Raw genomic sequence first — 288358 nt, forward strand, 5'->3', positions numbered from 1 at the left:
TTTAAATTACGAATAACAGAAGAAAAAGGAAGATTTATTTCTTGAAGACCACTATCGGCTACACTTCATTTCGTGCAGCCAATTTTATTCTAAGTTCCTACCGTGGGAAGAAGCACATTTGGAAAGAAGGAAGATAACTCGCCCGTGGGTCTGTTTCCTGCCCCGGAATCGGGTAACGAGACCACGGAGAGGATTTGTTTCCGGAGAAAGAGTAACAGAAGGTGAGGGTAGAAATGTGCGCGACTCAAGCCTCCTGATGGCCTCCTGGGTGCCATCCGGGTGCGCAGGGCTCCACAAGAACTCTGCACCTGACTCTCCCTGGCCAGGAAGTGCCTCCGGGTCACAGCCCCACCTCCCTTGCCCAGTAGACCTTTGCAGGTGGAGGCTGTGTTTGCTCCTCTCTCCGCGCTGACTGCAAAGTCAGCCTTCACTAAATGAGTGTTCACTGTTTGGGGAAAGGGAACGAATGTAACAAAACAGCAGAAAACAGCATCACAGGTGTTTAAAAGGAGAAAGAAAACTGAAGCCTGTGTCCCTTGAATACCACTGCCAGAAGTTCACTCCCACAGGTATTTAAATATATTAATTTGGGGCGCCTGGGTGGCCCAGGGGGTTAAGCGGCCGACTCTTGATTTCAGCTCAGGTCATGATCTCATGGGTTCGTGAGATCGAGCCCCGCATGGTCTCTATGCTGGGATTCTCTCTCTCTCTCCCTCTCTGCCCCTCAGCCCTGCTTGCCTGCTCTCTCTCTCAAAATGAATAAAGAAACATTAAATATATATATATATATATATATATATTCTTTCAATATACCCAACACCCTAAGGTAGATACATTAATTGCATTTTGCAGATGAGGAAACACGCCCAGGGAGGTTAAGTGGTTTTTCCCAAAGTCACTCAGCTGGTAAATGGCAGAGAAATTATTTGAACCCAAAGGTGTCTTGCTCTAAAAACCTTTGCTCTCCCCACTAAGTTGGTTGCCTGTGACAACTGTGAAGGAGTGTCTGTGGGGCGAAGGGCCACTCACCTCCTCTTGGAAAGTCACACCCCCTTTTACAGGCCTTACTCATGGAATCGCACCCACCACCGAGCCTCTTGCTTGTGTAAGGTGCCCACCGCAGGTGCTGGGGGGGGGGGGGCGGGGGATAGTGGCGCCAGGCACACAGCCCCGCCTTCTGCTGCTTATCCGGGACACCCGGGGTCCGGGGGCGGTGGGAGGATGTGGGAGAAGCCCCCTGACTCAATCACAAGTCCCAGAGCTTAACTTGAAACCCGTCAAGTAGGATCCGGTTCAATTAGCATAAAAGCAAATTAGCAATTACCAAGCTGTCAAGTCACAGCAGAGGCTCAGGAATTTCAACAACTATCAAGACATCATTTAAAAATATTTAATTCCACTTACATCATTCCAGCTGGGGAATCAGATTGCTTTTGCTTGGTTAGAGGTGTTCTTTGGGGAAAAGCATGAAAAGTGCCAAAAAGTTTCTCCCCCCACATAATGAGCAGACACGCGGAGAGCTGTGTAGACACGTTAGAGATTTACATGGAATAACAAAGCATGTTACCCAGCTTCCTGGAGACAGTATAAACTTTAAATAAGATTGAAAATCCATCATACCTATGTTGATCAGATAATTAACAACATTTGCTGTCAGTGCCGTCTAATGCTACAACGCCTCAGGATGGTCCCTTTCTGCACTTAAACTTCTGAATCAGGCTTCTGTGGACAGGTAGTCACAGGTCCTGGTTCTCCGAGGGCAAGCAGCTCTCTCTGAGGGTGTGTCCCCAGCATCCCTCTCTCTGAAGATGTTCCCAGCATCCTTCTCTCTGAGGGTGTTCTCAGCATCCTTCTCTCTGAGAGTGTGTCCACAGTACCCCTGTCTCTACGAGGGTATGGTCCCAGCATCCCTCTCTCTCTGATGGTGTCTCCCCAACATCTACAGACAGCAACCCTGTGAGATAGAAATTATTATCCCCATTTTACAGGTGAAGAAACCGAGGCATGGGATGTTTAAAGAACTTGACCAAGTGATAGAAGCCATAGCCAAACATAATGACTGCAGATCTAGGAAGTGCTTGGATGAAAAAGCCAATCTCAAAAGGTTATATACCATAAGGCTCCATTCGGCAACATTCTTGAAATGATGAAATTCTAGAAAGGAAAGCAGATTAGTTGTTGCCAGGGGTTGGGGTCGGGGTGCAGGGAGGAGGGAGGGGGGTGTCATTATATGACAGCGACAGGAGGGATTGTTGTAGTGTTGGAGCCATGCTGTATCTTGACTATGGTGTCAGAGATGCGGACCTTCACACGTGATAAGGTTGCACAGAACTAAACATGCACAGAATCGAGTACGTGTGAAACCGAGGTATCTGAATCAGAGGCACAGGTCTATGTCAATGTGGCGGTGCTATTGGACTCAGTTCTGAAAGATCCACCCCTTAGAGGAAAACAGGTAAAGAAAACATGGGGTCTCGCTGTGCTGTTTCTTAGAATAACTTATAAATGTATAATCATCTCAAAATCAAAACTTCCAGTTTAAAAAATAGCATTTATAAAAAGTGCATGGGGACACCCATCAAATGTAGTATATATCTAAGAGGCTGTGACGTGATGTGCAGAATTTGTAGTTGTTTCCATCTGTCTAACAACATTTGTTTTTTAGAGAATGAACAACTGGGGTGGGGGGAGGGCAGAGAGAGAGAGAGAGAGAGAGAGAGAGAGAGAGAAGTTCAAGCAGGTTCCATGCTTAGTGTGGAGCCTGATGTAAACTCGATCCTCTGACCCTGAGATCACGACCCGAGCCCAAATCAGGAATCAGACTCTCAACCGACTGAGCCACCCAGGCACCCCTTCTCTAACAACTTTTATAAATTCTATTTTAAGGTTCTATACATGCTGTGAACTTCAACTAAAAAAGGTATAATAAAAATAAATGCGTTTTGGCTTAAAAAAGAAAGTGCTCAGAAATTTAGAGGAACGATTCCCTTCTTGCTGAAAGAATGATGCGGACGATGTTTGAGTTCGGTCTTGAAGGATAAGGATAAGGTGTGTCTTGACAGGTCAGGTGAAAAGGAAGAATGTTCCATGGCAAAAGGACAGAAGCCAAGTTCAGACAATTCAAGACAAATACAGTCCGGGTTTTCGAGAACTGGTCCCATTCAGACAGGAAGCACAGTCCCAATCCGTACTTGCTTAATCTTCAACAATGTTGATTTTTTTTTTTTTTTCAGTTTTGGGGTAAAGTTACATTCAGTTTTTGTTTTCCTTTTGAACGTTTTTTTTCTACTTACTTAAAAATTGCGTGTCTCCCCCTGCTCTTGTCCTCTCAATGCCCTGTTCTCGGCTGTCGAGGAGACTCCGCTCGTGGTGATGGAAAAACCATGGCTCGACGACCAAAAGACCTCAGTTCAAATCACTATTCCATCCCTCACTTGCGAGCTATCATCCCACAAGTATCTGGACTTCAGTTTCCTCTTTTGTAAAGTGGAGATTATATTACCTACTTTGTAGGGTTGTTATGACCACCCAGCAGCATGGTATATGTCAAAGTGCTTTGCCAATGGTAAAGTGCTAAAGAGATGTGAATTGCTAATATTGACAAACTCATTCACATGAAGGTATGCATTACTGATAACAGCTTCATATCCTGCTCTTTGAGGACAATCACTGTGGGAGACGGTACAGGCTTGGAGAAAGGCAGACCCGATCCAGATTCCCGATATGCCACTGCATTAGGGGAACCTCATCCCCTTGTGCAAACCCTCTCACGTTTCAGTTTCCTGATCTGTGAACAGGAGTAAGAGAACCTCACAGAGTTGTCGTAAGAATGAAATTGTGACAAGTAAGCAACATACATTAAGTTCAGCGAGATAATTTCTATAAAGTACATAAAATATATGTCATTCACTATTACTATTATTATTAATATTTCAAAGGAGTGTCTTTTCAAGTGATGGGAAGGTAACCCCTGGCCTTGGCTTAGATGCATTCTACTGCCCAACCGACGCTCTGCCCACCCCGACCTCACCTCGGTTTCAGCCGTCCATCTTCCTCCACGGTCCTAAAATGCCCACCTCACTCCTTGTGCAGAGGCCCCCTCAGTCATCTCTTGCTTCGTGAAGCTCATTCTCTAGTAGATTCTGCCGGAAAGCATTAGGGTGCAGCGTTCCCCAAGTTCTTGTCCGTTTTGAAAACTGTCTTACAGGGGCGCCTGGGTGGCTCCGTCGGTTAAGCATCTGACTTCGGCTTGGGTCGTGATCTCACGGTTTGTGAGTTCGAGCCCCGGGTCGGGCTCTGTATCGACAGCTCGGAGCCTGGATCCTGCTTCAGATTCTGTGTCTCCCTCTCTCTCTGCCCCTCCCCCACTCACACTCTGTCTCTCTCTCAAAAATAAACCAAAAAAAATTTTTTTTAATTTTTTCTTGGGTTATCATTTTGAATATTAGCTCTGTCTGTCTCATTTTCTTTCTTTCCTTGGGGATTCCAGTAACACGGATGTAATTCCCTCCTTGACTGTCCTTCCCACAACTTACTCTCTAATCTTAGTTGTTTCCATCTTTTTAAAAAAATTTTTTTTTAATGTTTATTTATTTCTGAGACAGAGAGAGACAGAGCATGAGTGGGGGAGGAGCAGAGAGAGAGGGAGGGAGACACGGAATCAGAAACAGGCTCCAGGCTCCCAGCTGTCAGCACAGAGCCCGATCCGGGGCTCAAACTCACGAACCGTGAGATCATGACCTGAGCTGAAGTCTGGTGCTCAACCGACTGAGCCACCCAGGCGCCCCTCTCCAATTTTTTTCCTGAACTCAGTCGCCCTTTTCTTGATCTCTTCCTAGTTGTTGTCGTTTACATCTTTCTTCTCAGTTTTTGAACTTCTGATTCACCGTTGTTTTATCCTCAAAGGCATCTTTGAGTATATTTAATTCTGTTCGAACATCTTACTCTGGTCTGGGGCGCTGCTAACACCGGGTGGACCCATCGATCTTTTTCGTATCGGTGCCCGTGGCGTCGGTGTTTTGCTGGACTCCCGGCTGAACTTCACTCTGTCCTGTCAGCGGGAAAGTCCAGGGGCTCGAGTGGATGTTTTTGTTTGGTTCATTCGGCAGCGAGGGCAGTGTTTGCATGTTCTCCCACGTGTGGCTCATTTATCTAGCTAGACCCCAAACTTTCTCCTCTTGTTCCTGCCCCCCTCCAGCACCCAGTTTTTAAAAGACTCCTTCCTCTCTCCCTCCCTATTTGCCTTTCTAGCCTCAGAAGCTGGCTTTTATTATTTATTTAATGTTTTATGCGTTTTTGAGAGGGGGGAGGGGCAGAGAGAGCGGGGACAGAGGATCCAAAGCGGGCTCGGTGCTGAGAGCAAAGAGCCCGACGCGGGGCTCGAACTCATGAACCGCGAGATCGGGACCCGAGCCGACCTCGGACACTTAACTGAGCCACCCAGGCACCCCTAGAAGCTGGCGTTTTTAAAGACAGCTCCTTCGAACTACACGTCATTTTAAGTCCCTTCCTGGAGTCTGTGTCCTGATCTATCCAAATACACTCTTCATGTTTTCATATTTAGGGTCCATTTTGTCTTTGTGACGATGGCTGTGGACCAGCTTCAGGCTACTCACCAGCACCACTCTTCTCTCCTGCTTCTGTTTTTCCTGGTTTGACTTCACTGTCTTTTTTTTAAATGGTTATATATTCTTGAGACAGAGAGAGAGAGAGAGAGAGAGAGAGAGAGAGAGAGAGACAGAGCGCAAGCAGGGGAAGGGCGGAGAGAGAGGGAGACGCAGAATCCGAGGCAGGCTCCAGGCTCTGACCTGTCAGCACAGAGCCCGACGCGGGGCTCGAACCCACAAGCTGTGAGATCACGACCTGAGCCAAAGTCGGAAGCTTAACCAACTGAGCTACCCAGGCGCCCTTGGACTTCACTTTCTTTTTTTTTTTTTTTAATTTTTTTTTCAACGTTTTTATTTATTTTTGGGACAGAGAGAGACACAGCATGAACAGGGGAGGGGCAGAGAGAGAGGGAGACACAGAATCGGAAACAGGCTCCAGGCTCCGAGCCATCAGCCCAGAGCCTGACGCGGGGCTCGAACTCACGGACCGCGAGATCGTGACCTGGCTGAAGTCGGACGCTTAACCGACTGCGCCACCCAGGCGCCCCTGGACTTCACTTTCTACAAAGCCTGAGGTCGGGTGAAGAACATGAGAAATTGTGTTATTGGATTTGGTGGATTTTTTCTCTCGTAACTTATTTGGAAGAATGGGCATTCTCTGCCTTCGAATTTTTCTGACAGTGAACATATGTACAGATTTTTCCCCAGAGCATTAGAAATGAGGAAAGACTCCCGAATTCCTTTCATGAATCAAGTGTAACATTGGTACCTGTGCCTGGTAAAGACGGGAGGAATACAAGATCGCTGCGAACCAATATCACTCGTGAGTATCAACGCAAAAATGCTAAATAAACTATTAGCCGGAAACACAAAATACCACGTTAAGAAAACACTCAAGAAATGAACAAGCCGATTTCATCCCAGCAATGCAATATTTACAACATGTGGGGCTACACAGATTAACTACAGGGCTCAGTCGTATGGCATCTGCCAAGGCATCGTGAATATATAGAAAATCAGCTTGCCAAATGAAAGGAGGAATATGAATTATACATCCAAAAACCCACCCAGACAGCACGCAACGCTTTTAGGAGACAATATTTGTCAAAAGTTGAGTTAGCGAACACATCGAAACGCACTTAAGGCAGGGTTTTGACTCTCGCTGGATGAGTTTCAAACACCTTTGTGTCCATGTTAACGCTGGCTCCTTCCCTGAGCTGTGTTCAGATATAGATGTTGTCGTCCTCTTCCAGCAAGGACGGGGCCAACCGTTCTGAGGTGCCCCCTCCCCGGGCCCCGGCCTCCTGTGAGCCACGTGTTCTCCTGAACTGAGCCACGTGTCCGTAGACTAAGCTACCACGGTGGGTTTGGTCTGTCCTTCAGTCCTTCTCCCTCCTGTCTCATCTGGCTCACCCTGGTTTCCAACGAAAATGGCTCTAACAGTAGGAAAAGGCTAGTCCTACGTTCTAGGCCCTGCTGTGCTTAGTAGGTGCGAGATTTTAAACAAAACACAGAACGGTCTACCTCCGCTTCCTCGTCTGTAAAACAGATCTTCATCCTTCACGGGGTTGTCGTAAGGCTGAAATGATCTAGTCCTTTGAAAGGAAGAAAGAAACACACGCAGAAAAGCGCAAACATACAAGTACACGGTCCTTGTTGCATAAGGGGGACAGGGTGGCTGTCATTGTAAGCTTTGGGCCAGGAAGTCTGCCAATCACTACAGTTTAATCAAGAATACATCCTGGGGTGCCTGGGTGGCGCAGTCGGTTAAGCGTCCGACTTCAGCCAGGTCACGATCTCGCGGTCCGTGAGTTCGAGCCCCGCGTCAGGCTCTGGGCTGACGGCTCGGAGCCTGGAGCCTGCTTCCGATTCTGTGTCTCCCTCTCTCTCTGCCCCTCCCCCGTTCATGCTCTGTCTCTCTCTGTCTCAAAAATAAATAAAAACATTAAAAAAAAAAAGAATACATCCTAATTCCCCCCCCCCATCTAAATTTACAGTTTAACAATAACTACTTTAGCCAGGAAGCTCTAACTGCTTTCATTCAATGAAATAAAATGAATGTCTCATTTCGCTCTTCTTTCACACAGAGAAAATTCCTATCAACAATTACAGGAAGAAATCACGTGACAGAGACAGTTCTCCGGTGACTAATCTTGTGGAATACCTGTCTGTCTCCTCCTCGGGTTCCAGAACAATCTACCCACTGAGAACAAAGCCGACTGACATGCTCTTCCCCACGCAGAGAATGCACAGGCTGGTTCCCAAGGCTTGAACACCCACCATCTGTCCAACAAACAAAAGCCTGACAATTTGTGCAGTGCTCTTTCTTTCTTTCTTTCTTTCTTTCTTTCTTTCTTTCTTTTTTAGGTCAAAACACCAAGTAAAGATCAAAGACATTTGAATTTGAAATATACAAATCCTTGACACTTCGGATCGGGATCTCTGCCTGGGACCACAAAAGAACATTCAAGTCTTCTGACATATTTGTAGCACGGGGTAGGCTCCCTCGACCCTCGAAATCCCTGTCAAAAGAGGTCTGCATAACGCAAACCCGCTCGTGACCTGGTGGTTGATTAGATTACAACAGAGTCTCTTCAACAACTTCGTTTATTAAAAAAAAAAAAAGTTTTGGGGGTGCCTGGGTGGCTCAGTCAGTTGAGCATCTGACTCTTGGTTTGTGCTCAGGTCACGATCTCATGGTTCACGAGTTTGAGCCCCGCATCAGGCCGTGCACTGGGATTCTCTCTCTCCTTCTCTCTCTGCCCTCCCCTACTTGTGCTGCCTTCTCTGTCTCTCTCGAAATAAATAAATAAATAAACTTAACCAAAAAAAAAAAAAAAAAGTTTACTGAACTCCCATTATGTGGCAGGCACCACACTATGTCTCAGCTGCCCAGTGCAGACCACCCAGATGGGGTCCCTGCCTGCGGGGATCTGACCATCCAGCCTGACAGACTCAGACATTAATCCAATAACTAGACAAGCGCCTCGCTCTCCCGAGGCGAGGGTGTCGAGGAAGGCTTCATGGTCTTCATGGTTGCAAAATGGCTGCAGCTGTCTGGGCATCACACCCAAATCTCACAAGGGCTAGAAGAGGTTCCCTTCGGCCAGACTTGTTTCTCATACCTGTGTCAAAGCCAGTCACAGAAAAGATTGAGACCTCCGTGACAGGACTGCACCTTCCTCTAATGCCATGGTGGCATCTAGACAGAACCGGCCACGATGAAGGAGAGAGAGATTTTGAATGACAAGCCAACTGCCCACTTCCCCCTACTGGGTTCCAGGCACTTCTTTTTTTCTCCTTGTACCGTTTCATTTTTAGTCACTGTAAGCAAGGACTTTGAATGCCAACCGCACAGTCATGACAAAGGACTTTTGCTGCACCAAGAGAACAGGCATGCCCTGTGGAGTTTATTACAATGGATTTCCATTCCATTTCATTTGTTTAGTAGAAAAGTCATATTCAAAACTCACATTTCCCTCCCCTCTGGGGGCCTCCACTGTTCAGATTCGTACCATCAACAAGCAGTCCTAAAAGCCTGTCAGATAATCTAAAAGAAAAGGAGAACAAGAAAGATTTCTGTGTTGTTTGTCTGTAATATCCTAGGGCAAGACTTGAATTTGTTTATTTGGAACAATGTTGCAGCTTGCAAAGCCTATGAAAACTCTCAGTGCTATAAAAACATCTAAAAAACGCAGCTCTTAAAAACAAAATTAGTACAGGAACAGAGTTTCTTTGTTATTCTGCAGCTTTAAAAACACTAACAAAGAAAGTTAATGTGATATCTTTAACTTAAAAGCATTAGATGGTTTTAGTATCTGGGCTTCAGCAGATGATGTTTCATGGAATTCGCAAATACGGTGACCACAGTCCATTTTATGAGAGTACTTTTTTAAAGTTTATTTACTTTGAGAGAGAGAGAGAGAGAGAACAAGCAGGGGAGGGGCAGAGAGAGAGGGAGAGAGGGAGAGAATCCCCAGCGGAGCCTCTCTCAGGGCAGAGCCCCATTGCAGGGCTCAAACCCACAAACTGTGAGATCGTGACCTGAGCTGAAATCAAGAGTCGGACACTCAACTCAGAGTCACCCGGATGCCCCGAGCACCTTTTGTGTGTGAAGATGCCTTACCCAAGGCTGCTCCCACCCCTCCCCCTGCTTATAAAGCGTTGCCTTTAATTTCCCGATGAACACCCTCCCACCCTCCCCTAAGCCCCCACCCCACCCCCACTCTCGTCCCCAAGACTCACACATGACTCCTGGACACCGTACCTTGTCTCTTAGCTCCGTTCCTTTGCCCAAGATCTGTCGAAAGTACCCTCCACGTCGCCACTCCCTTCCTTGCTCAGATAATTCAGCCCATCCTGCTTCTTAGTCTCCGGGAACATGTCCTCAGTGCCCGCACCCACTGCCATCGACCGTATGCTGGGACACTCGGCGAGTCCTCTTTGCCCCACGTGACCCCTCGTTGTGCTGCTACTCTGAGAAAGCCAGCTTCGCCACGGACACTGCCTTGGGCCCCACGCTTTCGGGTGCTGCTCTGACCTTCCCCAGCTACCCCTCCCCGTGGGTCAAGGCCGAGGAGATGCGCCCACCTGGAGCCCATGCCCCTCCCGACCCAGATGGTGCTCCAGGTGCCCAGGCTTCTGGGAACTCCCACTCAAATGACCCCCAGTGTGCTTTGGGCCACCCTCCCGAAGGGGACACGGGCTGGTGGGCACACAGGCTCCTGGGGCCAAGGACGAGCCAGGCAGCGGCCGTTGGAGAGGCTGGAGGCAGCTGAGGCTCCTGACTCCCGGGCATGGGGAGAGAAGAGATGGGCAGACCTTGGTGTTGGGCTGGGGCTGGAGGTCATCGTACGGCCGCCTTTCCACACGAAACCCCGATTCACTCGGGAATTCTAAAAGCATTCCTTGCCTTCCAGGTACTCGTGTCAAGACAGGAGAAGGGGTTCTGCTTCCTCCAACACTTGTGCCCCCGGCCCGCCCCACAAGCCTTAGGGGCAGGTCTGCGACAAGTCCCCTTGTGTGATGCTCGGTATGATGGGCCCCTGGGAGGGTTGCCCTCCAGACTTCGGGGGATTGGCTGAGGTAACCTTTACCTCCTGGAGTAGCCAGGTGGCCTTCCCCAGGGGAGACCAGCCCCCACCCTCCAGAACATTCTCTCGAGAACTTCTTACAGCGTTGACGAAATAGCCTGAGTTCCGACAGCTTGGTGTTTAATATCAATTGTTTCTGTTTGAAATTTGCCTCGCGGTAACACTTAGGTTTCAGGTTTTGTGATGACATTTGATTCTGAGGGAATTCAGTCTGCCACAGTAACTTCGATGGAAGATTTCTTGCGGCGCCATAGAACCCGCTGCCTGCTGAACGTGGGCATCGCGCGCTGTGCCCGCTGGGAGACGCGGCTGGTGGTCACATTTTTGTAACTTGCAACACTCTGGACCAGGGGCTCCCAAGTGCCCGACATATAGAGACGACACAGAACCACAAAAAAATCGGTCTGGGGCAGGCACAGGGACCTGGGTCGGCCAGGATTTTGTGAGTTTGGGTTTTGTTTCGTTTTGGTTTTCTAGCTTCCCGGGCGATTCCAGGGGACTTTGTGTGGCGGTCACTGCCCCAAACTAGCAAGGGGCCCGGGTTTCAATTCCGCAGACCCTCATCACATGCCAGGCCCCGTACCATTCGGTTGCACGCGTGATCTTCTTTTGAACCTTCCCGGCCATCCTGTGAGATAGGAAGACTTCATTCTCCTCTCCAACAGAGGAGAAAACAGAGCTAGGGGAAGGCTGAGTGGTTCTCAAGGCCACAAGCCGAGTTCATGGTGAATCTAGGGCTTAACTAAAGACTTCTGGCTCCAAGCCCAGCGGCCTTCCGCGGGAGCACCAGCCAACGGCAGCCTTGAGAAATCGCTCGGCCCGCACTGCGTTAGCAAAAAGGTTTATGGCCCAGCTTTCTCTTCGGAGACGTCAGTTTGTCAGGATAATTCCCGGTCGCTGTGCATTCTCCACATTTAAGAAAAAAGCCTGGCAGCCGCACTTAGAAGTTCGGGTGGCTCCCGCCACGATGAAACCAGGGCTGGCCAAGGGAACCATGGCGTTTCTAAAGACGTCGGTCTCTGAGGCCATAATGGGCCATTAGTGAAGGGAAAAGCTCTCAGTCCCCTGACAACGCCGTTTAATGCAAGAACACGAGAAAGCTTTTACAGCTTCAAGAGCAAACGCACGAGGTTTCACTTTTTCAAACGCGGGTCCCCCATGAAAGCTCTGCCCTCAGAACGGTCCCCAAAGGGTATTTCTTGCCGGTAATTTTGCAGTCGTAACGGCATCGGCTTGTTTCCTACAGTTGTTTTCAGAAAAACTGGTGCACGGATCCTGTTTGTTCAAAGGTCCCTTGAGAGATGAAATCTGCTTTTAGGGATTGTTGCCATCCATCCCCCAAATAGCCTCTTCTCTCTGGCAGAAGGAACTGGGGACTCGCCCATCTTTCTTCCTGTCTCCTTATCGCCCTCTCTCCTCCCTCCCTGAAGGCCCCGTTGTTCTGCCCTCCAAGCACAAAGCACCCCTCTCCATTCTTCTCTCACGTGACCGTGACCCTGACCGTTTTCTCCGACCTCTTTTCTTCCTAGATACGCCGGTTTCTTGGCCGCTCTGATATTTCTGTGGAGCGATCAGAAGGGTCGCGGGGAGTAAAGTTTAGTGCGAAGCCTGAAGATGTCTTTGGGGCTCCCCCCTTTTTTCCCATAAACACAAGCTCTTTGCTGGGATAAACATCTCTGGGTAGCTATATGGCTTTACACACAATGCTTACAAACTGTATAACTAGTCCTACACTATGCTTCTAAATATATATGTATATGATTATATCATATTCGTAATTAATATATAATATATTTAATATAATGCATACCTATATTTGAAGGGTAGTGATTTGTATACACTTTTTTACACAACCACATTTCTGCATTACCTTTGTTTACACAGATTTTGGGGGGGTTCTTTTGGGTTTTTCAGCGATAACATGTGACAATAATGATTATTTTACCTCTTCCTTTCTACTGTGTTTGCCTCATTTCTCTTTCTCATCTAATTGGCATCAGCGCTTTAACAATGTTAAGTAATAGCGTGATACAAAGAACTTTCAGAAAATTCACCGTATGTCAGGCCACAAAGAAAATCTTAGTAAACTTCAAAGAATGGAAATTGTATGAGCAACATCCTCCGATCATAATACGACCAAAGTTGTGGTGTCAGCAATACAATAAACAAAAAAATCTCTTCTACCTGGAATTAAGATACATACTATTAAACAAACAGAACCTACAAGATGGGCAAACATCTTGTAGGGCAAACAGAACCTACAAGATGAATTTACCCAGCTTCTTGAAAATAAAATGGACTGAAAACATATCAGTACCGATGGGATATGCAAAAGCAATTATCCAGGGAAAATGTATAGTATTAATGTCACGTAAGTAGAGTGCTACTCTGGATGACAGAGTAAGCTAAAAGAAAACAGAAGAAAAAATAAGGATAAAGCAATTTAAAGAGTTAAAAAAAAGAAAAAGAGTGGAAGTAATAATAAAAAATCTGGCTCTGAAGGTGAAAACCCTCAAAAAAAAGACAAATCATCAGCTAACCTAACCAGGAAAGAACTAAGCCATACACCTGATGAGTCTACTCCGAAAAGCACAGCCCCATCTCACTAGTGAACGTCAATGCAACACCCTTAACTAGAAAATTAACAGAGAGAATCTAACAGCTTTTTACAAAACATTTGTAATCCAAAACTCGTTCATGTAGAAAACCCAATAAAATAGGAATTAAAAGATATCTCCTTGGGTGCCTGGGAGGCTCAGTCAGTTAAACATCCGACTTCGGCTCAGGTCATGATCTCGCGGTACGTGAGTTCGAGCCCCATGTCAGGCTCTGTGCTGACAGCTCGGAGCCTGGAGCCTGCTTTGGATTCTGTGTCTCCCTCTCTCTCTCTGCCCCTCCCCTGCTCATGCTCTGCCCCTCTCTCCTTCAAAAATAAACATTTAAAAAAAGATATCTTCTTAACATGATTTCACATATATAATATATATATAACATATTATGTATTATATATATGATATATTATATGTAATATATATATATGATCCAACATTGCATTAAATGGAAAACACTTGAAGATTTTCACTAAAGTGAGGAACAAGTCAAGGATTTGTCAAGGAACAAGACAAGACAGTGTTTAGCACTGTATTGGAGTATTAGCCAATGCAATCAGGCAAGAAAAAAACAAGAAGAGGCGTAAGAATTAGGAAAAAAAAAAAAAAAGGTAAAATTCTCACTATCCACAAATGATGCGATTTTATCAGTGGAAAACCCCCAAACAGCCATGGAAATACTGTTACAAACAATACAATTCAGTTAAGTAGCAAGGTACAAAATGAACATAGAAAAATTGATAGCTTTCATACGTAAGAACAGCAACCACTTTAAAACATACTTCATTCATATCTAAAGCATTCATTCATTCAAGTCTACAGCCTTTGTCACAGTTTGTGTGCTCGGGGAAGCAGCTGCCAGGATGGAGTCAGAGTGCAGAAAGTTGAAAGTGAAGGAGGCTGTGTGGGAAAGGAAGAGCCCTCAGACCCCTCATCTGTGAGAGTCCCCACCAGCCCAGCAGGAGATCCGGAGTTTGTGTTGGTCAGAAGAATAGCCAGGCTATTAGAATGGCCTGACTCAGCCGATGGCCAGGGCCCCCCTGAAAACATGACCAACACAAGAGGTGGACTCGGATATTTTGTGATGTATAATAAGAAATATATATTTGGTCGTCTTCCTATTTCTGGCAGAGCTCTGGTGAAACCCTAAAAATTTCCTAAGTGATGAGAGCCACAAAGTGTCTTTTGTAATGTTAACGAGGTGACTTTTGGCCCCACTGAGGGATCTGGCTGGTTGCGAGGCCCGTTCCAATCCATGGGATTGGAAGGTTGGAGGCTTCAAGCCCACTGCCTGACCTCCAGGGACAGGAGAGGAATATTGCAAACGTGATTATCAGAGGAATTGACAGCCAATGATTTAACCAATCACAGCTGTGAAATGAAAACTCTACAAAATCCCCAAAAGGATGGGGTTCAAAGAGCTTCTGGGTTGGGGAACACATGGAGATTTGGGGACAGTGGCACCCTAGAGAAGGCATGGAAGCTTTGCACCCCTTTCCCATGCTCTGTGCTTGATGCACCTCGTCCCTCTGTCCGTTCCTGAGTTATATCCTTTTATAATAAACCAGTAATCCAGTAAGTACAATGTTTCTCTGAGTTCTGCTAATTAATCGAACAAATTAATCCAACCCAAGAGGAAGTCATGGGAGACTCCCATCTGTAGAAACTCCCACCTGATCTGTTGATCAGATGCACATATGACAACCCAAACTTGCTACCGCTAAAAGAAAGAGGGGCAGTGGCAGGTGGGGAGTGCAGCCTGGTGGGACTGAGTCCTTACCCTCTGGAGTCTGACACTATCTCCAGGTAGGGAGTGTCAGAACTGAGTTGAATTGTAGGACAACCCGCTGGCGTGAGAGAATTGCTCGGTGCCGGGAGAAAACCCGCACACGCATTGGAATTGGGTGCGGCATCTTGTCCTGGAAAAAGTACCTGCTGGAGACGATCAGCTAACCGCCTGCTTCTCACTGGAGAGACATTTGAGCAGCGTGTTTCTGTGTCTTCCAGAACATCCAAAACCTACATGGGAAACAAAACTAGAAAGCCCTCTTGAGACGACAAAAGAATGCGAACAAATAGAAAGACATCCTTTGTTCTGACAAGGAAACTCAACATCATAAAGATGTTAGTTCTCCCGAAATGAAGTTAGAGGTGGAAATGCAGTCCAATAAAAATATCATCAGAGTTTTGGTTTGTTTGTTTGCTGGAGCTGAACAAGTTGATTATGAAGTTCATTTGGAAAAACAAACAAGCAAGCAAAAAACAAGCGAGTTTTAAAAATTGTTATTTATCGGAGGAGAGAAGGAATAGGAAGGATAGAGAGAACAGGTTTAGGTGTCAGTCTTCCCTGAATATGCGTGTTTTATAGATTTGATGTAAATATTTTACGTATTTTGAAACAATAATACACTTTACAAAGCAATCCCTTAAAATAAGGGCAAAATAAAACAGATGACCCTCTCCATGTCTCTGCATGTGACCCATCCCCATAGAGAACACTATCCCAAGTGATTTTAAAGCACAGCATCTTGATTTTACCCACCAAGGGGGATATAGCCTCTGAACAAAACAAACACCCCCGCCGAAGAGGGCTTAAACTGATTTTTGCTATTCATGTTATTGGTCATAGTTTTGTAGCATTACTCTGAAACTATTGCGTGTGCATTTGTGGCATAAAAAGATAAGCATTAGGTTCAACTCACTGTAACTGGAATTTTTGGAGTGGGAGAAGGAAGTGTAGTGTAAAGTCAACAAGCCTAACAAAAACTGCGTAAGTCTGTAATTTGCTAGTGAGGGCCACTAACAAACATGAAAACAATGACGAATCCAGAAATAAGATGCTCCCCCAGCTCCCAGTTGTGGTCACTAACACCATTTCTTTTTATTTATCTGTTTATTTATTTTTATTTTGAGAGAGAGTGCATGAGCAGGGGAGAGGGGCAGAGAGAGGGAGAGAGAGAATCCCAATCAGGCTTCGTGTTCAGTGCAGAACCTGACATGGGGCTCGGTCCCACGACCTGGGATCACGATCTGAGCTGAGGTCAAGAGTCAGACGCTCAACCAACTGAGCCACCCAGGCGCCCCAATACCATTTCTCACTAAAAGGAAGCCAGGCCTCCTTGGAGGAATAACTGATTCCAGGCCTGGGACAGGCAGTGTGATGGAGAGCCCAGAACATATTCACACCAGAGGCAAGGAGTTATCAAAGATTACTAGAGTCATGGTGAATGAATTGACAAGTGAAGAGAATGCCACAGCCCAAAATTGGATAATTTGAGCATTAGCAAGATTAGTCACCTCAAAAGATCAAAACATACCAAATATGTCTAAAATAGTGAGTTCATAATGATAGGAAAAGCAAAAGGTAAAATTCCTCATTGGTCACCTTTGGGGAATACTAAGAAACCAACTCTGTTTGGAAAACTGAAGATTAAGAGACAGAGTCAAGCATTTATCCTACTGTTCCCATATGAAATGTACCTTGGGATAGCCAAAGCGTTGATGAGGGGAATATTCTTTCTACTGAAGGAAGCCAGCTTAAGAAGAAATGGTAGAGTTAGAATATTACCACTTAGCAACCTCTGAGGAATAAATAGTTGTCAGCAATAATCATCGAAGGTTGTTGACGTCACAAAAAGAGACCGCCAGATACTATGTGCCTCCCGATGGAAATACGTAGCTCATCTATGAAGTAGGATTTCCCCCCCCCAAATTAAACCTAAGACCGATGAAATCTTTAGATCTAACTACCAATTTACGAGAAAAACAGTGGACAGAGGAACATGTCAAATGACACCATGGAGATGTAATCAGCGAAATCCATACCATGGGATATTGAACGGGACAAACAGTTGGATTTCCTCACAATAACAAAGAGTGGGAGTGAGGTGGGAGCAGGGCACAAGCCCAGATGGCGAGAGTCCTAAATTCTTACGCTGAGAGTTCTGTCAGCCACTCTCAATGTACAGTTTTATTTTCTTATATGTTGAAAGAGTAAACAGCATTTGGATTTTCTGTTCTTTAAAAATTTTGTAGCATTGTCTTGTGAAGTCATCTGGCCCTTGTATTATTTGTTTTGGAGGTAGTTCTTTGACTTTTTTTTTTTTCATGCCACGTTAATTGATATGTTTTAGGTTTTAGGTTTTCTAGCTCCTCTGGGGTCATTCTCAGTCGTGTGTATTTTCATAGAACATTGCTAATTCCATCCAGGTGCTCACATGTATTTGCAGAGAGTTGAACAAATAGTAGGTTGAACCATCGACATGTGGTTCCATCTAATAATTTTCAGCAGAATCATTTTGTTTTACTTGGGGCACCTGGATGGCTCAGTCAGTTAAGCATCCGACTTCGGCTCAGGTCATGATCTCATGGTTCATGAGTTTGAGCCCTCGTCAGGCTCTGTGTTGACAGCTCAGAGCCTGGAGCCTGCTTCAGATTCTGTGTTTTCCTCTCTTTCTGCCCCTCCCTTGCTCTCACTCTCTCTCTCTCTCAAAAATAAACATTTAAAAAAATTATTTTGTTCCATTATCATTTCTTATTTTGTATATTTATGCTTCCCTTCTTTTTAGAGATTAGGTTAGCTAATGGTTTATCCTTTTTATTTCATTCTTTACCCCCCAACTCAGCTCTTGGATTTAATTGCCATTCTCATGTGTTTTCTGGTTCATTTTATTTCTGCTTTTATCTTTATTCACTCCTTCTTTCTGTGTTCTTTAGGATTATTTTGTTTTTATTTTGCTACTCATCTGTCTTGAAAGTTTAACTTGGAAGCAGGACAAGGCACATCGGGGCTGCCTGTTTCAGAAGACAAAAGGACGCACGTTAACAGGGGGGCTGGCCAGGAGCCTCTGGCTTGCGTCAGCTGTGACATTCACAGAAGAGCAAATTCCGGGGGCGCCTGGGCGGCTCAGGTGTGTGCGCATCCGACTCTCCGCACAGGTCACGATCTCAGTTTCATGAGTTCGGCCCCTGCGTCTGAGTCTGTGCTGGCAGCTCAGAGCCTACTTGGCATTGTCTCTGTCTCTCTCCCGCTCTCTCTGCCCCTCCCCAGTGCTCGCTCTCTCTCAAAATAAATAAGCTAAAAACAAAAAAAAAAAGCAAATTCTGGCTGCAGGCATGCGACTGAAACAGAGAGAGGAAGCAGAGGGACAATCATTCTGGTTGTAGCAAGTCAAGGCTATTAAGCAGCTTGTTCAGCGCCCGAGCGGCTGCCACGAGGTTGTACGTTTCAGATCCGTTCGCAGGGAACATAACTCGCGCCTGCGCAGATGCACTCTCGGATCAGGACGGAGGGGCAGGGACTCGGAGGCAGACCCCTTCCTGGGAGATGGGTCGCCTCCGACAGGTCACGTGGCTCAAGGACTCCCTGATGGCCACCTCGCCACCCCCCACCCCCCGAAATGCCTGCACGGGGTTCCCCAGCTCGCCTGGCCGCTCCACATTCCGCCCTTTCTTCTCCCACGGGCCAGACTCCTTCTGTCTTTCACCGTGAGACGGTGTCTGCTTCTCCGGGTTCCCAAACTAACCCCAGAGGTGCGAGGGCTGCTGCAAGAAAACAGGCAGTCAGGCAACCCCTCGGGGGTGGGAGAGTTACTCCTTAGACTGGATTCCAAGTGGGGGGGAATGTTAAGACTGGCAAGCAAAAGTTCATGGACGGGGACACTATCTGGAGACACAGGATTGTCTTGAGACACACAAGGGCCCTTGCCAGGGGATGTTAGGGTCCAGAGTCATAGGGACCCGGTGGTGACTGGACCACCAGAAGCCAGGAGGCCGCAATTCCCATGACCAGCAAGGCCCCTGGCTTCCTTCTTTGTGGTAAAAGACAGTACACAGTTTGCCTTCCCCTCAGAGGGGATATCCGGACCTCCCCCCAACCCATTAATGGGCCCCGATGACATCCCTGAAGGGGCCTTGGCCCTGAACCGGCACCGAGTGTGTCTGCAGGCGTTTCTCCCAGCAAGGAGCTGAGGGGACGGTTAGCAGAGCTGGGTGCCCACCGGGGCGAGATCGACAGGCAGCCAACAGGGCACCACTGAACATTTACGTCCAATAAAACACGAGAATGAGGGGCGCCTGGGTGGCGCAGTCGGTTAAGCGTCCGACTTCAGCCAGGTCACGATCTCGCGGTCCATGAGCTCGAGCCCTGCGTCAGGCTCTGGGCTGATGGCTCAGAGCCTGGAGCCTGTTTCTGATTCTATGTCTCCCTCTCTCTCTGTCCCTCCCCCGTTCATGCTCTGTCTCTCTCTGTCCCAAAAATAAATAAACGTTGAAAAAAAAATTAAAAAAAAAAAACCACGAGAATGAGGGAGCCAGGGGCTGAGGGCGGCCACCCTAATTTTAAAAATTATGGCCCCTTGCTCTGTTCCCCGGACCCGAACCAAATGTTCAGATCCCAGACCTACTAAGTAAGTGGTCGGTGCCCTCGGGCAAGGTCCCCAGGACGTCGTGGCAGATTTTGCCTCGATGGTGCCCCAAGTCCTTCCCCGTGAGGACCTGCAGCTCCTCACTCGGGTGGCTGTAGGCTGGGAAGGGAGAGTCAGCAGACATGTTGAGGATGACGGGACATGGGGCCTGAGTTGACTCCGATCCCCAAAGAACCACCCTGTTAGAGTGGGGGCCTGTGTCAGCCACGAAACAAACATCGAGGTGCCCCAACTGACCGTGACCCAAACTCACCACCTGCCCTCCACACCTGCTGCTCCTGGATGCCTATCCGAGACCACCACTGTCTACCTGGTCACCCAAGCCATGGTGGGATGGCAGCTGGGCCCTCCGGGTCTCTCCTCAAACCCCAAAAGGGACGCTAAGCCCGTACAGCCCACACATCCCGCAGACTTTTTCCCAAACCAGGGATGGCCCTCGGGGCCAGGCCTGCTTTGCTAAAGCAAGGCAGAGACGAGTGAAAGCAATGAATCGACAAAACACCTAGTCGATCACGGAGACCTTCCCCGTACAGCTGTTCGTCTCAGAGAGGGGCGGCTTTGTCGGTGCCTGGTTTTTGACCCAAGGTGACGTCACACAACATTCAGACAATGACCATGTATGGCTTCAAATCCCTGTGCTGGTGAGGCTTCTCCCTTTTACATGTCAGGCCTATTCAGGACAGGAGTCGCCTTCCTGAGGTAGACTGGGTGGGCGGTCTGCCCACACCCACAGAGAGTGGCCGGGGGCGCCTTCTGGATGCAGCTTCCTGAGCAGAATGTCCTCATTCAAAGCAGGTTCCATGGGCCATCCCCTCTCTCTGTTCTTTAGTAAGAACGTTAAAAAACACCCAGGCAAATTCTGGGCAGAGTGATTTCTCAGAGGGATTTTGTAAGTAGTACACGTTCTGGAAATGTGTAATTTATCTTCTAGAAAGGGGCACACAAAGCTTCCTGTCACTTAATGACAGCAGACAGCCCTCCCATTTGCTTCCCAGACGGAAAAAGAAAACAAGTCGTGAAATTGAGTGTCACGTGCTGGGGTGCCCTGGTCCTACGAAGGGGGTCCCCGGCCGGGCCCCGCCCAGGACGGGCCCTCCAACATGCTGGACCCCCAGCCTCCCTGGAGCCCCGAGGGTGAAGGCAGTTGCAAAAGGAACCTTTTCCTGTTTGATCTTCTAATGGTTTCTGTTGGTTTATAAGAAAGCTAGTGATACGTGTGGGTTTTCTGTATGCGGACATTCTAATGAATTCCCTTACCGGCGCAGTAGTTTTTAGCTGATTCTCTTGAGGATTTTGTGTGTCTCCATCCGTGAGCAAATAATGATAATGTTGTCTCCCCTTTGTCAGCGGCTGTGCATCTTAATTCCGCTTTCCGCCTCTCAACAACAACTGTTGTAGATCCCTCGAGTTGTTGGGAATGATGAAAAGGGGGCTGAGCGGCTACCGGTGGATGGGTTTAGAAACAGGAAGTAGCTGGGAGCGTTTGAGGTAAAGAATTAGCTAACAACTTCAGTTCTTCCTGAACATTTCAGTCCAAAGCCCGTAAGCGGTGCTATCAGACAGGTGGCCCTGCGAGGGCCAGAAGGAACTGCAGGCCCAGGGTAAGAAGTCAGGGTCCAGTCACAGAGAAAAGGGGGTCTTTGAGGCCTGGTGGAAGCAGCTTGGGTGTCGGAGCCCAAGAGTGTGAAGAAGGTTTTCAGACAAGGAGGTGGCCCAATACCAGTGTCGGAACCAGAGCCGAGTGAGGGGATGTCCACATAATGGGGGTGGCATGAGATATCGGAACCCAAGCGAGGTCAGGAGGCGTCCCCACAGAGGGAGGGCCAGGAGGCAGCCCAGCTCAATGGGTTGGAGCCCAGGCAAGGTGGACACGGAGAAGGACATCCATGGCGGGTACAGCCTGGGCAGGGTGTCCAGCAGGGTGAGGAGACCTGCCGGGTGATCTCCTAGCACAGGATCGGAGAGGGGAGCATCTGCTTAGGGGAGGACGCAGTGCCAGTGAGAAGAGATTGGTCACGTTGCTCTAATAGGTAAACACATAAGGATAACGGGAGGCCGGTCTTCTGTCGTAGAAGTTGAGTTTACAAATTTGGAAAGAGGGAAACCTAAAGCGAGCCCTAGGGGGTTGAATTGCATTAGAAAGTATCTGTGTGAACTTGGGGTTTGGAGATAGATGATAGATAGATAGATAGATAGATAGATAGATAATAGATAAATAGATAGATGATAGATGACAGGTAATATTAGGAGTGAAGATGTCTTTCGACTCTGCTTTCCCTTCCTGATTTGCAGTCACACTAACTCATGCACGTACGTAGATTTTGAGTCTGCATGTTGTTCTTTTAAAGTGGGTAATACCATATAATCTTGTTTACAACTGGCGTTTTCCACTTCAGAATATCTTGGAGGCCAACCATCCGGGTCAACAGAAACAAATCTAGGGTACCTGGGTGGCTCAGTCAGTTGAGTGTCCAGCTCTCGGTCTCAGCTTCGGTCATGATCCCAAGGTCGTGAGATTGAGCCTCACTGTCAGGCGCCACACGGGGCATGAGGCCTACTTTAAAAAAGGGGGTGTCTGGGTGGCTCAGTTGGTTGAGCGTCCAACTCTTGATTTCAGCTCAGGTCATGATGTCAGGGTCCCGAGATTGAGCCCCCCCACCCTGGGCTCCGTGTTGGGCATGGAGGCTGCTTAAGATTCTCTCTCTCTTTCCCCCCCTCTCCCCCATCTCTAAAACAAACAAACAAATAAAATCCTTATTTTTAAAAAAAGCAGGGTGTTGGCATCTGGGTGGCTCAGTCAGTCAAGCATCCGACTTCGGCTCAGGTCGTGATCCCCCAGTTTGTGAGATCGAGCCCCGAGTGGGGCTCTGAGATAACAGCGTGGAGCCTTTTTCCCTCTCCCTCTCTCTCTGCCCTTGTCTGCTGTTCTTTCCCTATTTCTCTCTGTAAAAGTTTTCCAAAAAAGTAATACATACCTAAATATCTTCAAACTTCTACGGCCTTAAGGAAGAACCACTTGAGAGTTGGAAATCCCTGCAAGTTTACGTGTCAGTAATTAGCCGTCCCCGCATCCCCGAGGAAAAACTCGGGCTTTTATTTTCAAGGGCAGAACACCAGCGTCCCGCCGGACCTGCTGACGAACCCCGTGGTGGGAATGTCGCCGTTCAGCTGTGCCGGGGCCCCCGCACCGACACCCCTTCTCGATAAAGGACAAATACAGAAAAACCCCAGGGCAAAGCGCAGGCCCGTGGGAGGCCCGCAGGTGTCATTACGGCCCCCGCTGCGCCCTTCTCGCCGGAGGAAGTGTGTGCTGTGGCCTGTTTTATTCAAAGAGGCATCTCTCTCTGCTGTTGTCTGGGGTTGGCAGCTCTTTCTTCTAATAAATAGCCCAGCTGTTTCCCTTCCCAACTGTCTCCCTCTGACCCAGTGCGCAATTGCAGACAGCACAGACAGTGGGGGATCCTGCCCCCGGAAGGCTAGTTTTGCAGGCGGCCACAGAGAGCAGTGGACAGAGCTCCCGAAGTCGCACCCAAGAGCAGAGAGGTGATGGCCCTGCTCTGCTCTAAGCTGGCCCAGGGCCCCTTCGGGTCCCTCACGGCCCCTCCTGGGGACCCCGGACTTCTCACCTGAGCGCCTGGCAGGGTGGCTTCGAGGGTGATGATGTCCTGGTGGGCCCCGTCTCCCTTCTCGACGGGCCCGGGTGGGCGGGACGGGGTGGCCCAGCCGGAAGCGGAGGGGACCCGAGGGTCAGTGACAGATGGCATCCGAGGCGGCCAGGGAGAAACTCCAGAGGAACGGAACGGGGCAGGCAAGTCTTGGGTGAAAACGGAAGACAGAGACGGGGAGCAGGGTTTCAGGGGAAGCTGGAACAGGCGGATTCGTGAAGAACGAGAGGGAAACCAACGCTGCGGGCCGGAGTACCCGGAGCCAGCTGTGGGGGTCAGCTGGCCAAAAGCAAAACAGAAGGCCACGGGGTCACCTCTGCCAGCCCCCATTCACCAGGCCAGTGTACTTCACCCCCGCCCCCCCCAGCCTGAGCGAGGCTGCCCTGGGGCACAGTCCTGGCGCAGAAAGACTTGCCCGTGGGAGTCACCTCACCCAGAAATGCCTGTGGGCTGCCCCTCCCCTCCTCCCCTCACCCAGACACCCCTTCACCAATGACTGACCTATATGGGGACACAAAAGGCCGGGGCGCTTCAGCCCTTCTTCCTCTCTGTCTCCTTTTCTGCTGCTTTGACGGCAGACACAATGGCTGGAGCTCCAGCAACCAGTTGAGACCGTGAGGCTGCCCTGCGATTAGAGGTGATGCGCAGCAAAACAGAAGACGGAAGGAGCTCGATGACTTCGTGCAATCACCACACCAGCCCTGGGTTGCCTCATGTCTTAGCCTGTTTGAGCTGCTCTAACACACTACCAAAAACTAAGTGACTTGTAAATAAAAATGTATTTATTTATCTCTCATGGTTCTGAAGCCTGGGAAGTCCAAGGTCAAGGTGCCCAGAGATTTGGTGTCTGGTGAGAGTCTGCTGTCTGGTGTATAAACGACTGTCTTCTCGCTGTGCCCTCACTTGGCAGAAAGGGCTATGGAACTTTCTGGAACTCTTTTATAAGGTCATAAGACCATTCCTGTGGGCCCCACCTTCATGACCTAAGCACCTTCCAAAGGCGTCACCTCCCAACACCATCACATTGGGGATCAAGCCTCAACATACGAATTTGGCTGGGGGGGGGAGGGGACACAAACATTCAGTCTACAGCAACTACCTCTGAACTTTTGTGTGAACTGATAAGCTAACTTTGTGCGGTTAAGCCTCTGTGATCGGGCTGAGTCACTAGCGGTGAGCCTAATCCTAACCGATACGTTCTTTGCTGTTCCCTGACCTGCTCACAAGGAGAGTCCGTTTGTCCCCTTTCATTCTGTGTTCTCATATTTAATGTGACTTCCTCAGCATCTAGTAATGAGTTACACAGTGTTTTGTTGGGCTTGATTATCTTTCTCCCTTAAAAGCAATAAAACATGAGGGATTCTTCGAGAACATAAAATCAGGGGCACCTGGGTGGCTCAGTCGGTTAAGCATCCGACTCGTGATTTTGGCTCGGGGCGTGATCTCATGGTTGGTGGGATCGAGCCCTGCATTGGGCTCTGTGCTGACCATGTGGAGCCTGCTTGGGATTCTTTCTCTCCCTCTCTCTGCCCCTCCCCCCCCCACATAAAATAAACTTTATTTTCAAAAGAAGAACATAATATCAGCCATCACCATCTCAGTAAGTTAAATATTTCAAGAGCAAAAAGGATTAAGTTAATTTATTTATTTTGAGAAAGAGAGAGAGAGAGCAGGAGCAGGGGGCAGAGAGAGAGGGAGAGAGAGAATCCCAAGGAGGCCCTGCACTGTCAGCACAGAGCCCAATACGGGGTTCAACCCACACACCTCGAGATCCTGACCTGAGCTGAAACCAAGAGTCGGACGCATAACCGACCGAGCCACCCAGCCGCCCCTTAAGGGTGAAAAGGGTCTCTCTGACCCAAATATTGATGATCCCAAGTGTTGCGTGGAAGTGAGCACCAGTCTGGTCACACAGGGGGCTGACTGCTCTCCCCCAGACCCACTGCCCCCTTGTCAGTCTGCCGGCCCTGGGGGAGGGGGCAGCAGAGGAATCAGGAGACCCAGTTTCAGGCCACAGCCATGATAAGTAATTCCCAGCTGAGGGGCCCTGGCACCACCCCCCCCCCCCCACTGCTCCCCAGGGCCTCAGTTTCCTCACCTGTAGAAAGAAGGAATCCTGGCTCCTTCTGAGATGAATGTTCAGTGACTTCACGATCACATAATAGCCACGGGGGTGCCAGGACTCAAGTCACGTTTCCACGCAAGGTGAGGCTCCCCAGGTGTCCTGAGTGGAGAGACGTGCCCAGCGCGAAGGTGTGGCCGGTAGATGGGCCCTGCCTCTCACTAACCACCCCGGCACTGACCAACGGTCCTCCGCCCCACAGGCCCTGAGATGAACTGGGCAGTTCACCTTCCCACGGTCCCCATGGCAACAGACACAGAGGGTCGCTCTGCGTGACTGGTTATACAAAAGCAAACGGATTTTCTGCTCCATGTTTCTCAGCGTCTTGGTGTTTCACAAAATCCAAGGAATAACTCGCTCTTGGCTTCTCCCGTGTTTTCCCCGCAAACCCCTCCGCGCACCCGTGGCTCGTGAACCCGGAGTCAAAGAGGACGGATGGAAAAGGAGGGGTCCACCACGTCCTCGGGCGTAGGCGGCCCAGAGGCCTGGCCTCACGCCCCACAGTGATGGCTGGGCAGGGCCCAGGGCTGAGTGGGACCCGTGTGGCCGAGCAGGGCCGCTTGGACCCTTCCCAAAGCCGGCCTAGTGGAATATACAGAACGACGGAATTCTGATAGATGCCATGACATGGATAGACTTTAGAAACATTTAGGGAAATAAGCCAGACACAGAAAGACAAATGCTCTAGGGTTCTCAACTGAAGTACTCAGAGCAGACAAGTTCATAGAGGCAGGAAATAGAGTAGAGGTTGCCAGGGGCTGGGGGGAGGAAGGGAGGGCTATCGTCTGATGGGGACTGAGTTTGAGATGATAAAAAGTTCCAGGTGTAGATAATAATGATGGTTACACAGCAATAGGGATGTTTTGAACGCCACTGAATTTAGTCACTTACAAATGGTTACATTGAAAAATACCAGGGGCGCCTGGGTGGCGCAGTCGGTTAAGCGTCCGACTTCAGCCAGGTCACGATCTCACGGTCCGTGAGTTCGAGCCCCGCGTCGGGCTCTGGGCTGATGGCTCGGAGCCTGGAGCCTGTTTCCGATTCTGTGTCTCCCTCTCTCTCTGCCCCTCCCCCGTTCATGCTCTGTCTCTCCCTGTCCCAAAAATAAATAAACATTGAAAAAAAAAATTAAAAAAAAAAAAAAAGAAAAATACCATGTAATACATATTTCACTGCAACTTAAGAAAGATACCCAGGGGCGCCTGGGTGGCTTAGTCAGTTAAGCATCCAACTCTTGACCTTTTTTTTTTAATGTTTATTTATTTTTGAGACAGAGAGAGAGCATGTGAGCAGGGGAGAGGCAGAGAGAGAGAGAGGGAGAACACAGAATCTGAAGCAGGCTCCAGGCTCTGAGCTGTCAGCACAGAGCCTGATGCGGGGCTCGAACTCATGAGCCACGAGATCATGACCTGAGCCGAAGTCGGACGCTCAGCCAACCGAGCCACCCAGGCGACCCTCGACTCTTGGCTTTGACTTGGGTCATGATCTCACGATTTGTGTGTCATTGAGCCCTGCGTTGGGCTCTGTGCTGACAGCATGGAGCCTGCTTGGGATTCTTTCTCCCTCTCTCTCTGCCCCTCCCCTGCTTGCTCTCTCTCTCAAAATAAATAAACTTCAAAAACAAATTTTTTTTAATACCTACTGGTCCAGGAACAGGTGCTTAGTCTTGGCATCAGAAATGGGGCGAGGGGTCGGAAGGGGGGAGAACGGTGTGCTGGGCTGGGAGGGCCAAGTCTGGGCTCATCACACGGCTTCCGGGGGACCTAGAGAAGCTGCACCTGGGTCTTTACCGTTGACCAAACTTGGCCTCCGGGTGCCCCCAGCACTGCCCGGGCACTTACAGTTCACCCGACAGGGCCATCCTCCGCAGGTTAGGCAAATGAGCACCCTGGCCTGTTCCTCTGCCCCCAGCAGTGACAAATGATCATTACTAAGGAGGAAAGCATGGTCCATTTGTCATTTCTGACATGAGAAGTCCAGAAGGTCCTGTTGACCGTGGAGTCCCCTTCCTCCAGGATGTGACAGGCCATTTACCAAGCCTGTGCGGGATCTTTTATAGCCGTTCAATTTACACGAAGCCAGCACAGCTTGGGGACTGAAGCAATATAATTTTAACACTTAATTACTCCGCTTCCTCATTGACAAGACAGCTGCATCCGATGCAATTTGTCATTTCATTAGGCAATAAATATTGAAAACAGCAAATAAACCAATGTGTGCCACCACAGCTCGACAGCCCGTGGGCTGACGCAGAGGGAATGGCGGCATTAGGGACCCTCACCCTTCTTCCTCGAAATCAGATGCAACCGCCTGTTTGGGTCCCATCGGCCACCACCACCATTTCCCACATGGGTACATGATTTGGGGCAATTTTGACCCCAAACTGCCGGTTCTTTAGTTTGAAGACACGAAGCCACCTTTCTTGGGTCCCTGACAGACAACCCATTGAAAAGGCAGAATTGTTTCCCTGCCCCACCTGCCGCAGGCCTTTGTAACGCTCAGGGCATCTCCTGGCCACGTGGGAGGCAGAATTTCGAGGGAGGAGAGAAGGGTGGGGGGACTCTGGACACCAAGGAGGGAAAGTGATGACCTGGTGTGGAGGAGGCGGGGCTGGGAAGGATCAGGAGAGGAGTGATGGCTGATGGACGGTCATTCCGGACCAGGGGGACCACGAATATCAAGGGGGGGACCCACGGCCTGGCCTGGACAGCAAGGAACCCCAACCAGACCAGACATACCGCGGGGGACCAGGTCGCTGTGAGCTGATCTCACAGGGTTTCAAAGCTCTCCAGGGACAAGGCCTGGACCGGGACCCTCTCTCTCTTTCACACACACACACACACACACACACACACACACACACTCCGATACCCAGCTCTATTCACTCTCACAGCTCTTTGGGGTATGGCGACAGGAAGTGCCCCTGACCCCCTCCCACCAGCTTCCTGTAGGCTGAGGAAGCAGGGCCAGCAAATGGTCAGCTCTCTCTGCCCCTCTACCCTGTTCACGCTCTCTCTAAAAATAAATAAATAAATTTAAAATAAAATGAAATAAAAGAACTTGTTTAAAAAAAAAAACACATTGACCCTGTGTTACGCATATTTTCATTATCCCATTAACTCGGAAACAGCCATGTGAGGTAGGTGCCTTTAGCTCCGCCTGCCTAAGGTGACCCAGCCAATAAGTGAGGCGGTGGAGACTTGAACCCGGATCTGTATGTTTTTTCCCTTAGCAGAGCCAGCAAAGCCAGCAGAAGTATCACTTCTCCTCTTAAGCCTTCAACCTGTAGAGTGACAAACTTTCTTCAGACTTAGTGCTCCCTCCAACCCTCCACCCAAAGTCAGCTCACAGATCTGGTAGTAGTCGTTTACACTTTAGTGAGAATTTAAGTCCCCGTGCTACTTGTCCCAGAAGCAGTTTGCTGGTTCCAGCTCCGCTGCAATGGGAATTGTCTTAGCCAGCTTGGTCTCCCATAGCAAGATACCATTATGGAGGCTAGAGGTCCAAGATCAGGGTGCCAGGACGGTCAGGCTCTGGTGAGACCTCTTTGTGGTTGGTAGATGAGTGCCTTCTTGCTAAATCCTCCTACGGCTGAGAAGGAGGGGCCCTCTGGTCTCTTCCTCTTATAAGACTCTCATCCCATCGTGAGGCCTCACCCTCATGATCTCGTCTAACCTAACCACCTCCCGAAGGCCCCAGCTCCGAATGCCAGCACTTGGGGGGTCTGGTCTGACTTGGGCTCCGGTCACGATCTCTTGGTTCACGCGTTTGAGCCCCACACGGGGCTGCCTGCTGTCAGTGCAGAACCCACTGTATCAGACAGGTCCTCTGTCTCCTCTCTCTGCCCCCGCCCCCGCTTGTGAGCGCTCTCAAAAACGAATAGACCTTTTAAAAAAACTTTTCTTAACTTTCTCTTTTATAGGTACACATGTGAGTTTTTACAAAAATGCTGAAGTGGGAACATATCAATCGTACCGATCAAACTTTGTTGTATTGGCGGGTTTCTTTCTTTCTTTCTTTCTTTCTTTCTTTCTTTCTTTCTTTCTTCTTTCTTTCTTTCTTTCTTTTTCTTTTTACTTTTGGCTTCCTGCCCCCCCCCACCACCTTTCCCCACCACTGTTTCTCTGGAAAACCCAGCCTAAGACCGACTTGAGAACCCAGATTAATATACCCACAAACCCAAGTTGAGAACTTAGCGTGTATACATCCAGAGTATGATAGGAGAATATAGGATTCAGTAGGCAGAGAGGGAAAGATTAGGGCCCGGGGTCCCTGGGTGGGGAAAAACACCTATTTAGGAACAATGCTGGGAGTGTCTGACCACAGCAAACCCCCTCAGGTGTAAGGTCCCTCTTAAGAATGTAGGGGCGCCTGGGTGGCTCCGTTGGTTAAGCGTCCAACTTCGGCTCAGGTCAGGATCTCACAGTTCATGAGTTCAAGCCCTGCGTCGGGCTCTGTGCTGACAGCTCAGAGCCTGGAGCCTGCTTCGGATTCTGTGTCTCCCTCTCTGCCCCTTCCCTGCTCGTGCTCGGTCTCTTGCTCTCTCTCAAAAATAAATAAGGATTTTAAAAATTAAAAAAAAAAAGAATGTAACAGACCCCACCTACTCCCCCTCAGGGTTCCCCTCAGGAGTTTGACAAAAGACCTAAGTGAGGCCATAGGCCACCCCTCATTCAATGGACACGGGCCAACCAGGAATGGACAACCCAGCACTCAGAGCTATCCGGCCAATAGGGGTAGGAGCTGGGAAGGAACAAGGGGGAAGGGAAGGGAGACGCTGACCAGAACCTTACAAAACAAGGACCCTTGTCCAGAGTCACGGGCACTCACTTTCCAAAGTCCCCTCTCTGTAAAAAGAGCTTTTGTACTATTCTCCCTTTCTAATCTTAAATTCTAATAAACCTTTGCCTGCTGCTCATTGTATGCCCACCTCTCCATTCTTCGAAGCAGTGAGACGACAAATCCCGGGGACTGTGGTCAAAAATCCTGCCACAATAGTTCCCTCCCCACCCGTGTAATCCCTTCCAGATCAACACACACGAAAGCCAGTGTGCTCACTGGAGGTAAATTAGGAAATTTCTCAGAAAAAGGCTCTAAAAGTTCTATCAAGTCTACTCCGTCTCTAACATCCCTCCCCCCCCCGTTCTTCTATCCTGTCCAACCCCACCGTGTCCCCCAGGAAAAGACCCCTCCTCACCCCATCTGCAGCCCATCTCTGACCTGTCTCCTCAGAATCACCCACCCAGCCCCGCAGCTCTTACCAAGCCCCGGCACACCTCCTCGGTGCTCCCAAGGAAACTTCTGTCCGTTCTCCAAACACCAAATCATACTGAGGCATAACTTCTTATTTAACGTTTTCTTTTCTTTTCTTTTAAATAACAAAATGGAAGTTTCGAGACAGCAGGAACCACGCCTCTCTCGGTCAACACCGATTTATCAGGCGGTGGAGGGGAGAAACGGGAGGGTCTGGACAATGGAGTCAGGGGACCCTGTAAGGGCAACTTCCACCTGGGAGCTCTGGCAAGATTATTCTGTCCTCACTGCCGTCGATCCCTGCGCGTGGGGACTGGGTGAAGCGGTCTCTAATCACAAGGAACGTCTGTCAAGAAGCTAAGTCTGAATTTAAGCCTCTTTAAAGATACGTGTGATTCCTAACTTGTATTAACTGCTGTGCGGACAGAAGGCTGGAAATACTTGCAAAACCAAATCCATGATTCAGGATGATAGCAAGCAAGAATTTGGAAATCAGTGGCCTGGGTCATTCCTCGCAGATACTAGACATTGAAACGATTGATCTGTTACCCAAAAAAGCACCCCAGAGAGAACACGAAGCCAAGCAGGAATCCATCCTTAATTCAGAAATGTTCCCCCCCCCCCACCGCCCCCGTCAAGGAGCAAGGAATCACTGTCCCTCATGACTGATTTTACAGCCCCTGCTTGAAAATTCCTGTGTAAAAGAGGAATCCACAGTAGACCTGTTCTGGAAGCTGGAAGCTGAGAACCACAGGGAGATATAAACACAAATCAGCCGGGAACGTGATCAAAATCATCCTGGCTTTCAGACGAAGAGAAAGATTGGAGCACATCTTGGAGATTTGGCAGAAATGACTCTTAGCGCGAAAACCTTTGAAATAGACCCACATGATTGCAGGTGTCATGGAGGAAAAACCAGACGTTGTCTAATCCTGGGTTTTCTCATTCGGTGGAGTTTGCAACTTTCATTTTACGTAAGCTACTCTGCAGTTCTCTAAGGTGTAACTCAGATCTGCTTTCTATGCTTGCCCAGGGGTTTCTTTCTACATTGTGTCGATCCTTTTGGATCGATTGCCTTCGGCCATGTGAGCTGCTATCACTCAAACACTGTGACTCAGGTGGCTTATGAACAACTGACATGTATCTCTCACAGTTCTGGGTGCTGGGAAGTCCACGATCAAGGCCCTGTTTCTGATTCATAGATAATCTTTTCCTTATGTGAGGAGTCGTAGAAGGAGCCAGCGAGCTTCTCTGGGGCCCCGGTTGTAAGGGCAGTAATCCATTCATTAAAGGCCCCACCCCTCCATACCACCATCCTGGGATTTAGGACTTCAACAGATGAATTCAGGGGTGGGAGGCAATGCAAACATTCGGTCTATAGCACGGGTTAATGCCCTGGGCTTTGGGATCATTTCTTTTTATGTCTATTTTTTTTTTTGAGAGCAAAGCACCAGTGGGGGAGGGGCAGAGTGAAAGGGGAAGAGAAGCTCCAAAGAGGGCTCTGTGCTCATAGTGGCGAGCCCGACACAGGGCTCGAACTCACGAACCACGAGATCATGACCTGAGCCGAAGTCAGATGCTCAACGGACTGAGCCACCCAGACACCCCAGGATCATTTTTGCTAAGAGATTACCTCTAATGTCTAAGTCAAATCTTAATCCCTAAAATACCCCCCAAGGTATCTGAGATCTGTCTGGACACACCTAGACAGAGAACATTGTCTAAATTTATCGACTACAACATCATTTCCACAAGACCCTTTTCAAAACTTACTAATGACATTGCAAAACGTTAACATTGGTTTCAGCTAGCCCGCCTAACATCCAGCATGTTGCGGAAGAAAGAGTGTTCGATGTTTGCGAATAGGTGCAAATATCAAACTGGATTGTCTTTATCTGTGAAACTCTTTGAAATGTACAATGAATGGAAAGGCACTTTGCTGTTGACAAACCCCAGATGTTCCTCTCTGGTTTTTTGGTTTTTTTTTTTTTTCCATTGCTCTATAAAAACTGATGGATTCCGAAATCTTCAAAATATATCTTAGTGCACAGGGGAGCCCCCAAATGGAGTAAACCTTAGCTGTAAGACTGATGGTTCCGCCATATTCGTTTTGCTTCTACTTTGTCCCCTCTCCCGCTCACGTCTGCATCATTATAATTTTCCTTAGTAAGTGCGTCTGACTCATCTCTCACCTAGCGGTACTTTTTAAAATTGTCCCCACACAGAAGAACCTCTCAGATGCGTAATTAAGGAAATTACAAGCTTGTATTTGTTCAGTAATGGTTTTTCAGCTCTGTAGAAGGGTAAGGTAGCACCATAATGAATTCAACATTCCCAGGCATCTCTTCGACAATTACCAGAGAAATGAATCGAATTTACCACGGCATCCTTTGGAGCTGCATACACAGAAAAGAGACAGCTGGTCTGTGTTACACAGCACAGAATCCCCGGCACAAAATCTTGGGACAGTGCAGAGCACATAGAAGGCTGACATTTGAGGGGAACGAGGTAGAATTTCAAGGGCTTGATAATAACGAATTTTAGGGGCACCTGGGTGGCTCAGCCGGTTAAGCATCTGACTTTGGCTCAGGTCATGATCTTGTGGTTTATGCTGACAGCTCAGAGCCTGGAGCCTGCTTCAGATTCCGTGTCTCCCTCTCTCTCAAAAATAAACATTAAAAAAAATTTTTTTTTAATTTTTTGCAATGTTTATTTGTTTTAATGTTTATTTATTTTCGAGAGAGAGAGAGCGTGAGCAGGGGAGGGGCAGAGAGAGAGGGAGACACAGAATCCGAAGCAGGCTCCAGGCTCTGAGCTGTCTGCATGGAGCCTGACGCAGGGCTCGAACCCACGGACCGCGAGATCCTGACCTGAGCTGAAGTTGGACGCCCAACTGACTGAGCTACCCAGGTGCCCCTAAAAATTTTTTTAATAAATAAGTAAATTAAATAATAATGAATTTTAAAGCACATTTCCCCCCATATAACTCGGTGTGAACCTCTCCCTTAGGAAAAGATTGCAAAACTGTGCTTGTAACTGATGAGCTCTACAGACACATTTTTTCTTAATGTTTATTTATTTTTGAGAGACAGAGAGAGAGGGAGAGCATGCACGAGAGAGCAGGGGAGGGGCAGAGAGAGAGGAGGGCAGAGGATCTGAAGCGGGTTCTGCACTGACAACAGAGAACCCGACGTGGGGCTTGAACGTAACAAACCACAAGATCGTGACCTGAGCCAAAGTCGGATTCGCAACCGACTGAGCCACCCAGGCGCCGCAGTCCCGTGTTTATTTTTGTAACAGGAATGATCCAGAAAACAAGCTTCCTTGTCCACCTCCCCTGAAACGTCCATTGTCTGTAATTTGGCCAAAATACGTAACACTGAAAATTCCAGCAAGTTCAATGTTACCATGTCTTTTCCCTCCTTGACTGATGGACCCTCTGCCAGCATCTCCTCCATTTAGTTAAAAAAAATTTTTTTTATTGTGGCAAAATACACATAACATCACATTTACCATCTTAACTATATGTAAGTGTATAATTCAATTCAGTGTATAATTCAAGGAGAGAGAGAATCCCAAGCGGGGGTCCTTGATGGCAACATGGAGCCCGACGCGGGGCTCGAACTCATGAACCGTGAGACCACGCTCTGAGCCGACCTCAAGAGTCAGGCAATTAACCGACTGAACCCACCCAGGTGGCCCCAGTATTTGTCTTTTTGTGACCGGCTTGTTTCACTCGGCATAATGTCCTCGAAATTCATCCACATCACACTACGTGGCAGAAACTCCCTCCTTTTGAAGGCCGCATAATATCCCACTGGAGGCACATGTCACCTTTTGTTCATCCACGAGGATGGGTGGTAGTTGGAGGGTTGGGAGGGTGAAGACTGAGTGCTCCCGGGCACGGGGTGACGAAAGTGTTCTAGTCAGCAGTGGTGATGGTTGCCCAGCCTTGTGAATTTACTCAAACCCACTGAATCGTCCGCTTGAAACGGGTGAGCCTTACGGCGTGGATATTACAGCTCAGCTGAAATAGGGCGACTGTCCCGGCCGGTCAGCTTGCACCGGCCGGGAAGAGCTCTCCTGGGGGTGTGGGGCCCAGGGAGAGAAGGATCAGGAATGGAACGGGATTCCAACTGCCCATAAGTAAGGACATGTTCCCCCTCCCCCCGCATCTGAGCCCGTCACTCGGCGCCCATCGCCCTCGGGGCACACACCCCTTCAGACAGGTCCTGCCCTCCCTGTACCTGAATAACCACCAGGTGGTGACGACAGCATCGTGCTCCGGCTCTGCTGGTAGCCGGGCACCTCCCCATCTCGAAGTCCGGTTCCAGACCCGAGCCTCGGCTTCCCCGGCAGATGTCAGAAGTGCAGGATCTCAAGCCCCGCGTGAGACCTGCTGAGTCAGAATCTGATTTTAACGTCATCCCCAGGTGACATGAGCCTCCTTCATCCTCCTAAGCCTTTAGCTTCTTAGGGTTAAAAAAAGGGGGATTCATTTCCCATTTATTCTTTTTTTTAATATGAAAGTTACTGTCAGATCGGTTTTCATACAACACCCAGCACTCATCCCAACAGGTGTCGTCCTCAATGCCTATCACCCCACTTCCCGTTTATTCTAACGCAGTGTCATATTACCATAAGCAACGCTTCTGGGTAAGAGGCTTGCCTACGTGTGTGTGTGTGTGTGTGTGTGTGTGTGTGTGTTTGCATGCACAGATGAACACCTAGCAGGGGTCCCGGCCACTACAGAGAAAAGCAGTTCTCAAAGGAATGGCTGTTTAGATGAATGATTTGTGAAGACCTAACATTTATTGAACACCTGTTAAGTGTCGGGTTCTGGGCTAGGGGATTTCACGCACATGACCTTTCTTAATCCCCATGCAAACCCTCTGAGCAGGCTGCTTCTACCAGATTTCCAGGTGGTTGCAAATCCATAAACAAACAGGAGCACTTACTGGGTCTAACGGCACCCTTACCAACCGAGGAGCTGGGAGAAACGACAACTCAATTAAACTAACAGATGATTATCCTCTGGAGTGGAAATATTTCTTCTGGAACTCACCTAAGTGGGATTTATCCACTGCATATTACAGTCGGACACGTCGACCACGATCTTCTTCCGGAATGTGATTAGAATACGCGTGTCCGCTTTTTCCCACGACACCAAGAGAGGGTATTTTCCTTCCTGTCTTTGTGAGTAAACCTCAGCCTCATTTTCTGACCCACTAAGGTAACATTTACAAGTGTAATTCTTCCCAGGCCCCACACACTGCCTTTTTCATCCAAGAGCCGGGCAAAACGGCTCAGAATAATCCAGAAACAGAAACCTATTCTTTCTAGTCGTGTTGTTAGCAAGCCAGCCAGCATGTAGATTGCAAACCTTGGTTACTGAGCGAGAGAGATCGTCACCGCCGAATGAGGAGAGAGCCCACACGGTCTCAAATCCCTGAGCCGAGGGGGAGGATGCGCGCTGCCTTCCCGTCCCCTTCGGTGACCCCACAGAGGTGGGGGTGGTGAATGCTCTCGGGTCAGCGGATGAGGGCACTTGGGACATCCCCAAGCATTCCAGCACCTGAGCCCACAGAGCCTTCACGGAGAAGACACCCATCTGCTGTGTGCCCTCAGCCAAGTGACTCCAACTTGCGGCTCCAAAGTCCCCTGGCAACCCAGTGCTCTGTGATCATCGCGACAGCTACCAATGTTTGCCAGGCACTGTGCTGAGCTTCTAAACTCCAGAAGCACCGGGAGAAACGCCAGTGTTCTTAGACGCATCCATCAGAATCACCCGGAGGATCTCTTAAAACACAGATTAGTGCCCACCCTGCCCCCGTGACATGGCTGCCAGACTTAGGAAATGAAAATACAGGATACTGACTTACATTTGAACTTGAGCTAGGCAACAAATATCGTTTAATGTGCGTGTGCCCCCAATATTGGATGAGTATTCACCGTCTGTCCGAGATTCAAATTTGCCTGGATGCCCCCTAATTTATCTGGCAACCTCACCCCCCAGGGTTTCTGAATCAGCAGGTGGCGCTTGAGAATCTGCGTTTTCAAGAAGTTTTCAGGTGACGCTGCTGGCCTGCGGGCCACACTTGGGGAACCCCCGAGGAAGGTAATGTTTTCATCCCCATTTTACAGGGGAGTAGAATGAAGCACAGGGAGGTTCAGCAACTGCTCCAGGGCCAGACAACCGTGACTGGGCCCCGACAGCCTGGCTTCAGGCCTGCTCATCGGCCACCTGGTGGGTTGTTTCTTCACACACTCGCTCCCTTAACTCTGTTCTCCACACGGACCAGAGTAATTCTTCTAAAACTGAAGCCGCGTCACGTCACTCCTTTGCTCAAAACCCTACAGTGGCTCCCATCTTCCCCTGAGTAATAGCCATGTCCTTACTGTGGCCCCCGAGGGTATCCGATGTGGCCCTGCCTTCCTCTCCCATCTTATTATCCTCACACTGGCCTCCCTGCTGATCTTTGGACACTTCAGGCAGACTCCTGCCTCGGGGCCTTTGCACTTCCTGTTCCCGCTGCTTGAATACTTTTCCTTAACCCATCTCTCCCCCGGGTCTGCGCTGCAACCTCCTTCGTTGGAATCTTCCCCGATTACCCCACCTAAGACAGCACCTCCGTCTTCGTTCTCTATCCCTTCGTCCTGTCGTATTTCTTTTTTTAGGAAGGCTCCACGCCCAGAGAGGGGTTTGAACTCACCACCTTGAGATTAAGAGTCTCACGCTCTACGACAGAGCCAGCCAGGCCCCCCCGCCCTGACAGATTCCCTTACCGCACTTACGACCATCTAACCTTTTGTGTGGATCCGTCATTGTCCAACCCGCCATTGCCAAGAAACGATGCCGACGTGTTATAAAAAACAGAGTGAGGCATTTCATGCAAAATCGTCACTCGACGTCGCTGTCAGAAAAGTCTGAAAAACACCAATCGTCATCGGCTTTGGGGCATAAACACGGAACTCAAGTATCAAGCATACGTCCCGGCCCCACGGACAAAAAAGGCCGTCTTCTTAATACGCAACCGCTTGCTCGGAACGTGATGTGTTAATCCACATGCATTGGTTGCCAGCGGCAGCTCAACATTCAAGCAGAGGCCTAGAATTAAAACGTCTCCACTTTTCTTTAGCCAGTGATAGTTCTAATTATAGCATTCAGGCTGGCATGCATATTTATTTACTCATCTCTAGTCCTGGCTTATAATTACGAGCTAGTGCATTGTACCTTGGGAAAGGGGGTGACACATTGTTACAGTGCTTTCTGGGGCTGCATGTGATTAGAGCAGGGCGGTTAAGGAAGTTGGGGCGTTATTCATTCCTATAATTATGCTGTCTTCTTACATCTAGTGTGTGTGGCCAGGGCCGTGACACACACACAGGGAATGCACCCATGAGTCTGTGTCCCACGGGAGGAACATGCGAGCCACCTGCCCCCAGTTCCGGTCCTCCCCCGGCCCTAACTGCCCGGTGAGGTCAGAGAAGCCCTCCGAGGGGCTCACGATACCGCATTTGTGAGGCTTTATCTGACCTGCCGGCAGAGCAAAAAGCAGGTGCTCAATAAATATTTGTAAAATGAAGGAAATGTGTCAATAAATGAAATCATTAAAGAAAAGCACTCAGCCCCATTTTGAACGTTCCTTTCTTTCTTTCTTTTTTTAATTAATTTATTTTTTTTAGTGCTTATTTATTTCTGAGAGAGAGAGAGCACAAGCTGAGGGAGAAGGCAGAGAGAGAGAGAGAGAGAGAGAGAGACAGAGAGAGAGAACCCCAGGCCATAAGTGCAGAGCCCGATGGGGGGGCTTGAACTCACGAACTGTGAGATCGTGACCTGAGCCAAAACCAAGAGTCTGACTCTTAACCGACTGAGCCCCCTGGGGGCCCCTGAACGTTCGTTTCTGACAGCGTATCTCTTATGACAGCGCCCCAGAGTAGTCGTGATCCTACTATAGAGGCACAAGATTCAAATCCGGCTGCATTTAGCGCCTCACTGCATGATCCCGGACAAATTACTGAATCTCTCTGGGCCTCAGTTTGCCTACCTGTCAAATGGGATGCGATGACGTTCACTTCACACGGCTACTGGGAGAAACGAGGGAGGTGATGCGTGTAGAGCATATGGTGTCAGATGCTCAACGGACAGTGATTCTGTGGCCTTACTTGTGCCCTCCCCCACTCTACCCACGCAGTCACTCAAAGCCGTTCAGAGGGCAACAATGAGCCTAGCCGGGTGGATTCTGTTTCAGGTCACGCTGAGGGCCGTGGTCAGTCTTACAACTGTCCTTGTTTCTTCCGCTCCGATATGCTCACCAATGTCCGTCATCTCCTGGCCAGGGCTCAGCTAGGGGGGGTGGTTCGATGCTGCCCTAGAAGAAGAGCAGGGTTGGTCAGTGTTCCCCAGGCCACAGCTCTGAGAGACAGCCCTCGTGGCCGTGGGGCTGGCCACCCTGTCACACTGTCCTAGAAACCCAGGGGAGCACGCGGACCCGCATAGACCAGCCATCCACCCCCACATCTCTTCTTTCCCCCATTAACTCCAGACACACACAGGATTCTCCCCCAACTGCCTTTTAGTGGCCTTGACCTCCAACATGCCTCAAGGTAACCAGCACTTCCTGTCATAAAGCGCATTTCTGGATTGACTTCCCAAATTTGATCTCCGTGGTTTATCACAATAATCCAAATACTAGCATTGTGTAAATGAGCGTCATTCGGGGCTTCGCAGAAAAGTAGAGAACGGTGTTTCTCAAGGAGTGTTTCTCACGGCCCCTGTGGGAACTAGTTTGTGTTTTCATTTGACGCAGATATGGGGGCGCCTGGGTGGCTCAGTCGGTTGAGCATCCGACCTCGGCTCGGGTCATGATCTCGCGGTCCGTGGGTTCGAGTCCTGCGTCGGGCTCTGTGCTGACAGCTCAGAGCTTGGAGCCTGCTTCGGATTCTGTGTCTCCCTCTCTCTCTGCCCCTTCCCTGCTCGTGCTCTGTCTCTCTCTCTCTCTGTCTCAAACAACAACAACAAACATTCATTCCATGCAGTTCTGCAAACATCAGGGTGTGGCAGCTCTGGGTCAATCAGGTACCCACCCCCCCTCCCCCCACGTGAGGACGGCTGCTGGTTCACACATACCTTCCTACTTCCTCACCACACGCCCACCACAGACCAGACCCTGACGTCAGGAGCCAAGGGCTCGACCTTGGGGAGCTCTCAGTCTAGGGGTGCAGGCTCGGTTCTCACGCTGGGTAGGGGAGAAGTGTTCTCATTTCTTTCTCTCCTCAAATCCTGTCCCCTAACAGCTGTCTCGGCCTCAAGGCCGGGGCCGGAGAAGGTCCCACTTCGGGAAAGAGAAAGATGTGGGACAGAGGCACCCTCAGCTGCCAGTGGGAAGGTTCCGGCAAGGTGGGTGCAGGGGGAAGGGACGGAGGCAGGTGTGTGGGCAGGGGCCACCCCGCGGCTTGGCATTAGGAAGGTTCGCCGGGCGCTGTGTGCGGGCTGGGTGAATGCTGCAGGGTGATGAAGAGACAGGGGCCCTGGCTGAAGAAGTCGTGCCCCCAGATGTGGCCCAGGCTCTGAACACGATCCAAAAAAGCAGCCTTGGGCGTCCCTCACAGTGAAGGCGCCATCAGGAACAGCCCAGGAGGTGAGGTCCTGGGAGGACCACGCTGCTCCGTGGGGACCCTCCGAGGCACGACCTCGTCCTGAGCCAAAGCAACTCTCATCTGCGAACAAGGGGAAATTCCACGTCAAAAATGTGCTGTAGGCTGTCAGTCCCTCGCCTTCCTTCTGGAATTCAGCATCAGAGCCTCCAACGGCTGTGTGCCTGCCCAACTAAAATATTAAAAGAAATGTTTTTGTGTTACAGAATTCCTGTGCTTTGCCAGACTCGTGTTGTACATTTTCGCGACCATTTTCTGGGCTCCCCGGAAGGCTAAGAAATACACCCAGAAGGAGAGCCTAGCCGAGGGGCCGCGACAGCACTACCGATTTGCATACCCAGCACAACGAATCCGAATCCGAGGCTGCCTCTCGTCCTCACGCCTCTGTCCTTGTGAAATCACCTTCCGGTTGAAAAGAAAAAAGTGCATGGGAGCCCGACCCTGAACCAACGGTGCCTGCCTGTCTACACCGAGAACTCCCCCGTGAGGACAGGAATCAGAACTCTCATCGGCCGGGCCCCCTCTGTCTGGCTTTACTTTGTCCATGTGGCTATAGCTGAAGATGTGACTTGGGGTTACCGCGCAGTGGAACCACTCACCTATTTTACAGATGGGAAAACCGACACAGAAGAAGCAGGTGCTTTGTATACAGCAAGCAGTACAAGCAAATTAAAATAAACTATTTTTGGGGCGCCTGGGTGGCGCAGTCGGTTAAGCGTCCGACTTCAGCCAGGTCACGATCTCGCGGTCCGTGAGTTCGGGCCCCGCGTCGGGCTCTGGGCTGATGGCTCGGAGCCTGGAGCCTGTTTCCGATTCTGTGTCTCCCTCTCTCTCTGCCCCTCCCCCGTTCATGCTCTGTCTCTCTCTGTCCCAGAAATGAATGAACGTTGAAAAAAAAAAAAATTTTAAAATAAACTATTTTTAAAAGATCGATGAGTGCATAGGTTCATGTCAGGTGAATAAATAATTAAATTCCACAGGTGATAAAGCCAGCTGGAGCCAGCTTCCCCAAGTCCTGCTCGGGCCATGCCACAGCATCTGATGTGTCCGGTGGCCGTGGGATTCGTGAAGGCGTGGCCTGGGGAAAGGAAGGTCCGCTGCCCCTCCCTTTCCTGCTCTGAAGGTTTCTCCCAAGTCCTATTCATTCCTCATGGGGGCTTAGTTTTTGAATCAACTCCGTCCTTAAACTTCACCAGATGCCCTGACTGATCTGCTATTTAACTTCAACTGGGATCCACACATTCTGTTACCAGACTTCTCACGTCATAGGAAAGGCAATTTTCCAATGAGAGAGACAGGGTAAAAATGTTTCCGGTCACACTAATTTGACATTTTCCGAACGAGCTTATGGCCCAGGAAAGTCAAAGAGCTACAAGGCCCCATCACAGATCAACCGCGAAACCAGGCAAGGAAGAAAGAGGTCAGTGGTAGATGTAACTAGAGTGTATTATACTAAGCAAAATAAGTCAGAGAAAGACAGACGCCATATGATTTCACTCATATGTGGTATTTAAGAAACAAAACAGATGAACATACGGGAGGGGGAAAAACAGAGAGGGAAGCACACCATAAGAGATTCTTAAATACAGAGAACACACTGTTGATGGAGGGGAGGGGCGTGGGGGGGATGGGCTAAATGGGTCCCGGGCATTTGGGATGATGTTGTACGTAAGTGTTGAATCACTGAATTCTACTCCTGAAACCAGGATTGCCGTGTGTTAACTAACTAGAATTTAAATATACATTTGAGAAGAAAAAAAAAAAGAGTGGTGGAAAGAATTAAGATTTTTACAGAAATAGAAACTAATGAATTGACCAAAAGAGCTTCAGGAAACACCAAAGGAAGTATTTCAAAAAGAAGAAAATTAAACCTAGAAGAAGGACTGAAATGAGCAAAGATAGCAAATATGCCAAGAAAGCAGAACCAGCACTGAGTAAATAAAAGTTATAGTTAATTTGAGGAGAAATAAAGACAAGGTGGAACTCGGATACCACGCAAAAATCACACGTAAAATTGGATGAGTGATCATAGTGAAAACATTCTAAAATTTGTGTATTTTATGGGGCGCCTGCCTGGCTCAGTCGGTTAAGCATCTGACTCTTGATTTCGGCTCAGGTCACGATCTCACAGTTCACGGGTTCGAGCCCTGCCTCGGGCTCTGTGATAACAGTGCAGAGCATGCTTAGGATCTGTCCTTCTCTCTCTCTCTCATCAAAATAAATAAATCAACTTAAAAAATAAACAAAATAAAATGTATGTCTTTTATACCAAATGTTTGGGTGAAGGATAGAAAAACTGCAGAGCTTTACAAACGGAGTTAAACACATACGTTAAGGACAACCACGAAAAAAAATTTTTTTAAAAAGGCAATTTTCCAAGAGCTGATGAAGAGAAATAGCGTTTATTTCAAAGTAATAGAAGGAATGGAAATTTTAAAAATCAGGCTAAACAGAAAGTAGGAAGTAAGACTGTGGGAAAAAAAAAATCAAAATATCAATAATTACAATAAAAATGGACTAAACTCGCTCGTTAAAAGACAGAATCTGTCAGACTGGATTTTTTGCTTTAGGACAGCCGTATGCTGTTTATAAAAGACTTACCTAAAACATAAGTGCTCGCATTTAAAAATAAACGGATGGGGAAAGAAATCACAGGCAAATATTTATCAAAAGAAAATGAATATAGTTATATTAACAGGAAAAAAAAAAGACCACGTGCTTCATAAGACAGCAGACTTATCATCTCATGATGAAAAGCACACCAGAATGGTCTAACAGTCTTGAGTGTTACACATCTAACAACACAGCCTCAAAACAGAGAAAAACCTGACCTTTTTGGGCCCTCTTTCCTCATTCACAGAAAGAAAATCAAACACGCTGGAGAACCAGCGTTGTGAGGGGTCGGGGAACTGGCGCACGGGAGTCATTAGAGCAGAGAGTGCTGCCTAGGGTAGGTGGCCATTGTCAGGGAGACACCCACCTTGCACAGAGACACAGGGTAGACACATTACGGCTTCTGGAAGCTTCTGGACCACTCTAGGTCCAGGGGTCCTTTGAGAAGCTGATGAAACCTACAGATCTCCTCTGTACCCCAAAACTGTGCACCTGCAGAAAACATCACAAATAATTTCAGGGGTACTGAAGGACACTCCTGAGATTTTTCAGGTTTCTGAGATAAGGAGAGGAAAGTGACGCTCCTTGAGACCATGCCGCGGAAGGAATGTCCAGAGATGGGGGGGTGGGTGTCATCTTAGGGAAGAGGTCTGAGAGCCATCCTCAATTACAGAGAGGGCCATCATGAGTCTTGCTCTCAGCAGGTCTAGGGGGCAGAAATGAGACCAGTCAGTGAAGCTGACTGTGGCAGTGAAGCTTTCTTAGAGCGAGCTCAGGCTCGCTCTAAGAAAGGCATTGCCGAGAAATGCACAGGGCATGTCATAAGGTGTGGAGCTCTCGATGGAAATGGCCCAACAGCGGTAAGGAGAGGATGCTACAGAAGGAACCGCCACCTCCAGAGGGATGCCGGACCCCAAGACCTCAAGCCCCCTTCCAATCCCTTAGAATCCTATGGAGCAGACACAAAAGGATCAGGTGTGGGGATAGCCCCGCCTCCTCGCTTCCTTCCACAACTGTTTACTAAGCACCCCACACATGCCAGGCAGCACTGTAGCTGGAGATGGACCTCTGGCATTTTGCCTTTAGTGAGGGAAACAGACAATGAACAAAATGACTTGAGAGTGGCAAATGAAAGCCGACAGGGGGGAGGCAGAGACTATCAGAGAGCTGGGTGGGAGCTCGCGATTAGGCGGTCACGAAAGGAACGATTTTTGAGCTGCGAATGAATGACAAGAGCGAGCCAAGCACAGCAGAGAGCGTTCCGGAGTAGAACAGCGTGCAGACATAAGGGGTGGGGGGCAGCTTGGTGGAGCGGGAGCACAGGTGGGACACAGGTGCAGTCATGAGGCTGTGGGAAAGTTCTGTTTTGGTGTGTACTGGGAAGAATGAGCCTGTGTTGGCTGAAACGAAACCCAGGCTTTGATCGCTGAGATCGGTATAATCACTGAGAAAGTGAAAATTAGCCCTGCTGGCTGGCAAACTGAGATAAACAAGTTTTCCAATGGGACACAGATGAAGCCAACAGAACAAAGGAAACAAAGAAACCCAGGCGAGGCCATGTTGCAGCTGCAGAAATGACTAACACTCTCCCTCGAATCGCCCGGCACAAGGCTCCTTTCCAAGACTTGAGTTCCTCCGTGGGAGCGCCCCCTTGCTGCAGCAAGCCACATACACCCACTGCGGGGACTACGGGGGTGTTCTTGTATCTATCTAGGGGGCTGCAATGTAACCGGAACCGTATTGGCCAGCATTGTTCTTACTAGCCGGAGGGCAGTTTGCTAAGAACGTTATACAGAATTTGTGACATTTCATGTTGCCTTAACCCTCTGCGGTGACCGCTATTATTACCACCTTCTTCCCAGGAAATGGCACTGAGGCTTAGCAAGAAAACTAGAAAACAGCCAAGGGGGATTTCGACCAAGCCCACCCCCACAAGGGAGCTGTATTCCCGCGGCTGCACGTGAGCAAAGCTACTCTCAGCATTTGAGGGTTGGTGAGGGCGAGAGCTGGCGCTCCGATCCAGGTCTGACCCATAAGTGCTTGCTCTTAACCAACATATTTTACCACCTTTCGGGGCAGAAAGCCAGTGAGTGAATTTCAGCCCTCATGCAAAATGCAACTGGCCTCCCCATCTCCGATCTCGAGTGCACTTGGTCCCAGAAATGTACAAGATGCGAAAGCAAATACATTCTCCTTCCCTGGAGGCACTAACCCCTCCACCAGGGAGGGCCCCCGAGTGCACACGCACCACCGGTGTTGGGGATCGGGAGCAAACATCTTTCTTCCAGTGCACAACTGTGACACTTTAAGGGGCTTCCTCAGGTCCCGGCTGAGTTTGCGGTCTCCTGAGGACCCCTCCTGCTTTACAGATTCCCCACCAGTTTGTGGAACCCACGTGTGAGAGGCAGCTGTTGGCCTCTACCGGAATCAAAACAAGGCTACTATCGGCTAAATGATCAGCGAGCAATTGTGCACGGAATAGCCTCCTGCCCACGTTGGTTTTGCAGCCCGAAAGCTAACTCCCCCACCGTTTGCTTCAAATATTACTTCCTGTTCCGAACCACTGTCAGATAGTCTCCTTTAACAAGGCTTCCCTGCCTCCCTGGGTTAGAAGAGAACAGATTTCCACCTGAGCAGCGAGGGAGGAAGAACTTGGGCCCCAGGAGGACTTGATGGGGGATCGTTTCCAAGCTGCTCGACTTTCCAGTTTTGAGAGAGCGGGCAAGCCCTCCGAGCCCATCCCCGCCTCCCTCCTGTTAGACCTGATGTACAGACGCCTGTCCTCCTAATTTCCCTCCTGCTTTGAAAACCCAGAACGGGGACACCTGTGAGTCCGGTCCTCTTCCCCAGCCTTCGTCCTGGGAGGTGACAGCTCACTGCGGCCCTTGGGGATCTGCTCCTCGTGTGTCCAAGCTGCAGGGCTCAGGCATTTCACCAGAAGGCCGCAGAGGCAGACCCGGAACCTGGCCAACAGCCAGAGCACGGTGGCCAACGGCTAGGCGTGCGGCTGAACCCAACGAGAGTCCCCTCGGCCGATGTGCAGCGAGCCCACGGAAACCACCACCCAGTGTCGCAGTGAGGAATGACAGGCTAAGTGTCGGTCTGGCCCCACCCAGGAAACGGAGCCAGTGCTCTCAAGTCCCGAACTCCCTGATGGCTTGCAAGTGAGGGTTTTTTCAAGGGCAACATTTGGGGCAGGGGTCTCCTGAGAAGGTGGGCACCGTTGACTGGAGCCCCATGAGGTCGTGTTAGAAAAACTTGTGTTGTTGCTTCATCCAGGCCCCTGGAGGTGATTCCCTGTCAGGAGATTTGCAGTGTGAAAAATGCCTCCCTTCCTCACATTAGGGGTGTCACCAGGTACGTCTGGTGACTATCTTTGCAGTAACGCGGATTCACTACGTGTCCTACGGGCTCCCGTGAATGATAAGCAAGCGTCCCGATCTCTTGGGCTTAGGCCTACATGTCCCCCCAGCCGGGCCGCGGGGTGCTAGGACCTGACAAGATGGTTGCCTGCTTCAGTGGACCTGTGTTCCTCTGACTCTGAATTCCCACCCTCCCATCCGAACACTCGGGACTTGTTTCCTCATCTGTAAAACAGAGAAGGGAAGACCCATGTCTATTACGCAGGGCTCTCTAGAGAAAAAGATGTACAGATTTAGACACGTAGAGTTAGGGAGATCGATGGCCAGACACAGATCTGTTGTAAGGAGCTGACCCACACGATCACAGAGGCTGACAAGTCCCCAGAGACGAGTGGGTGAGCTGGAGACCCACGAGAGCCAATGGCGTAAGTTCAAGTCCAGCAGCAGTCAGGCAGGAAGAGTTCTTCTCCTTCTTTCTTCCTTCTTCCTTTCTTCTCCTTCTTCTTCTTTTTCTCCCCGCCTCCTCCTCCCCTCCTCCCTCCTCCCCCCTCCTCTCCCCTCCTTCCCCCTCCTCCCCTCCTCCTCCCCCCTCTGTCCTCCTCTTCTCCCCTCCCCCCCCTCTTCCCCCCCCTCCTCTTCTCCCTCCTTCCTCTTCTTCTTCTTCTTCTTCTTCTTCTTCTTCTTCTTCTTCGAGTTCTTCTTGCTCCGAGTTTTTGTTCTATGCAGGTCTTCCGGTAACTGGATGAGGTACACAGGTAGAGTGATCTGTTTTACTCAGTCTGCAGATTCAGATGAGCTTGTTCTTAGGAGGCAAGCTGCCGGTGGTTGTTGTGCTTCGCTGGACTTTAATCCTCGGTCTCTCCCTCCTCGGCCACTTCCACATTCTAGACCAGATCCTCCCTGGAAGAACGAACTGAGCACGGACACTCGGCGTGGATGTGCCCCGCACTTCCGAGTTGGCAGGGCCGCTCACGTCCACCCTCCCATCCTGTCCTCACCAGCAGGACCAGGTCAGGGTGGAAGACGGTGGCTCGTCCACGGTCTCCTGGGGGTGGGGCTAGAGCTGGGACGGAGGTCTGGCGGACACAAATCCCACGCTCTGTACCTGGCCAGGTGCTCTCCTCCACACCCCCAGGCTGCCCAGCTGCTCCCAGCTCCCAGTCTCTCACCTGGGAGACGGTCAGGAGCAGCTGGAGGAGCTCGGGGGAGCCCAGGGGCAGGGGTGAGGTCTGGCAGAGCAGGCTCCTGGGGCTCAGACCTGCTGGGTCAGTCATGGGGGCTCCGAAAGCCAAGGGCAAGGCAGCCTGACCTGCTGTTAGAGTGTAGTACATCCCCTTGATTTGCAAAAAGCTCCTGTTCTCATAACTCCCAATCCTATAAACCACTGGAACCACAGAGCTTGGGCTGAAGGGATCCTAACACTATCTGCTTCAGGCCCCCGCAGACCTCATCTGGGCCAATAATCAGCCTGTAACCACCGGTTCCGTTTTTAAATATCGAGATCCTGAGGGGTGGGGGAGAGGGGAAAGAGGGTGATGGGCATTGAGGAGGGCCCTTGTTGGGATGAGCCCTGGGTGTTGTACGGAAACCAATTGGACAATAAATTATATTTTAAAAAGTAAAATAAAATTTAGCTCAAATTAAAAAAAATCGAGATTCCTTCATACCAACTAGTAAATAGCTGCCCCCGATCCGCCCCCCTCCCCGTCCCCACGACTCCCCTCTCTCCTCTCACTCCTGCACACCTGCAGGCCTGCAGGCAGCCTCCAGTCCTTTCTGGCTGGTGCCTGGGCCGCACCTGTGGTTGACCATTTGGGTATCACCCCCCCCCCCCACCTCCACTCAGAGCCACTGCTGCCTGAGGGCTCCTGTCAAGCACGGGCTTCCCCCAGGGCCACTGCTGAATTCCTTCAGGGACCCCTTCTCTGGACATCACATTCATTTCCGTAGTATCTCGCCTGGCTTCTCACAGGGTCTGGGATAACAGAACAGGAGGAGGGAACCGCAGAGTTGAGAGCAAAGCGACATGCTGCCCCCTGCTGCCCAAGATGTGCATTGCAATCACCTCCAATTCAACTGCTTTCTCCTAAAATGCATTCAGCTGCCCATTAGTGGGAAATTACAGAATAAAGAAAATAAAGACGATGTCCCCGGAACATTTTTTCCAGTGCTTAAAGTGCCCCCAACTTCCAGGGATCCAGAGTCTTCAGAATATAAACCACTGAGTTTATAGGTAAAACTGTTTATGTGGGATGCTTTTCCTCTGCAAATAATAATTTAGGAAGAGATCAGAAATGGCAGTCAGCAGGAGCCCTGGTCCTGGCACCTCATTTCCTGCACATGGAACCAGTGGGGGACATGGTTTCCTGAGCACACAGGCTCTGCACCAAATCCAGATATGATCAACCACCCCTAGGAGGCGGTTATACTCCGGTGAGAAATGCAGACGTACTCTCCGACCTGAAGTGCTATGCGATTATTATTATTTAAGTAGGCTTCGTGCCCAATGCAGATCCCAACGTGGATCTTGAACTCACAACCCCGAGATCATGACCTGAGTTGAGATCAAGTGTCAGATGCTTCATCGACTGAGCCACCCAGGCTCCCTGACAATTATTATCGTTAACGTAAATGTCTATCAGGGAATATTTATATTATCTCCCAGAGCCTAGATTGGTATAGAGTGCCTAATTGCTGAAAATTATCAAGGATGTTCGTGGGGAAATTGGGGACTAGTTAAGTGTTAGCGAAATCACGAAAGTGCAAAAGAGTTAACACAGTGTGGCTGAGACCACTGTCCTCAAGAAAGGCCTGCTTGCAAGATTGGCCCTTCACTGGTATCTGGGAACCCAGATTTTGGGAGGATTCCCTCCATTCCCTGATAATAGGCTCCCTATGCCTACGCTGTGCTACGATAATTCCTGCTGCTGAGAACCTGCTTTCCTTCTGGGAATCTGGAATTTGGGGACGTGCCACACGAAGTGCCTATATGACTTGCCCCCAGTGAAAGCCCGGGGAGCTGACTCTCTAAGGAACCTACCTGGTCGACAATCTTTGACACGCACGTTGCCACAACTCATTGCTGGGCGGCGTGTCCCGAGTGACTCCACAGGACAGGGTTTAGAAGCTTTTGCCTGGTTTCCTCTGGACTTCGTCTCATATGCCTTTCTCTTTCCTGATTCGACTTCCTTTCCTCTGGCCAAAATAAATCAGAGCCATGAACATTGCCATATGCTGAGTCCTGGGAATCCTCCCAGCAGATCATCAACCTGGGGGTGGTCTCAGAGACCCCGATCGACACCCAGCTTCCAGTTCTGGCGGGACCAGCAAAGCTGACACACTCATGCTTGGCTGGAGAGCAACATTGCCCTGTATACTGCGTGTCATTAAGATGTCCCTATCCTCTGACTCCGTCATCCCATTTTGGGAATATGTCCTGTTGAAACAGTTCCACAGAAAGAGGCACAAAGATATTCACCGGAGCTCATGCTAAATCCGGAAACAAAGTAAATGCCCAGGAAGAGGGAAAATGGCTAAGTAAATTATGTCACATCAATTCTAAGAAACGGATTAAAGTGAGATGTATAAAGATCACGAAGAAACACATGAAAAGGTGTTTCCGATGTTAACTTTTTTGAAGCTGAATACAAAACGGTGGGTACACTGACAGCAAAGAAAATAACAAACAGTAAGATCAAAAGTGACTCTTCCAAAGTGAAAATGGCCTGGGATGCCACGGGGGTGTGGACTTATCCACAAATAAATTAACCTTGACCGTCTCCGTAGGGATAAACTCAGAACTCTCTGGGGACTTGGTAGGAGCCTCTGGAAAGGTGTGAAAGGTGGCCCCAAGTCCTCTGGCTTTCATCACCTTGGATAAAGCGTTCAGGGTGTGCGCCTGGGGGGAAATGGAGGTTGGTGTTAAGCCAAAATTTTTATCCGGCTCGGCGTTCCAGGGCACAGGAGGGAAGCCTAAACTACACAAGCAAACACTTTCCCCACCGCAGCCCCTGCTTCCTGGAGCCCCGCCGCCCTTCCCCTGAGCCTCATTTGTCTCTTTCCCAACTCCCGCAACCCACCTCTGCACCGGCTCCCTGAGGCCCCTGGGCGCTGCCCCGCGGCGGGGAGCTCCCCCTAGGGACCCGCCCTCCGCCAGCTAATTGGGGAAGGGGCGGGGTCTAGAGGAAGTGGGCGGGCTCCTTGAGCCAGCCCCACCCACGTTTGCCCCTGAGGCTCCACCCCACCCGGTTTAGCGAATTCTCCCCTGTTGCTGGCACTTGGCCCAGTGGGGCCCCACCTGTCACTGCACATCAGAGGCTAGGCTGTAGAGTTCTACCAGAACCTACGTTAAGGTCCTTAGGGTTGCGAGAAAGCCATTAAAATACAGCCCCAGCAAACCCCCAAATCCAGGCATTTTTGTCCTGTCCTGGAGAGTTGTATATAAAGTTAAATCACAAGATGTGGGGTGTGGAAGGGGCAATGACTTGCTCAAGGACACCCAGCAAGTCATTGGAAGAGTCATTGGACACTGGAACCCAGTGTCCTGATTCCCTCCAGGCTGGGCTCAGTGACACCCACCCAGAGTGGATCTGAACACTTTTCCAGGTCAGTGACTGAGGAAACAGAATGTGTTCAAGCAGCACCGGCAGGTGAAATCTCCCCCAAGCCCCCCACATTTTTTAATTTTTTTTTTAATGTTTATTTATTTTTGAGAGAGACACAGACAGAATGTGAGTGGGTTAGGGGCAGAGAGAGAGGGAGACACAGAATCCGAAGCAGGCTCCAGGCTCCGAGCTGTCAGCACAGAGCCCGACGCGGGGCTCGAACCCACGAGCTGTGAGATCATGACCTGAGCCGAAGTCGGTCGCTCTACCGACTGAGCCACCCAGGCGCCCCATGCCCCCCACATTTTATTTTGAAAAATGTCAAACACATAGAAGCGTTGAAAGAATGGTACCGTGAACACCTATATACCCATCACCTAGATTCTACAATGAATGTTTTGTTCTATTCGCTTTGTCACATTTCCATCCCTTTACCATCGGTCAGTCTGAAATGGTTTCTAAGTTAAATGAAAAGCCAACCCCCACAGAAATATTCAGCCTCTACACTCACCAAGCCCTGGTTCATCCTGGAAGCACCTGCTGGCCTTGTTGGTCCTGTTCCATGTCTCCGGAGCATGTGTCCAGGGGACCTGGGCCAAAGTATCTGAGCAAACCACATGGCTATTCCAGGCTGTTCCAAGCTGCTCTACGTCACAGCCTGTGGTTGGCTTTACAAGAGGTGTCCCACGCGGCAGGCACCGCCGTCTCTAAACACGCTCATGGGGCCCCTTCCAGAGGTTCCAGGAGGTAGGAGCTGCCACTCCTTGGCAAAGCAGAGACCTGTCCCAGCTGTGCTGAGGCCACAGACACCAAAGAGACAATAGCCACCGGGAAAGCCTGTTTCTGGGCCCCCGGGGTTCCACCCAGTTCATCTTCATTGGGAAAAACGTCAAGGTCACTGAATGCCAGCCTGCCTGTCCCAGCTCTGGAGCAAGAACAGAGGAGAGAGAAGAGACAGACTCCACCCGCCCCACAGCCTCTGCTTTTGGGCTGGTTTTGTTCCAGAAGGTCACACCACTCAGCCGCCCCCTCAGGCAAGTGCTGGCGGCTGTCACCCCATCTCTGCTCCAGCTCTCTGCGCCCCCCCCCCCAACCAGTGTGGGCTTCACCGCCTCTCACCTGGGCCCCCGCAGTGGTCACTCCCCAGCTTCTTGTCCTTTCCTGATGCTTCTTTGCCCTGCAACCCCCTGGGGCTTCAAGCCAGCAGGGTCTCCCTCTTGTGCACTAACTCGGGGCACAGCTCCAACACCTGTGGCCGGGGGCCCCACTCACCAGCCTCAGACCTCCCTTCTCTCACCTCCCCCCGATACCGATGCCCCCTCTGAAATCCCCGCATTTGTGCTTTCCCCAATTTTTCCACCTGGCAAGTTCTCTTCACCTCTCCTTGGTGCCTCTCTCGTGAAAACAGAATCCAGTGCGAGCTCAGGTGCGTTGGCTGAACTTGTCCGCACACCCCGGGGCACCCTGTGCACACCGCTGTGGAGTGTGGCTTTGTCTGCGCCTAGTCGGCTACGAGTCTATTTCCCAGCCATGCAGAGCCGTGAGCGCTGCGCCCAGCTCCATCGGCCCCCCGAAAAGCTTCAAGGAAAGAGAGGAGGGTCTGCCAGTGGCGGGGGACAACCAAAAGCCGAGACACCTGGGAGCATTAGTTCTGGGAGCAGAAGCCACGGGGGAGGGGTGTCTGAGGAGGCCAACTGAGCCACACGAGAAGAGGCCCGGGCCACAGAGCAATCCGGGCCACACTGGGTCAGGGCAGAATCGCAGCCAGAGGTTCAGAACCGGAATCCCCACCTGCCGGTTCTTCCTTCAGAGGATCCAAACAAACTCAAGGTCAAGTCTCAGTTAGTGACTGAGTGACCTTGGGCAGTCACTTAATCTTGCTGGGGAGGGCCTCGGTGTCCTCATCTGTGGAACGGGGTTGGAAATACCTGCCTTGGATGATTGGGAGGGTTGAGCAAGATAACGGACAGTGCTTTGCAAACCCTCCAGCTCTGCGGAGCCAGAACAGGCACGCATCGCACAGTATCACTAATTTGCCCTTGCCTGCCACAGGCTCACACCTCCTCCCGGGAGAAGGGGACATCACACCGGTACCTGCCCTGTGCCCTGTCGTCCACACTTCGTCCACCTTCTCACGGGAGCCCTGCATCCACGGGGGAGCCGAAAGGATTAGTGTTGCCAGTTCCCAGGCTCCCAAAGGGGCAGGGGCTGCTCAGGGTCATGTGGCAGTTGGGAGGCTGGGCCCAAAGCCCCACATCCTGTCTGGGAGCCAAAACAGGTGTCTTTTCTCACCGCCCCAGAAGTCTGGGCTTTGATCCCTCTCCGTATTTGATCCCTCTCCCCCTATGCTGTATTGAGGTCTCCAGCCAGGCGGGCAGGGGACAGAACTGAGGGGCAGCTGAGTTGGGCCTCGCACAGACATCTCACACGCATACACGCGCACACACACACATACACACACACACACACACACATACACGCCCTTCCTTTTCTTTCCTGAGCTCACGTGGGTGCCGCCCAGTTCCCAGGGCAACAGTCAACACAGACAGAGGCTGAAAACGAAGCTGGGCTCGAGGGCTGTCCCACCACTCTGAGCTTGGGGTCTTGAGGGGCGGCGACCCCTGCCAGGCTCCCCTGGGGTTCAGAGGGAGGGGGGGATCCCAGGAGGGTTCCGAGCTCAGACAGGAGTCTCTCTGTCTCTGTCTCTCTCTCTCAGTCTGTCTTTTTGTCTCTTTCTCTCTCCCTCTCCCTCCCTCTGTCTCTCTCAGTCTGTCTCTCTCTCTCACACACACACACACACACACACACGGATCCATGGGGAGTCACCCCCACCCTGGGTTCCAGAGAACCACATCCGCTGGGTACCAGCTCCCCTCCACCAGGCTGTCCGCCTTACACACCCCCACTGCCCGGAGCGGCCCCGCAGTGGGCAGGGGTCTCGCTGGCGGTCGCCGAGCCCCCCAGGCCCCCGGAACTGATGGTGTGCAGCAGGATCAACTGTGGAGGGAACTCCTGGAGGCCGAGAGAAGGGGCCAGCAGCGCTGGTGAGTGTTCTGCCTGACCCCCAGCCCAACTCAGGGTCTAGGAAGCTTCTGGAAACAGAGAGACAGATGAGAAGGAGTAAGCCAGGCAAACGGTGTTGATGGAGAAGTGCTCAGGGCCAGGGGGCCGGGAGCACATGCTTTGGCCGGACTTGAGCCGGAGGGTGGGAGAGGTGGGCAGGGGCCAGGTGACCCACCTCGTTCATTCTGGGGTCCCGTCTGCCTTTGGAGTGGCCCCTCCAGGTGGTGCTCCCGGGACTGACTGCGGGGGGCCGGCCAGGACATGGGGAGGGCGGCTTTCTGGGGGAGCCCTGGCCCTCAGACCAGGGGAAGGACGTCCCTGCAGGCATCACTCGGTCCAGATGCCGTTAGGAGGGCCACCTTGTCGGGCCGCGACACGGGACGGCCTGGACCTGGCTCCCGGAGCATGCACTCTCAGGACAGGGCGGCCAAGGAGCTAGTGGAGAGAAGAAAAAGTAGGGTATGACTGTGTCGTGGGGAGAGAGGCGCTCCGAGGGCCTCCGGGACAACACGGCACTCGGGGGTAGGGGTGACGAGTCTCCTGCCTGGATGATTAACGGAGGCGGCTCTGGGGTGGAGACTCGGAGGGCTGGCTGGCTTTCAAGCCCCCGAAACCCGTCCAGCTGGAGCCGGACATCAGTAGTCCAGAGCTGGGCACTGGACCCACAGGGACAAAAAGCAGAGAGGTGGCCAGGAGGGGAGGGAGAAGGGAAGTGACCACCAAGAGACACGGGGTTTCTTTTGGGGGCGACGGACATGGTGGCGATGGTGCATAACTCGGAATATACCGGAAACCACTGGACCACACACTGTAGGAGGATGAACGTTATGACATGTGGATTTGATCTCGAGTGAACCAAAAAGGAAACCGGTGAACAGAAAGAAAAGAAACTGGCCCTGGAAAGGTGATAAGCTTTCCCTGGAAGGGCATGACGGGTCTCCAGCGGTGAGGTCATAGCACAGAGCTGGCAACGTTCAGTCGCTGGACGGAAAAGTAGCCAGGAGACCAGAGAAGAAAGGGTCTCAGAAACCAAGAGGACAGGGTTGAGGGAAATCCAGAACCGTTCAGCCCGACAGAAATACGAGTCACAGGCGTACTTTTCCATATTCTAGTAGCAACCTTAAAAAAATGTAACAAGAAATTAGGGAAATCCATTTTAATAACACACGTTTTTGTGTTTTTTATTTATTTTTGAGAGAAAGAGAGAATGAGGGAGGGGCTGGGAGTGGGGGGTGGGGGTGGGACAGAGGATCAGAAGGGGGCTCTGGGCTGACAGCAGCGAGCCAGACGCGGGGCTTGAACTCACGAACCGTGAGGTCATGACTTGAGCCAAAGTCGGACGCTCAACCGACTGAGCCACCCAGGCACCTCTTCATAACATATCTTACCGAAAATATTATCTTTTGGGCATGCAGTCAATATTTTAAAAAGAATTAAAGAGATACTTGCCTCCTTCTTTGTACCAAGTCTGTGAAATCCGGTCTGTATATTTTGCACTCACAGCAGACCTCGACTCACAGGTGCTCGGTAAACCAACCTCCTGGGGTTTTACAGACAGAGAAACTGAGGGCCCAAGAACACAGTGACCTCGTCAGGGCCACACAGCAAGCGAAGCGGGCTGCAGGCGAAGCCAGGACAGGGGCCCCGCGTTCTCTCCTCATACCCTGCTGCCTCCCGCTAAGTCTTAGCCAGGCTCTGAGGCCAAGGCCCGTGCCTTCTGTCAACTCAAAACCAAAGCTATTGAAACGTGGCTCCCTCGTGACAGGAAAGGGGGTGATGGTGGGGGGGGGAGGGTCAGGACACTTGGGGAAGATGGAAGGAAATGAACGGGCAGAGCGGGGAGAGTGCGGCATAGAAGGGCAGAGGGGAGACACGCCCCCAGGGAAGGCTCGGGCAGGAAGGTTCCAGATGTCTCCAGACGGCTATACACAGGAGACTCAGTTCAAAGCCTGAGCATGGACTTTGAACAATCAGGCAATTTGGAGAACAACCAAAAAGAACCTCTAGAAATAAAAATCCGTAACGTGGAAATACAAAACACAACTGGAATGAGGATTCATAAACTCAGATAGACGCGTTGCAATTACTCAGAGGGGGACCCCACGGAGGGATCAGAACCCTAGAGAACAGAACCAACATACCCTTCACCAGAGCTCCTCAAGGAGAGACTGGGAGAGATGAAATATTTGAGGAGAAAATGTCCAAGAACTTTCTAGAATCAAAGAAATGCATGCCTCCACAGACACTGGAGGATGTGCTCCACGGCAGGAGAGTGAACAAGGAAGGAAGGCCCGGGATTCAGAAAGAGAGAATCCCCGGAGTGGAGGTCGGGACGGCAGGAGCAGGTCCTGGGCAGCAGCCCCGGTGGGCACTGGGCGACCCGGGCTCCTGGACGGCGGCCTCCGGAGAACAAATGTGAGAGAGACAGCTGATTACCTGTTGCATCTGATTGTGCAGAAAATCATGCCGCAAGGGGCTTCACAATTTTGTTGGAGGGTTTGGAATCAGTGATATGAACAGAGAAAGCTAAAAAAAAAAACAAAGGAGAAAAGATGGGAGGGGCGTCTGGGTAGCTCAGTCCGTTGAGCGTCCGACTCTTGATTTTGGCTCAAGTCATGATCCCGGGGTCATGGGATCGAACCCTGTGTCGGGCTCGGTGCTGAGCACCGAGTTTGCTTAAGATTCTCTCTCTCCCTCTGTCTCTCTCCCATTTGTTCTCTTTCTCTCTCTTTCTCTCGAAAAAAGCAAACAGGGACAAGATGTGATTATGAACCCCAGAAAAAATTTTTAAGCCGTACAAGGAACTGAGCTCATATGATCTTAGGTAGTTGCTCCATGAAGTTCATTTACAGAAACCCGAGGATGTAAACAATACATATCGACTGAGCCAAAATCTAGCACAGAATAATTTTGGAGGAAGTGAGGGGAAGGAAAGGGGCAAGAGACCTAACTCAAAATCTCCCATAACTGAAAGTCCACAGATACGCTTACAGTTTCAAAAACTCAAAAAAGGGCAACCTAGGTTTATTGTTCCAGAACATGGTGGCGAGACGCCCAAAGAAACAGCCAAAGCCGTGGAAACTTGACCCCAGGCTGGGGGCGCTCAGGGGCTGTGAGGACGGGGGCACAGAAGCCTGTTTTTATTATGTCTTATGGAATTGTTCAACTCCTTAGGAACAGATTAAAATAAAAATTACCCTAGCAACACAGGTAATGCCCTTCTCCTCGTGATCCCTGTGTCTGTCCCTGTCCCCTGCCCCTTCCCGCCTTCCTCTGCCGCACGCTCCGGACGCGCAGTGGGTGAGCGGAAACTGGTTTTTCTTCACCAAATACTCGGGGGCTCCCCTGTGGCCATAAAGATGCAGAGGCACACGGCGGGGGGGGGGGGGGGGGGGGGGGGGGGGGGACTCGCACCACTGGGTTTCTCACCGCGGGCTATGTCCCCTGGCACTGTTTGTTCGACCCAAGGAGACGTCAGGAATGCTGGAAATATTTGTTCGTTCTACAGGACGCGCACCCGCTGCGTTTTCCGTGTTTGTTTCACTTGATCATGGAAGCTCCTTCCATGACGTAACACGTGCATCGGCGGCCTCGACTCATTCCCTTGACGCCGCGAAAGTCCCTTATAAAAAAATGCCACAGGGAGATGTAACACCGCCCACGTGTTTTCCTTTCCAGGGCTCAGAACTGGAGTTTCTTGAAAGACTATGATCCCCTGGTAAGGCCGGCGATGTTCCTGTCGCGCACCCTTGAACCGGGAATGTCCCCGCACTCATCTGACATTGATTGAGGACCTACTGTGTGTTAGATGCTGGAATGTGCAGAGACAAAAACCAAAATGCTCTCTTGTTTCAAGACACTCGGGGTCAGGGGAAGAGAAAATGCTTCGAGCATTTAGGTGTTAGTTCTCCCCAGTGTTTCTTGATTTTATGAAGATGAACCAACTAGAAATGTTTTCCCCCGTGTGAGGATGTCAGCCATGTGCAGTGAGGGGTATGCGGTGTTTTCCTTATGGAGAATGAGCTTGGGCGGGCATATTTGTAAACCAATTCCCCGCTTTGACATCGCCACCTCCGGTCCATCCTCCATATTGCTACCGGAGTAATTTTCCCAAGCCACAAAACTGGCCATATTCCTCCCCTGCTTAAAATCCTTCAATAAATCTGCGTGTCTCGGGGTGGCTTACAATGCTTCTCGCGATCTAGCCCTGCCTGCCTCCCCACGCTGACCTACACGCTGTTTTGGTGAGGCCTCTGTGCATGCCGTTCCCCTGCCTGGTGTGCCCTTCCCACCTTGTCCGCATGAGGGGCTCTTAAGTCTTGGTCATCCTTCAAGACCCCACTCAATTCCCTCCTCCTGTGACATCTGTCCTTCCTGAGCGGGTTCAATCAGATCACTCTGTTCTTGACTGGCCAGCGTATCCAACCCCCTCCTTTGGTAGAGCGCGTCGTGTTTCAATGCTCAGTTTCACCAGGCAGTGGGCTCCCTGAGAAGGGACAAAGATGGCTTCATCGCTGTACCCCACCCGCCAGCTGTGCCCTACCCCCCAGCGTCCAAAAAATAGTTGGCGCTCCGTTAATGTCGGAGGAGTGACCCAATGGGAGAATGGATCATGAGACCTGAAATCCTACACTGAGCCCCTGGTCTGGGCTTCCAGCCCCCGGAGTCCCCCTGCCAGGAGCTAGGTGTTAGCCACCCGATCACCGAAACCTGAGTCACGTCCAAAGGTGGGGCCACCCGGGCACTGGCCTTCCTCAGTGAAAGCCAGCATCCTATTATTCCACTGGCCCTGCAACTTCTATTTGACACGGGGTAGCACGGAGTTAACCCTTGTTTCAACAAGGGCTCACCCGATTATGCTCAGCTCATGCATTTACTCACCTTTCAGTCACCGAAGTCACCAGAAACACCTGCGCAAATGTCCAGAGCGGCACCCCCAGACTGGGAATCAACCCCAACGCCGTCCGCGGCAGCAGGGGTGAATGATGGGGAATGTTCGTGCAAGCCACGCAGTGGCACGCGGGGTAGCAAGGGCAACGAATGCGCTGCAGCCACACCCAGAAAAATGTGGATGAACCCGGAAAACGTTCAGGGGAGAAAGGAGCCACGGTCTTTTTAAGATAAAAGAGAAGACAAAGTTCAACACCGGGCAAAACCCGGGAATTAGGGAGCCCAGGACGCGTCGGGGGTGGAGACTGGCTGCGGGGTAGGGAGGAAGTGTGTCCGGGTCCTGTGGTCATTTCTCGATCTGGGTGCGGCTGCCCAGACAGGCCCACGTCGTGGCGGCTTGTGGAGCTGCACGGTTGGGGACGTTCCTGCGTGTGTGTTAGACTTCGAGTAAAAGCTCACCCCGGAACCAACCCTCTGCGCTCCCACCGGACGTGAGGCAGCGTCTCAGGTCACAGGGATAGAGAGAGGAGTCAGACCCGGTCCCTCCCGGGTCCCTGGAGGTCAAGCATCAAAGTGAAGGGGTCAGGGGAGCGGCCGAGCTAGGGAGCCCCGGGTGAGGAAGACGCATTTGGCCATAGATGAGGAGTCTCCTGACCCTTCCGGGCTCCCAGGTCAGAACTGGGACGGAAGCAGCCGGAGAAGGCAGCCTGCTGAGGCCACCTGCCCCCTGCCCCCTGCGTCCCCTTCCCTGCTAAGGGCTTGGCCGCCTGCAGGCCTCTCCTGCTTTCCCTGCCGCCTGTGACACAAACTGTCCCCGCTCTCAGGGCGAGAAGAAGGCGCCTGTGACGTTGCCGGAGAACGTGCCTTTCTTTTCCGACGCAGTCCCCAGTTCCACGAACCAGGTTGTGGGCAGCAGGGTGGACACGCCCCTGGGGCAAACCCTCATCGGCATGGACTTCTTCTTCGTGGAGGGGGTCCGGAAGAAGAAGCTGGAAGCCGAGCTGCAGCCCGTGTAGGAGGAGGAGGGCCAGGGCCGGCGGGCCTGCCCCAGGTGGGTGTGCGAGTGGCGCGGGGAGGCCGCGGCCCGGGTCAACCGCCCACGCGTGTCAACCGGCCCCGCCTTCCCTCCCGCGCGGCCCTTCCGAGCGCCGCACTGGCCCATTTTCACACACGAGATCAGAAGGACTCCAGGGACCCGCCCAGGGTCATAGAGCAGGCGGCGGTTGGGACTCCCTCTCGAGGCCGGTGACGGGCCCTGTGTGGCGTTGAACAGGTTGTTCGAACCCTCCGTGCCTCCATTTCCCCACCTGTAGCCCGGTGCGTTTGTTTCCCCTTAACGAATGGCCACCCAGCGAGTGACAGAAAACAGCACATATGTATGATCTCGCCGCGCTGGGCGTGCCCGGGCCTGGTTTGTTTCTGGAGGCCAAAGGCCTCTTGCGGGTAGGGTAACATATCCGCGGGCCCCAGGGATTAAGACATGGGCGCCACCGGTGGGCCAGGTTTTCTGCCACCACATACACAGGTAATAAAAGTACTGATTTTATAAGGTTGAAATGAGCTTCCGATGGCCTGCGGGTGTGTTTGCGGAGGACGCCCCTCTTTCGGGAGGGAGAGTAGCATCCCGGCGAACCATCCAGGGAAGATGCGGGTCCCCACACAGGGGCCGCGGAGAGGTCCGCTCCCGGGTCGGTCTCTCCGTCTCCCTCGTCCCCGTGTGATGGTCTGCGAGGTCACGGTCAGGCTGGAGCTGAGCCGGGAGGAGCCGTCCCACGGAGCCCGAGCTGAGGCCCCGTCAGCTGCCCCTGGGAGCCTGTGACCCGGACCCACTCCGAGCCCTCTGTGCTCCGGGGAGGACACGGAGGGGCCCGGGCCCGGGCTCAGCCACAGCAGGAAAGGGGAGCAGGGCGGCTGGGGTCCAGATGGGGTCTTTTTTATGTTTATTTATTTCTGAGACAGAGAGAGGCAGAGGACGAGCAGGGGAGGGGCATGGAGAGAGGGGGAGACGCAGAATCCGGAGCGGGCTCCAGGCTCCGAGCTGTCGGCCCAGAGCGCAACGCAGGCCTCGAACTCACGAGCAGTGAGGTCATGACCTGAGCCGGAGTCGGACGCTCAACCGACCCAGCCACCCAGACGCCCCAGGATGGGGTCTTATTTCCGTTTGAGAGAGAGGGTGAAGCAGGAGATATTCTGGGAACTCCCAGGAGGTGGGAAGGGTCGAGGTAAAATGCAGATGCGGGGAGAGGAGCCCAACAGACCAGAGGGAATCATCCAGAATCCAGAGCTTCTCTGCCTGCCCCTGGAGGGAGGGAGGGAGGCCCAGGGACGGGCGTGGGCTCCGCCACTCCCTGGGAGAACAGCCACTTACGGACAATGCGATTGTTGAGCACAGGCTCTGTGCTTGGCACAGGACCTGAATGGTCTCTTTTATAAGGATCATTGTCACCATTTGAGAGGTTTGGAGACTAAGCCAAAACTCCATTCCGTCCGGCCAGGGTCCCACAGCTGGCGAAGAGCCAGGCTGATGCCTGACTCACCACCCTCTCCTCTCCGGGCCTCAGTCTCCACAGCTATAAAATGGGGGAGGAGGGACTGATTCCCAGGACCTCGCCAGCTCAGGGCTGTACCTCTGGGCACGCAGGGGTGCAGGGGGTACCGAATCCTGCCGGTTTACAGGTGCATGCGTTGGTTGCAGTCGTGCTGAGTGACATCCCACTCCGTCTCTGGCTCCCGGGTCCCCATGATCTTGACTGGCTCGGCTGGACTTGGCTCGAAGCTGCAGGTGGGGTCCAAGTCCGTCCACATGTCTCTCATTATCTCGGACCCACGGCTTCCTGGGGCACGTTCTCATGGCACTCGCGAGGCTTCTGCGTGTGCACATCCACTGACGTTTCATCGGCTAAGCAAGTCACGCGGCCGAGCCCAGCCTCACGAGGGCAAGAAAGCACACTCTGCCCACAGCGGGAGCATCAGAAGGCAAATCTTGGCTGAATAATCGTCCCAACTAGGACGCAGAGGATCCGACCAATTCCATGAGGGCCTTTGGGCAATAGGTAGTTCTTTGTAAACTGAGCTGGTCCTTGAGAAAAGGTCAGGGAGATGGGGGAGGGGAGGGCTTTTCTGCTGGATGGGAGAGACAGTGCCAGAAAGGGCTGCAAGGCACGGTGGGGGGCGGGGGCGGGGGGGGGGGGCCAGCCGGGAGACCAGCGCTGAGCAGAGAGCCCTGGGGAGTAGCCTCGTTCTGCACCCCGCCTGTGCGTGGTACCATCACGGGAGACCCCTCCTCACGGCCGGCCAGCTGTACCTTCCCTTCCCTGTCACGTCTGCCCTCTTCTTGAGAGGATGCCTGCTTCCACCTTCCCACAACCGGGCCACGTCACCCACTGGGAGCCAAGAAGATCGGGGCCACGGGGCATCTGCTATATGTCTCCTTTGGAGCGGAACGAAGAAGGCTGGATGGGCCAGGAGGAGAAGTGGGTACCAAGCCAGCACCAGCAAAGGCACCAGTAAAGCCGAAAGGGGCATTAGAGACAGGGAGATGAGGCCAAGGCCAAGGCCAGGAAGAAGCTGGATACAGCTAATGAGCTAGTGAGGCTGAAGGGTTCTTTCTGCCTTTTTTTTTTTTTTTTAAGTAGGTTTCACACCCAGCGCAGAACCCAGTGCGGGGCTTGACATCATGACTGTGACATCAGGACCTGAGCTGAGATCAAGGGTCGGATGCTTCGCCCACGGAGCCACCCAGGGGCTCCTCTGTCCTCGCTTTATCACTGCTTCTCTGAGCACCCCTGCCTCATTCTCCTCTCTGAGACAGAACCAGATTCTCTCCTTATATGCAAAAAAAAAAAAAAAAAAAAAGAGAGAGAGAGAGAGAGAGAGAGAGAGACCACTTTCCAGGAAGCATACAGGGTGAGTCCGGACTTCTTCCTGTTCCAGAAAGCGAGGAAGTGTTCAAAACGGGATGGGGGAGCATGGAAGGCATGGATGGAAGAGTCAACTCGAAGGGGCCCCCACTGGCCAAATTTGGGACAAGGTGACTTTCAAAATGATGCCCATACGTCACTGCCCTTACAACTTCCAGGCAAAGCCAGTGCCCGCAAATCCCATCAAAGAATAATAATAATAAAGAAGCCATGTGTTCATATCAATAAATGTTTTCGATCTTAAGCAGAGGAAGAAAAGCTCTTCTCTACTGGAAAACGTAGAATAAATGATAAAAACAGAAAATCACCGTTTTATCACCGACTTCAGTAAGAACCAGTAAAAGACACTAAACGCACTGGGTAAAGATTCACAGGGAGTGATAAAAGGTGACGTCTGGGAGGCTCCCCTTAACCACGTTGTTAAACTTATCCTCACTAACAAGAGTACAGCTGACATCATGTGGTGTGACCCGCTTCCTGCCTGATGGGACCCCCTGTGGAGGAGCACCCACCTGGGGAGCACTCCCCCCCCCACCCCCTATAACCTGAGCCGCATCATGAAGACACGCTAGGCACAACCCAACGGGGTGGGGGGCGGGGGGCATTCTGCCGAACAGCCGGCCCTGATTCTTCAAAACGTCAATATCAGGGTGCCCGGGGGGGCTCAGTCAATCGAGCGTCTGACTCTTGAATTTGGCTCAGTTCATGATAATCACATCAAGGTTATGTAGAAGAATGCCTCCTGTTCTTTTTTTAAAATGTTTTATTTATTGTTGCAAGCGAGAGCGAGTGTGAGTGCGGAGGGGCAGAGAGAGAGGGAGACGCAGAATCCGAAGCAGGCTCCAGGCTCTGAGCTGTCAGCACAGAGCCCGATGCTTGAACCCACAAACTGTGAGATCATGACCTGAGCCGAAGTCGGACGCTTAACCGACGAGCCACCCAGGCGCCCCTGAATGCCTTCCATTCTTTTTTTTTTTTTATTTTATTTTTTTTTTTTTTTAATTTTTTTTTTCAACGTTTTTTATTTATTTTTGGGACAGAGAGAGACAGAGCATGAACGGGGGAGGGGCAGAGAAAGAGGGAGACACAGAATCGGAAACAGGCTCCAGGCTCCGAGCCATCAGCCCAGAGCCTGACGCGGGGCTCGAACTCACGGACCGCGAGATCGTGACCTGGCTGAAGTCGGACGCTTAACCGACTGCGCCACCCAGGCGCCCCTGAATGCCTTCCATTCTTAAGGGATGTACGAGGAGTAGTTAGGGGGAAAGTGTCATGATGTCTAAAACTCCCTTGCAAATGGTTTGACCACCACAAAATGTGTGCGGTATGTAAATAGAAACAAAGCAAATGTGGACAAGAATGTTAACAATTGACAAACGTAAGTAAAGAGCCTATGGATGGTCGCTGAAGTGTTCTTGCAACCTTTCTGTCGGTTTGGGAATCTTAAAAACAAACACACGTGGTGACAGTGGAATGGCCACAGCCAATGGTTCCTGGGTTGACGGCTCCCCTACTGAAAAGCCGGGATGATAACGGAATCCGTCAGCGCTCAGCCCCGAATTCCCCGGGAAGATGTGGTGTGACCAGCTTCCGGGGTGGGGGTCAGGCTGGTGTGACAGGCTGTCACCCGTCTAACCGTGTAGATGGGGAAGAAGCAGAGGTCTTCCAGATGGGGACAGGTGTTGTGGGCTGGAGAGATACCCCATTGGGTGTGCACTTAGCCCCTATCCTGGCAACTCCCCACCCGCCTAGGATACAGAGGAGTCCCCAAGGTCAGCCACTCGGATGGGCCAACATGTTATGGGATGTCCCAGCTGGGACCTGGGGCCCGGGGCTCCCCACCTTCCTGCAGGGCCCAAACCTGACTCCACCTAGAGCCACCCTCTCCCCACAGCCTCAGGAGCAAAGCCAGTATTCACGAATCCCAAAAATACTTTGCTAGTTTGCACTCGGTAAGGAATCACCATAAATGAAACGCCTACTGTGTACCTCGCAGGAAATTTGTGAGGTGCGTTATGATTATCCCCATTTTAAAATGAAGAAATTGAGGCCTAGGGAAGTTAAGGGCTTGACCATCTCGTGTAGCCGGTGAGGGCCATGCTGGGAAGACAGCAGAGGTTTGCAGGACGCCTGGGTCCCGCGCCCACATCAGCCACATCCGGGGCTTCATGCAAAGCAGCCAGGGCAGGGAGAGGCTCACAGCCAGGGGGAGACCCTCTTCCTACAGCCCCACCGCAGCCGGCGGACCCCCAGAGCTGGCGGCTTCTGTCTTCGGCCTGGTGGTTGTTTGTCCCACACCAGAGAAGGAGAGCTGCGTCTCACAGAGCTGCCTTGGGCGGAGAGTGCTTCCAGAAGAGAAGGGGCAGGCTGGGCCCCGGGCTGGAGCCACTCTCTCCTGGAGCTGTTCCTGCGGAGCCAGGATGAGCAGAGGGAGAGCAGATGAGGAGGGAGAAGAGGGAACCGCAAAGTGGAGAAAGCCTCAGAGCTTCAGCAGGTAAGCGGAGCGCCATGGTGCAAGCCACGCAGCAGGCCCTCTGCAGATTCTAGATGCTTCTACTGTTGTCACTCCTGCTACTGCAAAGCCTTTGATGCTTGTGAGAAGGCTCCTGACTCCCCCGTCTTACTTCCTACAAGCAGCAACTGTCCGCTGATGAGCAATCAAACCCCACCGCACATACGGAAGCAGGAACAGCTTGCACCCACGTCACATTGTCTGAGAATGCGCTGGGTTCACTGAAACCAGGGAGGGCACCTAGTCAGCTGTGTGGGTTCCCCTTGCCATGACGCCTCCACAGCCCTGAGGCACAATCCCGGATCCAGACAGAGCAGAGATGCTCCCCGTCGGTGCTCCTGAGGGCAGGCTCACCACCTCCTTCTCTTCCAGGGGTGTCCTCTGCCCCCTGCGTGGTGCCCGGCATGCTCGTGCCCTCTTCCGTCTCCATTCTCAGCCGCTCATGGGACAGAACCCAGAACTCAAAACCACAGGTCCACGGCCAAGTCCAGACGAGTCATTTGTGTTCAGAGCAGCAGGGCACTCTGGAAGGGTCAGGGAGAGCGGGTGCGGAGGGCGGGGAGTCCCCTTTGCCCCGAGATGGTCGCAGACACAGCCGTGGTGATGTTTCTGCCAGACTTCCTGCAGCCTTGGTCCTCGCAGCTGGCCCCTGGCCCTGGGGCTCAGACACTCTCTCTCTTCCCCACGCCCTGGGTCCAGGGCCCTCTCCAGTCCGCCCATCTCCTTGCACTGGGAGCCCTGCAGCCTGTCTGAGCCCTCGGCGCTGGAGGGAAATGAGATGGGAAACTGTGGGGAATAGGCTTAGAAATCCCCCGGGCTTACACCAATGGGTTAACAAGGCATAAAGAATTACAAAGCCATAGGGTGCTCTCACCTAAGTTTGGGTAAATGAGATGAGACCCCCAGAATAGAGAGGGAGGGGCAAAGGCCCCAGAATAGAGAGGGGGGCAAAGGTCCCCAATACAAAGGTATATGAGGTAAGCAAGATGAGGCGTTCAGGGCAGAAGCGCCCCCCAACTTAGTACTATAGCAGGAAGCTGCTTAACACAGGAAGGAAGGACCAAATTAGGTAAGCAGGTAAATAGGGTATAGACGGCTGTGCTTCGGGAGAAGCTGCCCAGAGCAAAGATGATGAACAAAAGAAAATGTGCCTTGTTAACCCTGAGGTTAAGTGTCCTACCTGTCTCATCCCTGAGGCTAAGATAAACCGAGGTGGTGCCTCGTGTCATGTCCGCTGTAAACATCCTCCCACCTGACTGCCCAGTGCCAGGATTTTGTTTTGTTATTAACCCAAACCCCTAACCCTGAATATCTTCAAGACCCCCTTTCCCTCATGTCCATGAGTTAATGTTCACAGATTCATAGTTTCTCTGTGCACGTCCATGGCCATGTTTGTAAGCCTTCTGATCCTAATAAAAATGGGGCAAGGACCCTTACTCGAGGCTCTTGTCTCCTCCGGGACGTTAGCCATCTCTCGCATTTTAATCCTGCGTCCCGCTCTCTTGCTGGACAAGAGAGAACTTTAGACCCACAGTCTGCGACAGGAAATCAGGGCTGCATGGCACGGACTTTGGACAAAAAGCTCCCACTCACCCTATGGTGGCCTCAGCCCTCAACCTTCAGCTTCGACACCCACACATATCAGAGCACCAATGGTTTAGACCAGGTCCGCCCTGCATGACTCCCCCCACACCCTAGCATCCAGGGAGGCACGAGCAACAGAAATTTTGTCTTGTGTCCAAAGCACCCGACATCCTGCTAGCTTTGCCCTGTAGTCTCCGTGCTGCAAGCTGAGGGCGCGGCCCTGTGAAGTCACTGTCTGTGGCGGTGGAGCCACAATGAGGCTGGCCCTGGCAATCGGGCCTCTCGCGTGACCAAGCTCCTGCCAAGCAGGTGCGTCCCCAGGAGACCCAGAATGCAGAAGGCACAACCCCAGGACCCTTCCGCAAGTACAGAGACACAGCAGTGGGTCCTTCTGGGACAGCTGGGCCGGGATGCCCTGTGGCAGGCCCCAGCTTCGAGAACACTGGGCAGCAGCGGAGGCAGCCTCCTGCGGTGGGGGACACACGCACACAGTTTGCCTCCCGGGGACGTTCTTCAGCGAGTTTTCTGTTCCTTAGAGACTCTTTCCAACATCTGCTTCCTCGTCCTTACGCTGCTCAACACTGGGTGACCATAATTAAGCTAACGAAAGCGGGGGACCGTGTGGTCTGTAACTGAACCTTCACCAACACATTCTTCTTGGCAGAGAACTTCCGGACCCCTCAAAGTTCCAGAACGTCCCGTTGTCTCCTGGGACCCTGTCTGGGAGGCTCGCCCAGACTCGTTTTGAATTTACCGTAGGGAGCAACCTCACAAGCGTGCAAGTCTGTGACGCAAAGAGAAGTTACGTTGACCCTTTGGTTCCCACGGGCCGTGGCGACCAACTGAGCCACCCAGGCGCCCCTGAATGTTTTTGTTAAAAGGAAGATCCTGGTTCAGCAGGTGTATGTGATACATGATATATACATATATATATGTGTATATATATATATATAGATAGATAGATAGATAGATAGATATGTGTGTATATATATATGTATATATATATATTTCAATATATACAGAGTATTATGAATATATATATTATGGACTAAATTCTATCCTCCCCCAAATTCAAATGTGGAAGCTCTAACCCCCCAAACTGATTACATTTGGAGACAGGACCTTTAAAGAGGTAACTGAGGTCATAAGGGTGGATCCCTAGTCCGACAGGACTGATGTCCTTTTAAGAAGAGCGAGAGGGGGGCACCTGGGTGGCTCAGTCGGTTGAGTGTCTGACTTTAGCTCAGGTCATGATCTCAAGGTTCATGAGTTCGAGCCCCACATCGGGTCTGCTATCAGCACAGAGCCCACTTTGGATCCTCTGCCCCACCCCCTTTCCCTGCCTCTCCCCTGCTCATGTACATGCGCGCACACACACTCTCTTAAAAAAATAAACACACACACACAAAAAAGGAGAGAGACCAGGGATGTGTACACACAGAGAAAAGCCTGTATGAGGACACAAGGAGAAGACAGCTGGGGAGAAGGCTCTCCCCAGAAACCAATCTTGCCAGCATCTTGCACTCCCAGCCTCCAGAACCATAAGAAAATAAATTTCTGTTGTTTACGCCACCCAGTCTATGGTATTTTGTTAAAGCAGCCTGAGCAGACTAATACCAGACACTCGCGCGCGTGCACACACACACACACACACACACCCCCCTCACCCTAGCTCGGTCTCCTAAGAGGGCAGATTCGCCTGACGCCTCACCAGCACTGAGCACATCTTATCCCAGGTCTTTGTTTCTAAACACCAGGCTCTATTTATTAAAAGGACTCGAGGCTCCTTAGGCGAATGGCTGGTTCCTAGAGAAGCCAGGGAGCCCTATGTAGTAGTCAGGGCACGACTTAGCCAGAGAATCGCAAAGACACACGGCTGGTGGTGCCAATCCAAGAGAGCCAACGTTCTGATGAGTGCGGGGAAGCCGCTGATGTACCCACCCTGCGGAGAAGACTGAAGGACCAGGAGGTTGAATGAATCACCTACAATCACACAGCTTATAGGTGTCAAAGCTGGAGCCACCAAGCCAACCCAGCGTCTCGGCTTACACCAAGCTGGGGTGGGGGGGACAGGGGTGCCTACGGAGAGTAGGAAGGGCGCTGAGCCCCGGGAACAGGGAAGGGCTCCAGCTGGTGCTGGTCCCTGGACAGGAAGGACGCTGCCTCCCCAAGAACAAAGGAAAGGGGTTTATGTCCTTGCCATGGTGATGCGAGAAACGAAGGCTAATGAAAAATTAAGTTCCCTTCCTGCCTACAGCCCACTGACAAGTCCTTGAAAGGCAGTGACCTCCCTCTAGGAGCTCAGCTGCCTGCAGGGTGACACTTCGCTGGGGGCAAAGGAGAACCTTGGCTTAACTTTGTCCCAACCTCAAGGATACTGTGAGTCTACTTCCTTTACCTAAACTGCCCCAAGACGTATGCTGGGAATCCCACTCCAAGCTTCTGGCCGCAGTATAAACATCTGAAGGGTCTCAGGACTGAGGTCGTATTAAAAGGTTTCCCTAGCAACAGCTAGCCCCTCAAGGTCCTGGAAACTGTAAACCTTGCTTCCGAAATATCTTAGAGACTTCCTTTATCCCTGTGCCCCTCCCAACCTGAGGGTATATAATGAGTTACCCTTCAGGACCCCAGTGAGGCTCCTCCTGCCCACGGGTCCTGTCCCCATGCTATAATAAAATCACCTTTTTTGCACCAGAGATGTCTTCAAGAATTCTTTCTTGGCAGCTGGCTCTGGACCCCTCGACCCCCACCATCACCCCACAACTTCATCCACAGTAAATCCCCCCCCCATTCCCATAACCAACGCCCAAAATTCTCAGCTCACAGCTCCGTCTTGTTTTGTCTACACTCCCACCCTTCCACGCAAGCCCCCAACCTTTTGAAGCAAATTCCAGACGATATTAGCTCATCTGTGAGTATTTTTCCGGAGCTCTAGAAGATAAGAATTAAACACACACACTCTTTTATTTTCCTCTTAAAAGTTTCCTTCTGGGAGCGCCTGGGTGGCTCAGTCGGTGAAGCCACCGACCTCGGCTCAGGTCATGGTCTCATGGTCTGTGGGTTTGAGCCCCACGTTGGGCTCTGTGCTGACAGCTCGGAGCCTGGAGCCTGCTTCGGATTCTGTGTCTCCTCCTCTCTCTGCCCCTCACCCACTCACGCGCTCTCTCTCTCTAATAAGATAAACTTGAAAAAAATTTTAAAAAGTTTCCTTCCGAACATCCTGTTCCCCTTAGCTTAGAAGGAGGACTCGATGCCTGCTTTTCTTCTTCCAGGGTAAGGTTTTTGATGGCCAGGTGAGGGCTGGAGGCGCAGGGACAGACAGAAGGAAAGCCTGGAAGCCTGGCTGAGGTTCGCGGTACCAAACCAGCCACCGTGGATTCTGGCGTTGCATTTTTGTGGCTTTTTTTCTGCTCCATGACCGGGACCTGCTTCTGCGATTCTGAGAGCTTGGAGAACACACCCCGCCCCTTCATTTTCTGCCGCGTCTACCTTCTTTGATCACAGAATCTATTTAACCGCCTTAAGAAAAAACGTTCCCTCTGAAGTGGTGAAGGGCGGGACTTCCAGGGGCCTGGAGGGCTAAGGCCCGGGTGGCGGGGAGGGGCGCCCCCCCCCTCAGCTTCGGGAAAGGGCAGGAAGTGAGCCGACCCCGGGCCATTCTGGCCCCTCAGTGACCCCTCAGTGACGGCCAAAGCCTGTGTCCCCAGGTAAAACGAGGAGGACGCACGTAAACGAAGTTGGGTCCTTAACGTCCTTCCAAGTTTTCATCTCTCAAATGCAGTCAGAAAAACGAAGAAAGGAAGGCACTTAGGGAGTGCAAAACCCCAACACCACGGTCCAGCCCCCCGTGAGGAGGTGCACGTCCGCCCTCCCGGGATTCAGCCTGTACCCACCCAACCCTCGGGAAAGCGGAACCGTCTGGGGGGGTCTCCGGGCAGCTCGGCACCCAGCGAGCTTAACACGGAGAAGTGACCCCGCAGCGCGTCCGGTCTGCGGAGGGCACCGCCCAGCGGCCGCCCCGGGACAGGGCGGGGTCGGGGCGGAGCGGGCAGAAGGGGCGGAGCGCTCCCCGACTGGGCGGCCCCGGGGCGGGGTCCCGGCGAGACCCGCGCTAGGTGGACGGCGGGGTCCGGGGTGGTGAGGGGCGAACGCCGGCGGGGTCGGGAGCGGAGATCCGGACGGAGGAGCGGACCCCCGGCGAGGGTGGACCCGAGGCGGACCTGGGGAGGGGGCGGGGCAGGGGAGAGGAGCACGGGCGGGCGGGGCAGGGCGAGGGAGGGGGCGGAGATCCGGGCGGAGGAGCGGACCCCGACAGGGCGGACCCCGGCGGGGCGGCCCAGGGCGTGGGCGTGGGCGCGGGTGCCTAGGGAAGGCGGAAGGACTCGGCGCCCGGGGAGGCCCAGCGCTGAGCCGTTCCCCCTCCCTCGCGCCGCGGCCGCCTCCGCCGAGCCCCCAAGCCCGGAGCGGGAGCCCCCAGCCCCGCCGGCGCCATGGAGAAGCTGCTGCTGTTGTTCTGCAACTGGAGCACGCTGGGCGTGTGCGCCGCGCTCAAGCTGCCGCAGATCTCCGCGGTGCTGGCGGCGCGCAGCGCGCGGGGCATCAGCCTCCCGAGTTTACTTCTGGAGCTGGCGGGGTAAGGCCGGGGCGGCGGCGGCGGCTGCCCTCCCCGCTCGCCTCTGCGGCCTGGAGGGCCCGGGAGCTCAGGAGCGCGCCGTGGGTCTAAGTAGGGCCGGGGAGCGGGGCCGAAAGCGCCCGGCCGCTGGGGGGCACTTCCCGGGACCGCTCGCCTCCGCTGTTTATTTGCCGCTCCCTGCACGGACTGCGCGTGCCCAGCTTGCAGATGGGGGAAACCGACCCCTGGCCAGGCCCTCACCCCGCCCGTTAGCCGCAGCGCAACCGCGCGGCTTGGAACTAGGCCATTTGCACCTGAGGCCCTCTGATACACATCCGCCCTGAGTTCCCCCTCCCCCCGCCGATACCCCTTAGCTCGGGTCTCGGTTTCCTCGCGTGTAAAGCGAGGCGTTGATCCTCCGCCTTTAGAAAGTTAACACCTGGGGTGGGAGGATTCCGAGAATGGGGGGCTCTTTGGAGGAAGGGGAGAAAGACGAATCGGGCCAGAGCCAGCCAGAGAGGAGCCAGTGCCGCTGGGAGAGCGCTTATCCGTCCGAAATCGGGAGTGGATGCCTTGACTCGGTATTTAAAGATGTAAGCGCGAAGAGCAGAGTTCTAAAACTCGGTTGGGAGGCCTCGAATTGGTGGGAGAGCGGGGCACGTGAAGCCCGGGAGTCTACCCGCGAGTCCCTGGCAAGGCCGGTCCTCCCCGCTTTGCTCGTCGCCGCCCCCCTCCCCCCGCCCCCAACCGGGTTATCACTCGGCGACCGCGCGGGCGGGTCCTCCGCGGAAGCACGACCCCGGGGGGCCTGGGCTGGAAAGTAGCCTGGGGCAAGGGAGGGAGAAGACCTCGGGGGTGGGGGAGGTGGGGGGAGTCCTGCGCCCGGCGCGCCCAGCGGGGGAGATGCTTTATCAAGAGAGAGTCTGCCGACTGGCGGATTTGTGACCCGGCTCTGATTTGCAAACGACCCCACAACGCTGGGACCCCCCCCCCCGCCCCCCCAGGCTGGATAGCGAGGATTGGAGAGTTCGCCACCGCCTCGAAGTGGCCGCCGCGTCAGTTCGGGTGGGGATGGGAGAGGGGGAGGAGCGGTGGGGGAGTGTCCGGGAGGGTGTGGACGGCCTGGGGGAGGGCCACGGTTTTTAACGGGTCCCTGAGCCTGGGAAGGTGGGGCTGGCCCATTGCGGGGTGAGTGGAAGTCCGACTGATGCCCAAGGAGGCGAGTCGGGAGCCTGCCCACACGCTACATACAACCCGGCAGGCGCTGCCAGCAGGTGTCGGCTGTCACTCTATCCAACCGTGCACCTCGGCAACACCTGCCCTCCTGGCAATGGACGTGGACTTGCGTGGGCGGGGGAGCCGGAGCCGGCGCGGGAGGCGGCCTCGTGCGTGTCCCGCGGGGATCGCCGTGCACGCGGAGGGCCGGCCGGCCTGCGGCTCACGCTTCGTGGAGGGCCAGGCACGCAGGCTGCTGTGTGCGCGTGGCTGTGTCTAGGCCCGGCCGGATGCCACCCTCTCCCCGAAGCTGGAAGTGGTCAGGCGCTCCCTCCTCGGGATTCCGAGGTTTTATCTACACCTCGCTTTATCTTACTGGTGGGTCTGTGTGTTGGCGCTATTTTACTCGATCCTCGGGGCGCCCTAGGGAGTAAGCATTGTTTTCATCCCCAGAGAATAGTAGCCTGAGGCGGAGGAAGTGACGCACCGTGCCCAACTTCACCGGCAGCAGCTGGGCCCTAGGTTTCACCCGGGCCTGGCCCTTTCCATCCTGAAGCCTGGCTCACTCCCGCCCTCCACGCTCACTGGGTTTTTCCGCTTCCTAGACTCGTCAGCAATATCGTGGGTGGGGGGAGCGGGTTGGCAACACCCTGCCCCCTTCCCTTTTCCTTCCCCAGCCTTCGCTGGTGAGGGCCCTGGAGAAGCTGGGGGGCACCGCAGGCCTGCCTGTGCCTGGTGCCCGCCTTGCCTGCCTGCCCACCAGCGCCCCCTACCGGGCCAGGAGCAGGGTAGCAGCCAGAATTCGGCGGACAGAACCCGGAGGGCATCGCCATCAGGGGGCCCTTTATATCCTGGGAAGCAAAAGCCAGACTAAATTTCTTGGGGGACGTCTACCTGCCTTGGGTCCTGATCTGTTAACGCTAAAAGTCCACTTTTGAGAGAACCGGGTCAATGGGAGCGTAAGCTGTATCTTAGTGAGACCAGAAAATGGCTTTGAATGCGCATCGGCGTGAAATGCAAGAAAATGCCTGGATTTTAGAGATGCCTCCAGACGTGTGCAGGGCGACAGCCACACGCCCGCGTCAGCAAAGAAAAGGAGCTGACCAAACCTCCACTGGAGGCCCCACGTTTAGTGAGGGGGAGGCCTGCAGGGCAGACGAAGCTGGCTCAGCCGGCTGGGGGAGGGGGAGGCTGGCTGCGGGCCGCACCGTGTCTGGCGCAGAAGGCGGCACAGACGGGACCCCAGGCAGACGGGGGGGGGGGGGGGGGGGGGGGTGCGCCCTGCCAGCAGACTGCTCTTTTTCTCCGTTGCTGGAACAGGTGTCCCAGACAGGTTCCGGGGAGGGGAAGCGGGGAGGAAGTTGGCAGGAAGTGCATAGCGGGCACCTCTCTGCCCAGGCTGTGCCAGCCTGACGTTCCGCCTCCCCCCGCCCCCGCCCGCGCCGGAGCCCGGGTTCCCCGGCTGATGGGAGCGCGCCTGCGTCAGCAGCTCCAACACCCCTCCTTCCAGGCCTCCCTGCTGCTCTGCCCCCTTGTGCCCTCCTGGGTTCCAGACACAGTTCTGCTCACTGCACCTGCTCTGGAACCTTCCGTGGATGGGTTTTCAGACTCCCGATTCAGCCCTCCGCCCAGACAGGACAGCCCCGGGGCGGGGCGGGGGGTGGGCTGACCCTGCTTCCGCTCCCCAGGCCCAGCAGGCCGACTTCTGGTGTCTGGCTAAAGATTCCTTTGGAAGAGGCTCCAGCGGCTCTCGAGCTGCTGCCTCTGTGAGCGCATGTGTCGTTTTTCGTTCAGACCTCTAGCCTGTGTGTGGAGGAAGGAAACTCCAGTCACTTTGCAGAGCGGACCAGGAATACCAACAGGTGTGTGGGGCCGCGGGTCAGACACCGTTCGGCCTGACTTTATTGTAAGGAGGGTTCTAATGTATTACTTTTTGATGAAAAGAAGGACACCTAACTGCCCCCAGGCCACAGGAGTGGCAGATGGTTGTCCTTGGACGTTTGGATCCCCGAGACAGAGCAAGAGAGCGAAAGAGAGAGCGCGCGTGCGCACTGCAGCCTGGCCACCCGGCCTCCCTGGAGGGCCCCGGTGGGGTGGGGTGGGGGTTGGTGGCAGGCACCACTGCTGGTGGCCGGGGAAACTCATGCGCTCGTCTTCGTCTTTTCCCTGAATTCTCATATGACCTTGGTTTCTCGGGCCTCAGTCTCCCCAAGTGGTCTGTAAAATGCGGAGGGCACGGTGGATGGCCGTGACCTCAGCTCTGACACCCTAGGGCTCGTGCCCGTCCTGAAGGTCTGTGGCTGCACTCTGGGGGTAGGGGGGTGCGCTCAGTGAAGAGCGAGCAGGTGGCAAAGACCCGCCAACGCCTGCTCGGTTGTACCGCCCGCTCATTCGGCACGGTCGTTGTCTAGGCTTCCCGAAGTGCCTGGGCCCCGCTGGCTGCAGCCCTGCTCTGCAGGGGTGGGTGAGCTGAAGCTGCCCCCTCCCCTGGCCCCCTAGGCTCCCCCTCAGATGTGGACAGAAAGGTGCCGGAGGCCTGGTCTGGAGACCCCCCGTGCCCGGGCCACCGCTGGCCTCCCCCCCTCCCCCCATCCTGTGACCCTCGCCCCCAGCTCAGCCAAGGTCCGAAACAGGATCAAGGGCACAGGCTCCCCAGCCCACTGGGTGCTTTGTGAACCCCCCCCCCCCCCCCCCAGCTGAGGAAATGAGAGGGGGTTACGTCTGGATGAGTGATGGAGGCTGTGGTTCACCTGGGGGATGAAACAGACTCTGAGGGGACAGCAGGGGGACTTAGGTTCTTAGGGAGCTGACTGGCTGGGCCGAGAGCTGGAGAGGCAGGAAGCTCAGGCCTTTTGTCCCGACAAGGGTCAGGTCCTGAGGTCCTGGGGTTTTTACTTGCCACTCCCCCCACCCCCCCCCACCAAATTCCAACCTCTCAGAACTAGAATTTTCTTTTTTCTTTTCTCTTCTCTTCTCTTTTTTCCTTTCTTTCTTTCTTCTTTTTCTTTCTTTTTTTCTTTTCTTCTCTTTTCTATTTTTCTTCTCTTTTCTTTTTTCTTCTTTCTTTTCTTCTCTTTTTTCTTTCTTTTCTTTTTCTTTGTCTCTTTTTTCTTCTCTTTTCTTTTTTTTTCTTTGTTTCTTTTCTTTTTTCTTTCTCTTCTTTTTTTTCTTTTCTTTTTTCTTTTCTTTTTTCTTTCTTTTCTCTTCTTTTTTCTTCTTTCTTTTCTTTGCTTCTCTTTTTTCTTTTCTTCTCTTTTTCTTCTCTTTTTCTTTTCTTTCTTTTTCTCTTTGCTTCTCCTTTTTCTTTTCTTTCTTTCTCCCTTCCTTCCTTCCTCCCTCATCTATTTTGAGAGAGACAACAACATTGTGAGTGGTGGAGGGGCAGAGAGAGAAGGGGAGAGAGGGAATCCCAAGCAGGCTCCCCGCCACCAGCTCAGAGCCTGTCGCGGGACCTGAACTCATGAAACCGTGAGATCACGACCTGAGCCGAAACCAAGAGTCGGACGCCCAACCGACTGAGCCACCCAGGCGGCCCTCAGAGCTGGAATTCTCTTAAGGAACCGACGACTGTTCGTGCCTCTCGCCCACTGCTCCTCCTCGATGGGGAGCGCTCTGGACGGCCGCAGGGATCATCCAGGTGGTTGCAATCCCCCGCTCGGGGCGGGCCAGCCTGGGGCCAGAAGGGCCGTCCCTTCTCGTCCTGGCCTGCCGCTCGGACCTCAGTGACACTCACTTGTGCCACCATCTCGGGGACTTGGCAGCGACCACGTGCACCACGCCCAGCTCCCGGTCAGTCCCGGATGCTCGAGAAGCTGCGGACAGGATTAAGTTACCGTCCCACGCTCCGTGTGCGGAATCTCCCCCCCCACCCCCTGACGTTTCCAGGTGCCAACCGGCAGGTCCGGGGTTTTGCACACAAACCCGGGCTCCTGGGCGCTGGCCGGGCCTCCCCGCCGCCCTGTGCTGGGCCGGCCCCAGCTCAGACGCTCCCCCTCTCTCCCCAGTTTCCTGGTGTTTCTCCGGTACCAGTGTTACTATGAGTACCCGCTGCTGACCTACCTGGAGTATCCCATTCTCACCGCACAAGGTACCCGGCCCCTCGGACCCCCTCTGTGTCGGGCAACAGCCCTTGGGCCCCCCCCTCCCGCCTCCCTCACAGCCTTTCTCTTTCAGATGCCCTCCTCCTGCTGTGTGCCTTCCATTTCAACGGGAACGTGAAAGGAGCAGCCCCCTACGTGGCCGTGTATCCTTTTCGTTGTCCAGGGATCCGGCGGGACCGGGGAGTCAGGCGCTTTTGCCAGATCTGCGTTCTTGTGGTCAAGCCGAAAAAGATCCCAAATGCGCGAGAGTGAATACGTACCCTGCCCGGGGCCTCCCCCCACCCCGAGCCCCGGGCACCAGGCCCGTCCCAGCTCCATTCTTCAGGGGAGGCGGACACATTTCTTCCCTGAGAAAATGTCCCCAAGTACGCGAAGTCGTAATAACGGGAATGTCTGTCGTGAACCCCGAGGCCACTAACGCGCCCTCTCTGCCCCACAGTGTGGGCGTGCGGGTTCTGGACGGCGGGTTCAAAGCGAAAATCGTGGCCAGGACATTAGAAGGGTCTTGGTGGTGGCGGGTGGGTGGGGCATCTGGTCGTGACGCAGACCTGTGCTCGCTCACGGTGCCTCTTCTGTGAACAGGGGCCGGGCTCTTGTTTCGGTTCTGTAAACCTTCAGAGGTTCTCTTGGGAATTCACGGTCCTTAAAAAGCCAGGAAAGCCTTCCCAGTGGCAGCCAGTTAACGCGGCCGTGTCTGTTAAGTGACCCGAGCGGGTTACTCGTACACCCGCAGGGTGCAGGAGAGAGGGAGGGCACCCTTCCTGTCTGCGCTGGGCTGGGCGCCTTGGGACGTGGAGGCTGGGGGACACCTGCTGCGCCCACCCCCTGGGTGTTCGTGGGCACAGGCCGGGAGCTCCCTAAGCTGCAATTGTCCTGTCCCATCCCGCCTGTGAGATGACACAGTCATGCCTACCTTGTGGCAAGGATCACACTACCAGGAGCACAGGACAAGCCGAGCAAGCGGCAGCCTCACGGCGGCTGTCCGACCGGGCGGCTGTGTAGGGAGGGGACTGAGTCCTGAGCCCCTGCTGTCTGTACCCATCCTCCCCACTCAGCTTCTCTCTGCGCAGCTCTGCCCAGCCGGTAAGAGGGTCTTGAAAACAGTACTTTGAAGATGAAAAGCGTCGTGTCGCTTACTGTTTAAATAAAATACGACAATTTACCTTTGTACGGGTGGTGAGGCTGTGGACTGCAAAAGCTGGGCAGCTCCCTGGGTGAGCGGAATACTTATAACCTCCTCCTGTGAGTGGTGATGAACCAGAAGTAGGGTTACCATAGTAACTGATTTTTTTTTTTTTTTAAAGCATAAGTGTGTCCCAAATATTGCATGGGTCATACTATACTAAAAGACTATTTTTGTTGGTCTGAAAATTCAAATTTAACTGGGTGCCCTCTGTTTAAGAAACTGAGTTAGAGTGTTTTAAAAACAAGATTTCATCTGCCTAGGTTCCAGCTGCCGTTCTGGCGTTGACCAGGTTGCCAGGAATTCGTTCTAGTCACACCGGGCATTGTCTCTTTCGATCCCTCCATTTAAGTAATGTCATTCATTATAATCGTAGCGCGTTGGGTCCCTGTGACGTGCACCGAGGCACTGAGGGAGGTAGATGGGGCAAAGGAACGTTAAGACCGTTTTGCGGATAAGCAAACCAAGGTCAAAAGAAGGAATGGGACTTGCCCAAGGTCACAGCAGAGGCTGGTGGTCATCCCCTCACCCGCCCGGCTTCTGGAGCCGGACTTTCTGTGCTTTTTGCCGCCTCACTGGGCGTGATGAAAATCCGCTCTTGTTCCTCCTGTCCCCACCTGGGTTTACACTGGGGTTAGCAGGAAAGGGGGAAAGAGAGTTTCACGTGACCCCAGTTTTGCAGAACGTGCCTGCCCTATAATGTTGAGCTGCTTCTTTAAATGCCTCGCTTTTGACATCACCCTGGAGAGGTCTGCATGGCTGGGAATGAAGTGGGCGGGCAGGATCGTTTAGAACCACAAAGGCAGGGTGCTTGGCAGTTTTCTTCCCGTGATCTGCTGTTATGTTGAGCCATTTTCGTCTTTTCCAAATCGGACCGGTCCTCGCAGAGCCTTTCCCAGGTTGGCTTATGTGCGTCACCTCCGTGCTCTTGGCGTGTCCCCACGGGCGCGGGGTGGGGGGCGGCCGAGCCACTGCTATCTCCCTTAGCGCTCGGTAGATTTGTGGTCTCGTGGTTCGTCCTTCCCCTGCAGAAGTGGATCATAGATCTGGCCATGGTAAGTGCATCGCCCCTGGAGAAGAGAGACCGCCGTTCCTGCAAAGAACTTGATGGGCCGAGTGTTTAACCTGCTAATTGAAGGATAAGGGGTTGAAAGCGCAGTCCTACCCCAATGTTACAAGACGTTAGTCTCACTCAGGCGTTTGGTAACATTTTCTTACTTCTTTTTGGGGGGGCCATAGAGCACCTGGCTGGGGAGGTAATTAACAGCAACAGAATGAGCAATGGTGGTAGAATAAGCCTAAAATAAAGAGCTTCTTATCAGGTTAATGATTACACATTGGCTACATACTCATTTTTATTTTAATTTTTTAATGTTTTTTTTTTTTTTAAAAGTTCTTTAATTTTTTTTTTTTCAACGTTTTTATTTTTGGGACAGAGAGAGACAGAGCATGAACGGGGGAGGGGCAGAGAGAGAGGGAGACACAGAATCGGAAACAGGCTCCAGGCTCCGAGCCATCAGCCCAGAGCCCGACGCGGGGCTCGAACTCACGGACCGCGAGATCGTGACCTGGCTGAAGTCGGATGCTTAACCAACTGCGCCACCCAGGCACCCCAATGTTTTTTTTTTTTTTTTTTTAATTTATTTTTGAGAGAGAGAGAGAGAGAGAGACAGAGCATGAGTGGGGGAGGGGCAGAGAGAGAGAGGGAGACAGAAGCAGGCTCCAGGCTCTGAGCTGTCAGCAGAGTCCGACGCGGGGCTTGAACTCACAAACTGCGAGATCGCGACCTGAGCCGAAGTCAGAGGCTTAATCAGCTGAGCCACCCACGGGCCCCATACTCATGATTTTTTTTTTAACTTTGCCCCTCTCCCCCCGAAACATTTTTGTCCTTGGAAAACGGTTAGACCTGTGCATTTATCCTACCTTGGGTAAAGCCCCAAAGTCCCATAGTGTGAGAATAGGGCTCTGAGCGTGGGTCAGGGAGCATTTGAGCCCAGATCCTCTCTCCAGAGTGACTGGATTCCGCTTCTCCACCCAAAGGGAGAAGGAGAAGGATCGGTGGTCACACCCAGGCTCATGAACTTCACCACCCCCTCCCCAGCGTCTTGGCTGTGACCCTTGCTTGGAAGGGTGTTACGTTCCAACCTTGTGACCTACGGGGAGCAAATGGGCAGGGTTTTAGCATAAATATGTCCCAAATATTGCACGGGACGTACCTATGCTAGAAATTACTTGTTGTTGATCTGAAATTCAAGTTTCCCCGGGCGTCGTGTATTTTTATTTGCGAAATCTTTCCGGGCCTTGGTTATGAAGACTCCTTCTTCTTGATTCCGAAGATGGCATTTCCTCCTGAAGACGGATCCGGTGGAAGGTCCAGCAGACGCGGTTAGCGTATCTGCTCGGCAGTGGCCTTCCCCCTGACACGAGTGGACAGGGCCCTACCTAAGTCCTCGTGCCCAGGCTTTCTGAGGCCCGGTCCTCCGTGCTCGCGGTCCCGACCCGACTCCCCACCGGCCGGGGCTGCAGACGCCGTCTTCCCACCTGGGGTCAGTCGTCCGAGCCGTTTGTTCCTGGCGTGACCTGTCTTCGGATCTGAGCACAGGCCCTTGCTCTCTGCCTGGAGTGCTCACTCGCCCGGACTTCTCCACAGTCCTCCCATGTCCCAGCCGCCCCTTCCCTCCTCCGCCTTTACCAGGACGTGTTGCTGTAACCCAATAAGAACGGGTCAAGGGCCAGCCCCGCGACAGGTGCGGGGGACCGAGCAGAGCCAGACCTGATGCCCCACCCCCAACCCAGTCATGTTGCTTTCCTCCTGAGGGTCGGAAGTTAAACAAGCTGCTCCGGTCAAGGACACCAGCCACTTGCATTCGAGCTGGAGCCAATGGCGCTTGCTGGTCCTCACCTTGGCCTCTCTGTAGCATTTGCTGCCCCAGCTCAGGATTCCTCCTTGGATCCTTTGGTTCTCTTGACTTCCGGGGCGCCTTGCCCCTGGTGTCCCCTCCACCTACAGCACAGGCCGGGCCCCGCTCGCCGGGGAGGGCGCTGTGGCGCCGCAGGCCAACTCGTGGTCTCTTACCTCGCGGGGCAGTAGAGGGCCTGAGCGCAGCCCCTCAAGGACTGGTTGGAATAGCTAGAAATTCAGAGCCCGTGTGCCTCGCCTGCTGCTTGGACTTTGAGTCTGTGTGTTCAAAGCAGCATGGTTTTCCCCAGGCTCTAAAACACCATATCTCTCTATCATCTGTCTATCCATCATCTATCCACCCATCTGTCCATCTATCCATCCATCATCTGTCTTATCTATCTACTTATCTATCCATACACCTATCTTATCTATCTTATCTCTCCGTCTATCCATGCACTCACCCATCTATCTTATCTATCTATCCATTCATCTGTCTTCTCTATTCATCTATCTTATCTCTCTCTCTCTCTTATCTGCTTTTATTGGCAGGTGGTCAGATGATCCTTACTCCCACCTCCACACCAGCTGCAAGCCCACCAGTTACCCACTGAACAGTGGGATTGGTGCATTAATAAACCAGCATCTCGCTGCTGCCTGCTTTTTCACCGAACCCGGGCTTTGTCCTTGTACAAACCGGTTGTCTCTTGTCCTGACAGTTTGGCTTCAGAAGCGCGCTCAGTACATGGCGCTCTTGTTTCTTTAACTGAGGGACTCCTAACTTTCTCATGTTTTGCCTGCAAACAGAATCTAAGTACTTTCATCAGCGTGGCCAGCAAGTTTGCTCAGCTCCAGTACCTGTGGAAGACCAGGGACTCAGGCACCGTGAGCGCCCTCACCTGGAGCCTTGCTGCATACACCTGTGCAAGTAAGAGCCAGACGCCGTCCCCCCGTCACGGTCCCACAGGCTTTAATCCTTTGCACATAGAACCTCCAAGTGGATCCGTATTTATGATTCTGATGGCACGCGGGCTACTTTCCATTCTCTGCAAGATCCCTATTCCACTTGCTAAAAACAGATGTGAAACACCCCTTTCTCCCAAAATCTGGCTGAACATCAACAGTCCTGTTTTGCTCTTTGAAAAGCATCAATAGGTTGATTATATTGAATCCACTAACTTGTTTTTAAAATATGACCCTTTCTGATGTAACAGATGAGAGATGAGAAGCATACATTGGCTTTTGAGAATGAATAGACTTTGCCAGGGTGTGTTCCTGGAGCCATGTTGTTTGGTCTCAAGTTCAGAATTTCCACTGTTCATCTGGATTCTTGCAGGAACCTAAAATATATACACATATATATATACACACACACACCTATATATATATATACCTATATATATATACACACATATATATACATATATATACATACATATATATACCTATATATATATACATATATATATATATACACACACACATGCTATTTTAGGTAGAAAACTTTAAAAATTCAGGGCTATGACGTTATTTAGATTTATTAGTTTTAGGTATTCGAACTATGCTTCATGTTTCTTCTGTGTATTAATGGACCGATTTCTCCATCAGGGGTTTCTGGGAGGGGTCTTTACGTCCCAAGTTATGTAAAATTAAGGCTTCTTGGGTTTTATTTTTAGCTTGAGATGTTGAAGTGTTATTATATATGTATATATATATATATACACACACACACACACACACACACAATATATATATAGTTAGGAAATATATATACAGATATACATGTATATATGTATATAGGTGTATGTATATATGTATATATGTTTCTGGAATTGCTGATTTGATATATTACTTATTAGCTCCCTAATTTTACCTTCAGGTAATCTTAAGTGTTGTTTCTTAAATTTTCTTGTAGGAAATCTTCGGAACTTGTAACTTTAAAGACCATGTATTACATTTCCATCTGTTTTGCATGGTACTCTGTGCTTGAACAAGTCCTTAAATACATATTGGATACATGATAAACCGAGGATTATAACTTTATGGGGAAAAAGTGAACTGGCTTTAAACCTAATTTCCTTAAATGTGTGATGTGTGAGGCAGAGGGAGAGTTTTGTGTGGGTGGGTTCGGGTCAGGAAGGAAGGGCAGGCGTTGAGTTACAGATAGTGTCCTCGAAATCCCACGTCACATCTCCCACACGTGTCTCCTGTGGCCACGAAGGAAAGTGCTGTGCCAGACAAACGAATTGAACGGAACAATTCTACTTAGACCTTTAGGGAAATCATTGCCCTTTGCTGGGCCTCAGTTTCCTTTACCTAGAAAATCTCTACAAAAGAAGGGGGTCAAGTTCAGTCATTTAAAAACCTTGCTTTTTGTTAGTGGAAGCCTTTCTTTATTATTATTATTTTTTAATTTATTTATTTTGAGAGAGACGGCGTGAGTGGGGGAGGGGAGGGGCAGAGAGAGAGGGAGAGAGAGAATCCCAGGCAGGCTCCGTGCTGTCAGCACAGAGCCCGATGTGGGGCTCCAACTCATGAAGCCGTGAGATCATGACCTGAGCTGAAGTCGAGAGTTGGACACTTAACCGACTGAGCCACCCAGACATCTCTGTTGTTAGTAGAAGCCCGTCTTTAAAGTAAACCTTACCAGAAGTCCTATATGTATGAGATTTTCCAAACGTGCTCTTTGGGGTGGGGGAGCTGTGGCTGGGCACACACCGTGGGTTCTCGGCTTCTCCCCGGTCCCTTGGGCAACACTGCTTCTGCTCTTGGGAGAGCCTCAAAACCACTGGGCTAGGACGCGTGGCTGGCTTTGAGAGGTCTTATAAAATACAGTACCGATTTGGTGTTCCGTACTACCAAGATCTTTCAGGAACAGTTAGCATCTATTCCTGTATTTGAAATGGGAAGACGTTAGCTGAATACCGACATAGCTGAGAAGCAAGTTGACATTGTTGAATATCTTCTCTTACAGCAAGAATAATAACAACGATAATGACCACCGGCGATCTTACGAGTAAGCGAAATCTTTTTTCTTCCCATTTTTTTGGACCGCGTGCCCTTGGTGGCTCCTTCCAAGTTGTCTTAGGGTTTCACGGATCAGCTTGCTCCACGTACAGTTAGAGGCCACAGTGTATTCCCGGGCGTCAGCCCCCGCTTACAGGGCTGAGCACCTACTTCGTGTTAGCGCCAGGGATACGGCCTGCAGCATGAGGTCGTAGACTGCCGTCTTCGTGACGCTTCCACGCCAGCAGTGGGTGGAGACGGACGGTGCGGTCAGCGCACAATTAGCTACTCAAGAATACTGGGAAATGTGTTCTGGAAAAGCAGGCCAGGAGGAGCACCTGATGGGGGAATGTGACCTGGCTGGAGGGGCCCGGGGAGGTGAATTTAAAGAGACAGATGGGGGGACGGGGGAAGAGATGATGACAAGCCCATGAGCGGGGGACACGTGGCTTAGCCATGGAGAGTGAACAGGAGGGCTGGGGGTGAGTGAGGACGGACTCTACTGAGGTGACAATCATTTGACCCCCACATCCTTGTTTTTTTTTTTTTTTTAAGGGGGACACTGTGATGGAGGAGAAGATATGTGGGTTGATGTAAAAAGAACTTAGTAATTCCCTAGGCTGTTTTCCACCCCCAGCCAAGCGTATACATTTTTGGAAAAGAATGAAAACAAATGGTGTCACCCATTCTATGAAGACTAGAGACATGTCCCTGGTACACATACCGGTTAATTGTTCCTTGAGAAATATGGCTACAGGAGAGTGAGGCACCCCTGTCCCTTTGCAGAGATTGTATTTTGGGCTGCAACACCTTCTGTCAGCAGTGAGCAAAACACTAAAAGTACTGTGGTCAAACCATAAACTTGGGTCAAGTGGGGAAAGATAGGTCTGAGTCTTCTCCGCAGGACTTGAAGAATCCTGTGTATGGGAAGAAGAATCCAGCCGTAAGGAAACAACAAAACGAAACTATGTATTACAATTTTGGAAGATTGGGAATGTTCTAGCTATGGTTTGCTTTGTAGTTAAAGTGACAGCTGTTCCTGAAAGCGATCAGTGTATCTGGGGACAGTCTTAGGAACAGCTTAGCTGGTATCTTACAAATGTTTCACAACCACAAAGATACATTAACTCTCCTCAGGGGAGTGTTCGTCGAGTCACTTAGGGTAAAGTGCTCTCCCCCCAGAAATATTTGGAAGCAGGTTTGTTGAAAAGTTCCCACGAGGCGGTGTTGTGAATCCTACGTGGTAGACGGGGGTAGGGGCGGGCAGTTATTTAGGCTTTTAGGCTTCTACTTAGAGCGGTAGGGCAGGAGTGATTTTGCATTAGAACGTGAAAACAGTGCTCTTTAACATACTTTTTCTTTTTGATCGATTTCAGTTCTTACACGTTTCGTGATCATGCTTGCTTTAAACGTGTGGGTAACCACCACGGTCCTTCGCTACAGGAAGACGGCGGTAAAGGCTGAGTAACAGATGCGCTGCCCCTCCACACGAAGTGGATTCCTAGTAACTGAAGCAAAGCTCACTGCTGAACCAAGGTCTCTTATAAGTTTAGTCAATGGCTTCAGAAACGCTGAATTGAAGCCAGATGTATTTTGGACAGGAGCCACTTAAACACTTGTTGAGAAATGTTGATTTCCTTCCCACTCCTCCCCTTCGTGAGGCGGAGGCAGGTCTCGGACACCTGCATGTCGAGCAGTCAAGACCATGCTTTTCAGCTTTCAGAATCTTCTAAGAAATAAATCCTCTCTAGAGCACAAATGATTATGAACGGAGTGGGATTTTACCCAGTCAGAAGTGAAATTGTAGTAAATTACCAGGGTCACTTTCTGGGGCGGTTTTTTTAATATAGATGTAACAGGATGGCCTTGCTGTATCATAATACACGATAATGCCTCCTTAGGCTATAGTAAGGATATCGAGGCAAGCAAAAACGTTAATTGGCTCGAGTTTATATACCCAAGTAGTGCTGTAATTTCATATAGTGCCTTTAGTTCCTAAGGAAAGGTCGATTGGCTGCAGTCTCTACAGCAGGATGAGGCAGTCCCGATGAACTTTCTGATTCAAGCACAATGCTGCCATCTTTAAGAGTCACACCTTTGAAAAACAAAAATGTCCACTGAAAATAGATGCAGTAAAAGGTATTGCTGGGGTGCTGTCAACTTCTTACGGATTTTATTCTTGTTATATTCTAAACGTGGTGTTAGGATTACTGGATACTGCATTTTACCGTAAAAGTTTATAAACGCTAGAATTTAAAAGCTCTTTCCCTTTATAATTGAATGGCATTGTTATACGTAATAAGTAAATGATGTTTATTAGAAAATGTTTTAGTGTCCTATGTAAGATAAATAAATCATTCTGTAGTTTTTAAAATCCTAGTTGTCATTTTTTTATTTATGTAAGCTCTACACTCAACGTGGAGCCTGAACTCACAACCCCAAGATCGAGTCACATGCTTATATTAACTGAGCCAGCCAGGCGTTCCTCACAGTTGTCAATTTAAAAAAAGTCCAAGTGAACCTTTTCTCATATGCAATTATAATCTAACCATTAGGAATAAATACAAATTAGGTGATTTGAGTCCATTTTATTTAAATATACTTATTAGAAATTTATCATTGCTTAAAGCTTCTCCTTTAAGAAAATACTATCTTAGGGGCGCCTGGGTGGCCCCGTCAGTTGAGCGTCTCTTGATTTTGGCTCAGGTCCCCATCTCATGGTTCATCTCATGAGCTCAAGCCCCGCGTCGGGTTGCGTGCTGACAGGATCCTGCCTGGGATTCTCTCTGCCTTCCCACCCGCCCACTCCACACTCTCTCTCTATGCCTGTCTCTCTTAAGTAAACTTAAAAAATAAAAAGAACACACACTCTTAGGTGAAGAGTTCCCCATTTTTTTCCCCCTTTGGCAGAAAAGGGAACAAACATTTGAACTATTCCAGATATCCTACGCACATTATCATATTTAATCCTACAACAATCCTGTAAGTAAAAGTCTCCGTTTTACAAAAGATGTAAACACTGAAGCTGAATAACCTGTCCCGGATCCGGCAGCCAGTAAGTATCCTAGATAAGAACCCACTGGTTACAGGGGCGCCTGGGTGGCTCAGGCGGTTGAGCATCCGACTTCGGCTCAGGTCATGATTTCGCGGTTCATGGGTTCAAGCTGTGTCAGGCTCTGTGCTGACAGCTCAGAGCCTGGAGCCTCTTTCGGATTCTGTGTCTCCCTCTCTCTCTCTGCCCCTCCCCCGCTCATTCTGTCAAAAATAAAACAACAGAAAAAAGAACCTACTGATTACCAAAGAAATAACTTTCTTGAAAACTACCTCTCAGCAAAACAGGCACTCTGCATCTTTTCCTTATCCTGGACACTGAAATGAGATCGTTCGATTTGCAAGTCCCTCAAAATACCTAAATCAGGCCAGCAACAGACTCCTTATTGAAATTCTATTTTTATTTCTCCACGGACTAAAAGACACGGCTGAGCATTCACAGGTCTGTGACCTTAGTTATGATTTGTTTTGCTACACACCCATCTTTTTATATGTATCTTTCAGGGAAGGCAAACATTCTGGGTAAGCATCAGAAGGCTGCAGCATTCTGGGACTATTTCACAGGAAGAGTATGAAAATGCTCAGGTCTTAATTTCTTTTATTTAATTTTTTTTAATATAAAAAGCAGGCATAAAATACAATTACATTACTACAAAGATGCAACAAAAATTTTTTTAAAAAGATCGGGGGGTACGATTTTTGTTCAGAGGGGACAGCTGATCAAATATTTACGATTATCTAAACCATGCAATTCATAACTTAATACAATTCCAAACAAAACTCATTACTATGGGGAAGGGAATCAGGGACAGGCCCCCCAAGCATAATATTCAGCACTGTCACACAGCGCCTATTTTCAAAGTGCTTTGTGAATCAACTATGGTGTCTTCACGCCAGAGGGAAACTGGAGCCTTCTTCCAGGGGAGGAGACGTGATTCAGTAGCAGTGTCGACACAGACCGAGAAACTCAGAAGTGACTTCCTCTCACAGAATACTCAACATGTTATTTAAAGCATGTTTCAAGAAAGTAATACAGCGTCTAAGTTTCTCTACTTTACCACCAGAATCCTGTGGGAACAGATTAACAACAGCAGCAAAATTTCTTCAACTGTGGTTTGGCAAACCTAGAGTATTTCTCTTTGAAGGTCTACAGATGAACCGACACAAAAGACATCGTTCAGGGCCAGATCTGTGACTCCAGCACAGGTCAATTTTAAAACACTCACCTTATTTTAGATTTCTCGGTATCCTTTAGATAGCTGAAGGCATTTACAAATTTCAGATTTTTTAAAACCCTTGCTTCTAGGTGGCACGTTTTAATACTTTCCAAAACCTCACTACACATTAATTTTCACCAGTAACACCGGCACCACTTTTCCTTCTGCTTCGGTCTCGCTATCCCCACTAAAGAAAAGTACAAAATCCAGCTAAGAAAATCCCAGTATTCACTGCTTCTTAGCTCTCAATAGGAGGTATTTATGGCTCTAGGAGAAATCAGGTGTGAAGAAATAAGCAACTTCCGGTCTTGCACTTATCTGGGAAGCTCTGGAGCCTCAAGAAAAAGAGAAGCTGGCACAAAATCAGGTTGTTAAACCGAGTCAGTGTTGTATTTAATGAGTGCTGGGAAGAGGACACTTGGATAGGGGTGTGCATTCATGCACGTACGTGAAATGAGCAAAAGGGTAAAAAGCAAACTCTTACCCAAGGTCAGAATTTTTATTAAGCGCATTTCCACTAGCTGGAGAAACGACCTAAAAACCCTTATGTTAAACCATATAATGTGAAGAATCTCCATGGGAGAGATTTTTTCCCACCCCTTAGAATACTTTCTTTTCCCCAAAAAACTTCACATTAATTTTCCTTGTATAGTTGCAGCACACCATGATTCTCCATATTCTCTAATATATACAGCATTCAAAATTTAAACTTTTGCCATTTTTACTCAAATATTTCAATTACTCATGTGTAAACTTCAAATTATTTCACCTTAATAAAGTTTATTAAAAATATATATATATATATACTCTCCAATTCAGAATAATATGATAGAACCTCCCATAGTGTAACAAAATCTTTATATAAAATATTAATTCAGTCTCCTTTTAACAAGTCTAATGAATGGAAATATTTATTCTATATAAATTTTATATAGTTCTCATTTTTAAATCTTAAAAACAAAAAAACAAAAACAAAAACAAAAACAAAACCCCAAAAAAAACAAAAGCTGTGTCCCCAAGCCAGAACCGCAGAACATCCCGGGGAGGGAAATGGCATGCGTGTCCGGACTCAGCACAGACAGCGTGAGAGAGCGTAGGCGGGACAATGTGAGAATGACAAGATTCAGGTTTAGTCCATCAGGCCAGAGGCCACGGTTCAATTTCCACAACAGTGTCTATATTTTGGGGGTCTAACTCTTTAACCATTTCTACACTGACCCCAAGGGGAGTCAATGAAAAAGGTCTATTTCCTTCATTGAAATATTAGATGATGTATTTCAGTATCACACCAACTCCGTATGTATATAAAGAGACTAATAAAAGACTACATACTTTTTTCAAACTTGATAACTTAGCATTGATGCATACTGTAGCAGTAAAAAACACATTTTTCTGGGATAATGAGAAATATGGCAGAAGTGGTCCTGCATAACCTACAACTTTAACATCATTTAAAAAATAAAAATCAAGTTAAGAGCCTTTGAGGCCACTTCTTCCTAGTCACCAGTTTTCTTAACCCAATACTGAAATATTGCCATACTCAGTTGTGTGTTTGAGGGATCACATTTAAATATTTAAAATATATCTACAGTATGTCTTAGTTTTCTTTATATTTGAGATAATCTTAGAATCTTGAGTGTGAAAATGTAGAAACAGTCACAAATGTCTCTGCCAGAAATAAAAACACATCTAGGGTAGCCAGCAAATTCAAAGCGAAGCAAACATTTCCTACTCATACACTAATACTGAGGTCTGTAAGCAGAGTGGGATGAATAATAAACATAAAAGATATATTAGTTCCAATATTATCCATTATTGTTTCTATCACGGGTACTTAAAAAAAATTCTGTTATACAATCAAGATAGTCTGACACTGGTAACTATTACATGTAAAAATAGTGCACTATTTTTCTTTTGCAAAGCGAATTTGCATCCTAAGAGCTGGTAAACACTTTTTGTTCAAAATACAGAAAAAGGTGAGACATTAAAAAAAATTAAATTAAGGCATTCAAAATGGGTAAAGTTGCCTATCATGAAGCATTAGGAAACTGATAGAATTAACTTCAAACTTCTTGTTACAGTAACTGCTTAAACATGATCATGCAGCTTCCATGGGGTATACACAAATGAGGGATACAAACTTCAACGTTATGGCTTTATACAAGTGCATAGTTGCAACTGCAGTTTGTTATGATATCTGATTACTGTATGTAAAAAAATAAATGGGACATTTGAAGAACCCTCTTGCAGTAATACAGTACTATGTATATGTGTGTGTGTGTGTGGGGGTGTGTGGGGGTATGTATGTATATATACATATATGTACATATATATACATACACACCCCCACACACCCCCACACACACATAGTATAATGGTCACTTCTTAAAGATGCAGTCTCCATCACTGTAGTGGAACCCATTCCCAGACTCTTCTGGTGAATGTGCTGGTGAAATCTCTCTGTTGAAGCTGAAAAGATGATTTCTTTAACTCTTCTCAAGCCTTTTGTGCAATGTAGTGTGAGTGACTGCCAAGAGAGCTTCATGGAACAACTTTGGAAGAGTTGCATGATATTCTTACTCTATTAACCAATCACTGTTGGTTCAACATGTTGCTCCAAAGGAGAGCAGAAAATCTCCAAGATTTATAATTTATATTGCAGGAATAAAGGGAAATATGTGTGTGTGTGTGTGTGTGTGTGTGTGTGTGTGTGTGTGTGTGTATCAGTCTCTCAGGAAAATATAGCTTTTTAAGAAATTTTGGGCCATCATATTTCAGTCTTGTTTTAACTGGAAGAATATGACCACCTTGAATAACAACTGCATTCACAGAAGGCAGCTAGCTGGAAAAAAAGAAAAAACAAAGTTAGTTGATACAGTAAAATACTTTAAGAGACTGTTAAATTCTTTGAAAAGGCATTCCATTTATATCATTAAACTATGTAGTCTTCCAACCCCTATGCTTTTAACACCTAAATCATACATAAAACATATTTACTATATTACTTTTCTGATTTTTAGGTACATGCAATTATATTCTTATATTTTCCTACAAACACAACACACAAGTTTTAATACGGTTAACTGGCTATCAGGGTTAGATAATACGTCACGGAGTAAGTCAGGGGAGTGTTAAGTTTGCCTTGGAGATTAAGTGTTCCCGACTCATGTAGCTGAACGAACAGTGGACTTTTGGATCAGGTTCTATTGGACTATTTGACTCTTAGTCACATTTTTTTTAAATCTATGACATGGGAACAGACACATTGTTACAGTAAATATATGTAAAAATCTCTGTAAATCTTGGTTATAAACACCTCCCAATGATACATGATTTAAGTCTATTTTTGCAATATGCTCCCTTAGGTTAAGGCAGATATTACTTCTTTTAAATCCATTCTACGTAAATGGTTTAATCATGAGGTTCAAATTTCCTTTAGCCACTGTTAACCGAAGTATTTTTTTTTTTTTTTTTTTTGTAACCGAACTATTTTATTTGTTCTACAAGCACAAGAACTTTCACAGCATATCAGTAGCATTCTTCGGCAAGAGTAACATTATCTTTTCACAAAGCAAACGTCTCACAGCATCACAAAGAAAAGCCAAATCAGAAACAGCTATCTCACAGCACTTATTAGACTTACAAAGTTTTTACAGTTTCAATTCTTGCAGGTTAGAAAGAAAGAGGAGGGAAGGAGAGAGGGAGGAGGGAAAAGGAATCCCATGCTATGTTCACAAACTAATACAGTTGTAGGAACTTGAAATCATTGTTAAATTTCACTTGTCTGAATATCTGAATATAGATTCTTTGGAATGAAAAAAAAAAAAGTACTAGAATGAGCTTCTTTTGTTATGTCTACATGTTCTATTCCTAAGATAAAAAACTAATTCAACTGTATTGAAAATATGTAGCTAAAAAAGATTCTGAACATAGCATTTCACTTTTATAACTTAACATGGAAATTTCAGTTAGAAGCTTTTCTGAAAACTACTTTTCAAATATATTATTAAAAATAAAAACTTAATAAAATGCAAAAACTAGTCAAAACCAATGAAAACCCAAGTGCAAATCACATGCACTACTTGGAAATACTAAGATGACTCATTTTTCATTTTTTGATTTACCCCATTTATTTCTTCAGAAATCAAAAACATCGTCATCATCATCACCACCATCAACATCATCAAATGACCAATCCCAGTCTTTAAATGCCAAATCAAGCAATCTGCAATAGGAGGTTTGTAAATTTACACTCTGACACTTTAGAAATAGCAGTTTAACATGCTAATTATCTAGAAATCACACTTTGTGCTCCCTTCATCAATAACAACACAGTCAAAATTAACATGGTGGCACACAGGGAACTCTTCTTTCCCTTTATATATAAATGCATATAATGTACATATATAAGGTATGCTTTCCAGAATACCAGAGAGCCAGATGATATTTGTGGATAAGATACAATCTTCTCCCCACTGGGCCCAGATGATGTAACTAACCATCCTGATGCCTACTCTGATTTGAGAACTATGAAAGCTCAACACCTGTCCACACTCCCTTCACAAAAGGACCCAGAGTACCAGCTCACATTTTTCTAGAATAGTACCACAAGTCCTAGTTTAAAGAGAGAGTAACACTAAGAATGCAACTTTCTCGATTCTAGCAGGACCCTATTTGTTCAATGGGTCACTGATAGTGATGCTCTCGGTGAACAACTATGAACAAGAGAAAAACCACAGGTATACAGTAAAACTTGGATTGCAAGTAACTTGTTCTGCAAGATGAGCAAACATTTCCAATAAATTTTAACTTAATGAGCGAGCAGTGTCTTGCAATACAAGTAGTAGGTGAGGCTGAATGTCATGTGATCACAACTGAGCCAATGGTGTTCTCCCTCTCCCTCTCTCTCTCTCTCTCTCTCTCACTGTGGGATTATGGGTGATCATCTCCCATGCTCTGATGCTTGGTCTCAGACCATGGTGTTTGGCAAAATCACCAATTTTTCAGAACGTTGGAAGGTGCCCACAACTGGCACTAGTATATTTTTTGTCACTTCAAAGCATCTATGGAGGGGCACCTGGGTGGCTCAGTCAGTGAAGTGTCCAACTTCAGCTCATGATCTCACAGTTTGGGAGTTTGAGCCCCATATGGAGCTCTCTGTTCTCAGCACGGAGCCCACTTCAGATCCTATGTCTCCCTCTCTCTGCCCCTCCCCTGCTCGCTCTCTCAAAAATAAATAAAAACATTTAGAAAATTTTAAAACAAAACAAAGCACCTATGGACAGTCCTTTGCTGTTCCACACGAGAGTAAGCTTAGGAATGCTTTGCCTCATTCTAGGCCAGACTGCCTGCAGACACAGACCCTTTCCTCTGCTGCTTTACTGCCAGTTTCATGAAATACAGTATATGGCAAGAGTTTAATAATAATGTACTGTAGTCAACATCGGTGCAAGCTTACACGATGGCCCCCATGCAGAAAAAAGATTCCACTGAGCCAACAGACTGTAGTGATTCCATTAGTGACAGTGAAAGTCATCCTACACAATAACCCTCCTCCCTCGTCTCCCTCACACCAGCCACAAAGGCTTTCAAAGGTAGGTAAATACAGGTGAATCTATTTTTCTTTATATCTTGCATTTTCTTTATTATTTTGTATTATATTACAGTACTGCAATCATTTTTATATGAATATTTTTGGGTTTTGGAACAAATCATCTGAGTTTCCATTATTTCTTACAGGGAAATTCACTTTGATATACAAATGCTTCAGATTACAAGCATGTTTCTGCAACGAATTATGTTCACAAACCAAGGATTTACTGTATCAGCATCATAGCTACTTATCTTCGCTGAGTAAACTGGACTTAGAGCAGGGATATATGTGGTCTTTTGTTTCCAATCTAATCCAATCATCTAATGCAACATCCAATGTAGTGTTAACTTTTTCATTGTTGTAACTGTGATGTTCATGAATCAACTTATGCCAAGGAATTCATATGGCCCCTAAAGTCTCATCTGTGACTTCAACTTTAAAGTTAGTTTCTGAACTTTAATTTCTATGATTTACTCAAAACTATTTATAATGCATATTCACAGGTGTCATCCCAAGAGATTCTGATATAATTGGACCACAGGGGTAGTGAGGCCTAAGTATCTGCATTTTTTTTTTTTTTTAATTTTTTTTTTTTTTTTTCCAACGTCTATTTATTTTTGGGACAGAGAGAGACAGAGCATGAACGGGGGAGGGGCAGAGAGAGAGGGAGACACAGAATCGGAAACAGGCTCCAGGCTCCGAGCCATCAGCCCAGAGCCTGACGCGGGGCTCGAACTCACGGACCGCGAGATCGTGACCTGGCTGAAGTCGGACGCTTAACCGACTGCGCCACCCAGGCGCCCCTCTGCATTTTTAAATAACAAACCTGAAATGAATTCTGATGCAGCTAGTTGACTTTGGTAATCACTGACAGAGTATGTTGATGGATGGTTACCCTAATTTAAAAGTAAACAAACCCACTCAAATTACTCTACTTTAAAATGTGCTAACTATAGAACAATATATAAGAAAACACACAAATATAATTATTCACTTAGACACATATCACATTTTTCTAGGCTTACACAGATAGTAACTGATAGCTAAGGTACTGCTTGGGAGATCAGTGGGCCTTCCTGATCAAGCCCCAGCTTTGAAAAATCTGCATTTCATATCCTTCCAAAACCTTTGAAGTGTGTGTGAAGTGCGCACCTGTGTCCCAGTCTTCAAATTTCAAAAGTCTGGTCACTAGTCCGTTAGCACGATGTCTGGCAAGACTTCCCTTAAAGCATCACCACCCCCGCCCGCCCCCCCCACCCCCCCAGCCCCTTCCAGTCAGCCATCGAATTATTGTCATTTCACCTTAAGAAAGCTTTCTCTAACTTGGTTTCTTCCCTCCATTTTCATTGTCAGTACCTTAGTGAAGGAGCTCATTAAAGTCAACACATACCAATCTCCTGTTGAAAGACTTCTATCTGAAGAACGAAATAAACACTCCTCTAGCATAGTGTACCCGGTCCTTTTCAACTTGGCTCAAAGTTTTCTCTCCAGTGTCAGCTTCTTCTCCTTGTCATACCCTCGCCCCATCTTAATCCAGCACATTATAAACGCATAATACGCAAGTAACATTGACAACTCAGTGCCTCTACAAGTCAACACTTTGCCTACCACCGTCTTTTCCCTTATTATTCTGCCTGGAAAATTACTGATCTTCCCCTTTTGGAGACGTTTCTTGATACCCTGGGGCAGAATTCTCCATGCTTTCCTTTGTTCCCCTCTAACACTCACTCATGCTTATTATGAAAAAACATTTTTTTAAATGGTACTGTAACTATCGGTTTGATTTCCTATCTCCTCCCTTAAATTGATCAGTAGGGATACACTTCAGGCCCATGAAAATTACTGCCAAAGACTGCTCTGGAAAGGGAGCATTACAACTTTGAGTTCTGCTAGAAGTATAGTAGACTGCCCATTTCTTTACATCTCGCCAATACTATGTTTCTTAATCCTTACCAGGTTGGCAGTTTTAATTTAATTTCTTTGCTTAATAATCAACTTGATCTCGTTTCTGTATTTATAGTAATGCTGCATCTGCATGTTCCTCAGTAATGTTTGTATTGGGAAGAGGCAATCTTCTTTTTCTTAATGACTTATCTATACACAAAGATACTAACCCATCTTTCTTATACGTATTGCAAATATATGGTATTTTTAAAACTAACAAGGCTTTAGCTTTTGATTACTCAATCTCTAACTTTCTTTGCTTTTACTCCTAAGAAGTTCTCCAATCCAAGATCAGACACATACTCCCCTATTTTCTTCTACTTCATTGAATGGATTTATTTTTGACACTTCAAGTTGTATATAGTTTTTTTCATTTTCCCCTAAATAAGCAGTCTGTTAATTTTCTAATGTTTATAAACGGAAAAGAACAAAACTAAAGTAATGATGACGTAAGAGCTCCCCCGACACTTAAGTTTTAACAGGGCTGGCAATGCTTTATTTCTTAAAACTGGGTAAATGAGCATTTGTTGTATTTTTGCTTTATACTTTTATGTGTGGCTTAAACACTGGATTTTTTTTTTTAAAATTTTTTTTTTTTTCAACATTTATTTTTGGGACAGAGAGAGACAGAGCATGAACGGGGGAGGGGCAGAGAGAGAGGGAGACACAGAATCGGAAACAGGCTCCAGGCTCTGAGCCATCAGCCCAGAGCCCGACGCGGGGCTCGAACTCACGGACCGCGAGATCGTGACCTGGCTGAAGTCGGACGCTTAACCGACTGCGCCACCCAGGCGCCCCTAAACACTGGATTTTTAAAGAAGACCTTGAAAAGGAAAATAATTAAAGAGAAATGCCCTCAGCAGAGACCAGCATTCTGTGTCCTGCTTTGGAACAAACTAAGGATCTCTCCAAACTATTTTGATCACAAATCAGTATTTTGTTCACAAATTTCCTACTTTTCTAGCAAGGTTTTTTTTTTTTTTTTTTTTTTTTTTAGTTCAAAATTATCAAGAAATCATTCCCCTGGAATAGCATTTCTACACATTCTGCCTTATAAGCTGTCAATTCATTTCTACTGTTCTCACTGTGAGGCAACGTGGTATTACAGCAGAGGATGTGGGATCTGGAACTAGACCATCCGGACCTGAACTCATGGCTTTGCTGGGTGTTAGGTGTGTGACCGCAGGTGCACAGTGCTTCTGTGCCCCAGCCTCCACATCTGTTCAGTGGAGACATTAACGGCTAAATCACAGGCTGGTTATAAGGACAAATAACTTACATAGTTAAAACTCACAGAAAGAGCGCCTGGCATAAAATATGCCCTCAAAAATACTATTTCACATAACAGTAGCTAACACTTACTTAACCATCAACTTAAAACACTTCACTACAGAGAAAAGGAAGTGCTGCAAAGACAGTTAAGAGGAGAATGAGAACCAAGAATGTCACAAAAGCCAAAAGAAAAAAATGTAATGGTGTGGTCATTAACAAAGACAACTACTGAGGAAAAGTTAAAAAAAAAAAAAGACAGATTAGATGTTTATGGGTATTATCTTTTAGTGTACACATAAATAACGTACATACTTATATATACACATTTGATGATGTCTAACAAAGCCAAACATTTAAGAAAGACACCGTGCATATTAGTTCAAATAAAGCTGGGCTGACACAAAGAGCTAGATATTATATTACTGCTGACGTCTACCAGAAATGCTGTTCCTAGATGTTCCTGAATGATCCTTTAACAGGTCTACCCTTTTATCTATAGGAATGTTATAAATTTATGAGTAGAATGTTAAAGGCCATCAAGTCCAATGCTTGACTCCCCTCCAGAGCCGTGTGGCTGTCAGACTACACACACGTGACAGGCTGAGGAGGGTATTCTTCCACAGTGTCACCCAGCAGTCACTTGACTCAGGTACCAACAGTGGTGACAAGGCACTTACTATTCTAGAGCAAGCCCAGCCTTCCAATTCTGGAAATCTCTGATTGCCTGATACCTTTCCCTTGCTGAGTTACAAATGTGCCTCTATGTTTGGTTCTTGTTCTAATATGTCATCCACAGAAAAGTTCTTTAAATCTTTACTGCTATTTATGATCTCCCATCCTTCCAAATCATTTCTTCAGAAGATTAAATATCTTTAGTCCTTAGGGTATCTGGGTGGCACAGTCAGTAGAGCGTCCTACTCTTGGTTTTGGCTCAGGTCATGATCTCGCAGTCAGAAGATCAAGCTCTGTTTTGGGCTCCACGCTGGGCATGAGGCCTTCTTAGATCTCTCTCTCTCCCTCCCTCTCTCCCGCTCACATGTGCACACGTGCACACTTACTCTAAGGAAAAAAAAAAATCCTTAGTTCCTTCAATTGCTACACGTGTAACACTTTCTTTTTTTTTTTTTTTTTAATTTTTTTTTTTCAACATTTATTTATTTTTGGTACAGAGAGAGACAGAGCATGAACGGGGGAGGGGCAGAGAGAGAGGGAGACACAGAATCGGAAACAGGCTCCAGGCTCTGAGCCATCAGCCCAGAGCCCAACGCGGGGCTCGAACTCACAGACCGCGAGATCGTGACCTGGCTGAAGTCGGACGCTCAACCAACTGCGCCACCCAGGCGCCCCACGTGTAACACTTTCAAATGACCTACTACTACCTCGGTTACTCTCTTCTGGATACCCCCCAATTTGTGTATGCTACTCTTAAAATGCGACACCCAAAATGAAATGGAAACTGGAGGGTGATTCACGTAAGACAGACACAGATACAATTCTAGGAGTTAATGAAGCAATGGAGGCACAGATGTTAACAATGAAAATAATGCTGCAGATGCATAATAAAGTACAAAATTGCATCCTAAATGTGCCCATCCCTATGCTTTAAGCTTCAAAGAGTACATATTAGATGAAAAATATTCACAAAACACCCTATACATTTTACGGTCAGTTTTGATATTAGTTTCAGCTACATGCATAGTTGTGAGAGAAAGAAATCCCTATTACTTACTGTTGCTATGCAAAATGTATTAAAAAATCAGTGAAGAATGATTCGAAGGGCGGGGCCAGAACTAAAATAAAACAAAAAGCAACAAAAATAAAAAGTAAATGTGCCTCCAATAGACCATAATGCTGAACTGGAGGGAAGGGGATGACAAAGAAAGTATTTACAAGGAAGTGAACATGAAAACTGTTATGTAATTGAAAATATGCCCCAGTTGGTCTGAAAACTGCTTCATAAACGAATTCTGTATGTTATCACAAGTAGTGAAATCATCAACTTGTCAAACTGCACAGAAGAGTAAAATGTATCAAAAGGATTGGAGTTCTTATTGTCCTGACTCTGAAATTATTTGCCCTTCTAGAGTCTCAGTCAAAAAGAAAGACAATAATACCTATCTGTTCTACTCCACAGAAATATTTTAAAGTTCCAATGACAGAATATATGGAAAGCTGAATGAGAGAACAGATTATAGAAGCACTTTGGAAGCTGTAAAGCACGAGATATTGTAAGCTATTGAAATAGCACAGCATCTATGCATTAATTGTTCAATATTAATAACAGAAATTTAATTTTTAGATGTTTTGCACATGGCACACAGAATGACCTTCAGTGTCTCTGAATTCTTTGAGCTTCTTCAGCTTAATTACTATCATAATCGCTAATGTTATAGTATTTAATTTTCCCATACCTCACAGAAAAATTCAGCATTTTCACTGCTAAAACATCAATTCAACCTTGAAATACTAGTTTCAAGAAAAGTTTCACTTAAGATGTCTGTGGTTAGCATGCAAAGGTCTCTGATAACACAGCCAGGGCACATCATTACTCATGCACTGAAGGCCCTGTGCTAGGGAACAAAAAGGATGCCCAAAACTGGATACCTGATCTCAGTGTACACTTTATCCTTTAGCTAACCAAATCTTCACATTCATTTCAATAAACAGCAATATTTACAAATGTTGTAGTAGCTAGTAAGCCAAGAAATGGTTATTCTGAATCCAGAATTAAATTACTATAATGTCGCCATATGAAAATGGTGCCATCAAGATGTTTTTTGCGTTCATCGTTACCTCTGGATTTACTTCCTAGTCCCAATTCTGCCTCAAATATAAGGCACACCTACTTCAACCATTCTGCATTTTTAAGGTTGATCTCTATTGCTCTTTAAATGAGAAACAAGTTGTTATTCTAAACTTACAGATGTGAAATTAAAACTTAAGGAAGATTTTGATCCTGCCTCCCAAGTTGTCTAACTTAAAAGAGGTTTGCAATATTAAACACAATATGCGTACCTGACACTTACGGATCTGTGCGTACATCCTGTCTACTAAATCACTAAATCAGTCAATATGCTTACAAAATCTCAAAATATTATGATTATATACATAAACATGACAAAAATGAGCCCTTTATATATTTTAGGTTGAATCTAATAGGTGTGTGATTTAGTAAACAAATCTGTGTTACATTTAACTGAATCAATGAATAAGATAAGATATATACACTAAAATAGTTTCCAACATTTGGTAGTCCACAGTTCATTAAAATACCAAGCAAAGGTACATTACAATCAGGAAAATTTGTAGTTGAACACAAATAGCGAAATATTAAAAAAGACACTGTAATTTTTAACATTTTTATTTATTACCTTGGTTTGTTTGGGGCAAGCTGTCGACTTGGCCGTCTAATAGACTGGTTTTGTTGTATCTTCATTGAAGTTCTAGGAGATGACCGTGCAAAAGGGTCTGGAGCTGGAGGCTTTTTAGGTATCTTTTTCACCAACCGACTAACCCACTTTTGCTGCTCTTCTGTAGAATTTGCCAATAACAATAGGTTCTTGGCCGTCGAAATATCATAATAAACTAAAAAGAAATATTTGGAAAAAACTAATGTGTTTAAATGGACCTGAATGTAAAGAACATTGATGGAACAAGTAATTTACTATTTACCTTTGCAAGGTGCTATAATCTCCTCCTTTCTGTCCATGTGATCTTTATGACATTTAATGTGGCAGCGGCGGCACTCTAACGCAGGGGGGGGTTTGAACATATGCCATAAAGGCTTCATACAAGCCTCACAGTTGGTTGGGAAATGATAGAGGGTAGGAATGAACTCATGTCCCTTATGGCAAATATAATTTGACTTTTCTCCCACGGGCTCCACGGGAAATTCTTGTTCCTTCTTACTTTCTCCTTCATTGGCATACAGAATCTATAAATAGCAAAAAGAATGATGAATGATTTCCAAACAGTTTTATGTAGTAACAATTCTTACAGTGTAAATAAAATAAAAATTAGCCTAAATTATTCAATGAAAAGAAAATGACATTCAAACATTAGTAGGTTCCGTCTAATCAAAAGCTTATATGAGAAAAGCCTTTAGACAGTCACTTGGTTCCCTTTTCAGGAAAAAATCTATCTTGTTCAAATGTGCCTCCTTATTTTATCCAGGAGATCTTACTGTGTTTCAGCAATTTTATCAGAATAGGCCAAAAGGTAAATTTTTGCTTGATGGGTATCAGAAAGTTTTTCTGGGAGGGAGTGTTCAAATCAATCCCCCCAAAGGGATGTGGCAATTATACAAAGAGATGCTCTATGATTCTCAAAAACTGACAACTGGGTGATAACTGCTAACATAGCTTTAATGGAAAGATTTGTATTTGGAGAGTTGAGGAAGAAAGAGGAAACGATGTATAATACACCCCAAATAAACATTACAAGTATCCAGAAAATAAGTGGCCAACTCTCCCACAGTACCCCAAGCACAATGGTTTTCACACAGAAGGAACTCAGTAATTGTGGGTTTGACTAATTTTAAAACAAAAGTAGAACAGGGAAGCATTTGGCTTCACTTTAAATTGGAAGTAAAAGGGCTACCGGGTGCAAAATTCACCTTTACAAACAACTTTAACTTTATAGAGAGCTGAGCATAAAATCAGAAACAGAAGAGAAAGGGTATAGTTTTAAAATGTCGTAATGAGGGGCGCCTGGGTGACTCAGTTAAGCGTCCGGCTTCGGCTCAGGTCACGATCTCATGGTTCGTGAGTTCGACCCTCCCATCGGGCTCTGTGCTGACAGCTCAGAGCCCGGAGCCTGCTTCGGATTCTGTGTCCCCCTCTCTCTCTCTGCCCCTCCCCCACTTGCACTCTTCCTCTCTCTCAAAAAAATAAACATTAAGAAAAACTTAAAAACTAAAATAAAAATGGCGTAATGAACCTTGAACAAAAGGAAAGCAAAGGCCAGAAACAGGATATAAACATACTACAGACTTTACCAAGACAGAGAGGAATAAAGATGTATCCAAACAGAATAAGCATGAAAGACACAGAAGGCTGTTTACCTGAAATATCCTTGGAATTTCTTTAGCATCTGCTCTATATACATCTGTTTGTGTAACTGGTCGGACATGAAATAATTTGCTATAAAAGATTTTTAATAAAGGAATAAAATATTACTAGAGGATCAAATTACATTAGTTATCCTATACTTATGTCGGAAGTTAAAATGGACTACTTTGACCCACGTTAGAGGGTCATAGGATACCTTGCTTCTATTAATTCAATCACTCCTTGAGATTTTGAGTATTTCCAGGAAGTCAGAAATTTTCTAATTAGTTTCAGAAAACATGTTTTAGCTAACTCTATACCCCAGACTTTCATCTCTATGAGGCAAATATGAGAAAATGTAACAACAGTACAGTAGGAGCTATACTATATATATTTATGTATAAATAGCACTAACTTGACAAAAAGGTCACATTTGTCTCATACACTTTACAAGAGAAAGTTTCTAAATATTCTAATAAAAACACTTACTCTATATCTAAAACCATGTAAGGATTAGATTGTTCTTTATCTTGTTCACTGTCATAGAAAAGAATCTTCTTACTGCTTACAATCACATACTGTTAAAGAGGGAGAGAAGGAATTAATGACTAAAGTTAATCTATGTATCACATTTATTTTCTTTGAAAACAAATTCTACAGCAACAAAAATCATGTAATACCTAAGTTAAATAACTAAACAGTTCTCATTATATCCTTAAAAGGTCTTCCTTAAAATAACAACAAATTTATAGTTTGCATATATATTTTTTAAATAAGCAAATTGGGAAGGATATTAATTCAAATATTTTTTAGACTGATTTAGCTTCAAAATTCAATAAGCACAGGTAGCCTTATTGCTATGGTCTGAATGTCTGTGTTCCCCCCAAATTTTTATGTTAAACCCTAACACCTAATGGAAGGGGCTTTGGAGGGTGAACAGGCCATAAGAGCAGAGCCCTCATGAATGGGGTCAGTGCCCTTACAAAAGGGGCTCCAGAGAGATCCCTAGCCCCTTCCACCACGTGAGAACATAGCACGAAGTCTGCACCTAGAAGAGGGCCTTTACCAGAACCCAAATATCCTGATCTTGAGACTTCCAGCCCCCAAGAACTGTGAGAAATAAAGTTCTATTGTTCATACACAACCCAGTCTATTCTGTTATAGAAGCCTGAATAGACTAAGATATTTACCAGAAATGAACATCATAATACCAATAATCATAGTAACAGAAGAAAAGAAATAAATAAGCCTTTCTATCATAACCACAGTTGTTTTCCCACTGAAATAGCAAAACACTGAAGTCAATAGGCTTCTGTTCTCCTAGCATCAAAACCTGTTTTATTATTAACAGCACATTAATGATGAAAGGCTTTTTTCACAAAGATACATAAAATCACATCATTCCAAATCAAAGTCCAAAGTTTTATGCGTCTAAAAGTTCTAGTTATATGTATCTTACAACTACAAAAGTAAAATGGCTAGAGCTAAACCAAAAGCCAAATAAAAGAACCATATTCAAAACTACCAATTACCTTTTTAACCCATCCAAATTTCTTAGTGTTGTTTCGCACAGGCAATGAAAGCCATCCTTCTAGTCTTGATTCTATCAATAAGCACAAGATATGAGGATAAATATAACAATTCTCCTAAGAAAATGAGAACTATAATAACATTTTAATAGAAAAGTCATAGAACAAATCAAATACGCCCCTCAGAATTTATCATTATATTATTATCTAGGCTGTAATAATGATGCAGGATCAGTATAAGCAAGTTATGAAATGCAAAACAAAATCCAGGTTATACCACATTGGAACTATATATGCTATAGTTTATATGGTCAAATGCCCCCTGCTGATTAAATTCGTGCATCTGCAAAGTTCAGCAGAAAAGTTGCAAAAAAGAGAAGCAGTTCTCTATTCTCACTGATACAATTATATGAGAAATTTTTTCCTTTGGAAGAAGGCCTAATTATAGATTTACTGCATATATATCTTCTTTGAAGAGAAAATCTTTTAAGTTAATAATTATATGTTCAGAGAAAATGGATTTTTTAAATGGCTAAAATAAAATTAAATAAAGTTGTGTAAATTACAGATCAAATGTGGTTAATAAGTAGCAATATAACCAGAAGATTTCTAAATTCCAAAACAGCAAAATTGGTAAAATTCTAGTTCAACAAAGGAAACTGCCTGAATCCTTAGAATTTGTTTCAAAGGCATTTGATCAGTATCATTTAATGAAATAACTAGGGGCAAACCAGCATTTTTGGAGGTTATTCTAATAATCACCTACTGAACTATGCTAGATGCTTTCCATAAATTGCGTCACACAAGGACACAACTCTGACTCCAGTACCTATCTATACTCTCTTACATCAACAACCTTCAGACTCTATAACAGAAATGCTGCCATTAAAAACAGCCCGTATACGGGCGCCTGGATGGCTTAGTCGGTTGTGTGTCCGACTTTGGCTCAGGTCATGATCTCGCGGTTCGTGGGTTCAAGAGCCGCATTGGGCTCTGTGCTGACAGCTCAGAGCCTGGAGCCTGCTTCAGATTCTGTGTCTCCTTCTCTCTCTGCTCATCTCCACTCACACTCACTCTCTGTCTCACAAATAAATAAACATTTATAAAAACAGCCCACATAATGTGAAATGTCTGGATGTGGTCCTACACCAACTTAAGGGACTTAATCAGATGATCAAATAATTTGAGTAAGACTGAAATTTACTGCTAAAATCTAAAACTTCAATACAGTTACTTATGATTTATATTATATACTGTTTTATACCTGGGAAATGTGGCAACAATATAAAAAAACTATAGCTATTTCACTTTGCATTCAATTAGTAAGGGATTAAATTTTACCTCATAGTCAGCTGCTCATACACTAATTTCCCACGGCATTTACATTAGACCTGCACTTATACTAACTTTGTGTTCAACATAGTGATTTTATGTTTTCCATCTAGTTTTTCACTTAAACTCTAAGTCCTTTCAGGACCAAGACTGGGTTAGACTGTCTTTTAAGGCTTAACACAATGTTGACTAGCTAAGCACTCAGTGAAAACCTATATACATCCTCGCAAACAGTCTACGTGCTTTCTTTGTACCGTCACTCTTGATATGAAACTTCAGGAAGAATTTCTTGTTGGATGAAAATGGACGAAACAGACAGTAAAACCATACGCTCTTTAATGATCTGAAGTTGACAAAATAAGTCTATCGAATATAGTAGCAATGCCGTGTGACAATACCTTTAAAAATTCTTTATTCATGCAGCACTTTCTTTTTAACGGAGACCAGAACAATTGGTTAGTGGACAATTAGTCAATGTTACAAAAACTTTGCAGAAGGACTGAAATTAAGGGGAGGGTGACAAACCCCAAAGGTGAAAGATTTTCAGGATATCACCTGTACCATCAGGTTCCGATGAAATAGGTAAGTAAGGCAAAGATTCTTCTTCTGAGTCAGAATCAGAGTCAAGAAGCATATGAGAACTGGAAGGCTTAGTGGCAATATTGAGAGAAGTAGAGGAACGTTGGTAGGTGAATGACAAGGATTCCATAGTGCGTGACTGAGTGATATGAACTAAACATCCAGCATGAGAGGAAGTAAGAATGCAGAAAGAAGTTAAGAGAAAATAAAATGAAAACCTGAAAAGAGAGCTTCCTGTAATACATAAAGAGCTAACTTAAGCAAATATGTGGAATTTTCTTTTGCATTGTTTCGCAAACATTTTTGTCAAAAATCAATAAACACTGTAAGTTTAAACTGTCATTTGAATCCCCACTCCAAGGAGGAGGCTTTTCTTAAAGAAATGACAAACATTTTTCTCAAGAGCAGAATCAATCATAGGGCTTAAAACAATCAATTGCTTTATCTTTAAGACGAAGTCGTTTAATAAAAATAGCCTAAGAGCTGAAAAGAAATCCATACCTGGAAAGCCATCATCTGCCTCAGCATCCCCTGGTCCACTGCCTATACTGGAACTATCCAGACCAATATGCAAGGCCTGGAGCTGTGACCGCAGCTGCTCAATGTCACTGTCTTTACTGTCCAGGGCCATCTGCAGTTCAATTCGAATCTGGCTCTCTTCAGCTATTTGCTACAAGAAATTAAATTACATCAAATTAATCTGATGCCATATACCTCATAATTTCCTTTCATTCAATTAACAATTATGAAGTAACAGAAATGCCCTATAACCAATAAAATATGTGCAGACATTAGAAAATAATTCTTCTTAAAAAGAAGTCTTCGATCTAGAGTTCAGAAAGTATTCTTACAGCCTGCATTTCATTCAGTTCTTTCTGATACTTGATCATCTGCTGGGTCAGTTTTTCACGTTCAGATTTAAGCTCCATATGTAGCTTTCTATTCTCTTTCTCTTTTCTCCGCACATCAGTGTCACTACCACGCTTGACAGGTTCTTTTCGATTCATGATCTCGGCCAACTTGTTCACAGCCTTAAAAACATAAACATAACTTTGTAATAAAATACATCGATGCTTCTTGATAACTCACCAATAGCAAGTTATGTGACCACTAATAATCTCCTTCCCTATACATACAGGGTGACAGAGAAACACTGTCTATATTAAGTAACACACCCTCCGTTACTCGTTACCCTTCTCCAACCTACATTTGTTTCTCACGCTCATGTTTTCTAAGAAATATAATTTAAAATGTTTAAAGTACATCAGGTTTGACCTAATGTCACTTTCTATTACTGTGAGTTTTTAGTTCCTAGAGAGACTTTTACGAGGCAGATCCACTTTTATCCTGGAGGAAGAGAATGCTGCACTGGCACCACATTAATAAAATACAGTATGTTCAACCAGAGAACTAAGCATGTGGGACCCACAAAGATTCACGCAGCATGTACAACCATAAATGTTGGCAGAAGGATGCTCAAATGTTTACTCTCTCTAGTTTCTTAAAAGCAGAAACACTTACCAGATTACAATAAAAAATTACGAGGGAGTGTGATTCCATATGGAAAAATTAAGGAAACCGTAAGTAAACACTGAATTGGACAAAGTTAATAACCACATCTAGCTTCTTCTAATCTGGCAAAATTCAGGTAATTGTGATTGGTTCACAAATACTGATTCATTCAATGACTGCTACAGCCAATCTGTAATGCTGGAAGTAAAATGTAAAAGAGAGAAGAAACTGAAAGAATTCAAAATCATATTTAGACTTTATTACACATACTTGAGTTTTCAGTGTTCTCTCTGTTAATAGTTGCTTCTCAAATTGTGCTTTAATAGCGGCTGCACTTATCTCCTCATCTTTCAACCGTGATAGCTCTGAAATATGGAAAAACACAAAAAATTATATTAATAATTACAACAACTGACAAAACATTAGGCACATTTAAAATATAAACCTTGTTCTTTGTTCATACATACGTTCTTGGGCATCTTTTAATTTGTTATTTAATTCTTCTTTCTCATTTGCAAGATTGGCAACATCACTAGTTAGTGTCCTGTTAGTTTCTTCAAGCTAAGAACGAAAGTGGAAAGAAAATCATATCACAATTTACAAAATCTAAGTTATAAAGCAATAATTCAAAATGAAAGTATCCTAGAATGTTGCTAAAATTCTTATTTTTCTAAGTACATCTATATCTATGCTTCGTGGGTTTGTGGAACCTTATCGAAATTCACCCTTGGTGAAAATTTCACTGACTGTGATAGACTTCATATGCACCCCAGGAAGCAAAAACATTGCCCTTCTCTCAAAAATCCTTAGCGGTATTTTTAATGAGAAAAACATTTAATAAACTAAAAACAAACAAATACTATAACAGATCTCTGCATTTCATCATGCAGAATAAACAAATTTTTAACTGTAGTATTTCCTCCACGACATTTTAAAACGAAATAAAATTTTACTAAAGAAGCTGACATCCTTTTTTATTCTCTCCAAATCCTATTCCTATTCTTCCTTCCCCAAAGAAATTTTATTGTGAATTATATACTCATCCTTCCCATCAATGATTATATCCTTTTATTACAAACACATAACATATAGCGTGGTTTTATGTGATTTTAAATTGTCCATAAACAGCATCACACTGTATCTTTCTGTAATTGCTTTCACTGGAGATCATATTAAGAATTAAATTGTTGGGATGCCTGGGTGGTTCAGCGTTTAAGCATCCGACTTTCGACTTCAGCTCAGGCATAATCTTGTGGTTTGTGGGATGGAGCCCTGTGTTGGGCTCTGTGCCGAGAGCACAGAGCCTGCTTGAGATTCTCTCTCTCTCTTTCTGCCCCCCACTCTGTTCTGCTCAAGCATGTGTACTTTCTCTCTCTCCAAATAAGTAAACTTAAAAAAAGAATTAAACTGTTGATATATAAAGATCTAATTAAATCATTTTAACTGATATAGCAGTCCCATCTTCTACCACATACCATTTATCCATTCATTCATCTACTGAGAAGACTGACTGCTAAGACATTTGAATTTCTTGCTATTACAAACATTTATGCTGCTATAAAAATTGTACCTGAATTTCTCTACCATATTTATCTTAACATCAACTTTCTTTGGATTATATGAATATTTAATTTTTCATATTTAGAATAAATAATATTTAAATTGCCACATTATACACTATACTATACCATACTAAATCTATACTCCTCATAGCTTTAAATAAGAATGTCATTTCCCACGCACCCTTCAAACACTTGAAATTAGATACTGAATTCTGCCATTGTAATGAATAGGAAATGGTATTTCAAAGTTATTTTATCTAGCCTTTCTTAAAGAGTATTTAGGTTAAGCATCTGCTTATGTTTTTAGGGTTTTCTCTTTTGGCCAATTTTTCTTTTGGATTGTTTAACTTCTTCTCATTGAGCTCGAGAGTGCCACACGCGTTCTAGATACAAATCCCATTTAATAAAAACATTACAAGTGTCTTCTCCCTGCAGTTTGTGGTCTTCTGCTACAGTAAGTTCTGGATTTTGTTCTGTTTAAAGTTTTTCTTTTTCATCTTTAGATCTTTAAGATAGCTAGAATTTATTCTTGTTATGTTGTAAAAGGTAAGGATCTAACTTCATTCCTTCCCACACAAAAAGAGTCATCCCAAACCTTTCATTGCATCTGTATCCTTTCCCACCGATGTGTCTGTCCACACTGCTTTCACAGACCAAGGTCTTTACGTGCGAGAGTCTACTTCTGGCCTCCCTACTTATTTCCGCTGAACGGGAATAAGCATCCCTGGCTCCAATGCCACACTTTCTAATCAATGTGCCATTTTAATGACCCGGATAACTGATAAAACAAATTCACCTACTTGATGTTTTTTTTCCGTCTCCTTGAAATTCTCATAATTTTTTTTCAACTTACATATGACTACCTTCATGGTAGTTTCAAGATTCTTTTGAACTAAGATTTGTTTAGCAAGAAAAAAATGGTTTACACTGTTTTCTGCTTTGGCTTTTTCCCTTTCCCTTTAGTCCTTTCACTCCGAATTAACCAACAGGCAGAGCCATTGCAAGTAGTTCTTTTTTTGAGCCTCTTTCTGCCAAACGACACCGAGAAGCTAGTGGTTAACTGGATAAAACGTCCCAAAGCCAGAATACACAACTTTTCATTTCTGTCTGCAGTACTTTCCTAGCACTTCTAAGTAACATGTGTGATACAGTAATTTAATTAAAATCAAAAAAAGGACTAAAAAACTTTACTTACAGATGCAATTGTAGCATCTTTTTCAGTGAGTTCCTGTTTGTGTCTAGCCATCATCTCTTTGATCTCAAGCTCTTTCATGATTTTCTCTTTTTCCAAATCAGAGTATTGCTCTTCAGCAATTGAACGAGCCAGCTGCTCAGAATCTGCTTTGGTCAAGGTGATCTCCAGTTGAGCAGCCAAGGAGTCCCTACATTTTAATGATACATAATTTTAATGTTCAATTTTCACTAGGAAGTCAAAGTTTCTAATACACTTCATCGACAAATTCTTACTGAGGGCACAGCAGGTACTGTTCTAGGAGCCGAGTGCCCGACAAAAGAGTTGGGCCGAGTTATCAACAAAAGAGATAAGAATCTCGGTCTGTACCTTTCGTCCTCGAATTCCTGTTTCTTCTGCTGTAATTCTTTACAAAGTTTAGTCTTTTCTTCACATTCTTCTTTAAGTTCTCTCACCTGTGTTTTATAGAGAGTCTAAACAGCAAAATTGAACAGAAGAAACATGTCACTGCCATTATCACCCATCAGCAGGAACATTATTTCTACATTCAAGGTCTATCTACACAAAAAGTCAGGCTGAACACAAATATGTTCCTGAACACTGAGTAATGTTGGGCCTCCGAGCAAACAGTTTAATGGGCTTTTCTAGTAATCAACCAAGTAACTAATACAAGTTCTGCTAATAACTTGGAAGCTGGATTTAAATTTTTTTTAATTAATTATTTATTTTGGGGGGGGAGAGAGAGAGAAAGTGCGCACACACGCAGGTCCGTGTGAGAGAGTGGGGGAGGGGCAGAGAGAAAGGGAGACAGAGGATCTGAAGCAGGCTCTGTGCTGACAGCAGAGAGCCCGAAGTGGGGCTTCAACTCACACACTGTGAGATTGTGACCTGAGCCGAAAGTCAGACGCTCAATGGATTCAGACATCCGAGCGCCCCAAGAAGCTTGCTTTTCAACTGGGTATCAGAATTTCTCATTAAATGACACAGATTGGTAGGATTAAAGAGGCAAAGAAGTATACTACTAATTTAGACAAGGAAATTTTGTTGGCTTAAATAAAACAAAGGTGACATTACTACTTCATATTGTAAAACTGATTTAAAAAATGCGAACATTAAAATGACAATTTCTTCATGAAAATTCTTCCTCAAAAAGCAATGTTTTTTAAATCAACTTCACTGATGTGCTTAGAACTATTTTTCTAGCAATGATAATAGATTTCTGTTAAGCTATCAATAGTCATTTGCCCAGCTATTTTTTCTACATGAATTGTGTGGTACAAAACATCCTATCCCAATCTGTCTGATGTTTGCTAGAAGAATCTATCCTAAAGACAAGAATCGTTTTCCTCATTCTGCAGCAAACTTTTAATTCTACAAACATGACAATTTTCAAACTAACGTATCCGGAACTTACTGAGAAGTACTGCTCTGCTTCAAGCTGATCTTGGAGTTCCTTCATTTGCCCGTCTGCATCTTGACGTTCTCTGTGGGGACATTAAAGCAAAGGTTCAAATAAGCTACCTATATATTAAACCAGCAACTCTTGAAATGTGGCCTAGGGAACCACTGGGCATCCCTGGAGCCTTTAAAAAAAAGAAGTCCCAAGAGGTCAAATTATTTTCGTAATACTGATCACCAGTGTGGTGGGTTTTTTTGTTTTTTTTTTTCAAATTCTCATTCTCTCACTAGTAAGTATAGACTTTTTTTTAAAGTTCTATAACATATGATGTCATCATTCCAACAGCTAATGAAATATGTTTGTATGCTCTTGTGTTTTAAAATTTTCTCAGTTTTGGGGCTCAGTCGGTCGAGCATACAACCCTTGGTTTTAGCTCAGGTCACGATCTCACGGTTCACGGATTCGAGCCTGCATTGGGCCCTGCGCCGATAGCACAAGTCTGCTTGGGATTCTCTCTCTCTCTGCCATTTGTGCTCCCACGCTCTCTCAAAATAAACATTTAAAGTAAGTAAATTAAACAAATAAAATTTTCTCTGTTTTGATTTCTAACACAAAAAATATCATGAGATATAACTCACATAAACAAAAATTTTGGGGGGCCCTTCATAATTTTTAAGAGTGTAAGGGGTTGCTGAGGCCAAATAGTGATATATTAGAACAGTAATACTAAATTACATATTCTCACACATTCACTGTGATCAGCCATTTCTGCCCAACTAGAATTAAAAGAGGACCTGAGAATTGGTCATCTTAGGATGAGTGAAGAAATAACTGAGAAGGGGCCAGAGGGGAGGAAAGACACACAAGTTTTTATGTTTATTTTATTAAAAAAAAAAAAAATTTTTTTTTTTAGTGTTTATTTGTTTTTGAGAGAGAGAGACAGAATACCAGCAGGAGAGGGGCAGACAGAGACAGAAGAGGAGACACAGAATCGGAAGCAGGATCCGGGCTGAGCTGTCAGCACAGAGCTCGACGAGGGGCTCGAACCCATGAACCATGAGATCAGGACCTGAGACGAAGCTGGATGCTTATCCAACTGAGCCACCCAGGTGCCCCTAGCTTTTATGTTTAAACACAGATGTTCAAATTGCACAGATCTGTACATTTTGTAAAAATTCACGAAGCTCTACATATCATTTGTGTATTCTTTCTGTATGCATTACATATATGTATGCATATATCTTCAATAAAGAAATAAAATTAAATAAAAAATACGTAAAATAAAAAGTGAGCCTCACAACCCATTTAAGAGGTTGTGTTGAAATAAATTCTGGAGTTGTTTTTTTTTTAATGTTTATTTATTTCTGAGAGAGAGAGAGAGAGAGAGAGAGAGAGCGCGCACGTGCAAGTAGGGGAGGGGCAGAGAGAGAGGGAGACCATAAGTGGGCTCTGTGCTAACAGCAGAAAACCCAATGTGGGGCTCGAAACCCACAAACTGTGAAATCATGACTTGAGCTGAAGATGGAGGCTTAATCGACTGAGCCACCCAGGCACCCCCAATCCTAGGGTTACTAAGAAAACATAAAAATCACAATTATTCCAAGTCTAAGCTAAGGGGAAAAAGGCAAATTGGAGAAGAACACCACATATATGATACAATTAGAAAACAAAAATGCTCCAAAATCTACAAAAAACTCAACCCTACATACACTGTACAGATACAGAAGAGTAAATAACGAACTACCACAGTAGATTCTTTCTGGCGAGATGAACTACGTCTGCAGTCATTAAGGGGAACATTTACTGTTTAGTCTGAGTATTTTATAGGGAAAAGACATTTAAATACCACCTAGATATTTAAAAATATACACAGCAAGAAAGACTCAGACCAAATGATTTAATCATACTGTTTTCAATCTGTGTGTTACTTAAGGCTTTTGTTCTTATTCTCATTTAACATAATTTGGTCACTTTGTTTACTTACTGGCTCTTAAAACCTCCACATAAAGAAAGTTATCACTCATTGTCACTTTATGTGTTATATCTGTATTTTACTATTGAGGTGCCTGCTATTAAAAGCGAGGATTCTAATTTTTCTGAGTCAAAAATGGGAAAGATGCTGATTAATACTATATAAAAAGTCAATTTTTGGAATGATCTCATCATCACCGGCTAAGCCCATTTGCAGCAAACCTCAGTATAATTTTAATATCCTCGAAGAGCTGCCATCATCCACTTACGTGTAACTTTAAACACCTAACATTTATTAGGTATTTAAGACAAGTACTTTTCAAAAAAATAACCCATTATACGTACATGGTTACAATGAAAAAGTACAGAATGGCACAGAAAAAAATCGGCCAGAAAGGTAGCGGTCTCTCTTTCCACATGTCTTCACACCCTCAATTCACTCCCCTGGAGGAATTCACTTCGTTTCAATTCTGTTTTGTTCTTTTGGTAACTACGTCCACATCTCAGCTTATTTCTTGACACAAATTTAAACTCTTCTTTACTAGTTCCCTGCTGCCAGAGTGGGGAGTTAGCTCTTCCTATCCCTCACCTCTCCCCAGCTCTCCTAACACAGCCGTGTCACTGGCCTCAGCCATACCGCCAAGCCTCACTTCCTGCTCCATCAACCACAAACCACAGCCTCCCCAGTCCGGGATGAGAACCGCAATACTCCCACCCACCCTCTCTCTTGTTTTTGAAATTTGACGAGAACACGTCCAAATGCGGGTCTTTTCTTCACTTATTTTCGGTTGAGTCCTTTCAATCTGACGACTTCTCTTCCCGCCACGGGAAACCTGTTTTCCATTATTTCTCTAACAACTTCCTCCTCTTCCTTCCTTCTCTAGACTTCTCTGTCTGGGGCTAGAACCCCTGGGCCACACACCTTCTACGTCATGCCCTCTTCTTCCACAGTCGATGAAATTGCTTTGAATTTTTCTTTAAACCATCCTAATAAATGTATATGCGGTCATTTTTCATCTTTAACAGCTCGTTCTCATTCTGGCTGCCCTTTTTGCTTTATGCCGGCTTCTTGTTTAACGGAAGTACTATCTCCTAGAAGTTTTGATCAATACTAATTATTACTAATAGGCTTTTTTTATTTGTTTGTGCTTTCCTCTTCTTTCCTTAATATATTCCTCATCTGGGGGTACGTTTCCTTTTTCTTTATCACAGTCTTTCTCTTTAGTACTGAACACTTTCCTCAAATGCCTGGTGATACTTGGTTATTCATTTACAGAGGCGGCAATAGGTAGAAGTAGTAAAAAAAATCGTTGGGGAAGCAAATATCATCTCGAGGGATAACAGCGGCACTCAACACATTACTTAAACAGAAAAAGAGAGCAAATGTGGTCAAGCAAATGATCAAAAGAAAACCCCCAGGTAAACCAAAATTAAGGTAATTTACATGTGGATACTCATATATATGAACAAAACTTTGTCTCAAACAATTTACTTACTTTCGAAGTTCAGCATTCTGCTTTTCCAAGCTCATTTTCATTTCCATGAGATGATTATTCTCCTGTTTTAACTGCTTTTCTGACATTTTTAGTGTGTTAACTTGCTGTGTTTGCATCTTCAAGTCATTTTGTGTAAGGCAGCGCTTTTGAGTTTCTTGCTCTATTTTTAATGTCAAGTTTCTGATCTAAAAAATAAATTGTATACTTGGTATATAAATAAATTCCTTTGACTTTGATTTATTTTTTTAATGTTTATTTATTTTGAGAGAGACAGAGAATGAGAGTGTGAGAGTGAGAGTGAGAGTGAGAATGAAAATGAGAAATCATGAACTACAAGATCATGACCTGAGCTGAAGTCAGACGCTTAGCCGACTGAGCCACCCAGGCACCCCTTGATTTTGATTTTTCTTATCAATGAAGCTTGCAGCAAATATGATCATGCAAAACAGATTTTTGTCCTTAGGCAGCTAATTCACTTCACAGTAAAATATTTTTTGTATTTCTGTTGTCGTACTTTTTAAAATAAAATATGGTCTTTAGGGTAAAAATAACTTAAAAATTTTAAATTACGATTCATTTAGCATATCATCCAAATTCAGTAAAATTAAAGGTTGCAGATTATAAGAAAAAAATTTTAATTATGAAACCAACATTATGGATAAACCTACGTGGACTATGAACTCATTACATAGTTTATTATTACTTATTAGTAAACTTCATACTCACATCTTCGTTTAGCACATCTTTCTGCTTAAGGAGTTCATTTATTTTCTGCTGTGACTGTTTGAGGTCACAGTCTAATATAGAGCATCTCTTCTCAGCTTCCAGCAACAGGTTTTCCACCTTCTGCTTTAACGTCCTTTCTTCTGAGAGGTTTTTCTCCATTTCTATTGCCACAAAAATGGACACAGTTGTGCATCCACATACCAAAAAAGCGTATCGAATACGTGACACCATGCTATGAAAACTGCTGTCAATGATGCTGCCTTAAAAACATTTTTTTTAATTTCCAATTTAATATTTTCATCACTCTCCCTAATGTGCTTGAAATGCCAACAGTTTCACGCTTAGAAATCAGGAGTTTGATTTCCAGTGTCCAGAAAAATCGACCACTCTGCAATATTACATATATTCTAACTGGAGTAAAATTGTGCCTTCACTTATGATTCTAAAAGAGGCTTACATCTTTTTAATAAAGACGTACTTTATTTTCCTGCTGCCCTGTGCCTCTTGGTGTTAACTTTTCTTACACTAAAACATCCCGGGGTAGATTCTATGACGTCTATGGCTCTTTCCATGTTAGCATATTACTATGCAGAGAAGGACAATCATGCTCTGGGGCAATGGCAAAGGACAAGCCGCTGGGACCAAAGTTCCTAAGGTTAAACCCTGTCTCTGACACATCCTAATTATTTACAAGGGCACGTTAGTTAGGCTCTCTGGGGCTCAATTTCCCCATCTGTAGAAGGATACCAGTCCCTGTTCTCCCTTACAGGGATGTTACGAAGATTCTTAGTTACTATCTGTGTGGCACTTAACAGCTGGCTGGCATACAAGAAGAATTTGATAAGTGCTCAGTATTTAAGGACAATGTTAAAAAGACCTAAAGAGAACGTTCACAGTATTATTTTCAAAGAAAAAAAGCAAAAAGGGTATAAAAATTTCAGAAAATATACAAAATAGCATCCTGATTAGTAAAATTGTGGTTAATCTTTACTTACTTCTTTATACTTTCCTGAATTTTCTAAATGATTTGTAATGAACTTTTAATTTGTTTTATTAATCAGAAAAGGCTTTTAAAAGTGACGAACAGGCAAAGTTTATGTCTAAACAAGTGATTTCATATTAAATGCCAGTTATTACCATTAAAGGATTACCTTTTGATGTACTGATTAGAAAATCTTTTCAAATCCAATCGGGCTCCTCTGCTGTTTCATACCTAATGCTCGATATTGAATTATCATATTACAAAGTTATATAAGGGAAAATTAAGCCTATGAATTTTCACTTTTTAATGAATTGCCTTCAAAAGTGTGGAAAAAACAAAACTATTCTTCACATTCTACTAATAACAGCTAATATTTCTAAGCATTTTCACGTGTCATTGCACTTGGTCTTCAAAACAACCTAAAACTTTGTCTAAGAAGAAACAAGGCACAAAAAAGGTTAAGTAACTAGACAAGGTCACATGACTAGTTTTCATTAGTAAGCCATAGTCTTAATCAAAGGAAGCTACGGAATGGCAGTGGAAAAGCCAAAGGCTATTAGAGCCGGTCTGAGCACCAGCAACATTTAAGTTTTGTGTACTCCTATAAACTACGAAAGTCACCATACATCTTATGTTAGTATTCTAAAAAGGAGTTTGAAAAAAAAAAAAAATGGTAGGTACTATTACTCTGAATTGGTTCATTTTTATCAGTTCAGAGATAACACATGGACAGATATACTCACTTAAAAAAACAACCACTCTAATGTGGGCACAGAGAATAGACAGGGGCATAAGTGAACTTACTGAGTAGGTGATGAAAACACAGATTCTATGACTTGTTTTGAGTGGTGGTTACATGTGTGTATTACAAATGCGAGAAGTGCAATGTGACTGCACTTGAATTACACCTCAAAAGAAATTCAACTCTATCTTCTAGGCCCCTGACAGGGAAACATGGCCCCCTAATTTCCACTCTTGTAATTAGATTTTTCTAAATAAAGCACTCATTTCATCTCTTAACATCCTTAATTACTGCCTTAAACTAAACTGATTTTAACCAAGAAAGCTCCAATTTAAATTTAATTCATTAATTAAAAGGCTATTTTTTTCCAAATTATTCATAAATGTTATGCTTCAATTTAAAATAAAATTTCTGCTTACGAGTTCTATGAATCTTTCGCGAGGATCTTTTATTAATTTCCTTTGGAATTTCAAATCCTTCGTAATTATGAACAGTCAGTTAGGAAAACAAGAAATTATCCTAAGACAATTCCAAGATACAGGCTGGTTTGTGGAAAAGTTAACTCTGTTATTTTACCCTATATTCATTAGTAGTGGATGACTTTGACCAGATCTAGCTAGTATCTTCATCATGACAGAGTTCAAAATATTCAATGAGCTTGTATTCTAGTTAGGTCAACTACTATTTCCAAAATACTTATTTTGCATAAACTGGCAACAATTTTGTTATACAAACTGGTAAGTGTCAAACTAAACATTACAAAAATAGCAAATCCCCCCAAATCTGAAAAGATACATCTAGAACCTCATGCTCTTTATGCCTGTTACTTCTGCTATCACTGAAATATTCATTTCTCTCTGATCCTTATATTTGGTTGAATAACTCGGTATTTGGGACTTACATCTTAGAAATGATCATTGCCATAAAGAGAAAAAATGATATGTATGTAAAGCTTCCCTAATGTTTTTCTTTCCAGTTCTCAATATTTGACAATAAAATATAAAAAAATATTTTTCAAAATCAAGAGTTGACTACAGAATCCATTCTTAGGAAAATGCTGCAGAAAAACCCTCTTAGAAGAAAGGCATACCTTTCATGGCTTCTGATTTTGCTTCTTCAATGGATTCATAAATTTTATTTTTATCTGCCAGCCGTGCTTTTGTAGCCTTATGCTCAGCTTCTTCTTGTTCTAAGCTCTGCTGTATAACTTTTAGTTGGTATGTCATATCTATTTCCATGTTGTTCTTTTCCTATTAAAGATTCAGAATAGCAGCGATCAACAAAAAAGACTGGCTCACAATTTCAAAAACTTATAAAGCTGTTTTTTACAAGCTAAGAATGTTCAATACTTTCCCTCCCCCCTTCACTCAAACTTCTTGTAACAATGATCCACGGAATCCACCTGTTCACCTCCTGCTGAACCTACGGCCCATCCCTCCACGCTACCGTTTGGAGATCTGCACTGAGAGCGTGTGATCTCAATGAAGTAACACACGATATTCTCACCACCAGATTCGACAAACGCTTTTCAGTAGTTACCCCATTTTGACTCACTGTTGCCCTGAAACTATTTCCCTGACACACCTGAGTGCACTCCCTTGGCTCCCCGCTTCCTGTTCTCATCTTTTCTGTCACCTATGAACTTTCCCCCCAGCTATTCCTTAAATGCTGGTCTTCGCTGGAGGCGGCATTCTTCAGCCACTTCAAGCTTCTGTATCATTATTTCTCACCTTTAAAACCTATCTAACATTTCCCTTTGCTGTACCTGATGACAAATTTTCAGGATCCTCTACCATTTACCCTGATATTCCACATAGGAGACTTGTTTTAAGTTGGGACACTTCAATAATAGAAGTCAATCTATTTTCTCTATATCCTCAAAAGATTTTCTAATTCTTTGTTTCTATAGTTTGTATCATATATGTAAATATTTCTTTTGCTTTTCAAACAAATCCTTAATACTGAAAATGATTTTTTTCTTTTTTTAAGTTTATTTTGAGAGAGACAGCAAGTGAGCATGCGCAGAGGAGGGGCAGAAAAGTGGGGGAGGGGGAGGGAGAGAGGGAGAGAGGGAGAGAGGGAGAGAGGGAGGGAGGGAGGGAGAGAGGGAGAGAGGGAGAGAGGGAGAGAGGGAGAGAGGGAGAGAGGGAGGGAGGGAGAGAGGGAGAGAGGGAGAGAGGGAGAGAGGGAGAGAGGGAGAGAGGGAGAGAGGGAGAGAGGGAGGGGGAGAGGGAGAGAATGAATCCCAAGCAGGCCCTACACGGTCAGGGCAGAGCCCAAGGCGGGGCTTGAGCTCACTAACTGTTGAGATCATGACTTGAGCCAAAATCAAGAGTCAGATGCTTAACCAACTGAGCCACCCAGGAGCGCCTAAAAATGAGGTTTTTCAATCCAACAACAGAGGAATCAACTCTGCCCTGAAAAACCATTGCTCTAAACAATCTTTTCCGAGATAGGCTCTTGCATTCACACAGCTTCAGCTACTTCTGTACCAATGACTCTCAAACATTTCTAGCTTCAACATAGTTTACTCCTTTACGAACATCCTAAGGCACCTCAAACTTAGGACTAAAATAGATTTTGTCATCATTTCTTCTAAAAGAGCTATTTCCCTTCATTCTTTTCTCCCCTTTATTCTTTATGAATTACTGTTACCATTATTTATCTTGTCACCATGTAAGAGCCTAGAACTCCTCCTTAAATACCCCACATATGCCTTATCTGAGCCATCACTAAGTGCTACCAAATATTCTACCTGCAGATATTTCTCAGATTCACCCCCATTTTCCATCCTTTTAACCACCGTACCAGTTAAGTCTCCATCATCTGAATTACTGAAAACGTCTCTGACTCGTCTCCCCCCTTCTTATCTTGTCCTCCTCAAATTTATTCTCCACACATGGAACACAACGATCTATCTTAAATGTATGTCTAAAAAGAGCATCTAATTTAAAGCCCTTCAGTGGCTGGGTCCGTTGCCTAGAGAAATTAAGTTTAACAGAATATTCAAACTCTCACATGATCTAGCTCATGCCTAGGGCTGTAGCTCATTCTGGTCAGTGAATTCCTCACACTTGACATGAGAACCACACTGCAGTCTTCAGGTGCATTTTGGCCTGATGTCCATTTCTATAAAATTTCACTGGAACACAGCTACACCCATTCCTTTACGTATTGGAGCAGAGCTGAGTTGCAACAGATTATATGGTCCTCAAAGCCTAAAATATTCATTGTCTTTTGCTTAAAAGATTAAAATCTGTTGACCCCTGCTCTATACTCCAGAACAATTGAGCAGTTAGCGTTAAATAAACCAGCTATGCCTTTTCTATTTCCCATCTTATACTTCTGCTCCTGCCCAACTCAGAATGTGCCTTTACCCTGCCACCCAATCCTGCCCTGTCAGATTAGGGCTTCGTCCTGTGTGTCCAATATACCCTGTCCACTCTTCGAGTGGTCTGTTTATCACGCTGTGTTAGAATTATCTGTGTACTTTATTAGTGACTTTAGGTACTACTCCTTAGATTGTATTTTTTTTTAATTTATTATTTTTTTAAGTAGGCTCCACGTCCAACGTGGGGGCTTGAACTCATGACCTAGAGATCAAGAGTCACATGCTCTACCGTCTGAGACAGCCAGGAGGCCCCACTGTGGGACTGTTAAAGGCAAGCAAAGACTGCATCCTGATATTTCTACCACAGATGATACATTAAATACTTGAAAGAATGGACAAGTGAACAAAAATAACACCTTAACTGCACACAGCCTAAAAATCATCCCTGGCTTACAGAAGTTTTAAAGAAAAACTTTTCAATGCCAAAAGCCATTGTAACTTTCTATCATTTTAAAGATACGTTGTAGGGGCGCCTGGGTGGCGCAGTCGGTTGAGCGTCCGGCTTCAGCCAGGTCACGATCTCGCGGTCCGTGAGTTCGAGCCCCGCGTCAGGCTCTGGGCTGATGGCTCGGAGCCTGGAGCCTGTTTCCGATTCTGTGTCTCCCTCTCTCTCTGCCCCTCCCCCGTTCATGCTCTGTCTCTCTCTGTCCCAAAAATAAATACACGTTGAAAAAAAAAAATAAAATAAATAAAGATACGTTGTAGTCAAAATCTAAGTTTTCCTTGGGTCCCTAGGGAGAAACATCCACTGAAACCATACCGATACCCCTTATTTTAGAGTTAAGTTTTCCAATCTAAAACTCTTTGTCATTTTCCTACAAAATATAAAGCTGAACATGTTTTACCTTTTCCAAATCAGTAAATCTCTCCTGTAGTTGTCTCTTCTCCATCTCTACTTTTGCTAATAAGATTTTGCCATTCTTTAAGTCTTCTTCTAGGCCAGATATTCTACCTAAAATTGCAACATTTTAAAAACAATAAGCCCACAAAGTATATATATGTTAAATTAAGAATAAAAAATTTTGAGAAGTTTTATAATTGTTGGTAGAGTGCTTTATGGCTAAGTCAACTGGAACCCAAACCGTCACTTTGGGAGGTGGTTTTTGATAATTTAAAATATTTCACACTATTTGAAAGCAAACCTTCTATTCATAAAATTTTCTATCAATGCATTCCATATATTATGCTTCACATAACAGAGTAGTATATTCAGAAATGTGCTATTCCAGCACATACATCCATCATCTAAAGTTATTTCCAAAATATAAATCATCAGGATGAATTCAAGTGCAATCTCTACTTTACAATACCTTGTAAGTCATTAATTATCTCTGATCCGTGGGTTCGGTCCCTCCTTTCAGATTCTAGAACTGACTGAAGATTGATAAATTCCTTTTCAAGTTTTAACTTGGCAGTCTCCAGCAGACAATTTTTATCTTGAAGATCTCTATTGTTAGATTCCAGCTGCTGAATCTGTTTTGTACTTTCTGCCTGGGTTTTTCTTAACCGGGCTGCAGTATCAGATTCTGTTCTCAGCAAAGCATTGGTTTCATCCAGCTGTTATTCCATTCAAAATCAAACAGACAACAACAAACACGAGTGTATATAATGAAAATACTTCTGTTTATCAGCGTGTTACAAACTAAAGTAAGAAACAAACCTAAAAATAGTTTCCTAATGATTTCCCTTTAAAATCAGAGGCAAAGGCCTTTCTGTAACATTCCCAATTAAAATTAGTATTAGTAAGTTATCATCAAGAAAATTCAATATCCTATTACAAATGGAGATTGACCTACTTGTCTCTGGAGTTGATTTACTTTCTCAGTGGATATTTGAGAGTTCTGATTCCTTTTTTTCAAATCTTCAAGTTGATCCTTTAAACTGTTAACTGTGATAAAAAAAAAAAGCATTTCAGTGGGAAGCTTCGACAACACACACGTACATACACATTTAATTATTTTCTTGGTAAGTATTTAATATTCTACACCACAAACCATCGTTTTCCAAATTTCGTTTCTTGTCTGCTTCATGATCAGCTTTCCGCTGATATTCTGCATTTTTGTGCTGAAGAAGTGCCTTTTCTCTTTCTAATTGTCTTAATGTTGATTCCACATTTTTCCTTAAGGTAATCTGAAATAATGCTTAAAGTTACTATCAAAGGAAAGTATGCATAAAAATCAAATGAAAACACTATTTTAGTATTTCAAGCAGATAAAAAAGAACTTTAAAAAAGGCTGTAACTGCTGTTTTGTTAAAACTTACAATAACGTTTTCCATTACTTTCAAAATAGCACACCTCTCTTAAATTATTAAGACCATACTGTTAATGGTTTACTACTGAAAGTCAAACTTTCCGTAACTTCCATTACCACTGAACCATCTTCACTTAATATAAACTATGGATCTGAAATGTTAGGAACAGAAATTTAAAAGAAGAAACAATGGTCACTTTCTGTTGTTAAGCCAAGTAATTGACACAAATGCAAATTTGTTTACGTGAAATATCTACACATTCTAAATTCACTCAAGTTTGCACACCCATAACAAAATGAGGCTTATCACCAAGGTTATCCTGTAACCTGTTCGCCAGTGCAACATAAGGTGGGTCTTACTGTGTATCAAGATGGGTGTTAATATGGTTCTCAGACAACTCTCTCCAGGGAAGGCAGGCATCACAACTTGTAGCAAACAAAAATATTAATGAAAAGCACACAGCAACTTTACCTCCTCTTCTAGCTCCTTTGCTACCTTCTCAAGGCGAGTATTAACAGATCTAAAGGATTTCAAAAGAAACAGTGATTTACAATAAAAACATTTACTTAGTATAAATTCAAGATGATCATATGATTACTTTATAACTCTTCCTTTTTGGTAAAACGTTTGAACTTAAATTTTAAAAGACAACATTTCGTCATCTAAACAACATACTTGCACTTCTGCTCTAATTCTTCTTTGGCTTGTATCTCAGTGCTAAGGTGTTCTTCTAACGTGTATAGTTTTTTCTGAATCTGTCCGGAAACAAGAAACTATAATTATAAATTTTGGTCACATTTAAAATATGAGAGGCTTAAAGACAAGGATAAGCTGTTTTGTAAGCTTCATATAAGATCCTTTATAATGGTACAGTTTTTGTACCTTCTTAATGTGGCTTTTACCAACATAAGGAAAAAATTCTCCATCTCTTGCTTTCTATGTATGTAAACATGACGTAAATATACGAGTGAGACGCTCTAATCTTGGCAGAATTCTTCTATGACGCCAAGTCTCTCATTCATTATGAATAAAGGAGACCCTCTGATATGCTCCACTGTTCTTCTGCAGATTATTTATGTAAAAATACTGTCACACAGTGTACTTACAAGATGAAAAGGTCTATATCTGAAACAAATATTTGGAATATTTAACTGCACTTGCTCAAAAATACATTACTTCTCTTAAAAATGAGAATTTACTTCTCTTAAAAATGAGAATTTCTACACAGTGCCAGGAACACTACTATAAGGAGTTACGGTCAGTAAGTCTTCCAGGAATGATGGCTAATTGATTATAAGTCATTTCCTTGCCATGCTTTACATCTTCTTCTAGGCCAGATATGTTGATCTTTAAACCAACTGCAATTATATTACGTACTAAATAATCCATTTTTGGAGCATCATTACCTTCATAAAGGGCTCAACTTTTTGAGTGCCTTTTATGCCTTAGGTACCATGTTAGGCACTTTACAAATACTGTCTCATCAACCCTAACAACAACCCTAAAAAGGTGGTAGGTAGTGTTGTATGTACTCAATAAAGAAACTGAAACTCAAAAAAGGTGAGTAACTCTCTAGATGGCTTAGCTAATAAGTGGCTGTGCCAAAAATCAATCCAAGTCTATTAGATTCCAAGGCCAATATTCTTTCTAGTGATTAGGTTTCTTTAAGAAACTCATGGTTTCTTAAATATTTTATACATCTTAAGCAAAACTATCATTTTTCCCTAATAAGAACACACAGGCCAATGAACAAGTCATGTTTAACTACTTTTGGCTATTATTACATTAGTATAATTTGATCACGCTTGTTTTCACTTGTTCATTCAAAATTCTTACTATCAGTTATATATCCTTAACAAATAAAAATAAGAAAATTACATAATAGATACTTAAACAATAAAGCCATAGGGGCAATAATAAAAGAAATACTTGGTAGAAACAAGGCTGGAAACTTCTCTCTTAAGTAGATGTAGCACTCCAAATGCTAGGTGGAAAATGGCTCTATCAAAACATTGTCAGAGGGATGTGTTTTTCTCAGTTTTTCAACATAAGTGACATCAACATACCTCTTGGCTTTCCTATTTAAAACAAAACAAAAAGGAAATTTAAAATGTATGCATGCTTTATAAAATTCCTAAAATAAATCACGCCAAAATTATCTAATCAATCTTTTTACTTTCTATAAATTTTAAGGAGAAAATGTTAGCATCCTCATTAACGTGTATGCGTGCGCACGGTTTACTTTTGTGTATGGTTACAAATTATAGAGGCCGCAAAATATTGTTAGTTTGATAAAATTAACCTTTGTTTGAATTCATTCCCACTCAAAATATTAATTTCTCCACAATTTCTGTACCCTGATAGCTTATTATCTATATTCTTTTAGAGTACTAAGATTATAAAATTTTCTGAGATTGTAGATGTTTATAAACCTGTCACTTTTTTGCTATTAAAACTATGCCTAAAAGCTATGTTTAATTCATCTTTTTACTAGCCACCTATCTTCCACAATAGTACCTGTCAAATAAATCCATCATCTCAATGTTTTGTGAACTGTATTACAACAAAGAACACCAGAAAATGGTTCAAAAAGTAGCATCAAATGAACTTTTTAAACACATGGATATTACTAAATTACTCGAACATGTGACTAAATAGTAAAAATTTATACATACTTCATTTTTCCTTGACTGTATTGAATCATTTTCTCTGCAAGATGGAGAGTCACTTAATAACCTAGAGGGAAAGACAGGAGATAAATTCTTTGCATGTCATTTTAATCCATTTTCTAATATCCCCAAATTATTCTCATAATTAAACTCCAACCACAAAGATTTCTCTTTTTTACTTCAACATATTTTAAATGAAGCACTGTTTTCCCCCTTTAGACATTTATATCATTCTCAATAATTTAAAATGCTGCACTTGTTCTGCCCCCCACTCTTATCTGATGTTCTAGTCTTTAATATTGTTGAGACTGGAGTCACTATATGGCCTATACCTTCCCCCTCTTCATCTCATTTTGAGTTCCTAGAACTATCTTACCTAGATATCTTCTAGAAAAGAGACCCCTCTCCTCCTTTTCAAAGATAACATCTCTTGATTCCCAGGTCTTAATACATAAGTCATCACTTCTATTTAAATATCAGTATCTCACTTTAACTGGGTCCTTCCTCACTGCCTATAAATATGCTTGGGTTTCTCCAGGCACTCATATCCTCATCTCGGTGAGCATGACAAGAGTTTTGAGAGTACTACCGTTGGCAGGGTGTCCAACTCATCCTGGTCTACCTAGAATTTTCTCAGTTTCAGCATGAAAGTCCCTGGCCACATCCCAGGAAGCCCCTCGGTCCTGGGCAAACCATAATGGTTGGTCACCCCTACCATTCCATACATGGAAGTACCAAGTTTCTCAAATATGTTTCTCCAGTGTCTTTAATGCCTCGCTACCTGTCAAAGTCAAAAGTCCCTCAGTATAGCACACAATAATCACCTGCTGCTTAACTCCAACAGTTTTTAATCTTTACACCCAATACTCACTGCAGTCAATCAGTATTTACTGGTCTTGTGCCAGGCTCTGTGCTACAAGGAGAGATTGTAGGCAAAACACTCGCAATCTCATTAGGTCTTCCAAATGATCAAAATACAGCAATAAGCACTTTGTGTTTGAGCCCTAGGACCACACTACTCTGTCCCAACGCGTGCTAACACGCCACACTTTGGCTTCCATGGTTCACCTGCCCACAACTGTCACCTAACCTCCCCACATCTCGGCCACTCAAAACCCTTTCTTGTTTTTACAAACGCCACCCCTTCCCTGAGGTCTTACCTGACTTCGTACCCTCACCCCAAAGATGTGACTTTTATTTTTCTTCAGAACCATTCTATTTGAACCACCTCAGATATTTTGGTGCCTTTCTTTTTTTCCTTTTTTAAATGTATGTATTTTTTAATGGTTTTTTTTTTTTTTTTTGTTTTGTTTTGAGAGAGAGAGAGAGAGAGAGAGAGAGAGCGAGCGTGAGCTGGGGAGGGGCAGAGAGAGAAAGGGGTACAGAGGATTTGAAGTGAAGCAGGTTCTGTGCTGACACCAGAGAGCCCAATGAAGGGCTCAAACTCACAAACTGTGAGATCATGGCCTGAGCTGAAGCTGGATGCTCAACTGACTGAGCAACCCAGGTGCCCCAAGATTTATTTATGAGAGAGAGGGAGAGAGAGCAGGGGAGCAGCAGGCACAGCGGGGGGCGGGGGGCGGGGGACAGAAGATCCGAAGCTGGCTCTGTGTGACAGCAGCAAGCCTGATTGGGCTCGAACTCACAAACTATGAAATCATGACCTGAGCCAAAGTCAGACGCTGAACCGACTGAGCCACCCAGGTGGCCCAGTACCTTTCATAAGGCAAATATCACATTCTACCCTTCATTACGACTATATTATTCTCTTACATCCCTCATCAGTTGATAAGTTCCTTCAAAAGTACGTATTTGGTCTTAGTCTATATCCCCCAAAGAATACAGAACAGTGCCTTGCATTCATTTGTAACTGAATACAACATTCAGAAATAATGGAATTAAATGAAAAGTAACTTTTGATAGTCCTTTTGAAAAACTCAGTTTAAAACAAATGAGCACTTTATCTTCTATAGTCCAGAGTATCACAGTAAGACAACTCTTATAGCACAATCTTGAAAGCAATAAAAATGTAACAAACAAATCACATACAAATTTTCTCTATAGTAGGTAAATCCTATAAAAGGCAGCTGATTTCCCACAAAAGCTTTAGGAATTGGGAAGGTTTCTACATCTCCTTTATCATCTTCGATGTCATCAAAGTTGCTGCTGTCTATGTCACTGCTGAGTTCAGGTACTACAGGAGCTGCCGCTGTTAGAAGAAAAGAAATGAATTGTTTTATGCATAATCCAAATATACACTAGCCACCCAGATTTTTATATCAATTACAATATGTGATTGTGTGATACCAGCACATGATATATTAATAATATATAACTAATCAATAACATTATGATTTACCATAGAAAATTTTGGTAACATGGTTTACATTTTATCATTTCAAAAAATGAAAACCTTATTAACTATTTATTACTATATCAGATCAGCTTTATCTATAGATAAATCTACTAAACAAGGAGAGGAATATGGTATTATTATAGGTACTAAAATTGAAAGCAGCAGTAACTTGCACATACATTCTTCAGTCTTCGGCTTTTTATACTCTGTAAGTAAAATACTTCTTACTCTTAAAATGAATTAATGTCAAATATATATAAAGTTAAAATGAATTACTATGTTTATTCTAGTATTCATCAAAATATGCTCTCCATATAGTGATTTATTAATTCAAACTCATTCAAATTCAAGGCTATTTCCCTGATTCTGAAAGTTATTTTGATTCATAAAAAATATGCCAAATTAAGAAATCTATTATAAAAGTATTAAGAAATATTGCTAATAAATACAAATTAGTTTAAGATATTGAGGAACATTAATTTAGTTATGAATATTGCCACAGAACAAATTTGAAATGAAACCTCCCAATTTAAAAGTAGTATCATTAAGAATATCAAACATGCTTATTAATTCAAAAGAGGAATCAATTTTTGAGATTTAAAATGTGATGGAATGGAAATATTTAAAGTTACTGACTTACTCTCTCTTATGTTATCCCAATTCCACTGATCATTCTTAAAGAAAGGATGTTGTTTGATTTCTTCTACCCCATTTCTCCCAAGTCGTACCTCCCTAAACAATACAAGTTAAGACTGTATTATAAAAAGATTATGAAAAAAACAAAAAAAAAATAACTCTTATCTTGACAAGGATCAAAATAAGGATCACAAATGACTGAGATATCTTAAAAAAAAAATTTTTTTTAACGTTTTATTTATTTTTGAGACAGGGAGAGACAGAGCATGAACAGGAGAGGGTCAGAGAGAGGGAGACACAGAATCCGAAACAGGCTCCAGGCTCTGAGCTGTCAGCACAGAGCCCGACGCAGGGCTCGAACTCTCGGACCGCAAGACCATGACCCGAGCCGAAGTCGGCCGCTTAACCGACTGAGCCACCCAGGCTCCCCGAGATATCTTTATCAAAAGTTTCAAGCTTAAATGTTTTTCAAAAACAAGCAATGCCAATTTTATAATATATGATCTCTCTAGATTAAAAGGACTGTATAGTAAATGCCATGGAAAAGGAAATGTATTTCCCTCTGTAGTTTGTATCAAACAAAAGTACACATGAGGCTTTCAAGTAAAAATATTCATCTGCATGGGCCAAAACTGCATGACCAACTTCATGATGGAAAATGAACACAGGTCTAACTTTGATACAGAAGTTATTCAAAGCCTCTCTAATAAAAATGTTATTTTAAAAATTTCTTAAAAAGAATTCACACATTGCTAGAAGCTATCAGTATTAACTCTGATGAACAATTTCATTCTTTGACCTTTTGAGTCTTCAATGAAGATTGTATGGACATAAAAAGCATCTTTTTTTTTAATATATGCCCCTGGAGCTATGTTTAATAGAAACAAAAAAAACCCTGTAAACTTTAGAGGGAAGTACTGCTAGCACGATGAGGGCATTAAATTCTTTTCAATAATGGAAAAGAAATTGAAAATATCTTTTCTCCATCTACAATCATTCCTTGGACTGCACCACCACCCTGCAATAAAGTGTTCAGGCAAATTTCTCATGAATGGTGCTCCTTTCATTAACATGTGCTATATATCCGGTTTTATATTATACCTTTCAGCACAAATTATGGTCATCCTCATCAACCCATCTAGTCCCAAATCAAACACTATACAGGATCTGTTCTGAGTTTATCAGCATGGATTGGTAATCAGATATTAACAAATCTTGTAATTGATAAACATATTAAAATGACTAACCTCTCTAATGAGAAAAACTAACAATGCTTCAGATGGAAATAAAATCATGATATTCAGTTTGATGAGAATGAAGAAGTAACTATAATCAACGGATATACACCCTGATGTGACTTCTCTGGGTGTCAATTTTGCAACATCAACTCATTTTAATTAATTTTTTAATTACCATCCAAGTTAGTTAGCATATAGTACAACAGTGATTTCAGGAGTAGATTCCTTAATGTCCCTTTCCCATTTAGCCCATCTCCCCTCACAATCCCTCCAGCAACCCTCTGTTCCCTATATTTAAGAGTCTCTTATGTTTTGTCCCCCTCCCTGTTTTTATATTATTTTTGTCCCTTCCCTTATGTTCATCAGTTTTGTATCTTAAATTCTTCATTATGAGGGAAGTCATATGATATTTGTCTTTCTCTAATTTTGCTTAGCATAATACCCTCTAGTTCCATCCACGTAGTTGCAAATGGCAAGATTTCATCCTCTTTGATTGCCGAGTCATACTCCATTGTACATATAGACCACATCTTCTTTATCCATTCACCCATCGATGGACATTTGGGCTCTTTCCATCCTTTGGCTATTGTTGATCGTGCTGCTATAAACATTGGGGTGCATGTGCCCCTTTGAAACAGCACACCTGTATTCCCTGGATAGATACCCAGTAGTGCAATTGCTGGGTTGTAGGCAGTTCTATTTTTAATTTTTTGAGGAACCTCCATACTGTTTTCCAGAATGGCTGCACCAATTTGCATTCCCACCAGCAGTGCAAAAGAGATCCTCTCTCTCCACATCCTCGCCAACATCTGTTGTTGCCTGAGTTGTTAGCCATTCTGACAGGTGTGAGGTGGTATCTCATTGTGGTTTCAATTTGTATTTCCCTGACGATGAGTGATGTGGAGCATTTTTTCATGTGTTGGTTGGCCATCTGGATGTCTTCTTTGGAGAGGTGTCTATTCATGTCTTTTGCCCATTTCTTCACTGGATTATTTGTTTTTTTGGGTGTTGAGTTTGATAAGTTCTTTATAGATTTTGAGTAATAACCCTTCAGCTGATATATGATTTGCAAATATCTTCTCCCATTCTATCAACTGCCTTTTAGTTTTGCTAATTGTTTCCTTCCTTGTGCAAAAGCTTTTTATTTTGATGGTCCTAATAGTTCATTTTTGCTTTTGCTTCCCTGGTCTCCGGAGACATACTGAGTAAGAAGTTGCTGTGGCCGAAGCCGAAGAGGTTTTTCCCTGCTTTCTCCTTGAGGATTTTGATGGCTTCTTACATTGAGGTCTTTCATCCATTTTGAGTTTATTTTTGTATATGGTGTAAGAAAGTGGTCCAGGTTCATTTCTCTGCATGTTGCTGTCCAGTGTTTCCACCACCATTTGCTGAAGAGACTGTCTTTATTCTATTGGATAATCTTTCCTGCTTTGTCAAAGATTAGCGAGCCATATGTTTGTGGGTCCATTTCTGGGTTCTCTATTCTGTTCCATTGATCTGAGTGTCTGTTCTTGTGCCAGTACCATACTGTCTTGATGATTACAGCTTTGTAATATAGCTTGAAGTCGGGAATTGTGATGCCTCCAGCTTTGGTTTTCTTTTTCAAGATTGCTTTAGCTATTTGGGGTCTTTTCTGGTTCCATACAAATTTTAGAATTGTTTGTTCTAGCTCTGTGAAGAATGCTGGTGTTATTTTGATAGGGACTGCAACATCAACTCATTTTAAAGTGTGTATCCTAGAATTCTACCTTTAAGATCTTATCCTCCAGAATACATGCAAAGATATGAATACATGAGGACAGTCACTGCAGGACTCCTTGTAACAGCAACTGGCTAACAATCAATATGGTTTGCTGAGAAATCACAGCACTTTTGAGCTCAAAATGCCCTCAGCTATCATTGATTGAATCTGACCCCATCATTTATGGGTAAGTAAAATTATTTCCCCCCAAAGTAAAGTAATTTCCTTAAGATCATAACGCTAGTGTGTCAAGTTTGGACTGAAGTGCACACACCGGTTATAAATGTTGCCCTTTGATAGAATGACTCTTACCACAAATCTAAAAGAATTAAATAGAAAGGCCAAGGAAGAAACTCCAAAGAGTTTCTATCTTCTCCTTTTGAGGCAGGTTTTCACAACACTGTTCACCCATTTTGTTTTAAAAAAATATCGAATTTCCCAGGCAGACTTACTCATATTCAAATGCAAATATAGAAGGGCTGGGAAGGGGGCACTCCCAAGTCAAATACAAACAGCTTTTGAGATTATAACCAGTCAAGTATGTATCTGCACAAAACACCCTTCTCTCAAAAGATGTACAAATAAGAGTCCTATGGCTTAATTACTTTTAAGGATAAAATGTGAATAACATAAGCCCTATTTCTTTCAAATACATTATCTTACCAAGTTCTATTTTTCTCTTTTTAGACACGAAGGTTAAGGTCAGAGTTAAGATTTCAATGGGATTGCGCACACATAACGACGAGAGTAACCCAACACCAGGCCTAGCAGTAGGAAAAGCCTCACCCAGAATTAAATGCAATTTGGATAAAGAGAACGAGATTTCGTATGCAAATAAGAGACAGCTATGCTTTCGTTTCTACGAATTTAGAAGTTAAGGGCTCTCTACAAAGAAATTCAATGTATATTACCTATCTGTTAAGAAGGCACAGATGAGATTCTTCGCATGTTTAGAAATTTCTGCATCTTCTGGGAAACACAGTGAGTTTTTATGATCCATAATTTTGCTATATGTTCCTACAAGTGAATCTGCATAAAATGGAGTATCCCCTAGAATTCCAAGAAAGAAGACACAGAGTGTAACAGAGAATGCAAATTAAACACTTTTCATAATATTTAAATATGTTAACTTTAAATTTGTCAAGTGCATGGAAGGACAAATGAATTCAAGATTTTTCTAGGGCCATTTTTAACTGCAATAGAGTCCTTTAAATGAAGTCCAGTGCTAACTAACCTGAGCAGGCAGGCACCAGAGTAGGCTCAGAATACTGTAAATCAGTGTCATTCAAACTCATTAAATTCAACTCTCAGAGTTGAAAACAATAGCAGGAATTTAAATGGTCCCTTCAAAGGTGTCATGTGAGTTCCTCCAAACTACATTATTTTCTAAATCCCTAGAAGACTTCAGGCAAATCCTAGAATATATTCTACTTTCAAAAGATTACAAAACGCACCTAATGTATCATCAGTTTGGGCCAGAGGTGGGGAGAATGGACAGCTACCAGGGAACACACTCTGCATATAAAGCAATGGTGGGGCGCCTGGGTGGCTCAGTCAGTTGAGCATCCGACTTCGGCTCAGGTCATGATCTCACAGTTGGTGAGTTCGAGCCCCGCATCAGGCTCTGTGCTGACAGCTCAGAGCCTGGAGCCTGCTTCGGATTCTGTGTGTTCTCCTGTCTCTGCCCCTCCCATGCTCATGCTGTCTCTCTCCCTGTCTCTCAATAATAAATAAACATTAAAAAAATAGTAATAAAAAATAAATAAAATAAATAAAGGGATGCACTTCAATAACAAAGGCCCAAGACAATGTAGGTCATACAATAACATGAGTTTAAGCATAGCAAGATCAGTACTACACACACAAGATGGTCACCAAGAGAAGGCAACTTAGGCCACAAAAACGGTCCATGGCTAATTATTATTTAAATTTGAGACTTACCAAAATATTCTCATTTTTTTTTCAGTAATAATCATACTCAACTATCCCACAGATTTCACAGATTTTCTGCTATCAATTTTTTTAGGGACATCCTCTAGAAAATAAATTCTTCAATTTCTAAAAATATATTTTCAACTCTGAAGTTATTTCATATAATGTTATCAGCCTTATCACACTTGCCCCAGAAAGTAGATTTAGCTATATCTGCCCTCATCCCCAAGCCAGATGATTCAGTCATTGGCTTCCTTAGCCACAAGATACTTTTGTGACCCCAGTACTTTGGAATCAGAAATCTTAAGAATGAAAGTGATGATATAAAAAAAGTTTTGGACTACATGAGCCTTTCAAATTTTGATTTGGTCACAGTGAAAGAAATTATTAAATATGCCTCTGAGTTTTCTGAGAATGAAATACTATTATAAAATATTTTTATCTTGATAGTCAAATAGGTCAATAACTATTAACGATTTTACTAGATTTACTAACCATAGATAAATACAACAGAAGAAACACAGTTGACAAGAATCAATTAGGTAACATAATTACATAAACTAAAGAGTACTTTTAATCCTCTATTATTATTGAAACAAATATTAACAGCTTTACATTTAAAATATTTACAACAAATACTTGGTCAAGAAAATCTTGGACTGGAGGCCCACTGCAGTTGTATACTTGCTTCTTATTCTAACACTGTCTTCATACAAAAAGGTCTACTGAAAGATTATTTCCAGCAGTATACTTTTAATTCCTTTTATAATCCACTAAATCACTGTGTCAGTACAAGGCTTGGTTTTAATTTTCCAATAACAACCTGTCATAACTGATAAAACTAATTCCACGTTTTAAAAAATTCCACTTCTTTCCACAGCACACAATTAATTTCCTCATATTTTCAAATTCTTCACTTAAAACTAAAGTGGTATCAGGTGGGTTTTTAAAAACAGAACAAGTTAAAATATTTACTTACCCACCAGCATCTCAAAAAGGAAAACACCCACAGACCACCAATCACATTCTCGCCCATAGTAACCATCACCCCCTTGTGATTTGAGAACCTCAGGTGAAATATAATCAGGTGTTCCAACTGCTGTATCACAATGCACCATGCCTGTCTGGGTAGAGAGCAGAGATCAAGAAAAACAGTTGTATGTAAAACCATAGACACATAAATGCAACTAGCTCATTTATTATTATATACATAGTGGCTACAAATTGCTACCAATAGAGCTTCATTGCTGATATAGCTTTAGGAGGACAGGAGGTAAATGTATCACGAAATGCTTAGAAGTGTCAGGATTACGGGAAATCAAGGGTAACTTTTCAACTCTAAAATACAGGAGGCTTCATCAATGAAAGAAGTAAAAAGTGGTACACTGCATGGGAATTCCTTGCAAATCAACACCTTTTGTTACTTTTTCTTACACTACTAATTAGTTAGGAGGGCAGTTACAAGGAAGTACAAAACGTGATCTTAAGGCACTAACCTGGAGAAAAGAATTAGGAAGCTTTGGTATTTTCAAAGGAACCGGCAGTATTTAAGATTACAAAGAGCCTAGTTTGGAGGCTGGATAAAAACGGTTCTTATTATTAAGGGAAAAAAATGGGGGAAATAGATCTAATGTTTAAATTAAAAGATCTTAACAGTTTGAAAGCTATACCACCAAGCTGCATATTTAGAAATACAGAGCTGTGGCACGAAGGTTATTTGACAAAATGATAAAAACACCATTATCTGTGTTTAGTTTTGGTGTGTAATAAGATACTCCCTATCTGATGTCTTTTTGACAAGGACAAGAACTATCATAAATACAAGTACGTGTGTGCGTGTTGTAGCATATATATGTGTGTATGTTTGTATATGTGTGTGGGCTGTAAAATTAAATCAGTATAACAATATAACACTAAATAATACTCATTCACCTTTAGCTCTGTCCAAACCTGCTAAGATTTTATAGATGAATTTAAATGCCCTCCATTTCCTTTCCCCGCCCAGTGAAAAGTATGTCACCCACGCTGCTCATAAGGAAGCTACATAAATTCCCCCATACTAAGTATTATGACTTTTCTTTGGGAAAAGGAAGTTCCATGTATTTTATAAATATGATTTATGTAAATGTATTTAATAGCAATAAAATATGTTAATCATAGGAAATTAATTTCAAAGACAATCTTTTCATTCCTCATATTAGCAACAATTCAATCATTTTACTTTCCCAAGAACACAGCAAATAGAGCATAAAAGCCATTTTAGTTTGAATACAAATAAAATAAAAGTTGTGAAAATAATGGGGCAAAGTATGAGGGTGATAATTTGTATGGATCAGTACTTAGGATAAAAGATGAAAAAATCAGTACCTGACTTCAAAATGCAGAGCATAAAATCAATTTTTGTCATGGACTATCCTAAACTTCTACTAGAGGAAACATTAAGAGATTTATTTATTTATTTATTTATTTTCTATTTGAGAGAGAGAGAGAGAGAGAGAGAGGGAGAGAGAGAGGGAGGGAGAGGGAGAGAATCCCAAGTAGGCCCTGCACTATCAGCCCGGGTGGAACCTGAGGCAGGGCTCAATTCCACAAACTGTGAGATCATGACCTCAGCCAAAATCAAAAGTTGGCCACCCAACCGAATCACTCAGGTGCCCCAGAAATTAGACTTAAAAAAAAATTAGTTAGCATTCAAAGGTTTAGAGGAAGGAGAGGAAAGGGTAAGACACAAAAGTAACTGGCATAAAGTTAGGCTGTAAAGGCTTGGGAAAGTCAGGCTTGAAAGGAGGGCCCACGACACGACAGCTAGGGCAGAAAAAGAGCAAAAGTAAAGAAACAAGAATGACGTCGTATAAAGCAAATTCAAGAAATGCAGTAAAGTCCCAATCAGCGAACAGTAAAGCTTCACAACAATGAAGACAGGAAAGGTAAGATGGAGACCAAGTTTAACAATCACTTGCAGAATACTTTCACAGGACTAAAGAACTGAGTTAATAGCACTCTGCTTTTGGAAAAATATTCCAACCATAGTTTCTGACCAGCATATTGGAGGTTGAAATTTTTTTTAAAAAACATTTGGGAGGGGCGCCTGGGTGGCGCAGTCGGTTAAGCGTCCGACTTCAGCCAGGTCGCGATCTCGCGGTCCGTGAGTTCGAGCCCCGCGTCGGGCTCTGGGCTGATGGCTCAGAGCCTGGAGCCTGTTTCCGATTCTGTGTCTCCCTCTCTCTCTGCCCCTCCCCCGTTCATGCTCTGTCTCTCTCTGTCCCAAAAATAAAATAAACGTTGAAAAAAAAAAATTTAAAAAACATTTGGGAAAGATATTTTAAAATTATCTCCTGGAGAAGTTCTCATATTATATGAGCACAGAATACACATTTATGACAAGTCTCTTAACGTATTCTGAAGAAATACAGGAAGGACACACCAGAAACTAAAAAGACCTGGTTTACCTATGGGGTGGTGGGTGAGAGAACAGGGTGGAAAGAAGGAAGTATGGGAGTGGGTAGTAGGAGTAAGGAGGCAGGGATCCTTCTCTGAGCATGCAGTTGTACAGTTTTAATCTTAAAACCAGGGAAATGTTTCACACATCTTAAAAACTATAAATAAACAATATCAACCAGGATGTGTGTGAGGGAGGTACACTAAATGGAATACATATAGTAAGAAATGAACCTGTTTTGTACATTAACAACATAACCACAATAAATGGGGTAAGGATAAAAGAAATGACCTAAGTAACTTTGGAAAACAGTATCTTTAACGTATGCTATAAGGCTAAACACAAAAGGAACTGCACAAAAAATAATACATTCTAATTAATAAATCTGTTTGTCACAGAGGTAGGAATTGGTAATTCTGAAATAATTTTAAGTGTATCCTAGAGGTGAACAAGTAGGTAAATATAGTGTAGACAATGAGAGCCAGGTTTCTCATTGACTGAAAAAGCAATTATCAAACAGAAAGGAGGAGGATGCGAATGAACCCTGCGGTGTAGGACAAGAATCAGAATTATCAGTATGAACTCAGAACTTTTAGTAGCCTATATATACAGACCCATAAGTACAGAATTAAATATGAATGTGTATGCATGTGGATTAGCACATATAGTCTATTTGGTATACACGTGTCTGCTGACCAGGCCTAGAAATAATGACACTCCAGGGGCAAGAAGCACATCGAGTGCCCAAATACTGATTTCTAAATACCATTCTTTTTGTTGTTAAGTTTTATTTATTTATTTTGAGAGAGAGCGTGGGGTAGAGGAGGGGCAGAGAAGGAGAAAGAGAGAATCGCCAGCAGGGTTTGCACTGCCAGCAGACAGCCCGACATGGGGCTCGAACCCACGAACTGCGAGATCGTGACCTGAGCCGAAACCAAGAGTCAGACAATCGACTGACTGAGCCACCCAGCCGCCCCTCTAAATCCCATTCTTGAATAAAAGAAATCTGAGCTTCTTAGAGAAGCAGCTGATTCCAGAGCTGGGACAGAGAAAATACAAGACAAGTCTTCGACTTACACTGCCAAAAAAGAAGAAAATGCTCCAAAAAGGAGGTGTGTCCAAAGGACATAGGAGTAACCTGAGGAGCTTTTGCAAGATAAGAAAACTCTGGAGTGAGTTTCAAGGTATGAGTAGGAATCTGCCAAGTAAACTGTATTCAACATCATATATGAAGGCCAGGAATCATGAAATTATCGATTTCATGGCATAAAAAACAACTAAACGTAATTTAAGACCCCTGAACCATAAGGTACAAAAGGTCAAATGATAGAGAATGAGGGTGAAAAGTGGAAGGGATCATGTCATCATAAGAAGCTTTGTATGATGGGGCGCGTGGGTGGCTCAATCAGTTAAGCATCCGACTTCGGCTCAGGTCATAATCTCACAGTTTGAGTTCAAGCCCCACATTGGGCTCTGTGCTGACAGCTTGGAGCCCAGAGCCTGCTTCAGATTCTATGTCTTCTTCTCTCTCTGTCCCTCCCCAATTGGTTCTCTATGTCTCTCAAAAAATAAACATTAAAAAAAAATTTTTTTTAAAGAGAAAGAGAGAAAGAAAGAAAGAAAGAAAGAAAGAAAGAAAGAAAGAAGCTTCATAGGACAAGCTAAGGAGTTTGAACTTTATTCAGTAGATGACAGAAATCTAAGCAGGAGAGCAACATAAACGGGTATGTATTTTCAAAAACTTCCTCAAAAATACTTTAAATAGATCAGATTAAATGGTTGCTAAAATATATCTGGCATTTTATAATGGATAAAATACCATAAATGGGGAGATTTACTAAAAACACAAAATCAGTCCATCACAAATCATGAGGTTGGTCCAGGAAACTATTCTTAAATGCTTCCTGTAATGGGGCACCTGGGTGGCTCAGTCGAGTGAGCATCTGACTCGGTTTCAGCTCAGGTCATGATCTAACGTTTCTTGGGTTCGAGCCCTGCCATCAGGCTCTGTGCTGACAGCAGGGAGCCTACATGGGAATCTCTGTCTTCCTCTCTCTCTCCCAGTCCCTTCCCCACTCACATGCTATCTCTCTCAAAAATAAATAGACATCTATGGGGCGCCTGGGTGGCTCAGTCAGTTGAGCGTCTGACTTCGGCTCAGGTCATGATCTTGCTGGGTTTGTGGGTTCGAGGCCCGCGTCAAGCTCTGTGCTAACAGCTCAGAGCCTGGAGCCTCCTTCAGATTCTGTGTCTTCTCCTCTCTCTGCCCTTCCCATGCTCATGCCGTCTCTCAATAATAAACATTAAAACAAAAAAACCAGACATTTAAAAAAAAATAATAAATGCTTCCTGTGAAAGTGGGAAAACTTGTAAATGGCGTTCTTAATTATCAGACACATTAAGGCCTCAGCTTGACTGCTACATAGGCAGGAGTCTATTTGCTTCATTTTAATAATTAAAAATGAGTACTTGCACCAGGAGCTCCTTTCTCAAATAGGCGCATCCCCTGCCTCATAACCTTGGGCTAGCGGAAAGTCCTACTTCTTCTTGTGTTCTATCTAGAAGCAGCCCACTGGTTTGGAAGCCCATCTCCATTTGCACTACACAGCGCCCAAGGCACAAAGAGCTGCCTGTTATTCCACTTATCTCCTGGGGTACCAATTACTACTTTCATTCGGGCTCTAGTTACAGAGCTGCATAGCTTTTGAATGGTCTATCCCGACCGCGTCCAAAAACCTGTTCTTCTTCATGTATAATTTTGCAGAAAATAGGGTTTTTTCAGAAACCCAAGCAGAGACACCTCCATTTTTAAAAACTGATGTCATTTCTAGAAGGGTTAAGAACAGTAACAATTTGCCAATTAGCTTTTAAAGAAGTATAGCCTCAATTTAATCAAATAGTATACACTAGAATATTCAGGGTTATAATTTTACATTATTCCTAGGTAATTTAAAACACTAATGTAAAATGTGCCTTAGAAGCTGGTAAAGTGGCTATGAAGTGCCTAATGACGAGCAAAGAAGAAACTCAATTTACCCAACACGGCAGGTAATTTCAATAGCAGTACTTCTCGGCTATCATGGAGATACACCTAGATATAAATATAGTACGCTGGGGCATTCACGTACATCTACATATTTTTTCCAGAGAGAAGAAGAATAACAGCCTCAAAAAAACCCTGTATTAACCACAGTTTATTAATGAGCGAACTTAATGAGATATACCATTACTGTTAATGAACTGTGACAGTAACAAATTAGTCTAGTCCTTGTATAATTTTTAGTTGTATTTTATTTTTGCATTTATCCACGGCATATTGTTTCCTATGATGCCAGAAGAGCTAAAAAATAATTTGAGAATCTCGTCAATATTGTAGTAAAGGGTTGGCAAACTTTCCTTTAAAGGGCCAGTAAATATTTTAGATTTTGTGGCCACACAGGATCTCTATCTACTACTTTCTCTTTTTTTTTTTTAACGATCTTTTAAAACCGGACAAACCGTTTTTAGTACAAGACAGGCCACAGGCCAGACCTGACCCACACCCCAGGGTGCTGATCCCATCCACAGACAAGCAGATGAAAGAGAATGAAGCCAGGAGCGCCTCTAACAGCTTTGAGGCCATAATGAGAATCAAACAGAGGCAGATAAAGTGATGAACCTGAAATATGCAACAGCACTATTTACATTAACAGCTAAAATAACAAGATTATGAATTCTATGTACTAGAGTTTTTAATAAAAAACTCCTTTGTTCTTCAACATACATAGTTGTTCTCATCATTATTATTACTTGAGGCATGGAAGTTTGGGGTAAAACAAACAACATTTTTAAACTTCAATATTTAAAAAATACCTATTTCACTACATGGAAAATAAGAATTTCTGTTCGAAAGACACAAACGGGTAGCTGACCGGAAGATCTGTGGAATCACTGTCGAGATTACATAAGGGATTCTTCACTTCAACAAGTTGCTTTTAAAAGAGTCAAAAGACACACACAAGTAATTCAAGAGATAAACGACTGGCAATTACATGCAGAAAAGTTTGCTATCATTAGTTATGAAAGAAATGCAATTTCTTTTTTAAGCTACTACCTTACACCCATGGAACTGGTAAGAGTTAGAGAGTGATTAATAGGAAGGGGGAGTGATGACACGGAGACAGAGTTGCTAATGCACTACTAGCAGGGGCTGTAACAATCATAGCCATTCCAGAGGTCAGGTAGTTCGTACTTTACGTATCCTCTGAGTCAGCAGTCCCACCTCTAGGTATGTATTAGAGGAAACCCTTGTCAGAATACACATGGGCCACACCTAAAGATGTTCAACATCTAAGTTTAACTAGGCTCAACATACCACTGTTGGTGGCAGGGGAATGGATGTGGCCTAGGAATCCAACATAAGGGGGAATAAGTAAAATTAACAGATAGACCCTACGGAATACTAAGAAGCAATGAGCTAATTTACATATATTAGAAAAGATATAAAACAGTGTTGAGTGAACAAAGTTTAAAAAAATGACATTCATGCCATGATACCATTTATACATATGTACATCGTATCACTAGCATGCAAGAACTTATAGTAAACACATGACACTGGTTGTTTATCAGGGAAAGAGAGAATAAGACTGAAACAGAAAGGGGGAAAACATTATAAAATAAAAACAAGATGAAGTCTTTCTGTTGACTACTAACAACAATAAGCGATGAACCAAGGATTATAATTAGCTCAGGTATATGTACCTGACTTAAAAAATAGTACATAATTATATACCACATCTTATTTTGTCTTACTAAGAGACAATTTAAGATATTTAAATTGCTAAATTTAGGGGCGCCTGGGTGGCGCAGTCGGTTAAGCGTCCGGCTTCAGCCAGGTCACGATCTCGTGGTCCGTGAGTTCGAGCCCCGCGTCAGGCTCTGGGCTGATGGCTCAGAGCCTGGAGCCTGTTTCCGATTCTGTGTCTCCCTCTCTCTCTGCCCCTCCCCCGTTCATGCTCTGTCTCTCTCTGTCCCAAAAATAAATAAAAAACATTGAAAAAAAATTTTTTTAAATAAATTGCTAAATTTAGTATTCACTTACATGCTTGTAAGATTATGCTATAAATACCATATTCTGTCCTGTTCCTCACACTCTCACACTCTATATACCCCTCTTTCCTTAGTCATTTTCATGTGACGTGACTTATTTCTCTACACCCTCCCAAAAGTTTTTGGTTTAATTAAAATCAGAATACACTCATGGAAGTTCAACACATAAACACATAAACATCACTCACTTTGTACAACAGACATAAAAAAGTTTAGCATCCTATTAGAAATTATTTTATACTTTATTTTCATTGAAGATAATTTTTACTATTAACCATTTCATACTATTTACTATTCACCATTTCATACCACAAGAGGGAGCTCTGGGGACAAATGCTCCATCTATTAAACACGGACTCATGAATGCAGAACATGGACACAAGGACAAAATCCAGGAAGAAGACCAAAGGAGAAAGGAATGTTAAGTATTAGTTGAGTAGACAGGACATACAAACCTAGATACGTGAAAATGGCCTATGAAACACAGCACAAATTCTAAATAAGTGAGAACATTAGGAAAGTGATCCATCAGGTTAGGATTTTAATAAGGAAGACTTTCTAAATGAGGTAAAATCTGAGCTGAGCTCGGGACATTACAGATCGCTGATGGGGGCAGTATGATCTATAGAAGTGAATGTCACACAGGTGGCATGAGTAAGAGGCAAAGAGAAGGAAAATCAGCTTACTTCAAAATAAATATCTTTATAAGATATTCTTTTTTTCTTTGATAAAGTATTCTGGTTATGAAATATGAATAGCTATACAGGCATACTGGAAGGTTATAAACACCATACAAAAGATGGCATCCGGTTTGCTGTCAATTTACATTAACATTTAGAAAGTCTGATGGATGTAAGTCACCCCCCAAGATCCAATAGGGAAACTAAAAAACAAAACAGGAATTATACGGTACACTTATAGAGAAAAAGAGATAAATTTTACAACAGGAATAAATCAACATAATCAGCTATGACGTTAACACTACTGAATCTATTGATCAAAATGTGAATTGTTTACCAGGTAAAGTACACAACAGATGATGTCCCCAAATTTATTCACTGTGGTTGACGCAGACAGGGTTAGCAGGTGATAGGATCATAAACTTCTTACCTTAGCTTTTTTTTTTAAAGGAAAAATACAGAAATAGTAATGGTGATGGAAATACCCATGTACCTTAATTTATATTGTGTGTCTTATTTCTTCACCTGGATCATTTTACACATGCAGTAGTTTTGATTGGTAGCAACTGCTTATCAACATTCTATGAGGAAGATGCCTAAAGTTATTTGCATTCTTATTTCTCTTATATTCACCAAATCCAATGCTACATAATTATAAATAAAGCACTCTGTAACAAGATGATCAGTTAAAAAAAGTTTTGTTTCAGTCACTACACAGTTAGCAAAACTAAATTTATCTTTGCTCAAAAAAAATAAAGATTTGAAGTTTTATTTTTGTTTTTAAAAAGTAGCATTTTGGGGGGAGCCTGGTGGCTCAGTCAGTTCAGCGTCTGACTTTGTTTCAGGTCATAATCTCGTGGTCCATGAGTTCAAGCCCCATGTCGGGCTCTGTGCTGACAGCTCAGAGCCTGGAGCCTGCTTCGGATTCTGTGTCTCCCCCTCTCTCTGCTGCTCCCCAGCTCATGCTCTGTCTCTCTCTCTCTCTCAAAAATAAATAAAGATTAAAAAAAATTGCTTTTTAAAGTAGCATTTTTTTACTTGCTTATTACTTACTTCATCCATCTTCATACATGTGCCAAAATCTGCTAACTTTAGATGTCCATGTTTATCCAAGAGCATGTTGTCAGGCTTTACATCTCTGTGAATGAGACCCATGGAGTGTATGGCATCCAGAGCAAGAACAACTTCAGCAGTATAAAATTTGGCCCACTTTTCAGGGACATCATAGTTACTCATAAGGTTTACAAGATCTCCACCAGGCATGTACTCCATTACCATGTACAGATACTTATCATCTTGAAAAGCACAAAAGAGCTGGAAAACAAAATGGGAAGGAAAAAACATTTTTTTAGAAAAAAGAAAACCAAAAGCTTAATAGGAACAAAACCCAAAAGTATCATTACTGCTGAAAAAGGCAAATTATTTTACAACCAAGAGAGTTTAATTCTATGAAATCTTTGATTTTAGATTTGGACATCTTTAATGGAAAAGGAAGTATCAGACAAAGCTTTTTATATGGTTATCTTCCTCATGCTTATTGACAAGAAATACATAAATGAGTCATTTTCCCTCTTAGAGAATACAAAAATCTATTTAAATAGAAATATTTTAAAAGAGGGGCGCCTGGGTGGCTCAGTCGGGCAAGCGTCCGCCTTGGGCTCAGGTCGCGATCTTGCAATCCATGAGTTCGGGCCCTGCATCAAGCTCTGTGCTGACGCAGAGCCTGGAGCCTGCCTCAGACTCACTCTCACTCTCTCTCTCTCTCTCTCTCTGTCCCTCCTTGCTCATGCTCTCTCTCGCAAAAATAAACAAACATTAAAAAAAAGAAAAGAAATATTTTTAAAAGAGAAACAGTAAAAATGAGGAACATAAAAGGTAAAAAAAAAAAAAAAAACCCAAAGAATTCATAATTAAAAAAAAACAGCTTTCTGAAAACAAAACAAGTTACTGCACCTAATTCACAGAGAAGAAAGCTGAGGAAGATAGAGGCAGTTGAGAAAAACCTTTGAGATACCACATTCGATGGACAGAAGAAGAGGGAGTAAGCACCACACCGCTGGAAAAGAGCGAGTCCCTGGTAGCCACAGTTAAAACAGGGCCTTCTCCTCTCCTATTCTCCACGATTTGCTCCTAAGCAGCATATGGCAGGTGCTACCAGCACCTAGACTAGAGCAGTGGCAGTGGGACCAGAGATATTACACCTAGCTAGGTTGCTACTGACCCCCCCAGAGAGACAGGAATCACAAATTCAGAAGAAAAGTTATTTGTATATTCCACCCACGTCCCACCCCACCCCCACAGAAGCAAGCAACGCAAACAGAAAAGGTTTCCATAAATAGGGAAAAACTAGAACCGAAGCAATAACTCATGCTCAAAGTAAAGAAAAAGAATTCCTACAGATCAATTATTTCAAACAAACAAACAACGTAATGGGAAAATGAGGAGACTTAAGCACGCATAAGAAGATACTCACATAAGAAGATATTCAAAGACGAAAAGGCATGAAATTTCATTAAAGAAAGGTAAATTTAAATCACTGTGAAAGAAACGCCACTTCACAAGCACAAAAATGATCAACTTTTAAAAGTGACAATACCAAGTGCTGGCAAGGACAAAGGGAACTTAGAAACTAAACCTCTATAATCACATTGAAAAAAAAGCTATTGGGGTGCCTGGGTGGCGCAGTCGGTTAAGCGTCCGACTTCAGCCAGGTCACGATCTTGCGGTCCGGGAGTTCGAGCCCCGCGTCGGGCTCTGGGCTGATGGCTCAGAGCCTGGAGCCTGTTTCCGATTCTGTGCCTCCCTCTCTCTGTGCCCCTCCCCCGTTCATGCTCTGTCTCTCTCTGTCCCAAAAATAAACAAACAAACAAACAAAAAAAACGTTGAAAAAAAAGCTATTATCACCTACTAAGATAGACTACAGGTACCCAAAAATGCCACTCCTAGGAATAAACGCAGCAGAATTAAGTACAAGAACATTTACAGGGCACCTGGGTGGCTCAGTTGGTTAAGCGTCCGACTTCGGGTCAGGTCATGATCTCACAGTTCGTGAGTTCAGGCCCCGCATCGGGCTCTGTGCTGACAGCTCAGAGCCTAGAGCCTGCTTCTGATTCCGTGTCTCCCTCCCCTCAGCTCCTCCCCTGCTCACACTCTGTCTCTCTCTCAAAAATAAATAAAGATTAAAAAAAAGAAATTAAAAAGAAGAAACATTTACACTACTTGTAACAAATAACATTTTGAAATATACCAATAAATTATGATATATACATGCAATGGAATAAAACACAGCAATGAAATTAATAAACTGTAGCAATCTAGATTAGATAACTCTTTCCAACATAATGCTGAACAAAAAAGCTAGATACAAAAGAGATATTCAGCGATTTCGCTTATATAAAGTTCAAAAAACAGGAAAACTAAAGATCATGGGTGCTTGTTTAGGTGATACACGAGAAGGAAAAGCAAGGAAATGATTACTAATAAAGTCAGAAGAGTGGTTATTTTCGGCGGAACACATGGAGGTAGTGATTAGGAAAGAGTGCAAGAGAACTTCTGGAATTCTGGCAATGTTTATTTTTTGACCTGAGTAGTAAATATATGGGTGTTTGCTTTGTGATAAATCCTGTTGTTTGTTTTATATATTTCTCGGTGTCTGTTTTATATATTTCTCGGTGTAGGTCACAAATAAAATCTTTTTTTTTTTTTTTTGTTTTAAAGTATGACATGGGGCACCTGGGTGGTTTAGCCGGTTAAGCGTACAACTTTGGCTCACAGTTCGTGGGTTCGAATCCCACATCAGGCTCTGTTCTGACAGCTCGGAGCCTGGAGCCTGCTTCAGATTCTATGTCTCCCTCCCTCCCCCTGCTTGTGCTCTTTCTCCCAAAAATAAACATGAAGAAAAAAATTTTTAAGACAAAAAAAATATTTTAAAGTATGACAAAATTAAAGCAGGACTCAAAAGGAAATTTATAACTTCAAATGCATTTATAGGTATTTCTCCTTATCCTTTCAATATGCATTAATCACACAGGTCTCTGCACTGTAAAGTAAGGACAATAAAAATTAGGCAGATAAAGAAACTAGAAAAGAACAACATACATCTAAAGAAAACTGGAGCTATGGAATTTTTTTAAAGCAGTAAATAATTACAAAAAAAAAAAGTAAGGGTGTTATTTTGTAAATAAAACAAACAAAAAAAAAACGTTAAGACTAAAAAATGTACATATACTCTATTCAATACCAAAGTGGAAAAGAAGACGGATACCGTCACAGAAAATATAAACTGACAAGAGGTAAAATAAAAACCTGAATTAGTCAAAAATCACATGAGAAAAATAAAAAGGATGATAAAAGATCTAGTTGGGAAGAAGGAAAGGAGGGATTGAGTACAGAAAAAACATCCGAGTTTTAGGACAGCAAGCGCTCTCTCAGAAGAAAGGGAGAAAAGATTGGGTAGGAGAGCAAAAAGTCTTTCAAGAATTCTTGTAATTTTTTAGTACTTCAAAATTAAAAGATTAAAATTAGCTATGGAAAAATGTTAAAATTTTCTAAACATTTGTAAGACCAAAACCAAAGAATGCTTCCAGATGGCTTATCAGGCAAGCAAGAAAAGCCATTTACCAATAGCGAATTAATTAAGTTGTGTTTCATTGCATCCGCAGAAGAAATGTGTCCAGCGGAAATCAACTCAAGGCTATCAGTCTTTCAACAATAGTTGCTCAAGGAGTTCAGGACACTGGGGGCAATATCAGTAGTCCATTAAAAAACAAGGTAAATGATTTTGAGTGGTTTTTCTCAGCTCTTGGTGAGTCAACAGATGTTGCTGATACTATGCAGCTGTTAACCATTTATTGGAGGAGTAAGTGCCAAATTTGAAGTAACGAATTAGCCTCTATAAACAGTCTGCATAGGTCAACTACAGGCAAAAATATTTTCGAAGAAGCTGAGAAAACACTAATTCAGTACAAACTGAAGTAGGTGTGTTAACAAAAGACGGTGGTAAAAATATATGTGGAGCAGAAAAGGTTTTCATTGGACAAATTTGCAAAGCTTGTGAAAATGTATGACATTGAAGTCTGTAGTTAGTCTCTGTAATACTCATCTTATATAAGAACTCAGTGGAAAATACATTTGAATCTCATGTAATAAATGAATACTATTAATGGTTGTTATTTGCTCTTTGTGGACTTAACCATCTTCATCTGTTTTTGTCAGAAATAGAAGATGTGTATCCTGACTCACTTTCCATACAGCAGTTCAATCAACGGCTTAGCACTGGGAAAGTTTTATTGCAATGATCTGAGCTTAGAGCTGAAACTGAAATTTTTCTCATCAAGACCATCCTCAACTACTATTACTGAACACTCAATAGCATGGAAATTAGCTTTAGGTGCAGCCTTAATAATGTTTCGTAATTAATACAACCTAAAATGACAAGGTAAAATAGGGCTTATATACAAAACTTAAACTTTTGATGACAGCTAACATCAAGCCCCTTTTTGTACTTCCCATTGCTATCAAAATCAAAACAAGAAGTGAGCTCTCCACTCAAGTGCACAAATTTGCAAGGGATGTATTTTCTGAGCTCAAACTACATTCTCACAGTTCCAACAGTATTTTTTTTTCTTTTTGCTGTTTCATGTTTCAAAATCCATTTAAACTCTGTAATTGAGAAGCTTCTACCCAATCTGCAGTTGGAAGTAACTAACCTGCAGTGTGATGACATTGTTACAATGTAAATATCAAGATAAGAATTTAACAGAATTCTATAAACATCTTCCAAGTGATAAATATGCTCAATCAGAATCCTCTGCTCGAGGTCAACATCAAGTCATAAATAAAGTATTGGCATATACTCTTAACAAGTGATGAAAATGGCACTTTACCTCTGTAGTCTTTCCCTAAAAACTCATAACCTGAATCTAAATAATGAGAAAAACATCAAATTCTAATAGAAGACTATCCTACGATATTAACTGATAAGTAATCCTTAAAGTTGTAAAGGTCATCAAAAACAAGGAAGTCTGAGAAATTCCCAGAGCCAAGAGGAGCCTAAGAAGATATGATAACTAAATGTAGTAACATACTATCTTGGATGGGATCCTGGACAGAAAAAGAGCACAGGTAAAAATTAAGAAAAACTGAATCAATTATGGACTTCAGTTAATATAATGTATCAATACTGGTTCATTATTTGTAACAAATGTACAAAACTATGATGTTAATAGAGGAAACATTACGGGGTGGGAGGGTGGTGGTATTATGAGAGCTCTCTACCATCTCCTCAAGTTTTTCTGTAAATGTAAAACTTTTTAAAAATAAATCCTATTAATAAATAAAAAAAATAAACCATATGCTGTTGGATAACAGTATCTGGCAGTACCTACCTGTGTGAAAAGGTATTTTCTAATAAAATATGTAAAAAATCTTATTACACATTAGCATTAATAGAACATCTACAAACATTGACTGTGAACCCCAATTCAACAAAATGTTATTGCCCCAGAAAATAAATTCACTCTTCTCCTTAACAGACTTGTATTTTTTTTTTTAATTTTTTTTCAACGTTTTTTATTTATTTTTGGGACAGAGAGAGACAGAGCATGAACGGGGGAGGGGCAGAGAGAGAGGGAGACACAGAATTGGAAACAGGCTCCAGGCTCTGAGCCATCAGCCCAGAGCCTGACGCGGGGCTCGAACTCACGGACCGCGAGATCGTGACCTGGCTGAAGTCGGATGCTTAACCGACTGCGCCACCCAGGCGCCCCAACAGACTTGTATTTTAAAAAATTGTACTTTTTATCACATTTTGAATTTCATCAACAATGTGTAGAAATGTGTTTTCTCATTATATAAACTATCAACGTAAAATCTTTGATTTGTGGTCATCTTGGGCCACAAAGTTTAAAATATGTACTAACTGCCCCTTTACAAAAAAAAAAAAAAATTGCCAATTTCTGGTGTGACTGAACCATGGTAAGACCGGCCATGGTTGGTAACTGTTGAGGCTGACTGAACAGTACACAGGGATTCAATATACCTTCTTTCTACTTTGGGGTACATTCGAAATTTATCATAATAAATTTTAAAAGCTAAAATATTTGTCATTAAATATACTGAAAATTTTTGCTTAAAAGATTTGCAAGCGGGGCGCTTGGGTGGCGCAGTCGGTTAAGTGTCCGACTTCAGCCAGGTCACGATCTCGCGGTCCGTGAGTTCGAGCCCCGCGTTGGGCTCTGGGCTGATGGCTCAGAGCCTGGAGCCTGTTTCCGATTCTGTGTCTCCCTCTCTGCCCCTCCCCCGTTGATGCTCTGTCTCTCGCTGTCCCAAAAATAAATAAACGTTGAAAAAAAAAAAATTAAAAAAAAAAAAAAAGATTTGCAAGCAAGGGGCACCTGGGTGGCTCAGTCCATTAAGTGCCCAACTTCAGCTCAGGTCATGATCTCGCAGTCAGTGAGTTCAAGCCCCACATCAGGCTCTGTGCTGACAGCTCAGAGCCTGGAGCCTGCTTCAGATTCCTGTCTCCCTCTCTCCCTGCCCCTCCCCCACCACTCAAAAATAAACATTAAAAAAAAAAAAAAGATTTGCAAGTAAGTTCAATTCAGCCTCAGGGAATGAAGAGTTTCTTTTTTATATAACTGTACCAAAGCTCAGAAAAAAGCGGTATGTTTCTCAACTATTAGGGTAGTCTCACCATGATACGAAAACCAGTCAAGAAAGCCCATGTGTTTTTTTTTTTCTATGAATATAATTTATTGTCAAATTGGCTTTTACATACAACAACCAGTGCTCATCCTGCCCTCCTCAATGCCCATCACCCATTAAAAAAAAGCTTTGAGGGGCGCCTGGGTGGCGCAGTCGGTTAAGTGTCCGACTTCAGCCAGGTCACGATCTCGCGGTCCGTGAGTTCGAGCCCCGCGTCGGGCTCTGGGCTGATGGCTCAGAGCCTGGAGCCTGTTTCCGATTCTGTGTCTCCCTCTCTCTCTGCCCCTTCCCCGTTCATGCTCTGTCTCTCTCTGTCCCAAAAAAATAAATAAACGTTGAAAAGAAAAAAAAATTAAAAAAAAAAAAATTATAAAAAAAAAAAAAGAAAGAAAAAAAAAGCTTTGAATTAAATCAAAGGTCAAATGTCACTTATACACACAAACAATTCCTTAAAATATTAGTAAATCAAATTCAGTACTCTATTCAGAATACAAAATTACAGCAAGTGGCATTTTCTTTACATTTTATAGTACCTTGAAAAAAATTTAGTGTACTATAGTAACAGATTAAACAAAAAAAAACATCTTGAAAGCAGCTAAAGAAAACGTTTTTAAATACTTCAACATTATTCCTGATTAAAAAGTACTTGGTGAGCTAAGCACAAACGGACCAAATCCTTTACCAGCTTACTCAGAAAGCTTCAACAAACATCAGACTTAATCATGAATTTTAAAATAAAAAGATACGGATAAAAATTTCTACTAATTCAACACTATACTGAAAGACGGAACCAATGTTATTTTTTTGGCATTTTATAACGTCTACATTTTTAAAAACCAATTTTCTTATGCCTGAGTTTCTTCTGAACATATCTGATGGCAAACAGTTTACTGAAAAGCAAACTGTATACAGAGAGATATACTATCCTGTTATGGGAGGGCTTAATATTCCAAAATAATCCAAAGAACCAAAAATATCTATCAATTAAAGCAATGCAAGAAAAAACTGTAGTGTATTTTTTTAACAGAATGAAAGGCTAATTCTAACTTCATAGAGAAAAATGATTAAGAACTGCCACAAAAATATTATAAAAGGAAATCAATGAGAAGACGTGCCCTACCAGATACAACAATGTGATTTTAGTGCAGGAACAAATAACAAACCAAAATAACAGAACAGAGTCAAAAGAAATTCATGTGTATATGGTAATTTAGTCAATGATATAAAGGACATTTCATTTATTTCATGGGAAAAAGGCATTTCTACAAATGGTATTGGGCGTGGCTGCCCATTTGTGAAAATCTCACACATATAAAAAAATAAATTCCCGGTGACTCAGAAATAGACTCCCACTCCTCTCAAAATTAAAATATAAAAAGTTAGGGGCGTCTGGGTGGCTCAGCTGGTTAAGCTTCCGACTTCAGCTCAGGTCATGATCTCACAGTTGGTGGGTCCGAGCCTCGCGCTGGGCTCTCTGCTGACAGCTCAGAGCCTGGAGCCTGCTTCAGACTCTGGGTCCCCCCCTCTCTCTGCCCTTCTCCCACTTGTACTCTGTCTTTCTCTCTCCCTCTCAAAAATAAATAAACAGTAAAAATAAATTTTTTTAATAAAATCAAATATAAAAATTTAAAGAAAGTATAAAGGAATATTTTTATAAATTAAGGATGGGGAAGGTATTCCCCAGCAAAAATCAAAATACAGAATGCATAGATAATGACTACATTTGTGTTTAAAGATTCAATAAGCAACAGACAAGTAATAGTCCAAGAGAATATATTTCCAACATATATAACAAAGAATCATTATACAGGGTCCATTACCATTCTAATAAATCACTTTTATTTTTTTTAACGGTTTTTTAATTTTATTTTTGAGAGAGACAGAGACAGAGTGTGAGTGGGGGAAGGGCAGAGAGAGAGAAGAAGACAGAATCCGAAGCAGGCTCCAGGCTCTGAGCTGTCAGCACAGAGCTCGACACGGGGCTCGAACCCATGAACCACGAGATCATGACCTGAGACAAAGTCGGGTGCTTAACACTTAACCAACTGAGCCACCCAGGCACCCCATAAATCGATTTTAAAACAGCGAAACGACACAGAGAAAAATGGGATAAGCAATAAAGGAATACAAATTACTAACAAGCATAGGGAATATCTTGAACCTCATAATTAATCAAGGAAATGCAGCTTAACACAATAACATCTTTTTTTCTTGAGGATATGACTAATACAAACTTTAAATAACTACAATTTCCAGTATTGGCTAAAACGCAGTGAAATAAAAATGTTAAATAATTAGAGTAATATAAACTCATACAAACCTTTTTTTACACGGTAATTTGGCACCATCTACCAAAGTGTCAAATGTGCACACCATATGACCTAGCAAATCCAATGCCAGGGATCTAGTCTAAAGAAATATTCATCCATGTATTAAAAGATGGAGGTGTAAGCATGATTAATTCCACATCAAGGACAGAAAATGTACAAGATTGGTCTGGAACTTCCCACAATATCAGATAGCAAGCTATCAAAGACGGCTAAGTTTACAGCAAAAGGACTCAGGAACTGGGGTGTCTGGGTGGCTCAGTCGGTTGCACGTCTAACTTGAGCTCAGGTCATGATTTTGCGGTTCTTCAGTTTGAGCCCCACATTGCAGTCTATGCTGGACAGCTCAGAGGCTGGAGCCTACTTTGGATTCTTTGTCTCCCTCTCTCTCTCTGCCCTTCCCCGACTTGTGCTCTATGTCTGTATCTCTCTCAAAAATAAACACTAAAAAAAAATTTTTTTTAATAAAGAAAAGAAAGGAAAGGAAAAAAGAGGGGAGGGGAGGAGAGGGGGGAGAGGAGGGGAGGGGAGGGGAGGGGAGGGGGGAAGGGGAAGGGAAAGGGGAAGGGATGGAAAGGGATGGAAAGGGACGGAAAGGGACGGAAAGGGACGGAAAGGGACGGAAAGGGATGGAAAAGGACTCAGGAACCAACCTGAACAGGATATCATTTGCCAAAGGTGTCAAACTTTGAGCATCAATAAGATATTCAAAGGACTGAAACATCAAACAGGTTTTAAGACTGAGTTCAAACTGATACATCACCCCCAAAATTGTTCACCTTTAGAGAATAAAAGGAAACTAATCCTTTATTTTGAAAACTGGTAAATATAGGGAAAAAAATAAAGGATTTACCCTGTCCTTCCTGTCCTTCTCTACCCAGAATTATACTACTAGGTAACCAAATATTAAATGGGGGAATATTTTTCTTTATAGAACTATTCCAGTCAATATAGTAAAAAAAGAACGACTCGGAGGGTAAAAAAAAGGCATGACTGAATTGGAGCATCACCATTCTGAAATCCTTAACAAATTAACGGACCTAGGCATTAAGCACAAGTAGCTGGTAAAATAACAGAGAGAAACCAGACATTAGCCTAACAGAAAAAAAAAAAAACAAAACACTGCCCATGAAGTTGCCCTGCCACCCTCTCCAAAATCATACCTGATTCTGATCCTCTATATCCAATTACCAACTTACAAAGTTAAACTACACAAAGACAAAAGCAGCAAAATCCAGGTTTCTTCCACAAATAAACTGATGAGACAAAAGAAGAGGAGGGAAACCCTAGATTGAGAAACTTTAGAAGAGATACCTAAACTTAAATTTAAAAAAGCTAAAAGTAAACTGAAGTACTTAAGGGTACACACCTACTCAGCTGTATAAAACTATAAAGAAAAATAAGGAAGTGTTCACCATAAACATATGGACATTAGAAAAACAGCCAAAGAACACAGTAAACTGTATATAAGAGATGGCATTAAAAAGTCTTCTATGTCAGCAAGGGAGTAAGTTTCTTAAAATATGCCAATATTCCTCTATTAAATTCAAATCACACTAAGAATATATATTAAGAAATAGAGATGGGCCAAAAATAGATGGTGTATCATAATTTATATAAGAAAAATTCTTAAAGCCCTTTCCAACAAGAGTATAGTAACAAAGTATGGGGACCTTCATACAATTAAATATTGAATAGTCATGAAAAAATAAGCACTGAGACGTGGGAAATAATCTGCTAAAATTGATTACAGTATATGCTATGACCCATTCATTTTACTGCAAGGTAGGTTCCTAACAGAAATGTGTGAACATATGTACCAAAATCCATATGAAAGAGTTCATAACAGCACTAGTCACAACAGACAAAAAGTAAAAACGACCCAAGTGTCCATTAACTGATGAGTGAATAAAGTGTGGGATATCCACACAATTGATGATTATTCAGCCATAAAAAGAAACGGAGGGCTGACACATGCTATTCATGAATGAACATTAAAAACATTATGCTAAGTGAAAGAAGATATCACAAAAGACCACATACTGTATAATCTCATTTATACGAAACACCCAAAATGGGCAAATCACAGACCTAGAAAGCAGATTAGTGGTTGCCAGGAGTTAAGAGTCAGGGTGAATTGGGGAAAAACTGCCAATTGTTTCAGGGTTTCTTTCTGCGATACAAAAATGTTCTATAAATGTACTGAAACTCTGTAAATATATTGAAAATCACTGAATAATAAAATTAAATCAATAAACAGAAATAAGTCAGTCATTTTTACAAGGTTTCACACAAAATCACACATTTCAGACATATAATGGTACATGGAATATCCTTTATCATAGAGATAAACAAATGAAAGCCAGACTTATGTTACTTTTTCAATTGTACAATGTTTCACTACTGACTGGCGTCCACAGACCCATTAACTCTTTATCTCAATGAACATTTTATAAGGGTCCACTTAGCAAAATTAAAGATCAGAACTAGAAACGGCAATGATTCTGTTACTACGAAAGCAATTTAAAGCTAACAGTGGAATAATTTATTACCATCATTCCTTAAGTAAATTATTATGGTATACGATTTGCTACAAAAATTTTAGTTTTAGGTACACATACAAGAATTTCTATTCACTAGCTACAATAACAGAAATTAAGTGGAGAGAAAGCACTGAAGCTCAACACCGTTAAATAAGCAATAGTAACGAGCTTTTAATTACATTCTCGTTCACGTGGCAAATTTTTTACCCGCAAATTGCCTTCCACAAGCAAGGTATCAAACTCCCAAATCATTTAGCAAGCATTCTGAATAAGCATTCGTGCATACCTAATCTTACTCGGGATACTCGTTCAAAATGGTTGCAGAATTAGATGTTAATGTAAAAACATCTTTAGAGAAGCAAAGCTAATAAGGGATAAAATTGAAAAGGAGGCAAAATACAATTATAAATGCCTCACTTCACAAACAAGAGGCTGACTCAGGAAGCATAATGCTGTCGTACACAGTAGGTGATATATAAAGGACTCGGAGGATTTTCAAGATTTTTATTGTGGGAAGTTTTGGGTTTTTTTGAGACAGGCTGGTTCTTGTTCCTATTATGTAAATCGTGAGAAAGTGTAGGCAGGGAATAACGGCACACTGGTAACCGATCTAATTCTTCATAAAGGAATTTCTAAAAAGTTGCAAATAATACTTGATTTCACACACCAATTTAAGAATTACATGTCATGTCTATATGACATACTATTTAGGAACATTAAACAAGCATATCGAATCAGATCTTATTAAAAATGACAGCACTGTTACTATAGGAGTGAGATACAGGACTTTCAACATACAAAATCACATCTCATGGATAATAAGCACTTACAAAAAAAGGAAATAAACTTAGAAAAGTTTGTAGGCTTACCTGAACCACCCAGGGACTGTTGGCAAAGGCCATAATATCTCTCTCTTCCCAGAAAAAAGCAGAATCTGATCTTTTTATCATTTCAAACTTACTAAGAAGCTTCATAGCATAAACCTTCTGTGATGCCTTATGACGAACCTATAGATTTTTTAAAAACGCAAAAATAATTTTATGAGAGAAAGGTGAACAGATCATACTATTATTCTATTATTAAAGACTTTCAAAGAAAAAAATGGGGAATAATTCAGATAAAAGGAGTATAATTCACCAGAAAGGCATAAAAATTCTAAATATGTATGCATCTAATAAATAAGCTTTAAAATTCAGGAACCAAAAACTGACAGAACTAAAGAAAGAAACAGACAAATCCAAATCCATAAGTTGGAAATTTTAACATCCCCTCTCAATATTTGATATAATAAGTAAACAAAATATCACTATGGATATAAAGAAATTCACCCCAGAATGAACACTGCTTAATCAAAAGTCACGATTACAAAGGTTTTTGTATTAAGTTACATCACTTCTCATTTTAAAATATTTTAAAATTTGAAGAATCTTGACATATTTTAATTTTACATAAAAAGAATCCTATATGCAAAGGGTCAAATTTACGATGAGGGCCACACATTATATCTATCTTCCATATTAAATTACTAAACTGGAAACACAATTCCTTCTTTTTGAGAGTGTTAGGACATTTATAGAATGCTGAAAATAAACACATGTGAAAGCAATATGAAAACATGGGCGGTGGGCAGGGGATTAGGGCACAAAGGATCCTCGTCTGAAAACCAGAAATCCCTTCCATAGCAGATAGACCAGATTTTTAATTGATTTGTATCAGATTAGCAAACTATCTCAAAGCAAATTCCAACAACGCTGCTAAATGTTGCTTTAAAAAAAAAAAATGTTTACAATATTATTAGAGGAGTGTGGGCAACCTGGATGGCTTAATCGGTTAAGCATCCAACTCTTGATGTGGGCTCAGGTCATGATCCCGCATTTGGTGGGATCGAGCCCCACGTGTTGGGCTCTGAGCTGACAGTGTGGAGCCTGCTTGGGATTCTCTCCCTCTCTCTCTCTCTCTGACCCTCCCACACTCGCTGTCTCTCAAAAATAGGCAAATTAACATTTAAAAAATAAAATAAAAGATTATTAGAAAGAGATTGCTAAGGTACTCCTTCTATATTTATGTCACTCTTCAAATCTTCATTTATTCTAAGAACAAATCAGATTTTGAATGCTTCCTAACTTTATTAGAAAAAGTAATCCATTAAACATTAAGGGTCACGCAATCACTTTATACCATGATATTACTTATGCTGGACTTGTACCGTGACAAGAGTTTTAAAAATTTTGTAAAGCAAAGCTATGACCAGAAACTAAAACCTCTTTGTCAGCTGATAGAAAATAGTTAAATATTTGTAATGTTTTATACTGAACCAAAACAAACCAGGAACAAAAAGACCATTCATTCAAATACACAAAAATTTATACGACATAGGTATAATTCTCTGAAGATGAGAAACAGACTTATTCACTTTACTTTCGCCGATTCTTTATGCAAAACTATTCCCTCTCTGTGCTTCCACAGCACTTACAACAGTCTAGTTACGTGTCTGCTTCATAAACTCCTTTAGTCAGAGTATAAACTTTCATTTGTGGGGCTGCCTGGTGGTTGGCAAAATGCTGAATATGCAATTCAGCAAACTCAACAAAATTATATCTATTTCTATATGAAAGCTTTACATTTTCAAAAAAAAATTTAAGTGTTTATTTATTTTTTTTTTTAATTTTTTTTTCAATGTTTATTTATTTTTGCGACAGAGAGAGACAGAGCATGAACGGGGGAGGGGCAGAGAGAGAGGGAGACACAGAATCGGAAACAGGCTCCAGGCTCCGAGCCATCAGCCCAGAGCCTGACGCGGGGCTCGAACTCACGGACCGCGAGATCGTGACCTGGCTGAAGTCGGACGCTTAACCGACTGCGCCACCCAGGCGCCCCTAAGTGTTTATTTTTGAGAGAGGGAGAGAGAGAGAGAGACAGGGCACGAATGGGGGAGGGGCAGAGAAAGAGGGAAACTGAGAATCTGAAGCAGGCTCCAGGCTCTGAGCTGTCAGCAGAGCCCAGTGCGGGGCTCGAACTCACAAACTGCGAGATCACGCCCTGAGCCGAAGTCGGCCGCTTAACCAACTGAGCCACCCAGGCTATCCCTGAAAGCTATAAAATTTTTAATAAATAAAAACTATCTTGCTTAGATGCTCTAGTTAATGAGGCCTGAGTTTCATTTAAATTACTATGATAGAACACTTAACTGGCTCGTAACACAAGAGTCAGGAACCACCAGCTTGTAGCCTTTGACTTGATCTATAGAACAAACATTAAGAGGCAATAGTTGTATTCATGCCAAACAGCTATCTCATACTTTGAAAATTCATTAGCACTAGTATGACAGCGAACTACAATAAAGCGCTGTTACTTTAGGAAAGCTGGTTTCCACTGATCTTCCTTCTGAGGATGTCTCTTTCTGAAAGATTCTATTATAATCTCCCTCAGCATCTCTGTACACTCCCCTTTGTTCCTTCTCTATTCAATATGGATGGATAAACAGTCAGATATAGTAGCCATTCATTACCACACTGTACAGAGTACTGCTTAAAAGCAAGGATTTAGATGTCAACAAAACTTTGCAAAAATCCTAACTATTTGTGAACTATGTGGCCAACTTACTTAACCCCTCTAAGTTTCAATGACTGCATCTACGTAAGAATCTCACGGAACTGTTGCAAAGACAAAATGAGATTATGAATAGAAATACTTATTAGCACATAGAATATACTCTATAAAAATGTTATAAAAATGTTAGCTAACACTACTATGTTCACTCTATTATGAACCTTTACCTGACAGACAAAAAAATTGCTCTTATTCTAATGTTTCTATTTGTTAGAGAAATGATGTTTATATTCCTCATTTTCAATTTCAAAAGTACACAAGTACAAAAGCACTATCTAAATGATTCTCGCTCTCATGCACTTTCTCCCCCTTTCTCCCTCTATATAATATAAAACACACTAAAAACAGGTGAAAGAGTGAACACTGGTTTTATCTCAACTGATGGAATTCTAGGTGACTTCTATACTCTTATATTTGCTTATTTGTATCTTCTACAGCAAATATGTACTTCTTAAAAAAAAAACTTTTAGGTAGATGAAATATTCCTAAATGTACTAGAGACAAGACATGTTTGGAAAATCCTGAAATGGACCTAGATCTCATGGAACATTTGTGGACAAAAACTTTCAAAAGTCATTCTGTTTTGTTGTTTTTAAAATTTGTTTTATGTTTATTCATTTTTGAGAGACAGAGCATAAGTGGGGGAGAGGTAGAAAGAGAGAGGGAGACAGAATCTGAAGCAGGCTCCAGGCTCCAAGCTGTCAGTACAGAGCCCAGCATGGGTCTTGGACCCACGAACCGTGAGATCATGACCTGAGCTGAAGTCAGACGCTTAACCAACTGAGCCACCCAGGTGCCCCTCAAAAGCCATTCTTAACAAAATACCTCATTTGAGGTTTTCAAATTGATTTATTTTTATTTTTTTTTTATTTTTTATTTTTTTAGCGTTTATTTGTTATTGAGAGACAGAACATGAGCAAGGGAGGGGTAGAGAGATAGGGAGATGCAGAATCTGAAGCAGCTCCAGACTACTCTGAGCTGTCGGCACAGAGCCTGATGTGGGGCTCGAACTCACAGACCGCGAGATCATGACCTGAGCTGAAGTCGGTCGCTTAACCGACTGAGCCACTCAGGTGCCCCACAAATTGATTTTTAATATAAAAAAATTACAACTGGGGCTCCTGGGTGGCTCAGTCAGTTAAGTGTTCAACTCTTGATTTTGGCTAAGGTCATGATCTCGCAGTACATGGGTTCAAGCCCCACATCAGGCTCTGTACAGACAGTGCAAAGCTTGCCTGGGATTCTCTCTCCCTCAAAGTAAATAACAAACTTTAAAAATCTATATATCGAAAATTACACTAGATTATTTTAATAAGACAATCCAGTTTGACAGCCCTGGAGCAGTTAGTTTGTGTTGCTAAGGTTTCCACTAAAAATGCAAGAAGAGCGTCTTCATGCTTTTGTCTGGTCTGGTTGTGGCAGCCAAGACTGAATGAGGGAATACAGGAATCACAAAAACATGGAGGGAAGGAGATAATTCTTGCCAACTCAGAAATAACCTTGTAACCAGCAAATTCACTCCAAAAAAGGAAGTAAAAATTTGAGTTAACGTGACAAGTGTTAGAAAATCATTTCCCTTATACTCTTTCCTTCTGGTTGATTCTACTTTAAAAGCTTAGTTTAAACCAATTAAATTAAAAGCAAGCCAGTGGGAAGGGAAAAAAAGAAGATCCTCATCTCACATCTGCCTTGAGTCCCGTCACTGATCATCTGTATCCCTGAAGCACACTGGATCCCAGGAAGCCTCTCAGCCCAGGGATCATGAAAGATCACAATTAATTCACTTCAATAAACACTTTCTATGTTTCAGGTTCTGTGTTGTACAGGATATAAAAAGACAAGAAAAATCCAATCACAAATATGATCTGGCTGCACACACATATTGCTTACCAACGTCTACAGCCGAACTGACAAATGGCCACACGGTGAGGGCTCTCCCTTTTTCCTTGCTGTTCTACACACATTCTTCCTAAACTGTGTACTTGACTAAACATAATCTCTCCAGATTACAGGCAAACTATTTTCATATAAGTGGCTATGAGCCCCAGATGGGAATGCCAAAAGTATCTGAAAGATACGATTCCTACTCTCAAAACAACATATAAAAGGATTCAAAGAAACAAACATATAAACTACAGCACAAGGCATAATATGGTAAATTACGTAAATTTATGGAATTAAAAGATGCACAGGAAATATCACACTCAGATAAAGGGTAGGAAGAAGGAGAACAGGAAAAAGTTTTCTTTCAAAATGAACACAGAGAACGACAGTGAAACATGGTTGAAGAAAGACGAGAAAATAAGGAGCATGCTCTGAAATGAGTAGCCTGCCCAGGATGAACAGCATAATGGAGAATAAGATTTCAAGACAAAATTAGTGACCTCTTAAAAAAGGGCCAAGAAGGCCAGGATGAAGACTTCATGCTTCATTTAGTAGTTAAGGGAACCGTGAAACCCAAATGACAGATACAATAAATACATTTTAAAAAGGTCAGACTGACAGCAGTTTACATTAGGCAAATCAGATCTGTATTTCCCACCTTTTATGTATCTCAGAAAGAAAACAGAAAACATGTTAGAAAAGCCCCTAACTGATTCTACTATACCCATACCCAAAATGGGGGTTAAGATAGGAGTGATACATGAAAATACAAGAATATGAAGAATGGGAAAAAAAACCCAGTCAAATAGTAATGTGGGCCCAGCTGAGCCTGAACAGCATGAATTACAGATTTAATAAGCACGGTCTTGATAGTTTCTCCATCAGCACTTGCCAATCCAAAAATCAACCGTACAATGGGGAAACATTATTACAGCAGTGGAAAACAAAAGAAAATACTAAGGAGATACTCATACCTGACTAGAAATCAAAGGGTGTCTTGGATGACAGTGATGACAGTGAACCAAAAAAATTGGGCTGGAGAAACGTTATGAGTAGGACTCACTAACAAGTTAAATTTCTTAAAATGAAGAAAAGAGAAATCAATGACTTCCAATTTTTGGCTTGAGCAATTGGATTAATAGTGGAGTCATTAATTAAGATGGGTAACAACTTTCTGGAAAAGTTAGAGAGGGAATCAAGCATTCTAATTTTACATGTTTCAGATGTGACACATCTTTTTTATTTTTATTTTTTAACGTTTATTCATTTTTGAGAGACAGAGACGGAGCAAGAGGGGGTGGGGCAGAGAAGAGGGAGACACAGAATCCCAAACAGGCTCCAGGCTCCAAGCTGTCATCACAGAGCCCGACGCAGGGCTCGAGCCCACGAAGCACTGAGATCATGACCTGAGCCGAAGTCGGGTGCCTAACTGACTGAGCCACCCAAGCGCCCCTTACATGTGACACGTCTTAATGGAGATATCAAATAAGCCACCACGGATAGGAGTGGAGAGCAAACAAGAAAATGCTGAATAGCAGCTATGAATCTGAGCCTTGACATCATATGGACTATATTTAAAGTCACAGGAATAGGATGAACGCACCTCAGGAGAGAATGCATATCAAAGAAACAAGAGCCTGGTCTTTGGAACTATGATATTTACAAGTCAGGTGGAGAATGAACCACTAAGGAAACTTCGGAAGAGCCAGGAACACCGGAAGAAGTGATGTTTCAAGAAAGGAGAGCAGAATACTAGTGAGAGACTGAGTAAGAGAAAACACCGTGCAACCAATAAGGTTACACAAAGTCTCTATTTCTGGCACAGAAAAATGATTATGACCATCCAACAAAGAAAACAGACTCTGGAGTCCTCTACCTAGGTTCGAGTCTCAGTTCAACCACTTAGTAGTTATGTGAACTTTAGCAGGTTATTCATCCTGTCTGAATTTCCCTCTCTGCCAAATGGGCATGATAGTAATAACATCTATCTGAAGGAGTGCTGTGAAGGAAGACTGGTTACTATACAGAAGTTGCTTAGAAGCCTGCCTGGAATGTAACTGCTATAAAAGTGTGTGTTATTATTTAATATTACATTAAAAAACCACAAATTACAAAACCATGTATATGATTCCTTAATACACATATAAGACACTCATACATTACACAAATCTTTAGAAGAAACAGAAGTGAGAAAGCCATACATCAAAATAATAAAAGTAGTTATCTCTCAGTAGTGGGACAATCAGTGATTTTAAAAAGCATAATGCTATCTCACTTCTACTAGAAACGTATTTGTCACATAAATAAAAGAATTTTTATTTTTAAGGAAGGATAATCGGCATTGATGCAATTTTTATAACTCCAAAGGGAAAGGTCTTAACTTTTCTAGAATGAAAACAATTACAATAAAATATAAATACCCACTGAAAATAATTTGGTCCTAGTTTTCTATCAGTTCCCAATGTTTCCAACTATCAAAGCACTAAAAGAATACCAACAGGCTAGTTACCTTTATGTTTGAAAATGAAATAAAGAGAAGACATGATAAAAGGAGATTTTCACATTTTATCCTACCCAATTCTAAGCAATTTAGACCTTTGAGAGCAAGAATGCATTCATATATTAGTTGTGTAGTTTTAAATAAAACCACAGGAAAAATTTAATGAATACTTTTAAGAAAAGTGAGCAGGCAACATCACAAAACCAACTAAACATGTGGCCCCAAACTCCAAAATAAGATACAACTTCAAAAACAAAAATGCTAAGGGCGCCTGGGTCACTCAGTTGGTTGAACGGCCAAGTTCAGCTCAGGTCATGATGTCGCAATTCATGGGTTCGAGTGCCACATCAGGCGCTGGGCTGACACCTTGGGAGCCTGGAGCCTGGAGCCTGCTTGGGATTCTGTGTCTCCCTCTCTCTCTGTCCCTCCCCCACTCACACACTCACTCTCTCTCTCTCTCTCTCGAAAATAAACATAAAAGATTTTTTTTTTAAATGCTAAACATATTTCCATTATTGAACAGGAAAACTTTTTATACATTTCCCCAATAAAGAATCATAAATAGGTAATTCCTAAGATACATGCATTACATTTAAGAAGGTTAACTTCGAACTCTCTTTTAGAAGCTAGGCCACTATTTTTTTTTGACACTATAATAGTGGCCAGCTCAAAATAAAAGCTCCATGAATGCAGGTGCCTTGTCTGAGTAGTTTACCTATACGACGTATTGCCAAAGCTTATAATGGTTACCTGACATTAAATAAACATTTACTAATCAATTAACAAAGGAATACTAAAGAACAATGTATATTCTATTACCAGAGATGAAGACTAAATATGTACCTTAAGAAGACATTTGCCAGGCTAGAATTCATACCTTTCTTTTTCAGAGAAAAGTAGATTATGACCTATGTAACTGTAAACAAAGAAATAAGCATGCATACCTGTTCAAAAAGGTAACTTCACTGAAACGTTCATCCCAACACACATACACATGCTGTTATGGGATGAACTGTGTGCTGTCTCCTTCTGACCCCCCCCATATTTTGAAAGCCAACCTCTAGCACCTCAGCATGTGACTGTATTTGGAGACAGAGCCTATAGAGAGGCAAGTAAGTTAACAGAGGCTATTAGGGTGGGTCCTAATCCAATCTGACTGGTGTCCTTCTAAGAACAGGCAATTAGGACACACAGTGACACAGGAGGCACAAGCAAGCACAGAGGAAAGACAATGTGAGGACACAACAAGGCAGCGCCATCCACACGCCAAGGAGAGAGGCCTCGGGAGAAACCAAACCTGCCAACACCCTGATGTTGAACTTCTAGCCTCCAGACGGTGAGAAAATTAAGTTTTGTTGGTTAAGTCACAGTAGGTGCTTTTTGTTAGGGTGGCTCTAGCAAACCAACACACGTAAATACATATAAAATTTAGAGCAACACTTCGGATTATTCATTTACCATTAAAACATTTAGGGGCACCTGGGCGGCTCAGTCGGTTAAGCATACGACTTCGGCTCAGGTCATGATCTCACGGTTCATAAGTTTGAGCACCGAGTGGGGCTCTGAGCTGATAGCACGGAGCCTGCTTCGAGTTCTCGGTCGGTCTCCCTCCCTCCCTCCCTCCCTCCCTCCCCCACCCCCCTCTCTCTGCCACTACCACTACCACCCCCACTAGCTCATGCATGCTCGCTCTTGCTCTCTCTCTCTCTCTCCCCCTCTCCAAAATAAACATTAAAAAATATTTTAAAAGATTAAAACATTTAAATTTATAAATCCTTAGAAACTGGCAAAAGTGACAACAGACAGTATTTACTTAATACCTACAATGTGCCAGATCCCTCCCTGGTAAGTACCACACATGTAGAGCTTAATTTAGTCCTCAAAAAATTTCTTGTATGTTCTATTATTACTGCTACTCCGAGATAAGGAAATTAAAGCTTTGATGACAGAAAATCTACACATGAGAAGAGAAACAAAAGTAGTTGACTCTGACTATTCTTCCAAAGTATTGCTCTTAATCAACCTAATATACAGAATATTATTTTCCATAAAAATGAGATGTGATAAATGACCTAAACAGCAGAATCTAAAAATAGTGGTATCAGATAAGATCACCCATGTTACAGACTTTTCATGATATAAAAACACAAATATACATCACCTCTGTAGATGGGAGAAAAAAGACAATAACCAATTCTGCCCACCTAGAATTATAGAACTTTTCAATCTATAAATAAACGCCTTTTTCAGGTGAGGAAATTTAGGCTCAAATAAATTAAATGACTGAGCACCTCCTCTTTTTTTTTTATTAAAGTTTATTTATTTTGAGAGAGTGTGTGTGAGCGAGGGAGGAGGGGGAGGAGGAAGAGAGAGAATCCCAAGCTGGTTCCACACTGTCAGCTCAGAGCCCGATGCAGGGTTCGAACTCACGAACCATGAGATCACGACTTGAGCCAAACTCAAGAGTCAGATACTTAACCGACTGAGCCACCCAGGCACCCCTGTACTTTCTTGACTCATGGCATTCTTACATGCTATTCCCTCTGTATTTTGACTCCCACCCCAGTCCCTCTTCTTCATGTGCCTAACTTCTTTACATCTAACTCAAATGTCATTTTCTCACAGTGAGGTCTTTCCTAACAACCCTACCTGAATTAAGCACATCCCTCCGTTATTCTCTCTCGTAACATCCAGATCTTTTCCTTCATCGTATTTATAATTTGAAAATACTTCACTTATTTATAGTACTTTTTTTTTTTTTTTCCAACGTTTATTTATTTTTGGGACAGAGAGAGACAGAGCATGAATGGGGGAGGGGTAGAGAGAGAGGGAGACATAGAATCGGAAACAGGCTCCAGGCTCTGAGCCATCAGCCCAGAGCCTGACGCGGGGCTCGAACTCACAAACCGCGAGATCGTGACCTGGCTGAAGTCGGACGCTTAACCGACTGCGCCACCCAGGCGCCCCAATACTTCACTTATTTAAAGTAAAATTCCTTATCTCTTCCACAGAAGTACCACTTTTAGAAAGATTGAGGCTATGTTATCGCATCTTTAAAAGCTAGCAAAGCTCCTGAAGCAAAACAGATCCTGATTAAATACTTCATTGATGGAAGGATACATGAACCATTTCATGTGTGGCAATTAACTGCTAATATTTACTAAGCACTTACTATATTCTAAGAAACTGTTCCAAATTTAATTACATATATTTCTTCCACTAATGCTATGGGGTTTAAATGTTACTGTTATCTTCATTTAGCAGATAAGAAACTGAGGCAGAGAGTGATTAACGTGTCTGCACGGACAGCTAGTCAACAAGTCAGAAGTCAAGTGTAAGCAGTCTGACTCTAGCTCTTAAATACTACAGTATAGTTGCTGTGGCACACTAAAGTTACTTTTACAACGAGAATTTTCTTTGTAGAAACGGACTAGTGGGCCCTCTGTGGTAATATATATTTTTTTTCAACGTTTATTTATTTTTGGGACAGAGAGAGACAGAGCATGAACGGGGGAGGGGCAGAGAGAGAGGGAGACACAGAATCGGAAACAGGCTCCAGGCTCTGAGCCATCAGCCCAGAGCCCGAAGCGGGGCTCGAACTCACGGACCGCGAGATCGCGACCTGGCTGAAGTCGGACGCTTAACCGACTGCGCCACCCAGGCGCTCCAGTGGTAATATATTTTTAACCTGACCAAAAAAAGTATTCCATAAGACAAATCTGCACCTACTATTGTAAAACTTTCTTTGGATGACTAGAAAAACATAATCATAAAGATGTGCCAAATGTGGAATACTGCCTACACAGCTGTCAAACTAATTTATCTAACACATGCAAATCAACTTTAAAAGACGATGGAAGAAGCACTTGGACTTTTCATTTTGAATCTTATCCTTCTTTTCAAGACTCCCTGCCAAAGGTAACAGAACAAAGAGCTAATGCCAAAACAAACATGCTCCAAGTTCTTAGGTCAGGTCAGCAGATTAATGGAATGTTAAAGTGTTTCTCATTTTTAAAAACATGTGAATTTGTTTTATAGAAAATAAAATTTGGAATGGAAAGTTAACAACAAAAATAAAACCCTCTTCTTTTCCTTTCCTTTCTTGAACGTATTGAATTTGAATTATCAAACTAACCTAACACAGAACAATGACTACCCTGCCACAAAAACATGACAAGCCAAAATCTGTCACATTTCCTTCAAAAACAGAATTCCAAATTCTATTCTCTCTTATCTACACTGAATCCTGATTATGAAGAAACAATGTATTTATTTCAAATACTAGTATTATGAATTTATGTATCAAATAGGCAATAATTTTAATAGTGGCTAACAGGGAACACTATAGGCTTATTTTTTTTTTAATTTATTTAGTGTGTATTTATTTTTGAGAGAGAGAAAAAGAGAGGGAGAGGGAGAGAGGGAGGGAGGGAAGGAGAGAGGGAGGAAGAGAGAGAGGAAGAGAGAGAGAGGGAGGGAGGAGAGAGAGGGAGAGAGAGATCGAGTGTGAGCTGGGGAGGGGCAAAGAAAGAGGGAGACACAGAATCTGAAGCAGGCTCCAGGCTCTGAACTGTCAGCACAGAGCCTGACGCGGGGCTCGAACTCACAAGTGGTGAGTGTCAGAGCCAAAGTCTGACACTTAACCAACTGAGCCCCCCAGGCTCCCCAGGCTTATTTACTTTTAATTCACTTAATCCCCTATAACAAACCCATGACACAGGTATTATCATCTGTATTCTATAGTTTGGAACTCAGAGAGATTGAGAAACTTGTCTATACTCACTATAATCTTTGAGTTAGGCCAAGGCAGAGATAAGATTCAAGTACTTTATATTTTCCACTATCTTACAGGGCCTGTCATAACTCAACTACCATGTAATCTAATCTCTGACCCTCCCCCCGCCCCCACTCCCCCCTCCAAGCGCATTCTACTAGCCAAAGTTACACCACTTTTCACAGACTCAAAACAAAACAAACAAAAAGCACATTACCTTGCAAGGCAGCCCACTCCTCAAATCTACTCCAAATTAACTTCTCAATCCCTTCAACCGCACCTCAGATGGCATCATTTCAAGTCCCTGAGCGTTCCATCCCTTGAGTACCCTCTACCAACATGCCTTTTAAGACACGGCAACAGTGCACAGAGAATGAGTATTCCATTATGGCCCAATCATCTCAAGAGAGAGAACACAACACCTATATCAAAGCAATCCAAACTTCCTTTACTATTTTGGACAGCCACATCACCAGTGACTCTTGCTTGGTTTACATTCAAGGAAAATTGTTCTTCAATTTATAATTACTGTTAAGGAATCTATTTCTTGAGTTCTTCACATCTAAGCACAGTTCTTTATTCTGGCTAAATTTCACTTTTATTGGCCAATGGCCTTCCCAACTAATGATTTCTGGATTTTGACTTATCATCTGAAATCATCCTCATACTTCAGTTTTAACTCATTTGCAAAATTATTCACCGCGTCACCACTGCCCCCATACAATAAATGCCTTATTAATAAAGTGGTGAATAGGAGAAGAGAGAACTCTAAAATCTGTCCCTGGGCATCTCTGTCCAAGGTACAATTCATGCCTTCCTCAGTCTCCTTAGGATACAGCTATAAATTAGCTGTCTATTAAATTATATGTCTATGAAATTATAAAACTGTCTATCCATATGCTTATTCGTTGACATTTCTCCATATCCTCTTCAAGCATGACAGACTTTTTCAAATATCTTATAGATATACATCACACCTATTACACTACCCTGATCTACAAGTTCAATAAACCTATCAAAAAAAGAAGGAATGAAAGAGAAGCAAAAGTGACTTGTTCCTAAAGAAATTATGCTAACACACAGTGATCAGTGTTTTTCTCATGCTCCATCAAAAAATAGAAGAACACTACTGAGCAAAAGACAGAATTTGACCCCATAATTTAATCAAAGAGATTAAGATTAATCTAAGATAGTGGAAAATATAAAGTAGTTGAATCTTATTTGTAAGGACAAAAAGAGTGGAATTTCGTATTCGAGTGACAAAAACAGGAATATTATTACAGTTCCTCATGAATACAAATGACATTTATTACAAACATTTATATTTCCAGTTGGTACCACTTTCATCTGCAAAGATAAATTTCATATGTACTTTCAGTTATTATTATGGCTTTCAGTTATTGCAATGTTTCTCATATTATCCAAATAAAATCTGTTAAGGAAGAATAAATGTTATTAACATGAACATATTAAAAAAAACACAACAGTTCTTGTGGAATATTAACTGCTGGAAAGGTCACGTATGAAACCACACTGGCCTGATTGTAAATCTCAGTGTTTCAGAGTTACAAGAAACGTGGGGTATCAGTTTACAATTACCTCCTTTTACAGGTGAAGACACCGAGGGTTTTCAGAGATGGAATGATTTGACCAAGCTCACAAAACTAATTCTGGCATGGCTGGGCAGAAAAATAACATCGACTCAGGGGCTGTTGGTAATATTTCACAAAACCCTGTCTTTAAAAATAATATAAAAGAAGAAAACAAATACTTTCTTACCAGCTGCACTTCACCAAAAGCACCTCTCCCAATCACTTTTACAACATCATAGTCTTCTGCCTTCATCTGCAGACCTCTGATTTTTTTCACAATTTTCTCATCTGCAATAAAAAAGATTACATTTATAAACAATACTTTACAATAATCACCATATTTGTAAACAAATTTTCATTTCAAGAAACTGGGATTCGTTTTTAGCTAAATCTGTCAGTTTTCAAAGGTTGCTTTTTAAACAGCTAAGATACATATTAACTTTACATGAAAGAACCAAAATGCTATGGTTTATTAACACATATAAAACAAACAGTACTGACAACCAAAAAGTAAGAATTAAGCTATTCTGTTGCTTGATAAGATGACAGCTGAACAATGAGGATCCACGCGTCCTAGCAGTGCATTCTGAATCACGGCAGAAAGCTGCTATGAAATTACTTGCAAGGCTAATCTTAGTAATAAATTTTCATAGTCTACTTCTTTGGGAAGTAGTAATCACATATTGTAGATATAGTATCTAAAGACAAGATTGTTTAGTCATGAAAATAGTCCAGTCTCTAACAATTCCAACTTAAAAAGCTTACTATGATGATATAAAGTGTGTATTAGATTATTTTGAGAATTTATTCTTAGAATTCAACCTCATTTACACCTTCACTCCAACATCAATACTGGCAAATATTAAGTTACTGCATACATGACAATAATTGTTATCGCATTTTCTTTCATTACCTAGACCGACATGTCTACATTCATACAAACATAAGGCTCATTAAGTCTCCTAAGTAGTGTAAATCTAAGTCTTAAAATTGTTGGTATTAATTTAAAAGTTCTCTTTGAACTGCCATAAATAACCTGTGCTAAACTCAGTCTGAATAATTTATATAAAATCTTGAACTTTAACATACTGCAACTAGATCTGCAGTTTTTCTTTAAAAATAAAGAATGCTAGCATTTAAATGAACCAACTAGCAAACTAGTTTATAGACTATAATATTAATCAAACATAAATCTCTTATCAAAAGTATAGTTATAGGATCAAATATGAAGGTTACTCACATCTATTTAAGAAATTATCTATATTCTTGTTTTTCCTCAAAGCAGGAAAATCCAAATCAAGGACCAAGGAATTTAAGCCATCCTGTTTAACAAAAAATTAAAAAAAGGAAAAAGAAAGTTGTTACAATTTCCAAATATTAAAAAAAAGTCTTTAAATTTTATGTTGTTCTTGCTAAATAAATATCAATCTACTTTGATATGAAATTGTCCAATGGTTCCATATCCAACAGTTTTAACTCATTTCCTAACTTCTGCCAGAGAATATTATGAATGATTGTATCATGTTTTCCTTTGTTATTTTAGCCAGTAGAAAAATATCAGTTTAAAATATGCACCCACTATTATTTCTGCTAGTCAGATGTCTTCCTTTCTCTCTTTAAATGCCCAGTAAAATTTCACCACGCTTTTTTGACTTTAAGAAATGCACACAGGGGCGCCTGGGTGGCTTAGTAGGTTGAGCATCTGACACTTGATTTTGGCTCAGGTCATGATCCCAGAGTCGTGGGATCGAGCCTCATGTTGGGCTCTGTGCTGAGCATAGAACTGTTAAAATTTTTCTCTCCCTCTCCCTCCCTCCGTTCTCCCTCTTTCCCTCTCTCCCCCTCTCTCTCTGCCTCTGTTCCCCATTCACTCTCTCTCTCTCTCTCTCTCTCTAAAATAAGAAAAAGAGAAAGAAATACACACAGACTAAAGAAATTAAGAAAATAATCCCATTTACAGCTGCATCAAAAAGAATAAAATACCTAGGAATCAATTTAACCAAGGAGGTGAAAGACCTGCACACTGGAAACTGTAAGATATTCGTGAAAGAAACTGAAGATACAAATAAATGGAAAGATATTCCCTACTTATGGATTAGAAGAGTTAATATTGTTAAAATGTCCATACTACCCAAGCAATCTGCAGATCCAATGCAATACCCATCAAAATTCCAATGGCATACTTCACAGAACTGTAACAAATAACTGTAAACTTTGTATGGAACCACAAAAGGTAACAAACAGTCAAAGCAATTTTAAGAAGAACAAAGCTGGAGGGATCATCCTCCCAGATTTCAAACTATACCACAAAGCTATAATAATCAAAACAGTATGGTATTGGTACAAAAACAGACACACAGATCAATAAAAAGGAAAGTCCAGAAATAAACCAATACATATATGGACAATTAATCTTTGACAAAGGAGGAAGAACATATGATGGAGAAAGGACAGGCTCTTCAATAAATGGTGTTGGGAAAACTGGATGGCAACATGCAAAAGAATGAAACTAGACCACTGTCTTACACCGCACACAGAAATGACCTTGAAATGCATTAAAAACTTGAACGTAAGACCTGAAACCATAAAATTCCTAGAAGAAAACATAGTCACTAAGCCTTTTAACATGGTTTCAGTGACATCTTTATATGTATCTGACTCCAAAGGCAAGGGAAAGAGAAACAAAAATAAAGGACAAAAATAAATTTTCGGTACATCAAACCAAAAAGCTTCTGCACAGAGAAGAAAACGTACTGAATGGGAGAAGATATCTGCAGACCACATATCTAATATGGGGTTAATATTCAAAATATATAAAGAAATCATACAACTCAACAACAACAAAAAGCCAAAAATTTGATTTAAGAAATGGGCAGAAGAACTGAAGAGACATTTCTCCAAAGACAGATAGTATATGAAAAGAGTTCAACATCACTAATAATTAAGGAAATACAAATCAAAACCACAATGAGATTTCACCTAATACATACTAGAATTACCAAAGAAAAGAAGTAACAAATGTTGGAGAAGATGTGGAGAAAAGGGAACCGTCGCACACTGTTGATGAGGTTGTAAAGTGATGCAGCCACTATGGAAAACAGTATGGAGATTCCTCAAAAAACTAAGAATAGAACTACAATATGAGACAGATATTCCACCTCTGAGTATTGATCTGAAGAATATGAAAACACCAATTTGAAAAAATATTTACAACCCTAAGCCAACTGCAGCATTATTTGCAATAGCCAAGATATGGAAACAACCTAAGTGTTTATCAACAGATGAATGATAAAGAAGATAGTGTATATACAATGGAATACTACTCAGTTATAAAAATGAATGAAATTTTGCCATCTGCAATAACATGGATGGACTTTGAAGATATTGTGCTAAGTGAAATAAGTCAGAAAGAGAAAGAGAAATACCCTATGATTTCACTCATATGTGGAATCTAAAAAAACCCAAATGAACAAAATAAAACGCAGACCAGTAGTTACCAGAAGGGAAGGGGATGAGGGGTGGGGGGTAAACAAAATGGGTAAAGGGGGTCAATTGTATGGTGATGAATGATAACAAGACTTGTGGTGGTGATCACTTTGTAGCGTATACAAGATGTCAATTATAAAGCTGTACACCCGAAACTTATACCATAAAAAGAGAGAGAGAGAGAGAGAGAGAGAGAGAGAGAGAGAGAGAGAGAAAGAAAGAAAGAAAGAAAGAAGGAAAGAAAGAAAGACAACCCGACTAAGGAAGTTCCCATTCCCTTAACAAGCATTGATTTTTTTTTTTTTTTTGGCCTAATGCATACAAAGAACAGAACAGAAAAATCCAAAAATAAATATGACACTAACTATCCTTACACTCAGGGAACTCAGTCTCAAAAGTAAATTTCCCCTAAAAACATAAATACAGGAAAACACAATGTTCAGATTTCTTTTCAAGTTTTCTATATTTTCTCTACTTTTTACAAGCATACATTAAATTTATAGTCAAAATAAGAAAAAGTACATACATATAACTTGATGAGGGTTAAGAAAAACTAATAAGAAACAAAGTCTTTAATTACTCAAAGGATATGTGTATGAAGGTAACAATATTTCTAAAACACTATTGCATATACTGTCTCATCTCCAAGTAATTCTGAAGAGGGCATGAAGAAGTACTCTTCATTTTAAAATATAAACTAAGGCTTAGATAGTAAGTGACTTTGATTTGTCCAAGTTCATGCCATTAGGAAATGACATAGCAAATACTACTTAAAACTTAAAGGTCCAATATACTTAACTCATCCCTAGTCTCAATGGCCAGACTAACACCAAGAGGAGCTTGGAAGAGTAAAGAAGGAGCTTAAAGAACTGAAGGATTGCTAAAAAATAAAACAGCAATTAAAAAGCCTTTTAGGAATGTGAGTACGGTGGAATGGGAAAATTAGAAAGGCAACTTGAGTTTTTAATTTACTAATTACAGAGAAACTGCACATCCTATGTTTATTTACCATTCAGTTATACTTCATATTTTTAATTTTCATTCTTCAAATATTTTGTTCACATTTTATGAAAATATTATTTAATAACAGAAAGGGCACAGGTGTTAAGAGTAAACTACAAATTTTTTTTTACCAAAATTAAAATTCTTTATAACCCACTGATATCATCAATGCAGACACATAAAACAATCTTAATGCTCCTGAACTGAAAAAAAATACATTAAAAATAATAAATATTCAACTTCCAGTGAAGCTGAGATTATTCAAGTCACACTTTGAGATCCCACACATATATACACCCACAATTTCCCTCTCCAGGACAGATGAACTGCTTCAAGGATTCCAGCATTTTAGCATACTTGGCTATTTTTAACTACCAAATTATTGCTATATCTTTTGGGCATAATTTTGCTATTAGCAATAAATTTACTGGTTTAAAATGTAAAATCTGAATCACTTATTTTTTTAGGTATACCCATAATTAATGGCTTTAAATCAAAGAAAGGTGCATTTATTTGGAAAGCCTTCTTCTGTACCTCCATAACCTACCTCTACAAGAATTAAAAATTTTAATTGACGAGGCAAAAGCTTCTATTACAAGAAGAAATTTCTTCTTCTGGTTCAGAGACTTTTCAAACAAATGGAATATGAACACTTTATACAGATATGATAAAAGTAACTGCATTAAAATCTCCATCTACACATTGGGGTGCCTGGGTGGCTCAGTCAGTTGGGTGGCCGCCTTCAGCTCAGGTCATGATCTCGTGGTCTGTGGGTTATAGCGTCAGGCTCCGTGCTGGCAGCTCAGAGCCCAGAGCCTGCTTCCGATTCTGTCTCCCTCTCTCTCTCTCTCTCTCTGCCCCTCCCCCTGCTGTCTGTCTGTCTCTCTCAAATAATAAACATTAAAGAAAAAAATTAAAGTCTCCATCTACACATAACGATGAAAAAAGAAATCCTTTGGGAAAAACAAAAAAAGCTACAGCTTGACATTAATAAAAGGATTGAATCCCTGCTTATCCTACATCCTCCCTACAAGTTATCACAAGAAGATGGGATCATGTAAAGATTAAATAGTCAAGAAGAAAATCTGGAAATAACTTATAAATGTTTCCCATAATATATCCTACCAGGGTAGAGTCTTTTTCAGCAGTTGTTCAACGCATCAGTAATACCATTTTGGTTTTCTTAAGCCATTTTTAAAGATCAAATAATACCTCACCTGTGCATTGTTTTTTTTTTTAAATATAGCATTTATTTTTGAATAATACTAGAATACTTTAATCTGCTAATAATTTATATCCGAAGAAAATGTATGGGGTAATATATATTTTAAAATGTACATTTATACTTGAGGTTTTATATTTATAAATTTTCACATCTGAAATGTATTCTATTTAGTACCACTTATTAAGAAACAAATTATGAATTTTTTTAAGACACCAGTATTTTCAGTATATGAAATTAATACTGAGATCCAATGGCTAGGTTAGCTCAGGACTTAAAAACCTGTGTCTATGATCGTCCTTGTTAGGTACTTTCATATAAAGCCCAGGCAGTGAGATTTTTTTTTCAGTGTCTGTGATTTCAACAGATTCCCTTTGTAGAAAGTGATACTAAGCTGAGATTAAAAAAAGTTTTTTTAAAGAATAAAACTGAAAGAAAAGCCTACTACCAAAACTCCAAAGCAATGAACAAAATTAACACTACTTGTCCCTTTCATCACTTCCAAGTGCATATAAATGACAGGACCACATTTAAAAGAGCATTCAAAAACAAAACAAAACAAACAAAAAAGAAAAACCACCTACCACTGCCAAAAAATATTCAAGGGCCAAAGAGAAAAATGCCAAATAATGAATAGGAACTAAAGGCACAAATATATAGAAGATTTAAGGGCAGGGAGCAGTAAAACCAATGGCGGAAAATTAAAAGGGCCTTGATGTGGTAAAGAACCAAAACCAGACTGATTACTGGGAAAACAGTAGCTAGAATGAAAATCTCAGCCCCAAAAGAAATTGAAAGAAGTCTTACTGCCCAAGTTCTATACAAAACTGCACAACTAGGTAAGTCAGATACAGCTTTCAATCAAGTCCTGAGCTAACCTCCGAAAACCTGCCCGGTTACTAAATCCTCCACATCTCTAATATTACTGGCCGAGAAAACATGAATCTCCTCCAATAGTGGACTGTGGTTATCTACATGTGAAAAGTTAACATCAGAGGCAGAGGAAGGCAGAGAACAGTGCATTATACTACTGCCTTCCTGAACAAATAGGTACAAGCCAACACCCAATTTTTCCCATTATAATGATCATGGTGGAAAATATATATGTAATGGCTTATTTTCCTAACTTTTCCTGAATGCAGAGCCTTTAAAATTTTAAATGCCAAGAAAGAATGAAGTGCTGGACTTGATTTCACTTTCACTATAAACTGCCCCTAAATATCTGTTTTAAAATATCCAAATAAATGGGGCGCCTGGGTGGCTGAGTCGCTTAAGTGTCTTTCAGCTAAGGTCACTTTCAGCCCAGGGTTTGTGAGTTCAAGCCCTTCATTGGGCTCTCTGCTGTCACCGAGCCTGCCTCAGATTCTCTGTGCCCCTCTCCTGCTTGTGCTGTCTTTCTCTCTCAAAATAAACTTTAAAATAAAGTAAAATAAAATATCCAAATAAAATGCATTCCTCCCCTCTACTCCCCCAAAAGGAACAAGTTTGGAAAGACTTCACCAACTGGGAATGCCTGAAGTGATAAGCAAAATGATAAGAGACACTATGCTAGGAATTTCAATTGTTAAATGCAGCCCAAAATATCCTTTAACTGAAAATTGTATAAAATTATGAGTTGTCAGCATATGGATAGTATTTTTTAACTGGGTAAGATCACTAAAGGAGTATAGACAAATAAAAAAGGACCAAGGGACTGAGTCCTGGGATATACCAACATTAAGAGAATGAGAAGAGGCGACTAAGAAGGAACCAATAAAGGAAGAAGAAAATCTACACTTGTGTTATCTTAGTAGCAAGAATGAGAGAGTGATACATACATAGTCAATGTGACTTGTTTCAAATATAGTTATTTAAGGCTGTGAATTTAGCAATGTGGAGGTCATCAGTTACTTTCATAAGAGCTATTTAAACTATAAATTTGTTATTTTCAAATCACCATTCATTACCTTCTTACTACTTCTGTTTTACTATGATTGCTGTACTCGCATTTAAAAAACAAAACAAAAACCTTCTTGAAGACATTATTTTGGGTTCACACTCACAGACCTTAAATAATACCTAGCATTCCAACTTGACCATAGTCAATATCGTATTTATTACTAACAAAAGGAAGTTTTCTAGACTTGTTTGTGTCATGTACTGTGCAATGCATTTTTACATGCAGTCAACATTTTAATCCTGATAACAAAATATAAGCTAGGTTACTACAGTTATACCCACATCAGTAGGCACAGAAACTAAAGTTATAAGGCAGGTTAAAACATCTGCCCAAGCCAACAGTTTACAATTGACAGTATTAGAATTTTATGATACATTTATATTTTAAACATTACTGAACTTAAAGTTATTCCTCTAACAGAACACTGAACAACATCCAGGTTTTAAAGTTAAGAGCACAAATGAATAGGAAACATATTTTCTGTGTATCTGCTATACAGATAAGTAACCAGGAAATGTTATTTAAATGAATTCTTCATACATTTCCTCCTTCTGTTACTGCAACTCCAACTACAAATACAAAACTAAAAACTGTGGGACCAAAGAAATCCAACTTAGCAAATAAAATATAAATTTTTAAGCCACCCATATGCACGTGGAGAAACTTCTGAAACTTAAGTATACTCCATATTATTTTTACACTATACCCTCTATCTCACCTAGAAAAATCTAAGTCATATTAATAGATCTGCTATCATTTATCAACATCAGATGAGTAAAATCCTTAATGCTTATTTTACAATATTTAGTCTAAGATCTGTCAGTCAAATTAAATTAAATAAACTAAATGTATCCTGTCACCTAACAAAAAAGAATCTTTAAAGAAAAAAAGTCATTGAGGAAAGTAAGAAATAAGAATATTGGGTGAAAGTGTCTCACACACATTTTGCATCCTATAAATTAACTTCACTATATAAACTTGAGTAGCTAACTTAATGAAGCATAAGAGAAATTTTCCTATTTGCTTATATATATTTTCAACTACCTATAGTTACAATAAAGTGAGTTCTTAAAACTCCCTACTGCCTTAAAACAATATATATGGTACATTAATGAAGTAATACTTTTCTAACAGTAACATTCATATTTAGAACACTTAAAGATGAGCAATTATGGGGCGCCTGGGTGGCTCATTTGGTTAAGTGACAGATTTCGGCTCAGGTCCTGCTCTCAAGGTTTGTGAGTCCGAGCCCTGTGATGGGCTCTGTGCTGACAGCTCAGAGCTTGGAGCCTGCTTCAGACTCTATGTCTCCCTTTCTCTCTGTCCCTCACCTGCTCGTGCCCTCTCTGTGTATCTCAAAAATAAACGTTAAAAAAAAAAAAAAAAAAAAAGAGTAATTATATCAAAAACGTATTTAAAATCTGAACTCTGAATTGTAGGGGGAAGGAGAACCTCCTTGAACAAAGAATACAATTTCCACTGATACTAAGCCTTTTTTTTTTTTTTTTTTTAATTTAAGAAAGAGAGACAGCGCGTGAACCATGGGAGAGGGGTAGAAGGAGACAGAATCAGACTCAGCGTAGAGCCCAATGCTGAGCTTGGCCCCACAACCTTAGGTTCATGACCTGAGCAGAAATCAAAAATGGACATTAAACTGACTGAGCTACCCAGGCACCCGGATCTTAAGTCTTTCCAAAGTCTCTGTATTTAAACAGGTTCCTGATTTCTAGAGCCCTTTTTACCCTCACACACCAATGTGGCTCAGCACAGCATTCTTCCAGTTCCTGACTTTATTTACAATTTTGAGGTTTATATTTTGTTCATCATTTTTTTTTTTACATTTTTTAAATACTGTGATAAAATATTATTTATCTTGATTAATGTCGGTTTGGGGCACCCGCTTCAGTTTTGTGCCTACGGCAAAGTGCCTCACAGGCCTAAGCTTGGCCCCAGCCCTGGTGCTAGGAGACTGAAATCTCTGAGACACTCATGAACAATTTCATATTTTAATTTTTTAAAACTGTGCAAAGAATCATAAGTTGATTTGATCAATGCTTTAGAAAAAGAATTAACCGAAATATTAAGTGCAGAGTTAATGGTGAGTATGCCGTGTTAATAAAGCAGCTACTGTATACAGACAGCTTGCGTACCAGACACGGTGGCAAACACTTTCTATAACATCACTTCATGTAATTCACTGAATTTTCCAAGTAGACTGTAGAAGTAGGTGTTATTAACATCATTTTTTTTAATTGAAGAAATTAAACTTAGAGAACTTCTCAGAATCGCAGTTAGAAAATAGCAGGGTTGGGACTGGGTTCAATGCTCCTTCAAGTAATTACTAGTTTGTTTGTTTTTTAAGTTTATTTATTTTGAGAGAGAAAGAGAAAAAGTGGGATCTGAGGAGGGACACAGAAAGAGAAGAGAGAGAATCCCAAGCAGGCTCTGTGTTGTCAGCAAGGAGCCCAACATGGGGCTCGATCTCACAAACTATGAGATCATGACCTGAGCCCAAGTCAAGAGTAGGCCGCTTAACCAACTGAGCTACCCAGGAGCCCCAGTAATTATTAGTATTTTTAGTATTTTAACTAAGTTCTAAATTTTTTCTTCTAAAAATATTAAATCAATAGGAAGATATGAATCAAAGTACTATGCATAACGTAGTATATTGTTCAGAAACACATGAATAAAATTAAGATCAAATTGTACTTGTATTACTGTACTTTGGTTTATAAATCAAAATTGTGTATCTTTTCTTCTAAAAATAAAGTTGTCCTCCTCAAGGAATATATAGTATTTTACTACTCCATATAGAATAAAACAGAAAATCAGTTACTTTCCTCCTCATTACAAAATATCAGAAAAGTTGTGGCGCCTGGGTGGCTCAGTCAGTTAAGTGGCTGACTGTGGCTCAGGACATGATCTCGCGGTTCGTGAGTTTGAGCCCCATGTCCAGCTCTGTGCTGACAGCTCAGAGCCTGGGGCCTGCTTCGGATTCTGTGTCTCCCTCTCTCTCTGCACCTCCCCCATACATGCTCTGTCTCTCAAAAATTAATAAACATTAAAAAAATATTTTTTTGAATTATCATGATAGTTAATACATCATCTGATTGAATCCTATTCCTAATTTAACACTGGTATTCAGTTGAAAAACTACTAGCAGATAAAATTAAAGTTGTTATTCTAATACTGATTGTAGATAAATCAAACTTAAAAAATATTTTGCGTATCTGTTACTCACAAAATTAAATACTAGACATAGACTTTGGGACACGCCCCACTAAAAAAACTCCGCCCATTCAAGGTAACAAATATATACAAAGAAAATAATTAGTATTATTAAGAATAGGAATGTTGGGGGCGCCTGGGTGGCGCAGTCGGTTAAGCGTCCGACTTCAGCCAGGTCACGATCTCGCGGTCCGGGAGTTCGAGCCCCGCGTCGGGCTCTGGGCTGATGGCTCGGAGCCTGGAGCCTGTTTCACACTCTGTGTCTCCCTCTCTCTCTGCCCCTCACCCGTTCATGCTCTGTCTCTCTCTGTCCCAAAAATAAATAAACGTTGGAAAAAAAAAATTTTAAAGAATAGGAATGTTGGAGATGGTAATGGCCAATAACACAAAGCAATGTTTATTATATCTTTGTGGATGTATGCACAGAGAAAGCGAGAGAGTCAAGCCACTCTAACAATAGAGCTATGCCAGCAGTTTTCAAATTTTGAAGGTAAAGTTTTGTTTACTAGTGCCTTCTTTACTAGAAGGTAAAACAACTTGAGTCACACTTTCACTCAAAGACTAAGAACAATCCTCCAAATCTCTGTTTCCAGTCAATTGTTTAGTTAATTATACAAACAGAACCATCTCCTTCATTTTATAACTAGAAGTCTGCCCATATGATTTCCACCCACCAAGAACCTAAATATAGATCATTTCCACAAGTTGTGAAATTAAAATTTAAGCTTCATCTCCAAACAGACCTTATCCATTTGATCCATCAATCACTCAATAAATGTTAGTTATTTTTATTTCCAGAATTTTCAATACCACCCAAATAGATATTTTGCATTTAGAGATTACATTCAAGAGATGTAGGGGCATAAAGTGCTTTATATTTGGCTTTTTCATCTAAGCCTATCAGCACATCTTTGATACTAACAGATGGAACCAAAAACAGTTCCATTACTGGGGCGCCTGGGTGGCTCAGTTGGTTAAGCATCCAGCTTCGGCTCAGGGTCATGATCTCATGGTTCATGAGTTTGAGCCCTGCGTTGGGCTCTGTGCTGACAGCTCAGAGCCTAGAGACTGCTTCAGATTCGTGTCTCCCTCTCTCTCCGCCCCTCCCCCACTCATGCTCTGTCTCTCTCTGCCTCTCAAAAATAAATTTAAAAAACATTAAAAAAAAAGTTACATTACTAACTTAATGTGTTCCATAAAGAAAACTATTTTACTTCTTTAAATTTCATTTTCAACATCAGTATAATACAACATCTAAATCACAGGGCTAATCTGACAACTAATCATGTATTGTTTATAAAGCCAAGGGAAACAAAGGTTAAATCTGAAAATGACTAGTCGCTATACCTATTTTTTGTTATGAATGTACTTACATTGTAATCCACTTAACAAACTCTTTTTATTCCCAAGTAGTTTTCAATCTTCAACTTAATACAGCTTGAAATTTTATTTCGGCCAATTAAAATCTAGGAATGATGACCTACAACACATAAGTGTTAGGAGCAACATTTTGATAGCAAGAAATTCAAAGCAACCTAAAAATTTGGTAAAGAAATACTAAGATTTTATTAAGGCTTGTTAGAGCTATATTAAGCAACCATTAAAAATGATGGTTATAGGGGCGCCTGGGTGGCGCAGTCGGTTGAGCGTCCGACTTCAGCCAGGTCACGATCTCGCGGTGAGTTCGAGCCCTGCGTCAGGCTCTGGGCTGATGGCTCAGAGCCTGGAGCCTGTTTCCGATTCTGTGTCTCCCTCTCTCTCTGCCCCTCCCCCGTTCATGCTCTGTCTCTCTCTGTCCCAAAAATAAATAAATGTTGAAAAAAAAAAATGATGGTTATAAAGATTATGTAAAAACTAATATAAAATATTAATGCTAAAAGAAAGCACAGAATATACTGAATGTATGTATGATCATTCTACTTAAGGGAGTACGCATATGAAAAACTTTGAATGGAAATGCAACAAAGTAAATATAGAAATGTGATATGATCATGGAGTTATGTGGTTTTGTTCTTTTCTTCCCCTAAATTCTAACATTTTTTTGAGGTACATTTTGTAACTGATAATATAGTATAAAATCTAAGTGTTCACTAACTGTTCAAGATATAAAGTACTAAAGAACACACTTTAACAAATTTAGATTTCAAAAAAGTTACTCATTTATTACCTCTAGCTTTCCTTATTTCTACTGAAACATGTCCTATTTTAAATTCTAAAACTTTTCACTGTTCTGCCTCCTACAAATCATATGTTCTTTTTCTCCCTGAGAGCTCTCTGGAATTCAAATAAATGTTGCTTCTACCCAAAGCTTGAACAGGAATTTTTATAAGTGGTTAACAGATTAATTTGGGAAGACTGGACTTTCCATCCAAAAAGCAAGGTGGGTTGCTCCATCAACTTAAATTCTCTATTTCCTACAATAAAGTATTATTTACATATATTCTATATATTTCTTGTCCAGCCTCCTCCTAAGTATTTTACATTTTTGTGGTTATTATCACATTTAACTAGGTTGGGCATGTGAAGGACACCGAGCTCCTTTGAGAAAAAAATTTTAAATTTTTTTTAATGTTTGTTCATTTTTGAGAGACAGAACGTGAGCAGGGATGGGGCGGAGAGAGAGGGAGACACAAAATCCGAAGCAGGCTCCAGGCTCTGAGCTGTCAGCACAGAGCTCCACGCAGGGCTCAAACCCATGAATTACGAGATCTTGACCTGAGCCGAAGTCAGACGCTTAACTGACTGAGCCACCCAGGCACCCCTGAGAACAAAATTTTAAACGTTCCCAAATGAAACATATTTGATATACCCCATTTCTTACTAATTAATGTTCAAATACATATTAGGTAATTAAAAACAAATGTGATTTCCTTAAAATTCTGTTTAAAACTTGTACAGAAAAGTAGTATAAACTTCATGAAAAACATGAATGAGGGGTGTGGGGCCGGTGAACTTTATACTCCAGAACCCCCTCATCCTGACTCAGGTGCTAATTATTACATCATAAGATAAAAATGAGTAAGTAATTCCTCTTCAAGTTTGCTAAATTTCAACCAAGGTTTTCTATTACAAAGACATCCTCCACTTTTAAATTCTTGTGTTTGAAATGCTGGCAGGGAAGGGGTAACGTGAAGTCATATAACCTTATACTCTGTATCACATTTCCCAGGTGAAGAAAAATACGTTTCTTATAACTCTTAAACTCAGATGAGAAGTGGACAACTGAACTGCTGGGTGAATGAGATGGAATGAAAGGAATTTCAAACACAACACTTATCCTTGCCTATTATTAGAATTTGGTATGTCACTAGCTCCTAGTAGTATTTTTTTAAACTATAGACATTTAAATCTCTCATTTATTTTATTATTTTTTTTAATGTTTATTTATTTTTGAGAGAGAGAGAGAGAGGGACAGAGTCCTAGCGGGTGAGGGCCAGAGAGAGAGGGAGGCACAGAATCTGAAGCAGGCTCCAAGCTCTGAGCTGTCAGCACAGAGCCTGACGAGGGCTCGAACTCATGAACCATGAGATCATGGCCTGAGCCAAAGTCAGACGCTTAACCACCTGAGTCACCCAGGCACCCCTAAACCTTTCATTTTATATCCCACATAAAAGCAATCATTGGAAATATTCCAATCACATCATTATTCTGACACATATAATATCCTCAGTTTTCCAGTCAAATATTAATCACATCTAAATAATAAACTTCTGAAGGCATAACCAAGTTTACAAACCAAGCTCTCATGAAAATCAGAGGGCAAAAATATATACCCACAAATCACATTAGACATCAATGTACATTGAGCACCAACTCTGTGCCGAGGGAAGTCACTTTTTCTCATTTAATTCTCATAAAAACCCCCACTGTGAAAAGGAATGCAGATAATGGAGAAAAGCTTTTGGACAGAGCCATTTGGCTACATAACAGAAGCAGAAGTTCTAACCAGAAGCAGCTATTTCTACTCCCCATACAACTACTACTAGAAAAGAGCAAAATAAAAAGTGTTTGTAAAGTATACACCCTTTTCCTTCTAATTATGTATGTAACTCTGCAGACTCAGTGGCCCCATACTTTTACTGAAAAAGTAAAATATTCTTCTCAACAGGGGCGCCTGAGTGGCTCAGTCGGTTGAGCGTCCGACTTCGGCTCAGGTCATGACCTCACGGTTCCTGAGTTCGAGCCCCGAGTCAGGCTCTGTGCAGACAGCTCAGAGCCTGGAGCCTGCTTCGGATTCTGGGTCTCCCTCTCTCTCTGCCCCTCCCCCACTCGCACTCTGTCTCTGTCTCTCAAAAATGAATAAATGTTAAAAAAATTTTTTTTTTTTAATTTTTCTCAACAGAAACTACAGAAGCAAGGTATATTTCATCCTCACCTAGGAAGCAATGTTTCTTCTCCACATCTGAGGGGACTTTTTAAGTAACACTTCAACAACTAGAAAAAAAATTTTAACCTTTTAAAAATTTTTTTTTTTTTTCAACGTTTATTTATTTTTGGGACAGAGAGAGACAGAGCATGAACGGGGGAGGGGCAGAGAGAGAGGGAGACACAGGATCGGAAACAGGCTCCAGGCTCTGAGCCATCAGCCCAGAGCCTGACGCGGGGCTCGAACTCACGGACCGCGAGATCGTGACCTGGCTGAAGTCGGACGCTTAACCGACTGCGCCACCCAGGCGCCCCAAATTTTAACCTTTTAAATTAAGTATCTGTCCCATCTCCCTCTCCCTTCCTCCCTCCTTCTCTCTCTCTCTCTCTCTCTCTCTCATCTACTGTATCTACACTCACTCCCCCATAAATAAAAGAGAAGACGAGCAAGTCGTAAGGGAATCTAATATACTATTTTTTGGTCTGTTTTACATTTTGGTAGTACATACATTATTACTTGGCAGACAAAAGGTCGCATTGCTAAAACAATCTGAAAACCATACAGGCAAATCTAGAGTTTACAAAGGCTGATTATCAACTATCATTTCATTCATCACTCCTCTACATATTGCTCAATTTCTGGCAATAACAACACCCCAAATACAAATAAGAATTTCTTGTCAATTCAGATACACATTAGTAACCCTGGTTTAAAAAAAAAAAATACCTAAAAACACTGAACCTAAATCATCCTTAACTTGAACTCAAATCACCATAATTTCTCCTACACTCAAAAGGAAAAGGTAATAATACAAACACACACATGGAGTTAATTTTAATGATCCACTTCTATGGCTGATAATTCTATCTACTATCTATACCAGGACCTAGTACCGTATTTCCAAGTATCCACAAGACGCCAACAGACCTCAGAAATCTCCTAAGTTAGCTGTATGTACTCAATTGGAATATATAAGATGATCCACTAAGGTGCAGGAAGACGATATTACAATTTTGCATATTTAACCTTAAAACATTTTAAGTTCAATATAGGAGTTTTCAGTAACATCGCACTCTTGTTAGCTTTCACCGAAGTGTGAAATACTACAGTTTATATGCATCTTACCTTATTATAGGTAAATATGACCTACCAAATTCTTTTAAATTCCCCAGTAGAAAGATTTCCAAGGAGATTTAAGACAATCCATTTTGGGGTGTAAACATATGCCAAAGCTTACCAGACTGTAAAACTTAAATATGTACAATTTATTATCGACTATACTTCAACAAAACTACCTGAAAATGAATGTAATATATATATTCACAGATTTAAGATAATACTAAAATGCAAATTGTACGAATAGAAAATGGCAGTGTTAATCCCTTATCTGCTCCTTCTATAAGCTCTTATGGCCCAAATTATAAAGCTAAAAACAATGGCAAGCTAATCCTATCACCCCCCTAAAATTAAAAGTTACCTGAAGCCTACTAAATTGCATTCATAACCATTAATAACATATAATAGTTCTGCTATAATCTGAACTTCTAAAACAATTACCTCTTATGCAAATAGACAGAAGGGAATGATTAGAATATTAAGTAAAATACATGATTTTTTCCAGCTTGTTAATGTTTTTAAATGACAGGCAAGCTTTCTCAAATTAAAAAGAAAGTCTTCGAAATATAAGACATTATGAAAAAAGCCAAAATTCATGCCAAAATGCTTTCTTAAAATATAAACAGTAGCTTCAAAGACCCCTAGACTGTTCATGTTCTTAAGCTATCAAGGGAGGTTCCAAGTTCAGATGAAAAAGATGAGAAGACATTTTTCGTTTGTTAAAAAAAACAAAAACAAAAACATGATAAAGAAGGTGATGGAAGTAAAGGCCTTTGTGGGCCTAAATCTCAGAGAAAACAGCACAACCCTCAAGATTTAAGGCTGCAGAAATTCAAATGTCTGTGATGCAGTGTTGATATTTTTATTTGAATTGTTACTGCTCTTGTTAGCGTTCTGGTTGCAAGCCGTGTAGGTTTTACACAGTCTGATCCTATCCCATTTCTTCTCCTAAACCTTGTTAGTTATGGCACATGATTGTTCCAGAACACAAAGCTTTTCAGAATTTGTATTTCATGTCTGTGACTGGACAAAACCAAAGCCACCACAACTAGAAAGATATTTAAAACCTGAACAACAAGAATACGGAAACAAATCTCTATAATTCTTTGCATAATGTCTCCTGCCTGAATTCTTTCCAGCACTTTACCAATTTTCCTTTTTACCAATTAAACTTTACCAAGTTTACCATTAAACTTAATGATAAATGTTTGGAAGCCTCTTTTATGTTTCAGTTTTTTTGTTTTGTTAGTTTTAACATCAAAAGAAGGTATTTTTCTTAACGACTCACACACCACTGGGAAACACTAGTTCTTCTTACTAAGGTTTTTTTTTAATGGCTAAAATATATGAAAAACAGGATGGTAAAAAACTAAAGTGCATTTTCTTGATAGCTGGTATCTTTGGAAGACAAACAGAAAAAAATAATTGAAATGTTGAAGAAATAAGTAACAAAATAAATTCTACAATAAGAGAGGTTTACTATACAGTTGAAAGAAAGTACTCACTTTTTCTAGCCTAATCAGTTTAAAAATGGTTGTATACCGGGGCGCCTGGGTGGTTCAACTGGTTAAGCATCTGACTTCGGCTCAGGTCATGATCTCACGGTTTGTGAGTTCGAGCCCCATGTTGGGCTCAGCACTGACAGCACAGAGGCGGCTTCAGACTCTGTCTTCCCCTCTCTCTCTGCCCCTCCCCTTCATGCGCATGAGCTCTCTCACTCTCACAAACAAATAAATAGACGTTAAAAATAAATAAAACACTACCCTTTTAATGAATGAATGAATGAATAAATAAAATGGTCAGATACTATTACAATGAAGAAATATATAACTAAAGAAAATATATTCTCAACAGCAAATTAATGAAAACAATAGTTAAAAAAAAACCTTTGTTAATAGTAACCACTGATACTTTTTATTTATTTTTTTTTAATGTTTATTTATTTCTGAGACAGAGAGAGACAGAGCATGAGTGGGGGAGGGGCAGAGAGAGGGAGACACAGAATTAGAAGCAGGCTCCAGGCTCTGAGCTGTCAGCACAGAGCCTAACTCGAGGCTCGAACTGACAGACCATGGATCATGACCTGAGCCCAAGTCAGTCGCTCAACCGACTGAGCCACCCAAGCGCCCCATTAACCACTGATACTTTAAATGAAATATAAAACTGCCTGTGGAACTACATGTGTAGCATTACAAATTGAAATTCATTCACTGCATCATTCACAGAACAAGTTTTTACAACTAAGAAGTAAAAACCCTTAGGAGGGCAAGGTAGTACAACATTTCATCAACACTAATATTTACGATAATAGATTGTTAACAGAATTTTATACTTTGTGAGACAAAGTCTCATACAGCACTGCAAATTTTATAAAAATAAGATCATTAAAGTATAAAAGAGTTTTATACTTTGTGAGACAAAGTTTCATACAAAAGTTTTCTGGCTATCTTGTCACAATGAACTTTTAAAAGTTACGGAACTTCTGGATGAATGACTTTTTCTTCTATAAAAAAAACAAGTACTCCAACGTGTGGCCTTGCCTATGATAACAAGTACCTATTAATAGTATGCTGGCAGATATTTCTGGAAAAAAATTAACAGATTTTGTCTAAGTAAAGGTGATATTTTAACAATCAAGAGTCTCTTGCTTAACCTGGCTTGCACATGTGTGCATGCTCTCTCCCTCTCCCTCTCTCAAAATAAATAAATAAACTTAAGAAAAAACCAACAAAACCACGTTCTGGGTGCTAGGTGAGCTCACTGCTGTTGGAGTATTTCTGTACTTAGACTCTTCCAGCGGACAGATGAAGGAAGCACAGGTATGTGTGTGTGCACTCACATCTACATCTCTATTTGCATATATCTTTATTGAAAACCATGTGTTTATTTAGACTGATAGCCCCACTTCCATTCCAATACCATGTGTTCACTCTAGCTTTTGTCTTTTCCCATATTTGTACCTCTTCTCCCAATAGCAAAAGCTGATTCCTTCTCCCAATATTAAAAGTTATTAATTTGCTCAGTTCTTCCATATGTTGCCAGCTCCCTACTCTTAAGACTTTGGTGTGGCTCACACATTCCTTCTTGTGAAAGCCCCAGCTGCTCCAGAGCTACCTCGTACCCCACTCCCATTGACTTGACCTCTGTCATGATTTTAAAACCTTAAAAAGGGCAGAGTGGCTAGAGAAGATAAGGAGAGCTAGAGACATACAGATTTTAAAAAATTTTTTTTTAAGTTTACTTATTTATTTTGAGAGAGAGGAGGAGAGAAGGCGAGTGAGTGTGAGCAGGGGAAGGGCAGAGAGAGAGGGAGAGAGAGAATCCCAAGCAGGCTCCACGCTGTCAGTGCCCAGCCCAACTCAGAGCTCGATCTCACAGTGAGATCATGACCTGAACCGAAATCAAGAGTCAGACACTTAACCGACTAAGCCACCAAGATGCCCCAGAACATGGTTTTGAAATAGTACTCTCCTCTAAAAGGAATTAAGGATCCTTAGAGAAAGGACTGATTCTAGGACTAGAGCAGGAAAATTATAAAATGAGCCTCTAGCATCTTATGGCAAAAGGATATGTACAGGTGACAAAACGACATAAAACTATATACATGCATCCTATCAATGCAAATAACCTAATTTTGATAATGTAGTTATGGAAGATGTAAACATTGGGGGAAATTGGGTAAAGGGTCAAAAAAAGGAACATTCTGTATTATTTTTGTAACTTCCTGTGAATTTATAATGATTTCAAGTTAAAGTTGTTACTGTTGTTGTTGTTTAAATAAATAAGTACACTGGAGCGGCTGGGTGGCTCAGTCAGTTAAGCAGCCGACTTCGGCTCAGGTCATGATCTCTCAGTTCCTGGCTTCAAGCCCTGCGACGATGGGCTCCGTGCTGGCAGCTCAGAGTCTGGAGCCTGCTTACCTTTCTGTGTCTCCCTCCGTCTCTGCCCCTGCCCCACTTGTGCTCACTAGCTGTTGCGCGCGCTCTCTCTCCCTCGGGTGCCTGGGTGGCTCAGTCAGTTGAGCGTGACTTCAGCTCAGATCATGATCTCACAGTCCATGAGTTTCAGTCCCGCGTCCGGCTCTGTGCTGACAACTCAGAGCCTGGAGCCTGCTTCAGATTCTGTGTCTCCCTCTCTCTGCCCCTCCCCTGCTTATGCTCTGTCTCGGTCTTAAAAAAAAAAAAAAATTTAAAAACTTAAACATTAAAAAAAAGTACACAAAGATTGACTGGATCACATCAAAAGGGCATGCAAGCCAATCTGAAAGGGCTCCCAGTGGCAAATGGGGGACAATCTGAGTATTGAAATAAATGATGATAATAATGAAGTATAACCCATTGAATAAAAAAAGAATTTCTGGTATAAATAAATGTATATGAATTCTTTTTCTTATAGTAAAATGCCAACTAAAAAATGTAGAAGAAATATTGAATCAGAATAGCAGTATTTGGCAATCCTCACAGTAAAAATTAATTTAGGTGAGAAACTTCAATGGATACTAAAACCAATGGGTGAAAGCAGGAACAGACAGAAACATGATTTTACACAGTCCCAAAGTATCTCCCCACAAATACTTATTAGTTACAAAGGAAGGAGGGAGTAAACAGAAACTTGGTAGACATCACCTTTTTTTTTTTTTTTTAACTTTTTGTAATGTTTATTTATTTTTGAGAGAGACAGACAGACAGACTGTGGCAGGTGAGGAGCAGAGAGAGAGGGACGCACAGAATCTGAAGCAGGCTCCAGGCTCTGAGCTGTCAGCACAGAGCCCGAAGTGGGGCCTGAACTCACAAACCGTGAGATCATGACCTGAGCTGAAGTCAGATGCTTAACCCACTGAGCCACCCAGGTGCCCCAGCAGACATCACCTTTAATCAAGTGATCTAAGTTATTAACATTACCTAATGGGATAAATTGTATACCACAAAATAGGATTAAGAACACAACATCATTTCTGTGAAATTGCAGCTAAAAAATACCTATCTTGGGTCTAATCATCAGAAAACATTAGATGCACCCAAATTGCAGGATATTCTACAAAATGAGCGGTTTATAACCTTCAAAATTGTGAACAGCATGAAAATCAAGAAAGACTGGGAAACCGTTCCAAATCGAAGGAGATTAAAGAAACATGAGGGTTGGCTGTAATGCATGATCCTGGATTAGATCCTTTTGGTCTAAAGAACATTATTTGGGCAATGAACAAAACTTGAATGAGGGATCTCAGCAAGGTGATACAAAAGTTTTGAAAACTTTTTCTTAAATTGGAAAATTGTTTCCAAAAAAAATTAAAAAAAAAAAAATCACACCAAGGCATGTTCTTGACTCAAAGCCTTTGAATTTGCTATTTCTGTCTGAAATGATCACATCCATGTATCTGCATGGCTAACTCTCCTACTTCCACTGGGTTTTTAGTTTTCAGAGAAGCCTTACTATCTCAACTGTCAACACTATATATATTCACATCTTTCTCCTTGCTTTACTTTTTTTTTCCTTATCATAAATCACTATCTTATATACAATTAAACTATTATTATATGACTGCCCATTAAAATGTAAACTGATGGCAGGGACTTTTTGTTTTGTTCACTGTAACATTCCCAGGGCCTAATCCAGGACCTGGCACGGTATAGACACATATTTATTAGACCAAATGTACACAAAGTCCTTGGGACACAAAGGACTTAAGATACAATTACAAAATAAGTTCACTTTCTCAATCACAGCGAGTATACTGAAGTAGGTAAAAAGACCTCTAGTGTTAATTTGATAGCTCTGGAGTATCATTTCAATAGATATGTCTGTAGCATAAACAAATGACCTAATGTCCCCCCTCTGAGGGGCTTAGTGAGCAAACTGGATTTCCATCAGAAAGCAAGCTGTACTAATGCAGCCAGCTAAGACAACAATATTTACCAACAGCACGTGGAAAATACAGTATAAACGCTCTAAACGCTGAGAGACAAGAATTAATTGTATCAGACTTGATTGAAAACTACCGATAAATACACAAAGAAAGCAAGTTTTCTCCGGGAGGGAGGGAAGGAAGTAAACTCATATTCAAAGGAAGTCCATAGTGCAAACCAAGGGACATATATAACTGAGGTCTCTGATTTTATTACCACATTTCCTCGAGAAACTACCGAGACTATAATTAAACTAACCACAATGATCTCAATTAGTTTACAGTATTATAAAACATACCAAATGGTTTGTATTTAAGAAAAAAGTATAACCCAAAAATCTGCAAAATGATCTTATGGTTTCTACACATGGAGTGATCAAATCACTAACATCTCATTTTACAAATTTGTTTTTCTCCTATGCCACCAAATAATATAGATGACCTTCCTTTCTTGCATACCAAAGACAGAAAACATTATCTTCAAGAAATTCTTAAATAACATATCTGAATTCAACCCAATACTTCAAAAAATGAAACACAAAAAAGAACAACTATGTATGTATGTGTACACACACATATAAATGTATTAATGGGCATGGTTTGATAATCATTAATTAAGTTACACACATGACCCCATCTATCTTACAACCAAACTGGTTCTCTGAAGGTGAATGAAATCCAAATTTATAAAACAAATTCTAATTTCCAATAGAAATAATATTTGTAAACCTAAAGTTGACTACAACGCTGCAGCTCAGAAATTGAGAAGCTGAAGAAAGCTTCCAGAACTCTCATCAGATTGGGAACAGAAATTAAAATTTGGGACTCACAAAGAAAAAGTCCAGGCTAAAGGGCTACACCCCAGAAATAAAGAAAAAACAGAAACAAACCAACCCTCAAAAGATTGAAAATCGACCTCAAATCTGTTCAATCATTGAGTAGATTAAGGTGGTCCTTCTCAAACCTGACTGACAGAAAATATAAATCTCCCTAAAGAAAGTTAACATTACCTAATTATCTAAGCATTTTATCCACACACAATATCCAGCAGTCAAGCAAACATTAGCAGTCATACAAGATAAAACTAAAATACCATAAAACCAGAAGAAAATTTTCTAAAAAATGAGAGCCACAGGAAATTCAGAAATTTAACACAAACCTCAAAGTCATTGCTATTAATGTCTTCAAAGTAAGATGGGAGAATTTCAGCAGAGAACCTGATATTTTATCAAATAATCAAATGATTGAAAACTCTAAAACTTAAAAACAAAATGAGTGAAAATTAAGAACTCGGTAGAAAGGAGTGAAGGTGAGTGGGAAGTATAGGCTTTCTGGGTATGGACTAAGTCACAAGGATCAAAGGTACAGCATAGGGAATAGAGCTAATGGCACCTTAAGAGCCTTCGAAGATCACAGACGGTAGCTAGACTTGTGCTGAGCATAGTATACCATGCAAAGTGGCCAAATCGCTATGCTGTACACCTGAAACTAAGGTAGCATTGTATGTCAACAACAACTCAATTAAAAAAAAAAAAAAAGAATTCAACAGACAGCTTAGACACAACTATGGCCTTTAGTGAACTGTCTAAATCCTTTAAAACATTTTTCTATTGCTATTTAAGGTTGTAAGGTGAATTTATATAAGCTCTTTTTTTTAAGTTTATTTACTTATTTTGAGAGAGAGGAGAGAGAGAGAGAGAGAGAGAGCATGCGAGAGCATATGAGCACAGGGGAGGGATAGAGAGAGGGAGGGAGGGAGGGAAGGAGGGATGGGGGGGAAGGAGGGAGGGAGAGAGAGGGAGAGAGAATCCTAAGCAGGCTCCATGCTGTAAGCACAGAGTCCAACTTGAGGCTTGACCTCAGGAACCATGAGATCATGACCTAAGCCAATATCAAGAGTCAGATGCTTAACCCACAAGCCACCCAGGTGCCCCTAGAAGTTCTTTATATTAAGAATATCAGTGCATGTTCTGCCTTTTTAGTCATTTGTTTTTTCTCAGTTTGTTATCTTTTAACTCTTTTTAGTTTTGTTCATTTTCAGCAAATAAAAACTTTTTTTCTCTATAGATGCTTTCTTATCAATTATGTTTAAATGGGCATGTACACAGAATCATTTTGTTTATTTTTTTTTTTAAGATAACAGCTCTTTATTTAAATCTTATTTTTAAAGTAAGCTCTATGCCCAACGTGGGACTGGAACTTGTGACCCTGAGATGAGGCCAGCCACGTGCCCCATTGTTTATGGTTTTTCATTTTGCCTTTATCCCCTTTGACTATTTGGAGTTTATTTTGGTGCATATTACAAAGTGAGAAAATACTCTCATTTTTTTCCCTCAAATACTTAACCAAGTTTTTAAAGGAAGTTTTTCATTATAATAATAAATTTTATTTTGTTCTTATTGTAAGGTTATATAACACTAATTGAAATGTGTGAAATAACAAAAATAAATTCTAGCTTTTTCCTACTACCTGCATAAATACATAAATATGTATTTGTAAGAATATCTTTTGATACCTAGAAGTAATTAAAATGACTCAAAACTCCTTCAGTACAGGTAATGGATAAATAATTTAAAATACATCCAATGGAGGGGGGCAACTGGGTGGCTCAGTTGGTTAAGCTCCCGACTTCAGCGGAGGTCATGATCTCGCGATTTGTGAGTTCGAGCCCCACACGGGGCTCTGTGCTGACAGCTTGGAGGCTGGAGCCTGCTTCAGATTTTGTGTCTCCCTCTCTCTCTGCTCCTCTCCCCTTGTGCTCTGTCTCTCTCTCTCTCAAAAATAAATAAACATTAAAAAAAATTTTTTAATACAGCCAATGGAGGGGTGATGGGGTGGCTCAGTCAGTTAAGAGTCCAACTCTTGATCTCAGCTCAGGCCTTGATCTCACGGTTGTGAGATCAAGCCCTGAGTTCAGTTCTGTGCTGGGGATGAAGCCTACTTTAAAAAAAAAAAAAAAAAAAAAAATACATCTAACGGAATACTGTAGAGATATTAAGAAGAATGAAGTAGACTTAAATGTATTAATGTATAAATATGAAAAGGGTATACTGTTGACTAAAATACATTCTGAAAAAAACTAGTCAATAATTTGCATTTCAGAATAACAATGATGCTCTCCTCATCATTCAATGTAGTAGTTACCACAAATGCCTTTGGATTTGCTGCTCTCTTTATACCAATTTTGACTATGTGTTTTGTCTACATGTTCTATAAAGGAATTTGATTCAGACTTTGCATATACTGGCTTTTTACTAAACAGTACTATTTAAAATATCATATGAATGGTTAAGGACTACATTTGCTGGCACTAATATAATTTTCAAAATATAGCACACTATATTCATGCATAAAATAAGGACTCGTATCCTCGACATTTTATATCATCAAATCCAGTAAGTTTAAAAAACAAAATATTAACTACACATATCGTTAATTTTGCTTTTCATGTTTCCTTTTATTAGAACACGGTTGAAATCAACTTATAAAAGTTACAAAGCTATATAATTAAATTTGGCCAGTATCTCAGCACCCATGATTCACTGTTTTGTGTTTGCCACTAAAGATGTTCTTCAAATAGCTAAACCATATTGTGGCAGTGATATAGCCAGGCAAATATGCTCAAATATGAATTCCTTGAAAAATTATTCATCTCCTTAAATGGCATAACCAAAAACTTTCTCCCATGAAAAGAGCTGTGAAAAAAGGAAAACAATTACAAATGAGACTACAGTCCCTAAAGGCAAGGAATGTGTCCAAAAAACTGAATTATTCTTTTATTAAAATTTCATACATATTCTTAGCTACAGGCAAAAATCTATGAGAAGGGATGAGCCACTTATCTAAATTCAATTCGTCAAACATAAATGAGTGACTACATGCCAAGCACAGTGCTATAAATTGGAAATACAAATGTAACTAAAATAACTTTATTTATATCCTGTCTTACTGCAAAAAAGATCTAAGGTAATCAAGACACAGTCCTTAAATTCAAGTGGTTTATACTCTAGTAGAAGACATAAACTTAAACCAAATACACATTATAAAGTGTAAAAAAAAAATTTAAAGGATTATATTCAAGTTATAGAACATACCCTTGTAATCAGTGCTACAAAACAAAGAGCACTATTACACAGAACATGATGTCCAACAACAGGCATGGTTAAGCAAATTATGATGGAAACCACTTAATTCAGTATTGTAGTACATTTGTTTAAAAGTTTAAGAAAAAAATTAACAGTATCATAGGAAAATCCTTATGCTACCATATTAAAGACAAAATTAAAATTAGGAAAATAGCAAAAAAAACAAAAACAAAACCTGAAAATGGTAGGAGTAATTATCTTTGGGTGGTTATAAGGTTTTATTGTTTACTCTTTACATGTTCTAATTTTCCATAATAACCATATATTACTCCTATAATCAGGAATATAATAAACATCTAAAAAAACAACCATAATTTTTTCTGGCAAGCCATTTAAAAGGAGCAAATCCTATTTGTCTGTTAACTAAGCAACACTGTATAATGACACTGAAAATTTCCTGCAAATAAAGTGAGAAAAGTTTCATCGAAATGTAGACTGGTAAGAAAGGCTTGAGAGATATGAAAGACCTTACTTTTCCAAACGACCTCTGCTAGAAATTAAGACTAATAATTACATTACTAAACGACATAACTAAAATAATAAAAATCACATTGGGTACCTTCTTCAGGTCACACACAATCCAATTAGCTGCATTTCAGATACTCAAAAGATGTTCTCTCTGTGTGCTGTCCCATATGGTAGCCCCCAGCCACATGTGACTACCCAACACTGGAAATAAGGCTACTGCAACTGAGGAACTGAATTAGTTTAATAGTTTATAACTTAGCCACTTGTAGCTAATGGCTACCACATTGGCCAGAGGCGTGTTTAGACGCATTGTAAGAAAGCTCTCTTAAAAGGGATTAAGAGGTACAAACTTCCAGTTATAAAATAAGTTAAGTCACAGGGATTAAAAAAAAAAAAAATACACCGTAGGAAATATAGACAATAATACTGTAACAACTTTGTTTGGTGACAGATGGTAACCACACTCATCATGGTGGGCCCTGCAAAGTGTATAGAATGGATTGTCGAACCACTCTGTTTTACACCTGAAACTAATGTAACATTGTGTGTCAACTCTAACAAAAGAGAAAGAGAGAGAGAGAGAGAAAAGAACCATTCAGTAAGACTACTCTCAACTGGTAGCACTCAAACTTGAGGAACTGAAAAAGTAGGTTAAGTACTGGGAAAGAAAAAAAAGAAAAAAAAATACTACATGTATCCAGTTAACAGAGGTTAGTGGAAGAGAAGATAATGGTTAGATCTTCACAGCTGAAGAACATTCAGAATTATACATTTACATATACAGTATTACCAATTTTAAATTATTTTCTTTGTTAAACTTAAATCTACACTTTGTCAATTACTAAAGAGAAAAATCATGTCAGATTTGGAAAATTATAAATGTAGCATTAAGAAATTCTATAGCACAGTGAACATGTGACCAGCTGGGAATGCCAATTCTTCCATAGCGTTTAATTTCCTGTACTCCAAAAAAAGGAAAGACCCAACAAACTAAAAGGTTACACAAACAAGGACTTATTCTCAATAGTTCTGGCATCTGTCTCTTCCATCAGTGAATTTCTTTTTCAGGTATGCAATCAGTCTTCATTGCACTTAAGAGATAACAGGTTAAACAGGTTCTGGAACACCCAGGCTTTAAAAATATTTTGTCATAACAGATTACAAAAATTAAATTTCTTTAAGAAGTAAATGTTTTTTATATGATCATATATTTCAAGTAGTTCTTGGCACTCTTAGCTCCTAGGATGTGATGTGTTTGTCCTATGAATACTATTATATAATAACAAAATACTGTAGTAAGAATGAAAACCAAAAATGCATCAAAATTTCTCTGGGGCACCTGGGTGGCTCAGTTGGTTGAGCATCCAACTTTGGCTCAGGTCATGATCTCACGGTTCGTGGGTTCAAGCCCCACATCGGGCTCTGTGCTGACAGCTTGCTCAGAACCTGGAGCCTGCCTTAGGTTCTGTATCTCCTTCTCTCTCTGACCCTCTCCTGCTCATGGTCTGTCTCTCTCAAAAATAAATAAATGTTTAAAAAAAATTTTTTTTAATTTCCCAATGAATTAGAAACTTAGGATAGACTAGAAGATTCAACCTGTTTTCCTCAGATCATAGGTGCAGTAATTTAAAGCTAACCATACCTAAAACTAAACTTTAACTGATGAAGACACTAGCATAGTTGAAAGACTTAAACAAAGGCTAGGTTGAGGCCTTCAGAATTAACCATCATGTGTGATAGAAACCTTTAAGACTGAATTACTACTAGTCTAGGGTTTACAATGGTTTTCAACTTTGTAGATTCAGGGAGGTTTATTTTAACTTCTCATTCTTCACTAATAAGCAAAAGAAATAAGTGACCTGAAACAATTAGTCACTTGCACAGGGTACCTCCTAGATTAATTTACCAACCAGAGGTGTCTCAGAAATAAAGAAGTAAAAGAGAGGCATTAGAAAAGGTACCGCTTAGTGAAAAAAGTGTGATTTGGAGTCAGATTTGAAAGGGAATATGAACTCCATCACTACTGCCAAGTTACATAACTTCTTTCTCTAAACCTCAATAGCATCAATAAACAGAGACAATAATCCAACACTGCAGGACTGTGATGAAAAAGACATGAAAGAAATAAAATGTCTGTAAAACACAAGCACATACATAAAAGGAATTCTAATGAAGGGTAACTATCAATTTTTTAAAGCCATTAAAAAAACAAGTTGCCCTTTGCTACTTATTTCTAAAAACCTACCTCTTTGACAATATAAAAGAAATGATGGTAATTTTTAAGTATCAGTTTGAACTGGGGTCAGCTGCAAGTGACAGAAAATGCCCCTTAGTGCCTTTATGTCTGCTTTAAAACAGTTAAGGGTCCTTTGGAAGGACAGTGAGGTAATCTTTGGAACTGCCCCAGAAGCTGAAGCCGTCATATCCCCTCCTCTCTTTCACTTCCCATTACAAACAATAAAGGCCATTTGTACCATTCAACAAAAAAAAAAAAAAAGAAAAGAAAAGAAAAGAAAGTTAAGCGTGGATACAGTAGCTCCCATGATCATCAGAAATACGGCTCCTCAGCTTTGTTGCCATCAACACGAATACACTGCTTCCACCTCCTGATGACGGATACCGAGCACCGACACCAGCCATTAAAGAGAGGACAAGAAAAGGATACAAGCTCCCCATAAGGACTTTGCCTCGACACTACTCACAAACCCCTTTTGTTCACATTCTGTAAGCCAAAACTACTCGTGTGGTCAATCACACACAGCAACTAAAACCGCTTTAAAAAAAATCGTTTGTGGTGATGGTTACACAATATTGTGAACATAATACTAGTGTCACTGAATTGTATACTCAAGTATGGTAAACTTCATGTTACATACATTTACCACAATAAATAAAGAGATTTAGAAAACACTGAAAATGTTAAGTAGAGACATTTGATACATAAAAAAGGACCCAAATAAAAAAATCTAGAGAGATAAAAATGTTATGTGTGAGATGAAAAAATACATTGGATGGTGTTACCAGGAGACTAGAAACTGCAGAAGAAAAGACAACAGAACTTGAAGACATGACAACAGAAATTATCCATAATGAAACCCAGAGGGGAAAAAAAAAAGACCAAAATAAGTGGGTATCAGTAAGTTGTGGGCCAACATGAAGTAACCTAATATACATACAATTGGAAGTCACCAGAGAGGGAAAAAGAAGAGAAAAACACATGTGAATAGCGCTAGAAATTCTCTACAACTGGTAAAAACTAAAACTATACAGATAGAGGCTCAAACAAAGCCAAAAACAAGAAACATGAAGAAAACAAGGCATATCATAATGAAACTGACTAAAACCAGTCAGAAAAAGAAACTCAGAAAAAAAAAATTATGAACAAAGGAATAACACAAGTCATAAGACGGTGGAGGGATATATTTAAAGTACCAAAAGTAAAACAAAACTAGCAAGTTAGTATACTATATACTAAAATACCTTTCAAAAACTAAGGTGCCGCTAAATAAAAATAAAATTACAATTTCTCAAAATGTGTGGGTGGTGGCAAAAGCAGTATTTAAGAGAAATTTATACCAAAAAATGCAAATTTAGGAAAAGAAAAGATCTAAATTCAACAATTTAGGCTTCCTGAGGAAAAGCCTGAGAAAGAACAATTTAAGCCTACAAAGAGAAGAAAAATAAATATAAATGAGAAGAACTTCATACTTATTAGGATGGCTACTACAAAAAAACAAAAAACAAAAACAAACAAAAAAAACACCTTAAAATGACAAGTGTTGACAAGGATGTGGAGAGATCCCAATCCCTGTGCATTACTGATGGGAATGTGAAATGGTGCAGCCACTATGGAAAAGTCTGGTAGTTCCTCAAAAATTAAAAATAGGATTATCATATGATCCAGCAATTCCACTTCTGGATATATTCTGAAAAGACCTGAAATTCTGTCTCCAATACAGTGCACCTGTGTTCACAGCAACATGATTCCCGATAGCCAAAAGGTGGGAGGAACCTGTGTCCATCTACAAATAAATGGATAAACAAAACTGGTATACATACAATGAAATATTATCCAGACTTGAAAAAGAAGGAAATTCTAGCATATGCTACAACATGGATGAATGAACCTTGAGGGCATTATGCTAAGTGAAATGAGCCTTTTGACAAATACTGTAAGACAAATACTACACAATTCCACTTATATAAGGTACCTAGAGTAGTGAAATTCATAGAGACAGAGAGTAGAAGGGTGGTTGCCAGGGGCTGGGGGGGAGGAGGGAATGAAGAGTTGTTCTCTAATGGGTATGAAATATTGTTTTAAAATTTTATTTTTAAATAATCTCTACACCCAATGTGGGGCTCAAACTCTGATTTCAAGAGTTGCATGTTCCACTGAATGATCAGCGAACAGTTTCTACACTAACAAACACTAGTGGGCTTTAAAGATACTGTAATTCCTTGCTCATCATCACCAACCTCTCCCTAATTCTGCTATCCAAACATAAAAAAAGACAGACATTTCCATCATCTCCTTTTACTTTAAGAGACATGATTACCAATTTCCTTTTATCCAGCCAGAGCTAGAAGAGAAGAACTGAAGATGTCACAATTTACATGAGCCGCTTGGCTACCCTGCAGTCTGACAGCAAACCAGTCTGAAAGAAAGAATAAGAGCAGCTCTCCTTATAGTAATCCTTTTCAATAATTTGGGAGATAATACTGCCTATCACCAGCAGTGGGGGCGGGGGGGGGGGGAGGGGCGGGAAACAGGCCAAAGCCATGCCAAAAAGAAGAGAAAACTAGATACACGAAAGTCTAGGATTCAGATTGCAGGTTCATCATCGTAAGATTGATTAATTTGCAGAATTCCATACATGTCCATCTTCAAATGTTCCACACAAGCCCTTGAAAGACTTACAAACAAGAAGGGATTATTAGATAATGTACTGTTCTTGAACTATCCATCATACTGTAGATCTCCAGTAAGGGTAGACCATACAGAATTAATTATTCTCTCTACTTGGAGACATTAAAAAGATTAATTAATTAAAAACAATGAAAAACCCACAACTTACTTTTGGAGAGGCTCAACCTAAACCTAAGAAGATGTGGGGGAGAAAAAGTTGAACAATCACTGATTTTAAAAATACTCTAAAATCTGAAATCCTTTTAATGTTAGAACATTTTATATTAATTACTTTTCTAAAATAACCATCCAGCTTGTCCAAAACTAACAGCTACCAATTTCTTATACAGAGTTTCAAGTTTGTACTTTAGAAAATAAGCATAATAATGAGAAGAGAAAAGGACACTACCTTAGAACTCAGCACAGATCCTTTCATAGCTCTTCCATTTATTAGCTGTATTTCTTTGAGCAAATTATTTAGCCTCTCCAAACCTCAGTGTCCTCATTCACGAAAATAGGAAGAATAACATCTGCCCTACGTATTTCACAGATTGTCACATCAAGTGAGACAACACACAAAAATGTTAAAACATTAAATCTTTTCACTACGGAATAAATAAAACCTTTACTCATAGAATTGATGAGACTATACTAATGGATATAGGCTACTCAGACTTTCTGACTTTAATACGACTTTAGCACAGACAGGTAACACATTTTTCATTATGTTTGCAAAAAATGGGCAAGTAACTGTTCTACTTAGAAGGTCATAATATTTTTTAAATGTTTGAAAACTAAGTATTTCTAAAGAAAGAATATTTCTAAAGAACATGTCATTTTGATGTGACTAGAAAATGAAACAGAAATCTAACAAATTAATAAAGCACTTCAGAACAGTGCCTGGCACATGGTAAGAACTACATGTCTCTTTTTTTATTTCCAGTAGAATTAACATACACTGTTATGTTAGTTTCAGGTGTACAATATAGTGACAAAATATGGAGTGCTTCCCGAATCTGCTTGTTATCCTTGTGCGGGGGCCACATTAATCATCTCTGTATTGTTCCAATTTTAGTATGCATGCTGCCGAAAGCAAGCACGAGAACTACATGTCTTGCTAACAGTATCATCACAATAACTTTTAATGATATATCATAAAAGACCCTGTATTCAATGTGCTGTTTCAAGTACCTATCATTAAGAATTTAAAATATCTATCTTCTATAGTTTAAAGAAAATTTTATGTACAGCATTTATATTACCATTTTCCATTAGCTATATTTTATATGCACTTCTCATAACAGATATCTCACAAGAAGCATGAGTTCACACTGGCAACCCCTACTTGGAACGCTCCTGTAAGGAAATCCTCTTTTTGATTTCTATAAACCAACCATCTGTTATAATTAAATACATAACTAGGTCAGTTTCTAAAAAATATCATTGTAAATACATATTTGTCTTCTCCATCCAAAATCTGAGTTCAAACCAAACTAAGGACAATGAGGCAGAAGTATTTCCACATACCGCATATTAGTAATATTTGGGGTTAGTACTTTCATTCCAGGCAGAGATCTACATGTTTAAAAAACAAAAAACAAAAAATAAACAAACAAAAAAAAAAACTTGGAAATGAGAAGAAAGCAGCTTCAAATGAAGTTATTTATTAATATGGATAAAATTTGGGAGGAAGAAGAGAAGTTACAAGAGATACGGTTGGAAAAGTCAAAACTCAGGTTATTACTCTTGAAGAAACTATTAGCATTTTGAACTTTCCCTGAATAAATAGGAAATTAGTTATTTAAGTACTCTGAATTTTGGAATAATATGACTAGATCTGCATCTTATAAGAAGTAGTTTGGTGGGAGAGTAGAAAATGGATAGAAAGCTAGGAAAGAATAATGGGGAAGAGAATATCTTAACAACCTAAGAAAAATATGATGGTCACTTGAAGTGGGAAAGTAACAGTCAGATGGGAGAGAAGTAAATCACATGTTGGAGGCAACACTGACAGGATTTGGGGCCTGACTGAATGGGAGGTCAAGGATGACACACCCAAATAGCCAGATTTCTTGCTTGATCCAAGCTAGATGGATAGTGGCATTACTGAGTCTAAGATCACAGGAAATGAAGGAGATCTGAAAGCAAAGGGGGAAAAATAATATTGTAGATATGTTGATCTTGAAGTATCTCTGGTATATCCAAGGGGAGATGCCTAGCTGATGTAGGACCTAAAGCTCAGAGGTAAGCTTTCAGATGGAAAAACAGAAATTATCAACATATAAATGATAAAGAGAGTCCCCAAAATAGACACAAGCTTAAGAAGTCAAAGAATGAGTAAAAAAATAATAAGCTGCCATTTAGCAGTGGAAGAGAAAGCAAAGCCTGAGAGAAACAGCTGAAGATGCTCTGAGTAATATCGTCAAAGCCAAGAGGAGAGGGCAATTTGAGAAATGTCAAGTACTTCTGAACATTTGATAAAAATGACGGTGTTCGCAGCAAGGAAATCAGCATGATCTTGCAGTGAGCAGTGTTAGTGATGGGAGAGGATGGGAGGGAGATTATAGCAGACCAAGGAGTGAACAGAAAGTGAGACAGCAGAGTTTGTTTTGCTGAGGGGAAGGGGCAAAAGGTAGAAAGAATCGAGATTCCTTTCTAGGGGTCATTTGTTTTTGTTTTAGGTGACACATTTGAACAAGTTCAGCCAAATGAAAAAGAATCCAAATTAAAAGAAAGATGAAAGACAAAGAGAATTAAGCAACGGAAGGAGAGAATGAGATCCAAACACAGTTGGAGAATCAGCCTGAGACAGAATGACGGACACCTCATCCACTATAACAGAAGGAAAAGGAAGAACAAATGGTACAGAGGAGATAAACTCGTGAGTCAAGTAACAGGAAATTTAAGAGATCTCCTTTGATGGCTTCTATCTTCTCATGAAGGGAGAAGACCATCTGTAGAGCATACTTTGTTCAAAGAAAGAAAAGAATGTTTAAAACAGACCCTACGGAGAATGACAGAATTGCTCTGCCACCCTGACAGCTCTTACAAGAAACAGAGACCACAAATTCACAGAACCACCAATCTGCGTAGTAATTTTTTTCTCCATCAGAGCTCAACAAACAACCTTTTATGCAGGCCAAAGAAACAAACTAATCCAAAATCTAGGTGCAGATGCATATGACAGAAATTCAACGGGGCAAGGAAACTGAGAATCCTGGCAAGAGGTCTGAAGTAATGGACAATGGATTCTTACCTGCTTATTATCTCAAAAGCATCAATGAATACGTTTAATAAAAGGGTAAGAGCTCAGGGGCAGGATGTTTCAATTAATGATCTCAAAGGTAAAACTGGTTTCAGGTAATGGTAAGGTCCACAGTAGCTTCATGAGAGTAAGTAAATGAGTTAAGTGAAGAGCTCCACTGAAGATGAGAGAACTGTGAAGCCAGGTTCCTGGGTATTCTATTCACATAAACACTGATTCACCTAGAATGGTGGCACAGCCCTGCACGGAAAGGAAGACTGAGTCAGAAGTCTGTGTCTTCGATGAGCAAGCAGAGACCCCAACTACAGTATACCCCAACTACATGAGACTCAACAACGGCAATTCTAACAAGAAGGTATTACCCTCTTGTTGCTACAAGGTACTACCTTGCAGTACAAGATAAAAAGGAAACCACCTCCTATCCTTTCCTAACTGGGATCTGTAGAGAATAAAAGAAGGTACAAGTTCCACTAGAGAAGGCTCTCCCTTAGGAAGAAGACAGGTGTTGGGGCGCCTGGGTGGTTGAGTCACTTGGGCGTCCGACTTTGGCTCAGGTCATGATCTCACGGTTCGTGGGTTTGAGTCCTGCATCGGGCTCTGTGCTGACAGCTCGGAGCCTGGAGCCTCCCTCTCTCTCTGCCCCTCCCCTGCTCCTGCGCGCTCTCTCAAAAAATAAACATTAAAAACTTTTTTAAAAAAAGAAGACAGGTGTTACTACTTAAACAAAGATAAAAGTAACATTCAACATTGGGCGCCTAGGTGGCGGTTGAGCGTCTGACTTTGGCTCAGGTCATGACCTCGCAGTTTGTGAGTTCGAGCCCCACGTCGGGCTCTGTGCTGACAGCTCAGAGCCTGGAGCATGCTCCTGATTCTGTGTCTCCCTCTCTCTCTGCCTCTGCCCTGCTCACGCTCTGTGTCTCTCTGTCTCAAAAATAAACATTAAAAAAAAAAAAAATTTTTAAGTATCATTCAGCAAAGAGTTTGAAGATGCAAGTGATTATGTTTAACTTTAGAACAAGGGTGAGAAATACTTGAAAAGGAAGGGAAGAACAGGTGAGGGAACAAGAGTGAGAAGAGATGTGTATAATGACTTGTATCTTGGGCGATACATGAAAATACATGAAGTGGGATTTGGTGGGATCACTTCATGGGAAAGTGGCTAAGAGGACAGGTTTTAGGAGTTCTCTAAAAGAAAAGGCATCAGGCCTCTCAAGAGTCAGCCAGTGCTAGCAATTAGAAAAGTCTATGTCTAGTGTGTCATAAGACTCATAATTCTTTGGAAGGAGCCAAATGAAGTCTGGATAATTTGTATTGGTTTAAGGCTACAAGCCAAGACTATCAGGCAAAAGTCCCACTGGTTAGGCTTAACCCATAAGAATTGAGAAAAGCTTGCCATCTATCTTAGTAGAAATCAGTATTTGTCCTTGACCATAAGTAACCCTGTTTGGAGCTGTGCTGTTTCAAAACACCTCGTAGGGTACGATAAAGAAATAAAAATATCTCATTAACCAGATAAGACATTAGACTTAGACTTCAGACTTAATTCCTCGTTTGTAAAACAAAGGGGTGTCCTAGAACCATTACCATTAAGAGCCAACCCTCCCCCCACCTCCAAAAAAGAAGACAGCAAACCTTACATATAGACTCCCAGTTGGAATCAGACAAACCATTTAATAAAGCTTCCTAAACAAATACTAAATGCTACATATACGCTCTGTGCTAGATAGACACCGGGCAGAGACATAAAGATGATACTACAGAACTACATTTACGTCCAGCCATTACGTCGTGTGCCTTAAACTTATACAGTGCTGTATGTCAATTATTATGTCAAATAAACTAAGAGGGAAAAAAAGAAATTACCTTTAAAACATTTATGCCCCATTGCCTAAAAACTAGTTTTAGTTCCCAAATTTCCAATAAACTGATATCCAAAATTTAGAAAAACAATGAATACTACATGGTCACAACCTTATGAGAGCCCATGGTCTGGTATATAAGAGGTAAATAATCATAATACATGATGATTCTAATAACTTACAACAGAGAATATTATGAGGGCAGAGACGAGAAAGAAAATCATTGCCTGGAGTTAGAGAAAGGGAGAAGAATTAGAGAAGACCTCACAGAGAAAATATATTTGAGATGGATCTTTAAAAAGAATTACAACTATGACTAACAAGTGCTCGATCTCATTAGTAATCAAATACTGAAATGCATCTTAAAAAAACAAAAGGAGCTACTGAGTTTTCACCTATGAGCCTGGCAAATAATGTAAAAGATTCATGATATTCAACTAGCAAAGATATGGGAATATGTGTATTCTCACTACTATTGAGAGAGTTCAATTTACTTCTAAAAAAGGCAATTGAGATTATTTTGGAATTTTAAATGTGCACATGCTCTAACAATTCCATTTCTAGAAATCTACAGAAATATTCACATATGCACAAAAATATTTAGTGATGTTACTGCAGCAATGTTTACAATAGAAGAACCCAACCTAAATGTCTATTAATAGTGAAACAGTAAAGTAATTATGGCAAATCCGGGAGCACCTGGGTGGCTCAGTCGGTTAAGTGTCCAACTCTTGATTTCAGCTCAGGTCATGATCTCGATCTCATGATTCCATAAGAGCACTCTCTCTAAATAAATAAACTTAAAAAAAAATTTTTAATAAAAAAATATTATGGCAAATCCAGACAATGGAATACTCCTTAAAAGAACTGGATGAATTATAGGTTCTGATTGGATTTACTCTCCAAGTAAATGAAAAAAAGCAAGTATGATAGATATGATATAGTTGCATTTTGGTTACCAAAAAAAAAAAAACCCTGTTAAGTATTCATGTTTTTTATATGCAGGAAAAAAAGGAAAATGAAATACCATTATACTGTTATAGGCACAAGAAAAGTGACACATTGATGTGTTCTAAAGCAGTTGTTTCAGAGACGCCTGGGGGGCTCACTCGGTTAAGCGGCTGACTTCCGCTCAGGTCATGATCTCACCGTTGGGAGTTAGAGCCCTGCATCAGGCCCTGTACTGACAGCTCAGAGCCTGGAGCCAACTTCAGATTCTGGGTCTCCCTCTCTCTCTGTTCCTCCCCTGCTTTCTCTCTCTCTCTCTCTCTCTCTCTCTCTCCCCCTCCCTCCCTCCCTCTCAAAAATAAAGATTAAAAAAAATTTTTTTAAGTAGTTGTTTCTGAAGACAGATCAAGGAGACGAGCTAAGAGAGAACTATACTGTATATTCACTTCTGCAATTTTAGTTTTTAAAAGAGGCATGTACTGGGGCGCCTGGGTGGCTCAGTCGGTGAGCATCCGACTTTGGCTCAGGTCATGATCTCTCAGCTCATGAGTTCAAGCCCCGTGTCGGGCTCTGTGCTGACAGCTCCAAGCCAGGAGCCCACTTCATGTCTCCCTCTCTCTCTGCCCCTCCTCTGCTCGTGCTCTTTCTTTCTCTCCCAAAAATGAACATTAAAAAATCTAAAAAAAATAAAAAGTAAAAAATTAAATAAATAAATACATGAAAGAGGCATGTATTACTTTTGCAATTTTAAAAATGAAGTTTGTTTTGCTTGGTTTTCTGTAAGCAGAGAATGAGAGGGAGCATTCCCATTAGAGACAGAGGCAGAGAGTAAATAAAAGAACATAGCATATTAAGTCATGGGCAAAAGGATGATTGCCTCTATCTCTGGTCCTGCTCACTCTCTTCCTTTTCACATCTCTGAAGACAGAAGTCTATTCCCCCAAAGCCCATCATCTGTGAGCTAGAAACCCAATCAGGACTTTTCCCTGCTAGAGGCGCCTGGCTGGCTCAGTCAGTGGAGCGTGCGACTCTCCATCTCTAAGTTGTGAGTTTGAGCCCCACACTAGACGCAGAGATTTTTAAAAATAGTCTATGCTGAAGTCTCTCTATTCTAAGAAAAAACACTGAGATATAAAAAAAGTAGAAGCAGATAAAATTCATTTCCTAATTCATAAATGCCACAACAGGGAAAGTATACAATGTATCATTGTAACAGTAGCTACTCCCATATAGGTTTCTCCCCATATCCATTTTAATTATACCCAGATGCTACTGTTTTTCCTAGCCTACAGAAATACAAATTCTTATTCCACGAGGTTGGCAAAGAGTTGACAACAGACTTATGTAATAAGACCCTGCTCTGTTAGCCAGACCCACCCCAAAATCAGCTTTGAAAATTACATGACCCAAGGAAATTAAACAGTTACTAATTATAGTAGCCATCAATACAGAATGATAACATATGCTATTATGCTACTTGTATGTATTTTCCCACATGATAAAATTATAATTACCCTGGTATACTTACGGACCAGAATTGGTATCAGAGGTAATACGGCATAATACCTGCAGTTTACATCTTCCAAACCATCCTGCTAGCTGTTGCTAAGCTCACTTTTGTCACTAAAAGTAGGCCAAAAGTTGCTAAATTCAAGCCACAGATAAAAACATCTGGTAAAACCCAAATGTTCTTTTAAGCCTTATTTAAAACACTTTTCCAAGTGAATAATGCAAAGGTTTAAAAATTTTGTCATGACTCTTCCTAGTAGTTATATTCTAGGATTTCTGAAATTTAACATCACTTAACAACACCAGACTCTGTTTTCATAGTTCAATATCATACCTACTCTAAAAGAATAAACCTTAGCTGAGAAAAATTGACACCTGGAATACAAGAAGCCAAAAAATGAATATATGCAAATATTCACCCAATGAAACTAATTATCCTCTGTGAATTAAAAAATAAATATGCTAATTTTTATTCAGTGATTTGATACTTTAGAGAACCTAACATGTGTCAAATAATGTGCTACCATTTTGGGGAAAAACAGGCTAACATCAGGAGACTGACTGTTTGCACATACCTTTCCGAAGACAGTTACAGACATATGCAACTTAGCCTATTTTACAGAGAGTTCATCTGTGTGTAAAAAAAAAGCTTAAGTTCGGCACAGTTTACAGAACACTAATACATAGAATTAGCTTCCCACTGAACTTAATCTTCACATCTCCTTGAGAAAGACAGATATAGTCTTATAAATTATCATAGTCAAGAAGATAATTAATAAAACACGTAATTAATTAATACCAGTCTTAGCTCTTCTGACCCCAATCCAGTGTTCTTGCCAATATACCGCTGTTTCTTTTTCTAAAGAAAACACTTGAAAATTATCAAGGCACTTCCCTTCATTTTTTTCCACCTTTACTACCCTAAATAAACAAACAAAAAATCTTAAGGAAAACAATTAATTTGTTTTTTCATGTATTAATACAGGTTAAACTGGATCCATTTTATGAACTTATTTTAATGGAATTTTGCTTACAAAAACTTATCTGCAATTAGTATGCTACTTTTCAGATTCTTACACTTTCATTTCACATACTTGTTATAACTTGAACCAGACTGGACGATTCTGTTTATAAGAGGGGAAAAAAGTAGCACAGTAAAATATTATGCCAGCAACTTACATTCTCCATATAATCTTAAAAGATTAACTTACCTATGATAAAAGTTATAAAAATCCCCTCATACCAAGTTTCCTCCAAAAACTGAGTAACTAACTTGTTAAAAATGTATTCAGTGTCTTACTTATGGCCTCCCTCTGTAGGAAATATCATATGCCAATTTTTACTAGAGTTTCCTTTTATTCGTTCTAAATTTAGTTTTATTTGTATCATCCCTTGTTCTATTCTGGAAATGTCTTCAATATGGAAAGCCTGTTTTCAGTAATGCCCTCAAAATTTTTAATTTTACAGCTTCTCCTTTTTAACAAAAATATATGCTTTTACAGAAAAAAAATTTGCATAAATTGTCTTCCAGAACTACCAGCAAAATCCTTTGAGTGAGCTTTCTCATTCTTCTATAATGTAAACATCTTGCTTTTATGACTAAATTCTTGTTTAGCCAGAATATAAAAACATTAACAAAACATAGTCCTATTTTAACTGTTGTAATCATGAAATATATATTCCATGGCTAAAACTGAATTAATGCCTCAGAATGCTTCAGCATGGACATGATATCACAAATCATGAAGTCTAAAATTAAACTGCATTTTGCTAACTTTTTAGAAATGTTGGAACATTGTGTGCAACACTGAGGTATTACGGATTAGGATTCTAATGACCAGATTGCAAAATGTTTCTAAATTTGAAAAAATACTTCCAATGAAATGTTAATAAGTCAGTCACATGTAGCAAACATTTTTTTTTTTTTTAAGATTTTAAAGTAATCTCTACACCCAACATGGGGCTGGAACCAACAACCCCGAAATCAAAAGCCCCCCCACTCCACTGAGTAAGCCAGCCAGGTGCCCCACATATAACAAACTTTTAAAGATAACTGAAGTATATTAGTCAGTGAAAGAAGGACCACCCAGTTGCAGATTTGTTTCACATTTTAGTTATCTTATTCACTAATAATTTGGAAAGGATGGACAGATTTTAAAGTATAAACTGCCACAAATCTTTAAAGCTTTAAAGATACTGTATGTCACTCTATAGTCTCATAAATATTAATTAATATTGCCTTGACCACCAGAGTATACAATCTTATTAACTACAAGACAGAATCTATAAAAAGTGAGCTGCTAAAGATTTCAAATACTAAAAGAAAAAACAAAAATCACAACTGCCATTCCTCTAATAGCTATAACTATAACAAAAATCAGTAAATGCAAATTTTCAAATTTCTAAAATACCTACATACTCCTTAACCACAAAATTAAAATAGACACACAAGAGGAAGTCTGATATAGAATGCTGAAGAGAATGAAAAATATGGACAACTTATCCACTATGTATGAATTGTCTGGTTTTCTCTAATTTTCAATGATGTGAAGAGCCATAACTGCAAAGAATGTGCAGTAAAAAAATCTAAACAGAAACATGTTAACACGAATGTTACATAATGTAACCAATAACCTGAAGGCTGCTCTGAAAATGAAATTTCAAAATAGTTTAATATAAAGACTTTGAATATTTTATAGCATTTTATTTTTTGCTTGCTTTTAAAGGGACCATAAAATAATTTTTGTATGCTTTTACTAATTTTTAAACACAGGTACATTCACAGATACACATACCATGCTGTTTTAGGTGCTATGCTCTGAAGGACCATACATTTCTAGTGAAATTTTCCTTCTGAATAAAATCACTGTCAGTGATTAAACAGGCTGCCACTATTTTCCCTGTTGCCATTTATTAAATGTGAAACATCAAAATTATGTATTTTCCAGGCCAATCAATAAGTCTCTGTAGACTACATTTCTCATGAAAGGGTATGATGCAATAACATTCCTACATTGTAGTTTTATACAATGTATATTTTACCACAATAAAAATTGTTTTTCATTTCTATTTGGTCTATCTTGTCTGATTCTCCCTTCAGAAAAGCTCAGCAAAGCAATTAAATTTCCTTCTAAAATAAGAAAAAGAAAAACCTTGGTCTGACTCCTACGGAGCCCTAAAAGAAGACAGAAAATGTGATGACCCTTGATATTTCAGAAAATCTGGCATCCCTCCATTCACCAGCCTTTTCCACATATACAATTCTGTGTGCCAAAGAGATCTGGATTATTTGTTTTTGGTTTTGTCAAGTCAGTAAAAGCAGCAACACCTACAAGTTTCTCAAACTTTGATCTGCAGAATACCCTGCACTGAATCACCTGAGATGCTTTTTAATTGCAAATCCCTGCCCTCACCACAGGCCAATCTAAATCAGAGGATCTGACACCATTTCTACCAAGTACTCAGGGTGTGATTCTGACTTCCATCAGATAATTCTGACTTTCTAGCTTTATCCAAAAAATAAAGGAAGAAAAAGAAATAAGTATTCTCCTTTTCTCAGACACACTTTGGACCCAAGTGCCCTCTGTGCCAATCTTTAAATTTCAATATTGCACCTCTCAGCTCAGTGGTTCCTGCTCTTTTCTGCACTTGAGAATCACCTGTGGAACTTTTAAAACTCCTGGTATCTCCAGGTCACATTACATACCTGTTACATCAGAATGTCTGGGGGGGTGGAAGCCAGACATCAGTAATTTTTTTTAAGTTTATTTATTCATTTGTAGGGGGGAGAGACAGGGGCGCCCGGGGCACTCAGTCGGTTAAGCGTCCGACTTCGGCTCAGGTCACGATCTCATGGTCCGTGAGTTCGAGCCCCGCGTCGGGCTCTGTGCTGACGGCTCGGAGCCTGGAGCCTATTTCAAATTCTGTGTCTCCCTCTCTCTGACCCTCCCCTGTTCATGCTCTGTCTCTCCCTGTCTCAAAAATAAATAAAAAAACGTTAAAAAAAATGTAGGGGGGAGACTAGGAGGAGCAGAGAGAGAGGGAGAGAGAGAATCCCAAGGAAGCACTGGACTGTCAGCACAGAGCTCGACATGGGGCTTAAACTCACAAACCACGAGACCATGACCTGAACCAAAATCAAGAGTCAGGCGCTCAACAGACTGAGCCATCCAGGCACCCCAGGCATCAATATTTCTAAAGATCTCTAGTTGAGTGCTATGTATAACAAGATTTTTAAACCACTGCCTTAGCTATTGAATTTATCAGATATAAATTAGAAAATGACCTATAAGGGCCAAGACATAAACTGTATTGGTATTAAGTTTTTAAATTTCCAGATACATCTATGTATTTCCTTTTTATTTTAATCCAGTATGCAAATTCCTGTCAATGCATTAAAGGCTCTTTAAAATTGCTTTTGGAAAAATGTAAGACACACTGTTTCACGTTGATGCAATTAAGATCATGCTATGCATCTACAGTTCAGAGAAGTTTATCATTATTTCATCTGCACATTAATTTTGGTGATTTTATTTTGAGAAATATCATCATTGAGAAGCCAGCCAAGACAAAGAGTCAAAGTTCATGTCTTAGTTACTTAAAAGCGACTCCAAATGTTCTGTTAACTCCAGACAAATTTTGCTAAATTTAAAATAGCTACAATATGGCTAGATTTTGCATGAACTCTTTCCCTAATTTCTGACTTGATATCTAATTTCTCTGAAAGAAAATAAGAAGTTTGATCTATTGGGGTGCCTGGGTGGCTCAGTCAGTTGGGCATCCAACTTCGGCTCAGGTCATGATCTCGCAGTTTGTGAGTTTGAGCCCCGCGTCGGGCTCTGTGCTGACGGCTTGGAGCCTGGAGCCTGCTTCGGATTCTGTGTCTCCCTCTCTCTCTGCCCCTTCCCCCTTCATGCTCTGTCTCTCAAAAATGAATAAACATTAAAAAAATTAAAAAAAAAGAAGTAGGACATATTTTCCTCTCATCTTCACTAATTCCAATATATGCTGATTGTATGATCGATCAGTGGCCCTTAAAAAAAATCTAATGATTCATACAAAAAAAAATTTTTAATCTGACTCTTTCAACACAGGCAAACTGGCCAATCACAACACATCATTTTTAACCATTCAACTTCAACTTGAACATCATCCACTATGCAATACAATAAAATATGGCCATATAATGTATATAAAACTTCCAAATACTACAAACTATAACTCTGTAAGTTATCCCAAAACAGTAAAATTTTTCAAAATCATACTGATGTTTACACATTTGATACCTGAAATATTTTTGCAAGGGTTTCAATATATACACATTTCACTACATCTTGCAGGCCTCAGAGCTCATGGCAGTGCACTTTCCTTTTAGAAAAATAATTATCACTACAATCAAAATTTTAAAAATTCATGCTTAATAAATTAAAGCATCTTAAATACTAAAAGAATTCTTTGCTAAATTTTCCTTTCTGCCCAAAAAAGTCCCATTTGGAATTATCTTTAATAAAAACTCAAAAAATACAATCTAAACTAACAACTTCTATTTCAATAAGCATACTTTTAGTACAACCTTTAAAGGAATCATACAGGGCAAACTGTAGGGTCATATCCTGACACAGAATGCACAAATATGGCAGCTCCTTTTACATCTGAAAAGAACTCTCTTGGTTAAATTCCAAAACTCTGCCATTATTTATTTATTTATTTTTTTAATTTTTTTTTTCAACGTTTTTATTTATTTTTGGGACCGAGAGAGACAGAGCATGAACGGGGGAGGGGCAGAGAGAGAGGGAGACACAGAATCGGAAACAGGCTCCAGGCTCCGAGCCATCAGCCCAGAGCCTGACGCGGGGCTCGAACTCACGGACCGCGAGATCGTGACCTGGCTGAAGTCGGACGCTTAACCCACTGCGCCACCCAGGCGCCCCTCTGCTCATTATTTAATCCCACAAGTCAATATCCAATGCCACCTATGAACAAAAAAGAAGTAACATTTGTATCTGTATGTTAAATCAGAGGGGTACTGAAAGTATAAGCCAATAGTGAAGTGGAACACATAGTGTTTAAAACACTTTCTGGGGAGCCTGGGTGGCTCAGTCGGTTGAGCGTCTGACTTCGGCTCAGGTCATGATCTCATAGTCAGTGAGTTCAAGTCCCGCATCAGGCTTGGTGCTGACAGCTCAGAGCCTGGACCTGCTTCGGATTCTGTGTCTCCTTCTCTCTCTGCCCCTCCCCCACTTGTGTTGTGTCTCTGTCTCTCAAAAATAAATAAATGTAAAAAATAAAATGAATTATAAAAAAATTAAAACACTATCATAGGAATCAACTTACAAAATTAAAAGTACGAATTGTTTTTTACTTGTTAATGTTTATTTGTTTTTGAGAGACAGAGAGAGACAGAGCATGAGCAGAGAAGGGGGCAGAAGAGAGAGGGAGGCACAGAGCCCAAAGCGGAGGTCAATCTCACAAACTGTCAGATCATGACCTGAGCCAAAGTCAGGTGCTCAACCAAGTGAGCCACCCAGGATCCCCAAGAATTTTTTGTTTTTATGTAAAACAGAAAAGTTTATAAAGATGAATGTTGGGTCAATATGAGAGAAATCAGTTTATAAGCTTACTCAAGATGCTCAAAATAATCCAAAAAAAAAAAAAAAACGAAAAAGAAAATATCAGCACAAAACAGAATGAAGAAGCAATCAAAGGCCATACATTTAAGTCAGAAGTACTTCAACTTGATCTGTAGCTTAGAAATAACTCAACTAGTAGAGACTTCACTACCATTATCAGGGCCTATACAGCTCAGCAAGACTCATTCATTACTTGGAAGCAAAAGGTACCACAACAAGGTTTTAAAAAAAAAAAAAAATGCTGAGTATTAATTGGGCCTTTCAGGTGGAAACACTAGCCAGTAGGATAATTCCACCTATAAAGGGCTCTGATCTATATCTATTTGTTTCTATTTATCAACACTGAAACTGGTCTGGGGGATGCGAAATGAAACTCCTTTTACTAGACCATGCTCATGATACCTTGGTAAAAAATTAAAAAACAAAATTAACAAGCACATGAAGTAGTGCTCAGCATCATTTATCATTAGTAAATAAAATGCACTATCATGGTTACTGGTTATCACAAAGATAGGCAATGCCAGGCATTCTCTGAACATGTGGAAAAACTAGAACCCTCGTACCTTGTTGGTAGGAATGGAAAACTGTACAGCCACTTTGTACAGTTGCTTAAGAGTTTAAGCATTAAGAGGGGCGTCTGGGTAGCTCAGTCAGTTAAGCATCCAACTCTTGATTTGGGCTCGTGGCATGATGTGGCAGCTCGGGAGTTTGAGCCCTCCATCGGGCTCTGCATTGACAGTGCAGAGCCTGCTAGGGATTCTCTCTCTCCCTCTTTCTCTGCCCCTGTCCTGCTTGTTCAAGCTCCCTCTCTCTCTCAAAATAAATAAATAAACTTAAAAAAAAAGTCAAGCATAAAAGAAGAAAAAAGGAAAAAGTTAAGCATAAACTATATATATATATATATATATATATATATATATATATAAAAGCATACTGTATGACCTAGCAATCCAACTCATTAAAATCTAGCCAAGAGAAATAAAAACACGTGTCTACACATATGGTGAATTCATAAACAAAATATGGTATATCTATACAATGGAATATTAGTCAGCAATTAAAAAGAACAAATTACTGGGGCGCCTGGGTGGCTCCCTCTCTCTGCCCCTCCCTCAAAATAAATAAACTTAAAAAAAAAAGACCAAAATACTAATACATGCTACAACACAGATGAACTTCAAAAATGTTATGCTAAGTGGAAAAAGTCAGAATAAATGACTGCATATTGTATGACTCCACTTGTATGGACTTTCCAAAAAAGAAAAACTTACAGACACAGAAAACAAATCAGTGGCTGACTTCCCTGGGAGTAAGGACGGACTGTAAACATGCTCAAGGAAATTTTGGGGGGTTAATGAAAATGGATTGTGATGTTTGCACAACACTATAAATTTACTGAAAATCAGTAGTACGTTGTATACTTACAAATGAGTGAATTTTAAACTATGTAAATTATACCTCAATAAAAAGAACTGACAAATCTAGTAAACATGATACCTATGTTCAACACCTGCTGACCACTCTCAACTGCCAGACTTATATTTCACAGCTTATTCTAAGGGCAAAGAAGAGATGGAAATACGTTTATCAACTGCACTACATCTACAGCTTGTAGTTATCATTCGACCAACAATAATCAAGGACTTACTACAAGCAAGATACTGTGTACTGCTCTCCTGTGCTAAATGGCGGCCACCTTTAGACATAGAAGAAAAACCATACTCTACACTGTCTTTTTTTCTACAGCTGTTTTAAATACAGTGCAAAGGGAGCAATAAAAATCAAGCATTTGGGTTTACTGAAGGATGGATTATTACAAACAATAAACTTTTTTTTTAATGTTTATTTATTTTTGAGAGAGACAGAGACAAAGCACGAGCAGGGGAGGGTCAGAGAGAGAGGGAGACACAGAATCCGAAGCAGACTCCAGGCTCTGAGCTGTCAGCACAGAGCCCAACACGGGGCCTGAACTCACGAACTGTGAGAACCTGACCTGAGCCCGAAGTCAGTTGCTCAAATGACTGAGCCACCCAGGCACCCCCCACTGTGAACACACTCACCATCATTTCATCTGCCCTTATTCATGAAGCACTGCTTCAACGCAGGCATCACCTAGGTATATAAGAAGGAACTGGATATATTTTACCAGAAGAAAAGTTAGGGGTTAGGGGAAACAGAAGAAACATAATAAACGATAAAGGCTAGGCAGCCCACACGAAGTGTCTTTAACTTCACCTAATACACTGAGTAAAATCAGCTAAATCCTTTCCAAAACAAATTGTTTCACCACAATCCAGAAAATGTCCAATCATTATTCACTTTTCCTGCTTGACCTCCAATTCTACCATTTAAATTTATCCTCTTTGCATATACAGATGTTTACTTATCCTCTTTCCTATAAATTGTAAGAAATAAGTGATAGGAACACATAACAATGTTTATTTAGGGAATACTTTAATATTTCTTTAAGCAGGGATATATTTCTACAGGTTATCACTCCTGTTACTTAAAAGAAAACTGTTAGTTCATTCAACAAATATCTACAGGGCACAACAACAGGAAGACAAAAAAGACACATGTCCTAAAAGAGCTTATATTCTGTTCACTAAGTAAACTCAAAAACCAGGAAATATATAAGAAAACACTTAGTGGGTGCCTGGGTTGCTCAATCGGTTAAGCCTCGGACTTCAGCTCAGGTGATGATCTCACAGTTGGTGAGTTCAGGCCCCACATCGGGCTCCCTGCTGTCAGCACAGAGCCTAATTTGGATCCTCTGCGCGCCCCTCCACACCCGCCTCTCCCTGGCTTGCACTTTCTATCTCTCAAAAATAAACATTAAAAAAAAAAAAAAAAAAGACAACACTTGGCATATTAAGCATTCCTTATTATAATCATACAGGTAATTAAGATAATGCCAACCCTGTTCTCCTGTTTCCATCTAAGGTACTGCTGGAGGAGGCTCTGCTATTCATCTGCATGGCATTTAAAACCACCCCAACAACAAAGTGTTAAAAATTCACTCCAAACCTATCATCTCTTGAAAATAAAGAAACTTTCTATCAGTTGCTTTATAACTAAAAAAGCCTAAACTCTTAAAGAATAAAGGAAATCAGATATTGAATAAGTCATCAATTAACTATAACAAAAAATTATAAAGCACCTCAGATATCTGAACAAACAACTCCTACCTTACCAAAATGAAGCAGCAAACCATAAAATCATTCTTGGAATTAGAGAAACGTTCCCCCAAAATATTATCAAAGATGAACCAAAAATGAATCTCAGTATTTCCTTTTTGCCTCTCTCTCTCTCTCTCTCACACACACACACACAAAGGAAGAGTGAGCAAGGGGGGGGAGGGGAGAGAGAGAAAACACAATAAACGCTAACTATTATGATCCAAATGCTTTCCAAAAAGATGAACAAGGGTCATCTGGGACAGCCAGTTGCAGAATTTACACATATATCTCCATGATTCAATCATATTTTTAAAGAAAAAAAGTACAGATGAAAGGGAAGAGTAACTACAATCAAGGATAAAGAGACAGTTTTAGTAGAGTCCCAAATGCCACCATGATTTCACAATTTAAATATTAAGCTCCAAATAACAGGCTAACTTGCCAACGGAAAATGTTATTTTGTGGGTTTTTTCTCAAAAGCCGTAAGCTGCCCTAAGTCATCCACATTCTCTTCACCAGTAACCTTTATCACTAACAGCTTATAGATATATTTTTTGAAAGTTAGCACAGAACAGGATTTTTAAGTATAGTTCTGCAGTAGTATTCCATAAAAAAACTCAAGACACCCAAATGAAAACCAAATCTATAATCATTACCCTCTCTCTTCTCCCAAGCACCACTCTCCAACTAGACAGTGATAAGACAAGAATACAAAGATATAGGGGCACCTGAGTGGCTCAGTGGGTTAAGCATCTCTCTTGATTTAGGCTCAGGTCATGATCTCGAGGTTGTGATATTGAGCCCCGCGTCCAGCTCTGTGCTGAAGGAGGAACCTGCTAGCGACTCTCTCCTCTCTCTGCCCTCCCCTGCTCATGCTCTCTCCGTCTCTCTCAAAATAAATAAACTTTTAAAAGTAAAAGGAATACATACAGAGATATAAACAAAGGCTTCTAATTATTATTTGGGGAGCTCTAATATTAGACAAACCTCCTGATAAAATCTTTGTACCCCTATTTCACAGTTTCCAACAGAATTCCAAACGTAATAAACATAAAATCATTAGAGTACTAAAAGAAAATTGAGGTATATGATACCATAATCTTGATGATGGAGGATGTCCTAAACATAACATCTAAGTCAGAAATCAGTCTTCAGTGAGAAGATTGATAAATTTAACTATACAAAAGCTTCTATTATTAAGTGTAAAAAAAAATGGCAAAGCACATGTACAATGTAATTCTACTTTTTTTATATTTTAATTTTTCAGACAGATTATACCAAAATGTTAATTTAACTCTACATGGGGAGACTATATATGTTATTTGAATTTATACCTTTATTTCCTAAGATTTTTACAATAAGAACATATGATTTTTATAATTAAAAAAATTTACATCTTTCTTCCCTTCAAAAAAATAAAATCTAGGTTTTTCAGCCATGGCTGTCTGCCCATTTCCTTCAGGTAAAAAGATTAAAACTAAAAAATAAATAAACTGAGCATGGGTTAAATAACAGAACCCACAAATGAATAGAGCATGAGTTAAATGACATAACTGTATCTAATAATTTAATGTAGTTACTAAGCAGTAGAGAGACAAATAAAAAAATCCATCTATCAGCATATTCATTTTCGACAAAGGCACCAAACCCATCCAATGAGAAAAGTATTTATTAAAAATTGGTGAATTTGGTGGTGACTATAGTTAACAATACTGTATTGTATACTTGAAAGTTGCTACTAAAAAAATCTTAAATATTCTCACACTAACAAAAATAGCAGCAACCACATGGTAAATATGTGAGGTGAAGGATGTGTTAAGTAACATCACTGTGGTGAACATTTGGTAAAATATACATGTGTCAACTGTACACCTTAAACTTATACAATGTTATATGTCAGTTATGTATCAATAAAGCTGGAAAAAAATGGTACAGGATAATCTAAACAACTGGATATGGGAAATATGGGGGGGAGGGGTGAACCTTGACCCCCTAACTCACACCATACACTAAAATTGGCTTCACATGTATCCTAGACCTAAACATAAAAGTTAAAATTATAAAACTTTCAGAAGAAAGCAAAAGAGAATATCTTTGTAACAGGGGGATAGCAAGCCTCTTAGGCAGGAAAGGCAATAATCATAAAAAATTGACTGAAACAAAACTAACAAACAAACAAACAAAAAAACATGCCATAGACTAGGGGAAAAATTGGCAAAACATATTTGAGAAAGAACTGTATATAGGATACATAAGAACTTGTGTAACTCAATAATAAAAATAAAGGGGAAAACCCCAAATTTTTTTAATGTTTACTTCATTTATTTTGAGAGTGTGGGGGAGAAGGGCAGAGAGAAAGGGAGAAAGACAGAATCACAAGCAGGCTCCAGCTGTCAGCACAGGGCCCAACATCGGGCTCAATCCCACAAACCGTGAGATGGTGACCTGAGCCAAAATCAAAAGTCAACGTTTACCCAACTAAGCCACCCAGGCTCCCTAAGAACCCAAATTTTTTAAATGAGCAAAAATTTGAACAAATATTTCACAAAGGAAGGTACACAAATGGCCAGTAAGTGCCTGAAAAAGTATTATCATTAGTTATCAGAGAAATGCAAATTAAAATCACACCGAGATACCACTACCCACCCACAAAGTGGCTAAAATTTAAAAATCTCAGTGTTGGGGCACCTGGGTGTCTCAGCTGGTTAAGTGCCTGACTTTGGCCCAGGTCATGATCTCACAATTCGTGGGTTCAATCCCCACTTTGGGCTCTGTGCTCACAGCTTGGAGCCTGGAGCCTGCTTCAGATTCTGTGTCTCTCTCCCTCTCTGCCCTTCCCCTGCTCATGCTCTGTCTCAAGAATAAACAAACATTTAAAAAATAAAGTAAAATAAAGTAAAGTAAAATAAAGTAAAGTAAAATAAAATAAAATGAAATAAAATAAAATAAAATAAAATAAAATAAAATAAAATAAAATAAAATAAAATAAAATTCAGTGTTGAGGAGGAACTGGAATGCTCATTCACTGTTGTGGGAGTGTAAAATTATATGACCACTTTGGAAAGGGATCTGGAAGCTTTTTTTTTTTTCCTTAAGATTTTATTTTTAAATAATCTCTACAGCAGCCAGCCAGGCGCCCCAGTCTGGCAGTTCTTAAAAATTACATATACACCTACCTCTAGCAGCTCTTAAAAATTAAACACACACCTATCCTATGACCTAGCAAATCCAATACTAGGTATTTACCCAAAAGAAATGAAAACATGTCCTCATAAAGACTTAATATAAGATTGTTCTTAGCAAGCTTTATTAACAGTCAAAGTACATTGAGATACCTGGGTAGCTTAGTCAGGTAAGTATCTGACTCTTGACTTCAGCTCAGATCATAATCTCACGGTTTGAGAGTTTGAGCCCCCACGTCAGACTCCCATACTGGTGGCATGGAGCCTGCTTGGGATTCTCTCTCTCCCTCTCTGCACCTCCACTACTTGTGCTCTCTTTCAAAATAAATAAATAAACTTAAAAAAAAAAAAAAAGCCTAAGTATATTATATATACTAGCCAAAAACTGAAAACAGCCCAAATATCTATTAACAGGAAATGGCTAAAAGACTATGATTTATACATATAATGGAATACTGCTCTCAGTCCTAAGAAAGGAATAAACTGTTGATATACACAATAACATGGCTAAATCTCAACAACTACACTGAGCTAAATAAAATAAGCCAGATACAAAAGAGTACACGCTACATAGGATTCCATTTATATGACGTTCTACAAGAGGCTAAAGTAATCTTTAGTAGGAAAAAAAAATCAGAAGAGTGATAGAATCTAAGGGAATGGGATGTGGAATTAGCTGAAAAGCCATATAAGGAAGATTTTTGGGTCAGTAATAATGTTCTGTATCTTGATAAGGATTTGTATTACACAGGTGTGTACATTTGTCAAAAGTTATCAATAGTACGCTTAAGATCTGTGCATTTCATTGTATGTAAATTTAATCTTTAAAAAGCTTAAATAAATATTGAGCTCTACTCAACGGAATGCACGCTAGGGGCCCCTGGCTGGTTCAGCGGGGAGAGCGTGCGTACACCTTAATCTTGAGGTGGTTAGTACAAGCCTCACGTTGTAGGGGAGACTGTACTTTAAAAAAATTTTTAACTTATTCAGGGGCACCTGCGTGACTGGGTCAGTTAAGCGTCTGACTCTAGGTCTCAGCTCAGGTCTTAATCTCAGGGTGGTGAGTTCAAGCCCATGCTGGGTTCCATGCTGGGCACAAAGCCAACTGGAAGGAAGGGAGGAAGGGAGGAAGGGAGGAAGGGAGGGAGGGAGGAAGGGAGGAAGGGAGGGAGGGAGGGAGGGAGGGAGGAAGGAAGGAAGGAAGGAAGGAAGGAAGGAAGGAAGGAAGGAAGGGAAAGGAAAAGAAAGAGAAAGAGAAAGAGAAAGAAATGCATGCTGAGGTATTTAAAAGACAAGCATACTGATAGCTACAACTTAAATGAATCAAAAACAAAAAAACGTACTGATGGATGAAGGATAAACGTACTGATAGATGTAATAAAGCAAATACAGCAAAATATTAATTAGTTGGAAAGTATACAGATGTTCACTATCAATTCTTTCAACTTTACTATACTTGGAAATTTTCCATAATAAAATGTTGGGGGGAAATTTTAACTCTACCCATTACTTTGTTATGTTGCAAATAGCGTATCTGAAAACCCAACAAAGTCCACTCCTAAATATATACCCTAGCCTACAGATAGCCTAGTCCTTCACATGGACTCCAGTGATGTTCACAGCAACAACATCCATAACAGTAGAAAAGAAAAGAATAACAATCTAAATATCCATCAAATAGAGCGGAGCACTGAAGACTGGTTTCCATAGCACTGAAATGAATAAACCACATTGTGGGTGCATCTTAGAAATAAAACTTTTGACTGGAAAAAGCAAGTCACAAAAGAACACACTACATGCGTTTTAACTTTTTTTAAATGTTAAAGAAATAAGTAAAGCTAAACAGTACTGTTTAGGGAAATATACAAATGTAATTTACAAAATAAAGCAAAGAAATAATACAAAAATGCCAAGGTAATAGGAGAGGATGCAGAAAGACTGATGAAGCAGCAGCAACACCCAAACACAGTAACTTCAAAATGCTAGTGTTCTGTTCATCCAATTGGGCAGGGATTTCATGGATGTTTGTATTTTATGCTTCATAATTCATATTTGCACTCTATATTCTCTTAATGTTTAGAATATTTCAGAATTCAAAATGGGAAAAGAGAACTATGAGCTCATGACTCAACCAAAACAACTTAGGTTTCAAGATAATTACTCACAATTTCTTTACAACTACAGTATTTAAAACATATAGAAGTCTACACTACCCTTATATTAGGGCAAGATGTTTCCAAATTCAGAATATTTTAGATTTCAATGGTAATAGAGTACATATACCATATACACTACATTCCTGGAAACCCTCTTTTGAGTCTGCAGTAGTACCCTGAAATCAAACACATTAGTGTTTTCCCCAAGGAAAGCTATTCCTACTTACACCAAGAGGGACAAACTGATTATAAATATTCTCACATCAGATCCGGTCAGATGTTATCATCACGTAAGTTTTACCAAAAACTTGGTTTTGAGAGTTCTTTACATATAGCACAATTGTGGGTGAGGGACTGTGAACCTGTACTTTCAAAGACACTCAACTTCACCTAAACAGCAAATGCCATAAATTACTTTTTGAAACCTCTCCAGCCAATTCATTTTCTTTAATAATCATAAAAATGCAAGTTTTTTAAAAATTTTTTAAGTTTATTTATTTTTGAGAGCGAGCGAGTGAGAGAGAGAGAGAGAAAGCACACAGGCATGGGAGGGGCAAAGAGAGAGAAAGACAGAATCTAAAGCAGGCTCAGGCCTCTGAGCTGTCAGCGCAGAGCCTGATGACATCATGACCTGAGCCGAAGCCGGATGCTTAACCAACTGAGCCACCCAGGCGCCCCAAAAGAGCAAGTTTTAAAGTAAAGTAATCCCACTGATGCTAAAGATGCCCAATTTTATTTCACAAAGAAGAATGTGTATAAAACAATTTTTCAATTTTTATTTCACTTCACTTTTATATCTTTATGGTAGTTGCACTTATTACACGGTGGGGAAAAAATACACATAAAATTTTACTATAATTAGGTCGATAACCAGTACTAAGCTGAAATCTAAGCACTGTGGTAAATATTTTCATATAGTTTACCAGTATAATGAAATCAATCAAGTAAAGCATTTTGTATTCTAAGTCACTCAAGTTCATAAATAAAATTTTAATCGCCTTTCCCCATCAGCACCAGTCTTCCGTAAGTTTACTCAAGCCTGAATCCTACAGGTTATTATAACCATCTACTCCTTTAAAAAATAAAACACATCAAAACCCAAAAGCAGAGCTTAGGAAAGACATCTTTCCAACTGCACCTGGCTGGCTCAGTTGGTAGATCTTGAGGTTATGGGTTTGAGCTCCACACTGGGTATAAAGATTACAAACTAAACTAAACTCTCTCCAGCACAACGCTAAAGTACAATTCTTTTTAGCAGATTATTTGGGAAAACAGTATGAGAAGCTGAGTCCTAACAACAAAACATGGGTGTTTACCAAAAAGTTTCAAACACTACAAAAGCATACCACCGAAATCCCTCCCCTCCAAAAAAAGTATTACAGAAACAAACCTCTCTCAAAACTCTATTTTTAAATACCAAGCAGCCCACAACCTGCAAACACAAAAGGGATATACTCTCTTCAGATTAATTTAAGGACCTATGTAAAGCAAGGAGCCTCCATAGAGAAAACTTAGCCTTTTAACACTGACGTGCACTTAGAATCCAGCTTTATCTATGCTTGATGATTGCTAGCACTTCTCTGATGGCAAATTCAGATTATAATGCTGCTTACTGAAAATTATATAGCAAGGAATAGTTGCCAATAAAATCATTTTCCTTTTCAAAGGAAATTTAAAGCAATTAACTATGCTAAAGGCAAGCACAAGTGAGCTAAATTTAACGAGCACAACTAGGCACCAAGCACTGAGTTAAGCGCTTTGCGTGTAATCTCACGTAACATTTTTTCCTACAGATTTTACCCTCTAAGAATAATTATACAGTAACTTCTGGTGTATTTCATCTCCATACTTTTGTCATCTTAGTACGCGACTTTAAATGGTGCTCTCTGAACTCCTGAAGGAAGTAACTAAGACCCACGCTGTGTTCTTAAGTTTTTTCCTCTGTTAAAGAAAAAAATACGCGTTTTCTATAATAAAACCAAAAGAAATTCCGTATTCGGTGAAACAACAATCAACGGTGACACGCAGGCTGCATCCCAACCATTCTATCATGAGTATTTCAAGAAGTATGTTTTTATAACGCTCTTGTAAAGATTAATTCATTGAGTTTCTGTCCAGAAGGATAAAAAAATTCCTGGAAATGAATAGAGTAGTGGTGACGGCTGTACGACAACGTGAGTGTAATTAATGCCACAGAACCGCACACTTAAAAATGGTTAAAATGGTAAATTTTATGTTACACACACACACACACAAAGACCAACTCATTCTATCTTGCACAATGAAACACACGTAACTTAAAACTAACTACAACACAGTTGAGATTTTTTTTCAGCTCATCAATTCGCAACAGAAGCCCTGCAACCTGGCTCCAAAGAGGAGTGAGGGCCAGTTTTTGGCCTGGTTAGGTTCACTCCAACTCAGAACCACAACACTCAATCTACTGAAACAGCAACAGCAAAACGTGTCCGGTCAGCAGCATCTAACGTCAGCACCAACAACACGTCACCTTACTGAAAGCGTCAAGTGTCCCGGCAGGACTGAGCACGCCATCAATGAATGGGCCCAACTGTTTACTAAACATGCGTGATGGTTCACTTTCAAAACCAGCCTTCGTCTTAGTGGTTTAGAAAACCCCGTAAGAAATGGAACGCACGAACACGTCACGGGCAGAAAACAGCTCGGGCTCGGGCTCAAAATAACCTGGAGAGCGAACATCGGTCAAGACCCAAGAAATGACAGTGACGTGCAAAACCTTTCTATCTGGGGCTGAATACGAACCTGACGAATCCTGGAGGTTCGCGGCGCTATTTTTAACTGAACTTTCTGGCCTTGGGTCAAAGTTTCGCTAGCAAAATACCGCAGCGAAAATGCTGGGAGCGAAGCCCAGAGTCCCTGCTCTGGCGCAGGAAGAGCTATGCCCTTCACGCAACCCCTCCTGCCCCCCGCCGAAGCCGCCCGAAGCCGCCCGAAGCCCGACCAGGGGGGCCGCCGGGCCGGGAAAACACACCCACGGCAGCACACAAAACGCGGCGGAGGAAAGCGCCCAACGCTCGAGCCAGGACGCGGCGCATCGCCGCGTTCTGCCCCCCGCACAGCAAGAGACGCGCTCTTCGGGCAGTTCCTGCACTTTGGCCAAAGCGAGCACTGAGTCACCCTGCAAAGGGCTCCAGAAACCTCACAAGATGACCAGTGACTTCGGAAGAAAAGTCAGTTCACCACTGGAAAGGGAGGAGGCACAGTTCTCAGCACACACAGTCGCCCGGTTTCCCGACGCGGGGACTAGAACGGAACGTGGGTTCTGGGCGAGAAGACCCACCGCATCCGAGCGTCACCCACACAAATTCTGGTCCTCCAGGGCTGATCTAACATCCGGAGCGTCTTTCTCACTTTCTCCGCCTCCCCAGGGTAAAAATCCACACCTCCTTTTCCCACAAAGAGCACACGAACCAAAGCGTCTGAGATACAATCGTCTAACCTAACAAAACAAAAATAAGAAATAAGCAACTCCCCCTCCCCCCACGGTGCATTTCCAGTTGGTAAATAAAAAAAAAAAAAAATACTCCTTCCTTAATCGAGGGCCAGCTAGCGGACTTCACGTGCTTATTCACTTGTATTTCACGGGCTGTCTTGGGAGACAGACGCAATGAAAAGGAGAGATTGATTCTACTCGGCAATGCAGACTGGAGTCTTCGGCTCGGGCTCAACAACCTCGCACAACTAAATCTGCAGAAGTTACAATGCACTAATCGCAACCCTGGAGGTTCAAGGACACCTGAAGCCACACGAAAACTTTAGCGACGCGTTTCAAGGTGGCAGACTGCAGGGAGAACGAGGACAGCTCTTTGTCATCCACCCCAGGTGGGGACTCCCCACAGCGAGAGCATCAGGTTTCGCCTCCCCGGCTCCAACCCCGCGTCCCCACGCAGCACGCCGCTCTTTCAAACTGGCTAGTCCGCTGAATGAAAGAGCAAATCCTGCACCCCCACCTCCCCAAACCCAGAGGGCAGGCGGGAAGGAGAAGAGGGGTGTTCCATCCCAGGGCTCCAGGAAAGGGGGCGGCCGCGGAGGACACCGGCGCCGGGAGGTGGAAGGGAGGGAATCAAACGTGGGTCCCTCCTGCTGGAACTTAGTCGCAGGAGTGTCTGGCCTCCGACCCGGGGCCCGGCTGCCGGAAGCTGGGCGGGGTGGGGCGAGACCTCCCTCCCACGGATGGGTGGGCACAGAGGGGGGATCGGAGGCAGGCGCTCGTAGAGCGGGGAGGGCGCCGGGGGCCCCGGCCACCTACCAGCAAGCTCTCCACGTTGATGGGCGAGCGAGGGTCTCGGATCAGCGCCTCCAGCTTCCTCTGGCGGCTCGCGCCCGCCCCGTCCCCCGACACGGCCTCGGGGGCGCCGGGCATTTTCCCCGTCGCCGGGGGCCGGCTCATGCCGCCGCCGCCCGGCCCCGCACTCCCCGCTCCCCGCGCTCCGGCCCGGGCGCCTCGGGGCCTAGCGCCGCCCCCGAACCGCCGGCCCCGGGCGGGGCTCCGCCAGGGCCCACCGCCCGCCTCTAGCCCCGGCTTCGGGTCTCCGCGCCGGTCCCGGGCCTGGGGCCGTCCGAGGGGCCGCCCGGCCCGGCCGGGAGCGGCGAGGAGCAGACGGCGTCCCCGCCCCTCAGTCAGATTCGCGCCGCCCGGTCCGCTCGTCCGCCGCGGGCTCCCTCAGGACTCCGAGGGCGGGAGCGGGGAAGCGGCGCGGCCACCGCCGGGCCCGGACCGCCCCGCCCTCTGGGGCTCCGGGAGGCTTGAAGCCCGGGCTCAGACAACTACGGCCGCCGCCAGCCCGCCCCCATGCTCGCCGCGGCCGCCTCGGTCCCACAAGCCCGCTCCCCTCGCACACTCCCGCGCGGCGCCCGTCTCCGGCCGCGCGCAGCCGCTACCCACAAGCCCCTCGGGCCGCGGCCGCCGGCGCGCGCCCCCGCTCGCCCCGCCCCGCCGCGCGCGCACGCGCGCCGCCGCCCCCGCCCGCCGACCGGCCTCCGCCTGCCGTCGCCCCTTCGCCTCCATTTTTTTCGCTTCCTCTAGTCCGCGCCGCTTCGCGTTTCTCCTTTTGGAGCCTCCTTCCTTCCCCGCTTCCTCCTCCCCCTCTTTGAGTTCTCCGAGGGTAAACTGCCGGGCGCGCGGTCACCGCCTCACTTGACCCGCCGAGCGCCAGCTGGGGGAGGGGAGAGCGCGCCCGGCGCGGGGGTCTTCCGGCGGCCCAGCTCCCGCCTGCCCCTGCCCCCGAGGGCGACCCCGCGGTTTCGGGGGTCGGCCTGCCGCCCCCACCCCCCCACCCCCACCGTCCGGTTCCGCCCGGGGGGTCGTGGAGGCTGGAGTTGGGGGGCGGGGGGGGGGGTTGGGCCGGCCCGCCCCCGCTGACTCAGCGCGCAGCTATGCGGGCCTTGCATCACCCGCGCCAAAATAATAGCGACCGCCAGTCGCTGCCCTCGCCTGCAGAGCCGTGCGCTGGCGAGGGGCCTGCCTGGGCCGCGGAGGTTTCAGTGGAAAGGCAGGGGGAGGGTGCAACGGGAGTCGGGAACCGGAGTGCTAGTCCTGGGATGGAGGGCCTGGAAGGGTTTTTTCCGCCCCCAGGGCAGAAGTGCTGGAATCCGAAAAGGCTTTGTGCACGTCCCCGGCCGTCTCCCAGCCTGGGCTTAAACACTAATCAGGAAGAGAACAAGAGGGCGATAGAAAACTGCTTCCATCCGCAGGCCTTCTCCGGGTCCTTGCCTTTGGGGGGACGGAAGATGGGTGGTTATAGGGGCCGCTCCCCCGCATTCCTGCCCTCTCGCGGCCCGTGCCATTGGTCAGATCCACCCAGGGCGCAATCTGAAAAATATGTGCCAAGAGCTATAAAATTGTTCATTGAGCCCCTTTGACCCAGTAAACCCATTTAAGGAAATACGTTTCTAAGGAAATGATCCAAAGGGGAGGGGAGGGGAGAACTTGCATAAAGATGTTTATAGCAGGGCTATTCAGAATGTGCATAATGACTAAAACCTAGAATGGGCCCAATTGTCCAACAGTTGGGGAAGAATCCAAGCTCTGTCGCGTTAACAGAAAGAATCCTGGCAGGTATGTTGGATTTATGTCAGGCGCATGAAATTTTGGCAAGTACGTGAAAAGGTGTGTTGGAAATAAGGTTGAGTGAACAACAGATACAAAATAGTTTGCACACACTACTTACAACTGCAAAATGAACAGCCGCGAGAACAAGAGAAAGACAGTCTTTGAGTGAATAAGAGGTTTTTTTTTCCTGTAAGGATGCTTAGGAGAACATTAAAATCTCAAAAATTGGAAAACTGGAGTAAGATAGATGGGCCACTCCAAAAAAGCTACAATCTGTTATCCATTAAGTAGTAAGAATCTTAAGAACCTTTCTCGCTGGCACGTGAGAGATAAGCTCACAAATGGAGCGTCTGAGTCCTGAAGCCTGAACCTTGTAAAAGTAGCAATTTAATCAGTAAATTTTCCAGCAGCAACATCGTTTTGCTTTGTGTCAAAGCCACTTGGACTTAAGCAGGAAGAGGCCCTGGAGGATCCCGTACAGCCCTTTCCTCTCAGATAATAACACTGACTTCTGGTCAAAAGGTAAGTCCTTTAAATCTGTATGTTGAGTGACTCATTCCTGCCTCCACAACCACACCAAGAAAACAAGAGTGAGCCAGACACTCTTGCTTATGCATTGGAGCAAAATAAGAGATGATCCGTGATTATGGATCCTTTTCCCTGAAGACCATAAAATACGCAAAGCAAAAACACCGTGTGGTTCGCAGTTTCCAAATTAATTTTTCAATGACTGGCTGTATACTTTTATGACGCTCCGCGGGCTAACAGGAAGTCATGGTCCCAAATGCTCTACATGAAAACCTTATTTGAGAAGAAAAGGTACTGATCAACAAGATACAGTTAATGGGCACCTTCTACAATAGGCTAGAAAAAGCCCTACCGGAGAAGATTTTTGTCCAAGCCCCCCACCATTGTTCACGTGCAAGAAAAGAAGACTGATTGTTGATATGAGTTAAACCTTTTTTTTTTTCTTGGCCAATAGAGCAATTCTTTTTTACCAAAGTGATGCACACATGCGTTCTTCTAAAAGTGAAAAGAAACCAGATATATATAAAACATGCCTCAAGCAGCACTATCCACAATAGCCAAAGTATGGAAAGAGCCCAAATGTCGATGGACGATGGACGAAAGGATAAGGAAGATGTGGGCTATACACACAATGGAGTATTACTCGGCCATCAAAAAGAGGGAAATCTTGCCATTTGCAACTATGTGGATGGACCTGGAGGGTATTATGCTAAGTGAAATTAGTCAGTCAGAGAAAGACAAAAGTCCTATGACTTCACTCGTATGAGGACTTTAAGAGACAAAACAGATGCACCTAAGGGAAGGGAAACAAAAATAATATAAAAACAGGGAGGGGGACAAAACAGAAGAGACTCAAATATGGAGGACAAACTGAGGGTTGCTGGAGGGGGTGTGGGAGGGGGGATGGGCTAAATGGATCAGGGGCATTAAGGAATCTACCCCTGAAGTCATTGTTGCACTATATGCCAATTTGGATGTGAATTTAAAAAAATAAAATTAGGGGCGCCTGGGTGGCTCAGTCGGTTGAGCCTCCGACTTCAGCTCAGGTCATGATCTCGCGGTCCGTGAGTTCGAGCCCGGCCGTCGGACTCTGGGCTGATGGCTCAGAGCCTGGAGCCTGCTTCCGATTCTGTGTCTCCCTCTCTCTCTGCCCCTTCCCCGTTCATGCTGTCTCTGTCTCTGTCTCTGTCTCAAAAATAAATAAACGTTAAAAAAAATAAAATAAAGTAAATTAATTAAAAAAAATGAAACCAAAAAAAAAAAAAATTACTCTCCCAAATCTCTCTACACACTACACATTCTCCTGTCACTCAAGGCCTTTACCTTATATCCGTACATATATATTTGCACTTATACACAAATGTACTTTTTTCCCCACATTGACGGCATTATATCAGGTCATGGTGTTTTGCAACTTGGTTTTTCCCTTAATAGCACGTCTTAGCTCTCCATGTCTGTAAACAGATTTACCTCATTCTTTTGAACTGCTGTGCTATATTCCATGGTATGGACTTTTATTTACTTTCCTTTAAACAGCATAGTAGTTAACAGATTCTGGAGACAGACTGGGCTGAAATCCCGTCTCTGCCAACACCCTAGCTGTCAGTTCATCGGTTTCCTCCTATGGTCTGTTGTTACAAAGTGCTTAGGAGAGTGCTGCCCGTGCTTAGATGTTATCAGTATTTTCTCCCTATCACAACATTGTTGCGGTTGACATGGCTGTGGTTTTTTGGGATTTTTTTCTTTCTTTTTTTTTTTTTTTGCTTTCATGTGGACATACTTGAATAGCATAGATTCCTAAAAGTGAAATTGTTGTATCAGAAGATAGGCATACTTTAAATAGTTATAGATTCTTGGGGCGCCTGGGTGGCTCAGTCGGTTAAGCGTCAGACTTTGACTCAGGTCATGATCTCACCGTTGGTGAGTTCAAGTCCTGCGACGGGCTCTGCGCTGACAGCTCGGAGCCTGGAGCCTGCTTCGGATTCTGTGTCTCCTTCTCTCTCTGCCCCTCCCCAACTTGTGCTCTGTCTCTCTATGTCTCTCAAAAAATAAATAAATGTAAAAAAAAATTTTTTTAAATAGTTAGAGATTCTGTCAAACTGGCCTTTAAAAAGGCTACACCAGGGGCGCCTGGGGGACTTGGTAGGTCACATGTCTAACTCTTGATATCTGCTCAGGTCATGATCTCACGTTTCATGAGTTCAAGCCCCACATCAGGCTCTGTGCTGAAAGCGCGGAGCCTGCTTGGGATTCTCTCTCTCCCTCTCTCTCTCTCTGACCCTCCTACACATGCTTTCTCTGTCTCGCTCAAAATTAATAAATAAACTTAAAACAAAAGAGGCTACACCAGTGGGGCTCCTGAGTGGCTCAGTTGGTTGAGCGTCTGGCTCTTGGTTTCACCTCAGGTCACAATGGTCATGATCTTACAGCTAATGGATCGAGCCCCTAGTTGGGCTCCTTGCTGACAGTGCAGAGCCTGATTGTAACTCTCTCTCTCTCTCTGCCCCTCTTCTGTGCACTTGCACACACGCGTATGCACACACTCTCAAAATAAATAAATTTTAAAAACAAATAATAAAAAAGCTACACAAGTTAGCATTCTCACTATCAGTAGAGAAAACTACCTTTACATTTGCCGGTATTCACCGTTATAAACCTTTTTGATTTTTGCCAATCTGATGAGCAAACAAAATGACATCTGTTTTCAGTGGTATTCCTTCAATTACTATTGAAGATGAGCATTTTGTGTTTCCGTTTCTTCTGAAGTTATCTGCTTATACGTTTTGTCCATTGGCCTTTCTTGTTGATTTATAGGAACTCTTTATGTATTGTGGATATCCCTTTTTATTAGAATGTTAAAATCTGTGTTATAGTTTGCAAATATTTTCCTCCAGCCTGTTGCTTGTCATTCAGTTTTGGCTTTGGTACTTTTTACCACCCAAAGTTTTTATCTTTTATGAAACCAAATCTATCAACATTTTCCTTGACAACTTCCGGATTTTTGTGTCCAGATTGGGAAAGATAGTAAACCCAGTTTTTAGGACACACAGAGGACTGACGTTGTAAGAGGCTCTATGAACTGGCAGTTTCCTAGTAATATCAAACATACCTCATCCCAAATGAGCCATAGAAAGAGGGTCTCCCTATGTTTGCACTTCTCAGGGGCATTCCCTTGGCTCTCTCTGAGGTTGGCTGCTTCCTTTTTAACACTGTCTCCGATATATCCTGAGCACCGATGCACAGGTGGGAACTTGGACAAAAATTGTGTTCAATATGAAGGAAGAGTATTGGGAAAATAAACAGAGAATAAAGGGAATTTTAACAGGCCAGACTATCAGTCTATACGGTTTTGATTCTACCATAAACCACTAGATAGATGTGCAGGACTTAGAAGCTCCACCCCATTTCATCTGCATTTTTTCTGCTTTTTTTTTTTTAATGTACATTTACTTTTGAAAGAGAGAGAGAGAGAATGGGGAAGGGTGGAGAGAGAGGGAGACACAGAATCTGAGGCAGGCTCCAGGCTCTGAGCTGTTAGCACAGAGCTTGATGTGGGGCTCGAACCCATGGAGGGTGAGATCATGACCCGAGCCAAAGTCAGACACCTAACTGACTGAGCCACCCCAGGCACCCCTGTCTGTGTTTCTTTTCTGTGTCTCTTCATTCCCAGCCCATTTCTAAGTGGCTGGTGTCAATTTTACACCCACTACCCAAAAGTATCTTCCTAGCTCTCCTGACACTTTGTGGTCCAAATTCAAAGAACCCCAATCTGGTCTACCTGAGACACATCTGCTCTGTTCCAGTTTTTAATTTGAGGGCACTACCTCTTTCTCAGGAATTAATCCACCCTTCAGATGCAACCTTACCTTCTCCACCCATAAATAGGGCTGTGAAAGAACCATTTTTTGTCTTTCCATCTGGCACTTGAAATCACTCATTTAATGACAATAACTATTATTTTGAGTAAGGGCTTACTGTGTGCTAGACAATGTGCTTTATCGAGATTCTCTTACTTCTCAAAACAGCCTTTTGCTAATGGTAATATTACTCTGCCCATCCTCCAGATGATGTAATAGGGACTCAGATATATGATAATGGAATGAATTAATAAATGGATGGATGGATGGATGAAAACAAGAAACTCTGAATGGCCTGGGCATCACCAAAACACACAACAACTTTTCTCATCTCACTTTGCATTGCAGAACAACTCAAGCTGGCATTGTAGTGAGATGCTTCTGCCCCTCATAAGCCAAGATTTAATAATAGAATAAAGGAATCAACTCTCAATACAAAGGTGTCATTATAATAGTAAACTCCACTACTATAAAGGATACATGGTTTGCTGGTTTATGAATTCAAGTTTCATCCTGGGTTTCATTCATGGTCCTGGTAATAACTCTCAGCATGAATGAGAAAATTGCCATACCCTCTGTGAGTCAGTTTCCTCATACACAAAACAGAAATAATGAAGCTTGGTTGTCATTAAGTCTCCTTAAGATCCCTAGATGAAAGGTACTAGACGCATCCAAGACAAATTATTCACCAGTATGCTATGAAAGAAACTCAGAGGAGAATAAAGCTGGTCAGGGCTCAAAAGTGTACTTGGAGGTAAATGGTAAGTCACTCCAAAAATATATGCATATATATGTTTGAGAAGAGTGGTCCCAAGAACTGGAAAGCCCAGCTGTGATCCTGATCCTGCCAGTTTGGCAAGAGACCTCGATGTCATCTCTGGCGATCTTATTTTCCCCGTTGGTGAAATGGAAATGTCCTCAGGATGCTTTCTGAGATTTCCCACTGGATTTTGCGTGATTATGCATGAAACCTTCAGCCTGGAATCTGGGCCTTTCTACAAGGTGTTCTCAGCCTCCCTTTCCAGGCATTTCTTCCACTGCTCCTCCTTACTTTTTCTCAAACTGAACCCACTTGGCTCTTCTCTTCTTCGCTCTTTGGTTAAGCAAATTTTCATCCATGTGGAATGTCATTCCTCCTTCCCTTCTCCACCCACCAAGCTTCTAACCCCCTTCCTCTGTTCCTTGGCTCTTCCTGAGCTCTGGATCCCTGGTGCTTGGAACAAAATATTTAGCAAGGTGCTTGCCTCACCTACATGAAAAGAGCGGTGTCTTTATTTTTCTTTTGGTGTTTTGAACGTCTCCCCAAATGGGTCTGTTATGTACCTGGAGTAAATTAGTGACATCCCATCATGTACCATCCACCACGCGAAGAGTCCCTTCCTACCATTCCATTCTTTAAACACTTTGGTCCAGCAAACTTTAAACCACATACAGCACACTGTTCCCAGCATGCCATCCCCCACTCTGAGCTTTGCTGGTGCCATTCTACCTCCCCAGCCTCTCCCTCCAGGTCCGCCCAGCACTAACCACCTTGGAAGTGACGCTTCCTCCAGGCCAGTCCCCCATGTGCTGCTTTCTTTCTAAATTCAGCTTGAGCATTGTGCTGGTTCTTTGGCAGATTCTTCCTACATAGAGTTTGGATTCTTCCTACATAGAGTTTGCAATCAAGAGATTATAAATGGCAGGGGTGGGGGTGGGGGGAAGGGGTGGGTGCCTGGGTGGCTCAGTCAGTTAAGCAGTCAACTTCAGCTCAGGTCATGATCTCACAGTTCATGAGTTCAAGCCCCACCGTCAGACCATCGGGCTCTGTGCTGACAGCTCAGAGCCTGGAGCCTGCTTTGGGTTCTGTCTCCCTCTCTCTCTGCCTCTTCCCTGCTCACACTCTGTCTCTCTTTCTCTCTCAAAAATAAATAAACATTAAAAAAAAAAAAAGAAATCATAAATGGGGGTGGCTGGCTGGCTCAGTCAATGGAGCACATGACTTTTTTGTTGTTTAATTTTACTTATTTTGAAAGACATCTCGTGCGTGTGCACATGAGCGGGGGAGAGGCAGGGAGAGGGAGAGAGAGAATCCCAATCTGTCAGTGCAGAGCCCAACCTAGGGCTTGATCTCACAAACCGCGAGATCATGACCTGAGCCGAAATTAAGAGTCAGGCACTTACTGACGGAGCCACCCAGGGGCCCCATGCAACTCTTAATCTCAGGGTCACGAGTTCAAGCCCCACGTTGGATGTGGAGCCTACTTGAAATAAAAAATAGAAAACACATTTTAGAAATGGCAATTGAATATTCTGTGTTCGTTTAATGACCAGATGGTTGAATGAACGTACATACCAAAACACCCACAAATAAAATTGTAATTCGGGAACGGTAGGTGCCTGAAAAAAATCCACAGATTACATGCAAAGAGAATGCAAAGGGTCCTGGAAGCAAAAGATCTTCTAGCAAGGGGATCCGGAAAAAGACGTGGCATGTGACCTGGGTCCTTCAGATTCAGTAGGGTTCAGAAACAGAGAGACAAGAGTCTTCTAAGCAAGACAAGGACAGATGTGGAAATCATGAGGTAAATAAAAGGAAAAGTAAGCAATGACTGGAGAGCAGGTGCGTGCGTGGTTCGAAGGAGAGCAGAGCAGGAAAGGCCTAGAGTCTGGACTTACATGCTGTGTGACGTCACTCAGCCACGGCTGTCCTCCGGGAGTCGCTGGGATTGAAGACACTGGAGGAGGCCACCTTCCTCTGATTCCGTCGCCCTGTGTGGTGGGCACCAGGGGAGTCATCAGCAACGATGGGCCTGATGGGGGTGGCACTTGGGACTCAGCAGCCGTATGAGGAAGTGAAGGTGGAAGGAGGCTGGTTGGGAGACATTTCCATGATGGGCAGGCCACCATTTGTAATTGGGTGGTTTACAAAGTATACAAAGAAGAAAACGAAAGTGGATGGTCGTTAGAATACAGGGATAACGCTTAGTTGATCCATAAAAGCCTGCCTTATGGTGGAATGAGAAACTGCTTTCTTTTTTAATGTTTATTTTTGAGAGAGAGACAGAGCACAGGCAGGGGAGGGGCAGAGAGAGGGAGAGAGAGAATCCCAAGCAGAATACACCACCAGCTCAGAGCCCGAGGCCGGGCGGGAACTCACGAACTGTGACATCATGACCTGAGCTGAGATCAAGAGTCGGACACCTGATGGACTGAGCCACCCAGGCGCCCCAGAGCTTTTTTTTTTTTTTTTTTTTTTTAACCAAGGAAGGGCATTTCGTAACAGACAGGCTTAGAGTTAAGCACCCTTGCATATGTGGTTTGGTAGGAGTGACACCATATCACGAAAACTACAGGTCCACGACGGGTAGAGAGAAGACACCTGTTCTCTCTCCCAAAGCACTGCAGTGTGGCCTGGCCAGGTTTGTCCCCGACCCTGAAGATTTGCAGGATTCTTCGTGGCCATTTGTCTAAGTGCTTTTTGTAGTAATTCTTGGAAGCCAGTGAATGTAGAAGCACTCTGTCCAATAGATCCTTGTTCTCATCACCATAGAGACAGGGTCCAGCATCCTTCATCTGAGGCAGCAAAACCCAATGGGGGAGATAGAAGTTGGACACATGAGACCTGGGTTCAGGCTTCAGTGCCACCATTTATGGGCTATGTGACCTCAGGCAAATCACTTGCCCTTGCTGAACTGCACTACTCCCTCTGTAAAATCTACTCTGTAGAATGGATTCCAATGTTAAAACAAGAGAACGTACACGAGGGGGCTCTAGAAATATGACTCCTGGCACACATTCAAAGTCCTTTCTCTCAAATCCTGCTAGAGTCCCCAGCTTGCATTCTGGGCACAGAAGAGAGGAGAAAGGAGGTGTCAAGGATGGCCTGCAGGATTTCCTAGGCTCCAGGTAATAAAGATCACCTAATGCATCTACGAGCTGTAAGTGTATTTTAACATAGATAAAAATGGAGAGGGGTTAAAAAACACTAAACAGAAGCAAGTGATAGGATAGTCCTTTGTGATTCTTTTGCACTTTTCCAGAAAGAAAGAAAGAAAGAAAGAAAGAAAGAAAGAAAGAAAGAAAGAAAGAAAGAAAGAAAGAAAGAAAAAAGAAAGAAAGGAAGAACAGAAAGAAAGAGAAAGAAGGAAAGAAAGAGGAAGAAAGAAAAAAAAAGAAAAAACAGAGAGAAAGAACAGAAAGAGAGAGAAGGAAAGAAAGAGGAAGAAAGAAAGAAAAAAAAGAAAGAAAAACAGAGAGAAAGAAAGAGAGAAAGGAAGAAAGAGAGAAAGAAAAAAATGAAGAGAAAGAAAAAGAGAAAGAAAGGAAGAACAGAAAGAAAAAGAAGGAAAGAAAGAGGAAGAAAGAAAAAAAAAGAAAAACAGAGAGAAAGAAAGAGAAAGGAAGAAAGAGAAGGAACGAAGGAAAGAAAGGAAGGAAGGAAGAAAAAGAAAAGGAAAGAAATAGACTGTGACAACACGGGAGGCTGACTGCCGACGGCCACAGTCTTCAAATCTTTCCATTTCTTGTTGACATTCTCACTGACGGTGTTTGAACAGGGCCGGGCTGTTTACACACAGCCATTGTTTGCTGTAGCCTGGCAGAACCTGTGAGATAAAGCCGTTCAAACCTTGACATATATCACTCTGTCACCCGGACACAGTCTGGAGGAAGGCGGACACAGTCTGGAGGAAGGGGGCAAGCTCGGCTTTCGGGGGCTCGCCCGCAGCCCTCACAGACGTGGCCTGAGACTTTGCGGCCAGCGTGGAGAGCCAAGAGTGAGGAAGGGCTCAGCAGAGTGGAGACGTTCTGGAACTGAGACCCCGGCCTCCCAGCTCTGTCGTCGGAAGTGGCGCAAATTCCCAGAGCATCAGAGGCCTCAGCCCTCGAACATACCAACATACCACACGCTCTCCTTCCCAGGCCCCATGAAGGTGATTGGGGCACCAACACTCCCCTCGGGGCTCGCTCTGGCGGCTTCCTTCGGCGCACTTCCTAGTGGTTCTCGGGAGCTCCTGATGGTCAATGTGGCTGGAATGTCCCCCAGGGCCCAGGGACTGTGACCGGAGAATTCAAAGATAAGTGAGACAAGGTCACTGAGCTCATTATTTGCAGACATCGGTAGGAGTCATGCACACAGGCCCTGGCAAGGAGTAAGCGTCCAGCTTGTTGATGGCTTAGCACGAGGAGTTGACTGACTGAGGGAGCCTAAGGCCATAGATGCAAGCGAGTCCGTCCCGCGTCAGAAGAGAGCGCAGGATGAGGAGTCTCAAGGCACAGTTGACCTTCCTGCTCCCCTACTTTCCTTCTGGGCATGAGGCTGGATACTCCTGCTTGGTCCAAATTCATTGTCTGCCCTGCTCTGTGCCCCACGGGCTGACCTCTATGAACGACGTCCCCTGGGCTCCCTGGCCGTACGTATTCTGGCTGGGCTCAGACGAAGGGGGTCCTTGGAAAGACACAGGGAGAGGAGACAGCGTGTCCTCCCCTCCATCCTGGCTCATCCTCTACCAGCAGCTCAGGACCCAACACCGACAGCTCCCCACGCACTGTGCCCCGTTCTCTCTGAGCTCCAGCTCCCCTCGCCCTGCGGTCCTAGCTTCTCACTGCTACCGATGTCTGGGTGCTTCATTATGCTTTGTCTTCCTTCAATCCTGTCTACACCTCTGGAAAGAGCTCCTTCGTGGAAACCACCTGAATCAATTCTGTTTCCTATTGAGACGCAATTTTTTTCAGTAAATTCGAGCAAGTCGTGGAACTTCCTTTCCACGACGAAATGGGAACAATAGTCTCTAGCACCATGCTTGAATACGGGCCTTCAATAAATGTTGGCTACTTGAATAAGTGAATGAATGGACCGATGCATGGGTGGGTGGGTGGATGAAAGAATATTTATGAGAATTAATGACAAGATGTTAATGCATTAGGTACGAAAATACTGGTTATTAAAATTCTTTTTTTAAATGTTTATTTATGAGGGAGAGAGATGGAGTGGGAGGGACAGAGAGAGAGGGAGACAAAACTCTGAAGCAGGCTTCAGGCTCTGAGCTGTCAGCACAAAGCCCGAGACGTGAGGCTCAAATTCACGAGCCAGGAGATCATGACCTGAGCCGAGGTCGGATGCTTAACCAACTGAGCCACCCAAGTACCCCTGGTTATTATAATTCTTAAGTGGAAAGTGAATGTAATAAATGGTATAAACTATCTTGATATCAAAAAATGGGCATGGGTCAGGGCTCCTGGCTGGCTCAGTCGGAAGAGCGTGAGTGAGACTCTCGATCTCGGGGTTGTGAGTTCGAGCCCCACGCTGGAGGTAGAGATTACTTATATAAATAAAAAACAAACTTTAAAAAAAATGGGCATGGGAATCGGGAATCAGGAAAACTGAGTCCTAACTTCTGTCTTTTTGTTAATTGTGTGATCTCAGGCAAATCATTTTCCCATTCTGTGCCTCTATTTCCACTCCCCTAAAACAAACAAAAAAAATAAGAGTAACCTCTAGGAGCTGTTCAGCTTAGACATCCTATCAAGTACTAAGCACTCCAAAGAAACAGTTTGAATTGGAGAAGTTAGGGATGTGCTCGGGGCAGAAGCAGGGACTTGAAGAACACAGTAGGGCCAAGAACAGCAGGATGCTCCAATGAGCAGAGCCTTGAGGGGACTGAGCAGGGAAAGTCTGGTCCATTCTGGCGACCGAGAATAAACATCTGGCCAGAATGGAAGTTGCCTGTGGGAAGTCAAGGGACACTGAGCATCAGGCCGAGGAACTAACACTGCAAAAGGAAGGAAATGGGACTTCCTCGAGGTCCCAGAAGCCAACGGAGAACTCAGATTCTGGTTTCCTCTTACCCCTTACCAGGATCCCCGTCTTTATCTCCTGATGGCAGCTGCCTTCTCTCTTTTGTGAACCCGAATCCTTTCTCTCAAGGTCACTTGTCAAATTAAGAATGAGGGAAAATTTACCGGGGAAGGGAACCCTTTGATGCGAGATGTCTTTGGCACTGTTCAAATCTTGGCAAAGGACCTGTTCCTGTCATTAGCCTACTTGCATTTTAAAATCCGTTTGTTCGCAGGAAAGTCAAAGGCGAGATAACCAAAAGAAAGTGAGTTTTTAAAAAAACGACTGTGAAAATATAAATCCAGAAAGCATTTTTTTACTGGCACTTGAGCAAGAATATCACCCTGAAGGATCCTGGGCACTTAGTCAAAACACTCAAAAAAAGTGATAACGTTTAACAATAAGAATACTAATGTAGGGGCGCCTGCGTGGCTCAGTCAGTTAAGCGTCTGACTTCAGGTCATGATCTCACGGCTTGTGGGTTCGAGCCCCGCATCCGGCTCTGTGCTGACAGCTCGGAGCCTGGAGCCTGCTTCGGATTCTGTGTCTGCCCCTGCCCCGCTCATGCTCTCTCTCTGTCTCAAAATAAATAAACATTAAAAATTAAAAAAAAAAAAGAATACTAATGCAAAACTGTTTTGGAGTTCATAACCACACAGAGTTATCTGATAATGGGGTTAGCTGTACGAGTTTGGGCGTGTCCCTTCATCTCGGGTCTCAGTTTCCCCCTATGTCAAATAGAGGAGTCAGACTCAAACGAAGGTGGGTTCTGGAAGCCTCTCCTGCCCGGGCAGGACTGGCAGCTCCCATGCCACTGCTGTCTCCCCTCTGTTGAGAACAGCATTCCTCAGAGGGCACAAGACAACTTGTACTACTTTGGTTCCAGCTTGCCTGACCTCTGTCCGCTGTGTGGCCTCTCGGAGCACGGGAGCCAGAGACCCGAGGCAGCAGCTCAGCCCTGGCACACTGTGGGGCTTAGATCAGCCGTGGAAAGGAGTCAACACCAGCCTGCCGTCCAGCTGGGCCTCTGAAAAGGGGCACCTAGACATGAGCCAGCCTCACCGCCCCTGCCAGGGACAGGACTCATCACCTCTGGTGGCTGCTTTCTGGGGTGACCACTCATCCGCACCCCACAGGGCTCACTCCGTGGTCTTTCCGAGATGCCCCTCTGTGGTCGGTGTTATTCCCCAGCTCAAAAATGTTCTCCGCACCTCCTTGCTGAGCTACAGCGGTGTATCCCCAAGTGCCCCCCTCTCCTGTGAGATGCAGAACCCCCAAGCTGTGTCACTTGAGCTCAGAGAATGCCACTCTCTCTGCCTTTCTTCCACAGGCAGAGTCCCGGTGTCCCCAAGATCCCAGAGGAAAGAGACCCGTTCAGGCTCATGGAGCCCGCCATATTTCCAAAATATATTTGACCAAAGGAGTCTTCTTAAGGAACTCCAAGCAACGGCCCTCACAACTGCAATATGTTTTGGGGACCACTGCCCTGTGGGTTAAAATCCAACCTTTCTGGAGTTTGGGAATGGCTCACTTCCGGCTGCCCCCTGCTACCTTACAGCCCCTCTCCCCACTTCTCCTTTGTACCCCTGCAAGCCCAGCGCCGTTGAGTTATCAGTTGGCAGTTGATGACTTCCGTGCAAGTGAATGTTGCAAAAACGGGAACTTGGAGAAAGTAAAGAGGAAAGAAAAAAAGAGCAGGGTCTTAGGCAAGGATATTACCTGAAGGATCAAAAGTCCTTGAAAAGTGAAGTTGTATGAGCCATTCTCTCACTTTTTTTTTTTTTTTTTTGGTCAAGAAACCACGTGCATTTCACCTCTCCAGGCCTTTGTTCATGCTGTCCCCTTGAGCTGGAAAAGCTTCCCCTTTTATTTACCTATGAAGGGCTCATTCATCTTGCAAAGCTTAACTCAAACACCACCTCCTCTGTGGACCCTCCCCAAATTGCCTGCTAAGAAGTTATTACTTGTTAGTGAATTCCCAGGCACTTTTCGAGACCTTCTGTTAGAGTACTTTCCGTTCTGCTTGCCCTGATAGTAACATGTCATGGCTATCGTCGTGCTCCGGGCCGGTACTGGGTTGTGTACCAATTACCAGTGTACTGGTTAGAAAAATAAAGGCAGTCTGTGTCCTCTGTTTCCGGCCCCTCTCTTCTCATCTGGGAGCTCCTGAATCATATTCCGGGAACCTTCTCCCCCCACGCTGTTCCATTGGAATCTGTCTCAGCCACAGGAGTGGGGGTTAGGCATTAACTTGCCTCCAGTGTGATGATCTGTTGAAAGCAGAAAGAAAACGGATCTGAGCCCTAGAAGGAAAGAAATAGATCCCAAATTCAGGGGTTCAGTTATCTGGCATTCAGACAGTCAGAAAAGAAGTCGAGAATGAACAACAGGTCTTATCTGAGGAGGCAGGGCGGATGCCCCAGAGTCCCCGGCAGGAAAATTTAGGCTTTTGCTTGGGTTGTTTTCTCCTGGACCCGGTCCTCACAAACCCACGGCACATTAGACACAGCAGATGAAAAGTGCAGGGTGGTGATACAGACACAATGCCTGAGTCAGCAGGCTGCAGTCGCTGACTGGCTAGCAGAGAGATCTGAGATGGTCTCAGCCTCTACGGATGTTACTACACTATAGTACAGAGCTGAGAGTCACAGGGGTGCCCGAATGTCCAAGAGACCATTGCATCACCTGCCGTATCCCCTCTTAGAGGGCAGCGAAGTGTATAGGAGCTATTTGGGAAAAGTCTATTTTTATTTGGGGGCAGGGGGAATTTATTTTGTAAATTACGAGCGTTTGTTCAAAAGGGGAAGATTTCCCCCAAAGTTCCTCACAGTTCATTCTTTTTGCTCTCAGAGGTTTGCTCAAACGTCACCTGCCTGAACACCTTGATTTAAATTCCAGCCCCTGGGGCACCTGGGTGGCTCAGTCCTTTGGGCGTCCGACTCTTGATTTTGGCTCAGGTCACGATCTCGTGGTTTGTGGGTTGGAGCCCCGTGTCGGGCTCTGTGCTGACAGTGCAGAGCCTGCTTGGGTTTCGCTCTCTTTCTCTCTCCCTCTCCCACTTGTGCTCTCAAAATAAGTAAATACACTTAAAAAAATAAATAAATTCCAGCCCCACTCACTCCTGGCATCCCTTAGCTCCTTTTCTTTCCACATTTTTCTTCATGCCAATTATCATCTAATATACTATATAACTATATAACTGTATGGCTATTAACCTTCTCTCTTAGCCCAAAGGAGTATAAACTCCACGACGTTAGGGTTTGTCTATTTTGATCGCTGTTGTATTTTAGGGGAGCTGCATCTTGGTACTAATAATAGGCATTCTTTATTGAATGAAAGTGTGAATGGATGTAGTTATTTGGAATGTACATTTAGATTTTTTAAAGACTCTATGGAAACACTGACTAAATGCAGTAGACTTATATGAGAACTTTTTAGACACAAGGCACATTAATTCATTGGCAAATATTTATTAAGGTCATAATCTGTCCGGACACCATGCATTGGGGATTTGCTTATTTTGTTCACAGTCACACTTTTGAGTGCCCTAAAGCATCAAGTATTCTATATGCAGAGTCACTGACATGCTTCACACACACACACACACACACACACACACACACACACACACACACACACTTCCGGTTCCTCGTGTAGCTTACCTTTGATCTTATCAGCTAAGGTTTGACAAGTCTGGTCTACTGGTCTACGTCTCCTTCAGAAAATTCTTAGAAGTAGGCAATGATGATATCGATTAGAGATGCTAGTGTTTCCCACGAATGAGCCCAGAATCAATATTTAACCACTGTTTATTGTGATGTTGGAGGCAGATATTATATCCTGGAAAGTGCACAGAGCCAGAAATCTTGAGTGCTAGCCCTAGATCCATCGATTCAGAGCTAAATAATCTTGGCAAGTAACTTAACCACAAACACCTAGCTCAGAATTTTGGTGTGTGTTTTTTTTACAGGACTTTGTAAACTATGAAGTGCTACACAATTTTAAGGAACTGTTATTATTTTGTTAAGAAATGAAAACTGCAGGGGCGCCTGGGTGGCGCAGTCGGTTAGGCGTCCGACTTCAGCCAGGTCACGATCTCGCGGTCCGTGAGTTCGAGCCCCACGTCGGGCTCTGGGCTGATGGCTCAGAGCCTGGAGCCTGTTTCCGATTCTGTGTCTCCCTCTCTCTCTGCCCCTCCCCCGTTCATGCTCTGTCTCTCTCTGTCCCAAAAATAAATTAAAAAAAAAAAAAAAAAGAAATAAAAACTGCAGAGGTGCCTGTGTTCCTCAGTTGGCTAAGCATCTGACTTTTGATTTTGGCCCAGTTCATGATCTCGTGGTTTGTGGGATCAGCGCCTGCATCAGACTACGTGCTGACAGCGCAGAGCCTAATTGGGATTCTCTCCCTCTCTCTTCCCCTCCCTGCTTTCTCTCTCTCTCTCTCTCTCTCTCAAAATAAATAAACTTAGGGGCGCCTGGGTGGCGCAGTCGGTTAAGCGTCCGACTTCAGCCAGGTCACGATCTCTCGGTCCGTGAGTTCGAGCCCCGCGTCGGGCTCTGGGCTGATGGCTCGGAGCCTGGAGCCTGTTTCCGATTCTGTGTCTCCCTCTCTCTCTGCCCCTCCCCCGTTCATGCTCTGTCTCTCTCTGTCCCAAAAATAAATTAAAAAAATAATAATAATAAATAAATAAATAAATAAACTTAAAAAATAAAGAAATAAAAAGTGCATTACAGGCCACCTGAAATAAGGGTGACATCAGATGCGGATGATTAATGACCCTTGAAATGCCTGGGTATCGATATTGATATCTTGACCAATTTCATTATTATGCAATTTGCTGTGTAACCTTCCCATGTAGGACCTCAATTGCACCAAGTACAAGAAAGGATTCTACCTCGTTCCAGCATGCTGGGATGATCTCTCTGATACTGATTGCAAATGACAGGGTCTGTAGGTCTGTGGCAATAAATTGGGATGGGTTCCAATTGATTTTGCAGCCTACCAGGTAGTATTCCAAGAGCAAAACTGTAAACGTCCTTCATTCATTTATTTACTTGTGCGTCCGTTCACTCATTCCTTCCTTCCACAAATGCTCACTAAACATCGATTATGTGGCAGAGGCTGTGCTAGATGCTGGAGACAACCAGCGGATGAAGGCACAGTGCCAGCACCATCAAGGATCCAAGGTGAGTCAGAGACTCAGCTTTGTCAACACATCATAGTTGTATATGGTAGGAGCCATATCAATATGGTAGGAGAACATATCAATAAAGGGCACCGAATGCTGTGACCGTCCAAGCACTGGGCAGGAGGGCTTAATCTGGGAGCACTGGGGCTTAATCTGTCCGAGCACTGCGAGGAGGGATGGGCAAAGGAAGACTTCCCAGGGGAGGTGACATTTCAAGCTACATCTCTAAGGGTAAACGAGAACTATCTAGATGACTGGATCAGGGAGCGTTCCAAACAGAAGCCAAAGCTGTGCCAAGGCCCGGAGACCCGAAGATGTCAGTGTGGCTGCGGTTGAGGACCCTGGAGGGATGTGGCTGAGCCCTCCGGGCCTGGCATCTATGTAAAGAGTTTGGGCTTCACCCCAAAGGAAGCCATTGTGGATTTTAAGCAGGGGAGTGATGTGACAAGATTTGTAGTTTGAATATGTGTATCTCTATCCATGTAATTGACATTTCCCATTCACCAACTTGGTCTACAAAATCAGGGGCGCCTGGGGGCTCAGTGGGTTGGGCGTCCGACTTTGGCTCAGGTCATGATCTCGAAGCTCGTGAGTTCAAGCTCCACGTTGGGCTCTGTGCTGACGGCTCGGAACCTGGAGCCTGCTTCGGATTCTGTGTCTCCCTCTCTCTCTGCCCCTCCCTGGCTCACACTGTCTCTCTAAAATAAGTAACTAAGTAAGTAAATAAATAAAGTCACCCTTCCTTAATATTCAAATCTTAATGCTAGGAGCCCTTACCTACCTAGATTAGAAGAAAGCGTATCTCTGAGATTCTCTTCCCTAAATGTTTCTCTCTCTCTTTTTTTAATGTTTACTTATTTATTTGGAGAGACAGAGAGTGCCCATAGCAGGGGAGAGGCAGAGAGAGAGAGAGGGAGAGAGAGGGAATCCCAAGCAGGCTCCCTGGTGTCATCCCAGAGCCCGAGATCAGGACCTGAGCTGAAATCAAGAGTCAGACCCTCATCCGATTGAGCCACCCAGGTGGCCCCCCCAAATATTTCGAAAAACCTACCTGTGAATCTGTCCTCACAGATATATCCTTGCTGCCCTCCCTCCAGCCCCCCGAAGAACATACACTTGGCTGTGTCCTCTGAGGCTGTCCCCATCTGTGGACAACCAGCTTCTGCCAGTGGCCTCCAGGGTGGCCCCCCTGCAGTCACTAAAGCAGGGGCTCCTGGTCTTCCTTGAAAGGTGACCATCTATGCAGCCAGTGGAATTACAGGGGTCCCATCTGTGGCCACGTGAGCATCATTGCCTCCGTGGTGGCTGATGCTTGGCCTGCTGCATCACCTCAGCGTAAAGAGAGGACCCTCCAGCCCATGTCACTTTCGGGAGAGGCCTCCGGGGGCAACTATGTCATCACTCACCAGCCCCTTCTATGCACGTAGGCAGAGGGCCACGTATCCAAAGGCACGATGGGACTACGTTAGGGGCAGCTCTGAGGTCAGCTGCGTGCTCTGCCCAGACAGCAGTCCTCTCTGACCTCAGGGTGGGGACACAGTCCTCCTCCTGTCCCGGCGTCATTCCTAATTGCTTTCACTGTCTTCCAGGGTGAAGAGATCTTTCGGGTAGAGGTCGCGGTCAACACCACGCATTCACCACCTACTGTTGGTGGACTGGCTGCCTGCAGGTAGTCAGGCCTCTTGCTCCCACTGCAGACGCCACTCTGAGGCCCCCAGGCAGGTCCTGGACCTGTGCCCTCCTCCCTTCGCCCTGAGACGGGCCTCATTTCCTGCCCGGGATTACCCACTTTTCAGAGCGTGTTTCCTTCAGGGACGTGGTGCCCCTCCCATAGCCTCTGCAGAGACTGACGTCAGCGTGTTTATCAAGCTAGGCTCAGGACCTACTACGTGTACCTCTGTGTGTGTGCACAAATGTCCACATGGCCCTTTTCCCACATTTTAGCAGCGGTATCTCTGGGTCTCAGCGAGCTTTACGATCTTTAGTATACTTTAGTGTTTTTTCTTTCTTCACAGTCGCTGTGCATCATCTATTCAGGAACTGAATTTAGGCTTTGGAATCAGAGGCGCTTTAGGAAATCAGATCACCCGTTTCCTCATCTCTAAAGTGAGAAACAATAACGTTTCATAAGGTTGAAAAAAAATCGATACTATTTTAATATTTCTGATATTTTTATTACTTTAACTGGCACAGATGATTATATATAAATACATAAACACGATTCTATAATATATCCTGGTGGATTTCAGATTTCCTCAAGGTGGAATCCTTTCCCCCTTCTCCTTCGTTTGATTCCTCCCTCGCCCTCCAGGCTGCTCTCCTCACATCACAGCTTTTGCTCAGCCTGGGCCAACCGCACATCCCACATAACCACAGGACACCCTAGAACGTACGATCTGTATTTTCCTCCATGATACTACAGTACGAAAAGCATAGCGATATTTACACTTCACTGAATTTATATAGTCATACAAAAGGCTTTTTGTCCTTGTGAAGAAGAAACCCTATGACACACGATTTTATGCATTTTCCTTCTCTCACTCAATAACAATTTCTGCAAATCCATTCCGGTCATTCGGTAAAGCTCTGACTTGAACGGCGGCATAATATTTCATGATTTGAAAATGATATTTTTTATTCATCTGTTTCCATAGTTATGGATATTCACCTCATTTCTGGTTTTGCCACAATGAGCAATGCTGTAACACGTACGCGTGCACACACACACACACACACACCCCTTTGCGGCATAGGGGATTTTATTTCTTTGCAATAGACTTTTAGGAATGGAATTTCTGGGCGAAGTGGATATAGCCAGTCAACAGTGTTTCTAGGGTATGCTAATTGCTTAGTAAGTGCCTGTAACATGGTAATTGCCTGATAAAATGGGCTCTGCTGTTATACTCATTATTAGCTGAGGAGTTCTATTTTGGAAAAGTTTAGTCATTTATTAGATCTCCATTTAGATAGACTCCATTTACTTGAAAGACATGGGTTATCTGAAATAGCCAAACCAACAACTGTTCTCTCTTTGTTTATACAGAATCCAAAGGAAATAGGACCTCACCGGAAATCTAAAATAGACATGAAAGTTTACCTCCTGGCATTTCAAATCCATTTCCTCAGTAAGGCAGGAACTCAGAAGCTACAGGCTTTGCTCCCGTAACTGGAGATTCTTGTTTTATATATTCTGAAAATTGTTATCAGCTTATTTGTATATCTGATTTGAAAGACAAAAAAAAAAGAGCTCATTAAGCCGTGTTCCCTGTTGTGAATAAAGAACCAATTTGTAGCCTCTGAATGAGGTTAATAAGTTCCTGTGTCAACAGCCTCGCCCCTGCCCTCCCAGGACAGAAGCGCTCCGGGAGAACCCGGCCAATTTCTGGTTTGAAGATTCTCGTGTATTTAGCCTCTCTCGCTGAACACGGGGGCTACACCTTATGAAGAGGGAGCAGTTGTACAAAATGCAGACTCAGTGAATTCCGGACAACAGCACTCTTAAGCCGTTTGACCAAAATGTCGACGCATGACAGATTTCAAACTCCAAACTGAAATGGAATTTTGCAGGTTGGCCGAGGGCCAGGGGCTGGGCCCCGGACACAGCCTGAGCCCAGAATGTGACAGAGATTCACAGTTTTCATGAAATGGGAAACAGGAACTTCTGTCTGTCCACAGCTCGGTTCCCTTTTTGTCTGGATACCAGTGAGCCAAGGGAAGCCGCGGAGGCCCGCGTGGGTGTCCTTAGACTCTAAGCCATCAAACTGGGCTGAGCCCCAGGCCTCAGGGCCCCACCAGGAAAGAGGTGCTGCAGGGTCACGAGTCTCTCTGCTGCCGTCTCTGCTCCTGCTGGCCTCTCCTTGTCTATCTGGTCTACGCCTCAGAGAGGGCCTGACTCTTGATGTTCTGGCTTTCACACGCATTTTGACTCCATGCTAACGCCTTGGACAGAATTCTGCTCCCCTGCTTCGATCCTCATCGCTTCCTAATTCAGCTTTTTGCTTGTATGCTGTGGATCTTCCCACCGCGGTCTAGCTCCAGTGCTAACGCGCTACGAATCCTGCTGGGTACGGGCTGCCCCTTGGAAGGGGGATTGGGCATTTTAATGACAGGGTTGCAGAACCCAATTCAGAACCCGAAGGAGGAAGAGCTGATTCACAGTTTACGCCAACTCGCTTTCCTAGCCTGTTCTACATCCATCATGCCTTGGCCTATAAAGGCTCTGAGGCCTGATTTACGGGGCGTCTACCACAGGCAAGGCCAGGCCCGAGACCAGCGTTGTTAACGCACAAGAATGGTAAGACTATGACACATTAGGCTGAGTCCTTGTCTTCAAGGAGCTCACTCACAGACTAGATTTGGAGACCAACAGGTGCAGAGGAGAAATGCCCCCGTTCAGTTTGCTGGCTTACTGGCCAATTGCAAGGGGAAGGAGTCAGTGGTGGGGGAATCTGAGAAGGGGACGTACCTGGGGACCGGGGTGGAGAGGCCGCGGGCCGGGGCCCACCCTTGGCAAACGGGCAAAGGAAGGGAGGAAGTAACTACCAAGCACCTACTACGTGCTGGCAGCAGGGTGAGAGGCTTGCCTACTTATCTCTGATGACTCCCAGGACTGGGGTTGGAAGAGAAGAGGGGGAAGAAGGCGTTTCCAGCAGGTGCAATGAACATTAATGCACACTGATGACGGTAGTGACAGCATGCTCTGAGCTCTGGCCGACCCCTATTCTCGTCATCAGATGTTTGTATAGACAAAACAGGCTTCTCGGCCAGGGCAGGGACAGACGCCATCTGCGTGCGCGTCACACGGGTAAGCAACAAGCTTAACGGGCTTACTGCACGGCCTCGACGAGATCCTTGAGCACCTGCAGGGCTCCGGAGACAGTGCAACTCACGAGGCGGGAAGAGATGATTGAGGGTCCCGGGATTTGCCGAGGCCTCCGTCACACCCCGCAGCCAGGTGCTCCGTGGTCTCAAGATGAGTAAGATTGTGGGAACTTTGGGGTCTTATTGCAAAGTCCCCCCTGAAATATCACGTCTCCTCTCGGATCCAGGAAGAAACGAGGTGAAAAATGACGAAGAGGAAAATAAGGAAGGCAGGCAACGCGTGTTTGAGTCCCTACTGCCTGTGTGTATTCCCACACTCTGTCCAACAGTGTTTTCCTGAATGTCTCCAAAGCACCTTGAAGACGGCGGTGACAGAAGAGACGGGGCTCCTGTGCTTACGGTCCAGGCGGACATCAGGGACAGCAGCACACAGCAGTGTGCAATCCCAACATTGCTATGTGAAAGATCCAGGCGCTGTGTGAGAGAAGGAACCGGGAAGGCGTCAGGAGGAGGTGACGTTTCAGATGACACCCAAGCGATGTGGACCCAAGCGTCACAAGATGGAAGTAACGCTGCTGCCTCAGCCAGGCTTGTCATGCGGATTATTTAATGCACAGAAGGCAGCGGTCCCGTGCCTGGTGAGAAATGGAGGCGCCGAACCGACGTTTGCTGAATCTTGTTCGTTCAAAGTCCCTCCCGGGGTTCTGAGTTCCTCTCTGACTTTGACCCCAGGGAGCCCCAGCCTTGCTGCAGGGGCCTCGTGTGGCCTCTCTGGCTACCTGAATGAGCACAGAGGAGCCGGGAGCACGGAGCTTCCCGGAGCCCCGACTGTGACTTCCTCGTGACGATGCTCGCGGGGCTTGGAGTTGGTGTCCCCGTCCGGGGCAGCAGAGAGGGCACATTCCGCTTCTCTCTGGGAAGAAAACTACCAGCTCTTTCCCACTTGGCCACGTTAAATGGCAATAACCGTCATACTGAACTAGGGACAGATGCGTGGACATCTCTTTTCTGGGGGGCGGTCACAAGGTCCACTGGCCACCACCTATAAGTCTGTGAGCCAGACAGGCGGATTCGTAACCATGCTGCTCACAGACGAAAAGACTCCAGGAGGGACGCGACATGGCCAGGGTCACACAGATCAACAGTGGCCCAGACCCGGGTCTCCTGATGCCCCTCCGGCACGCTGTGTTGCTGTTCAAGAGCAGGCCCTGGGGACAGGATGTGGGTGGACAGGTGTGTGCTTGTGCCTCTTTCGTGTTCAAGTGCAAACACCTCGTGCGTGTTGTCTTCTGTCTGGCACCAAGCTAGGCCGCGGAGGCGTCGGCCTCTTGCACGGCGGTGTTTTGCAGCCTGGAATGGCAGACAGATGTCACGGGAATGAGGGTGTTTCCGACCACTGCTGGAGGCTGACTCTGAATCCGAGCGTCCTCTGATCTGAACCGCGTGCCAGCCCTGTCCTAAGGCGGTTAACCTTTGGAACATAATCTGATCTGCTGCTGTCCTGGGCGTCTGTGCCCAGGTCTCCCAAGGGGACTGCCAATGAAAAGGCTCAAATTCCTCCTTCATTAGCCCAAAGTTCCAGAACAAGAGGCAGAAACCCAGCCGTGACCAAATCGTCAGGGGTGAAGTTCTGCCTTCAGGTTTCCCCTTCCTGGCCGGGGGCTGAGTGTTCAGAGCTCCCAGGAAGGAAGCTCCCAGGACACTCCCTCGGGCTACCCCCTGCTGGACCTGGCAGGGGGTCCCTAACGCCAGCCCCTGTAACTGCAGGCTTCTGTAAGCATTCACTGCCACGTTCAAGCTCAGCCTCTCAGGGTCTTTTGAATGCCGTTCCCTGTGTTTGGAACGCCCTTCTTCCTCTGGCTGGTCCTTTTCCAACTCGACCTTCTGATACCCGCAGGGGCTATCCCTTCCCTAATTCCTGTGCACGCCTGGAATATTTTGCACTGGCTCCTAGGGTCTCAGAAACGTTGGTCATTAGCTCTCCTTTCTCTACATCCCGATTGGACCATTGCACCCACAGTGCCCAGCCCACATAGCAGGTCCTCATAGCACTCAACGAACGAATGAGAGTGAATTTCCCTTCTATACCCTCAGCCACGTGGCACCCGCAACGCCACAGCCCCCGCTGGTCTTGCACCAGGGTCTGAGGCATCAGAATCAAAAGCCTCCGCAGGGTTCATCTCTGACCCCTCCCTGCAAATCCTATCCACCCCCCCACCCCCACCCCGGGGCTGTCCTCTTTACTGGTGCCTTTGACACAAACGGAAATATGTTGTGGTTTTCTCAAGTTCTGCTGCTTGCTTGCTGTCTCTCACTCTGCTGGTCAATACAATACCGTGACATATGAGGGAACGTACACCCACAGGGGTGTATGGCAAGATAGGGTTAGGATGATAGGGGGAGTCCCAGCCACTGGTGGGTTGACCCTCAAGGATTTGCCGATGGCCACGCCTTCCCGGCCTTCGGGGATTTCAAAGATGAATAAATCGGTCCTTGCCCTCCAAGAGCTTAGCCTGGGGGTCTGGAGGTGGAAGATAGAATCAACACCAGCAATAGCCTGTACCGTTTAAGCACCTGCTGTGTGCGTGTGTGTGTGTGTGGGGCACATAACAGTCACCATCTTTCATTTGTACGATGACCTTGGAATTTGTGAATTCGTACTATGTGATAGGCTATGAAATTAAGATAAGTGAGCTGCCCTGTATCCCGGAAGCTTCTGGGAGTAGGATTTGAAACCAGACCTTGCCAAGGAATGGCCACAATTTATCCTTTACCAGGATGCCACTTCAGACCTCTACTCTTAGGAGTGTCTGTGTTCTTCTTCTCCCCGTCCTGACCATCCCAGGTTCTCTTCCTCTCGTGGACCCTCACCCAGGAAAGCCGGCAGGACGGGCCCTCAGCCACATCTCTCAACTCTCTGGGCTGCTGAGAACACCTGTGTCTAATTCGGGTCGTGACTCAGAAGTTCCATTCCCGAAATAGGCAACACCGGGCCGCTCAAAGCTGTGGTCCCCTTCTTTGACCTCATGACAATAACCCCAAACTTCTGACCTTGCTTTCTGTGATGGAAAAAAAAAAAAAAAAAAAAAAAGGAAAGCTGTTCCCAGCCTCAACCTCATACCCAAATTATGCCAACGGGTACAAACCAGTGTGCCCATTATTAAGAGACAAACTAAAAAGTTTAACTCATTAGGACTTAGTAAGTGGCGGGGCGCTTTGGTGGCTCAGTTGGTTAAGCGTATGGCTTCAGTTCAGGTCACGATCTCACAGTTTGTGAGTTCGAGCCCTACATCAGGCTTTCTGCTGTCAGCGCAGAGCCTGGAGACTGATCTGGAACCTGTGTCCCCCTCTCTCTCTGCACCTCCCCCAGATGAGCTCTCTCTTTCTCTCTCAAAAATAAATACACATTAAAAAAAAAAGACTTGGGGCACCTGGGTGGCTCAGTCTCTTAAGCATCCGACTTCAGCTCAGGTCATGATCTTGCAGTTTGTGAGTTCAAGCCCCGCGTTGGGCTCTGTGCTGACAGCTCGGAGCCTGGAGCCTGCTTCGGATTCTCTGTCTCCCTCTCTCTCTGCCCCTCTCCTGCTCCCACTATCTCTCTCTCTCTCAAAAATAAATAAACATTAAAAAAAGACTTGGGACGCCTGAGTGGCTCAGAAAGACTTAGTAAGTGGTGGGACTGTGTGTGTGTGCGTAGTTTGTCCACATCGGGGGAAAAACATTCTCTGCAGAGGCATCCCCTTTGCTTTCTCTTTTTTTTTTTTAAAATTTTTTTTTCAACATTTATTTATTTTTGGGACAGAGAGAGACAGAGCATGAACAGGGGAGGGGCAGAGAGAGAGGGAGACACAGAATCGGAAACAGGCTCCAGGCTCTGAGCCATCAGCCCAGAGCCCGACGCGGGGCTCGAACTCACGGACCGCGAGATCGTGACCTGGCTGAAGTCGGACGCTTAACCGACTGCGCCACCCCTTTGCTTTCTCAAACAGGACGAGATCACACGGAGATGCCAATCACTTGGGAAGACCTGACCACCACCCACTCCAGGGTGAGACCCGAGAAGGAGGGACTTCCTCTTCTACAAGGTGATGTCCCTGGTGCACACCCCCGCAGCTGTAGAACTAAAAAAGTTCTATGTTTTCCGTAGAGTAAATAAGTTTACAGTTAGAAGCAGAACTTTATTCTTGATACAAGCCAATAGCCACTCTCTTTGTTTGAGAATGGGTTTTGTTCAAAACTAACACCGCCAGGGGCACCTGGGTGGCTCAGTCGACTGAGCACCTGACCTCAGCTCAGGTCATGATCGCATCGTTTGTGGGTTCGAGCCCCATGTCGGGCTCTGGGCTGACAGCTCAGAGCCTGGAGCCTGCTTCGGATTCTGTGTCTCCCTCTCTCTCTCTGCCCCTCCCCCGCTCACGCTCTGTCTCTCTCTCTCAAAAACCAACAAACAAAAACCAAATACTGGCCACCCCTCCCCTCCAAGGATCTTCAGGCAGTCAGATATTTTAGGGGTCCAGTCCCAATGCCACGCTCTGGCAAAATCCCACCATCGTAGATGAGAGAGAACGGGACGCAGGGGGAGGCGAGCCGGCCCGAGATCGGGCTGTGGTCCCCTGCCCTTGTTCCCAGGGCCCACAAGGAATCCCTACCCTCATCTAGGCTGGCCTGAGAACCCTCAGTCTCTTCCTGCGGCTCATTTCTCTCTCATGAAGTGCTTCCTTTAGCAGACACAGCGCAGTGCTCTTTTTGAGGTCTCTCTGTGGCATTTCTGGAATGTCCTTCTTCCCCAGTTCTGCTGTTCTTTCTCCTTCGCGTGAAGGCAGAGAAATCAAGAGGCCTATTTATACTGGTCCGGGCTTCTGTGGAGCCCATCTCATCGCTGAGTAGCTAAGACAGTTAGTGCTCTAGGGACAACCTATGAATTGCCTGGTGCCTCTCCAAGGGGGTGGGTGTGGAGTGGCCACAACCTTGAACTTGACTCGGGCTGGGTGCCGCCTCCAGCCAGGGGAGCATGGAGTCGCCCTGCACTGGATGCCTCCCCCACCGCCCCGCAAAGCTGCAGGGTGCCCCTTCTTCTCCTCCCCTCAACTTAGGGCATCGAGGAGCCCACGGTCCACGTCGCAGGGTCAGTATCTCCCTGATGAGAACGGTCACCAGGCTCCAGACAGCCGCTCGGAGTTGACATTGTGCTTGTTCACGGAGCTCGCTTTCTCAGAGAGGTAGGTGTTACCATCCCCATTTTATTTATTTTTTTTTTTCAACGTTTATTTATTTTTGGGACAGAGAGAGACAGAGCATGAACGGGGGAGGGGCAGAGAGAGAGGGAGACACAGAATCGGAAACAGGCTCCAGGCTCTGAGCCATCAGCCCAGAGCCTGACGCGGGGCTCGAACTCACGGACCGCGAGATCGTGACCTGGCTGAAGTCGGACGCTTAACCGACTGCGCCACCCAGGCGCCCCTACCATCCCCATTTTAAAACAGAGCAGCACATCCGTTCTGTATACGCTATCAGACTGTTCTAGATAAGCTTTGGAGTGCCTGCCTCCCATCATACTCCCCATAACTTGAGAGCTGTCCCCACTCACAGCCGTGCTCCTGCCAGTGTGACCTCGTGTCTCACAAACTTCATTTAATTCAACCAGAGATGGGCACACACCCCAAGCAAGGCCAGTCGGATATTCTCTCTCAAAGTTTAGCTTCTGGATTCCGAGATGCTTCTCAGGGGTGCCTGGGCGACTCGGTCGGTTGAGTGTCTCACTTCTGATTTCGACTCAGGTCATGAGCTCCTGCTTGTGAGATCGAGCCCTGCTTCGGGCTCTGCACTGGCAATGAGGAGCCTGCTTGGGATTCTCTCTTTCCCTCTCTCTCTCTCCCTCTCTCTCTCTGTCTCTGTCCCTCCCCTACTGGCTCTCGAGCACACGCACGCCTGCTCTCTCTCTCTCAAAATAAATAAATCAACTTAAAAAGAAAAAAAAGAAAAGAAATACTTCTCAGCCTCTGTTAGGTCCTGAAATGGGAAGGGTCGGTGATGATACTGCCATATGCAAACAGAAGCAATGGAAGGAAGCTTGTCCACAGAGCAAGCGATAAAAGTGTCAGACGATGACCCCCAGAGACCCAGAGAGACGGTTCTGACAGCTTCCCTGTTGGTAGTTCTAATCACTCTAGGGGTCCTTTGGTTTCCTGAAATATCCCTATATCTTTTTGTAACAGAATGTTCTATTAGGGCTTAGACTTATGTAACACAATGGTCTATTAGAATGAAAAAAAATTTTTTTCATTAAAGGAAAAATCTACCAGCTGCTATCTGGAGAGACAAAAACAAAAGGTCACCACGGGGCAGGTCCTTGGTGACCTCACTTAACACAAGCGAGCCGGGACTTGGCAAAGCCAGCCCCTCCAGGTGGTCTGCAGAACTCTGGAAAGGATGGGGTCAGTTTGTAGAGTGACCTGGGAAACTCCGGCAAAGGGAAAGGGTGCTTCTTCCTGATATTTGGAGATGGGGTGGGGGGCGGGCTGTGAGGTGATCGGAGATGTCCCAGTCAAAGCTCGAGGACATCGAGGCTCTAAGTAGCTACGGTGTGTGGAAGAAAGACAGGTGGGGCTAGCTGCGATGTTTCCTTCCTGACTTCTAAGAGCATCCAGGTACTTCTGGGCGGCCGGCTTCGCCATCCAGGTTAAGGTCATGAGCCTGGGCTCTCCGGTCCCTCCAGCCCCCCGCTTCCGCATGCTGCTGGCACATGGGGCCATCTGCACGTAGAAGAGGAATCCGCTGGCTTTGGCAAGTCAACATTTCTGTCTGAGAACTGATTTCAGACTTCAAAGTAGACCCCCGATATGCTTCCCATAATGTCACCCTTCTTGCTTAAACCAGTCTAGGTGGCACTGTGCCCCTGTGATCAAAGTGTCTTGTCTAACTCACAACCAGTGGGGTGGGGGTGGGGTGCCGGACCCAGGTCCAGGTCAGCCAGACTCAGGTCCAAGGACTTCCCACTGTACCCCTTGTCTTCTCCGTTGACCTCCAGGGGAAGAGCCCCTCGGCGCCGCTCCGTGGTTCCGGCTCCTTGTTCTTAAAGAGGGTACCGCGGTGGCATCCCCTGGGCGCTTGGTCGAAATGGTGACTCGCCCCTGCCCCCGACCTGTGGAATCAGAGCCTCATTTCAACAGGTTCCCTAGAACCTTCAGGTAGCACTGCTCCATATCCTCACCCTCCCGTCCCTGCAGTGCTGTCCCATCCGCCACTAGCTCCCTAAAGGACCACAGCCAAGTGCTTGTCCTCTCGAGGCTTCAAGAGGGCCCTCTTGATTCCGATCTGTGGAGGAATCAACCGTTGCCTTCGACAAGATGATCCAGGGAGCAGGGGAGGAGCAGTGATGGCTAACAGATATGGGATTTCTGGTGTGTGGGGGGGCGGGTCGTGGAAATCCTCTGGGAGAAGTCAGTGGTGGTGGCTTCACAAAACCCGCTAAGTTGTGCACTTTAGTTTTTTATCCGTCGCTAAAAATGGGGAAATTTTAATTTGTATACACCTTTGAAACACGATGACAGTAAAGCAATTAGAAAAGTGAAATCATTTAAAAAATATTGAGGGGCGCCTGGGTGGCACAGTCGGTTAAGCGTCCGACTTCAGCCAGGTCACGATCTCACGGTCCGTGAGTTCGAGCCCCGCGTCAGGCTCTGGGCTGATGGCTCGGAGCCTGGAGCCTGTTTCCGATTCTGTGTCTCCCTCTCTCTCTGCCCCTCCCCCGTTCATGCTCTGTCTCTGTCTGTCCCATAAATAAATAAAAACGTTGAAAAAAAATTTTTTTAAAATATTGAGTCAAAGGTATATTTTTATTGTGAGAAATTTAAGCATTGTTTTTCTATATTTTTGTTTCATTTTTGTTTTATTTCTTTAAACTTTTGTTTAATGTTTATTTATTTTTGACAGAGAGAGAGAGAGAGAGCATGAGTGGCAGAGAGAGGAGGAGACACAGAATCCAAAGAAGGCTCCAGGCTCTGAGCCATCAGCACAGAGCCCGACGCGGGGCTCGAACTCACACACCGCGAGATCATGTCCTGAGCCGAAGTTGGACGCTCAACCGTCCCAGGCACCCCTGTATATTTTTGTTTTAAAAAGTTCTATATCTACAATACATTGTCCGCTTTAAGAGGGCACATTTTAATGGCATGTGAATTATATCCCAAGACAACTATGAACAGCAGTCCTCACGGCTGCCCTCCAAAATGCCTCCCTGCCTCTCACCACCCCCACCCCTGCATCTTGCCTCTAATCTCCACATAACTTCCTTAGGCGACCAGGCCATCTGGGGAGAAGTGCATAAATATTGCATTTCTTTGCAATGCCAACGACGGCTCGCCAGATATTGCAGAATATTTACTTTAAAAGAATATTAAAAAAAAAAAAAGCTAGAAAACTGAAGATCTAGCCACTGAGACCCTGGACACCAGGCCTGGCATGCATCTTGGGGAATTCCTAGCCTTCAGATCCCAGTTCAGATGTCACGTCGTCCGGGAGCCTCCTCTGACATTCCCCCCCCCCCCGGCTCCCCCCCACGCCCCACCAAGGTTGACTTCTGTCCCCAGACTCCCCCGGCAGACGCCCAGTAATATTTATTGAATGCACAACTCTTGCCTAAGCCTAGAGGCAAGAGTTGGAGGAAGGACATTGAAGAAAACGAGAAAATTTGGTGAGGCATGAAACCTCGGTCTGTTGAAAGCCGAGTTCACGTTCTGACCGGGGGGAGCTTAGCCGCTAGCTTCCCTGGAGAACTGTACGTTCCCCTCTTTGCTGCCAGGTTCCAAACACTGATGACCCACTTACCCGTGCTCGGCATTCGAAGCCACCCAGGCAGGGCTGTGACAGGCATGGGCACATCTCAGGAGACGGATTTGATGTGTCATGTGTTGAAACGCTCCCCATCTGCCTCATTTTTATTATTAGTGCGCCTATGAGGCAGGCAGCATCCATCAAAGATTAGCACTCGGCTGGAGTTGCTGGGTCAAGTGATAAAGCACAAATACTTCCCTTTCCGAAACTTTCTGAACGCCCTGTGATATCTCGACTGCCTTCACTCTCCAATCACAAAAATAAACGCAGGCTAAACCAAGCTTCTCTTCCTGCCTTTGCCTTTGCAAACCTTGCGGTGTCTGAAACAGTCATATTTTTGTGGCGGCATGTGGTGACATCGCCCGCTGTGATGGACGGCCCCTCGCCCTCGAATGGTCACCGCACCTTCGGTGCAGGGAACTTGGCTCTCGGGCTTTGACGAGGGGGAATCTGGGGTGGGCCGCTGGGCCCTGGGGCCTGGGCACCGTGGCTGGCTCCTTCTGCCTAAATGTGGAGCGAAAACAGGTTTGAGAGTCAGACTGAGCCTCTGTGTCTTCATTCATTCAAGCAGCTCTAACAAAAATACCGCAGACTGAGGGGTTTCCACGACCAACATTCATTCCTCACAGTTCTAGAGGCTGCCGGAATCTACAGAGAACCCCCTTCCTGGTTCACAGATGCCTTACTGTCCTCCATGGTGGAAGGGGAGAAGGGGCTCCCTGGGGTCTCTTTTATGAGGGCACCGATCCAATTCGTGAGGGTGAAGCCCTCATGACCTACCCACCCCCTAAGACCCCACCACCCAACGCCAACACGCTGGGAATTCGATTTTCCACACAGGAGTTTGGAGGGGACACAAATCTTTCATCTACACCACCCGTCAAGCCGCTCACCGACCGCACAAGTCTGGGCAACTTGTTCTACCTCTCTGAGCCCCGGGTTCCTAACTTTATTTGGTTGAGATGAGGAACAAATGAGATCCTATATGAAAGGTGCTTGGCTCTGACCAGACTTCTAATCGATGATAATCGCTATTGGCCTCTTTGCCCAGCAGGGAAAGATGGGGCTCTCGCCCGCTCGCACAGCCCGACCCTTGTCACCCGGTGTGAGCACTGCCACCAGTGCGCTCGGGGCGGAAAGCTCAGGGAGGTAGGCCACCGGTCCCACGTGCTGCCCTGTGCCGACTTCCGGAGCTGGGCCACCGAGTGGCTCACTCCTTCCTCACTCACTCTTTTGTTCCATAAACGTGAAATGGGTATACACTGTGGGGCCACGGGGAATGTAAACACCGGGAAGCCGTGTTCCCTGCCCTCAAGTACACAGATCTTTAAAGGGCACGTGTGACCTCACATAGTTGCAGACACTGGGAATACAGGATGCCATGGGTTGGAGGGAGAGAGGCCTGACATCCACCAGAATCTGCTGGGAGGGCTTCACGCAAGGAAAACCTAGTGGTTAAGCTCCTTGGAAGCTGTGGGGTTACGGTTCACAACCAGTTTGCAAACATTTATAGTTCATTTCTTCTGGCCAAGTGGGCGGGCCGGGCCTCAGAGACAGAAGGAAAAAGGACACTGTGGGCAGGGAGAGTCCCGTCTCAAAGGCATGGGGCCCAAAGCTGTACGTGTGTAAGGAATGGCCAGTAATCCCACGTATCAAGAGTGCCATCGGGTGCTTAGTGGGGAGAGCGTGAGGTGAAGGGGAAAGGGCCTTGGGGCAGCGCTTCAGACCTGGTTCACCTGCTGCTTCTGAACGAGGGCCCGGGGGGCCTGGCTTCCCTCTCCAGGCACGTGCAGGCAGTAAAACCGGGCAGGGGCCAGAGAACAAGGGCTCGCGGACTTGGTGGGGGGGGGGGGGGGGGTTCTCGCACATCACCAAAAATCATTTCTACAAGAGAAATTGGGGAGGGTCTGGCGTGGGTTGATGACATTTTATTTTGCCCCGAAAGAGCAAATCGAACAACTCCCAGGGCCAGCGTTTCGTAAAATAAACGGTAAAACCAAAAAAGGGAAGGAGTTTGGTTTCTTTGAACACTCTCCACACCCCCGCCCCCCCTTATTCTTCTCACTGTGCTTAAGACCACCCAAACCACCGAACCGAAAAATCCATTTTCACGCTCTGACCCCCAGCTGCTGCAGCAGCATTTGGGGATCCAGGGTTACAGGGCCAGATAACGGCTTACGACCTTCAGGGCTGACACAGAATTGAAGCCCTAAGATGACACTTGTTGAAATATACCTTGCTTCTCTGTCAAACCATCTCCCTGGGCTACACCACCGTCTCCTTGATTCAAAAAGTCAAGAGGCAAGGCCATATCCTCCCCTCCAATGCTCAGGTCCTCCGCTAAATCAAAGCTCATCTCTCCAAATGTGTCCCAGACGCCCGCTGGACTCTGTCTCCTTAGTTAGTGGAAGTGACCTTAGTTCCCTTCCTGCGAAGTCTCAGCGACACTTTGGGCTATTGGAAGACCACCTCTGTGCTCCCGTTCCGTTGAGCTCTGATCTGTGCCAACCCTAGATTTGCAGCTTCCCGATATCAATGACGCAAAGGGACACACTTAGGAATAAGCTACATCAGGGATACAGGGCGGCTGAGAAAAAGTCCAGGATGGGCCAGAGGCCTCAATTTCCCCATATGTGTGTACGAGACCGCATGTTCTCTAGGGGGTCTTGCGGTTCTGACATTTTGGAGCCCAGCGATCTTAAAAGTTTATTGCTCGAAAGGGGTCCTGAGTTTGGGTCTACATCTCCTAGCAACTGAAATGAAGCGAGGAACATACTGGGTTACACAGTTTAGTTTTTCTGACAAAAGAATGCATACAAATTGATTTGCAAGAGCCGGACATTTTCCTGGAATAAAGCTCTTGCCAAAACTTCTGAGTGTCCTTGTAAAGAGACCCTGGATTATGGAACGGACCATGGCTGCCACTACAGTATTACACAAGACCCACAGACATTGTTCAAACAGATGACGCCTGGGGCGCCCGGCTGGCTCAGTTGGTGGAGCTTGCGACTCTTGATCTCGGGGTTGTTGAATTCGAGCCTCACGTGGGGTGTAGGGATTCCTTTAAAAAAATCTTTTGTTGAGCCTGGGTGGTTCAGTCGGTTAAGCGTCCAACTTCGGCTCAGGTCACGATCTCGTGGTTCACGAGTTCAAGCCCTGCATTGGGCTCTGTGCTGATGGCTCAGAGCCTGGAACCTGCTTCGGATTCTGTGTGTCCCCCTCTCTCTGCCCCTACTCAACTTGCATTCTGTCTCTCTCTCAAAAATAAATAAACACTAAAAAAATTATTTTTAATCTTTAGAAAAAATAAATAGTAAACAAAGAGATTATGCTTGTAGGGCATTTCCAAAAAGGCAGAGGTCACCGGGAACATCATAACTCAAGGAAGGCATTTCTGCCTGTCATGTTCCTGCACTCTTAGGACAAGTACAGGAAGAACTTACACTTCAGAATCACAACAGAGCCCTCAGCATGGCTTTACTGCGAGGACCTGGGGTCTCCATTTAAGGGCCGTGGATGGCTGACATTTTATTTTAAGGAAACCAACACGTGTAGCCATACACGTACGCATGCACTTATATATGCATGTTTTTTATGATTATAAAAAGAGTACTAATGTTCAGTGTAGAAAAATTTTAAAGGTAGAAAAGTGTGAAACAAAGAAAATGCTGGTGACAGCAATTCACAAAGATATGTGCCCTTCTAGTCATTTACGTACATGTGATATATCTATACATACATATCTGCCTATGACCCTAAGGTCATTCTCTGGGTCTTTTTTTCCTCCCTCGAGATTTTCATTTAACAAAATTTTCTTCAATTGCGTTATGTAGGATAGTAGTTTGGCAGAATTGTAATATGTATTCCATGAAGAGAGAGAATTAGAGTCAAGTAAATTTGGGAAATGTTGATTTAAACAGTTATTTTTTTCTTCTTCTAGGGCTTCTTGGAGACTTTACTGTTCTAATATTATCATACATTTCCAAAGCAAAGATATGGGTGCAATATTTAACTCTGGAACATTTTCCTGCAGACATTATATAAAACTAGCGTTTTACACACATAAGTAAGTGGCATCTAACATATGGTATATCTTGTAATAAGTGTCACCCATGGTGCCTGGGTGGCTCGGTTGGTTAAGCGTCCAGCTCTTGATTTCCGCTCAGGTCATGATCTCATGGTTCATGGGTTCAAGCCCTGTGTTGGGATCTGCACTGACAATGCAGAGCCTGCCCTCCCCGGCTTATGTGCTCTTTCTCTCTCAAGAATAAATAAATGAAAACTTAAAAAAAGTTAAAAATCTTTCAAGTCTATGATTTTTAATGACCGCATACTTGGCCAATGTATGACTCTTCTAATGTTCTAGAAGTAGAATCAAGGGGTTACAAGGTTTAAAATCTTTAATACGTATTGCCAAATTTCCCTTCCGGGAGATTGTATTAATTCAGTAAGGAGTAGTTTAGAAGTCTAAGAATTCAGGGTTTTTTTTTACCAGCAGTGGGTACCATTATTATGTTTTAAAAATCTCAGGGCGCCTGGGTGGCGCAGTCGGTTAAGCGTCCGACTTCAGCCAGGTCACGATCTCGCGGTCCGTGAGTTCGAGCCCCGCGTCGGGCTCTGGGCTGATGGCTCGGAGCCTGGAGCCTGTTTCACACTCTGTGTCTCCCTCTCTCTCTGCCCCTCCCCCGTTCATGCTCTGTCTCTGTCTGTCCCATAAAAAAATAAAAACGTTGAAAAGAAAAAAAAAATCTCAACTTGAAAGGCGTAAAATCGTGATTTTTAAAAAACCTTATTATTTGTTTTGTTTACCAGATGTGGTAGACAGACTAATGACCCCCAAAGATATTGCTCTGGACAAGAGTTTGGTCTCACCGACCAAAACTAAAGACGGGCATTCCCAACAACCTGAAATTTTACTCCGAAGCACCTGTCCCCCCGGAAGTGTGCGCTCACCGAGAGACATATGCAGAATATTCATGGCAGCATTATTCATAAGGACTCCCAGACTGGAAGCAGCCCCAGATTCCATCAGCCGGAGAATGGGTAGAAACAGCCATGGGACGCCCCTCAGTGAAATACTATGCGGCAAGGAAAATGGAAGACAGAGTACGGATTCTTACAAACACAATGTGCAGCAGAAGAAAGCAGACACAGAAAAACCCACATACTTTGGATTCTATTGAAGAAAAGGTTTATAAGCACAGGCACAACTGAGAGGTAGTGAATGATGGAGTAAGTGTTTATCTTTAGGGAGGAGGAAGGAAGTCATAATTGGGAAGGAGGCCATGATGGCCATCTAGGGTTCTGGCAACGTGCCATTTCTTGACTTGGGCAATAAACAGTGACTAAGCTATACATTTATTCTGTGCCTGTCTCTGTGTGTATGTTATGCTTCGCAGTAAAAATTAAAAAAGGAAAACTTGAGGGATTTTTTTAAAAAAATGTACAGGGGTTTTTTTAGCCCACAGTTAATTCATGATGGCTTAGTTTTCTTTTTTAATGTTTATTTTTGAGAGAGAGAGAGAGAGAGAGAGAGAGAGAGAATGAATGGGGAGGGGCAGAGAGAGGAGACAGAATCCGAAGCAGGCTCCAGGCTCTGAGCTGTCAGCACAGAGCCGGACGCGGGGCTCGAACTCACGAGCTGTGAGATCATGACCTGAGCTAAGATCGGACGCTTAACCGACTGAGCCAGCCAGGCGCCCCTCTCCTATATGTGGTTTTGCACTTATACCCCCGCATGAGTTTGCTAACAATGCAAAACCAAAGCACCACAGGCTGGGTGGTTTAGACAACGGAAACAAATTCTCTCACAGGTCTGGAGGCTGCACTTATGAGATCAAGACCTCAGCAAGGTTGGTGCCTGTTGAGGCCTGTCTCCTTGGTTTGGAGGTGACCGTCTTTCTCCCTGTGTCTTCTCCTCTCTGTGCATGCCCATCCCTGGTGTCTCTGTCCAAATGTCCACTTCTTATAGGGACCTTAGTCAGATTGGTGGGCTTCTTCCTGTGTTTGTCCAAATCTCCTTTTATAAAGACACCAGGACCTACTCTTAGGCCCTCATCCTAATTTAATCACCTCTTTAGAGACTGTCTCCAAGTCCCGTCACATTCTGAGGTATTGGGTGTTAGGATGCCAACAAGTGAATTTGGGGGACACAGTTCAGTCCTCAACAACCACCCACATACTCATTGTCCTGTGGACAGACTTTTCGGGATATAAACAACGCTTCGGTGAATATTCTCACACAGGGCTATGTCGCATCTCCCAACTGGAGTTGAGTGGGCATACCTCGGAGTGGAATTGCTGAGCTCTTTGGGTTATTTAAAAATTTTTTGGGGGCCCCTGGGTGGCTCAGTCGGTTAAGCGGCCGACTTCGGCTCAGGTCATGATTTCACGGTCCGTGAGTTCGAGCCCCGCGTCGGGCTCTGTGCTGACATCTCAGAGCCTGGAGCCTGTTTCAGATTCTGTGTCTCCCTCTCTCCGACCCTCCCCCGTTCATACTCTGGCTCTCTCTGTCTCAAAAATAAACAAATGTTAAAAACATTTTTTTAAAATTTTTTTTAATGTTTATTTTGGAGAGAGAGAGAGAGAGAGAGAATGGAAGGGCCAGAGAGAGAGGGAGACACAGAATCCGAAGCAGGCTCCAGGCTCTGAGCTGTCAACACAGAGCCCGATGCGGGGTTGGAGCTCACGAACCACGAGATCGTGACCTGAGCCGAAGTCGGACGTTTAACCGACTGAGCCACCCAGGCGCCCCATCGTTGGGTTATTTATTGACTAGTCCACCCTCTTCTTGTTGACCCATGATACCATGTGTCATGTTGTTAAATCCACACGAGACTATGCCTGAGTTCGTCAGCTTGTGGGTCTCTCTGTCCTTCTGGACCAATGAATAAAGGAGGGGCCTCTGCTATAAGCTGAATCTTCTGCCCCCCCCATTCATATGCTGAAATCCTAACCCCTCAGTCCCTCAGAACGTGAACCTATTTGGAAATAGGGTCAATTGCAGATGTAATTAATGAAGATGAGGTCAGCCTGGGGGTAACATGGGCTACTGACCAATACGCATGGCATCCTTCCAAAAAGGGACTCAGGACACACACACACACACACACACACACACACACACACACAGGTTGGACTCTGTGTGAACATGAGGACGGCCATCTACAAGCCAAGGAGAGACTCTCCCTCATAGCTCTGGGGAGCAGCACGCCCCGCCGACACCTGGATCTTGGACTTTCAGCTTCCGGCCTGTGAGAGAATACACTTGTGTTATTTAAGGCACCCAGTGTGTGGTACTTTGTCACGGCAGCTCTAGGAAACAAAGAGAGTGTCTGTTCCACCTTCCACTTTTCGTTCCCCATCCCTATCGCTCTTCCCTGCTTGCAAAGCCAGAGGTCACATAGGATGGTGATTTATTACCTACAGGTTCAAGTCCGGACTGGCATCGCTCGGGGATCCCGCTGACCACGCCCTGTACTTCTGGCCCCACGAATAAGAGACAGGAAAGAGCAACGCAAAGGACCAGGACTCCCGGGACCTGGCTTGAGTCCTCAACCAGCCACAGATGGCCTGCGTGTCTTTAACAAGTTGCTGGCCCTCTCTGGGCTGTGGTTTCCTTAGCTGTAAAATAAGAGAGTTAGATGGCAGTTGCCAGGGGCCAGGGGAAGGGGTGAATGGAGAGTTATTGTCTCATGGGTGGAGAGCTGTAGGTTTTGGGTTTTTTTTTAAATTTTTTTAACGTTTTTATTTTATTTTTTGAGAGACAGAGACAGAGTGTGAGCAGGGGAGGGGGAGAGAGAGAGGGAGACACAGAATCAGAAGCAGGCTCCAGGCTCCAGGCTCCGGGCTGTCAGCACAGGGCCGGCCGCGGGGCTCGAACTCATGAACTCAACATCATGACCTGAGCTGAAGTCAGATGCTTCACCGACCGAGCCACCCAGGTGCCCCTGAGCTTTAGTCTTCCAAGAGGAAAGAATTCGGGAGTCGGCTAGTGGTGATAGTTGTACCACACGACGAACATATTTAACACCACTCAAACGCACCCTCACAAACGGTTACGATGGCAAATTTTACAGTATACGTACTTTACCACAATAAAAAAAAATAATTGGGGAAAAAAAATAAGGCTGCTGGGCTTGGGACCTTCCGACTGGTCTGTTTATGACACAGCATTTAGGTCACCGGGAATAAAAATATCCCGCTGCCTCCCACTCCCTGCAAACTTGGGAGGCAAACATGATTTCAATTCTCCTAATTATCTGAGCCACGGATGCCTCTGTTCTCACCCTTGAAATGAGTTTTGGGGGTTTTTTGGTTTGGTTTTGTTTTGTTTTTACGTGAGCCTCCGCTGGTTTTACAGATGGTTATCTGTGAAAATCTGCCTATTCTAAGACAGTGTGTGTGTGTGTGTGTGTGTGTGCACACGTGTGTATTGGGACTGCTTGTCGTAACTGCTTCTCCAGCTTCACAAGGGTGTTGTCCGGCCAGCGTCGCTCAGGATGACCGAGTCCCCACAGATTTTGGCCAGATTTGAATGAGAGCCCCAGGTGAGGTGTGTAAATGTGCCCCATCCCTAGCACGAGGGTAATGGAGTCCTCAGTCACAGAACAACCAGTGTGTTCCAAAGGTTTCAGGAATAACCGTCAGTTTTGTGGTTCCCTGCCTGGCATCTGGTTTCATTAGGCCATAAAGAAACAGAGGTTGTGGCCCTTCTGGTCGGAACCGTCACGTTTATGATATCCACGGTGGCTGAGTGTTTATCAGCGAAAGCCAGCCAGCCACCTGACTTGCTCTGTCTCCTTGCTCTGCCCCGGCTGGTGCCGGCCACACGTGTTAGCTTTTCGATCTCGAATCAACCCTGCCAAATAGGTATCATGGGTGCCATTTTCAGGCCTGGCTCAGAGAGGCTCAGAGGCTTCCCCAAGCTCACACAGCCCGCAGAGCCTGGTTCGAGTCCGGGTCACTGCTGGCTAACATGCTCAGGTTTCGGCGTATTTTTGGAGGACACCGTGATGTGCCACCAGACCCTGCTTTTCCTGGAGAACTTGCTTCCCCCAGCTGCTGGGAAGGCTGTCCTCAGACAACTGAGCTGTCGGCTTCCTCGGGGTTTGCCTCAGCTGCAGACAGCTGGCTGGTCCGAGGCTCTACCCTTTGTGTGGGAGCCGCATCTACCGGGGAAGGTATAAAGGCTTCGTCAGCTCGGTCCGAAGGGAGACAGCTGCGAAGGTCACTGTGTTCTCTGTGGGCTCTCTTGTTGGGCCTCACCTTCTCCCTCTGCCCAGTCCTGTTTCCCTCCTGCCCCCTCCTCAGGGGATGGTTCCGGTGACGCTCCTTCACAGACATCCTGTCCCTAAACTCTTCTCCGAGCCGGCTTCCTGGGGGGCCCACCCTGTACCGGCACCCACCTCTCCCTTCTTCCTCACGACAGACCTTCAGAGACTGGCACCCAGAGGCTCCTCGTCTCTGAGCTACGCCGCTGCACGACCTTTGGCCTGGCTCAGGCTTCTGGGTGCACCGCCATCTTGGGCCTTCTCGCGGGTGATTCTGAATGCACGGTCCTAGGGGCCCAGGGGACGGCTGGGTTTCTGGAAAAGCTGATGTCTGCCTGCCTTTGCAGGGTCTTTATGTTGAGGAGGGTCTGAGATGAGAAAAGTTCGTGACCTTGTTGCACAGCAGGTGGGAGTTGCCTTATTATTATTTAAAGTCTGAGGAGTGAGGGGCGTCTGGGTGGTTGAGTCAGTTACATCGGACTTCGGCTCAGGTCACGATCTCACGGTTCGTGAGTTCCAGCCCCACATCGGGCTCTCGACTCACAGCTCAGAGCCTGGAGCCTGCTTCAGATTCTGTGGCTCGCCCTCTCTCTGCCCCTCCCCTGCTTATGCGCTCTCTCTCTCTCTCTCTCTCTCTCTCAAAAATAAACACACACACGGGGCGCCTGGGTGGCGCAGTCGGTTAAGCGTCCAACTTCAGCCAGGTCACGATCTCGCGGTCCGTGAGTTCGAGCCCCGCGTCAGGCTCTGGGCTGATGGCTCAGAGCCTGGAGCCTGTTTCCGATTCTGTGTCTCCCTCTCTCTCTGCCCCTCCCCCATTCATGCTCTGTCTCTCTCTGTCCCAAAAATAAATAAATGTTGAAAAAAAAAATTAAAAAAAAAAAATAAAATAAACACACACAAAAAAATCTAAAGTCTGAGGAGTTGTACCTTGGTGAACCGAATTCCTTCAAGGGGATCATAGCATAGTCTCTGCCCTCCATCCTGTGCCTCCCTGCTGTAAGGGATTACGTGGCTCAGGATGCTTTGGTTACAAGTGACAGAAAGCAACTTGACTTAGTTTAAGAGCAACAACAGAAGCCAGAGGGGGGATTTATTATACGGTGTTTCACCAAACCCAAGGTCAGAAGTGTTGCCAGGACTCAGAAAGCGATCCGGTCCGTGATCCGAGACCTCTGTCCCTGAATTCTGCACCTGCACACCAATGCGAGTGCCTGTGTGTGCACGTGTGTGTGCCTCCCCCCAGATCAAGGGCCTCGTGATGGCCAGTGGCTAAACATCCATTCCAGGCTTTCTATACAAGTATTTGAATGATATTAAGAAACTAACTCAACTCTTTCTTGGACCCAATCCTAAATTCCTGGGTGATACAATTTTATTGGTGGACTGTGGTCGGATATTAACTTCTGATGCAATTAGACACGGGTGCTGGGGGGGGGGGCAGGAGGATCATGCAGTCCAAGCCAGCCAGGACCCAGTCCTATGGCTGTGACCGACAGCCCTCAACGTGGGCACACCCAGCCAGCCTTGGAGAGCACGCTGTGAAAGATTTTAGCTGAGCAGCTCCCTGTGCTATCTGACCTGGGTGGAGATGACCGGCTTCAGGCTGAAATCGTTAAGCTCCTCGGCTCCCAGCATTGCATACGAAGGAACCAAGGGCCCATGCTGACCTCAGCGAACCCTTCCCGAACTGTCCCCTGCAGGTGCAGCTGCAGAACCCCGTAAGGCATGGTCTTTCCTTCCTGGAGCACACCCCCAACAGAAGACGGACAGGAGCCGCGGACACAGAACAAGCTGTGAAACGTGACGAGACCGCCTGTGTCTAATGAGAAAGGGGACCCGTTGTTTGAATGACTTACGCGTGCCAGCCGTCTTAGATACATTATCTCCAAACCTCACAGCAAATTTGCCAGGAGGCGTTATCATCATACGGCTGTGTCACAGGTCAGAAAACTGATGCTCAGATAGGTTTGTGAACTCGTCCAGAGTCACACTGCTCGTCCGCGGTGGAATTTAGCATTTGATTCCGAGTCCGGTTAGTTCCAAAGCCAGTCGTCTTCCCAGAATGATGTATCGCTTTCTACATAACTAATGTATCACACAAGTAAAAACCTTAATAATTCATAAGTTGTATGATTCAGGAATGCCATTAGAGGCGAGGCGATGCCAAAACCGTTTAGCGAAGCAGTGAAGCATTCCATCAGACTTGCGTCTGGACTGATTTCAGTAATTTATGGCATGGGAAGACTTGGCTAAATGAATTCACTATTCCCATCTTGTGCTTATTAATTGTTCTGACCATCATCCAGAGGCTCGTGGTGACGCGGTTCAGGCTTAACGGCGCGACCCGTGGGAGCCGTGGGGGAGGGAGGGACTAGACGCTTTGCTTCCGGCCTCTCTGATTGAGGCGGGGAGACCAGGGCAGGCCCGGCCGGCGGCCGGGCGTGTCTACTGTGCAAGAGGAGAGGGGGTGGGTGGAAACAGCGCTGGATTTCGAGTCCAAATATCTGGCTTCCCGCTCCAGCAGAACTTGACCATGCTGGAACTCAGGCAGTCGCTTGCCATCCCCGGGCTCCTGCTTCCTCTTGCCTAAAATGGTCTTGGTACATTCAACTTGCCTCCCTTTCTGCCTTGTAATAACAATGGTTATTAGCGTGCGAGGGTAGTTACTGCATAATAACAATGGTTACCCTTCACTGGCACGTATGTTTACTTTCCTTACGGCCGCAAGAGGTTGATCCTAACATTAGCCCCATTAGATCCTATTATTGCCCCATGAGGCAACGAAGAACCCCAAAGGTGACCTAATGTGCCGCACCCCAAGCCCGCCTGCCAGGGTAGGACCTGTGCTGGGTGGGAGCGGGGGCAGAGGACAGATACTCTGAGTCCCATCGCCTCACTTGCCTCGGCATCACCAAGGCAACAAGCTCTCCCTTGCCGTTGCCAGGGAAACCGGCTGAACTCTCGCTTTCTCGCACCTTCACCATGGAGACAGCCAACTGGAAAGCCGCTCCTCGAGTGGGAGGGGGTGCCGCAGAGGCAGAGGCGAGAACGTGCCTCCAGACGCTCCTTGGTAGGTTTGAGAGGCAGCATCCGGTAGGAACCCAAGGCCTGGAAATTCCCATTCCGTTGAAGAATGTGGAGACATTCCCGGAGCCTACACCGCAGTACAATGTCAAAGCCAAGATGTCCCTGGGGAAACATAGGTTCGAAGAATTGTTTTCTGGATTTACTTCTAGAGGCTGTCTTTCTTTGAGTCGGCCATTGTCCAGATCAAAGGAAACCCCCCAATTTTCTTGTCTCACAAATGCTGAAAATCTGTCTTCTCTTTGTCTAATTTTGCTCCAACCTGCTGGGAGACACTGGGTAACTCAGTTCGTCTTCCTGGGCCTTGGTCAAATCGATCTGATGGGCTATCTCAATGGCTCTTGGGATTCCTGATTTCTAGACCAGTACAAGGTCTTTTTTTTTTTTTTTTTTAATTTTTTTTCCCAAATGTTTATTTATTTTTGAGAGAGAGAAAGTGAGCGGGGAAGTGCAGAGGGGGGCGGGGGAACAGAGGATCTGAGGAGGGCTCTGTGCTGACAGCAAGCAGCAAGCTAGATGTGAGGCTTGAACCCACGAACTATGAGATCGTGACCTGAGCTGAAGTCGGATGCTTGACCGATTGAGCCACCCAGGCGCCCCAGTACAAGTTCTTTAAGGAAGCACCAGGCTCCAGCAAGTTTTCCAGACGTTCGTTTTGTGAGATGAAGACATAACAATCCAATTGCACGTTTACTCTCCAGAAGCAGGATGGTGAGATGACTAAGTATGTTCAGTGACGTCACAGGGCCACAGCTCAGGTCCTAGCTCCACAGCATGTGCTGTGTCTTTGTTTCTTTGGAGGCAAAATTGGATTCACACTAGCATCCACCTTGTAGGGTTCTTGGGTCGATTAAATGAGACACAAGGAGGGGTGCTTGGGTGGCTCAGTCACTTAAGTGTCTGGCCCCAGCTCAGGTCATGATCTCCTGATTCACGAGTTCGAGCCCTGCGTCGGGCTCTGTGCTGACAGGTCGGAGCCTGGAGCCTGCTTCGGATTCTGTGTCTCCCTCTCTGCCTGCCCCTCCCCCACTCACACTCTGTCTCTCAAAAATAAATAAACATTAGAAAAATGAGAAAAAAGGTAAAGCTTTCAGCGCAATGCCCAGCACGGGGCAACACACAACAAAACTTATAAATACTATCACTCTCACCATTATTTCCTAAGGGACAGTTTTTTTAAGTTTTCTCTTTTTTTTCGTAATTAAAAATTTATTTTTTATTTTTTTATTTTTGAGAGAGTTCGAGCGAGGAGGGGAGGGGAGGGCCAGAGGGAGGGGGGGAGAGAGAGAGAGAGAGAGAGAGAGAATCCTAAGCACGTTCCTCGAAAGCTTGAACTCGCGAGGCTTGAATTCGAAAACCGCGAGATCATGACCTGAGCAGGAATCAAGAGTCCGATGCTTAACTGAGCCACCCAGGCGCCCCTCATAAGGGATATGTTAACACCAAACGGAGATTAAAAAAAAAAAAAAAAAAAAAAAAAAAACGGGATCAAATCTAAGCCAAAACGACAGGGTTTAAATCGGATACATTTGGCTTTTGGAACAAGTCTCTATATTGTCCTTATGGATTCTCTGTCCCACCAGAGTGGAATTGCTAGATTCAGCGACACGTAGGTTCTTTCTGCTCTAAGAGGCAATGTCTTTGTAATTCTTAACAGCCTGATTGGCCAAAGCAGTGTCCAGGGCCCGAAGCTGAGGGACGAGTCAGGTGCCTTCAGGGGCCCTACCGAACCGGGGTCAGGTTCTGGCTGTCCCCAGCAGGCCTCTCTGTGCCCGGCCCGCGGCTTCCGGAAATGAAGAAGCACAGATGTGCAATCCTTCGCCACCTTCCTTCCCGCGTCTGTTGGTGACATCAGGGTTAAGCCACACCAGCAACTCCCCGAAGCTGCGGGGTCCTGGCCGGGGACCCAGTGCCTGGAGGTGCCCCTGCTTTGTCCTGCAAAAGCCACTGTGTGGGCCGTAGTTCTCTGCTGTCATCCGCCCCATCCCCGCGTCCCCACCCTGGGGCTGCCGCACAGCCAGAGCGGAGGCTTAACTAGGGCGGCGTCTTCTTCCCAGTTAGTGTCCCCCTCTGCCTCGCCTGGGGGGTAGACGCAGCAGGCTGAGAGCCAAGGAGCAGGAAGCAGGAAGATCCCAGAACCTAGCCGAGAGAGCATTCAGAGCCAGGATGAGTAAGCAACTTCATCTGTGGGCCTTCATTTTTCTTTTCTGTAAAACAGGGGCAATCTTGTCCACCTGACCACAATGATGGGCTCATGATAATAACATTCATTCAGGAAGGGACCCAGGTTTTGTGGGACCTGAGGCTCATTCGGTCTGAAGGAGCCTCTTTAAGAAGAATAGAAACTTACAAGTACAAAATTAAATATGAAAGGGAATAGTTACTGAGGAGAAAGAAGTCACAACAAATTGCAATTTAAGAAAAAAAGACTAGGGGTGCCTGGGTGGCTCAGTCGGTTAAGCGTCCAACTTTGGCTCGGGTGATGATCTCACGGTTCATAAGTTCGAGCCCCGCATTGGGCTCTGTGCTGACAGCTCGGAGCCTGGAGCCTGCTTCGGATTCTGTGTCTCCCTCTCTCTCTGCCCTTCCCCTGCCTCCATATCAAAAATAAATAAATGTTAAAGAACAAATACCATAAGGGCCCCAAAATCCAGAAAAGTAACATATTTTATTAGTTAACTTATATGCTTTTATCATACTTTTTTCTGCCTTTTTTTTGGCTGTGTATACTTTGATAGCTCCTCCTATGATCATGATCACGGCATTTTCTTTTTTTTTAAATACACTTATTTTTCTAACTTTTAAAGTTTATTCATTTATTTTGAGAGAGAGAGAGAGAGAGCGGGGGAGAAGGGCAGGGAGAGAGGGGGAAAGAGAATCCCAAGCAGGCTCTGCTCAGTGCGGAACCCAACTCGGGACTCAATCTCACGACAGCGAGATCACAACCTGAGCTGCTAACAAGAGTCGGCCACTTAAGCGACTGAACCACCCAGGAGCCTCTGTAATAGCATTTTCTATAGAGAGTTGAAAGTTGATTCAGTCCATTCCCTAGCCCGGTTGATCAAAGTCTGGTTTTTCAGTGTGGAGTTTCCTCAAAAAATTAAAAATAGAACGGCCCTAGGATGCAGCAATTGTACTACTAGGAATTTCTCCAAAGGATACAGGAGTGCTGATGCATAGGGGCACAGGCACCCCAATGTTTATAGCTGTGCTTTCAACAATGGCCACCTTATGGAAAGAGTCTAAATGTCCATCAACTGACGAATGGATAAAGAAGATGTGGTTTATATACACAATGGAATACTACTTGGCAATGAGAAAGAATGAAAGCCGTTTGCAACAATGTGGATGGAACTGGAGGGTCTTATGCTAAGTGAAATAAGCCAGGCAGAGAAAGACAGATGTCATATGATTTCACTCATATGTTGGACTTGAGAAACTTCACAGAAGACCAGGGGGGAAGGGAAAGGGAAAAAAATAGTTACAAACAGAGAGGGAGGGAGGCAAACCCTAAGAGACTTAAATACAGAGAACGAACTGAGGGTTGATGGGGGGGAATCAGGGGAGAGGGAAAAGTGGGTGATGGGCATTGAGGAGGGCACTTGCTGGGATGAGCACTGGGTGCTGTATGTGAGCGATGAATCATGGGAATCTACCCCCAAAACCAAGAGCACACTGTAGACACTGTATGTTAGCCAACTTGAAATAAATTATTTAAAAAAAAAGGTTATTTTTTGTGATTGACAGTTTTGAATAGATGTCAATAAGAACCAAATTCTGTTTGCAATTTTATGTTGTAAGATTGTGAAGAATTTTAGTAATTGGAAGAATTTTCCACGGACATATTCTGACTTGCTTCTCCTCCACAACCCCCTCCTTTTGCAGCCTGAACTCATTCATTTCATGGTGTGGCTTTTAGTTCTACAACATTCTGCCATGATGCCTGGGTTGCTTGCCATAACACAAGATACCTTTATGGCACCTAGGAAATTCTAAGAAGCTCCGTGCCAGAAATGGGGACAAAGACCGAGTGGGGTAAAACCTCGGATTGCGAGGAACTTGTGTTCCGCAAGACGAGCAAACATTTCTAATAAAATTTAATTTGATAAACGAGCGATGTCTTGCAATACGAGTAGCACATGAGGCCAAAAGTCACATGATCACGACTGAGCCAATGGTTCTTGACATTCGCTTCAATACGCGAGTGCTTTGGATTACGAGCATGTTTCCAGGGTGAATTATGCTCGCAAACCAAGGCTTTACTGTAATGTATTTTTTTATTCTAAATCCCAACGTCACAGTAAGAGTAGTGATTCAGTGGGTTCAGAGGAGTCTCGGGAGCCAGGACTACCAGGGGTGTCCACCCAGGTGACCCCATCCCACGTGTCAGACCCATAACAAACCTGCTGTGGCTGAGTATTCAACCATCAGTGAAGCTTGGCGACTCCACCTTTGATCCTGAGTTTCATTTTTAGATTTTCCTCCTCTCCCATTGCAGGAGACATGAGCCTTTTGGGAGCTACCAAAGCGTCCTTTTGGCTTTCGCATCGAGATTTCTATTGTTTGTCAATTGCCCTTGGTTTTTCATTCTCTCTCTCTAGAAGGTCAGTGCAACCCGAGGCAACCACTGGATCTCACGGTCTTTATATATCTGTTCTGTACCCCTTGACCTTCACGCCCCACTACTTTTCCAAAGCCTGAAGTATTGCGCTGCTTGGGTTTTCCCACCATCGGAACATTCTCCCAAGTCGATGTCAGTGAAGATGATGACTATTGGCTTCCCCCTTGCTGCAGGGACCCTCTGTGATCTGTGTACATACTCCCTGGGATCAAGTCCCCCCCAATGGTAACTGGTCAGGTCCCCAGACCACACCTTCTTGCCTGCTTTCTCCGGAGCGTGTCAGGCTGGTCCTCCCAAAAGCAGCAGCTGAGACAGAGGTGTGAGTAGTAGAGGTTTCTTTATTTTTTTAAGTTTTTGTTAATTTGTTTTTGAGAGGGAGACAGAGAGAGGGAGCAGGGGAGGGGCAGAGAGGGACAGAAAGAGAATCCCAAGCAGGCTCCGCACTGTCAGCGCAGAGCCTGATGCGGGACTTGAACTCACCAACCACGGGATCATGACCTGAGGTGAAACCAAGAGTCGGATGCTTAACTGACTGAGCTACCCAGGTGCCCCGGGAGTATTAGAGGTTACTGGGGGTGATGCCTGTAGAAACTACAAGAGGGGAGAGCAGGAATGGGAGGGGAAAGACTCCACAGGGCAAATCGGAAACCTGGGGAAGGAGGTAAGGAAGGAGACGAGGCCAACAGACACAGACTGAAATGCCTACTTGGAGTCTTAGCCAACCCAATCGGGAGCTGCGGTACAAGGAGGGCCCATTAGGGGCACCCAGGTGTCTCGGTCGGTTAAGCATCTGACTTCAGCTCAGGTCATGAATCTCGTGGTCTGTGAGTTCGAGTCCTGCGTCAGGCTCTGGGCTGACGGCTCGGAGCCTGGAGTCCGCTTCGGATCCCGTATCTCCCTCACTGTCCTGCCCCTGCTCACACTCCATGTCTCTCTCTCTCTCTCTCTCTCTCTCTCTCAAAAATAAATATGCATTAAAAATAAAAGGATGGCCCATTAGAAGAGGCCCCCACTGGGCAGCAACGGCCAGCTGCTAGGACCCTGGCACACATCGTCATTGGCTGAGGGCTGCCTGGGAGAAACACGGCCTTGGCTTAAACATTGGAAGATCCTGGGAGCTCAATGGTGACAGGATCCCAGCTAACTGCTCTCCCTGCGGCACGCTCTTCATGAAGGGAGTTCTCACGGGCAACTTCCCTGGTTGCCACACCTGGGGTGTGGTCCAGAAGAGGCTGAAGGTCCCCGGGGCACTTGTCTCTTTGGTCCTGTAGACTCCTTACCCTAAGTGTAGGGGTGAAGCCAGAGGAGAAAAGAGCGGGACCCTCTAAAGTCTAGGGTATAGCTGCTCTTGCCCTGAACTGACGATGCCACTGCGCAGACACAGCTCAACTTCTCCTTGGCTAAGGCTCTCAGACACCCACGGCCACTAGAGCGCCACCCAAAGTGGATAGAATGTAATGCAGAGTCTGAGCGGGAGACAGCGGTCTTAACTCACGGTAGTTTTAAAACATCTTAAATTTTGCATGTTTTAGAAAAACATGAATCCATGAATCCGTTACTTGAGTCTCTTCCGAGACCCTTGAAAGCAACGGACCCCGAACCGTAAGCTCATTAGCTTCGTGGGAAAGCCATCTCTGCCGTAACTGCTGTCACTTGCATTCTGGGAAGTTCGTGGAGCTAGAGGTTCTTCTTTTTCAGATAGCAGCTGCGGCTTCCTACCCCAGGAAAGGGGTGCCCCAGGCGAAGGCAGACAACCGAGATGGCACGTCTTGGTTTTGAAGTTTCAATTATTGCCACGGTGGAGATTAAAAAAAAAAAAAGTTTAAGGGGCGCCTGGGTGGCGCAGTCGGTTAAGCGTCCGACTTCGGCCAGGTCACGATCTCGCGGTCCGTGAGTTCGAGCCCCGCGTCGGGCTCTGGGCTGATGGCTCGGAGCCTGGAGCCTGTTTCCGATTCTGTGTCTCCCTCTCTCTCTGCCCCTCCCCCGTTCATGCTCTGTCTCTCTCTGTCCCAAAAATAAATAAAAAACGTTGGAAAAAAAAAAAAAAAGTTTAAGAGAAAGGACTCTGGGCTGCCCAGATCTAGACTTTCGAGTTTCAAAATCCCAATCCTCGCATGATTTAGAAGATAAAGTCAATGCATGAAGAGTATATTTGGAAACAGAAGCATACCTGTCTCCTCAGAGCGATTTCCCAACACCCCAAAGTATTTGTTGCTTAAAGATTCTGCGGGCCAGAGGCGGTGGCAGAGAAGGAGGTCGGCCAGAGGGCTGGGTAGATACTGCCATGTGACCCCAAGAAAAGGATCCTAGAGCAGGCCCCCAGGGGAAAGGGGCACAACGAAAGCTCCAGATCCATTTGGGGACTTGGCTCCAAAGAGGACTTTAGCCTCGCTTCCCGAGCGGAGCCCTGAAGGGGCATGTCCCAGAGAATTTCCCCACAGGTCCAAACGAGAGAGGTAGATGGAGAAGGCTGCATGCTGACAGGACAGAGACAGCCCCTAGGGACTGCCCCCCGCCCCCAGCAGAACGACAGGACAACACCCAAAGGTTTCTGGGCTTTCCAGAGGGGTGAAAGAGAACAGGACCTAGAGGGATCCTACAGTTGGGACAGGCACGCGTGCATCTGATCTAAGGACAAGAGACCAGCGGGAACAAGGATGCCTTGAGATGTCGGCGGGGAAGCGGGGAGAGAAACCACTATTGGCTGGGCATTCTGGGAGTCCCGTGGGTGTGCGTGAAGGCCCTGGGGCAGGTGTCTCAGGGCCTGTGCCGCGCTGGGGTCCAGAACCGGCTGAAGAAACCACGAGCCGGCTGAGATAACGTTTCCGCCACCTGTCAGAAGAACGGAGGCCCCACATTGCAGTGACATTCTAGAAACACAAAATTTTGACCTTTACACACATGAGTCGGCCACCTGAGGCTTCATACCCGCCACGCAGGGTCATGGCGAGGATTACAGGTGACCGTCGCAGACGTCCCCAAGGACGGTTTCTGCCACAAAGCGCGCAGCGGATCACGGCAGGACGTTTTCCACCCCCCACCCCAACCCCCAGATTTGCTCTGCGCTGGCTCCCGGCTGTGGGAAGCTGACCTCACGGACAGGAACACAACACGGGCCATATTTGCCCTCTGGCTTCCAGTTGGGTTTGGCCCACAGGAGGCACCAACCGACAGGAAATGGGAGGGGGTGGGAGGAAAGAGCGATGGGGTTTTCTCCTGCCTGGTGGCCCTCTCCCATGGGCACGCTCTCCCCAGAGTTCCAGAAGCTGCTCCCTCTCCTCGCCCCTGCAGGCCTGGGCATGGTGGCGAGGGCTTTCCCGCTCTTGGTGGCCCTGGGATGCTTCACTCTCTTTACACACCATTGTCAACAGTCCCTTCCTTATGCCCCTGTGAGTCACCTCTTTGAAGAGTGCCATCTGTTTCCTGCGGGGACCCCAGACGCTACAGGTCTTCCCGGTGTCACCTTCCGATGAGAATCAGGCCTGATTTCCCGTGTGTGCGGTCCCTTCCGAGCCTCAGTTCCTTCAACTGTTAAATAAGAATCTAATACCCCAGCCTTTCCTACTTCCAAGGGATATCGCGAGACATCAGAACATCGGGGAAAATACTCAGGAAAAAAAATAAGATGGTAACTATGATCCCACTGATTCAAACTGATAATAGCCGTAGGGTTCCTGCCCGTCACTCTCCTCCGGCGCCCCTCTCTTCTCTCCGCCACCGGAGCAGGGATTCCATTTTTGGTGCCTGGCAAAGCTGTTTCCCTTAGTTGTGAAATCCCATTGCCTGCAGAGAGATGACACTTTGTGACCAGACACGGCGCACAGCTCTCACGGCCGCTGCCACCGCACGTTGACAAATGATGGCCGTGGGCCCCAGGCTACGCTGCAGGCCCTCTGAGCTCTGTCTCCCACCCATGCAGCCTCTGGCCGTGTTTGCTGGGAGCTCGACATCCCCGCTGAGACCACATGCGCGCCAGGGTCCCTCCCGGGGAGCGGAGGGTGGGCCGGGCCTGACTCGGTGAGAGCTGGCGGGGATTCAGGCTGCTCCAAGCTCTGTCAGAAAGAAAATTGCCCGTGGCAACTTCATGGCCAGGCGGGCTGTGACTGCCCCAGAGCTTTCAGGTTTCCGGACCCACTTTTAAAACATTTATTTATTTGAGAGAGAGAGAGAGACACCGAGCACAGCAGGGGACGGACAGAGAGAGAGAGGGAGACACAGAATCGGAAACAGGTTCCAGGCTCTGAGCTGTCAGCACAGACGCCACCACGAGGCTCGAACCCACAAACCCGTGAGATCATGACCCGAGCTGAAGTCGGACGTTTAACCGTCTGAGCCGCCCAGGAGTCCCCCAGCGCCCCCCCACCCCTGCACCCATTTCAAAACAAGGGCGTGTTCCTCGGCTTCTCCTGCCCCTCCTTCCAGTCTTTTACTCCATCAGGTGCGTCCACTGGTCTTTCTACAAAGCCCGTGGCGTCCACCAGGCCGACGGGGGTGGGACACCAGGATCAGCAAGGCCGACAGTGGCCTCCTCGCGATCAAGAGGTCGCAGACCCATGTTGTTTGCGATCCAAACCCAATACCTCTGGGGCTACAGAAAGAACGATCGTGACTCAGTTTAGGACTGTGTTCTGTTGCATTAAGTGGACGCCTGCCTACAGTGGATGATTCAAGGAGGCTTACGTTTGTTGGTTTTGTTTTTTTTTTTTTTCTTTTTCTACTTGTAAAAAGACCTAGAGGGAGGCAGCCCTGGGCTGTTGCAGCCGTTTAAGGAGGGCTTCTGACAGCCGCTCATCTCCAGGTGTCCTTCCCATTTGCATCTGAGACCGAAAGGGCGAAGGGCTAAATGAAGATCTGACCAGGTCTACTTTTTCCCCCCCCCAAAATCTGACTCCCCCAAACTCTCTCCGCCAGGATATCACTAGCACATCTGGGTCCTCTGGTCTAGCCTGGGAATCTAAACCTCATTAATTCCACGGCGCTCATGGGAAAGTCTGTTCTGATCTCCAGCACTGGGATCCACTTGAGCGGCTGGGACGTGGACCAAACTGACACTGGGAAATGCCTGGGTCAACTGTAATCAGATGTGTCAAATCCGGCAGGGAGGCTGGGCTTGGAAAGCTGGAGGGGGTTGGCGGTGGGAGAGGGACGGGAAGGGACAGAGATGTAGGTGACCCCGCGGTATGATAACACTGGGAAAAGCCGGGGGACGGCGTGCTGTAATATCAACCAGGCAGCTCAAAAGTGAAGGCTGCCCTGGGCTCAGGTCTGTCAAGAGACTCCTCCTCCCTGAGCGTCCCTTTTTCTGTCTGGCTCTATTTAATGGAAAACAATGTCTGTGGCCCACTCCCGGGGCCTTCTCCTCAGAAGCAGCTATGGGGGCAGGAGTGTGAGACTGAGGCCTTCCGGAGGCTTCCAGATTTAAACCAATCCCACAGACATGCGACAGAATTGCCTATAGAGAATTGTATTATAGCCAAGTGCCCGGGGATATATTTATCCGGGCCTTGAGGTTCTCATCTCTTTTTAAAGAAAAAGCCACACATTTGGCCAAAAGACAAAGTGGAAAAAATGTACTCTTGAACAAATATCCAGGATGGTTGCTCAGAATGTTTGAAATGATGAACTGTGTGGAAAAAAAAAAAAAAAAAAAAGAGTGCCTGTGGCAAATTGTTAGCAAGCTATATTTGGGGGTCCAGATCCAGGGCCCCCGCCAAGGAGTCACCCAGCCCCAGTGTTTTTCCATGTCTATTTATAACTATCCACACATTCACGCACAAAAAATGCAGTGGACATTCGACTCAGTTTCGAAATGACTAAAATGTTCTAATGTATCTGCTTCCAGCACGTGAGAACCCCGGGTGCCGCCCGCGATCTGCCTGCCTGACTGGCCAGGGGACTCATCAATGTGCCGCAAGCAACGAAACACGATCCTCTGGGGATTTGAAAGTATGAAAACAACTTATCCTTCGCTTCCTTTTTAAAAAAAATTTTTTTTTTCAACGTTTATTCACCTTTGGGACAGAGAGAGACAGAGCATGAACGGGGGAGGGGCAGAGAGAGAGGGAGACACAGAATCGGAAACAGGCTCCAGGCTCTGAGCCATCAGCCCAGAGCCCGACGCGGGGCTCGAACTCACGGACCGCGAGATCGTGACCTGGCTGAAGTCGGACGCTCAACCGACTGCGCCACCCAGGCGCCCCCTTCGCTTCCTTTTTAAAAGACATAATTGACTTCAACAGAACTTGATTGAGCTCCCACCATGTGAACGGCTAACTTGAGACCTGCCTATGAGCAAGTCACAGTCTCCGGTCCCAAGGAATTGTCTGGGGAGGTACAGATACTGGAATAAAATACATTCAAAGGATGATCGGTGCCTTCACACAACCGTGGACGAGGGTACTGGGCACACAGAAGAGGGAGTGTGTGTGATGAGCAGGTCAGGTCACCCAGCGTCCTTTCCTTCTGCTCCCCTTGGGGGAGACACAGGGTTCGAGGAAAGTACCACCGATGTGGTGCACGTGGCCTGGATTGGCCAATCAGAGCTCTCCATCCCCCCGGGGAAGGTGATTGGCTCCTGAGTGCCATGCTCTCTAAGCTGGACCAATCAGAGTGAAGGTCAAGCCTTCGGGAGATGCTGAAAGCTATTTTGTACCCATGAGGCCAGTCACCCTTGGGAGGGGTTTGACTGCAGAAGGTGAATGAAGAGACCAAAATAAACTAGTTCCTGAATCACCGGAATATTCCTTACCTAACACCATTTTTATTCCTGATCAGTCGCATGAGGTAATAAATTCCTGTCATTGCTAATGTCAGCTTGCGTTGGGTGTTTTTGAACTTCCAGTTTAAAGCCTCCTTACTAATATAGGATGTACTTCCTGGAGGAGGTGGTATATGACATAAAACTTGACAATGAGTAGGACTCGGACCTGTGAGATGGGAGAGGACAGGGTTATTCCCAGTGGCTGAACAGTTGCATGTGGCTGGATGAGGGATGAACCCTGTTCCAGCTAAGCTGACCCTGGAAAGATTGGGCTGGGTCAGGGCATGCTGAGTCGTGAAGGACAGTAAGGAATTGGGTCTTAATCTAGTGCAGTGATTGTGTGGGTGTGATGGCGGGTTGTTCCCTGCCTTTGCAGCCCCTTCCCAGGTACGAGGAGTTCACACATTACATTAGCATTGGCTATTCAGAGACTGGGGCTCAAATTTTATAGCAAATACATCTGTAAAGACCCTATTTTGAAATAGGGCCTCATTCTGAGGGTCCAGGTGGCACAAATTTGGGGGGACACCATTCAACGCACTCCACTGACCAAAACCCAAAGCCAACCTATGTTCCAGAATTTATGCCATTTAAACCACGGGTCATCCTCCCCGATGGCTGTGCTGGGGCCAATGGTGAGCACTGCTGACCTTCAGGCCTCCTGTGAACCCATCTAGGACTGCCCCCTTAATACTTAGAATAACTAATTTAGTGAGGACTCACAAGGTAAGACTAGTTCCCTAGAAGCTTCCTCTTCAAGTGCAGGTACTCCCCTTGGCTTCTGACAGGGCAAGGATGTACTTGACAAGTACAGTGAGAAAATAACAAAGGAGGGACATGCCCAGGAGGTCTTATAACCCCACTGTGCAGATTCGGCTCAAAGAAGCAAAGCAACCTGCTCCGAGAGGAAGGAGCACTCTTTCTTTCTTCTTTTTTTAATTTTTCTTTAATGTTTATTTTTGAGAGAGAGAGAGCGCGCGCATGAGTAGAGGAGGGGCAGAGAGAGAGACACAGAATCCGAAGCAGGCTCCAGGCTCTGAGCCGTCAGCACAGAGCCCGACGAGGGGCTCGAGCTCACGGACCGCGAGATCGTGACCTGAGCCGAAGTCGGACGCTCAACCGACTGAGCCACCAAGGTGTAAGGGACACTCTTTCTAACTCCACGCTTGTGTTTTAAAGCTCTCTCTGACCACTTTCTTGGCTCAAGAAAAGTAAAAGCCTGGAAGTTTAATGAATAACCTTGACTCTTGCTATTTTGATGGTCAAGCAAAGGGAGAAGAGGAGAAAGCCACTGAGCAGTATATTTGAAAACCTGTAGGAGCATAATCCAGGGGGGGAGGGTCGGGGTGGGGGAGTAAGCCAACAGGAGATTGACCTGATGCTGGCAGGACATTTTGTTTCTGGGCTGATCCATGGCGAACAGTAGTGGGGGGGGGGGCAATGAAAAGGAAAGACTTTTAGGGGGACACTATTCAACTTATACATAGAAAAAAATTAATGACTCACGTTTTGAGAGGGACCCAGGAGAAAGACTTTGGATAGAGTCAGTATAGATTATTCTCTGAATCCAACAGGCTACTATGTTTTTATGGCTCAAAAGGCTAATCCAGGGGCAACTGGGTGGCTCAGTTGGTTAAGCACCCAACTCCTGACTTCTGCTCAGGTCATAATCTCACGGTTCGTGGGTTTGAACCTCACACCGGACTCTGTGCTGGCAGCACGGATCCTGCTTGGGATTCTCTGTGTGCCTCTCCCTCACTTGTGCGCTCTCTCTCTCTCTCTCTCTCTCTCTCAACAAATAAACTTTAAAAAATTGCCATTGCTACCAGTTGCTGTGCATTTCTTAGAGGATCTTTCTTAAAAACAAAACAAAAAAAGGCTAAGCCAGTTGGGACACGATTTCTTAGGGTTTTGGAAACGAACCAGAATATATCATCCTCCTCCCGTGCGAAATCCCAGTGCATTTGCGCCTGGCATTCTGGGTGCACTTCTGGCGGTTTGATCTCAGGAGAACTCCTGGAGTTGCTCGTTTGTTTACCTGGTGGGGGATAAGATCTCCGTATAAGGGAATTTTCCAGGTAGTTGGAGATCAACCAATTGAGAACCATGGATTTGGGCCATTTGGGGAGGACCCTTCCCGAGTGCTCCCTCACCTCCTGCACCTTCTGAGACTAGGAAGGGAAATGATGACTCGGGGCAGTAATAGCAACATCACTCATCATACTGCCCCTGTATAGCGATGCTATGGGGGCCGGACGACACAGCGGGGCGGTCTGGGCCGTTGAGTCCGGCTGACCCGGGTTTGAATCCAGCTGTGCCCCCCCTCCACCCCCAGCTACGCCACCTTCACAGAACCTCTCAGCCAGCTTCTTCCTACGTAAAGCAGAGATAATAATCCCCCCCCCCCCCCCGCCGGGACTGTTGTGGAGATTAAATGAGATCGTGTATGTGCATAATGTACGAAAACCTTTCAGGAGCATCCCTGACAAGTAGGATGCGCTTATATCATTAACATCATCACCGACGCACAAAAAAAAAAAAAAAAAAAAAAAAAAAAAAAAAAAAAAAAAATCTGCTCTTCTCATTGCCCCTGTACCGACGACCCCAAGACCGTTGTTTTCATCGAGTTTCACGTCTGTTCTGCGTTTTTTACGCGTTTTTTTTTTTTCTGAAGGGGGAGGCGATCTGATTCCTTCCTTACCTCCAGACCTCTCCCTGCTGAGTGTGCTTGTCAGAAATCGCCTTCCTCGTGCTTCCTCATTCCATTCGCTCACGAACATCCACTGGCGACAAAATCCAAGGAGGAAAATGCGTGCCAAGAAAGAGCTCCAGATACCGTGTTTTGAGAACTGAGGGAGAGGGGACGAATAAACGAACAACGGATGAGTGTGAAGGAGTTGATAAGGAGGTCGAAAGAGCGAGAGGAGACTGACAGAATACACTCCGTGAGCCCGACGGACCCCCCTCCCAGAGCGCGCACCCGATTTCCCAGGGTCATCAGAGAGCGGCCTACAGCATCATAGGGTTTGCTTTTGGCACGAGAGAAAGGTCTGGAAGAATCTCGGAGGTCCTCGGGGCCAAATGCTTCAGGATACAGTTATGTGGACCTTGGTGCCTCAAAGTCAGCAGATCCAAAATACTAAGCAGCCTGCCCTCCTTCCGCGCACGTTTCGTCTGTCGCAGAACATCAGCAGCTCGGCTGGAAATCGGGGAGATGTTGGGGGATCTACCCCCACGCTTGATTCTTCTCTCTGGTCACTCCTCTGTCCCCCTCTGTTTCTGCTCCTCCCCTCCGGTCAGGGCTTCTTGGATCCTTTACTGACAACTTGGCGCCTTCCTTCTAGGAAGCGCAATGTGTGCCCTTAGGGAGGAGGGACCCAGAAGGAGGGACCACAGCGCCAAGGGTGCAGAGAAGAATGAGGTCTGGGAAAGGTCGATACGCATGGCGATAGGAGGCCACTTTGGCTGTGGTCTACATTGGTAGTCTTTGTCCAAAGTGCAGTTTGGATCAGGGTTATACTGAAATATCTCCGCACGCGGTGACAGAGACCTGGACATCCATCGGCAGGAGCATCAGATCCGAAAGGATTAAGTCTCCAGCCCGCGCCTTTTATTTTGCAGAAATGGAAATTGGGTCCAAAGAACTAAGTGCCTTGCCCCAGACACAGCGGAGTCTAGAACCTCCAGGTCCCCGAGTCCCACAGGGCGTAATGGTTTTTCCCCCCACGAAATCAGTGGTTCTCGGCGTGATTCATATTAGAATCACTGGAGAGCTTTTTACAAAAACACCTAAGTCTGTCTTTCCCCCGGGGATTCTGATGTACCAGGCCTTGGATCGAGCTCAGCTAGAGCTCAGACCTCTTTTTCTTTCCCCCCTTTATTTTTTTTTTTAATTTTTTTTTCAACGTTTATTTATTTTTGGGACAGAGAGAGACAGAGCATGAACGGGGGAGAGGCAGAGAGAGAGGGAGACACAGAATCAGAAACAGGCTCCAGGCTCTGAGCCATCAGCCCAGAGCCCGACGCGGGGCTCGAACTCACGGACCGCGAGATCGTGACCTGGCTGAAGTCGGACGCTTAACCGACTGCGCCACCCAGGCGCCCCCCCCCCCTCCCCTTTATTTTTAACCTCAGTTGAGAACAGCTGGGCAAGAATTGGACGCCCCCCCCCCTTTTTCCTGGCTGAGCTTCTTACCTTCTGACTGAGCTCCTTGAAGGGAAGTAAAGAAAACAATGCCTACCTCAGTTCAAATGAAAAGCAGCGTGTAGTGTAGTGGGTGAATCAGGAAACACTCAAACCCAAATGACATTAGAGATAAAATAGTCCAGTAGATTTAAAAATACTTTTAGCTGCGGATATCTTTCTCCAAATGCATCCTTAAGAGGTCGCCCGCCGTTTCAACAGTGCAGGCTGGAACTCACTGAGTTGCTGTGGACACCGGGGGCGCCAGGGTGGGCACTGGGGACAGCAGGTAGAG

The 288358-nt window shown here is 44.1% G+C and overlaps 3 protein-coding genes, 5 long non-coding RNA genes and 1 other non-coding gene across 16 annotated transcripts; 3 read left to right on the plus strand and 6 right to left on the minus strand.

The window, feature by feature from the left end:
• Positions 1 to 1376: 1376 nt before the first annotated feature.
• On the minus strand, positions 1377 to 24294 carry LOC147582229 (uncharacterized). Its single transcript, XR_015248675.1, has 3 exons — positions 23881 to 24294; positions 23360 to 23517; positions 1377 to 1954 (listed from the first exon to the last, which is right to left on the minus strand). It is a non-coding gene; the product is annotated as an uncharacterized LOC147582229 (long non-coding RNA).
• Positions 24295 to 53567: 29273 nt separating this feature from the next.
• On the plus strand, positions 53568 to 62061 carry CIMIP5 (ciliary microtubule inner protein 5). Of its 2 annotated transcripts, XM_086700022.1 has the most exons (4): positions 53568 to 54053; positions 57751 to 57790; positions 59787 to 60013; positions 61639 to 62061. In XM_086700022.1, exons 1-3 carry the CDS (start codon positions 53824 to 53826, stop codon positions 59976 to 59978), a joined length of 462 nt encoding a protein of 153 aa, XP_086556148.1. In that variant the 5' UTR covers positions 53568 to 53823; the 3' UTR covers positions 59979 to 60013; positions 61639 to 62061. The 2 variants fall into 2 exon arrangements, with proteins under 2 accessions (XP_086556148.1, XP_025783208.1); XM_025927423.2 differs by lacking the exon at positions 61639 to 62061 and having other exon boundaries at positions 59787 to 60523.
• An 8246-nt stretch (positions 62062 to 70307) lies between these two features.
• LOC147582230 (uncharacterized) lies at positions 70308 to 71232 on the minus strand. Its single transcript, XR_015248870.1, has 2 exons — positions 70872 to 71232; positions 70308 to 70748 (listed from the first exon to the last, which is right to left on the minus strand). It is a non-coding gene; the product is annotated as an uncharacterized LOC147582230 (long non-coding RNA).
• Positions 71233 to 71261: 29 nt separating this feature from the next.
• On the plus strand, positions 71262 to 86367 carry SLC66A3 (solute carrier family 66 member 3). 2 transcript variants are annotated; one of them, XM_086700024.1, is made up of 7 exons: positions 71267 to 71611; positions 76810 to 76892; positions 76979 to 77048; positions 79086 to 79143; positions 81795 to 81915; positions 83962 to 84003; positions 85370 to 86367. In XM_086700024.1, the coding sequence occupies exons 1-7, from the start codon at positions 71469 to 71471 to the stop codon at positions 85459 to 85461; spliced, it is 609 nt and encodes a 202-aa protein (XP_086556150.1). In that variant the 5' UTR covers positions 71267 to 71468; the 3' UTR covers positions 85462 to 86367. The 2 variants fall into 2 exon arrangements, with proteins under 2 accessions (XP_086556151.1, XP_086556150.1); XM_086700025.1 differs by lacking the exons at positions 76979 to 77048; positions 79086 to 79143 and adding an exon at positions 77069 to 77149 and having other exon boundaries at positions 71262 to 71611.
• Positions 86368 to 87625: 1258 nt separating this feature from the next.
• ROCK2 (Rho associated coiled-coil containing protein kinase 2) lies at positions 87626 to 228939 on the minus strand. Of its 6 annotated transcripts, none has more exons than XM_086700027.1 (34): positions 228295 to 228939; positions 170737 to 170818; positions 169684 to 169784; positions 156007 to 156144; positions 143617 to 143877; positions 134333 to 134477; positions 132333 to 132471; positions 128450 to 128541; positions 127503 to 127662; positions 125460 to 125520; positions 123460 to 123539; positions 123256 to 123304; positions 122526 to 122661; positions 122328 to 122419; positions 121842 to 122088; positions 121377 to 121483; positions 118231 to 118390; positions 115417 to 115577; positions 114691 to 114875; positions 111239 to 111308; positions 110194 to 110297; positions 109828 to 110014; positions 107538 to 107631; positions 107341 to 107435; positions 106410 to 106589; positions 106060 to 106228; positions 105541 to 105711; positions 103651 to 103721; positions 102608 to 102696; positions 102133 to 102211; positions 100743 to 101004; positions 100442 to 100655; positions 92386 to 92486; positions 87626 to 91103 (listed from the first exon to the last, which is right to left on the minus strand). In XM_086700027.1, exons 1-33 carry the CDS (start codon positions 228433 to 228435, stop codon positions 92399 to 92401), a joined length of 4410 nt encoding a protein of 1469 aa, XP_086556153.1. In that variant the 5' UTR covers positions 228436 to 228939; the 3' UTR covers positions 87626 to 91103; positions 92386 to 92398. The 6 variants fall into 6 exon arrangements, with proteins under 6 accessions (XP_086556153.1, XP_086556152.1, XP_086556154.1 ...); XM_086700026.1 differs by having other exon boundaries at positions 105535 to 105711; XM_086700028.1 differs by lacking the exon at positions 92386 to 92486 and adding an exon at positions 98800 to 98860 and having other exon boundaries at positions 105535 to 105711.
• On the minus strand, positions 183770 to 185185 carry LOC147582231 (uncharacterized). Its single transcript, XR_015248872.1, has 2 exons — positions 185064 to 185185; positions 183770 to 184826 (listed from the first exon to the last, which is right to left on the minus strand). It is a non-coding gene; the product is annotated as an uncharacterized LOC147582231 (long non-coding RNA).
• On the minus strand, positions 202272 to 202379 carry LOC112864418 (U6 spliceosomal RNA). The gene has a single exon (XR_003223964.2). It is a non-coding gene; the product is annotated as a U6 spliceosomal RNA (small nuclear RNA).
• Positions 228940 to 256530: 27591 nt separating the features above from the next.
• On the minus strand, positions 256531 to 260356 carry LOC147582232 (uncharacterized). Its single transcript, XR_015248873.1, has 2 exons — positions 260135 to 260356; positions 256531 to 258449 (listed from the first exon to the last, which is right to left on the minus strand). It is a non-coding gene; the product is annotated as an uncharacterized LOC147582232 (long non-coding RNA).
• A 10580-nt stretch (positions 260357 to 270936) lies between these two features.
• Positions 270937 to 276612, plus strand: LOC147582233 (uncharacterized). The gene is made up of 2 exons (XR_015248676.1): positions 270937 to 272485; positions 276385 to 276612. It is a non-coding gene; the product is annotated as an uncharacterized LOC147582233 (long non-coding RNA).
• The last annotated feature ends 11746 nt before the right edge of the window (positions 276613 to 288358 follow it).

The sequence above is a fragment of the Puma concolor genome, chromosome A3 (genome assembly GCF_028749965.1).
Source record: "Puma concolor isolate L17-30 chromosome A3, mPumCon1.1.hap2, whole genome shotgun sequence".
Lineage (NCBI taxonomy): Eukaryota > Metazoa > Chordata > Mammalia > Carnivora > Felidae > Puma > Puma concolor.

Coding starts and splice junctions, on each gene's coding strand:
- SLC66A3 (XM_086700024.1), top strand. CDS start 71,469: ATGGAGAAGCTGCTGCTGTTGTTCTGCAACTGGAGCACGCTGGGCGTG. Junction 79,144..81,794: donor GGATCATAGATCTGGCCATG/GTAAGTGCATCG, acceptor GCCTGCAAACAG/AATCTAAGTACTTTCATCAG. Junction 81,916..83,961: donor TGCTGCATACACCTGTGCAA/GTAAGAGCCAGA, acceptor CTTCTCTTACAG/CAAGAATAATAACAACGATA.
- ROCK2 (XM_086700026.1), bottom strand. CDS start 228,435: ATGAGCCGGCCCCCGGCGACGGGGAAAATGCCCGGCGCCCCCGAGGCC. Junction 107,632..109,827: donor AAGATGCTACAATTGCATCT/GTAAGTAAAGTT, acceptor TTTCGTTCTTAG/CTTGAAGAAACTAACAGGAC. Junction 102,212..102,607: donor TACATGGTTTTAGATATAGA/GTAAGTGTTTTT, acceptor AATCTTTTATAG/CAAATTATTTCATGTCCGAC.
- CIMIP5 (XM_086700022.1), top strand. CDS start 53,824: ATGGGGAGTCACCCCCACCCTGGGTTCCAGAGAACCACATCCGCTGGG. Junction 54,054..57,750: donor AGAAGGGGCCAGCAGCGCTG/GTGAGTGTTCTG, acceptor TTTCCTTTCCAG/GGCTCAGAACTGGAGTTTCT. Junction 57,791..59,786: donor TGAAAGACTATGATCCCCTG/GTAAGGCCGGCG, acceptor CCCCGCTCTCAG/GGCGAGAAGAAGGCGCCTGT.